Genomic DNA, 264,218 nt, shown 5'->3' on the forward strand with positions numbered 1-264,218 from the left:
TCAACTGTGAAGATGTTGGTCCATGTGTCTGTTTGTAGCTTTCCAACTGTCATCCGTATTCCACATGCTCACCAAGTAGTGCATGTCTCCGTGATTTTTTACTGACGCACAGTGAGTAAAAACATATTGATGTGTGAGCAAACACGTTCAAATCAATGGGTACGTGTGCAGTATGTGGAAAATACAGACAGCATTCACAACGGTGAAAAATGGAAATGTGGACGAGGCCTTAGAAGGTGTGCAGAACACATTGTAAGACTATACATTTGCTGTTTTTCATGTTGTTGCCACACAATCAAAAAGTCCCATGTAAATATGTCCTTACATAAGGAACATGTCAGCATGGTGGAAGGAAGAAACTTATCCAAACTGGAGAAAGTCTGGATGTCTTGTGCCTTATGAAAACCATACAAAATTCAACTGATCCTTACCTACTACTTTAGGGTGAACTGTTCCTGCAGCGCCTGGGATTATTAACTGAAGATCTTACAGACATGGAGATGATGCTGGCGTTGACTGAGAGCTAAAATGACATGTCTGATGGCAAGTAAAATGGCCGCCACAAAAAAACTGCTGCGGCAGTTGCTGGACACATCACAATGCCTTAACATTGCATCGGCTGTGATGTCAGTAGCTGAAGGGAGTAGTCTATGATGTCTAGAGAGAAGACCAGAAAGGGGGCTCAGTAATATATGCTACAGAAATTCATTATTTTCATTGAGATGAAAGCACATTCTTATGTTTTATTATCTGAAATATACATTATGATGCAACTCTGTATTAAGCCTTATGCACACGACAGTTGTTTTTCTCGGCCTCCGTTCCGGTTTTTTTTGCGAATAGGATGGGGAACCATTCATTTCAATGGGTCAGAAAAAAAATGCTGATAGTTCATCCGTTTGTGTTCCGCGTCCATTGTCCGTGTTTCCCTTCAGCGAAAAAAATAGTGCATGTCCTACTTTTTTCAAATTTGCGGACAAGGATAGGCATTTATTACAAGGGATCTGTGGAAAAAAACGGATCCTCCAAAAAAACGCATGCCGCATCTGTTTTTTTTTGCGGACGCACAATTTGCGGACGCAAAAAACAACTGTCGTGTGCATGAGGCCTTAGAAGAAGAAATCACAGTATACGACTATAGTCATTTACCCCAGAATCACTACTCTACTATTGTATATTAAAATCTCTTAACATCTGAAGGGCTTAGTCCTTATTTACGCATCCGAGCAATGGTCACCAAAAACCACTGATTAAACATGGATGCCATCCATTTTCTGTCAGTGGTTCTCCCAATCCCATAGATATCAATAAGTGTTTGCTCAAAAATACTTACCCAAGTAGTCCATTTTAGGGCTCATGCACGGGACTGTATGTTTGGTCCATATCAAATCCACATTTTTTGCGGATCGGATGAGGACAGATTCATTTCAATGGGGACAGAGTCATTTCAATGGGACTGCAAAAGATGCGAACAGCACACCATATGCTGTCCACATCCGCCCGTCCATTCTGCGGTCCTGAAAAAAAGATGGACCATGTCCTATTCTTATCTGTTTTGCGGACAAGTATAGGACATTTCTATTGATGTGAAAGAGAAAATGGCAGCATGCACACGGCTGGGAACCGTGTTTTGCGGATCCACAATTTGAGGACCGCACAAAAAATACTAACGTCCGTGTGCATGAGTCCATATCTGTTGTTTTTCCACTGACCCACATTCAGTGGAAAAACAAGGATGTGTGAACAAAAACCTTAAAATCAATGGATACGTGCTGTCTGTGGAGAACACTGACAGCACACGTCTGTGATTCACTGACATGTGAATAAGCCCTCAGCCACGTCACCCACATTGCATTGTCTATAACAGGGGTAGACAACCTCCCAGCATGCAAATCTGCTCTGCTCTTCTCAGAACTCTCATAGAAATAAATGGAACATGCTGGGAATTGTAGTTTCACAACAGCTGAGTGCCGAAGGTTGCTGTCCCCGATCTATGAGATAAATTCTGACATGGAAGAATGCAAAAGTGTCAGATATGTTGCAGATTTTCAGGGCGGAGTCTATAGTAAATATCATTGACAGTTTATAGTACACTACCTGTGGATGGGGTGTTCAAAACCCTATGCACATTATGCAGAAAAAAAAATCGTTGCAGAAATCAGGAAATGCGGCAGATTTTCAGATTCTTGGCATGTTCATTAGGGCTCCTGCACACAGCCGTAGTTTTGGTCCACATCCATTTTTGTGGATCATATGCTCACGCATTCATCTCAATGGGGCTGCAAAAGATGGGGACAAGGGTAGTACATAAAAGAGTAAAAGAAAATGGCGGAAGGCTCTTGGCCGGTATCCATGTTTTGCAGATTCATGATTTGTGGACCGCAAAAACGGATATATCCATGTGCATGAGCCCTTATACTGTGGTCATGCTCCAGATTACACAGATATCCACTATGTCTGAAAGATTAGCCTCAGCTTTACATAGTTTGATTTTTTTAGATTGCAAATGGTGTCATTTGACTTCAGTTCCTGTCTTTTTCATCTGATGCTTTTGGCGTGCAGAATTGCATAATGTTATTGTACTACCCATAATGCACTGCTGAAACATTTTCTTAATCTAGCGCAAACAGCTGTCTAGCGTTGTTCAGTAGTGCACACGGGTGTAACAACAGACTGAGGTGGCGCTGCCAGGACCTCGCTGCCTCTGTCTTTGCACAATACTATACATTTATATGATAGGATATTAGAATGTGCAGGTTCTAAATGCATGTAACTGGTCTCTTCATACTATGTACTGGCTGCTTATCATTTCATAGAGAACCCATTTTTCAGACATCACTGTACAGGAAGTGCCAACCAATGTCCGATATGTAGTGTTCCCTCTGATGTTAAAAAGAGGTTCTTCAGCAGCTTCAGCATGTATCATATAGTACTGTGAAACAGCTGGTGTGGAACATCATCATACACAGTCCCAGTGTTGCAGAACAACATACTCACTGGCGTAGCTATAGGAGTCGCAGCAGATGCAGTTGTGTCCGGGCCCCTAAGCCAGTGGGCCCACAGAGCTCCCCTTGCCAGTGGTACTGTACTTTTCCATTTATAAGATGCAGTGCATCTTATAAAGGGAATACTAGTGAGCGCTTCCATTATGGAAGCACTCACTAGTCTGCAAGAGGTGGGGGAGTGAAGTGCTATGAGCGCTGTACTTATCCCTTCTCCCTGCTTGCTCTTTTCAGGGTCCACGCTGCTGTGTTCTGGCTGCCTACAGCATCAGGACATACAGTACACAGGGCACTATGATCTGACGCTGTAGGTAGTCAGGTGACTGTGCAGCGCGGGCCCCGAGAAGGCAAGAGACGTGGAGAATGGCGGCAGAGCACGAGAGGTAAGTAAATGTATTTATTTTAAAGTCTGATCTGAGGTCTGATATAAGGGGTCTGACAGGTCTAATGGGGACCTGGAGGTCTGGTCAGAGGTCTGATATGGTGGGTCTGGAAGTCTAATTGGGGTTTGGAAGTCTAATAGAGGTCTGAAGGTCTAATGGGGGTCTGATATGGTGGTCTGGAAGTCTAATGGGGTTCTGATATGGGGTCTGGAGGTTTAATAGGGGTATGATATTGAGGTCTGGAGGTCTAATCGAAGTCTGGAGGTCTAATAGGGGTCTGTCTGTGGTCTGATATGGGGTTTTGAGAGGTCTAAGGGGGTCTGGTCTGAGGTCCTATTTGGGGGGGTCTGAGAGTTCTTATGGGGGTCTGAGAGGTCTAAAGGTGGACTGATCTGAGTTCTAAAACTACAATCTGATATGGGTTCTGACCTGATGTCTGAGATGGGAGGGAGGGTTTCATCAGAGCTTTGATAAGGGGGTCTGATCTGAAGATCTATTCTGGGGTCTGATCTGATGTCTGATATGGGGGTCTGATCTGAAACGTAAGGAGCTTCAGCACCTCATACTACACACATCAGATGTTGCAAAACATCATCATCATACAGTCCACACTTGCTGAAGAACATCATTACATATACAAAAGTCGCAGAATATCATGTACCAACTTCAGCTACAGAACCTTATATCACACCATAATAAACAAAATTCAGAAGGAACCCATATCTTCATGAAGAAGTTTTTCAGCAGCTGAAATATGTATTTGTATTAATAATGTATCCCTTACTGTAAAATATTGAGAATAATAGAAATGTTCTGAAACTAAAATAGTGAGCTTGTTAATGCTTGTGGAACTCCCAGGTGACTTTAAGGGTACGGCCACAGAATCAAGTTTCCTTATGCAGTTTTGGAAGCCACATTAGGAATGAATCCTAAAAACAGAGAAAGTATAAAGAACTATTACAATATCTCCACTTTTATTTTATTTTTTTACTTATGATTTTGGCTTCCAAAACTGCATCCGCAAACTTGACAATGTGGCTGTACTGTCAAAGGGGTTCTCTGGCCCTAAGCATAACAATGCACATTTAATCTAACCTGTGGAAGGAATAGATATAGTACAGTGCCTTGAAAAGGTATTCATACCCATTGACCTTTTTTACATATTTTCATGTTACACCCACAAACTTAAATGTATAGAAAAGTAGCGAGTAAAGTAAAAAGAAAACGATATACTGGTATGGTTTTCAAAAATTTTTAGAAATAAAAATCTGGAAAGTGGGGCATGCATTTGTATTCAGCCCCCCTGAGTCAATACTTTTTAGGACCACCTTTCGCTGCAATTATAGATGCAAGCACTTTAGGGGTATGTCTCTACTAGATTTACACAACTAGAGACTGACATTTTTGCTGATTCTTTGCAAAATAGCTCAAGCTCTGTCAGATTGTCAATAATTTAGACAAAGGAACAAAGAGAAATAACATGAAGAAATAGCATAAAACTCTACAAACTATACATTACTGGACTTTATCATTGATATTTTAGATAATAATAACTTACCCTTTCAACACACTTATTGATAGGAATCACCCGATGTTACTTTGTCCTTGAAGATGAATTAGCTTCTATTGATATGGTCTTCACCTATAGGGTCCATCCATTGCATGGAATGGGCCCAAGGTACTTAAACATAGCAATATTAAGATTTGCATATGCTCTTCACCTATAGGACCCATCCATCTTATGGACTCCCCCCTAGGTCTTAAAGATATCTCTAACAAGATATGATCTTCACCTATAGGACCCATCATTTTTGAGATTGGGCACTAGGAACTTATGCATATCTCTAACAAGATGATGATTTAGTCGTTGCCTTTTGGATCCATCCTTCTTATGGATCAGACTCCTTGTACTCAAGCACTTCTTCTTTTCCTGTAAAAGAAAATCTGGAGGCACATACTCTCTTCTATAATAAAACCAACACATAACCGTAGAGCACAAAATCATATTAACTTTGTGCAAATTTTGAGAGAACACAGCTTTGCCAAAGCCCTAGTTCCGAACCTTGACTCTGCTACGTATTATATTTCATGTAAAATATTGCTTTTTAATCAACCTTCCTGAAATTATTAACAAATTGGTTAAAGGGCACCTATTTAAACAAAAACGCAGCCTTCTCCAAAACCCCTTAGCTGCCCTTACCATCTCCATTATAGGTGCGTTTTCGACCATCAGAGGTAGAAATAAGCTTTTACCAATTTGCTAATAAATTAGGCAAAGAAACAAAGAGAAATAACATGAAGAAATAGCATAAAACTCTACAAACTATACATTACTGGACTTTATCATTGATATTTTAGATAATAATAACTTACCCTTTCAACACACTTATTGATAGGAATCACCCGATGTTACTTTGTCCTTGAAGATGAATTAGCTTCTATTGATATGGTCTTCACCTACAGGATCCATCCATGGCATGGACTGGGCCCAAGGTACTTAAACATAGCAATAATAAGATTTGCATATGCTCTTCACCTATAGGACCCATCCATCTTATGAACTCCCCCCTAGGTCTTAAAGATATCTCTAACAAGATATGATCTTCACCTATAGGACCCATCATTTTTTAGATTGGGCACTAGGAACTTATGCATATCTCTAACAAGATGATGATCTAGTCATTGTCTTTTGGATCCATCCTTCTTATAAATCAGACTCCTTGTACTCAAGCACTTCTTCTTTTCCTGGAAAAGAACATCTGGTGGCACATACTCTCTGGTGTAATAAGACCAAAAAATAACCCTAGAGCACAGTATTATATCAACTTTGTGCAAATTTTGAGAGAACACAGCTTTGCCAAAGCCCTAGTTCCGTATCTTGACTCTGCTACGTTTTATATTTCATGTAAAATAATGCTTTTTAATCAACCTTCCTTAAATTATTAACAAATTGGTTAAAGGGCACCTATTTAAACAAAAACGCAGCCTCCTCCAAAACCCCTTAGCTGCCCTTACCATCTCCATTATAGGTGCGTTTTCCACCATCAGAGGTAGAAATAAGCTTTTACCAATTTTCTAATAAATTAGGCAAAGAAACAAAGAGAAATAACATAATGAAATAGCATAAAACTCTACAAACTATACATTACTGGACTTTATCATTGATATTTTAGATAATAATAACTTACCCTTTCAACACACTTATTGATAGGAATCACCCGATGTTACTTTGTCCTTGAAGATGAATTAGCTTCTATTGATATGGTCTTCACCTACAGGATCCATCCATGGCATGGACTGGGCCCAAGGTACTTAAACATAGCAATAATAAGATTTGCATATGCTCTTCACCTATAGGACCCATCCATCTTATGAACTCCCCCCTAGGTCTTAAAGATATCTCTAACAAGATATGATCTTCACCTATAGGACCCATCATTTTTTAGATTGGGCACTAGGAACTTATGCATATCTCTAACAAGATGATGATCTAGTCATTGTCTTTTGGATCCATCCTTCTTATAAATCAGACTCCTTGTACTCAAGCACTTCTTCTTTTCCTGGAAAAGAACATCTGGTGGCACATACTCTCTGGTGTAATAAGACCAAAAAATAACCCTAGAGCACAGTATTATATCAACTTTGTGCAAATTTTGAGAGAACACAGCTTTGCCAAAGCCCTAGTTCCGTATCTTGACTCTGCTACGTTTTATATTTCATGTAAAATAATGCTTTTTAATCAACCTTCCTTAAATTATTAACAAATTGGTTAAAGGGCACCTATTTAAACAAAAACGCAGCCTCCTCCAAAACCCCTTAGCTGCCCTTACCATCTCCATTATAGGTGCGTTTTCCACCATCAGAGGTAGAAATAAGCTTTTACCAATTTGCTAATAAATTAGGCAAAGAAACAAAGAGAAATAACATAATGAAATAGCATAAAACTCTACAAACTATACATTACTGGACTTTATCATTGATATTTTAGATAATAATAACTTACCCTTTCAACACACTTATTGATAGGAATCACCCGATGTTACTTTGTCCTTGAAGATGAATTAACTTCTATTGATATGGTCTTCACCTATAGGATCCATCAATTGCATGGACTGGGCCCAAGGTACTTAAACATAGCAATATTAAGATTTGCATATGCTCTTCACCTATAGGACCCATCCATCTTATGGACTCCCCCCTAGGTCTTAAAGATATCTCTAACAAGATATGATCTTCACCTATAGGACCCATCATTTTTGAGATTGGGCACTAGGAACTTATGCATATCTCTAACAAGATGATGATTTAGTCGTTGCCTTTTGGATCCATCCTTCTTATGGATCAGACTCCTTGGATTTAAGCACTTCTTCTTTTCCTGTAAAAGAAAATCTGGAGGCACATACTTTCCGGTATAATAAAACCAACACATAACCCTTAAGAACAAAATCATATTAACTTTGTGCAAATTTTGAGAGAACACAGCTTTGCCAAAGCCCTAATTCCGAACCTTGACTCTGCTATGTATTATATTTCATGTACAATCATGCTTTTTAAGAAACCTTCCTTAAATTATTAACAAATTGGTTAAAGTGCACCTATTTAAACAAAAACGCAGCCTCCTCCAAAACCCCTTAGCTGCCCTTACCATCTCCATTATAGGTGCGTTTTCCACCATCAGAGGTAGAAATAAGCTTTTACCAATCTGCTAATAATTTAGGCAAAGGAACAAAGAGAAATAACTTGAAGAAATAGCATAAAACTCTACAAACTATACATTACTGGACTTTATCATTGATATTTTAGATAATAATAACTTACCCTTTCAACACACTTATTGATAGGATAAACCCGATGTTACTTTGTCCTTGAAGATGAATTAGCTTCTATTGATATGGTCTTCACCTACAGGATCCATCCATGGCATGGACTGGGCCCAAGGTACTTAAACATAGCAATAATAAGATTTGCATATGCTCTTCACCTATAGGACCCATCCATCTTATGAACTCCCCCCTAGGTCTTAAAGATATCTCTAACAAGATATGATCTTCACCTATAGGACCCATCATTTTTTAGATTGGGCACTAGGAACTTATGCATATCTCTAACAAGATGATGATTTAGTCGTTGCCTTTTGGATCCATCCTTCTTATGGATCAGACTCTTTGTACTCAAGCACTTCTACTTTTCCTGTAAAAGAAAATCTGCAGGCACATACTTTCTGGTATAATAAAACCAACACATAACCCTTGAGCACAAAATTATATTAACTTTGTGCAAATTTTCAGAGAACACAGCTTTGCCAAAGCTCTAGTTCCGAACCTTGACTCTGCTATGTATTATATTTCATGTACAATCATGCTTTTTAAGCAACCTTCCTTAAATTATTAACAAATTGGTTAAAGGGCACCTATTTAAACAAAAACGCAGCCTCCTCCAAAACCCCTTAGCTGCCCTTACCATCTCCATTATAGGTGCGTTTTCCACCATCAGAGGTAGAAATAAGCTTTTACCAATCTGCTAATAATTAAGGCAAAGGAACAAAGAGAAATAACATGAAGAAATAGCATAAAACTCTACAAACTATACATTACTGGACTTTATCATTGATATTTTAGATAATAATAACTTACCCTTTCAACACACTTATTGATAGGAATTACCCGATGTTACTTTGTTCTTGAAGATGAATTAGCTTCTATTGATATGGTCTTCACCTACAGGATCCATCCATGGCATGGACTGGGCCCAAGGTACTTAAACATAGCAATAATACGATTTGCATATGCTCTTCACCTATAGGACCCATCCATCTTATGGACTCCCCCCTAGGTCTTAAAGATATCTCTAACAAGATATGATCTTCACCTATAGGAACCATCATTTTTTAGATTGGGCACTAGGAACTTATGCATATCTCTAACAAGATGATGATCTAGTCGTTGCCTTTTGGATCCATCCTTCTTATAAATCAGACTCCTTGTACTCAAGCACTTCTTCTTTTCCTGGAAAAGAACATCTGGTGGCACATACTCTCTGGTGTAATAAGACCAAAAAATAACCCTAGAGCACAGTATTATATCAACTTTGTGCAAATTTTGAGAGAACACAGCTTTGCCAAAGCCCTAGTTCCGTATCTTGACTCTGCTACGTTTTATATTTCATGTGAAATAATGCTTTTTAATCAACCTTCCTTACATTATTAACAAATTGGTTAAAGGGCACCTATTTAAACAAAAACGCAGCCTTCTCCAAAACCCCTTAGCTGCCCTTACATCTCCATTATAAGTGCGTTTTCCACCATCAGAGGTAGAAATAAGCTTTTACCAATTTGCTAATAAATTAGGCAAAGAAACAAAGAGAAATAACATGAAGAAATAGCATAAAACTCTACAAACTATACATTACTGGACTTTATCATTGATATTTTAGATAATAATAACTTACCCTTTCAACACACTTATTGATAGGAATCACCCGATGTTACTTTGTCCTTGAAGATGAATTAGTTTCTATTGATATTAGTTTTCTATTGATTGCATGGACTGGGCCCAAGGTACTTAAACATAGCAATAATAAGATTTGCATATGCTCTTCACCTATAGGACCCATCCATCTTATGGACTCCCCCCTAGGTCTTAAAGCTATCTCTAACAAGATATGATCTTCACCTATAGGACCCATCATTTTTTAGATTGGGCACTAGGAACTTATGCATATCTCTAACAAGATGATGATCTAGTCGTTGCCTTTTGGATCCATCCTTCTTATAAATCAGACTCCTTGTACTCAAGCACTTCTTCTTTTCCTGGAAAAGAACATCTGGTGGCACATACTCTCTGGTGTAATAAGACCAAAAAATAACCCTAGAGCACAGTATTATTTCAACTTTGTGCAAATTTTGAGAGAACACAGCTTTGCCAAAGCCCTAGTTCCGAATCTTGACTCTGCTACGTTTTATATTTCATGTAAAATAATGCTTTTTAATCAACCTTCCTTAAATTATTAACAAATTGGTTAAAGGGCACCTATTTAAACAAAAACGCAGCCTCCTCCAAAACCCCTTAGCTGCCCTTACCATCTCCATTATAGGTGCGTTTTCCACCATCAGAGGTAGAAATAAGCTTTTACCAATCTGCTAATTATTTAGGCAAAGGAACAAAGTGAAATAACATGAAGAAATAGCATAAAACTCTACAAACTATACATTACTGGACTTTATCATTGATATTTTAGATAATAATAACTTACCCTTTCAACACACTTATTGATAGGAATCACCCGATGTTACTTTGTTCTTGAAGATGAATTAGCTTCTATTGATATGGTCTTCACTTACAGGATCCATTTATGGCATGGACTGGGCCCAAGGTACTTAAACATAGCAATAATAAGATTTGCATATGCTCTTCACCTATAGGACCCATCCATCTTATGGACTCCCCCCTAGGTCTTAAAGATATCTCTAACAAGATATGATCTTCACCTATAGGACCCATCATTTTTTAGATTGGGCACTAGGAACTTATGCATATCTCTAACAAGATAATGATCTAGTCGTTGCCTTTTGGATCCATCCTTTTTATGGATCAGACTCCTTGTACTCAAGCACTTCTTCTTTTCCTGTAAAAGAAAATCTGGAGGCACATACTCTCTAGTATAATAAAACCAACACATAACCCTAGAGCACAAAATTATATCAACTTTGTGCAAATTTTGAGAGAACATAGCTTTGTCAAAGCCCTAGTTCCGAACCTTGACTCTGCTATGTATTATATTTCCTGTAAAATAATGCTTTTCAAGCAACCTTCCTTAAATTATTAACAAATTGGTTAAAGGGCACCTATTTAAACAAAAACGCAGCCTCCTCCAAAACCCCTTAGCTGCCCTTACCATCTCCATTATAGGTGCGTTTTCCACCATCAGAGGTAGAAATAAGCTTTTACCAATCTGCTAATAATTTAGACAAAGGAACAAAGAGAAATAACATGAAGAAATAGCATAAAACTCTACAAACTATACATTACTGGACTTTATCATTGATATTTTAGATAATAATAACTTACCCTTTCAACACACTTATTGATAGGAATCACCCGATGTTACTTTGTCCTTGAAGATGAATTAGCTTCTATTGATATGGTCTTCACCTACAGGATCCATCCATGGCATGGACTGGGCCCAAGGTACTTAAACATAGCAATAATAAGATTTGCATATGCTCTTCACCTATAGGACCCATCCATCTTATGGACTCCCCCCTAGGTCTTAAAGATATCTCTAACAAGATATGATCTTCACCTATAGGACCCATCATTTTTTAGATTGGGCACTAGGAACTTATGCATATTTCTTAGGAACTTATGCATATCTCTAACAAGATGATGATCTAGTCGTTGCCTTTTGGATCCATCCTTATGGATCAGACTCCTTGTACTCAAGCACTTCTTCTTTTCCTGTAAAAGAAAATCTGGAGGCACATACTTTCTGGTATAATAAAACCAACACATAACCCTTGAGCATAAAATCATATTAACTTTGTGCAAATTTTGAGAGAACACAGCTTTGCCAAAGCCCTAGTTCCGAACCTTGACTCTGCTATGTATTATATTTCATGTACAATCATGCTTTTTAAGCAACCTTCCTTAAATTATTAACAAATTGGTTAAAGGGCACCTATTTAAACAAAAACGCAGCCTCCTCCAAAACCCCTTAGCTGCCCTTACCATCTCCATTATAGGTGCGTTTTCCACCATCAGAGGTAGAAATAGGCTTTTACCAATCTGCTAATAATTTAGGCAAAGGAACAAAGAGAAATAACATGAAGAAATAGCATAAAACTCTACAAACTATACATTACTGGACTTTATCATTGATATTTTAGATAATAATAACTTACCCTTTCAACACACTTATTGATAGGAATCACCCGATGTTACTTTGTCCTTGAAGATGAATTAGCTTCTATTGATATGGTCTTCACCTACAGGATCCATCCATGGCATGGACTGGGCCCAAGGTACTTAAACATAGCAATAATAAGATTTGCATATGCTCTTCACCTATAGGACCCATCCATCTTATGGACTCCCCCGTAGGTCTTAAAGATATCTCTAACAAGATATGATCTTCACCTATAGGACCCATCATTTTTTAGAGTGGGCACTAGGAACTTATGCATATCTCTAACAAGATGATGATTTAGTCGTTGCCTTTTGGATCCATCCTTCTTATGGATCAGACTCCTTGTACTCAAGCACTTCTTCTTTTCCTGTAAAAGAAAATCTGGAGGCACATACTTTCTGGTATAATAAAACCAACACATAACCCTTGAGCACAAAATTATATTAACTTTGTGCAAATTTTGAGAGAACACAGCTTTGCCAAAGCTCTAGTTCCGAACCTTGACTCTGCTATGTATTATATTTCATGTACAATCATGCTTTTTAAGCAACCTTCCCTAAATTATTAACAAATTGGTTAAAGGGCACCTATTTAAACAAAAACGCAGCCTCCTCCAAAACCCCTTAGCTGCCCTTACCATCTCCATTATAGGTGCGTTTTCCACCATCAGAGGTAGAAATAAGCTTTTACCAATCTGCTAATAATTTAGGCAAAGGAACAAAGAGAAATAACATGAAGAAATAGCATAAAACTCTACAAACTATACATTACTGGACTTTATCATTGAAATTTTAGATAATAATAACTAACCCTTTCAACACACTTATTGATAGGAATCACCCGATGTTACTTTGTTCTTGAAGATGAATTAGTTTCTATTGATATGGTCTTCACCTACAGGATCCATCCATGGCATGGACTGGGCCCAAGGTACTTAAAGGGTTTCTATCACTTCGTATGACAAAATTAGTTGTCAGACACTAGCGATCTGCTAGTGTCTGCTCTGGCCAACCATCCTACTATAATCACTTGTGGGGCAGCGGTTTTGCTAAAAAACTAACTTTTATAAATATGCTAATGAGCCTCTAGGTGCTATGTGGGCGTCATTAGCACCTAGAGGCTCCGTCTACCTTCATACACAGCCGCCGCCCAGCGCGTCCCTCCAGCCCGCCCATGTCCTCCTCCGTGTGACGCAGCGGACGAGTTCTCGCGCATGCGCCGTGCGCGGCTGTATTCGGCGCATTTGAGATCTCAGCTCGGAGCGGTCAGACATTCAATGCGCATGCGCGGCTGTATTCGGCGCATGCGCATTGAATGTCTGACCGCTCCGGGCTGAGATCTCAAATGCGCCGAATACAGCCGCGCACGGCGCATGCGCGAGAACTCGTCCGCTGCGTCACACGGAGGAGGACATGGGCGGGCTGGAGGGACGCGCTGGGCGGCGGCTGTGTATGAAGGTAGACGGAGCCTCTAGGTGCTAATGACGCCCACATAGCACCTAGAGGCTCATTAGCATATTTATAAAAGTTAGTTTTTTAGCAAAACCGCTGCCCCACAAGTGATTATAGTAGGATGGTTGGCCAGAGCAGACACTAGCAGATCGCTAGTGTCTGACAACTAATTATGTGATACGAAGTGATAGAAACCCTTTAAACATAGCAATAATAAGATTTGCATATGCTCTTCACCTATAGGACCCATCGATCTTATGGACTCCCCCCTAGGTCTTAAAGATATCTCTAACAAGATATGATCTTCACCTATAGGACCCATCATTTTTTAGATTGGGCACTAGGAACTTATGCATATCTCTTAGGAACTTATGCATATCTTTAACAAGATGATAATCTAGTCGTTGCCTTTTGGATCCATCCTTCTTATGGATCAGACTCCTTGTACTCAAGCACTTCTTCTTTTCCTGTAAAAGAAAATCTGGAGGCACATACTCTCTGCTATAATAAAACCAACACATAACCCTAGAGCACAAAATCATATTAACTTTGTGCAAATTTTGAGAGAACACAGCTTTGCCAAAGCCCTAGTTCCGAACCTTGACTCTGCTACGTATTATATTTCATGTAAAATAATGCTTTTTAATCAACCTTACTTAAATTATTAACAAATTGGTTAAAGGGCACCTATTTAAACAAAAATGCAGCCTCCTCCAAAACCCCTTAGCTGCCCTTACCATCTCCATTATAGGTGCGTTTTCCACCATCAGAGATAGAAATAAGCTTATATCAATTTGCTAATAATTTAGGCAAAGAAACAAAGAGAAATAACATGAAGAAATAGCATAAACCTCTACAAACTATACATTACTGGACTTTATCATTGATATTTTAGATAATAATAACTTACCCTTTCAACACACTTATTGATAGGAATCACCCGATGATACTTTGTCCTTGAGGATGAATTAGCTTCTATTGATATGGTCTCCACCTATAGGATCCATCCATTGCATGGACTGAGCCTAAGGTACTTAAACATAGCAATAATAAGATTTGCATATGCTCTTCACCTATAGGACCCATCCATCTTATGGACTACCCCTAGGTCTTAAAGCTATCTCTAACAAGATATGATCTTCACCTATAGGACCCATCATTTTTTAGATTGGGCACTAGGAACTTATGCATATCTCTAACAAGATGATGATCTAGTCGTTGCCTTTTAGATCCATCCTTCTTATAAATCAGACTCCTTGTACTCAAGCACTTCTTCTTTTCCTGGAAAAGAACATCTGGTGGCACATACTCTCTGGTGTAATAAGACCAAAAAATAACCCTAGAGCACAGTATTATATCAACTTTGTGCAAATTTTGAGAGAACACAGCTTTGCCAAAGCCCTAGTTCCGAATCTTGACTCTGCTACGTTTTATATTTCATGTTAAATAATGCTTTTTAATCAACCTTCGTTAAATTATTAACAAATTGGTTAAAGGGCACCTATTTAAACAAAAACGCAGCCTCCTCCAAAACCCCTTAGCTGCCCTTACCATCTCCATTATAGGTGCGTTTTCCACCATCAGAGGTAGAAATAAGCTTTTACCAATTTGCTAATAAATTAGGCAAAGAAACAAAGAGAAATAACATGAAGAAATAGCATAAAACTCTACAAACTATACATTACTGGACTTTATCATTGATATTTTAGATAATAATAACTTACCCTTTCAACACACTTATTGATAGGAATCACCCGATGTTACTTTGTCCTTGAAGATGAATTAGCTTCTATTGATATGGTCTTCACCTACAGGATCCATCCATGGCATGGACAGGGCCCAAGGTACTTAAACATAGCAATAATAAGATTTGCATATGCTCTTCACCTATAGGAGCCATCCATCTTATGGACTCCCCCCTAGGTCTTAAAGCTATCTCTAACAAGATATGATCTTCACCTACTGTATAGGACCCATCATTTTTTAGATTGGGCACTAGGAACTTATGCATATCTCTAACAAGATGATGATCTAGTCGTTGTATTTTGGATCCATCCTTCTTATAAATCAGACTCCTTGTACTCAAGCACTTCTTCTTTTCCTGGAAAAGAACATCTGGAGGCACATACTCTCTGGTATAATAAGAACAAAACATAACCCTAGAGCACAGTATTATATCAACTTTGTGCAAATTTTGAGAGAACACAGCTTTGCCAAAGCCCTAGTTCCGAATCTTGACTCTGCTACGTTTTATATTTCATGTAAAATAATGCTTTTTAATCAATCTTCCTTAAATTATTAACAAATTGGTTAAAGGGCACCTATTTAAACAAAAATGCAGCCTCCTCCAAAACCCCTTAGCTGCCTTTACCATCTCCATTGTAGGTGCGTTTTCCACCATCAGAGGTAGAAATAAGCTTTTACCAATTTGCTAATAATTTAGGCAAAGAAACAAAGAGAAATAACATGAAGAAATAGCATAAAACTCTACAAACTATACATTACTGGACTTTATCATTGATATTATAGATAATAATAACTTACCCTTTCAACACACTTATTGATAGGAATCACCCGATGTTACTTTGTCCTTGAAGATCAATTAACTTCTATTGATATGGTCTTCACCTATAGGATCCATCCATTGCATGGACTGGGCCCAAGGTACTTAAACATAGCAATATTAAGATTTGCATATGCTCTTCACCTATAGGACCCATCCATCTTATGGACTCCCCCCTAGGTCTTAAAGATATCTCTAACAAGATATGATCTTCACCTATAGGACCCATCATTTTTTAGATTGGGCACTAGGAACTTATGCATATCTCTAACAAGATGATGATCTAGTCGTTGCCTTTTGGATCCATCCTTCTTATGGATCAGACTCCTTGTACTCAAGCACTTCTTCTTTTCCTGTAAAAGAAAATCTGGAGGCACATACTCTCTGGTATAATAAAACCAACACATAACCCTAGAGCACAAAATTATATCAACTTTGTGCAAATTTTGAGAGAACACAGCTTTGCCAAAGCCCTAGTTCCGAACCTTGACTCTGGTATGTATTATATTTCATGTAAAATAATGCTTTTTAAGCAACCTTCCTTAAATTATTAACAAATTGGTTAAAGGGCACCTATTTAAACAAAGACGCAGCCTCCTCCAAAACCCCTTAGCTGCCCTTACCATCTTTATTATAGGTGTGTTTTCCACCATCAGAGGTAGAAATAAGCTTTTACCAATCTGCTAATAATTTAGGCAAAGGAACAAAGAGAAATAACATGAAGAAATAGCATAAAACTCTACAAACTATACATTACTGGACTTTATCATTGATATTTTAGATAATAATAACTTACCCTTTCAACACACTTATTGATAGGAATCACCCGATGTTACTTTGTCCTTGAAGATGAATTAGCTTCTATTGATATGGTCTTCACCTATAGGATCCATCCATTGCATGGACTGGGCCCAAGGTACTTAAACATAGCAATATTAAGATTTGCATATGCTCTTCACCTATAGGACCCATCCATCTTATGGACTCCCCCCTAGGTCTTAAAGATATCTCTAACAAGATATAATCTTCACCTATAGGACCCATCATTTTTTAGATTGGGCACTAGGAACTTATGCATATCTCTAACAAGATGATGATCTAGTCGTTGCCTTTTGGATCCATCCTTCTTATGGATCAGACTCCTTGTACTCAAGAACTTCTTCTTTTCCTGTAAAAGAACATCTGGAGGCACATAATAATATTTGCATATGCTCTTCACCCATTATAGGTGCGTTTTCCACCATCAGAGGTACAAATAAGCTTTTACCAATTTGCTAATAAATTAGGCAAAGAAACAAAGAGAAATAACATGAAGAAATTGCATAAAACTCTACAAACTATACATTACTGGACTTTATCTATTATTTTCTAGATAATAATAACTTACCCTTTCAACATACTTTTTAAAAGGAATCACCCGATGTTACTTTGTCCTTGAAGATGAAATAGCTTCTATTGATATGGTAATCACCTATAGGATCCATCCATCCCATGGACTGGGCCCAAGGTACTTAAGCATAGCAATATTAAGATTTGCCTATGCTCTTCACCTATATCACCCATCTATCTTATGGACTCCCCCCTAGGTCTTAAAGATATCTCTAACAAGATATGATCTTCACCTATAGGACCCATCATTTTTTAGATTGGGCACTAGGAACTTATGCATATCTCTAACAAGATGATGATCTAGTCGTTGCCTTTTGGATCCATCCTTCTTATGGATCAGACTCCTTGTACTCAAGCACTTCTTCTTTTCCTGTAAAAGATCATCTGGAGGCACATACTCTCTGGTATAATAAAACTAACACATACCCCTAGAGCACAGTATTATATCAACTTTGTGCAAATTTTGAGAGAACACAGCTTTGCCAAAGCCCTAGTTCCGAACCTTGACTCTGCTATGTATTATATTTCATGTAAAATAATGCTTTTTAAGCAACCTTTCTTGAATTATTAACAAATTGGTTAAAGGGCACCTATTTAAACAAAAACGCAGCCTCCTCCAAAACCCCTTAGCTGCCCTTACCATCTCCATTATAGGTGCGTTTTGCACCATCAGAGGTAGAAATAAGCTTTTACCAATTTGCTAATAATTTAGGCAAAGAAACAAAGAGAAATAACATGAAGAAATAGCATAAAACTCTACAAACTATACATTACTGGACTTTATCATTGATATTTTAGATAATAATAACTTACCCTTTCAACACACTTATTGATGGGAATCACCCGCTGTTACTTTGTCCTTGAAGAAGAATTAGCTTCTATTTACATGGTCTTCACCTATAGGATCCATCCATCTTATGGACTCCGCCCTAGGTCTTAAAGATATCTCTAACAAGATATGATCTTCACCTATAGGACCCATCCTTTTTTTGGATTGGACCCTGGAAACTTAAATATATCTCTAACAAGATGTTGATTTAGTTTTTGCTTTTTGGGTTTATTTTTCTTATTGATCAGACTACTTGTACTGAAGTACTTCTCGTTTTCTTCTAAAAAAAAGGAGGCACATACTCTTGGTTATATGAGAATATATCAGCAGAGAGCACATCATCATATGAACTTTATTTAAATCTTCGAAGTACACTGCTTTTCCAAAACCCTAGTTCGGAAACTTGAATCTTCTATGTAGTTGTCACGACTGTAACTGATCCAGACAGGTCTGGGAGGAGAAGGTCGCAGCGACTTGCTACTCGCTATAGCTTGTGAGTTTGCTCCATGGTTCAGGGTATGTCATCCGGGTTTTGCCTTGTGAACCTTTTTGTCCTGACTGGGAGTTTGTAGGCATCCTTCCCAGGTGAGTCCTGTCTGCCACTCCCAGCTACTATATTAGTTTCAGTTTCACTTGCAGTCATTGCCAGATATAGTCCTTACTTCCAGTTCTATTCTGACCTTTGAAGGAGATCGTTTGATGGTGTTGCTGTGGAGCTCTTGTCCGGCGTGGACTGTCGTGATTGGGATCGCCTTCTCGGCTCGTGATTGGAAAAGTCTATCTCTGCTATAGTTTGTTTGTTGCTGTCTTCCCCTGCTGTTCTCCTAGACATGAGTGATGGTGACTAGTGCTCCCATCGGCCTTTCCCCACTCTAGGCTTGTTAGGGTGACTGAGGGTTTAGGCATCCTGCTCGCCGCACGGGTTCACACCCCGTCTAGGGTATCAGGGCAGACAGGTGCCAGCTTAGGGTTAGTCAGGGGTGGCCATTCTATTCCCATCCGTAGATAAGGGTCCCCCTTCCCCTCCGTCTGGTGCGACACGACTGCTGCTGGGATAGCGGTCGTGACAGTAGTTTACTTAAAGGGAACCTGTCACCGGGATTTTGAGTATAGAGCTGAGGACATTGTGTGAGGAATATGGATTAATATTTACTGTCAGCCATGTCCTCACACCCCCATGTGCTGACAGATAGCGGAGGTAGTGAACTCCACAGGAGGGCCCTGCTTCAAAGCCCCAGGCCTGATTGTCATCTGATGCACCTCTTGGCATGTTCAGTGTACATGCAAAATTAGTTTCCACCCCCCAGCCATCTGAATGTCAGGTGGCAAGGAAGAGAGCCCCCCATGGGGTCCAGGCTTCAAGGAGAAGGTCACACCTCACCTCCACCAGTTTGGAGCCAACTGAATCCTGCAGGAAAACCCCCAGCAGGGGGTATCTGCCCTTGCCCAGGATCAATGAGACCTCCCAGACATGTTGGCACCTACCTTTCATAAGGAATTATGAACCGCCTGGCCATCGCAGGCGCAAACTGGATACATATTTGTGTCCCGGTGGCCACGAGGTACGTTCCCATGGTCTTTGTTTAATGAGACGAGGTCAGGGTAGAGAGATATCCATATCTCCCCATAGAAACCACATAACGGTACCAGGTTTGGGCTCTACTTGTAGCCGGAACCCAGGCAGGTCCATTGGTCCCAGAACCATCTCCCTATGACCCTCTGGTCTGGAGCTATGAACCCTAAAGGGTTTTGTGGGTCATTTGCTGTCAGCCCAGAAGAGGGGGAGTGGACCCCTCCCTGAGGCCGGGAGGGGAGGGGCCGGCTACAGGTTAAAAGTCTGGTGCCAGCAAGTAGGCGCGTCTTTCTCTGAAGAGGGGTCACATCCTACAAATGTGTTTAGAGGGACCCAGGAAATAGCTGAGATCACGGCCCTTCATGTGGACTCCAGCAAAGAACAGCTCACAACTAAAAGGAACTTTCATCTTATCCGGTAACTGACTTTACAACCCTGTTGTAACCATATAACCTGTAATCTGTAACCTCAGACCACTGTATATATTGTCTGTGTATATTGTGTTATATCTAGTGTGCCCATACGGCGATTAAATCTATAATTTAATCTTGTGCTATCTTGTATCTCGATCACGAATCCCCACGTCCGTGTTTTGGCCTAGTTATAAGCTACCGTGGGTTGGTTTCTGACCCTATATAATCCCGTTAGCGGACCGGTCTTATATCAAACTAGAACTGGTGGCAGATACCCAGGCTGAGGAGTCGCTGTTTCACTGCGGCAGTGAAAAGGCTCTCTCAGCTTGTTGCCTCTCTGTGCCCGCGTGGACAGGAGGTGTGTGTAAGCTATACCAATCTGACCTTACGTGCTCCACTGGAGGGCGTAACTTCATGTTTTTGGTAGACCTGTGACCATACCACGTCTCGTGAGCTCGACGTAGTTGACGTCAAGTGGGCACGAGCTGTGGTATTTGTAGCGGAGTGCAATATTAGAATCCACGATCTCCGCTGGTATAACAGGTAAATCCACAGTCAGCGCTGAACAGTAAGGCAATGTTCCCAATCCTCCCAATAACCGGACGAAACACAGTCTGGGAGTCAACTGACTTTACTAGGCATAGCACACATGTTTCAAACCCCTCAACAGCCTCATTTACATACAATAGGGTGAATAGATTACTATAATACAAGGAAAGGTGGGGTCAGACAATAGCAAGGGCTGATGGGAGGTTGAGGGGGGACACGGCAGCTAGTTTAAACAGGACTGGCAGTGTCCCTGGGACACCACCCTGCTCTTGGGAAACAATGGGACAGGAAAATGAGAAAGGAAGGGGGGTGTATGGACAGCCGAACATAAAATAATATAAAAGAGTCCATCTGTTACAGTATTCATCACACATGGGTTGCTAGATGGCCACTAGCATGTCCGCAATACCCAGTCCCCATAGCTCTGTGTTCTTTTATTGTGTAAAAAAAACGATTTGATACATATGCAAATTAATATAATAGAGTCATATCTTAGTTGTGTGACCAGAGAAGAGTCATATTTTCAAGCTGTGACTCATCTCAGGTTAATTTGCATATGTATCAAATCGGTTTTTTTTACACAATAAAAGCACACAGAGCTATGGGGACTGGGTATTGCGGATGTGCTAGCGGCCATCTAGCAACCCATGTCCTCAGCTCTTCTTTACTAGGGATGAGCGAACCCGTAAAAGTTTGGGTTCGGCCAAACTTCAGGTCAAAGTTCTAGTTCAGAACCCGTACCCCATTAAAGTCAATGGGGACGCGAACTTCACTTTATTACTTTCCGTTATAAAATGGTTATAATGGAAAATAAAAGCATTTTTAAGACATTGGCCATTTAGGGGTTAAAAATAATTAAAAAAACTCACCTCATCCACTTGATCGCGCAACCTGCATCCTCTTCTTTCTGCAGGACCTGCAAAAGGACCTGTGATGACATCACCGCGCTCACCACGTGGGGAATGCGGTGACGTCACCGCAGGTCCTTCTATCTTCATTCAGCAGGACCTGCAATGCTTTCTCCGCTAACCGTGTGGTGAGCACAGTGACATCATCGCAGGTCCTTTTGCAGGTCCTGGAGAAAGAAGAAAGAATAGGATACCGGCTGCGTGGATGAGGTGAGTTTTTTTTAATTATTTTTAACCCCTCAGTGGCCATTTTATTTAGCAATCTGTCTTAAGAATGCTATTATTTTCTGTTATAACCATGTTATATTGGAAAATAATAAAATCACCCGAACCCCCGATCCCAAACTTCAGTGAAAAAGTGCAGTTCGGGTTCGCTCAACCCTACTCTTTACATATGGGACCCACACTTCATTTTTTGACTGTGTACTTAACCCTTTTTATTTGCATTTTTTTTTTTTTGTTTTTCACTCCCCGCCTTCCCAGAGCCATAAAGTTTTTATTTTTCAATGCTCATAGCTGTATAAGGGCTTTTTTTTATTGATAGGACAAGTTGTTTTTTCTAATGGCACTATGAAATCTTGCATATGATATGGTGGGGAGCTGGAAAATAATTTCAAATGGGGTGGAATTGGAAAAAAAATGCATTTCTGCCACAGTTTTATGTTTTTTTATGGTGTTTCCTATGCAGTAAAATTTACCTGTTTCCTTCATTCTCCAAGTCAGTGTGATTATAACGATACCACATTTGTATAGTGACACAGGGACACAACAAAGTCTCTTCAACACGTTTTTTTTGCTTGTTCCAGCAAACTTACAGTTCAGTTACAGCCGGATCGCAGCCGGTCAGGTAATCAGTCCACAGGCCAGTGTTTGCTTCACACGTGCCTTGCAGTGTGTGTGATTTGCATCCTCTCACTCAACAGACACACCCTGCTTCCTGCTGCTCATTTTTAAAACACAATCGTGGACATGAGCCACATATAAACCCCGGAGTGGAATGTGGGGGATAAGCACCCACCCAGCACTTTGCTTACTCCCAGTAAAAGCTAGGCCAGGATAAGCTGATACCAGCTATTATAGGTAGCAACAGCGTCCACTATCTATCTTAGTGGACACTCTAGCTAGTGACTTCCACTCCACTAATGCCGCGTACCTTGATGGCATGTCTCAGGTGCATCCCCTCTAATATGTTTCCTACACCATTCTCAGAGATGCATACCTTACTTCGTATATCAGGCCTGTCACTGCCTCACAATATACATAAATATTTAATTTAATTTTAATATTTATTTAATTATTGTTTTATTTATTTTTTATTTCGGGCAAAGGGGGTGAGTAGAACTTGTATATAATTTTTTTGTTTTTTTTCTTTAAGTCAGCCTGGGTGACTATAATTGGCAATCATTAGATTGCCCATTGTGTTCTTTTGATGGCTATATAGCCATCATAAAAACACACTATTTACTATATACCTATACAGTGTTGCCACCTACTGGCCTGTATTGGTATATACCAGTGATAGGTATCAGAGCCTTCTTGAGGCTCTGAGTTATCACAGGCCTATAATAGGTCACTGATATCAGCCATGGAACGTTTCTGCACCATTTAGATGTATGCTAATTGCATACATTTTTCCCAGGTCTCTGTTGTTTGAAATAGCAGAAACCCGGCGGCTATGGCGCCTGCTACACATGCGAGTGGGCGCCATCTTTAAAGTGCCTACTTCCGCCTTACATGTATGGCGGAGGTTGCAAAGAGGTTAAACATATCTCTAACAAGATGTTGATATAGTATTTTCCTATAGGATCCATCCTTCTTGTTACAGGGCTGAGATTCAGTCCTGTTTTGAAAATTAAATTAGACACATGCATGACCGAGTAACCACTCTGCCACATGGTTCCATAGTCCTGACCCCTCCCCTTCCTGTACTGACATCACAGGTGCAATGAATTCTGGGTAGGCAGGTGTTAATATAGTAGCAATACACCTAGCCACCGGGGCATTCCTCACCCAGGCCAGCTTCCTGTGAAGTCTTAGATGGAAGTAGTAGGACCATCTTACATTCTAAGGCTAAGATTCTGTCGTCTATATTGTTAGACTATAGGCCAGTGACATGGTGTACAGTATGTATACTGATATGACCATGATACTGAAAGTGTTTGTAACTGATTGTTTATATGTTGTAGTAAATTGTAGTTAAGTAAAGGTGTCTTTTATATTACATTTGCATGAGTTATGTGTTTTTCCTGGTGATACCAAGGCTAAATATTGTAGCTATATGTAAGCTATAAACTGAGAACAATCCCATGAGCTTGAGGGAAAAGGGGAATAATGACCATAATCAGTGGCATACCTCTTATAGAGGCAGACCGCAAAGCTGCTATGGGGCCCCTGGAGAAATTGTGTCCAGTTCTAGTATAGTATCCCTACCGTCAGTGGAGACAGCTAAAGGACCTGTGATGATTTCATGTATATGTAGTAAAGGAACTGCACAAAGAATGGTGTAGTTCCTTGGTTAGATAGGAGCAGATGACATCATATTCAACATCACAGGTCCTGTAGATCTAGTATGGGAACTGCACAGGGCATGGAAGCCAGATAGAAGCATCTGCCAGGGCCCCAACAGCATGGAAGATGAGCTCTCCACTGAGACTAGAATGGAGTGGTAAGTGGGGGTCCTCCTTCTTTCTCTTCATTTGCCCCCATTCCCTATTTACTCATATTTCACTCATATATAATACTGGTATACCTTGTACGTCTCACATCATTACACTGCTCTATGTAATATATATATATATATATATATATATATATATATATACACTGCTCAAAAAAATAAAGGGAACACAAAAATAAGACATCCTAGATCTGAATTAATTAAATATTCTTCTGAAATACTTTGTTCTTTACATAGTTGAATGTGCTGACAACAAAATCACACAAAAATTAAAAATGGAAATCAAATTTTTAAATCCATGGAGGTCTGGATTTGGAGTCACACTCAAAATTAAAGTGAAAAAACACACTACAGGCTGATCCAACTTTGATGTAATGTCATTAAAACAAGTCAAAATGAGGCTCAGTAGTGTGTGTGGCCTCCACGTGCCTGTATGACCTCCCTACAATGCCTGTGCATGCTTCTGATGATGTGGCGGACGGTCTCCTGAGGGATCTCCTCCCAGACCTGGACTAAAGCATCTGCCAACTCCTGGACAGTCTGTGGTGCAACGTGACGTTGGTGGATAGAGCGAGACATGATGTCCCAGATGTGCTCAATTGGATTCAGGTCTGGGGAACGGGCGGGCCAGTCCATAGCATCAATGCCTTCATCTTGCAGGAATTGCTGACACACTTCAGCCACATGAGGTCTAGCATTGTCTTGCATTAGGAGGAACCCAGGGCCAACCGCACCAGCATATGGTCTCACAAGGGGTCTGAGGATCTCATCTCGGTACCTAATGGCAGTCAGGCTACCTCTGGCGAGCACATGGAGGGCTGTGCGGCCCTCCAAAGAAATGCCACCCCACACCATTACTGACCCAATGCCAAACCGGTCATGCTGGAGGATGTTGCAGGCAGCAGAACGTTCTCCACGCGTCTCCAGACTCTGTCACGTCTGTCACATGTGCTCAGTGTGAACCTGCTTTCATCTGTGAAGAGCACAGGGCGCCAGTGGCGAATTTGCCAATCTTGGTGTTCTCTGGCAAATGCCAAACGTCCTGCACGGTGTTGGGCTGTAAGCACAACCCCCACCTGTGGACGTCGGGCCCTCATATCACCCTCATGGAGTCTGTTTCTGACCGTTTGAGCAGACACATGCACATTTGTGGCCTGCTGGAGGTCATTTTGCAGGGCTCTGGCAGTGCTCCTCCTGTTCCTCCTTGCACAAAGGCGGAGGTAGCGGTCCTGCTGCTGGGTTGTTGCCCTCCTACGGCCTCCTCCACGTCTCCTGCAGGGCCGGCGCTTCCATAGAGGCAAGGGGGGCAATTGCCCCCGGGCCCCCGAGTCCTTAGGGGCCCCCTCGCGCCGGCCCGCAACTAACTTTAGACAGGCAGGACAGTCAGTAGGAGATGAGCGCTTCCATTGTGAAAGCGCTCATCTCCAGTCATCTGTATCGGAGGCCTCAGGACAGCGATACAGATGGCTGTGCGGCAGGGGAGGGAGAGGTGTGTCCCTTTCCCTTCCTCTGATAGGCTGCAGGCACTAGACCGGCAGCCTATCAGAGGCCGGCGCAGGTGGTGCGATGACGTCATCGCGCCGCCTGACCCCTGAGCCGTACACAGCGCGGGACACAGGCCGGAAGAGGCCTGCATCGCATCGCTGCCAAGGAGGTAAGTATAAGTGTTTTTTTTCTTTTTTTTTCTTTCTGTACAATACTGGGGGGGCGGCTGGCTATGGCTATGGCTAGTGGCACATGATGGGGGGCCGCCTATGACTACTGGCAAATGATAGGGAGGGGCCCTATGGCTACAGGCAAATGATAGGGGGGGCCCTATGGCTACTGGCACATGATAGGGGGGGCCGCCTATGGCTAGTGGCACATGATGGGGGGGCCGCCTATGACTACTGGCAAATGATAGGGGGGGGGCTATGGCTAGTGGCACATGATAGGGGGGGCCCTATGGCTAGTGGCACATGATAGGGGGGGCCCTATGGCTAGTGGCACATGATAGGGGGGGCCCTATGGCTACTGGCACATGATAGGGGGGGCCTATGGCTAGTGGCACATGATAGGGGGGGCCCTATGGCTACTGGCACATGATAGGGGGGGCCGCCTATGGCTACTGGCACATGATAGGGGGGCCCTATGGCTACTGGCACATGATAGGGGGGGGGGCCTATGGCTACCGGCACATGTTGATGGGGGCTCAGGCTACTGGCACATGATTGGGGGACATCTATGGGGGCACTTCTTACTGGCACATTATTGGTGACACTATAGGGGCATCTACTGAGGCCACAAAGAACGGTTATTTTATATGGGGGTTCTGTATAGGGGCATTTTATACTGGGACACATTGTGGTGGGTACTATGGGGAAGGGGGGAGAGGACTACTATGGGGTCATCTACGGGGGCACTGAGAAGGGGTATTTTATGCTTACAAATTATGAGGGACACTGAGGGCATCTACTGGTGCACTATATATCGGGCATTTTATACTCGTACATTATGGGGGGCACTAGGGGGGGGAGGAGCACTATGGGGGCATTTACTGGGGTCACTATATAGGGGTATTTTACATTGGCACATTATGGGAGCACTTTGGGGACATTAGCTCAACTAGGGGCATTACAAGGGGGTATTTTTTGCACATTATAAGGAGAGATATTTCTACTGGGGGGGCATTATGATGGGCTTTATTACTCCCCCATGGTATGACCCCCTAGTAGCAGCTCCATCCTCTCCCTGCTCTGCTATCCCTCTGCCCCTTCTCCAAATCCTTATTATGAAATCTTTCTCATTAGGATAAAGCACAACATCAGCTCCGCCGAGCCCCCGGCCAAAGTGTGGAAGTGGCGTCCGAGATCCCCAAGGGTCAGGTAACTGTAAGTGTTCATGTGAAATATGTTTATAGCCTCCACTGTGCCCCAAAATATACAGTTTCTTCTGTAAAAGTCATCAAGTGTCATGGGGGGGGGGGCCCCTTATTGTTTTTCGCCCCAGGGCCCCATTTCACCTAGAACCGGCCCTGGTCTCCTGATGTACTGGCCTGTCTCCTGGTAGCGCCTCCATGCTCTGGACACTACGCTGACAGACACAGCAAACCTTCTTGCCACAGCTCGCATTGATGTGCCATTCTGGATAAGCTGCACTACCTGAGCCACTTGTGTGGGTTGTAGACTCCGTCTCATGCTACCACTAGAATGAAAGCACCGCCAGCATTCAAAAGTGACCAAAACATCAGCCAGGAAGCATAGGAACTGAGAAGTGGTCTGTGGGCACCAACTGCAGAACCACTCCTTTATTGGGGGGGTCTTGCTAATTGCCTATAATTTCCACCTGTTATCTATCCCATTTGCACAACAGCATGTGAAATTGATTGTCACTCAGTGTTGCTTCCTAAGTGGACAGTTTGATTTCACAGAAGTGTGATTGACTTGGAGTTACATTGTGTTGTTTAAGTGTTCCCTTTATTTTTTTGAGCAGTGTATATGTATATATATATATATATATATATATATATATATATATACTGAATCTATTATACAGTATAATAGATGCAGAGGACACAAATAAATAGTATATACAACTGTGGACGCAAGTATATAGTATATACAGCTGTGTACTGATATGTGAGGTATGAGGTATAAAAGATGCAGTGGACGCAAGTATATAGTATATACAGCTGTGTACTGATATGTGAGGTATGAGGTTTAATAGATGAAATGTTTACAGATATATAGTATATACAGCAGTGTACTGATATGTGAGGTTTGAGGAATAATAGATGCATTGGACGCAAGTATATAGTATATACAGCTGTGTACTGATATGTGAGGTATGAGGTATAAAAGATGCAGTGGACGCAAGTATATAGTATATACAGCTGTGTACTAATATGTGAGGTATGAAGTTTAATAGATACAATGTTTACAGATATATAGTATATACAGCAGTGTACTGATATGTGAGGTTTGAGGAATAATAGATGCAGTGGACGCAAGTATATAGTAAATACAGCTGTGTACTGATATGTGAGGTATGAGGTTTAATAGATGCAATGTGTACAGATATATAGTATATACAGCTGTGTACTGATATGTGAGGTATGAGGTTTAATAGATGCAATGTGTACAAATATATAGTATATACAGCAGTGTACTGATATGTGAGGTACAAGCTATAATTTATACCTCATACTTCACATATCAGTACACTGCTGGCCAGGAACAGGTAGTGGGAGGGGTTATGAATGTGGCATGGGGGCCCAATTTAGATTTTTGCTATGGGGCCCCCTGACCGTTATCAACTGATAATTGGTAATATTTTGCCCTTTTCTTACACGAGTAACTTCAGATATTGCTATTAATAATAATTATTGATATTAATAAGCAATATTTGCCCCTCCACTTGTATCTGGCCTCAGGTACTAAAATGAAAGTCAGGGAGGTTTATACAGTTTGGACAAGTAGCAGAAGGATTTCTATATACATTACATACAGTATATGTGGGTGTATTAAACAGAAACTACAATAAAAGAATGACATATTCTGAGAGTCAGATTCAACATTTCTTTTTTTTCAATGAATTACAAATTCCTCAGTTTGCCAGTGAAGAGGTAAAACACTCAAGGATCTGAGTTGCATCTATTCATAACCACATCTATGTGATGAGAAATGTTCTATGATAAAATGCCACTTGTCCCCTTCCCCATTTAAATTCCACATTATCTAACCTGAGCTGGGTTCTTTGAATTAGAACAGGACAATACTCTTGCATATATTCAGCTTCGGCAGTGTCGCCCAGAAGTATAGCTAGGCTTTCCTGTACCTAGTGGAAGGATTCAGATTTGTGCCCCCCCACCATGCCATTTAAATTTATATAAAGTTGGGGCAGTTACGTGGCACGCTGTGCACGCTGCAGCAAATGTTTGTTTTTTACACTAAGCCACTCCCCTAACTACACCCAATGCATAACTATACTCACCCAGTCCCACCTAATAAAATCTGTCATAGGGTACATGGCGGTTCTAATACCCCTTGCAATAAACTAAAGAACTAACTGGTCCTACCTCATCCAAGGTGTTGATGGCGTCGACATGATGTCCAATAGATCTGGAACAAGGTCACTGAAATGAGAAAAAAGAATAGTCACATAAGGAAGGGATGGTGGCTGCATCTGGTAAATACCTACGAGGGGGCGCCGTGCTGGTCCTGTAAGAGCCATCCCAATGTATAACAGGGTAATCTAGGGCTTTTTCCCTTGGTGCTACCACACAGTACTAATGCCTACATTGTGCCCACCTCACAGTAGTTATGCCCACCTTGTGGTCCCTTCACAATAGTTATGTCCTTGTGGCCCCTCACTGTAGTTATGATTACACCTTTGTGCCCCTTCACAGTAGTTATGCTTACCTTTGTGCCCCTTCACATTAGTTACGTTCACCTTTCTTCCCCTTCACAGTAAGTATGTCCTCCTTGTGGCCCCTCACTATAGTTATGTTCACCTTTGCACCCCCCTCAAAGTAATTATGCCCATCTTTGTGCCCCTCACAGTAAGTATGCCCACAGTGTGTACCCCCCCTCAAGGTAGTTATGCCCACTTTTGTGCCCCCTCACTGAAGTTATGCCCAGATATGTGCCCCTCACACACACAAATACTTACCTGCTTCCCTGACGAATATAATACAGCTGAATATAATACATTGCTTCTTCTTCAGTCATTTAAAGAGGACTTATTACCTCTCATAACATGTCTGTTTTAGTAAATAATTGTATTTCCCTTGAAATAACAATTTAGAAACACCTACTCTTATTACGGAATGTTTTGACATCCCTCTACTATTCCTACTGGAACTTTATAAATGAATTGCCAACTGGGTGTTACTGTCACTGTATGGTATGAAATCGTCTAATTAGTGCTGTCAGTGGCAAACTATGCAGGGACAACCCCTCATCCCACCCCCCAACCAGCACACTAAATGGTAACCACTCAGTAGGAAATGAATTCATAAAATTATAGTAGGAATAATAGAGCAATAAGACACAAGTTGTATGAAAAGATGCTTTAGAATTGTTATTGCATGCGGAATGCAAGTAGTTACTAACAGACATGTCAGGAGAGGCAACAGGTCCTTTTTATGGCTGGGGAGGGTGTGACTTTTGGACAGATGAATGCAATCTATCGATTTCTCTTATCAGTCATTTAAAAAGCACCTGTCTGCTCTCCTGACGTGTTTTAGAAAAAATGTAATCCCACATGAAATGACAATTCTTGAGCATTATTCTCATCATTCTATGTTGTGCCGTTCCTCTGTTATTCCTACTTGAAGTTTATCAATACATGTATAACTGGGTGTTACCAGTTGAGGGTTTGTCCCTCCATAGTCTGCCACTGTCCGTTCAGTATTGCCAGTGTCAGACTCTGCAGACATCCCCCCCCCCATCCACCCACCCACCCACACACACATATACTGGTAACCCCCAGTTACACACATATTCATAAACTTCTAGCAGGAATAACAGATACAATGAGTAACTAAAGTATTTGAATACCCTGCGTTTTTGCAAGTTCTCCCACTTAGAAATCATGGAGGGGTCTGAAATTCACATTGTAGGTGCATTCCCACTCTAAATAAATTCTTTAAAAATCATACAATGTGATTTCCTGAATTTTAAAAAAATATTCTGTCTCTCAGAGTGGGAATGCACCTACAATGTGAATTTCAGACCCCTCCATGATTTCTAAGTGGGAGAACTTGCAAAATCACAGGGTGTTCAAATACTTCTGTTCCTCACTGTAAATGAACCAACGTAGAGCCATAAGAAATGCTGCTGTTGAATCGTTATTGCACAGAGAATAGAAGTAGCTACTAAAACAGACATGTCGGGAGAGGTGAAAAGTCCTCTTAAGGGATCGGCTACACAACGACATTTGTTGGGTGACAAAAAGGCGCCTTTCAGACTATTGCGTTTTCATCACGGGTGTAATGCATTACTGAATCCTGACCCATTCATTTCAATGGGTCTGTGCACCTAAACCTTCTTTTTCATGCATCATTTCTGTGTTGGTGAGAATAGCAGCATGTTCTAAATTCTGCGTTTTTCATGGGGTTCAATGAAAAATGCATTTTAGCCGGATGTAACCTGGGTTCAATCCAGATGCAACGTATTTTTCACTGATGGTTGCTAGGAGATGTTTTTTGTAATTCTTCAGCTTTTTTCACGTGAGTCAAAAACGCATCAAAACTGATTACACCCGCGTGGAAAAAACTGAACGCATTTGCATACAAAACTGACTGAACTTTCTTGCGAAATCGTGCAAGTTTCACTGAATGCATCCTGAGAGAATCTGTAACGCTTGTGTGAAAGGGGCCAAATGGTACAACTACACTGCAACGTGTCAGGAGCAGAAGGAAAAGATTGTGGAGTGGATTGTTTACTGTAAAGACCAAGGACATTTGTAAAGACCAAGGACCTTTGATGACGTCACTACGTTCATCACATGATCCATCACCATGGTGATGGATCATGTGATGGACCATGTGATGAGCGTAGTGACATCATCAAAGATCCTATTCCTCACAGAAGAAGACAGAAGAGATGCCGGCTGCGCGAACAAGTGGATTAAGGTGAGTTAAATTTTTATTTTATTTTTTAACCCCTCCAGCCCTATTGTACTATGCATACTGTATTTAGAATGCTATTATTTTCCCTTATAACAATGTTATAAAGAAAAATAATACAATCTACACAACCTTGAACCCAAGGGTACCACATTCAGTTTTTTATCACGCGCGTTGCAAAACGCATTGCACCCGCGCGATAAAAACTGAACAACGGAACGCAATCGCAGTCAAAACTGACTGCAATTGCGTACCTACTCGCGCGGGTTTGCCGCAACGCATCCGGACCTTATCCGAACACACTCATGTGAAAGAGGCCTTAATGCGTTTTTCACGCGTGTGAAAAAAAAAAGATGATTTACAAACAACATCTTCTAGTAACCACCAGTGAAAAATGCATTGCATTCGTACTGCATCCGGATGCAATGCGTTTTTCACTGAAGCCCCATTTACTTCTATAGAGCAATGTCTTCATGAAAAAAGCAGAATATAGAACATGCTGAGATTTTTACTGAACGCAGAAATGATGCGTGTAAAACAACTCTTATGTGCACAAACCCATTGAAATGAATGGGTCAGGATTCAGTGCTGGTGCTATGCCTTAGGTCTGTTTCACATGAGCAAGTCCATTGCGGGAATCACGCTTGGTTAGTTTTGCGGCAATCTGCGACTTTTCCCCGCTCACAGCAGATCTAAAAAAGTGGGCGTGATGTTGGCGGAGAAGGGGACGGCCCGAGAGGCCTGTCTCATTCATCATTTTCTACGCCTGTTTTAGGTGTAGAAAATGGTCTGAATGTAAGCCAGCAAGGAAGGTGGCTTACATTTAGACTGGCAATGAATCACTGGCGGATCCAGGGAGGGGGCAACGGGGGAATTGCCCCCCCACCCCCGATCTGCTCAGAAGTGGGGGGGGGGGGCGGCGGGGCACAGGGAGATGAACGCTTCCATTGTGGAAGCGCTCATCTCCATAGTCATCTGTATCGCCGTCCTCAGGACCCTTCCTCTGATAGGCTGCCGGCCTAGTGCCTGCAGCCTATCAGAGGCCCACGCAGGCGGCGCGATGACCTTATCGCGCCGCCTGAGCCGTACAGCGTGGGATTCAGGCCGGAAGAGGCCTGCATCGCATTGCTGCCAAGGAGGTAAGTATAAGTGTTTATTTTTTTTTGTGTACAATACTGGTGGCTACTGGCACATAATGGGGGTCTCTGGCTACTGGCACATAATGGGGGTCTCTGGCTACTGGCACATAATGGGGGTCTCTGGCTACTGGCACATAATGGGGTCTCTGGCTACTGGCACATAATGGGGGTCTCTGGCTACTGGCACATAATGGGGGGCTCTGGCTACTGGCACATAATGGGGGGCTCTGGCTACTGGCACATAATGGGGGTCTCTGGCTACTGGCACATAATGGGGGTCTCTTGCTATTGGCACATAATGGGGGTCTCTGGCTACTGGCACATAATGGGGGCTGTCATTACTGGCACAAGGGGGGGACTGTCATTACTGGCACATGATGGGGGGCTGTTATTTCTGGCACATGATGGGGGGCTGTTATTACTGGCACATGATGAGGGGGCTGTTATTATTGGCACATGATGGGGGGCTGTTATTACTGGCACATTATTGGGGGCACTATAGGGGCATCTACTGAGGCCACAAAGAAGGGGTGTTTTATATGGGGGGCTCTGTACAGTAGAATTTTATACTGGGACACATTATGGTGGGTACTATGAGGAAGGGGGGAGAGGAGTACTATGGGGTCATCTACGGGGGGCACTAAGAAGGGGTATTTTATACTTGCAAATTATGGGGGACACTGAGGGCATCTACTGGGGCATTTTATACTGGTACATTATGGGGTGCACTAGGAGGAAGGGGGGAGAGGAGCACTATGGAGGCATTTACTGGGGGCACTATATAGGGGTATTTTATACTGGCACATTATGGGGGCACTATGGGGACATTAGCTCCACTGGGGGCATTACAAGGGGGTATTTTTTGCACTGTCACATTATAAGGAGAATTATTTCTACTGGGGGGCATTATGGTGGGCTTTATTACTCCCACATGGTATGACCCCCTAGTAGCAGCACCATCCTCTCCCTGCTCTGCTATTCCTCTGCCCCTTCTCCAAATCCTTATTATGAAATCTTTCTCATTAGGATAAAACACAACATCAGCTCCGCCGAGCCCCCCAGCCAAGTGGTGAAGTGGTGTCCGAGATCCCCAAGGGCCAAGCCAAGTAATTGTAAGTTTTCATGTGAAATATGTTTAAGTTATACACTATATAGCCTACACTGTGCCACACAATATACAGTATACCGCTACACTGTGTAGTCTGTTCTATAAGCACCATTGTTTTGTGGCGGCGGACAGAAAATAATCTGGAAGTGCCCCTCCCGAGACCAGGCTCTGGATCCGCCACTGCAATGGATGTGCCGAAGTTATGTAGAGGCCTGTGTCTCTTCATAACTTTGGCGGATCCACCGCCAGATATAAGGGCTAAGACCGGCGTCTAAAACATCGGGGCACATTTAGGCTCCTTTCACACGGGCGAGTTTTCCGCGCGGGTGCTATGCGTGAGGCGAACGCATTGCGCCTGCACGGAATCTGGCCCCATTCATTTCAATGGGGCTGTGTACATGACCGTTGTTTTTCACGCATCACTTCTGCGTTGCATGAAAATCGCAGCATGTTCTATATTCTGCGTTTTTCACGCAGACCTGGCCCCATAGAAGTGAATGGGGCTGCGTGAAAAACGCATTGCATCCGCAAGCAAGTGCGGGTGCGATGCGTTTTTCACTGATGGTTGCTAAGAGATGTTGTTTGTAAACCTTCAGTTTTTTATCACGCGTATGAAAAATGCATCAAAACGCATTGCACCCGCGCAGAAAAAAACTGAATGCAATCGCAGACAAAACTGACTTAACTTGCTTGCAAAATGGTGCGAGCTTCACTGAACGCACCCTGAACGCATCCTAAGCCAATCCGTCACGCCCGTGTTAACCCCAGCCTTAACAAATTGGTGTAAAATATTAATGGCTTAGTTGCCCATAGCAACCAATCAGATTCCTTCTTTCATTTTCCATGCTTCAGCAGATCCACGGCCATATATAGGGGTTATTAAGACCGGCGTCTAAAACGTCGGCATCTAAAGCAGTCTTAATAAACGTGCCCCTATGTGCCTCTACTTGACCTTACTGCTACAGGATCACAGTGACATAAAGCTGTCAGTATGATCCTGTAGAAGTAAGGTCAAGCGGAGACACATAGGGGCACATTTATCAAACTGGTGTAAAGTAGAACTGGCTTAGCTGCCCATAGCAACCAATCAGATTCCTCCTTTCATTCTCCAAAGGAGCTGTCCAAAATGTAAAGAGGAATCTGATTGGTTGCCATGGGCAACTAAGCCAGTTCTACTGTACATCAGTTTGATAAACGACCCCCATAGCATTATAAATCAGTATAATGTGGTCAGCTCCTGCAAGTCCAGAATGGAGGATCATGCTCACAGACGGAGCGTCATTCCCACAATGGAGTCACTCGTGTGAAACAGCCCTTAGGCTACATTTATGACGAGGCCTGTCCCTTATTCTGAAAATGACAGTTTTTTACTGTAGTGGGAATAAGGCTGGTGACAGACTGACTAGGACTGAAGAATGAAAACCCTGTTATCAGCCATTTCAGGCTGGGGAGAAGCTGACTAGATTGGAGAATGCAATACTTTCCTTCCCTGTTATATCAGCCTTTCCAAACTGAGGAAAAATTGGCTAACACAAGAGAACACAGACTACTGCTCTCTGTCATCAGCCATTTAAGGGCAGGCAGAGGCTCATGGTAGGATAGGTGTATACATTTATTGGGGGTCATTTACTAACAGCTCTACGGCAGTTTTTGGAGAAAAAGGTTTCAAGGTCTCATTTTGCTACTTTTTAAACGTCAGTGCGTCACAGGGCTTATTATACCATCCTCGCCATTGCGAAGTGGTGGGGACCAAGCCATGGGACCCAGCAAATTCACTAACATTTACACCTGTTTCCAGGTGTAAATGTAGTCGGAAATCTACTCCAGTCATCATAAATTAGGCGCATCTATGAGAACTGACATCACATCACTGGTTCCATCTCTTGTACTAACACAACAACATACAAGAGGTAGAGGTGGAGCCAGTGGTGCGATGTGGTATCAAGTCCTGCAGTGCCTTTGGTCTCCGCTGGCTCCTCTGACAGGGCCCTGAGGAGTGGCTAGGACTAGCAAGCTGGTGCTGCATTCTGGTTAGGGGGGCCCTTTAGAGATGGGGGTCCTGGGCAATTGCTTTTGCCCCCACCCCCACCCCCGATCCTAGAAGAATTCATAATTTTCAGTAAAAAATGTCCTTATGTTTTATATGAAATGTACATTATGAAGCAACTCTGTATTAGTGGGGAAAAAACACAGTATACCACTATGGTGATTTATCCTTTAATCACTACACTAGTCTTGTATCTTAAAATCTCTTTAACATCTGAAGTGCTTATTCACATGTCCGTGATGAGCCCATGACAAGAAGCCACTGCTTCAACTGTGAAGATGTTGGTCCATGTGTCTGTTTGTAGCTTTCCAACTGTCATCCGTATTCCACATGCTCACCAAGTAGTGCATGTCTCCGTGATTTTTTACTGACGCACAGTGAGTAAAAACATATTGATGTGTGAGCAAACACGTTCAAATCAATGGGTACGTGTGCAGTATGTGGAGAATACAGACAGCATTCACAACGGTGAAAAATGGAAATGTGGACGAGGCCTTAGAAGGTGTGCAGAACACATTGTAAGACTATACATTTGCTGTTTTTCATGTTGTTGCCACACAATCAAAAAGTCCCATGTAAATATGTCCTTACATAAGGAACATGTCAGCATGGTGGAAGGAAGAAACTTATCCAAACTGGAGAAAGTCTGGATGTCTTGTGCCTTATGAAAACCATACAAAATTCAACTGATCCTTACCTACTACTTTAGGGTGAACTGTTCCTGCAGCGCCTGGGATTATTAACTGAAGATCTTACAGACATGGAGATGATGCTGGCGTTGACTGAGAGCTAAAATGACATGTCTGATGGCAAGTAAAATGGCCGCCACAAAAAAACTGCTGCGGCAGTTGCTGGACAAATCACAATGCCTTAACATTGCATCGGCTGTGATGTCAGTAGCTGAAGGGAGTAGTCTATGATGTCTAGAGAGAAGACCAGAAAGGGGGCTCAGTAATATATGCTACAGAAATTCATTATTTTCATTGAGATGAAAGCACATTCTTATGTTTTATTATCTGAAATATACATTATGATGCAACTCTGTATTAAGCCTTATGCACACGACAGTTGTTTTTCTCGGCCTCCGTTCCGTTTTTTTTTGCGAATAGGATGGGGAACCATTCATTTCAATGGGTCAGAAAAAAAATGCTGATAGTTCATCCGTTTGTGTTCCGCGTCCATTGTCCGTGTTTCCCTTCAGCGAAAAAAATAGTGCATGTCCTACTTTTTTCAAATTTGCGGACAAGGATAGGCATTTATTACAAGGGATCTGTGGAAAAAAACGGATCCTCCAAAAAAAACGCATGCCGCATCTGTTTTTTTTTGCGGACGCACAATTTGCGGACGCAAAAAACAACTGTCGTGTGCATGAGGCCTTAGAAGAAGAAATCACAGTATACGACTATAGTCATTTACCCCAGAATCACTACTCTACTATTGTATATTAAAATCTCTTAACATCTGAAGGGCTTAGTCCTTATTTACGCATCCGAGCAATGGTCACCAAAAACCACTGATTAAACATGGATGCCATCCATTTTCTGTCAGTGGTTCTCCCAATCCCATAGATATCAATAAGTAGTCCATTTTAGGGCTCATGCACGGGACTGTATGTTTGGTCCATATCAAATCCACATTTTTTGCGGATCGGATGAGGACAGATTCATTTCAATGGGGACAGAGTCATTTCAATGGGACTGCAAAAGATGCGAACAGCACACCATATGCTGTCCACATCCGCCCGTCCATTCTGCGGTCCTGAAAAAAAGATGGACCATGTCCTATTCTTATCTGTTTTGCGGACAAGTATAGGACATTTCTATTGATGTGAAAGAGAAAATGGCAGCATGCACACGGCTGGGACCGTGTTTTGTGGATCCACAATTTGAGGACCGCACAAAAAATACTAACGTCCGTGTGCAAGAGTCCATATCTGTTGTTTTTCCACTGACCCACATTCAGTGGAAAAACAAGGATGTGTGAACAAAAACCTTAAAATCAATGGATACGTGCTGTCTGTGGAGAACACTGACAGCACACGTCTGTGATTCACTGACATGTGAATAAGCCCTCAGCCACGTCACCCACATTGCATTGTCTATAACAGGGGTAGACAACCTCCCAGCATGCAAATCTGCTCTGCTCTTCTCAGAACTCTCATAGAAATAAATGGAACATGCTGGGAATTGTAGTTTCACAACAGCTGAGTGCCGAAGGTTGCTGTCCCCGATCTATGAGATAAATTCTGACATGGAAGAATGCAAAAGTGTCAGATATGTTGCAGATTTTCAGGGCGGAGTCTATAGTAAATATCATTGACAGTTTATAGTACACTACCTGTGGATGGGGTGTTCAAAACCCTATGCACAATATGCAGAAAAAAAAATCGTTGCAGAAATCAGGAAATGCGGCAGATTTTCAGATTCTTGGCATGTTCATTAGGGCTCCTGCACACAGCCGTAGTTTTGGTCCACATCCATTTTTGTGGATCATATGCTCACGCATTCATCTCAATGGGGCTGCAAAAGATGGGGACAAGGGTAGTACATAAAAGAGTAAAAGAAAATGGCGGAAGGCTCTTGGCCGGTATCCATGTTTTGCAGATTCATGATTTGTGGACCGCAAAAACGGATATATCCATGTGCATGAGCCCTTATACTGTGGTCATGCTCCAGATTACACAGATATCCACTATGTCTGAAAGATTAGCCTCAGCTTTACATAGTTTGATTTTTTTAGATTGCAAATGGTGTCATTTGACTTCAGTTCCTGTCTTTTTCATCTGATGCTTTTGGCGTGCAGAATTGCATAATGTTATTGTACTACCCATAATGCACTGCTGAAACATTTTCTTAATCTAGCGCAAACAGCTGTCTAGCGTTGTTCAGTAGTGCACACGGGTGTAACAACAGACTGAGGTGGCGCTGCCAGGACCTCGCTGCCTCTGTCTTTGCACAATACTATACATTTATATGATAGGATATTAGAATGTGCAGGTTCTAAATGCATGTAACTGGTCTCTTCATACTATGTACTGGCTGCTTATCATTTCATAGAGAACCCATTTTTCAGACATCACTGTACAGGAAGTGCCAACCAATGTCCGATATGTAGTGTTCCCTCTGATGTTAAAAAGAGGTTCTTCAGCAGCTTCAGCATGTATCATATAGTACTGTGAAACAGCTGGTGTGGAACATCATCATACACAGTCCCAGTGTTGCAGAACAACATACTCACTGGCGTAGCTATAGGAGTCGCAGCAGATGCAGTTGTGTCCGGGCCCCTAAGCCAGTGGGCCCACAGAGCTCCCCTTGCCAGTGGTACTGTACTTTTCCATTTATAAGATGCAGTGCATCTTATAAAGGGAATACTAGTGAGCGCTTCCATTATGGAAGCACTCACTAGTCTGCAAGAGGTGGGGGAGTAAAGTGCTATGAGCGCTGTACTTATCCCTTCTCCCTGCTTGCTCTTTTCAGGGTCCACGCTGCTGTGTTCTGGCTGCCTACAGCATCAGGACATACAGTACACAGGGCACTATGATCTGACGCTGTAGGTAGTCAGGTGACTGTGCAGCGCGGGCCCCGAGAAGGCAAGAGACGTGGAGAATGGCGGCAGAGCACGAGAGGTAAGTAAATGTATTTATTTTAAAGTCTGATCTGAGGTCTGATATAAGGGGTCTGACAGGTCTAATGGGGACCTGGAGGTCTGGTCAGAGGTCTGATATGGTGGTCTGGAAGTCTAATGGGGTTCTGATATGGGGTCTGGAGGTTTAATAGGGGTATGATATTGAGGTCTGGAGGTCTAATCGAAGTCTGGAGGTCTAATAGGGGTCTGTCTGTGGTCTGATATGGGGTTTTGAGAGGTCTAAGGGGGTCTGGTCTGAGGTCCTATTTGGGGGGGTCTGAGAGTTCTTATGGGGGTCTGAGAGGTCTAAAGGTGGACTGATCTGAGTTCTAAAACTACAATCTGATATGGGTTCTGACCTGATGTCTGAGATGGGAGGGAGGGTTTCATCAGAGCTTTGATAAGGGGGTCTGATCTGAAGATCTATTCTGGGGTCTGATCTGATGTCTGATATGGGGGTCTGATCTGAAACGTAAGGAGCTTCAGCACCTCATACTACACACATCAGATGTTGCAAAACATCATCATCATACAGTCCACACTTGCTGAAGAACATCATTACATATACAAAAGTCGCAGAATATCATGTACCAACTTCAGCTACAGAACCTTATATCACACCATAATAAACAAAATTCAGAAGGAACCCATATCTTCATGAAGAAGTTTTTCAGCAGCTGAAATATGTATTTGTATTAATAATGTATCCCTTACTGTAAAATATTGAGAATAATAGAAATGTTCTGAAACTAAAATAGTGAGCTTGTTAATGCTTGTGGAACTCCCAGGTGACTTTAAGGGTACGGCCACAGAATCAAGTTTCCTTATGCAGTTTTGGAAGCCACATTAGGAATGAATCCTAAAAACAGAGAAAGTATAAAGAACTATTACAATATCTCCACTTTTATTTTATTTTTTTACTTATGATTTTGGCTTCCAAAACTGCATCCGCAAACTTGACAATGTGGCTGTACTGTCAAAGGGGTTCTCTGGCCCTAAGCATAACAATGCACATTTAATCTAACCTGTGGAAGGAATAGATATAGTACAGTGCCTTGAAAAGGTATTCATACCCATTGACCTTTTTTACATATTTTCATGTTACACCCACAAACTTAAATGTATAGAAAAGTAGCGAGTAAAGTAAAAAGAAAACGATATACTGGTATGGTTTTCAAAAATTTTTAGAAATAAAAATCTGGAAAGTGGGGCATGCATTTGTATTCAGCCCCCCTGAGTCAATACTTTTTAGGACCACCTTTCGCTGCAATTATAGATGCAAGCACTTTAGGGGTATGTCTCTACTAGATTTACACAACTAGAGACTGACATTTTTGCTGATTCTTTGCAAAATAGCTCAAGCTCTGTCAGATTGGATGGAGAGCGTCTGTGAACAGCAATTTTCAAGTCTTTTCACAGATTCTCAATGGGATTTAGGTCTGGACTTTGACTGGACCATTCTAACACATGGATATGGATGATAGATTGAACAATGCTCCGTGAGATGTTCAGAGCTTGGGATATTATTTTTTTTTATTACCTAACCTACCTTTACACTTCTCGAAAATTTTATCCCTAAGGCTACTTTCAGATAAGCATTTATGCTGTCCGGTTTTGAGATCCAGCAGGGGATCTCAAAACCACAGCAAAATCCTTCTGTTTGAATAAAACAGTCGGCTGCATGCTTCAGAACGTATCCAGTTGTATTATAAAGAAAATGAATAAACTGGATCTGGCATTAAAACCATTGTTAGTCATTGGGAGATGTCCAAAAAATATATATAATGATCTGGCACCGTTGACTTAAATGGTTTTTGGTGCCAGTTCCGGCTTGTTCAGTTTCCCATACAATAAACCCGAACGGAATGCATTCTGAGGCACTCCGTTCTGGTTTGTTCCATTTCGTCCCCATTGACAATGAATGGGGACAAAACTGAAGTGTTTTCCTCTGGTTTTGAGATCCTCGCATATTAAAAAGTGGCCTAACCTGTCTGGTGTGTTCCTTGGTTTTCATGACGCTGTTTGATCACTAATGTTAACTAAGAAACCACTGAGGCCTTCACAAAGCAGCGGTAGTTATACTGAGAATACATTACACACAGGTGGACTCTATTTACTAATTAGTTGATTTCTGAAGGCAATTGGTCAAATGGATTTTGTACAGGGGGCTGAATACAACTGCATGCAACACTTATCAGATTTTAATTTATTAAACATTTTGAAAGCCATATATCACATTATCACTTCACACATACGGTACTTGCTACTTTGTGTGGGTCTATCACGTAAAATCCCAATAAAATACATTTAAATTTGTGGGTCTAAAGGGAAAATATGTGGAAAAATTCAAGGGGTATAAATACAATTTCAATGCACTGTAATTACTGCTTACCCTCTTCATTCCTAAATTATTAACAAATTGGTTAAAGGATACATATTTAAAGGGGTTATCCAAGGTGTAAAACTTCACCCGCAATGCTTGGGCCCCTTATATAGATGGTACTTACCCCGGCCCCAGGAACCGGCGTAGCATATGCTCCCTGCACGGACGCTGTTGCATATCCCCGTTGTGCAGATCAAAACATCCGGCGAATGGGGGGTTAAGGGGGAACGACATGGATGAGCCTCCCTAGCATCGCAGCCTGCTATTAGCTCCTCTCTCCCCCATCACTGAATGTTATAATCACTGCGAAAGGGAAATGCAGCAACAGCTGTTCGGGGAGCAAAAGCTAAGCTAGGGCTGAGAAACTGGGTAAGTACCATGTACATGAGAGGCCCTGGCATTGAAGGGGATGTTTTAGATCTTGGATAACCCCTTTAAATAAAACTGCAGACTCTTCCATAACCCCTTCTCCATAACTCCACCATTAGAGGTAGAAATAAGCTTCTAACACTTTCCTAATAAATTAGAAAAAGGAACAGAAAGAAAAAACAAGGAAAACTCGCATGAAGCTCTACAAACTCTATGTTTCTGGACGTTATTATTTTAAATCTCGATAATAATTACTTATCCCTTCAATACACGTATTGATAGGAATCACCGGATGTCCCTTTTTGGTTGAAGATGAATTAGCTTCAATTGATATAGTCTTCACCTATAGGATCCATCCATCTTATTACCTGGGCCCCAGGTACCTAAGCATATCAATAATAAGATTTCATGTGCTCTCTTCAAAACTGCCTGCACAAATATGCTTTGATGCAATTTTTTTGTGATTCTGTATTGTTTTGATACCCACTGCTGTACAAGTGATTTCTTACTTCAATAAAGAGATTTTTGAAAAAAATAAAAAAAAGATTTCATGTGCTCTTCACCTATAGGACACATCCATTTTATGGACTGGGCCCTTGGTCTTAAAGATATCTCTAACAAGATATGATCTTCACCTATAGGACCAATCCTTTTTTGGATTGGGGCCTAAGAACTTAAAGGGAACCTGTCACCTGAAAAACGCATATTAAACCGACCACAGTACCTTACAGTATCCCCCAGTGTGTTGCTAATCATGTTTTTCTTGCCTCTTTGTGTTTCTTCATACTTGTTAAAAACTAGGTTTTAATGTCGGTTGACGCTGTCTCCGAGTCAGGCTTGGAGTCAAGGGGGGCAGCGGCCTAGGCGTCTCCAATCCTGCTCTCCCCGCCTCCCGCCGCCTTGATTGACACGCCGCATCTCAGTGCCGGGACCGCACTCTCAGCCCGCATGCGCAGTAAAGGGCTGCTGTAGCACGATCCCGGCTCCGGCTCGTACACTCAGCCGGCTTCAGTCTCACTACAGCGCATGCGTCCGCCAGCCTTACATACTCGTGAGCATGTAAGGCTGGCGGCGCATGCGCTGTAAGCCAGCTGAGTGTACGAGCCGGGATCGTGCTACAGCAGCCCTTTACTGCGCATGCGGGCTGAGAGCGCAGTCCCGTCACTGAGATGCGGCGTGTCATTCAAGGAGGCGGGAGGCGGGGAGAGCAGGATTGGAGACGCCTAGGCCGCTGCCCCCCTTGACTCCAAGCCTGACTCGGAGACAGCGCCAACCGACATTAAAACATCATTTTTAACAAGTATGAAGAAACACAAAGAGGCAAGAAAAACATGATTAGCAACACACTGGGGGATACTGTAAGGTACTGTGGTCGGATTAATATGCGTTTTTCAGGTGACAGGTTCCCTTTAAACATATCTCTAATAAGATATTGATGTAGTTTTTGCCTTTTGGATCCATCCTTCTTATGGATCAGACTCCTTGTACTCAAGCACTTCTCCTTTTCTTGTAAAAAAAAACATCTGGAGGCACATACTCTCTGGTACAATAAAATTAACACATAACCCTAGAGCATAGTATTATATCAACTTTGTGCAAATATTGGAAGAACATAGCTTTGCCAAAGCCCTAGTTCCGAACCTTTACTCTGCTATGTATTATATTTTATGTAAAATGATGCTTTCTAAGCAACTTTCCTTAAAATATTAACAAATTTGTTAAAGGGCACCTATTAAAACAAAAATACAGCCTCCTCCATAACCCCTTAGCTGCCCTTACCATCTCCATTATAGGTGCGTTTTCTACCATTAGAGGTAGAAATAATCTTTTACCTATTTGCTAAAAATTTTGGCAAAGTAACAGAAAGAAATAATATGTAGAAATAGCATATAGCTCTACAAACTATACCTTACTAGAATTTATCATTGACATTCTAGATAATAACTTACCCTTTCAACACACTTCTTGATAGGAATCACCCAATGTTCCTTGTTCGTTGAAGATGAATTAGCTTCTATTCATATGGTCTTCACCTATAGGATCCATCCATTTTATAGACTGGGCCCCAGGTACTTAAACATATCAATAATAATATTTGTGTATGCTTATCACCTATAGGACCCATCCATCTTATGGACTCGGTCGTAGGTCTTAAAAATATCTCTAATAAGATATGAAGATATGAACTTCAACTATAGGACCCATCCTTTTTTAATTGGACCCTAGCAACTTAAACATATTTCTAATAAGATGTTGATGTAGTCTTTGCCTTTTGTATCCATCCTTCTTATGGATCAGACTCTTTGTACTCAAGCACTTCTCTTTTTTTGTAAAAGAACATCTGGAGGCACATGCTCTCTGGTACAATAAAACCAATACATAACCCTAGAGCACAGTATCATATCAACTGTGTGCAAATTTTGGAAGAACACAGCTTTGCCAACACCCTAGTTCCGAATCTTGACTCTGCTATGTATTATATTTTATGTAAAATAATGCTTTTTAAGGAACTTTCCTTAAATTATTAACAAATTGGTTAAAGGGCACCTATTTAAACAAAAATATAACCTCATCCATAACCCCTTAGCTGCCCTTACCATCTCCAATACAGGTGCGTTTTCCACCATTAGAGGTAGAAATAAGCTTTCACCAATTTGCTAATAATTTAGGCAAAGTAACAGAAAGAAATATCATGTAGAAATAGCATCAAGCTCTTCAAACTATACATTACTGGACTTTATCATTGACATTCTAGATAATAATAATAATACCCTTTCAACACACTTATTGATAGGAATCACCCGATGTTACTTTTTCATTGAAGATGAATTAGTTTCTATTGATATGGTCTTCACCTATAGGATCCACCCATCTTATGGACTCGGCCCTAGGTCTTAAAGATATCTCTAACAAGATATGATCTTCACCTATAGGACCCATCCTTTTTTGGATTGGACCCTAGAAATGTAAATATATCTCTAACAAGATGTTGATTTAGTTTTTGCCTTTTGGATTTATTTTTCTTATTGATCAGACTACTTGTACTGAAGCACTTCTCGTTTTCTTAAAAAAAAAAAGTTTAGGAGGCACATACTCTTGGTTATGTGAAAATATATCAGCAGAGAGCACAGTATCATATGAACTTTATTTAAATCTTAAAAGAAGGGGCGGGGCTTGCCAATGGCCGTGTGAGCAGCGCACACTCTGAGCTCCCGACTGTCTCTGGCACATATCCGCGATACAGGGCTCGTACAGCTTGCCTACCCTCATGAGGAACAGGAGGAAGATTACATCGTCCACACCGGCACCAGCGGAGAGAGATTCGGGGTCCATAGAGCGCTTCCTTGCCTCCAGCTATCAGCCGGCGAGAAGCGCCAGGAGCAGCACGCTACCCAAGATGGCGGACGCTACCAGAGGTGAGGAGACCGCAGCGCCAACCATCACAGCCGCTTATCTGAACCCCAGTCAATCGCCGCTCATCCCCTCAGGGACGCCATCATATGCTCGGGCTGTTAGTAGCCCGTCTTCAGTGGCCCCTCCTCTCCTGTAGTGGCGGGCAGCAGACGCTCCACGCCACGATCCTCACGCCAGTCACATGGATCTTCGGGCCTCCCTGCCAACACAGCCAAACTGGCGGCGCCGACCTCACCTGACGAGGACTGGGACTGGAAGGTCCATCTTAAGGCTCTTCCCACTAAACAGGAGATGAATGCTCTCTCCCCAAGGCTGGAAGCCTCCTGTTGAGGAATGGTTGAGATGCATGCATATATATACATATATGCATGCAAACACGTGCATGCATGTATGATATATATATATATATATATATATATATGCATTAATGGTCACTTCATAGGATGATGTGCGCGGATGTGCCCAGCATCTGCGCACATCTGCCCTTAGTGGCCCACAGGGGCTCATGGTGGCCCCTGTGGGAAATATGTGGCCCCTGTGGGGAAAATGTGCCCCCTTTATGTCCCTTTTATATATATATATATATACTTATAGATGTGCCCCAAACATCTATATGGATGTATATACCTTATATGTGTCCCCTTATAGTTAGTATATATTTCCTGTATGGCCGTGTATATATTCCCTCTCATGTAGATGTATATACACTGCTCAAAAAAATAAAGGGAACACAAAAATAACACATCCTAGATCTGAATTAATTAAATATTCTTCTGAAATACTTTGTTCTTTACATAGTTGAATGTGCTGACAACAAAATCACACAAAAATTAAAAAATGGAAATCAAATTTTTAAACCCATGGAGGTCTGGATTTGGAGTCACCCTCAAAATTAAAGTCGAAAAACACACTACAGGCTGATCCAACTTTGATGTAATGTCCTTAAAACAAGTCAAAATGAGGCTCAGTAGTGTGTGTGGCCTCCACGTTCCTGTATGACCTCCCTACAACGCTGTGCATGCTCCTGATGAGGTGGCGGACGGTCTCCTGAGGGATCTCTTCCCAGACCTGGACTAAAGCATCTGCCAACTCCTGGACAGTCTGTGGTGCAACGTGACGTTGGTGGATAGAGCGAGACATGATGTCCCAGATGTGCTCAATTGGATTCAGGTCTGGGGAACGGGCGGGCCAGTCCATAGCATAACTGCTGACACACTCCAGCCACATGAGGTCTAGCATTGTCTTGCATTAGGGGGAACCCAGGGCCAACCGCACCAGCATATGGTCTCACAAGGGGTCTGAGGATCTCATCTCGGTACCTAATGGCAGTCAGGCTACCTCTGGCGAGCACATGGAGGGCTGTGCAGCCCTCCAAAGAAATGCCACCTCACACCATTACTGACCCAATGCCAAACCGGTCATGCTGGAGAATGTTGCAGGCAGCAGAACGTTCTCCACGGCGTCTCAAGACTCTGTCACGTCTGTCACATGTGCTTAGTGTGAACCTGCTTTCATCTGTGAAGAGCACAGGGCGCCAGTGGCGAATTTGCCAATCTTGGTGTTCTCTGGCAAATGCCAAACGTCCTGCACGGTGTTGGGCTGTAAGCACAACCCCCACCTGTGGACGTCGGGCCCTCATATCACCCTCATGGAGTCTGTTTCTGATCGTTTAAGCAGACACATGCACATTTGTGGCCTGCTGGAGGTCATTTTGCAGGGCTCTGGCAGTGCTCCTCCTGTTCCTCCTTGCACAAAGGCGTAGGTAGCGGTCCTGCTGCTGGGTTGTTGCCCTCCTACGGCCTGGTAGCGCCTCCATGCTCTGGACACTACGCTGACAGACACAGCAAACCTTCTTACCACAGCTCGCATTGATGTGACATCCTGGATAAGCTGCACTACCTGAGCCACTTGTGTGGGTTGTAGACTCCGTCTCATGCTACCACTAGAGTGAAAGCACCGGCAGCATTCGAAAGTGACCAAAACTTCAGCCAGGAAGCATAGGAACTGAGAAGTGATCTGTGGTCAGCACCTGCAGAACCACTCCTTTATTGGGGGTGTCTTGCTAATTGCCTATAATTTCCACCTGTTGTCTATCCCATTTGCACAACAGCATGTGAAATTGATTGTCACTCAGTGTTGCTTCCTAAGTGGACAGTTTGATTTCACAGAAGTGTGATTGAATTGGAGTTACATTGTGTTGTTTAAGTGTTCCCTTTATTTTTTTGAGCAGTGTATATATATATATATATATATATATATATGGGGATGTGTGTAAGCAGTGCATATATCTATATATGTGTATCTGCCATGGCTCTCCCCCAGGTATATATATATATATATATGGGCCTATAACTGCCCATGTATGCCCCAGGTTTATAATGAGTATATATGTGTATATAGATGCGCCCCAAGTATCTATATACATATATATACTTAAATGCCCCCCATAGGGACAGCGTTTAGCCAGTTCCTGCAGTGGGGTGGATATGTCTCCAGGTGGCTGGTGACTTCAAAGGCTAAGGAATCAATAGATCTGAGGCCTTTTGTTGAGTTTATCAGCCTGGTTACTATGCTCTGCCCCACCTTATGTTTGGGACATGGCTGGGCGTGTGGTGCTACTAGCCTCAGGGGGCCAACTGGCTGTTCTGAGGGCAGGCATACGTCACAGTGACACTATGATGTCACATCCCTGAGGAGGGGGGAGGTGGGCTGTTTCTGAGGCTGATATATGAGCCCGAAGCCAGGAACAAGGGTCTCTTGCAACTGGACTAGAATCAGAGACATGTGGGAGAGAGCAGCTCCATGACGGGCACCTGGAGAAGGCTGGCCTACTAACTAGGATTAAGTATCTACCTGTCTAGCCCCTACCTACCCCTCACATACCCCCTATATCCCCAATAATAGTCCCTTCCCTGCTACAAACACATCCCATTTCAATCCCTATAACTATACCCATACCCCCTACAACCCCTTGCCCATAACTCACCACCCTATGATCCCTCTCCCTGTCATCCACTCCTACCATTGCCCTGTACCTCAGCAATCACTAGCAAGGTATTCCAACCCTTGCATTGCTGGATCCCTACCCTTTAGTTCCCCTTACCATAATCCTACTATACTTGCAAGGCATTAACCCTTGCATTGCTGGACCCCTACCCAATGTCTGTGGACTGCATTCACCCCTGCAGTGCCACCAATAACCCTTCGTCGTACTCTTAGGGATAGAATTAGACAGGTGGGGTGGGCTGCTAATACGTGTGTGTATGTGTGTATTGTATAGTTAGTTTGTGGGTGGAACTTGGGAACTGTGTAGTGTAGTTTAGTGCTGTATTTATAGTACTGTATTGTTAGTGTATTGCGTGCGTAGTGTATTGTTGGTATTAATAAATACTATGTTTTATTTATAACTATCTGTGTAATGTGTGGTTATTAGCGATAGTTAGTTTAGTAAGGCGCATGCAGCTAGCTTAGTGATTAGCGTAAGGCAAAGTATAGTGAAAGTATTGTATTATTGTTTTATAAAGGTATAAATGGGCGGAGTCATCAATAGACGGCTCCTCCCATTTATGAATATTAATTATTGATATTTGCATAAATTTTAGTGATTAATATTCCCCCTTTACACCTCCCATAAGCAAGACATGGTGGCATTACAGTAGGATCTCAGACAAGTGGGACATAAGGTAGAGGAAATCGAGGCCCTCCAGGAACAGACTCTCCAGTCACTTGATTCTCACCAGCAGGTCCTGCAAGATCACACTGAGCAAATTCAAGACATCATGAATCATCTCGATGACATTGAAAACAGGCACAGAAGGAACAACCTCCGCATACGAGGTGTACCCGAATCTGTCCTTCCACATGACCTGGAGCACTGGGCCCACAGTTTCTTTGGCAAGCTACTTAATAAAGCCATGGACTCACCTGTCGAGATTGACAGGATCCACAGAAACCTGGGCCCGAAACCCATGGATCAATCCCGACCACGCGACATTGTTTGCAGGGTCCATTTTTTCAGAGAAAAAGAGGCGATCCTTAAAGCCGTTAGGAACTTGTCGCCAAGCCTCCCAGATTATCCAGGCTTACTTATCCTGCCAGACCTGGCCAGACGCACACTTAAGCTACGTAAAGCCCTTAAACCCCTACTGCTCCTTCTAAAGGACAATGATGTCATCTATCGCTGGGGTTACCCCTTCCAGTTATTTGCTAAAAAAGACTTGAAATCCGCCTCCTTCAAAACCATCACTGATCTCCAGAGGCTGTTGGACACCTTCGACCTGCCTCCTGTGAGCCTTCCTGATTGGCCTAGACAACGGGAGATGATCCCCTCACCACACAGGGATTCCTGGCAGATGGCGCGCCCGAAACAACAGAGGCCCTCCAGAAGTTCACATCCTTCCAAGGACTGAACATTTCTGCTATTTTCTATACATGGCCTTGACACATGGGCCGACACTGTTTAATGTTGATGTCCTGCTCAATGTTATTGCTGGATAGGCTGTTAGAGACCTGTTTCATCTACATAATTCATAACCAGTCCGGAGACATGTTGGGCCGATGTACTGCCCTTGTCTCCTCCTTCCCCTATTAGGTACCACAACACTTTCTACAGTGTTGTTCGTGACGAATTGTCATTACTTAGTTCCCGTTGAACCGATTGCTTGGTTCCCCCTTGGGCTCTACACGCCATTCCATGTCCACTTGTTTTGCACCACTTTTTTATTGTACCATGTGTTTGTCTGTCCCCCCTTGTGTTCTTCTCCCTGTGTGTAGTCCAGCTTTATAATCTAGTCTCACTCCACTTTTACCCACCATGACAGGTCCTTTATCGATTAGCACCTACAATGCTAGGGGCCTTAACAAGCCTGAGAAACGCAGCCAAATCCTATACCGCTTTCATAAGAAAAGAATTATGATAGCTATGATACAAGAGATGCACTTTAAGCTCTCATCTATACCAAACTGTGTGAACAGATACTACCCCAAATGGTACCACACCCCCTACCCAGACAAAAAAGCAGATGGAGTCTCCATAGCTTTCCACAAAGCTTTCCGACCTAAGATCTTAGCTTCAGATATTGATTTAAAAGGCCGATATATTTTCCTTAAGCTCTCGCTTAATGATACCATCTTCATTGAGGCTAATGTTTATTTTCCCAACCATGGCCAGACATCTTTTGGGACCAAAATCTTGAGAAGACTGGCTGGCTTCGCCGAGGGTTCCCGCATCATCCTAGGTGGAGATTTTAACATGGTCATGGATCCTGAGCTGGACTCCTCTGTGGGTAAGTCCTCGATCTCTCCCTAGTCACTGAGCATGTTTAAAGCAGCACTCACATCTCTCAAACTGGTTGACCTCTTGCATCCGGGTGTCAGAGATTACAGCTTCTATTCTTCTGCCCATAACAGCTACAGCAGATTAGACCATCTCTATGTGTCGACTCTATGATCTGGTCTGATCATGCCCCGGTATTTGGCCTACTGTCCCCAACCCACACGCTCCCTCGTATGTTCACCTGGAGATTAAATGATAATCTATTGAACGACCCAGTCTGTGTTTTGTCACTGATCATAGATCAGATAGCACTGCTCCGCCTTTGAAATGGGAAGCTCTTAAATGTGTCCTTAGAGGTATCTTTTCGTCACATGGGGCTAGGCTCAAAAAGGAAAGGGCACATAAGCTCTCTACACTCCTTATGGAACTGGACGCTAAAGAGGCTATAAACAAGACCTCTTCTTCAGTCTCCCTCAAGGCTGAGCTTTCCTCCATCCGACAACAGATCTTAAAAATACTTGACCAAAAATCCCTATGTCTCAGAGACAAAATCAAACGTGGTTATTACGAGTTTGGCGATAAATGCGGCAAATGGCTGGCGAAATCCCTACACCCACGTACCCCTCTCACGCATATCCCCTCGCTAAACGTGGGCTCGAAAGGCCGGGTCCACGCCCGGCTCGAAATCGCGCACGAATTCCAGGCGTATTGCACCAATTTATATAATCTTGACCAAACTCGTGCAAATGCCTCTAGGCCGTTGCCCCTCGACGTACAAAATGACCTCTTCCAATTCGGACCCTCATGTCTTCCAGGTGACGCGTCATCTGGTATGGATGACGACTTCTCCGCCCCAGAACTTCTGTGTATCATTAGGGACCTTAAAAACTGGAAGAGTCCTGGTCCAGATGGCCTAACCTCCCATTTTTACAAAATGCTCAGTGATGAGCTGGCCCCTTTGCTTCTAGAGACATTCAATTCGATCTCAGATACATGCCCCCTTCCATCTCTGTCCCTACAGGCACATATCACAGTCATTCCCAAGACAAAGATCACTCTCTTTGCTCAAACTACCGGCCCATCTCCCTCCTCAATATAGACTTAAAAATATTCGCTAAACTATTGACCCTGAGACTACGCCCCTACATTCCAAACTGTATTCATAGAGAACAGGTGAGATTCGTCCCAGGATGAGAGGCCCGCGATAACACCATCAAGTCCATTAGCTTGATATCTAAAGCTAAACAGTTGAAGGGCCCTTTATGCCTGCTATCAGTCGACACAGAAAAAGCCTTCGACAGGGTCAGCTGGCATTTCCTGGAGAGAACCTTAACCTATATTGGCCTGGGATCCAAAATGATTTACAGAATCATGGCTCTGTACACCTGCCCCACTGCTCGAGTATGAGTCAATGGTACACTCTCGGATCCCTTTCCTATCTCAAACGGAACGCACCAGGGCTGCCCCCTGTCCCCGTTCCTTTACATACTAGTCATGGAATCTTTAGCTAATGCCCTACGAGCCAACGAATCGATCAGGGGCCTCCGTTTTGGTGATGTAGAACATAAACTCTCACTGTTCGCCGACGATCTACTGTTATACCTTACCTCTCCTAGAATTGGCCTGCCCTCTGTGTTGAAAGAATTTGAGATTTTTGGCTCATTATCTAACTTCAAAGTTAATATCCAAAAATCTGAAATTCTAAATATCAGTCTCCCACCCAGGGAAGTCGCCACTCTCAAGACTTCCTTCCTGTTTAAATGGTCCCCTCTCACGCTTAAACACCTGGGAATACACATATCTCCGGATCCTCCCCACCTGTGCAAGCTCAACTATTTACCTTTAGTCAATACCATCGGAAATAGCCTTCGATCCTGGTCTAATTTAAATGTCTCCTGGTTCGGCAGAATCAACACCTTAAAGATGGACGTCCTGCCCAGGCTCCTATATTTATTTCAGACAATCCCTTGCAGAGTTCACCTCTCTTATTTTACCCGACTCAAAATAATAGCCTCTCGTTTCGTTTGGGGTAGGTCCAGGGCTAGACTGAACTACAACCTAATGATCCGATCAAAGACCCAGGGAGGCACGGGGTTACCCAACTTTTTGGCATATTATAGAGCGGCGGTCGCCAATTGCGTAATTGACCTCACATACAACTTTAACACACAACTATGGGTCGAGTTAGAACATGCTCTGGCCCAGGGATTGATTCCTGGTGTCTTCTGGTACCCGAAAGACACTTTGAACCAATTATCCATCCAACAGTTCTCGCCTTTTTTGTCTTCCATAGTGGGTACTTGGATTGGGTTCGCCTCCAAGGTTAAATTGGCCACGATCCCTGGCCCTCTCACGAGCCTATCTGGTCACCCATCCCTACCCCTCAGCCTCAAGGCCCTACCTTCTTTTGGGCTACAGGCCAAGCCTCAGATTAGAGTTAGAGACATACACTCCACTAAGGGGTTAATGGACCTTAGAGACCTTTTGCATCTCATACCTAATTCACCTGGGCGTTGGTTCTTTTATTTCCAATTACACAACTTTACTAGATCTCTGGCACCTGGATCGCAACTTCAATCCCCCCTATCCGATTTTGAAAAATTATGTGTTGCGACCTCTGTGCCTGGACACTCTATATCTCTCATATACGCCATACTGAACTCGGGAGAGATCGGGGATGACCCGGAGGAGCTCCATGCTCCGGCTAAGAAACTCACACAATCCTAGGAGAGTGATCTGGGATGTACCCTCACATCTGATCAATGGAAGAGGTCGTTACTGTTTTCCCACAAGTCCTCTATTTCCTGTAAAATACAGGAACTCAACTATAAGATTTGGTCTAGATGGTATAGGACCCCGGTTAAGCTACACCAGTTTTACACCTCTGTACCAGACACCTGTTGGCGTTGCCTGAGTTCAAGGGGCACCATGTTACACATTTGGTGGGACTGCCCAGGGGTTACCTCGCTGTGGCGGGACATATTCAAGCTCCACGAGCATCTCTATAGGTCCTCCATCTCCCCAACTCTGCAGATAGCTCTCCTATCGGTCTTCCCAGGTAGAGTCAAATTAGTAAAGAAAAGTATTCTCAGATTCTTTATTATAGCAATGCGCCAAATCATTCCCCGATCCTGGCGTTCAACGGAAAGTTTCCATAGAATCACATGGGTAACGGCTCTGGATCAATTGGCGCGAATGGAGGAGCTGGGTGCTAAAGACCAGGGAAAGGGTCCTGCTCATGCCAAACAGTGAGAAGCCTGGTATCAATTCTGTGCATCGATTGACTTTTCAGGCTGGTTAACCTCAGGTATTCTTGCGTAACCTGTTCGTATTAGACTTATTGTTCTGGTTTCTTAACTGGGCTACTAGTGTCTCCTCATTCCATTGCCCCTCCCTTTCCCACCCCTTCATTCCCCTTCTGTCTTGTCTCCCCTATTTACTTTTATCTCCTTTTATTAGATTGATGTTAATTGATCTTTACCTATGTGGAAAATAATGTAAATGAGAAACACAAATCTCTTATAATTTACTGTATTTTCTTCATGTTTGTGGTTTCAATAAACACAAATTGAACCATAAATCTTAGAAGAACACAGCTTTTCCAAAACCCTAGTTCGGAAACTTGAATCTTCTATGTAATATACTTAATGCAAATAATTGCTTTTTTTGCAACTTTCCTTAAATTATGGAAACCCGTGGTCCTCCAGCCACCACTTTCCAAGCTCCATTCTCAATATAGTTGCAGGTCCTAGCAGTGTACCCACACCTATCAGACAATGCGGACATATCCTAGCAATATGCCCATATTGTCTCAGATGGGAGTACACCTTTAAACATAAAGTATCTCTAATAATATGTGTATATTGTCTTTACTAGAGATGAGTGAACCCGTAAAAGTTTGGGTTCGCCGGGTTGGGCCAAACTTCAGGTCAAAGTTCGGGTTCGGGACCCGAACTTGACCCAGAACCCAGACCCCATTAAAGTCAATGGGGACTCGAACTTCATTTATTATTTTCCGTTATAACATGGTTATAACGGAACATAATAGCATTTTTAAGACAGAATGCTAAATAAAATGACCATTGAGGGGTTAAAAATAATTTAAAAAACTCACCTCATCCACTTGATCGTGCAACCGGTATCCTCTTCTTTCTGCAGAACCTGCAAAAGGACCTGTGATGACGTCACCGCGCTCACCACGTGGGGAACGCGGTGACGTCACAGCAGGTCCTTCTATCTTCATTCAGCAGGACCTGCAATGCTGTCACCGCGCTCACCACGTGGTGAGCACAGTGACGTCATCGCAGGTCCTTTTGCAGGTCCTGCAGAAAGAAGAGGATACCGGCTGTGCAATCAAGTGGATGAGGTGAGTTTTTGTTTATTATTTTTAACCCCTCAGTGGCCATTTTATTTTGCATTCTGTCTTAAGAATGCTATTATTTTCTGTTATAACCATGTTATAATGGAAAATAATAAAATCACCCGAACCCCGAACCCGAACTTCAGTGAAAAAGTGCAGTTTGGGTTCCCTCAACCCTAGTCTTTATCTATGAGACCCACACTTCATTTTTTGACTGTGTATTTAACCCTTTTGATTTGCAATTTTTATTTTATTTTTTTCACTCCCCCGCCTTCCCAGAGCCATAAACTTTTTATTTTTCAATGCTCATAGCTGTATAAGGGCCTTTTTTTTTTTACATGATAAGTTGTATGATATGGTGGGGAGCTGTAAAATAATTTCAAATTGGGTGGAATTGGAAAAAACGGCATTTCTACCACAGTTTTATGTTTTTCTTATGGTGTTTCCTATGCGGTAAAATTGACCTGTTTCCTTCATTCTCCAAGTCAGTGTGATTATAACGATACCACATTTGTATAGTGACACAGAGACACAACAAAGTCTCTTCAACACGGTTTATAGCTTGCTTTAGCAAACTTAAAGTTCAGTTACAGCTGGATCGCAGCCGGGTCAGGTAATCAGTCCACAAGCCAGTGTTTGCTTCACACGTGCCTTGCAGTGTGTGTGATTTGCAGCCTCTCACTCAACAGACACACCCTGCTTCCTGCTGCTCATTTTTAAAACACAATCGTGGACATGTGCCACATATCAACCCCGGAGTGGAATGGAGGAGGTAAGCACCCACCCAGCACTTTGCTTACTCCCAGTAAAAGCTAGGCCAGGATAAGCTGATACCAGCTATTATAGGTAGCAACAGTGTCTATCTTAGTGGACACTCTAGCTAGTGACTTCCACTCCACTAATGCTGGGTACCTTGATGGCATGTCTCAAGTGCATCCCCTCTAATATGTTTCCTGCATCATTCTCAGAGACGCATACCTTCCTTCGTATATCAGGCCTGTCGCTGCCTCACCATATATATATATATATATATATATATATATATATATATATTTTATTTTTTATTTATTTAATTATTGTTTTATTTATTTTGATTTTGGGGAAAGGGGGGTGAGTAGAACTTGTATATAATTATTTTTTTTTTAACTTTTTTTTTTTTTTTTTTAAGTCAGCCTGGGTGACTATAATTGGCAATCATTAGATTGCCCATTGTGTTCTTTTGATGGCTATATAGCCATCATAGAACACACTATTTACTATATACCTATACAGTGTTGCCACCTACTGGCCTGTATTGGTATATAACAGTGATAGGTATCAGAGCCTTCTTGAGGCTCTGAGTTATCACAGGCCTATAATAGGTCACTGATATCAGCCATGGAACGTGTCTGCACCATTTAGATGTATGCTAATCCCATACATTTTCCCCAGGTCTCTGTTGTTTGAAATAGCAGAAACCCGGTGGCTATGGCGCCTGCTACACACGCGAGTGGGCGCCATCTTTAAAGTGCCTACTTCCGCTGTACATGTATGGCGGAGGTCGCAAAGAGGTTAAACATATCTCTAACAAGATAGATGTTGATATAGTATTTTCCTATAGGATCCATCCTTCTTGTTACAGGGCTGAGATTCAGTCCTGTTTTGAAAATTAAATTCAACACATGGTTGACTAAGTAACCACTCGCCAGATGGTTCCATAGTCATGACCCCTCCTCTTCCTGTACTGACATCACAGGTACAATAAATTCTGGGTAGGCAGGTGTTAATATAGTAGTAATACACCTAGCCACCTATTCCTCACCCAGGCCAGCTTCCTGTGAAGTCTTAGATGAAAGTAGTAGGACAATCTTACATTCTAAGGCTAAGTATATGTTGTCTAAGTTGTTAGACTATAGGCCAGTGACATGGTGTACAGTATGTATACTGATATGACCATGATACTGAAAGTGTTTGTAACTGATTGTTTATATGTTGTAGTAAATTGTAGTTAAGTAAAGGTGTCTTTTATATTACATTTGCATGAGTTGTGTGTTTTTCCTGGTGATACCAAGGCTAAATATTGTAGCTATGTAAGCTATAAACTGAGAACAATCCCATGAGCTAGGGGGAAAAGGGGAATATTGACCATAATCAGTGGCATACCTCTTAGGGTCTATTCACACGTCCGTATGTGTTTTGTGGACCGCACATCGCTGGCACTCTCATAGAAATTGCCTTTTCTTGTCCGCAATTGCTTGGGCTTGTATTTTTTTTCTGGAATGGAAGTGTGGGTCTGTAAGTGCGGGTCTGGAAGTGCGGGTCTGGAAGTGCAGATCTGAAAGTGCGGATCTGGAAGTGCGGATCCGCAAATGCGAATGCGGACAGCACATTCCAGCCCCATTGAAGATGAATGGGTCCGCACCTCTTCCGCAAAATTGCAGAATGGATGTAGACCCATTTTGCGAAAATGTGAATGGACCCTTATAGAGGCAGACCGCACAGCTGCTATGTTGCCCCTGGGGAAAATGTGTCCAGTTCGAGTATAGTCAGTGGAGACAGCTAAAGGACCTGTGATGATGTCATGTATATGTAGTAAAGGAACTGCACAAAGAATGGTGTAATTCCCAGGTTAGATAGGAGCAGATGACATCATATTCAACATCACAGGTCCTGTAGATCTAGTATGGGAACTGCACAGGGCATGGAAGCCAGATAGAAGCATCTGCCAGGGCCCCAACAGCATGGAAGATGAACTCTCCACTGAGACTACAATGGAGTGTTAAGTGGAGGTCCTCCTTCTTTCTCTTCATTTGCCCCCATTCCCTATTCATTCATATCTCACTCATATATATAGCACTGCAGACAGTTACAACCACTAATACCTCACACAAAAACCATAATATAACTGACCACATACAGTACAGACCAAAAGTTTGCCTTCACTCTGCGGTCCAGCTCACCCCAAACCATCTCGATTGGGTTCAGGTCCGGTAACTGTGGAGGCCAGGTCATCTGGCGCAGCACCCCATCACTCTCCTTCATGGTCAAATAGCCCTTACTTTCAAAGTTTTCCCAATTTTTCGGCTGACTGACTGACCTTCATTTCTTAAAGTAATGATGGCCACTCGTTTTTCTTTACTTAGCTGCTTTTTTCTTGCCAGAATACAAATTCTAACAGTCTATTCAGTAGGACTATCAGCTGTGTATCCACCTGACTTCTCCTCAACGCCACTGATGGTCCCAACCCCATTTATAAGGCAAGAAATCCCACTTATTAAACCTGACAGGGCACACCTATGAAGTGAAAACCATTTCAGGGGACTACCTCTTGAAGCTCATCAAGAGAATGCCAAGAGTGTGCAAAGCAGTAATCAAAGCAAAACGTGGCTACTTTGAAGAACCTAGAATATGACATATTTTCAGTTGTTCCACACTTGTTTGTTATGTATATAATTCCAAATGTGTTAATTCATAGTTTTGATGCCTTCAGTGTGAATCTACAATTTTCAATTTCATGAAAATAAAGAAAACTCTTTGAATGAGAAGGTGTGTCCAAACTTTTGGTCTGTACTGTATATCTGTACATACTGCACTGTTATACCTTGTACGTCTCACATCAGTACACTGCTCTATGCAATATATATATATATATGCAAAAAAAGGCCAAGGCAGCACTCAAGTATCCGTGTCAAACAGTGGGTGATTTATTAACCCATGTGGTAGCAGCAACGTTTCAGCTCACTCCATGGAGCCTTTGTCAAGCCATAATACATAGTGCAAAGTCAAGTGCTTATATAGCATACATGATTAACAAAGTGATTACACAATTATAAATCAATATCCATAAAAACAGTGTTAAAATCCATAGAAAAATAGTATACACAAAGTGTACATGATTTTATAACCAATAAACAAACAGTAAATCATAAAGTGCAATGTGCCAGTGTTCTATACATAAATTCATGTGTTTACAGTACAAAGAGGACCCTTCATTATCCAATATCGCATCTCAGGTGTGCATGATTGTGTATATTAAAAACAAATAGCTCATTAATCAAAAGTTCTCACAAGCAGCTTGAGACGGCAGGACCTGGTCGGCATCCGAGACATCGTATGGCGCAGGCGTGGAGCATGCCCAGTCACACTATTGAGGCTGTTGCCCTCAGGACCAGGAGTATCGTACAGGCGCAGGCAGTCAGCGATACTGCGGCTGCGCGGGATTTTGGAGGCCAAGAAAGGGGGGCGACGCAGTTCGGCAAGGATGTGGGAGTAAATTTTTTTCTTAAGAGGCGTGCTGGGCTTGGAAGAAAGGCAGGCTGGGCACTGCAGGGGGCGTTACTGGGCACTAGAGGAGAGTAATAACGCCCCACTGGGCACCTTGAAGCTTAATTAGCATATCAGAAAAATCGCTTTTTCATCTAAATGAAAAGTTGAATAAAAGAAAGAAGACACATGCTGGAATGAAGGTACTTTAATGCACATTGCTATGTTAACAGTTTTATATGCTCAAAATAGGTGACAGATTCCCTTTAAGGCCTCTGGGTTTGAGAGTTTGTAACTCAAAGATCCAGTAAAGCTCTCTTCTTTTTAAACGTATAGTCCTACCTCCACCCCTTCTGGACATAGGTACTTGTTCCAATATTCTGAATTTCAAATCACGCTCAGAGTGTCCTGCATCTTTAAAATGTTTGGACACAGGTAAGTCCAACTTCTGTTTCCTGATAGTGTATCTATGTTGGTTCAGACATGTTTTGACGTCCCAGGTTGTTTCCCCAACATACTACAGGTTACACGGACATGATAGCAGGTAAATCACATACGTAGAATCACACGCAAGGTATTGTTGGATTCTAATTATTTTACCAGAGGCAGGATTCACAAAAGATTCACCCCTTATCATATAAGGGCAATTGACACAATTGCAGCACGGATAGCAGCCCTTACGAGTGGAGCCAAAATACGTGCTGCATCCTGCTGTTGAAGCATTTGCTTTAGCAGTAGGAAGAGATATTGAGAAATTGAGACATGATGTGACATTGAGACCTATGGAACATGCTAACATGACTACTGATGATACACGAGCCGTTAGTGATCTGGCTTCGGACCACAGCCTCACCATCAAGTCTGCTGACAAGGGTGGTGGGGTTGTGGTCATGGACACAGATTACTGCGTGCAGGAAATTAAGTCACAGCTGGCAGATGTGAGAGTTTATCAGCAAGTCCAACATGATCCCAAATTTGGACTGCTGAAGGAACTCAGAGATTTGTTGATTCATGCCAGAGCTGGCGGCATCATTGATGAGAAATTGTTCACTTATCTACTCTGTGATAAACCAACAACGCCTATATTATATACCTTCCCTAAAATACATAAAAATCTGTTGGCCCCCCCTGGCCGGCCTATTGTGTCCGGTAGGGGATCTTTATTTTGTAATTTAGCTGTCTTCCTGGATAGGATCTTGCGGCCATTTGCAGTGTCCGCCAGGTCCTATATCAGGGACACTAGCGATTTTTTTGTCCAAAATTAAGGACTTGAGGGTACATGGAGACGCCACTCTGGCATCTTTTGACGTGTGTAGCTTATACACGTCAATTGAGCATAAGTTGGGTCTCCTGGCGGTCTAACAGTGTTTGCGTTGTACTGATTACACAGAAGAATGTAAAGAATTTCTGCTCGCATCGCTGAGATTTATCCTAACTAGGAATTACTTTTTATTTCAAGACGATTACTATGTCCAGTTGAGGGGGACCGCGATGGGGTCCAATGTGGCGCCAGCCTATGCAAACATATATATGACTCACCTTGAGGAGTCTTTCGTCTATGGGTGCCGCCACTTCAGCCATGTGCTGGGGTGGTGGCGCTACATAGACAAAATTTTTCTGGCATGGGTGGGCGCCACAGAGGACCTCATGGCGTTCCACTCGTTTTTGAATGACATTGACCCAAGTGTCAAGTTCACTTTTGTGCACTCAAAACAAAAATTACAATTTCTTGACACAGAGGTTTTTATTAGTGGACAGGAGTTGGTCACTGATTTATATGTGAAACCTACAGACAAAAACACCCTATTAAGGTATGAAAGTCATCATCCACGACCTATGATTAAGTCCCTTCCTCTTAGGCCTCTTTCACACGGCCGTTTTTTTTTCCCGTTTACTGGCCATTTTTTGCGGTCCGTATACGGTCCGTATACGGAGCCATTGATTTCAATGGGTCTGCAAAAAAAAACGGAATGTACTCCGTATGCATTCCGTTTCCGTTTTTCCGTTTTTCCGTTCCGTTTTAACATAGAACATGTCCTATATTTGGCCGCAAATCACGTTCCGTGGCTCCATTAAAGTCTATGGGTCCGCAAAAAAACGGAATGCATACGGAAGTGCATCCGTATGTCTTCCGTATCCGTTCCGTTTTTTGCGGATCCATCTATTGAAAATGTTATGCCCAGCCCAATTTTTTCTATGAAATAACTGTATACTGTATTTGCCATACGGAAAAACGGAACGGAAAAACGGAACGGAAACGGAAACAAAACGGAAACAAAAAACGGAACAACGGATCCGTTTAAAACGGATCGCAAAACACTGAAAAAGCCATACGGTCGTGTGCAATAGGCCTTAGCCAAATGTTGCGGGTAGCCAGGATAGTGGAAACGGGCCCTGTCAGGGACCTGAGATTAACAGAGATGGCTACAAAATTAAAGACAAAAAAAAAGACCCCAAGAGTCTGACCTCCGAAATTTAGGTGACAAATTAGTCAAGTCAGATGTTGGGTCCTCCAGAGTTAATTGCAGCACGTATTTTGGCTCTACTCGTAAGGGCTGCTATCCGTGCTGCAATTGTGCCAATTCCCCTTATATGATAAGGGGTGAATCTTTTGTGAATCCTGCCTCTGGTAAAATAATTAGAATCCAACAATACCTTACGTGTGATTCTACATATGTGATTTACCTGCTATCATGTCCGTGTAACCTGTGGTATGTTGGGGAAACAACCTGGGATTCAAAACACGTCTGAACCAACATAGGTACACTATCAGGAAACAGAAGTTGGACTTACCTGTGTCCAAACATTTTAAAGATGCAGGACACTCTGAGCGTGATTTGAAATTCAGAATATTGGAACAAGTACCTGTGTCCAGAAGGGGTGGAAATAGGACTATACGTTTAAAAAGAAGAGAGCTTTACTGGATCTTTGAGTTACAAAATCTCAAACCCAGAGGCCTTAATGTTGAATTTAGGGTAATATGAACATCTCTCACCTTTTTCCTTTCCCCCTCTTTCCTTCCCTCCCCTTCCCCCTCCCTTCCTTTTCTTCCCCTTCTTTCCCTTCTCCCCCCCCCCTTTGCCCCTTCCCTCCCTTGTATTTTGCTAAATTCTGTCTCCTGATCGTTCTCTCATATAGGTTTTATACATGTGCAACCATTTGATTTATTCTAATAATTTATTTCTTGTTTTTATACAGATGGATATACAAATATTTACAACAATGAATTACCTCCTTGATAGCTATAAGACAGCAGGACCAGACAGGCGGCTATCGACAACTTGAATTTTTCAGTTTTTCTATAATGCTGTATGCATGTAATTGTAATGGGACTTGTGATGCCACAATCATGAATAGACCACGCACAATTCTTTAATATTTTGGGGCCTTTGACACAGTGGACATTGACACCCTTTTGGAGGCCATGTACCTGTATTCACTGTACCCATAAGGTACTGTAAAGTCTGCAAATGTTGGTTGTTGTGATTAGGGGTGGGCGATATGGCCTAAAATCTATATTGCGATATAATTTTAAGCATGTGCGATATGCGATATATATCGCGATATATTGTTTTCTATATTTGGGGGGGCGTGTTTAAACTTTTTTAAACTTTTTATTTAATAACGATTAGTCTCCTTAAGGGCTAGAACGTAGAACCCTTGTCATATTCACCCTAATAGAGCTCTATTAGGGTGAATAGGACTTTACACTCTCCTTGCTGCCCTGTGCTTTGTGCACACAGCAGCAGGGAGCTGATCCCCCTCCCCTAAATGGTGCCATCCACAGATCCCCCCTCCCCTAAACGGTGCCATCCCCAGATCCCCCCCCTCCCCTAAACGGTGCCATCCACAGATCCCCCCTCCCCTAAATGGTGCCATCCACAGATCCCCCCCTCCCCTAAACGGTGCCATCCACAGATCCCCCCCCTCCCCTAAACGGTGCCATCCACAGATCCCCCCCCCTCCCCTAAACGGTGCCATCCACAGATCCCCCCCCTCCCCTAAATGGTGCCATCCACAGATCCCCCCTCCCCTAAACGGTGCCATCCCCAGATCCCCCCCTCCCCTAAACGGTGCCATCCACAGATCCCCCCTCCCCTAAACGGTGCCATCCCCAGATCCCCCCCTCCCCTAAACGGTGCCATCCACAGATCCCCCCTCCCCTAAACGGTGCCATTCCCAGATCCCCCCCTCCCCTAAACGGTGCCATCCCCAGATCCCCCCTCCCCTAAACGGTGCCATCCCCAGATCCCCCCCTCCCCTAAACGGTGCCATCCCCAGATCCCCCCCTCCCCTAAACGGTGCCATCCCCAGATCACCCCCTCCCCTAAACGGTGCCATCCACAGATCCCCCCCTCCCCTAAACGGTACCATCCACAGATTTCCCCCCCCCCCCCCGGCGCTCACAGGAATACATTTAAAAACTAATCTTTAAACTTTATTAATTGGTGATTACTGTATACCTTACTAGGTCTTAGCTCCGATAACAGCAGGCAGTGCGGGGGGCGGCGCTCACTCACTGACGTCACGCGCCTGCGCCGCCTAGTGGGAGGAGCAGGCGCGTGACGTCAGTGAGTGAGCGCCGCCCGCCCGCACTGCCTGCTGTTACCGGAGCTAAGACCTAGTAAGGTGAACAGTAAAGAGATCACCAATGAATAAAGTTAAAGTTACTGATTCGTTTTTAAATGTTCTACTGTCAGCGGCGTGGCCCTGTATATTCTAACCCCCAGGCAAGCGTCCCTGTCACCATGGGAACGCCTGGGGGTTAGAATATACCATCGGATTTGAGTTTTCACGCGCTCACTGAGATCGTGAAAACTCAATGATTTACTGTCAGTCCCTCCCCTCCTCCTCTTTTGTCATTGGTGGTCAGCGGCAGCCGCGCACAGTGGGGAGGGACTCTCTCCTTCTCCACTGTGCCCACTGTGCCGGCTCAGGAGAAGATGGTGCACGCAGAGAGCGCGATCATATCGCGGTCCGGCGATATAGGCGATATGCTCAAAATCCATATCGTGGCACAAATTTATATCGCATATCGCCTATATCGTCTATATCGCCCACCCCTAGTTGTGATTGGGTGATTCAGGATAGGGACTGGGATGCGGAGTCGTGTTACAGCGACAACGACGTCCCATAACCCCGAAACGACACGTTGTCCCCTGTTAAGGGAAATATGGCTTTCAGCCAGAACCTCATCCTGATGACCACACAAATATGCCTAATAATTGGACCCAGTGGTATTCACCCATTCAGTATGGCCAGTAGCAGTGTGTCCCTTGTTAGCATATCTAAGGCAGGAAGGGCACATTGTGAAAGCAGTTGAACAACATCCTCTTGACCAAGAGATGGGGGAAGATATTTGGGTGGTCACAGGGTGGAGTCTATGGTGGGGGGCTGGGACACAGCAACATATAGGTGAAAGTTGGGAATGGGGCTGGGTCGTCTCTTCCTGGATACCCATGGATGAACAGCATTTAAGGAGCAAGCTAAGTTATATGTGTGCGTATGTGGGTATGTATATAAGTATAATATCCCAGTAGACTTTATATGGGTACATATAGATATTTATAGTCGGCGATTGTATTACCAATAGATTTTATATGCTTTTTATGCAGGAGTCTCTATATGTACATATACTAATGGTCAGGTACTGGATGTGAGTTGGTTAGAAGAGTAGATCCAGTAGACTGTATATTAGTGGACTCTGGATATACTGTATATACATACACATTATTAGCCACATTTGCTTAGCATCCAGGGTGCGCAGGAACGGAGGGGGCTGTGTGTGGTGGTGTCCTCTATGTATTGTGTTATCTGTATCTTTATGTATAATGTCCATTGCTTTGTCATCTCTATGTGATCAGTAAACTATTTTTATATATAAGTATCTGCAAGGGTTGTGTGTTGCTCCTGGGGAATATGAAGGACTGGAAGAGGTGTAATTATACACAGGATAATCGGGTTGTATGGGAAACAAGGGCAACATGCTAGGAATAGAATAGAAGGGATGGAAAACGGAGATATACATAAATCTCCAATTTCCAAGAAGCAAAAATCCCCTCTTCATCCGCAGACAAGTGACTCCTGTGGGGGACTTCGTGCCCCCTGAATGAGTATGTGACTGTTTAAGATAAGTGGACTACGATGTATTACATATGGTGTGTGTATCACCTGAATTATTGATATATAAGGTTACAGGGGCAAGCTCTAGCGGGTGATAATGGCGGGATGCCACTAGCCCGACTTATACTATTGTTTGACTCCCTTCCTTAAGTAAATACAAAAGAAATACTGTAGAATGGATTGTTTGTATGTGAATGGCGGTCATGTGACGTGATCATGTGATCGGCAGACTGCATCCACCTTGCTATGGGCCGGAGCATGCCCAGTTGTTATCTAGTGCTAGGTCGCCATCTTGGTTGTGGGCGCCTATGTCCTCTATGTGATAGGATAGTCTCGCGGGATGAGAAGTACTCCACTCCTGCGCCATACGATGTCTCGGACGCCGACCAGGTCCTGCCGTCTCAAGCTGCTTGTGAGAACTTTTGATTAATGAGCTATTTGTTTTTAATATACACAATCATGCACACCTGAGATGCGATATTGGATGATGAAGGGTCCTCTTTGATATGTACTGTAAACACATGAATTTATGTATAGAACACTGGCACATTGCACTTTATGATTTACTGTTTGTTTATTGGTTATAAAATCATGTACACTTTGTGTATACTATTTTTCTATGGATTTTAACACTGTTTTTATGGGGCAATGATTCAGATTTGCGTCTCCCCCACCACTGTGCCACTCAAATTTATATAAAGTTGGGGCAGTTAAGTGGCACTCTGTGCACGCTGCAGCAAATGTTTGTTTTTTACACTAAGCCACTTCCCTAACTACACCCAATGCATAACTATTCTCACCCAGTCCCACCTAATAAAATCTGTCATAGGGTACATGGCGGTTCTAATACTCCTTGCAATAAACGAAAGAACTAACTGGTCCTACCTCATCCAAGGTGTTGATGGCGTCGACATGATGTCCAATGGATCTGGAACAAGGTCACTGCAATGAGAAAAAAGAATAGTCACATAAGGAAGGGATGGTGGCTGCATCTGGTAAATACCTACAAGGGGGCGCCGTGCTGGTCCTGTAAGAGCCATCCCAATGTATAACAGGGTAATCTAGGGCTTTTTCCCTTGGTGCTACTACACAGTACTAATGCCTACATTGTGCCCACCTTGCATGATTACACCTTTGTGCCCCTTCACAGTAGTTATGCTTACATTTGTGCCCCTTCACATTAGTTATGCCACCATTCTGCCCCTTCACAGTAATTATGTCCTCCTTGTGGCCCCTCACTATAGTTATGCTCACCTTTGAACTCCCCTCAAAGTAATTATGCCCATCTTTGTGCCCCTCACAGTAGGTATGCCCACATTTGTGCTTCATCACTTTGTGACCCCTGACTGAAGTTATGCCCAGATATGTGCCCCCTCAAACACACACACACAAATACTTACCTGCTTCCCTGACGAATATAATACAGCTGAATATAATACATTGCTTCTTCTTCAGTCATTTAAAGAGGACGTATTACCTCTCCTAACATGTAAATAATTGTATTTCCCGTGAAATAAAAATTTAGAAACACCTACTCTTATTACGGAATGTTTTGACATCCCTCTACTATTCCTACTGGAACTTTATAAATGAATTGCCAACTGGGTGTTACCATCCCTATATGGTATGAAATCGTCTAATTAGTGCTGTCAGTGGCAAACTAGGCAGGGACAACCCCCCATCCCACCCCCCAACCACCACACTAAATGGTAACACTCAGTAGGAAATGAATTCATAAAATTATAGTAGGAATAATAGAGCAATAAGACACAAGTTGTATGAAAAGATGCTTTAGAATTGTTATTGCACGGGGAATGCAAGTAGTTACTAAAACAGACATGTCAGGAGAGGCAACAGGTCCGTTTTATGGCTGGGGAGGGTGTGACTTTTGGACAGATGAATGCAATCTATCGATTTCTCTTATCAGTCATTTAAAAAGCACCTGTCTGCTCTCCTGACATGTGTTTTAGATTTATTTTTTTTATCCCACATGAAATTACAATTCTTGAGCATTATTCGCATCTGTTATTCCTACTTGAAGTTTATCAATACATGTATAACTGGGTGTTACCAGTTGGGGGTTTGTCCCTCCATAATCTGCCACTGTCTGATCAGTATTGCCAGTGTCAGACTCAGCAGACACCCCCACCCACCCACACACACATGCACTGGTAACACCCAGTTACACACATATTCATAAACTTATAGCAGGAATAACAGATAAATTTACCAACGTAGAGCCATAAGAAAAGCTGCTGTTGAATCGTTATTGCACAGAGAATAGAAGTAGCTACTAAAACAGACATGTCGGGAGAGGTGAAAAGTCCTCTTAAGGGTTCGGCTACACAACGACATTTGTTGCGTCACAAAAAGGCACCTTTCAGATGATTACATTTTCAGCGCGGGTGTAAAGCATTACGTGAACACATAGCCCCCCCACCCCCTGAATCCTGACCCATTCATTTCAAAGGGTCTGTGCACCTGAGCCTTCTTTTTCATACATCATTTCTGTGTTGGTGAGAATGGCAGCATGTTCTAAATTCAGCGTTTTTCATGGGGCTTCAATGAAAAATGCATTTTATCCAGATGTAACCTGGGTTCAATCCAGATGCAACGTATTTTTCACTGATGGTTGTACGTGGGTTGTACAACCAACCAAATTAAAGTGAGAATTAGAAAACATCTATCTGTCACCACCAGTTCTGTGAGAAGGTCTGGCAGACGTCCTTCTCGACCTCTTGCATGACGTTCTTTGTTTTGGTTTCACTTTGTCATCTCCTTTCCTTCTCCCAGGTGTCACCTATTTAGACTAATCATCTCCCTTTATATTCCCTCCCATACTGCCTCACTTTGCGGTTTATACTACTTCCTGGATGAAGTGTTCACTGCTGGAGGCTGCTGCTGCTGTTTGCTCAGATAAGTCTTTTCATGTATTGTGTTTCCTTGCTGGTTTGATTCTAGGTGACCCTGACTCCGTCCATATTAAGTGCAGGGAGCCGGTGGTCGTGTCCCCTCACTATTATAGGGTTTTCAGGTGTCACACAGTCTTAGGTATGTGGGCATGCAATCGTTTACCATTGAGACCCTTGCATGTGCATAGCAGTCAGGGAGAGCTCTTAGGGTTTTATAGGGCTCACCTATATGCTCCTTAGTTTGGGATCAAGCCAGTCGGACGTTTATTCATAAGTTCCAGCTATCTGCAACATCATCCGTGACACTATCTGATATCCCCCATTACACAACAAGAAATGTTTCAGCGGCCTCACTACATTTTGCCACTGTTCACAAGGGAAACACGCCGGCTTTTGCGGTACAGGGCATAGAAAGGGTGTTTGCTCCGATCAGAGGAGGGGATTATAAACAGAAATTATGAAGCAGAGAAACCTATTGGATGTTTAAACTGGGAACATGTTTTCCAAGCGGTCTGAATAAGAAACATGATTTGGTTCTCCAATACAGATAACTGCGTTTTTTTAGTTTTGGAGAAGGAATGTCACGGATGAAGTTGAAGATAGCTGGAACTTATAAATAAACGACCGACTGGCTTGATCACAAACTAAGGAGCATATAGGTGAGCCCTATAAAACCCTAAGAACTCTCCCTGACTGCTAGGGTCTCAATGGTAGACGATTGCATGCCCACGTACCTAAGACTGTGTGACACCTGAAAACCCTATAATAGTGAGGGGACACGACCACCGGCTCCCTGCACTTGATACGGACGGAGTCAGGGTCACCTAGAATCAAGCCAGCAAGGAAACACAATAAAGGAAAAATACTTATCTTGAGCAAACAGCAGCAGCAGCCTCCAGCAGTGAACACTTTATCCAGGAAGTAGTATAAACCGCAAAGTGAGGCAGTATGGAAGGGAATATAAAGGAAGACGATTAGTCTAAATAAGTGACACCTGGCAGAAGGAAAGGAGATGACAAAGTGAAACCAAAACAAAGAACGTCATACAAGAGATAGAGAAGAACGTCTGCCAGACCTCCTCACAGAACTGGCGGTGACAAGGAGTTTTTCTTTCCCTCGTTATAAAATGCGGGCCGCAATGCATGAACACCGTCCGTGGGGCAGCCGCAGCGGATCGCGGACCCATTCACTTTAATGGGTCCACGATCCGGCCATTCCGCAAAAAGATAGGATATGTTCTATCTTTTTGTGGAACAGAAGTACGTGCCGAAACCCAGCGGAAGCACTCCGTAGTGCTCCCGTAGGGTTCCGTTCCGTGCTTCCATTCGCACCATTTTGCATATCCGGATTTGCGGACCCATTGAAGTGAATGGGTCTGCATCCGTGATGGGGAATGCACACGGAACGGTGCCCGTGTATTGTGGATCAGCAAATGCGGTCCGCAATGCGGCAACAGGAAGCACACGTTCGTGTGCAGGAGGCCTAAATGTGAGCGTATTACCATATTATATTTGGGGCCCCACCTCATGTTTTGCCCAGGGCCACATATTGTCTAAAACTGACCTTTGTACAGAGACCCTTAGGCCCCTTTCACACGGGCGAGCATTCCACGCGGGTGCAATGCGTGAGGTGAATGCATTGCACCCGCACTCAATCCAGACCCATTCACTTCAATGGGGTTGTGTACATGAGCGGTGATTTTCACGCATCACTTGTGCCTCGCGTGAAAATCGCAGCAAGCTCTATATTGTGTGTTTTTCACGCAATGCAGGCCCCATAGAAGTGAATAGGGCTGCGTGAAAATAGCAAGCATCCGCAAGCAAGTGCGGATGCGGTGCGATTTTCACGCATGGCTGCTAGGAGACGATCGGGATGGGAACCCGATCTTTATTATTTTCCCTTATAGCATGGTTATAAGGGAAAATAATAACATTCTTAATACAGAATGCTTAGTAAAATGTCCATTGAGGGGTTAAAAATAATAAACAAATTAACTCACGCCATCCACTTAATAGCGTAGCGGATCTCCTCTTCTTTCTACTTTCTTCAGGACCTGGCTAAAGGACCTTTGATGATGTCACTGTGTTCATCACATGTGATGGACCATGTGATGAGCGCAGTGATGTCATCAAAGGTCCTTTAGCCAGGTCCTGAAGACAGTAGAAAGAAGAGGAAATCCGCTACGTGATCAAGTGGATGGGGTGAGTTCAATTTGTTTATTATTTTTAACCCCTCAATGGACATTTTACTAAGCATTCTGTATTAAGAATGCTATTATTTTCCCTTATAACCATGTTATAAGGGAAAATAATAAAATCTACACAACACAGATCGGTTCGGGTCTGGGTACCAAACATGCCGATTTTTCTCACACGCGTGCAAAACGCATTAAAACGCATTGCACTCGCGCGGTTTGCACTCTCGCATTTTCTCGCAACGCACCCACATCTTGTCCGGCCCTCACACGCGACGCCCGTTTTAAAGAGGCCTTAGGCCCCTTTCACACTTGCGAGTTTTCCGCGCAGGTCTAAAGCGTGACGTGAACGCATAGCACCCGCACTGAATCCTGACCCATTCATTTCAATGAGTCTGTGTACATTAGAGGTTTTTTTTCACGCATCAGTTCTGCGTTGCGTTAAAAATGCAGCATGTTCTATATTCTGCGTTTTTCACGCAGCCCTGGCCCCATAGAAGTGAATGGGGCTTCAGTGAAAAATGCATTGCATCAGGAAGCAAGTGCGGATGCGATGCATTTTTCACTGATAGCTGATAAGAGGTGTAGTTTGTAAACCTTTAGTTTTTTATCACGCGCGTGCAAAAAACGCATCAAAAAGCATTGCACCCGCACAGAAAAAATGGAACAACTGAACGCAATCGCAGACAAAACTGACTGAACTTGCTTGCGAAATGGTGCGAGTTTCACTGAACGCATCCGGAGCCAATCCGCCACGCTCGTGTCAAAGAGGCCTTTTCTCACGCGAACTATATGGATTGTGTCAGGATGCGTTCAGGCTGCGTTCAGTGAAACTTGCACCATTTTGCAAGCAAGTTTAGTCAGTTTTGTCTGCGATTGCGTTCAGTGTTTCAGTTTTCTCTGTGCGGGTGCAATCAGTTTTAATGCATTTTTCACGCGCGTGAAAAAAAACTGGTGATTTACAAACAACATCTCCTAGCAACCATCAGTGAAAAACGCATTGTATTCGTACTGCATCCGGATGCAATGCGTTTTTCACTGAAGCCCCATTTACTTCTATGGGTTTTTGCACAAACCTATTGAAATGGCGTCAGTGCTGGTGCTATCCGTTCACTTCACACATCACACCCACGTGGAAAACTCGCCTTAGGTCTGTTTCACACGAGCAAGTCCATTGCGGGAATCACGCTCGATTAGTTTTGCCGCAATCTGCGACTTTCCCCGCTCCTGGCAGATCTAAAAAAGTAGGCGTGACGTTGGCGGAGAAGGGGACGGCCCAAGAGGCCTGTCTCATTCATCATTTTCTACGCCTGTTAGGAAGGTGGCTTGCATTTAGACTGGCGCTGGATGTGCCAAAGTTATGTAGAGGCCTGCATCTCTTCATAACTTTGGCGGATCCACCGCCAGATATAGGGGTTATTAAGACCGGCGTCTAAAATATCGGGGCACACTTAACAAGTTGGCGTAAAATAAAAATGGCTTAGTTGCCCATAGCAAACCAATCAGATTCCTTCTTTCATTTTCCATGCTTCGGCAGATCCACGGCAAGATATAGGGGTTATTAAGACCGGCGTCTAAAACGTCGGCATCTAAAGCAGTCTTAATAAACGTGCCCCTATGTGCCTCTGCTTGACCTTACTTCTACAGGATCACAGTGACATAAAGCTGTCAGTATGATCCTGTAGAAGTAAGGTCAAGCGGAGACACATAGGGGCACATTGATCAAACTGGTGTAAAGTAGAACTGGCTTAGTTGCCCATAGCAACTAATCAGATTCCTCCTTTCATTCTCCAAAGGAGCTGTCCAAAATGAAAAGAGGAATCTGATTGGTTGCTATGGGCAACTAAGCCAGTTCTACTTTACATCAGTTTGATAAATGACCCCCATAGCATTATAAATCAGTATAATGTGGTCAGCTCCTGCAAGTCCAGAACGGAGAATCATGATCACAGACGGAGCGTCATTCCCACAATGGAGTCACTCGTGTGAAACAGCCCTTAGGCTACATTTATGACGAGGCCTGTCCCTTGTGCTGAAAATGACAGTTTTTTACTGTAGTGGGAATGAGGCTGGTGACAGACTGACTAGGACTGAAGAATGAAAACCCTGTTATCAGCCATTTCAGGCTAGGGAGAAGCTGACTAGATTGGAGAATGCAATACTTTCCTTCCCTGTTATATCAGCCTTTCCAAACTGAGGAAACAGACTACTGCTCTCTGTCATCAGCCATTTCAGGGCAGGCAGAGGCTCAAGGATAGGTGTATACATTTATTGGGGGTCATTTACTAACAGCTCTACGGCAGTTTTTGGAGAAAAAGGTTTCAAGGCCTCATTTTGCTACTTTTTAAACGTCAGTGCGTCACAGGGCTTATTATACCATCCTCGCCATTGCGAAGTGGTGGGGACCAAGCCATGGGACCCAGCAAATTCACTAACATTTACACCTGTTTCCAGGTGTAAATGTAGTCGGAAATCTACTCCAGTCATCATAAATTAGGCGCATCTATGAGAACTGACATCACATCACTGGTTCCATCTCTTGTACTAACACAACAACATACAAGAGGTAGAGGTGGAGCCAGTGGTGCGATGTGGTATCAAGTCCTGCAGTGCCTTTGGTCTCCGCTGGCTCCTCTGACAGGGCCCTGAGGACTGGCTAGGACTAGCAAGCTGGTGCTGCATTCTGGTTAGGGGGGCCCTTTAGAGATGGGGGTCCGGGGCAATTGCTTTTGCCCCCACCCCCGATCCTAGAAGAATTCATAATTTTCAGTTAAAAAACGTCCTTATGTTTTATATGAAATGTACATTATGAAGCAACTCTGTATTAGTGGGAAAAAACACAGTATACCACTATGGTGATTTATCCTTTAATCACTACACTAGTCTTGTATCTTAAAATCTCTTTAACATCTGAAGTGCTTATTCACATGTCCGTGATGAGCCCATGACAAGAAGCCACTGCTTCAACTGTGAAGATGTTGGTCCATGTGTCTGTTTGTAGCTTTCCAACTGTCATCCGTATTCCACATGCTCACCAAGTAGTGCATGTCTCCGTGATTTTTTACTGACGCACAGTGAGTAAAAAAATATTGATGTGTGAGCAAACACGTTCAAATCAATGGGTACGTGTGCAGTATGTGGAAAATACAGACAGCATTCACAACGGTGAAAAATGGAAATGTGGACGAGGCCTTAGAAGGTGTGCAGAACACATTGTAAGACTATACATTTGCTGGTTTTCATGTGGTTGTTGCCACACAATCAAAAAGTCCCATATAAATATGTCATTACATAAGGAACATGTCAGCATGGTGGAAGGAAGAAACTTATCCAAACTGGAGAAAGTCTGGATGTCTTGTGCCTTATGAAAACCATACAAAATTCAACTGATCTTACCTACTACTTTAGGGTGAACTGTTCCTGCAGCGCCTGGGATTATTAACTGAAGATCTTACAGACATGGAGATGATGCTGGCGTTGACTGAGAGCTAAAATGACATGTCTGATGGCAAGTAAAATGGCCGCCACAAATAAACTGCTGCGGCAGTTGCTGGACACATCACAATGCCTTAACATTGCATCGGCTGTGATGTCAGTAGCTGAAGGGAGTAGTCTATGATGTCTAGAGAGAAGACCAGAAAGGGGGCTCAGTAATATATGCTACAGAAATTCATTATTTTCATTGAGATGAAAGCACATCCTTATGTTTTATTATCTGAAATATACATTATGATGCAACTCTGTATTAGAAGAAGAAATCACAGTATACCACTATAGCGATTTACCCCAGAATCACTGCTCTACTATTGTATATTAAAATCTCTTAACATCTGAAGGGTTTAGTCCTTATTTACGCATCTGAGCAATGGTCACCAAAAAACACTGATCAAACATGGATGCTGAAGAGAAATGTGACTCTATCTTGTCTGTTCTAAATATGTAAAGAATAACATCTCACCCACGCACTGTTTCAAGTTCCCCCGCAGAGAGTTAAGTTTCGCTTATCTGTTCCAGGACAGATTCTGGGAATCCCCCAGAACTAGTACAAACGTTCTTGCCTTATTCAGGGTCATTCGGCCCAACTGCATACATTCTTATATGTGACTGATTAAAACCTATTCTTTTTGCTTACTACACGTACACATACCATATAAGAATGTTCCGGTAGTATGTGTATGAGCAACAATGTGTATCTTTATGATTGGTTTAACGCTGTTGTTATGCAAACTTTTCTACTGCCTATATAAGGCCAAGCTATAGCATAATAAAGTTAGAGTATTTCTCAGTGATACCTGGGTGTGTGTCATGTTATTGCCGGCTGAGAAATATCTCTCCTGACGTCAGTAAGATCAAACCAAGGTGGTCGTAGAGGTCCAGAAAGGTCCAAATCCTTTCAGTCGCCATCCATTTTCTGTCAGTGGTTCTCCCATCGCATAGATATCAATGAGTGTTTGCTCAAAAATACTCACCTAAGTAGTCGATTTTAGGGCTCATGCACGCAACTGTATGTTTGGTCCATATCAAATCCAAATTTTTTGCGGATCGGATGAGAACAAATTAATTTCAATGGGGACAGAGTCATTTCAATGGGACTGCAAAAGATGCGAACAGCACACCATATGCTGTCCACATCCGCCCGTCCATTCTGCGGTCCAGAAAAAAAGATGGACCATGTCCTATTCTTATCTGTTTTGCGAACAAGTATAGGACATTTCTATTGATGTGAAAGAGAAAATGGCAGCATGCACACGGCTGGGACCGTGTTTTGTGGATCCACAATTTGAGGACCGCAAAAACACTAACGTCCGTGTGCATGAGTCCATATCTGATGTTTTTCCACTGACCCACATTCAGTGGAAAAACAAGGATGTGTGAACAAAAACCTTAAAATCAATGGATACGTGCTGTCAGTGGAGAACACTGACAGCACACGTCTGTGATTCACTGACATGTGAATAAGCCCTTAGCCACGTCACCCACATTGCATTGTCTATAACAGGGGTAGACAACCTCCCAGCATGCATATCTGCTCTGCTCTTCTCAGAACTCTCATAGAAATAAATGGAACATGCTGGGAATTGTAGTTTCACAACAGCTGAGTGCCGAAGGTTGCTGTCCCCGATCTATTAGATAAATTCTGACATGGAAGAATGCAAAAGTGTCAGATATGTTGCAGAGTCTATAGTAAATATCATTGACAGTTTATAGTACACTACCTGTGGATGGGGTGTTCAAAATCCTATGCACAATATGCAGAAAAATAAATCTGTGCAGAAATCAGGAAATGCAGCAGATTTTCAGATTCTTGGCATGTTCATTAGGGCTCCTGCACACAGCCGTAGTTTTGGTCCACATCCATTTTTGTGGATCATATGCTCACGCATTCATCTCAATGGGGCTGCAAAAGATGGGGACAAGGGTAGGACATTTGTAAAGGAGTAAAAAAAAAAATGGCGGAAGGCTCTAGGCTATCCATGTTTTGCAGATTCATGATTTGTGGACCGCAAAAACGGATATTGCCGTGTGCATGAACCCTTATGCTGTGGTCATGTTTCAGATTCTCATAATACACAACTCAGTCACTGTAGAGCCACCGCTTCGGCTTATTCAGCACCTCATACTACACTCATCAGATGTTGCAAAACATCATCATACAGTCCACACCTGCTGAAGAACATCATTACATATACAAAAGTTGCAGAATATCATGTACCAACTTCAGCTACAGAACCTCATATCATACCATAATAAACAAAATTCAGCAGGAATTTTACCCATTTCTTCATAAAGAGGTTTTTCAGCAGCTGAAATATGTATTTGTGCTAATAATGTATCCCTTACTGTCAAATATTGAGAATAATAGAAATGTTCTGAAACTAAAATAATGTGCCTTTTCATGGTGATGAAACTCCCGGGTGACTTTAAAGAGGACCTTTCATGGGTCCAAAGAATATGAACTTAGTAGCAGCCTACATAGAGCAGCGCCCAGGGATCTAAGTGCACTTACTATTATTCCTGGGTGCCGCTCAGTTCGTCCGCTGTGGCCCCCGGTAATTTCTCAACATTCGGTGCAAGTAGGAGGAGACGCCAGTGTCTCTCCTTCTCCCTGACAGCAGCGCTGTCCAATCACAGCGCAGAGCTCAGAGCCAGGGAGAAAAAAAAACTCCCTGGCTCTGAGCTCTGCGCTGTGATTGGACAGCGCTGCTGTCAGGAAGAAGGAGAGACACTGGCCTCCTACTTGGACCGAATGTTGAGAAATTACCGGGGGCCACAGCGGGCGAACGGAGCGGCGCCCAGGAATAATAGTAAGTGCACTTAGATCCCTGTGCGCCGCTCTATGCAGCCTGCTACTAAGTTCATATTCTTTGGACCCATGAAAGGTCCCCTTTAAGGGTTCGGCCGCAGAATCAAGTTTTCTTATGCAGTTTTGGAAGCCAAATTAGGAATGAATCCTAAAAACAGAGAAAGTATAAAGAACTAATACAATATCTCCTCTTTTTTTTTTACTTTTTTATTCACTTCTGATTTTGACTTCCAAAACTGCATCAGCAAACCTGACATTGTGGGTGTACTGTCAAAGGGGTTCTCTCGCCCTAAGCATAAAAATGCAAATCTAAGCTAACCTGTGGAAGGAAGAGATACAGTATAGTACGTTGAAAAAGTATTCATACCCCTTGAACTTTTCCATATATTTTCATGTTATTCCCACAAACGTAACTCCTTCTAGCCCAGTTTTCACCCTCCTGCCCAGGCCATTTTTTGCAAATCTGACATGTGTCAATTTATGTGGTAATAACTTCAGAACGCTTTTATTTATCCAAGCCATTCTGAGACTGTTTTCTCGTGACACATTGTACTTCCTGACAGTCATAAATTTGAGTCAATATATTTCACCTTTATTTATGAAAAAATCCAAAATTTACCAAAAATTGGGAAAAATTCTTATTATTAATTAACATTCCCCATATGTCTACTTTATGTTGGCATCATTTTGAAAATGTCATTTAATTTTTTAGGACGTTAAAAGGTTTAGAATTTTAGAAGCAATTCTTAAAATGTTTAAGAAAATTTCCAAAACCCACTTTTTAAGGACTGAAGTCACTTTGTGTGGCTTACATAGTGGAAACCCCCCCATAAATTATGCCATTTTAAAAACTACACCCAAGTTATTCAAAACTAATTTTACTAACTTTGTTAACACTTTAAGTATTCCACAAGAATTAAATGAAAAAGGGAGATGAAATTTCTAAATTTCACTTTTTTGACAGATTTTCCATTTGAATCTATTTTTTTCTGTAACACATCAAGAGTTAACAGCTAAACAAAACTCAATGGCCCAGATTCAGGTAGATTTGCCCATTACTTACACCTCAGCCGCTCAGCTGAATTTCTCTGCGCTGGAGCAATTTTGCCAAATTGCCACCTGATTCAGGAATCGTTTGTTCATTTAATTTGCTCCTGTTTAAGGCAAAGCTGAGGGCGCAAGGCCGTGCAAGTCAAAGTGGGTGTGCCCCTATGTAAATGAGGAATTTTCGGCTCAGCAGAGGTTTGCTAGCATAATTTCAGGGCAAATCCTGCTTAGCAGCTTGCACTGAGCAAATAAATAGGAGCAGACTTGCGCAGGTTCTTTGCTGAATTTCATCCTGCTTTTTCCTCCCCCCCCTCCTCCCCCCACCCCTCCATCCCCACCCCATGCCTCCTCCGCACCACGGAGATTGAGGAGCCAGAGCCGGGGCACCCTTGGCCCAAAGAAAAAAACTAAAAAATAATTTTATGTCGACATTTTTTTGCTCAACACAATATGATTTTTTTATTATTTTTCTATATGCTCAGGATTTGGGATTTGGATTTGGGTCGGGCTGCTGATGTCATCCTGCAGGATTGTTACCAACTCAAGGATGACTTCAGGGCTAAAGCGAAACATGCGATACACCTCAGTATCAGGCCTCATGCACACGACCGGTTTTTTTTGCGGTCCGCAAAACAGATTTCCGTTGTTCCGTGATCCGTGACCGTTTTTTCTTCCGTGGGTCTTCCTTGATTTTTGGAGGATCCACGGACATGAAAAGTGAAAAAAAAAACTAAGTCAAGTTTCCATTGAAAATGATAGGAAAAACGGACACGGATCACGGACACGGATCACGGACGCGGATGACTATCTTGTGTGCATCCGTGATTTTTCACGGACCCATTGACTTGAATGGGTCCGTGAACCGTTGTCCGTGAAAAAAATAGGACAGGTCATATTTTTTTCACGGACTGGAAAAACGGATCACGGACGCGGAAGCCAAACGGTGCATTTTCCGATTTTTCCACGGACCCATTGAAAGTCAATGGGTCCGCAAAAAAAAAAAGAAAACGGAACAACGGCCGCGGATGTACACAACGGTCGTGTGCATGAGGCCTCAGTCATCTGAAAAAGGTTGTAGCGCCCTCTGTAAATCCTCTCCCGTGCCCTCCTACGAGTCGGCTCAGTCAATAGAATATCAAGAACCATAGCTGCCCCTGGCATGTTGGTGCACAGATGTGAGGTCCCGAAAATGTGGGTGCTCTGCTTGTTCAGATCGTCTGTCTAGGTGCTGCTGAAGTTGCGCGCTCCTTCAGATGACATTTGGCCATCTTTTGCTAACTTGCCCCTGCTTTTAACAGGAGCAAGTTTGCCCAGGGAAAAAAGCTTGCACGCTTCCAGCGCAAGATGCGCATCACACGCGCATGTTTCTGAATCATCGGCAGTACCTAATTTGCATATTCGCTGAGGGAATTCCATGAAGGCGCAACTTACACCCCGCGCAAAATTGCGCAGGAACAGCTAGGCTGCGTGCGCGGGAAAATGGCCGCATTTCAGGCTTAACTGGTTTACAGAATCAGCCGCAAATTTGCATAGGAGCAAATCAGTACTTGCGCGGCGCAAATCACACTTGTTCCCGCGCAAGTGCTTCTTGAATCTGGGCCAATATCTATTACCCTGATTCTGCAGTTTACAGGAACACCCTACATATGGTGGTAAACTGATGTAAGGGCACACCGCAGGACATAGAAAAAAAAGGAGCGCCACATGGTTTTCGAAAGGCAGATTTTGCTGGACTGGTTTTTAGGCACCATGTCCCATTTGAATCCCCCCTGATGCACCCCTACAGTAGAAACTCCCAAAAAGTTAACCCATTTTGGAAACTACAGGATAAGGTGACAGTTTTATTGATACTATTTTGGGGTAAATATGATTTTTGATCGCTCTATATGACGCTTTTTGTGAGGCAAGGTAACCAAATAATGTCTGTTCTGGCACAGTTTTTATTTTTTTGTTTTTTACAATGTTCATCTGACAGGTTAGATCATGTGCTGTTTTTATAGAGCAGATTGTTACGGATGTGACAATATCAAATATATCTAACTGTTTGTTTCAGTGTTACATAAAAAAGCATTTTCGCCTTATTTTTTTATTTTGCTGCCGATCGTCTTGTGCAGGGACTAATTTTTTGCAGGAACAGTTTTGGCACAGTTTTATTTTATGATGTTCATCGGAGGGGTTAGGTCATGTGATATTTTTATAGAGGAGGTCATTTCGGATGTGACAATACCTAATATGTATACTTTTTTTTATTTATTTAAGTTTTCCACAATAAAAGCATTTTTAAAACAAAAGAATTATGTTTTAGTGTCTCAATATTCTGAGAGCCATAGTTTTATTTTTTTGGCGATTATCTTATGTAGGGGCTCATTTTTTGCGGGATGAGGTGATGGTTTGATTGGTACTATTTTAGGGTGCATATGACTTTTTGATTGCTTGGTATTACAATTTTTGTGATGTAAAGTGACAAAAAATTGCTTTTTTTTTTTTTTTTTTTTTACGATGTTTATCTAATGGGGTAGATTATGTGATATTAGGTATCGCCGCATCTGTAATGACCGGTTCTATAACTATGTGTGTTTTTTCTTTTTTTTCTAATTTTTATTATAAAATCATGGAAAAAGCGTATTTTTTTTTTTACTTGAAACTTTAAACACTTTTTCTTCTTCTTTTTTATTTTTATTTTATTTATTTCTATCCCACTCTGGGACTTCAACTTTTGGGGATCCGATCTCCTCTGCAATGCATTACAATACATCTGTTTTGTAATGCATTGTCTATTAGTGTATGGCAGGGACTGGATCTCCTAGGCTTCCGTAGAAGCCAGGTCCCGATGACTCGGCAAGGCATCGGGCTGCCTTCTCACCCATCGGGTCCCCATCACTGCAGCGCAGGGAGCCAATTGAGATCCTCAACCGCCACAAACACCTGTTACTGGCGTATACAACAGCAGCCTGGCTATCAGTGACTGTGCAGCCCCCGCTCATGTGCACGCTCAATCAGCATGATGTAATAGTAAGTCAACTGGGGGGAGCTGATGGCACAGAGGACTGATGGCACTGGGGGGAGCTGATGGCACAGAGGACTGATAGCACAGGGGGAGCTGATGGTGGGGGGCTGATGGCATAGAGTACAGATGGCATGAGGGGAGCTGATGGCACTGGGGGGATGATGGCATACAGGACTGATGGTATTGGGGAGCTGATGGCACAGAGGACTGATGGCACTGGGGGGAGCTGATGGCACAGAGGACTGATGGCACTGGGGGGAGCTGATGGCATGGGGGAGCTGATAGCAGAGGACTGATGCCATGGGAGGGAATGATGACATAGAGGACTGATGGCATGGGGGGAGCTGATGGCACTTGGGGAATGATGACACTGGGGTAATTGATGGCACAGAGGAATAATTGCATGGGGGGAGCTGATGGCACAGAGGACTGATGCGCTGGGGGGAGCTGATGTCATGGGGGCTTATGGCACAGAGGACTGATGGCATAGGGGAAGCTGATGGCATAGAGGACTGATGCCACTGGGGAGCTGATGGCACAGAGGACTAATGCCACTGGGGGGAGCTGATGGCACAAAGGGCTGATGACACAGAGGACTGATGCCACTGGGGGGAGATGATGGCACAGAGGGCTGATGGCCCAGAAGACTGATGGCACTGGGAAGGGGGGAGATGATAGCACTGGGGGAAGCTGATGGCATGGGAGGCTGATAGTATAGATGACTGATGACATGGGGGGAGCTGATGGCACAGAGGACTAATGGCATGGGGAGAGCTGATGGCACAGAGAACTGATGGCACTGATGGAGCTGATGGCACAGAGGACTGATGGCACTGGGGGAGCTAATGGCACAGAGGACTGATGGCATGGGGGGAGCTGATGGCGCTGGGGACTAATGGCACAGGGGTCTTATGATGGCATGTGAGGGCTGATGAGTTTTTTTTTTAAAGGAAAACGTTCTTTTAATTATTTTTTTCTTATTAGAGCACTTTATTAATCGCTGGATTAATCTCTAGAACTTGATTACTACAATAATCGATAACTGCAGCCATAGTTCAGGGTGATGTGCAGTGTTAGTTTTCCACCACATAAAGCGTTTTCCATTTAGGCCAAAAAGTTCAACTTTGGTCTTATCTGACCAAAGCACCTTCTTCTATATTTTTGCTTTGTCCCCCTTCATGGCTTGTGGCAAACTGCAGGCAGGACTTCTTTATAGCTTGCTTTTAAAAAATGGCTTTCTTCTTGGCTTGGCTTTTATAAAGACCAGATTTGTGGACAGATGCAGGAGAACTTAAGACCATCATACTTTTTCTTGCAACTGTATATGTGCATGTATATACCCCGAACGCAGTGGCGTAGGGATCGCCATAGCAGTGGCGTAACTACCGGGGAAGCAGCTGCTTCGGGGCTCGGGCTGCCCCGGCAGCGTGTGTGACAGTTTATTTTCAAGTTAGTTAAATATCGATTCTTGTCTTAATGTTCAGGGCCCCTTCACAGCAACAGCGGCTGACCAGGCCGCCCCCTCGCTAATGTGATCTAATCTTACTGTCTCCTAAAGTCTCCTGATGTGTCTGGGATTCAAACCCACAACCTCCAATGTATCAGTGTATCAGAGGCAAAGCATTTACCCTCACAGCTGTTATAGCTGGCTAAGTGTACATCTATACACATGACAGCTGCCCCAACACACCCAGCACTGCTATATCTCTATATGACAGCTGTCCCAGCACACTCAGCTCTGCTATATCTCTATATATGAGCAGCTGTCATGTGTATAGATGTACACTTAGCCAGCTATAACAGTAGAAGTCTCATATTTTTTCAGTCAGCAGCAAGGCAGCTCTTATGGTCTTGTGGTTAGGTGCTTTGTCTCTGATACAGAAGGTCGTGGGTTCGAATCCTTCAAAACTTTTCTGAAATACAAGCACTGACTCTATATATGGACATACAGGGCGGGACACAGGAAGAGACTGCATCGCATCGCTGACATGGAGGTAAGTAGAAGTGTTTATTTTTTTTTTTTAATACCCGACTGTTACTGCCATGGGGGGAGCGGTGGGCACTTGATACTGGCACATGGGGGGAGGGGGGTTGGCACCTGATACTGGCACCTGGGGGGGTTGGCACCTGATACTGGCACATGGGGGGGGGAGAGAGGCACCTTATACTGGCACATGGGGGGGAGAGGGGTTGGCACCTGATACCGGCACCTGGGGGGGGAGGGGGGGTTGGCACCTGATACTGGCACATGGGGGGGGAGAGAGGCACCTGATACTGGCACATGGGGGGAAGAGGGAGAGAGGCACTTGATACTGGCACTTTTTTTGTGGGGGGGGAGATGGCACTATGATACTGGGACGTGGGGGGAGGATAGAGGCACTTGATACTGACACCTGGGGGGGGGAGGGGGGTTGGCACCTGATACTGGCACATGGGGGGGATAGAGGCACCTGATACTGGCACCTGGGGGAATGAGAAAGGCACCTGATACTGGCACATGGGGGGGGGGGAGGGGATGGCACCTGATACTGGCACATGGGGGGGGGAGGGAGAGAGGCACTTGATACTGGCACTTTTTTTCTGGGGGGGGAGATGGCACTATGATACTGGGACATGGGGGGGAAGAGAGAGGCACTTGATACTGGCACATGGGGGGGTTTGGCACTATGATACTGGCACATGGGGGGTGGGAAGGAGAGAGGCACTTGATACTGGAACATTGGGGGGGAGATGGCACTATGATACTGGGACATGTGGGGGGAGGAGAGAGGCACTTGATACTGGCACATGATGGGGGGGCATCTATGGGGACACTTACTGGCACATTATTGGGGGGCATTATGGAGGATACTAGGCCGGCAGCCTATCAGAGGCCGGACACTGAGGGGCATCTACTGGGGCACTATATATGGGGCATTTTATACTGGTACATTATGGGGGGCACTAGCAGGAAGGGGGAGAGGAGCACTATGGGGGAATTTACTGGGGGCACTATATAGGGGTATTTTATACTGGGACATTATGGGGGCACTATGGGGGCACTATGGGGACATTAGCTCAACTGGGGGCATTACAAGGGGGTATTTTTGCACTGTCACATTATAAGAATTATTACTACGGGGGGGGGGGGGGGGCATTATAGTGGGCTTTATTACTCCCCCATGGTATGACCCCCTAGTAGCAGCACCAGCCTCTCCCTGCTCTGCTATCCCTCTGCCCCTTCTCCAAATCCTTATTATGAAATCTTTCTCATTAGGATAAAGCACAACATCAGCTCCGCCAAGCCCCCAGCCAAGTGTTGAAGTGGTGTCCGAGTATTTTTGGTTGGACAAAATTTTCAGAACCTCCTTAATATAAACTATTCTGGATAATGATACCGCCGCCTTTGTCAGCATTCCTGATAACGATGTCAGTGTTAGATTGTAGTTTCTTTAGGGCCACCTTCTCAGATGGTTTTAGGTTATGTCTAGTACTGGGTTCTTGATTGATTTGTCTAAATTCATTGGAAACTACAGAATAAAAATTGTCCAAAAATTGCCCTTATGATGAACAGGGTAAAAAACTGATGGTGGTTTGAGGCCTGAGAGTATCGTTTCAATCTGGTCCTTGTTGGGGGATACAGTGCTTTCCTCCGGTTTTTACCTTTTCCAGTATATTTTAAAGAATTTTAAAGTGTCATTTTAAGGTTAGTTCTTTTATATAGCGATTAAGGTCAAGGAAGAGATCGAATTCATTAATCTTGCTGGTGGGACAGAATAAAAAAGTCCTTTATATAGCAGAGAGATCTCTGCTCCCGTTAGAGAGTAAGTGGGCAGATTAAAGATACCAGAGGAGTGCTGTGGAATATCTGGATCTTTTATTTGTGAGGGGTTTGGATTCTTCTATTTGCATTTCCCTGCCCTGCAGCCCCTTCTTGGTTTTTTCGTTTTGTTGGTTTTCGGCCTAGCGGGTGAAAAATATCCATTATGGTGGTGGTTTTGGGACTTTTTAGGATTGAATAAGCGGCCGTGGGGTGAATTAATGGAGGTAGGGCTAAAAAAGAAATGGATGTTGAAGGGCCTGCTATCAACAACTAGCGCAACATTGGAGTAACTGGCGTATGAGGGTGAATCATTGGTATTGGATGAGACTGGGAGTACAGCAGTGTGTGATCTAAGAGCAGCTTCAAGAGAAACCGGATTAGAGAGGAAAACCAGGGATGTACAAGCGTGGATGGTGAGGAGTGAATCAGCTTCCACATCAGACAAATTTGTAGGGGTAAGGATGCTGGAACCGAGTGAAGAGATAGAATGAGGACAGAGAATTGGGTGGGAGGTAAATTAAGGGGGTAACATTTGCTCATTATGTCATTCAGGAAGATGGTAAATGGGGAGGCCAAGGATGGTGTCAGGTTGGTTTTGATGGCTACCAATAGTCTACTTGGAGTAAATATTGGAGTGTGGAATTCAAATTTGGAGGACTCATACTGATGGGCAGGGATATCCTCATTACAGACATCTATACTGTTGGGAGGTCTGGTGGTGGGTGTTTTGTAGGCACTAGTAGTGGTCGGGGGGGGGGGGGTGACTGTGAAATATCAGTACCTCTGAAGTATCGTTGACGGTGGAGGGGTGATCTTTGGTTATATTGAGGTCTGTAGTGTGTGTGTGGTCCATAACAGTTAATGGATCTATTTTGATTGGAATATACATTCCAAGGTTTACGGTACTTGTGATGGTACCTACTGGGGGGTTGAGAGTATATTTGAGATGTTATAGCACTATTGTGATGTAAAGCTGGACTGTCTGCACTGAGATTTTCTGCATCAGTTGTGTTTGTGATGGTGTTTGCAGGAGCTGGGTTGGTGTCTTGCACAGTTGCCAATCTTTTGTGGTCTGGTTTTAACCAGAATTTGATGTTATTAGTGGCAAAATCAAGCCTATCTCTGGTGAGTTTGCCACTTTTCTTATGTAATGTCTAGATGTAATCATGCGGTCAAATTTGGTGAAAACAGCGTGTGATCTATATTTGCACAGTTCAGTATGGCATTTCGATATTTTTTACCCAAATCTAGATATAATGATCGCCTTTTTTCAATTAATCTGGTCATCAGACCCCTGGCACATTCTAGTAAGAAATTGTCCCATTCATTACAAAAGTCCAAATCGTCTTTGAATTAATTCTCGAATCGTAACCTCAAACCACGAGGAATAATGTGTTCCTGCAGATAAATCTCGAGTAAAGTGGCATCTAGGTGATGTATTTCATCAGTCATGAGTTTTTCCAATTTATGAAATAAGCTCAATAAAGATTTTTCGTCAATACTTGCGTTTGGCTCTTGCCTCAAATCGGTGTTCTGTTCGGTTGTATTTCTTGTGCATTGGTTTATTAAACGTTCCCGTTGTTCCATTTGATTCAGGATGTAATCCATATTTCTTTGTTGAAGAGTCCGATGTGCTGCACCCTCAATCTGGAAATTCCAGGAGTTTTTATCTTAAGTGTTGGGCGTATCTAAATTCCACTCGGGAACGGGGGGAATAGAGAAAGAGAGAGGGGAGGGGGACGCACAATAGGGTAGTATCTTCAATATAAATAAATTAAAATAAAAAGGCAAGGGGGCTCACCTTATAAAGTTGTGCTACTGATAGGCATAACCCTATTGTAGACTTGTGTATTTTAGACCTTTTTACCAGGACTGCAGCCGCAGAAGATATTTCATTGGGATCGGATGCCCAGTCCGCCAAATGATACTATCCGTTCAGGCACGAATTCACTGGTAGAGAAGGTCTTAATGATCAAATAAGATTCTTCTTTATTCGAAGATGGCATATGTACATAAAAACAATGCGTTTCGGGGATACTCAAAGTCCCCTTTGTCAGGTTTTTACTAATTAGGTGACTTCTATAGACAACTGGTAACACTGGATTTTATTTTGTGGTATCAAAGTATAGGGGGAATAATACAAATGTACGCCCAATTTTTAGATTTTTATTTATTACAAATTTTGAAAGCCATGTATCATTTTCACTTCACACATACTTGCTACTTTGTGTTGGTCTATCACATAATATACATTTAAGTTTGTGGGTATAACGTGAAAAAATTTGGAAAATTCAAGGGGTATGAATACTTTTTTAAGGCACTTACCCTCTTCAGTGCTGCCATTTCCTCACTCTTCCTTCCACTCAAGTGACCTCTTCGTTCCGATACGATCCCATCTGGAATACTTATACAAGAAGGAAAAAAAGTGCGTTCCCAACTGCCCTATGAATAGCCTCTCAGATGTTAATTTTGGGTGGTGTACCTCTTGATGACAGATCACTGACTGCTAGACATATGCCTCTACAACACACTTAAAGATCTTTTGCCTAGTTTACAGACTTAGTGCAGTGGTTACCCTCTCACAGAGAAAAGCAGGATGGTTGTTTGAACAAATTGCTTGCCATCTAGGCTGTTCTGAGCTAGGTGTTAGGAGGTGTTGGAAGCAATGGTCACTTGAGGGCATGCACACAAACAGGCTCCAGAGAGACCATATGAAGAAATGAAATCGGGCGACACTCACCAGCGTACTTCAATAATGCCTTTATTCCACAATCGCGGAGGACGGCATCGGGCAGGACGCCAAGAGCTTCACACAATTGAACAAGCGACGGCCGTTTCAAGCTGAACGCGCTTCGTCAGGCTGTCACATCAGGGCGCAAATGCGCTCCACCTTTAAGCTCAGAGCCGATGCTGCCCTGATGCTTTTCAAAATAGTACATACAGACAAGGAAAATAAATATACAGAACATTAATACATAATACATAATAACCAGGTAAGTTACGGAGGTGCTTACAAAAACATGCTGAGGTTGATTCTATCGTTAAGGCCCAATTCTTCTGCCACCTGGGTGCAGAGAATCCACCTGGCCTCCCGTTGTAACAGGAGCCGGTTTCTATCGCCCCCATGCGGCGGGTGCTGTACCACCTCTAGCCCTGAAAAAGACAGGTAACCAGTGTCACCTCCATGCACCTTTCTAAAGTGTTCTACCACTCTGGGGCACCCTTTACCAGTAGTTATGGAGTTTAGGTGTTCTCTTACACGCTCATTTAAACATCTTATTGTTTTGCCAATATAAAATCGGCCACATTTACAACTTAAGAGATACACCACAAACATGCTTCTGCAATTAATGAAACTCCGTACCCTGTGGTGCACCCCTGCAACATCAATAAATTTTTTACACGCATTGTACTTACATTGGGAGCAATTCCCGCATCTAAAATTACCATCCGGTCTGTTAATTGTTAGCCACTGACTAGAACGCAATGGAGCTAATCTACTCCTAACAAGCTTATCCCTTAGCGTGTGGCTTCAGAGAGACCACCAGTAGATAGGATTCAAGCATGAGCAGTTTAGGCTAAGTTCACATTTCAGTTTTTTGATTGGTTATTTCCATCAGTTATTGTAAGCCAAAACCCGTAGTGAAGCCTACTCAGACATAATGTATAATGGAAAGATCTGCACCTGTTCTGTTTTTGACTCACACCTAGTTTTAGCTCACAATAAGGCCTCATGCACACGGCTGTTGTTTGGGTCCGCATCCAAGCTGCCATTTTTGCGGCTCGGATGCGGACCCATTCACTTCAATGGGGCCGCAAAAGATGCGGACAGCACTCCGTGTGCTGTCCGCATCAGTTGCTCCGTTCCGTCGCCCCGCAAAAATAATAGAACATGTCCTATTATTGTCCGTTTTGCGGACAAGAATAGGCATTTCTACAATGGACCGCCCGTTCCGTTCCACAAATTGCGAAAGGCACTCTGGCGCGTTCCGTTTTTTGCGGATCGGCAGTTTGCGCACCGTAAAAAACGGAACAGTGGTGTGCATGAGGCCTAACTGATGGAAATAACTGATCAAATAACTTAAGTGTGAACTCAGCCTTAGTGAAACAGGAGAAAGTATCTGTGGATCACTTCAGCTAGACAATGTGGATCAGGTGCTCTTGGTCTAAGTGGCCCACCCAGCCACAAATAAATAGATAAAAATGGAGAAAGATAGACCAGGCACTCTATATATATTGTCAAGGATGAGATTTTTATTTGATACACATAAAATCAATTGTTAAAATCAGCATAAACTATTAAACAACAGTATTAAAATGAAAAATCATATATCATGATATGTAGCAGCAATGGTAAAAAAGACTAGCAACAATATCCAATGTAGCAACAATGTGGGATAATCGCAGCACTCGTAAAAGTTCAAACAGTAATCCAGCGATAACGCTAATATAGTCCAACAGAAAACCGCAAGCTGGTTGTGCGTTTATACATCCATTTGAATCGTAATGTCAACTAATAGCAGCACAAAGTCACAGGAGACTTTACAGGTGATTCCGAATCCAAAGAATATTACATATGCGTAATTCCGCTTCTAGCTTTCTATGCCAGTATAGACAGGTGAATTACCAGTCTTTTCAATATGACCGGAGGGCCAGCAGGTTAATGCAGTAAGCATTCATGGTGGCGTCCCACCTATTTGTAATTGCTATTGCACTGTTACCTTAGTCTGGTCGTTTCGCTTCTCTGGACGCCGATTTGATGGTCTAGTGGATATCAGCTGACTGTACCTTGTATCATCAGCGAGTTGTGCGCTCCGTGGGACCATGCGTCGTCAGAGTTGTTTTATGGTTCCGAAGTTTGATTCAAGTCTAGGGGAGACTCTTTGCCAGCATGCCGGTGCAAGGTGTAGCCCATACGCGTTTCGGGGGTGTGCCCCTTTATCAGTGCCCCTTCATCAGTGAACTCAGCCTTAGTTGTCCACCCTCCAGACATAGGTGGCACCTTCATTACACACCCCTGTCTCTGCTCAGGGCCATTTTAAAGCTCCTGGTAGAAGTAAATTTGGTGTCACAACACCCATTACAGGTGCATCTTATTAAATTAGAATCATCAAAACGTTGATTTTTTTTTCAGTAATTCAATTCTTTTTCAGTTATTCTATAGATTCATTACACACAGGGTGATCTATTCCAAGTGTTTATTTATTTTAATGTTGATGATTATAGCCTAAAGCTAATGAAAACCCAAAAGTTTAGCCTCTTTCAGACGGGCGTTGCGGGAAAATGTGCGGGTGCGTTGCGGGAACACCCGCGATTTTTCCGCGCGAGTGCAAAACATTGAGAAAAATCGCGCATGTTTGGTACCCAAACCCGAACTTCTTCACAGAAGTTCGGGCTCGGGATCGGTGTTCTGTAGATTGAATTATTTTCCCTTATAACATGGTTATAAAGGGAAAATAATAGCATTCTGAATACAGAATGCATAGTAAAACATCGCTGGAGGGGTTAAAAAAAATAAAAATAAAATTTAACTCACCTTAGTCCACTTGATCGCGTAGCCCGGCATCTCCTTCTGTCTTCATCTGATCTCTGTGCAGCAACAGGACCTGTGGTGACGTCATTCCGGTCATCATATGATCCATCACCATGGTAAAAGATCATGTGATGGATCATGTGATGACCAAAGTGACGTCACCACAGGTCCTATTGCTGCACAGAGATCAGTTGAAGACAGAAGGAGATGCCGGGCTATGCGATCAAGTGGATTAAGGTGAGTTAAATTATTTTTAATTTTTTTTTTAACCCCTCCAGCGATGTTTTACTATGCATTCTGTATTCAGAATGCTATTATTTTCCCTTATAACCATGTTATAAGGGAAAATAATAATGATCGGGTCTCCATCCCGATCGTCTCCTAGCAACCGTGTGTGAAAATCGCACCGCATTCGCACTTGCCTCTATTCACTTCTATGGGGCCTGCGTTGCGTGAAAAACGCAGCATATAGAACATGCTGCGATTTTCACGCAACGCATAAGTGATGCGTGAAAATCACCGCTCATGTGAACAGCCCCATAGAAATGAATGGGTCGGTATTCAGTGCGGGTGCAATGCGTTCACCTCGCGCATCGCATCCGCGCGGAATACTCGCCCGTGTGAAAGGGGCCTTAGTGTTTCAGAAAGTTAGAATATTGTGAAAAAGTTCAATATTGTAGACTCATGATCTCACATTCTAATCAGCTAATCAACACAAAATACCATAAAAAGTTTTCCTCAGCCTTTAACAGTCTGGTTTTGTAGGCTACACAATCAGAGGAAAGACTACTGACTTGACAGTCATTGACACCCTCCACAAAGGGGGTAAGCCACAAAAGGTTATTGCTAAAGAAGCCTTGAAAGGATTGTCAAGAAAAGGCCATTCAAGAATTTTGGGGAAATTCCCAAGGAGTGAACTTTGGCTGGAGTCAGTGCTTCAACAGCAATCACACACAGATTTATGCAGGATATGGGCTACAACTGTTGCATTCCTTGTGTCAAGTCACTCTTGACCCAGGAACAACGTCAGAAGCGTCTTACCTGGGCTAAGGAGAAAAAGGACTGGATTGTTGCCCAGTGGTACAAAGTCCTGTTTTCAGATGAAAATAAATTTTGCATTTCATTTGGAAATTAAAGAGGACCTTTCACCGATTATTACACTATGAACTAACTATACAGACATGGAGAGCGGCGCCCGGGGATCTCACTGCACTTACTATTATCCCTGGGCGCCGCTCCGTTCTCCCGCTATGCCCTCCGGTATCTTCGCTCACAGGTTCTTTTCTCCCAGGCTGTGAGCTCTGCAATGCGATTGGCCAGCGCTACAGCAGAACAAGGGCAGACTCCGCCTACTATAACTTTGTGAACGAAGATACCGGAGGGCATAGCGGGAGAACAGAGCAGCGCCCAGGGATAATAGTAAGTGCAGGGAGATCCCTGGGCGCCGCTCTCCATGTCTGTATACTTAGTTCACATTGTCATAATGGGTGAAAGGTCCTCTTTAAGGTCCCAAAGTCTGGAAGAAGAATGGAGAGGCAGATAATCCAAGTTGCTTGAGGTCCAGTGTGAACTTCCCTCTTCTGACAAACTTTAGTGAGATGCTGATTTCATTTTCCAGCAAGTCTTGGTACCTGTGCACACTGCCAAAAGTACCAATACCTGGTTTAATAACCACTGTGCTTGATTGGCCAGCATCTATGAGGTATTGTCAAGAGGAAGATGAGAGGCACCAGACCCAACAATCCAGATGAGCTGAAACCGCTATTAAAGCAACCTGGGCTTTCATAACGTGGTCAGCCCGGTGATGTCAGTGACGTCAGCGCAGGTCCTGCTGAATGAAGATAGAAATTTTCTATCTTCATTCAGCAGGACCTGAGCTGACGTCACCACGCTCACCACGTGGTGAGCAGAATGATGTCACCGAAGGTCCTTTTCCAGCCAGGTCCTGTAAGAAGCAGAAGAAAGAACACCAGCCCGGCTGCGCGATCAAGAGGATTAGGTGATTTATTTATTTTTTTAACCCCACAATGGACCTTTTACTTAGCATTCTGAATTAAGGAATGCTATTATTTTCCATTATAACCATGTTATAATGGAAAATAATAAAATATACAGAACACCGATCCCAAACCCGAACTTCAGTGAAGAAGTCCGGGTTCAGTGTGGGTACCACAGTCAGTTTTTTATCACGTGCATGCAAAACGCATTGCACCCGCGCGATAAAAACTGAACATCTGAACGCAATCGCAGTCAAAACTGACTGCAATTGCGTACCTACTCGCACGATTTTCCCTGATTGCAGACGCAACGCATCCGGACCTAATCCGGACACGCTAATCTGCAAGGGACCTAAGGCATCTCCCTGATGACTTATCCACAGCACCCTGCATGGGCAAATAATACACACCAAGAATCACGTCCTGAGCCACTATTCAGCCCATCTAGATTTCAATCCTGGATCTGCCCTTCATGCTACCTTTATCAGTGCTTTTATAGTTATATAGTCAGGTCCATAAATATTGGGACATCGACACAATTCTAATATTTTTGGCTCTATACACAACCACAATAGATTTGAAATGAAACAAACAAGATGTGCTTTAACTGCAGACTGTCAGCTATAATTTGAGGGTATTTACATCCAGATCAGGTGAACGGTGAAGGCAGGGGCATAACTAGAAGTGACTGGGCCCCACAGCAAATATTTGTAAGGGCCCCTCCAGCGCGCTTCGCACCTCCCTCCTCCTGTGTAAACCCCACTCCTTTGGCACAGTGTAGCGGTATACTGTATATTGTGTGGCACAGTGTAGAGGTATACTGTATATTGTGTGGCACAGTGGATGCTATATGTGTATAACATAAACATATTTCACATGAAAACTTACAGTTACTTGGCTTGGCCCTTGGGGATCTCGGATGCCACTTCAACACTTGGCCGGGTATCTCGGCGGAGCTGATGTTGTGCTTTATCCTAATGAAAAAGATTTCATAATAAGGATTTGGAGAAGGGGCAGAGGGATAGCAGAGCAGGGAGAGGCTGGTGCTGCTACTAGGGGGTCATACCATGGGGGAGTAATAAAGCCCACTATAATGCCCCCCCAGTAGTAATAATTCTCCTTATAATGTGACAGTGCAAAAATACCCCCTTGTAATGCCCCCAGTTGAGCTAATGTCCCCATAGTGCCCCCATATTGTCCCAGTATAAAATACCCCTATATAGTGCCCCCAGTAAATTCCCCCATAGTGCTCCTCTCCCCCCTTCCTGCTAGTGCCCCCCATAATGTACCAGTATAAAATGCCCCATATATAGTGCCCCAGTAGATGCCCCTTAGTGTCCGGCCTCTGATAGGCTGCCGGTATAGTGTCCCCCATAATGCCCCTCAATAATGTGCCAGTAAGTGTCCCCATAGATGCCCCCCCATCATGTGCCAGTATCAAGTGCCTCTCTCCTCCCCCCACATGTCCCAGTATCATAGTGCCATCTCCCCCCCAATGTGCCAGTATCAAGTGCCTCTCTCCTTCCCACCCCCCATGTGCCAGTATCATAGTGCCAAACCCCCCCATGTGCCAGTATCAAGTGCCTCTCTCTTCCCCCCCCATGTCCCAGTATCATAGTGCCACCCCCCCCCCCAAAAAAAGTGGCAGTATCAAGTGCCTCCCCCCCATGTGCCAGTATCATAGTGCCAAACCCACCCATGTGCCAATATCAAGTGCCAAACCCCCCCCATGCCAGTATCAAGTGCCTCTCTCCTCCCCCTCATGTCCCAGTATCATAGTGCCATCTCCCCCCCCCCCATGTGCCAGTATCAGGTGCCAACCCCCCTCCCCCCCAGGTGCCAGTATCAGGTGCCTCTCTCTCCCCCCATGTGCCAGTATCAGGTGCCAACCCCCCCTCCCCCCAGGTGTCAGTATCAAGTGCCTCTCTCCCCCCCATGTGCCAGTATCAGGTGCCAACCCCCCTCCCCCCAGGTGCCAGTATCAGGTGCCTCTCTCCCCCCATGTGCCAGTATCAGGTGCCAACCCCCCCCTCCCCCAGGTGCCAGTATCAAGTGCCTCTCTCCCTCCCCCCCATGTGCCAGTATCAAGTGCCTCTCTCCCTCCCCCCCCATGTGCCAGTATCAGGTGCCTCTCCCCCCCCCCCATGTGCCAGTATCAGGTGCCAACCCCCCCTCCCCCCTCCCAGGTGCCAGTATCAGGTGCCAACCCCTCTCCCCCCCATGTGCCAGTATCAGGTGCCTCTCCCCCCCCATGTGCCAGTATCAGGTGCCAACCCCCCAGGTGCCAGTATCAGGTGCCAACCCCCCTCCCCCATGTGCCAGTATCAAGTGCCTCCCGCTCCCCCCATGGCAGTAACAGTCGGGTATTAAAAAAAATAATAAACACTTCTACTTACCTCCATGTCAGCGATGCGATGCAGTCTCTTCCTGTGTCCCGCCCTGTATGTCCATATATAGAGTCAGTGCTTGTATTTCAGAAAAGTTTCGAAGGATTCAAACCCACGACCTTCTGTATCAGAGACAAAGCACCTAACCACAAGACCATAAGAGCTGCCTTGCTGCTGACTGAAAAAAATATAGAGACTTCTACTGTTATAGCTGGCTAAGTGTACATCTATACACATGACAGCTGCTCATATATAGAGATATAGCAGAGCTGAGTGTGCTGGGACAGCTGTCATATAGAGATATAGCAGTGCTGGGTGTGTTGGGGCAGCTGTCATGTGTATAGATGTACACTTAGCCAGCTATAACAGTAGAAGTCTCATATTTTTTCAATCAGTTGCAATGCAGCCTTTATGGCTGTGAGGGTAAATGCTTTGCCTCTGATACACTGATACATTGGAGGTTGTGGGTTCGAATGCCAGACACATCAGGAGACTTTAGGAGACAGTAAGATTAGATCACATTAGCGAGGGGGCGGCCTGGTCAGCCGCTGTTGCTGTGAAGGGGCCCTGAACATTAAGACAAGAATCGATATTTAACTAACTTGAAAATAAACTGTCACACACACTGCCGGGCCCCCTTGGCAGCCCGGGCCCCGAAGCAGCTGCTTCCCCTGCTTCCCCGGTAGTTACGCCACTGGGTGTAGGCATTACAACAGTCCATAGGATGTTGTTCCAGAACTGTGAAGGCTTTTTTAGATGTTGTTTGGCAAACTCTAATCTGGCCTTCCTGTTTTTAAGGCTCACCAATGGTTTACATCTTGTGGTGAACCCTCTGTATTCACTCTGGTGAAGTCTTCTCTTGATTGTTGACTTTGACACACATAGACCTACCTCCTTGAGAGTGTTCTTGATCTGGCCAACTGTTGTGAAGGGTGTTTTCTTCACCAGGGAAAGAATTCTTCGGTCATCCACCACAGTTGTTTTCCGTGGTCTTTCGGTGTTGCTGAGCTCACCGGTGCGCTCCTTCTTTTTAAGAAGGTTCCAAACAGTTGTTTTGGCCATGCCTAATGTTTTTGCTATCTCTCTGAAGGGTTTGTTTTGTTTTTTTCAGCCTAATGATGGCTTGCTTCACTGATAGTGACAGCTCTTTGGATCTCATCTTGATAGTTGACAGCAAAAGATTCCAAATGCAAATAGTACACTTGAAATGAACTCTGGACCTTTTATCTGCTCATTGTAATTGGGATAATGAGGGAATAACACACATCTGGCCATGGAACAGCTGAGAAGCCAATTGTCCTATTACTTTTAGTCCCTTAACAAGTGGGAGGCACATATGCAAACTGTTGTAATTCCTGCACTGTTCACCTGATTTGGATGTAAATACCCTCAAATTAAAGCTGACAGACTGCCGTTAAAGCACATCTTGTTCGTTTCATTTCAAATCCATTGTGGTTCTGTATAGAGCCAAATTGTGTCGATGTCCCAATATTTATGGACCTGACTGTATATAAGGCTATAAACACCTTTGGGTCCATTTGTTTGTATGATTTCCAAGTTGTAGGGTTTTTTAATTTCAGTTTCACACTCCTGTCATCTTACTTTTCTGACAGCTATGTATAACCCTTATCACTGAATGCCTGACAGCTCACTAACATTCATGATAGCTTTTTTTTTTACAAACTGAATAGAATTTGACTTAAATTATGTTTACAATTCAGTCCTAAAAATTTAATCTTTAACCTTTTCTCACAGTCTAAATCCTTTAGAGTTTTTTTTTTTTTTTACAAACTTTCATAAGTCTTTTACTGAGGAGAGGCTTTTTTCTGACCACTCCATAAAGTCCAGATTGGTGGAGTGCTGCAGTGATGGTTCATTTTCTGGACGTTCCTCCTATCTGCACACAGGATCTTTGGAGCTCAACCAGCGACCATTGGGTTCTTGGTCACCTCTCTAACTAAGGTCCTTCTCCCCATTTATTTACTTTGGTGAGACGGCCAGCTGTAGGAAAAGTCCTGGTTGTTCCAAATGTCTTCTGCTTAAGAATTATGGCTTCTAAGATATGCTCTTGGGTCCTTTCCGAACAGAAGAAATTTTTGTTGTACCTTTCTCCAGATCTGTGCTTCCACACATGGCTTACCAAATAATTTCCAGTCAACTGAATTTACCACACGTGGACTCCAATCAAGGTGTAGAAACATCTTAAAGATGATCAAGAGAATTAAGAGACCCCCAGAACTAAATTTCAAGTGCAGATTGATGGGGAAAAACATGATTTTTTTATTTTTTATTTTAGCACAAGACCGGTTTGAACCAGAAAAACACTTTCTGAATCAATCAAAAAGAGGGACATTTAGGGAGAAAAGAAGGACATAGGGACTTGGGTCAAAAAGAGGGACTGTCCCTCCAAAAGAGGGACACTTGAGAGGTATGGATTATTTGTTACCCAAAAACGTATAAACCTCGAGGTAAGTAAGGGTACTTTCACACTTGCGTTGTGAGGATCCGGCAGGCGGTTCCGTTGCCGGAACTGCCTGCCTGATCCGGAAATTCATGCGCAAACGTATAGCATTTGTAGACAGATCATTCTCTTAACCACTTAAGGACCACAGGTTTATACCCCCCTAAAGACCAGGCCCTTTTTTACAAATCGGCACTACACTACTTTCACCGTTTATTGCTCGGTCATGCAACTTACCACCCAAATGAATTTTACCTCCTTTTCTTCTCACTAATAGAGCTTTCATTTGGTGGTATTTCATTGCTGCTGACATTTTTACTTTTTTTGTTATTAATCGAAATTTAACGATTTTTTTGCAAAAAAATGACATTTTTCACTTTCAGTTGTAAAATTTTGCAAAAAAAACGAGATCCATATAGAAATTTTGCTCTAAATTTATAGTTCTACATGTCTTTGATAAAAAAAAAATGTTTGGGTAAAAAAAAAATGGTTTGGGTAAAAGTTATAGCGTTTACAAACTATGGTACAAAAATGTGAATTTCCGCTTTTTGAAGCAGCTCTGACTTTCTGAGCACCTGTCATGTTTCCTGAGGTTCTACAATGCCCAGACAGTACAAACACCCCACAAATGACCCCATTTCGGAAAGTACACACCCTAAGGTATTCGCTGATGGGCATAGTGAGTTCATAGAACTTTTTATTTTTTGTCACAAGTTAGCGGAAAATGATGATTTTTTTTTATTTATTTTTTTTTCCTACAAAGTCTCATATTTCACTAACTTGTGACAAAAAATAAAAACTTCTATGAACTCACTATGCCCATCACGAAATACCTTTGGGTCTCTTCTTTCCAAAATGGGGTCACTTGTGGGGTAGTTATACTGCCCTGGCATTCTAGGGGCCCAAATGTGTGGTAAGGAGTTTGAAATCAAATTCTGTAAAAAATGACCTGTGAAATCCGAAAGGTGCTCTTTGGAATATGGGCCCCTTTGCCCACCTAGGCTGCAAAAAAGTGTCACACATCTGGTATCTCTGTATTCAGGAGAAGTTGAGGAATGTGTTTTGGGGTGTCTTTTTACATATACCCATGCTGGGTGAGATAAATATCTTGGTCAAATGCCAACTTTGTATAAAAAAATGGGAAAAGTTGTCTTTTGCCAAGATATTTCTCTCACCCAGCATGGGTATATGTAAAATGACACCCCAAAACACATTCCCCACCTTCTCCTGAGTACGGGGATACCAGATGTGTGACACTTTTTTGCAGCCTAGGTGGGCAAAGGGGCCCATATTCCAAAGAGCACCTTTCGGATTTCACTCGTCATTTTTTACAGAATTTGATTTCAAACTCCTTACCACACATTTGGGCCCCTAGAATGCCAGGGCAGTATAACTACCCCACAAGTGACCCCATTTTGGAAAGAAGAGACCCCAAGGTATTCGCTGATGGGCATAGTGAGTTCATGGAAGTTTTTATTTTTTGTCACAAGTTAGTGGAATATGAGACTTTGTATGAAAAAAATAAAATAAAAAAAAAATCTGCATTTTCCACTAACTTGTGACAAAAAATAAAAGATTCTAGGAACTTGCCATGCCCCTCACGGAATACCTTGGGGTGTCTTCTTTCCAAAATGGGGTCACTTGTGGGGTAGTTATACTGCCCTGGCATTTTCCAGGGGCCCTAATGTGTGGTAAGTAGGTAAATGACCTGTGAAATCCTAAAGGTGCTCTTTGGAATATGGGCCCCTTTGCCCACCTAGGCTGCAAAAAAGTGTCACACATGTGGTATCGCCGTATTCAGGAGAAGTTGGGGAATGTGTTTTGGGGTGTCATTTTACATATACCCTTGCTGGGTGAGAGAAATATCTTGGCAAAAGACAACTTTTCCCATTTTTTTATACAAAGTTGGCATTTGACCAAGATATTTCTCTCACCCAGCATGGGTATATGTAAAATGACACCCCAAAACACATTCCCCAACTTCTCCTGAGTACGGCGATACCAGATGTGTGACACTTTATTGCAGCCTAGATGCGCAAAGGTGCCCAAATTCCTTTTAGGAGGGCATTTTTAGACATTTGGATACCAGACTTCTTCTCACGCTTTGGGGCCCCTAGAATGCCAGGGCAGTATAAATACCCCACATGTGACCCCATTTTGGAAAGAAGACACCCCAAGGTATTCAATGAGGGGCATGGCGAGTTCATAGAAATTTTTTTTTTTTGGCACAAGTTAGCGGAAATTGATATTTTTAATTTTTTTCTCACAAAGTCTCCCGTTCCGCTAACTTGGGACAAAAATTTCAATCTTTCATGGACTCAATATGCCCCTCACGGAATACCTGGGGGTGTCTTCTTTCCGAAATGGGGTCACATGTGGGGTATTTATACTGCCCTGGCATTCTAGGGGCCCTAAAGCGTGAGAAGAAGTCTGGAATATAAATGTCTAAAAATTTTTACGCATTTGGTTTCCGTGAGGGGTATGGTGAGTTCATGTGAGATTTTATTTTTTGACACAAGTTAGTGGAATATGAGACTTTGTAAGAAAAAAAAATAATAATTCCGCTAACTTGGGCCAAAAAAATGTCTGAATGGAGCCTTACAGAGGGGTGATCAATGACAGGGGGGGTGATCAATGACAGGGGGGGTGATCAATGACAGGGGGGTGATCAGGGAGTCTATATGGGGTGATAACCACAGTCATTGATCACGCCCCTGTAAGGCTTCATTCAGACGTCCGTATGCGTTTTGCGGATCCGATCCATCTATCAGTGCATCCGTAAAAATCATGCGGACATCTGAATGGAGCTTTACAGGGGGGTAATCAATGACAGGGGGGTGATCAGGGAGTCTATATGGGGTGATCACCACAGTCATTGATCATGCCCCTGTAAGGCTTCATTCAGACGTCCGGATGCGTTTTGCGGATCCGATCCATCTATCAGTGGATCCGTAAAAATCATGCGGACGTCTGAATGGAGCTTTACAGGGGGGTAATCAATGACAGGAGGGTAATCAATGACAGGGGGGTGATCAGGGAGTCTATATGGGGTGATAACCACAGTCATTGATCACGCCCGTGTAAGGCTTCATTCAGACGTCCGTATGCGTTTTGCGGATCCGATCCATCTATCAGTGCATCCGTAAAAATCATGCGGACATCTGAATGGAGCTTTACAGGAGGGTAATCAATGACAGGGGGGTGATCAGGGAGTCTATATGGGGTGATAACCACAGTCATTGATCACGCCCGTGTAAGGCTTCATTCAGACGTCCGTATGCGTTTTGCGGATCCGATCCATCTATCAGTGCATCCGTAAAAATCATGCGGACATCTGAATGGAGCTTTACAGGGGGGTAATCAATGACAGGGGGGTGATCAGGGAGTCTATATGGGGTGATCACCACAGTCATTGATCATGCCCCTGTAAGGCTTCATTCAGACGTCCGGATGCGTTTTGCGGATCCGATCCATCTATCAGTGGATCCGTAAAAATCATGCGGACGTCTGAATGGAGCTTTACAGGGGGGTAATCAATGACAGGGGGGTGATCACCACAGTCATTGATCATGCCCCTGTAAGGCTTCATTCAGACGTCCGGATGCGTTTTGCGGATCCGATCCATCTATCAGTGCATCCGTAAAAATCATGCGGACATCTGAATGGAGCTTTACAGGGGGGTAATCAATGACAGGGGGGTGATCACCACAGTCATTGATCATGCCCCTGTAAGGCTTCATTCAGACGTCCGTATGCGTTTTGCGGATCCGATCCATCTATCAGTGCATCCGTAAAAATCATGCGGACATCTGAATGGAGCTTTACAGGGGGGTGATCAATGACAGGGGTGTAATCAATGACAGGGGGGTGATCAGGGAGTCTATATGGGGTGATCACCACAGTCATTGATCACGCCCCTGTAAGGCTTCATTCAGACGTCCGGATGCGTTTTGCGGATCCGATCCATCTATCAGTGGATCCGTAAAAATCATGCGGACGTCTGAATGGAGCTTTACAGGGGGGTGATCAATGACAGGGGGGTGATCAATGACAGGGGGGTGATCAGGGAGTCTATATGGGGTGATCAGGGATGATCAGGGGCTAATAAGGGGTTAATAAGTGACGGGGGGGGGGGGGGGTGTAGTGTAGTGTAGTGGTGCTTGGTGCTACTTTACTGAGCTACCTGTGTCCTCTGGTGGTCGATCCAAACAAAGGGGACCACCAGAGGACCAGGTAGCAGGTATATTAGATGCTGTTATCAAAACAGCGTCTAATATACCTGTTAGGGGTTAAAAAAAACACATCTCCAGCCTGCCAGCGAACGATCGCCGCTGGCAGGCTGGAGATCAACTCTCTTACCTTCCGTTCCTGTGAGCGCGCGCGCCTGTGTGCGCGCGTTCACAGGAAATCTCGGCTCACGCGAGATGACGCCTATTGGCGTTAGCGTAGCCTGGGGGAGCCGCCGCAATGACGCCTTTCGGCGTTACAGTTGCGGGAAGTGGTTAAATGCATTGCAATACCTGATCAGTCTCTCTGGTGTCATCCAGAAAAATGGATCCGGTATATTTTTTTTTTTCTACATTTTTAAAGGTCTGTGCATGCGCAGACTGGGAAACCGGATCCGTTTTTTCCGGAAGACTTGATGCTGGATCCGGCATTAATGCAATGGAAAAATAATGCCATTCTGGCAAGTGTTCCGGAATTTTAAATACCGTAAGAGTGACTGAACTGAAGACATCCTGATGCACACTGAACGGAATGCTCTCCATTCAGAACGCATTAGGATAAAACTGAAGCGTTTTTTTTTTTCCGGTATTGAGCCCCTGGGATGGGACTCAATACCGGAAAAGTATAACACTAGTGTGAAAGTACCCTAATCTTCCCTGACAGCTGCAGATGTGCTTTTCTTCTTCTGGTGTTTATGAACCCTGTGGTGACTGGCCCATTCAGGGATCGTCTGGTCCACTCCGTCACTGTCAGTTGGTCCTCCCTAAACTCCTATCGCCGGATTCACGTCAGTACAAGCACCTTGCAAGGAGCAGCAAGAACATAAACAGTGCACTTCCAACGCCGACCATGAGATGGCGTTGCGCAAGGAAACCCAACTCCACCCGTGACAAGAAGCGTGCTCACATGACGCGCCGGAGTTCACGAGTCCTCCAGGTGCTGCCAGCCTCTCCGCAGTCATGTCCGCCGGGGGCTGCTGTGCCGAGGTCTACAGCTCTGTGTTTGACTACAACACCCCGCGTATAGCGCTTATCAAGAGCCGCAAGGTCGGACTGCTGAACAGAGTCATCCAGCTGGCTATCCTCGCCTATGTCATTGGGTATGGCATTTCCATAGAACCTAGCTGCGCTTATTATTGTTTCTATTGTGAATGCATGGAGAGCGGATTATAGGCAGCGTAGCGGTGATGTGTATGTCATCGCTTCTTGCCATATGTTCCTGTCTGCCGGAGCGATGATCTGCAGCTGTAGTAGAAGTGCTATCACAGCTCAAGATCCTGATTAAAGTGTTTGTTTCCTGTGCAACGTGTAATAATTGTCACCTTCACAGAGGAATAATATTCTCTGGTGGGAGAAGTGGCCTCTGACCTGATTGGAGCGCCCTGTGCCCTCCAGGGTGGCACCCGGTGATGAATGCTATGGGCACCTTTTGTACTGATTTGTTTTACCAATTCTAAATGAATGGGGTTTTCCTGGTATCTTCTAACCTGCAGAAGTCAAGTTGCTTCAGCATTCCTTACCCCTTTTCATCCATGTCTACTGAACTTCTGTGACCACCAGGACTGGATGTGGAATCTTCCGCTGAGTTTTGTGCCCCTAAGGCCTCATTCACACCACCGTTCCAATCTAGCTGCTTGCCCTGCTCCCTCACAGCCTGGTAGGCACAGGACCCTTGTGTGTTTATAAAGTAAATATACGTTCCCCTTTTTATATAGTATGATGAACTTGTACACGATTGTATATGCTCGCTGACCAGCGCTGCACTCCCGGTGTCCTGAATAAACCAGCCGCCAGGAGTTTTTTTTCCCTAAATAAAGTATATTACAAAAATGTTCCCCGTCACTGTCCCTACACATTTGCAAAAAATTAATAAAAATTAAACAGCAGTTTCCTTTTAACCCCTTAACGCAAAATGCTGTGCATGTACGGCGGGGGGAAGTTGTGCCAGAACGCATTCCTCCGTACATGCACGGCGGGCTGATCGGGCGGGTGCAGGAGCTGCGCCCGCCTAATCACTTTAGGGGTCCGGCAGTCCCTGGTAGCCGGGCCCCTGCTGTATCTGCCAACACGCTGTTTACTGCGATGCCGGCTGATTAACCCCTTCTATGCCGCTGTCTGCGCTGACCGTGACACAGAAGTGGTTTGCAGCGGATGAAGGAGCGCATCGGGTCCCCGCGCTGCTGTGGCGTGGGATCCAATGTGTGACAAGGCAGCCCAATGCCATGCAGAGGCTGCCCAATGCCTTGCACGGCATCCATCGGGCCTGACTTCTACGGGTGCCCAGGAGATCCAACCTCAGGCTGGGTCTTCTAGGCAACCTGTTAGTGTATAAGGCCTCATGCACACAAACGTATTTTGTTTCCGTGTCCGTTCCGTTTTTTTTGCAGATAGAATGCGGACCCACTAATTTAAATGGAGCTGTAAAAAAATGCGGATAGTCAACCTTTTGTTTTCCGCGTCCGTTGTCCATGGTTCCATTCCGCAAAAAAAATAGAGCATGTCCTATTCTTGTCCGTTTTGCGGACAAGGATAGGCATATACAATGGATCCGCAAAAAAAAAAACGGATACCATACGGACGTCGTCGTTTTTTTTTGGACCGCAAAACGCATACGGTCGTGTGCATGTAGCCTTACTCTGTGTAATACACTAACACGAAATGCATTACAATACAGATTTATTGTAATGCATTGCAGAGATCAGACAGCCAAAAGTTAAAGACCCAGAGTGGGACAGAAATAAAGTTTGTAAAAAAAAAAAAAAAGTGTTTTCAATAAAAAAAAAAATAGTTACGTATATCAAGGGGAGAAAAATAGAACTGGATCGCACATCCACAATGCTATGCTTAGATCTAATTGAACTTGCTTCTCAGCGCAATATTGAAGTGTACAGCCCCTATACTGCATGCTGTACAAGAGGCATTAGTGTACATTTTGATCAAAAGGCATAAGCCCACTCACCACGCCAAGGTTGCCTCTTAGAGTGGGACCTACTCTGACAAAAAAAGGCGCAGCACACTGTGTTGACAAAGCGGCACTGCCCTAGTAGGCGGCAGGTCTCAGCAGTCCAACAGCAACCCTACTATCCGACCATAAAAAAATAGTTTCAAGTTAAAAAAAAGAAAAAAACGCCCCTTTCCCCCGATTTTTATAATAAAAATAGAAAAAAAAGAAAAAACACACATATTGGGTATCGCCACATCCGTAGCGACCGGATCTATAAATATCACATGATCCACCCTGTGCGATAGACACCATAAAAAATAAAAACTGTCAAAAAAAGCCATTTTTGTCACCTTACATTACTAAAAGTGCAACACCAAGCGATCAAAAAGGCGTATGCCCCCAAAAATAGTACCAATCTAATCGTCACCTCATCCTGCAAAAAATAAGCCCCTACATAGGACAATCGCCCAAAAAAAAAAAAATATATGGCTCTCAGACTATGGAGACACTAAAACATGATTTTTTTTTTTTTGTTGTTTCAAAAATGCTTTTATTGTGTTAAATGTAAAAATAAAAAAGTATACATATTAGGTATTGCCGCGTCCATAACAACCTGCTCTATAAAAAATATCACATGATTTAACCCCTCAGATGAACACCGTAAAAAAAAATCTAATAAAAATGGTATCAAAAAGTCATTTTGTCACTTCACATCACAAAAAGTGTAATAGCAAGTGATCAAAAAGTCCTGCAAAAAATGATACCCTACCTAAGAAAATCGCAAAAAATAAATAAAAATATGGCACTCAGAATATGGAGAAACTAAAACATGATTTTTTTGTTTGTTTCAAAGAAGGTATTATTGTGTAAAACTTAAAGGGGTTATCCCATCTTAGACAATGGGGGCATATCGCTAGGATATGCCCCCATTGCCTGATAGGTGCAGGTCCCACCTATCAGAGAAAGTTGAGGGCACACTGCGCATGCGCAGCCGCCCTTCATTCATTTCTATGGAGCCGCCGAAAATAACCGAGCGCTGGCTCGGCTATTTCCGTCCGCCCCATACAAATGAATGGGAGCGGTGGCTGCGCATGCACGGTGCGCTCCCATTCACTTCAATGGAAGAGGCAGGGAGCTGCGGCTGGTGGTGGACGGACCCCCGGAAACCCGGTGTCCTCCAGCCACAACTCTCCCCGGCTCCGTTCTTCTCGTAGGTGGGACCCGCACCTATCAGACAATAAGGGCATATCCTAGCGATATGCCCCCATTGTCTAAGATGGGATAACACCTTAAATAAAAGTATACATATTAGGTATTGCCACGGTAACAACCTGCTCTATAAAAATATCACATGACCTAACCCCTCAGGTGAACACCATAATTTTTTTTTATATAAAACGGTGTTAAAAAAAGCAATTTTTTTGTCACCTTACATCACAAAAAGGGTAATACCAAGCGATCCAAAAGTCATAAGCACCCCAAAATTGTACCAATCAAACCGTCATCTCATGCCGCAAAAAATTAGCCCCTGTCTGACAATTGCCCAAAAAATAAAAAAAAACTATGGCTCTCAGAATATGGAGAGACTAAAACATGATTTTTTTGTTTAAAAATGCTGTTATTGTGTAAAACTTAAATAAAATAAAAAAGTATACACATTAGGTATTGGCACATCCGTAATGACCTGCTCTATAAAAATATCACATGACCGAACCCCCTTTAGGTGAACACCGTAAAAAAAAAAGTGTCACACAAGCCATTTTTTTGTCACCTTATATCACAAAAAGTGTAATACCAAGCGATCAAAAAGTCATATGCACCCTAAAATAGTACCAATCAAACCGTCATCTCATACCGAAAAAAATGAGCCACTACATAAGACAGTCGCCCAAAAAATAAAAACTATGGCTATCAGAATATGGAGACACTAAAAAAGCATTTTTTTCAAAAATGCTTTATTATGCAAAACTGAAACAAACAACCAAAAAAGTTGTCATATTTGGTATTGTCGCGTTCGTAACAACCTGCTCTATAAAAATACCACATAATCTAACCTGTCAGATGAACGTTGTGAATAGCAAAAAATAAAACTGCCAAAACAGCTTTTTTTTTTGTTACCTTGCCTCACAGAAAAAAGTGTAATATAAAGCAACCAAAAGTCATCTGTGCCCTAAAATAGTACCAACAAAACTGCTACCTTATCCCATAGTTTCCAAAATGGGGTGACTTTTTTTTTTTAGTTTCTACTCTAGGGGGGCATCAGGGGGTCTTCAAATGTGACATGGCAAGTTAACATTATCCCAGTGAAATCTGCCCTCCAAAAACCATATGGCGTTCCTTTCCTTCTGCGCCCTGCTGTGTGCCCGTACAGCAGTTTACGACCACATATGGGGTGTTTCTGTAAACTACAGAATCAGGGCAATAAATATTGAGTTTTGTTTGTCTGTTAACCTTTGCTTTCTTAGCGGAAAAAAATGATTAAAATGGAAAATCTGCCAAAAAAGTGAAATTCTGAAATTTCATCTCCAATTTCCATTATTTTTTGTGGAACACCTAAAGGGTTAACAACGTTTGTAAAATCAGTTTTTAATACCTTGAGGGGTGTAGTGCTTTGTATCTGGTCAAGGGTTTGCCAGTTCGTTGATGTACTGCTCCAAATCAATGTTAAATGAATATTTGCATGCAAGGATCAAACTGAGACACACACAGCTGGGGGTCAAAGCAAGATCTCTGGTTTATTGCGGAACAGTAGACAGTATATAGGACAGCAAATATAGAACAGGAAGGAGTGGGGGGTGTAAGGTGGCGTATATTTTTTCTATTGGCTGTAAACTCTGTATTTTCTACAACATCTGTGTGCAAGAGGAAGTCCCCCCCCCCCTCCTCCCCTTACAGATGGGTGAAGCCGTTATTCTTTGTTTGCTTGAAGCTGCTTGCTTGAGTTGAACAGAAATTGTTTTGAGGCACATAATAAAGCGGAAAGTAAAATTCTTGTTCTAGGCGTTGGCTGGGTGCCTGGCTGCCATTTTAGCTAAAGTATAGTTCTCAACAAGCAAGTATCCATTTTGTCTCAATATTCCATAACAGCAGTTTCTAAAATGGGGTAATTTTTGGGTGGTTTCTATTGTCCAAGCCTCACAAAGTGACTTCAGACCTGAACTGGTCCTTAAAAAGTGGGTTTTTGAAATTTTCAAAAAAATTTCAAGATTTGCTTCTAAAATTCTAAGCCTTCTAACATCCCCAAATATAAATCTGCATTCACAAAATGATCCAAACATGAATTAGACATAAGGGAAATGTAAAGTAATAACTATTATATGAGGTATCACTGGTCCTTAAGGTGAAAAATGGCCCGGTCTTTAAGGGGTTAAACCCTTTTACCTGGGGCTAGTTTGCCCCTTCCTGCCCAGGCCATTTTTTGCAAATCTGATATGTCACTTTATGGGGTAATAACATTGGAACACTTTTACTTGTCCAAGCTATTCTGAGATTGTTTTTTCATGACACATTGTACTTCATGACAGTCACAAATTTGAGTCCATATATTTCACCTTTTATTTATGAAAAAATCCCAAATTTACCAAAAATTTTGAAAAATTCGCAATTTTCAAAATTTCTATTTCTCTGCTTTTTAAAACAGGAAGTGATACATCATCAAATAATTATTACTTAAAGTAGACATATGGGGAATGTTATGTTGGCATCATTTTGAAAATGCCATTTCTTTTTTTAGGACGTTAGAATATTTAGAATTTTAGAAGCAATTCTTAAAATTTTTAAGAAAATTTCCAAAACCCACTTTTGAAGGACCAGTTCAGTTATGAAGTCACTTTGTGGGGCTTACATAGTGGAAACCACACATAAATAACGCCATTTTAGAAACTACACCCCTCAAGTTATTCGAAACAGATTTTACAAACTTTAACCCTTTAGGTATTCCACAAGAATTAACCACCTCAGCCCCCAGTGCTTAAACACCCTGAAAGACCAGGCCACTTTTTACACTTCTGACCTACACTACTTTCACCGTTTATTGCTCGGTCATGCAACTTACCACCCAAATGAATTTTACCTCCTTTTCTTCTCACTAATAGAGCTTTCATTTGGTGGTATTTCATTGCTGCTGACATTTTTACTTTTTTTGTTATTAATCGAAATTTAACGATTTTTTTGCAAAAAAATGACATTTTTCACTTTCAGTTGTAAAATTTTGCAAAAAAAACGAGATCCATATAGAAATTTTGCTCTAAATTTATTGTTCTACATGTCTTTGATAAAAAAAAAATGTTTGGGTAAAAAAAAAATGGTTTGGGTAAAAGTTATAGCGTTTACAAACTATGGTACAAAAATGTGAATTTCCGCTTTTTGAAGCAGCTCTGACTTTCTGAGCACCTGTCATGTTTCCTGAGGTTCTACAATGCCCAGACAGTACAAACACCCCACAAATGACCCCATTTCGGAAAGTACACACCCTAAGGTATTCGCTGATGGGCATAGTGAGTTCATAGAACTTTTTATTTTTTGTCACAAGTTAGCGGAAAATGATGATTTTTTTTTTTTTTCTTACAAAGTCTCATATTCCACTAACTTGTGACAAAAAATAAAAACTTCTATGAACTCACTATGCCCATCACGAAATACCTTGGGGTCTCTTCTTTCCAAAATGGGGTCACTTGTGGGGTAGTTATACTGCCCTGGCATTCTAGGAGCCCAAATGTGTGGTAAGGAGTTTGAAATCAAATTCTGTAAAAAAATGACGAGTGAAAGGTGCTCTTTGGAATATGGGCCCCTTTGCCCACCTAGGCTGCAAAAAAGTGTCACACATCTGGTATCTCCGTATTCAGTAGAAGTTGGGGAATGTGTTTTGGGGTGTCATTTTACATATACCCATGCTGGGTGAGAGAAATATCTTGGCAAAAGACAACTTTTCCCATTTTTTTTTTTTTATACAAAGTTGGCATTTGACCAAGATATTTCTCTCACCCAGCATGGGTATATGTAAAATGACACCCCAAAACACATTCCCCAACTTCTCCCGATTACGGCGATACCAGATGTGTGACACTTTTTTGCAGCCTAGATGCGCAAAGGTGCCCAAATTCCATTTAGGAGGGCATTTTTAGACATTTGGATACCAGACTTCTTCTCACGCTTTGGGGCCCCTAGAATGCCAGGGCAGTATAAATACCCCACATGTGACCCCATTTTGGAAAGAAGACACCCCAAGGTATTTAATGAGGGGCATGGCGAGTTCATAGAAATTTTTTTTTTTTGGCACAAGTTAGCGGAAATTGATATTTTTTTATTTTTTTCTCACAAAGTCTCCCGTTCCGCTAACTTGGGACAAAAATTTCAATCTTTCATGGACTCAATATGCCCCTCAGCGAATACCTTGGGGTGTCTTCTTTCCGAAATGGGGTCACATGTGGGGTATTTATACTGCCCTGGCATTCTAGGGGCCCTAAAGCGTGAGAAGAAGTCTGGAATATAAATGTCTAAAAAATTATACGCATTTGGATTCCGTGAGGGGTATGGTGAGTTCATGTGAGATTTTATTTTTTGACACAAGTTAGTGGAATATGAGACTTTGTAAGAAAAAAAAAAAATAATTCCGCTAACTTGGGCCAAAAAAATGTCTGAATGGAGCCTTACAGAGGGGTGATCAATGACAGGGGGGGGGTGATCAATGACAGGGGGGGTGATCAATGACAGGGGGGGGTGATCAATGACAGGGGGGGTGATCAATGACAGGGGGGGTGATCAATGACAGGGGGGTGATCAATGACAGCGGGGTGATCAATGACAGGGGGGTGATCAGAGAGTCTATAGGGGGTGATCACCCCCCTGTCATTGATCACCCCCCTGTCATTGATCACCCCCCTGTAAGGCTCCATTCAGATGTCCGTATGTGTTTTGCGGATCCGATCCATGTATCCGTGGATCCGTAAAAATCATACGGACATCTGAATGCAGCATGACGGGGGGGGGGGGTGATCAATGACAGGGGGGTGATCAGGGAGTCTATATGGGGTGATAACCACAGTCATTGATCACGCCCCTGTAAGGCTTCATTCAGACGTCCGTATGCGTTTTGCGGATCCGATCCATCTATCAGTGGATCCGTAAAAATCATGCGGACATCTGAATGGAGGGGTGATCAGGGGCTAATAAGGGGTTAATAAGTGACCCGGGGGGGGGGGGGGGGGTGTAGTGTAGTGTAGTGGTGCTTGGTGGTACTTTACTGAGCTACCTGTGTCCTCTGGTGGTCGATCCAAACAAAGGGGACCACCAGAGGACCAGGTAGCAGGTATATTAGACGCTGTTATCAAAACAGCGTCTAATATACCTGTTAGGGGTTAAAAAAAACACATCTCCAACCTGCCAGCGAACGATCGCCGCTGGCAGGCTGGAGATCCACTCTCTTACCTTCCGTTCCTGTGAGCGCGCGCGCGTTCACAGGAAGTCTCGGCTCGCGCGAGATGACGCGTATATGCGTGACTCTGCGCAGGGCTGCCACCTCCGGAACGCGAATCTGCGTTAGGCGGTCCGGAGGTGGTTAAAGGAAAATGGAGATTACATTTCTTAATATACCTTTTTTGACAGATTTTCCATTTAAATCCATTTTTTTCTGTAACACATCAAGGGTTAACAGCCAAACAAAACTCAATATCTATTACCCTGATTCTGCAGTTTACAGGAACACCCCACATGTGGTGGTAAACTGCTGTAAGGGGACACGGCAGGACGCAGAAGAAAAGGAGCGCCGTATGGTTTTTGGAAGACAGATTTTGCTGGACTGGTTTTTAGTTCAATTTGAAGCCCCCCTGATGCACCTTTGCAGTAGAAACTCCCCAAAATTTACCCCATTTTTGAAACCAATGAGGACTCTAGCATAACGTAAACCGGACTGATCCGTTATGCAGGCCATAGACTTCTATTATGACGGAATGAATAACTGAATGCCTCTAAAGGCATTCTGTTATGCATTCCATCATGGAATTGCGTTATGGTCCCTGGTAACGGAATCCATAACGCAATTCAGTAAATGCCACAACACGAACCCGCACATGAACTTCAAAATATGAAATTCGCTCATCCCTACTGCTGTGCATGCCTGCCTATACTATACACACTCCCACAGTCGCAGCCACCAGAGAGGCCGGCATATTCCCTATGGTTTACAAACATGGCCACTGCTGCTGGATTGCAGGGTGGTCGTAATCCCTGGATATGAGCAGTGTATAATGTGATGGAAAAATGAATCCAGCTAGCAAAGGAAGCAATATGGACAGTCACAATACATTAATAAGTGCCTTGTATTAACTTTGTCTTCATGATAAATTGTTTGCTGAAGTAAGACAACCCCTTTTAATGTTTTTCACCCTTACTGTATTATTTTTTACAGATGGGTTTTTGTCTGGGAGAAAGGATACCAGGACTTTGACACTGTAGTTAGCTCTGTAACATTGAAAGTGAAAGGAGTTGCAGCGACAGACACGGAGGATCTTGGATTCAGGATCTGGGACGTGGCTGATTACATTATACCTGCTCAGGTGAGTTTTGTATACCTTGCTATCAAATGGCATATTTCTGATGTCTCCTAAACAAGTCAGTCGGCTGGATATAGAAGCATCGTAACTGGTAAATGTTTTTGTTTTTTTACCCTTGGGTCAGCACTAAAAAACACCCACGCATGCCCATCCCTTTTATAGCAACTAGATTGTAAAATGGTTGCACCTGCCACATTTATATATGTATGTAGGTAGTGTTTGTAGGCCATAGGTACATAAACTGGCCCTTTACTATGTCATAAGATGTCTGTCCATGAGTTTGGGACCATATCTGTTTCTCAGAAGCTTGAAGTTCTTTAGCATTTCAGGAAATGAATCACAGTTTCTCAGCACAAAAAAACAGTGTTGTGTAAGAGAGTACAATCGCAGAACAGCTTTGCCATTTCTCAACCCTTGTTTCATTTATTTAATTTATTTTCACTGGCAATTTTTTCACACACATTGTGTTTCTGGGTGGCACTGAAGGGGTTTTGGTGTTCTACACACTCATAAACCCATGTTAGCAGTAAAGGTTTATTCCAGTTATGTGACGTTATCCACATTATAGGGGATAACTATTACTTCGGCCGGGGTTCTACTGCAGGGACCCCACTGATTAGGAGAATGGGGACCCCGTACCCAGTGGAGCCCACAATATGAGTGGAGCGTCTAGTAAGGCATATGCACAGCTGCTCCAGTCATTTCTACGGGACTTCATAGTACAGCACTCGGTTGTACCCCCAGGTCCCCCACCAATCTAATAGTTATCCCCTATCCTGTGAATAGGGGATAACGTCACATAACCGGAATACCCCTTTAACTGCTGACCTGCACATCCTGGGTTTAGAAGTCTGGTGGGCGGTCTTATCAGTAATTGACAGCCTTCCTTGTATAACTGTTCATACAGAGATAGCTGTAAGTTACTGATCAGGACCACCCACAGGACTGCTAAGTACAGAGGGAGTCCTTGTTCACACTTGATCAGTTATTTCCATCAGTTATTGTGATTCAAAGCCACTGAACAGGTGCAGATCTTTCCATTATACCTTATGTCTGTGTAGGCTTCACTTCTATTTTTGGTACACAAATCACTGATCAAACACTGAAGTGTGAACAAGGCATGATATATGTCTTTGATATATAGATTTGTATAAAATCTTCTCAGCTCTTCCTGTGGAAATCCCACAGCGTATATACCATGTGTGGCTGTAACCTCAGGCTATCTTCACGTGGCCAAAATCTGGCACAGATTACGCAGCAGGAAATGCCTGTTTTTCTGCTGTGGAACCAATGCTCAAAAAGCCATCAGCAGCTTCCCACTAACCTCAATATAAAAAAAATTGTGTACATGGTAGAATTTTTTTCAGAAGCTGATTTGAAAAATATTTCTTTAAATCCTATGTGATGGTGGTTTTCCATAGAGCGCAATGAGAAAAAACAAAAATTTGCATGGATATAAAGTATTCAGACCCTTTGCTATAACACTTTAGCTGTGGGCGCCTCCTATTTCTCTTGATCGTCTTTGGGATTTTTCTGTGCCATGATTAGAGTCTACCTGTTGTAAATTCAGTTTATCGGACATAATTTGGAAATACACCCTCCCCGTCTTTATCTGGTTTCACAGTTGACAAGGCATATTAGAGTAAAAACCAAGCCATGAGAAGGTAAGAACTGCCTGTCGGTAAATAATCACCTAAAGGACTCTCAAGTCTGATGACCAAGATTGAACTTTTTGGCCTCGCCTAAGCATCACCTCAGGAGAAAACCAGGCGTTGCTCATCACTGCTCCACCAGTGAAGCATGGTGGAGGTGCAGCACGCCAGACCTGCAGGTTATTGCGATTTAGTGAGGTCACGGTTATAAGCAATCGAGGGTTACTCACTTTTTAGAGGAGAACCCTGGGCAGGCATGCGGCAGTGAAGGAGAGGTAGACACAAGTTCCTCTGGGGCACACTCTGGATGTAGGGACCAGACCTGATGGTGGATGAGGTGCCCTGGATGTTGCAGGTATTTTGAGTGCCTGAGGCAAGGTCCCTTTAAGGATCGTGACGCCAGTGCCTGTAACGGTGGCACACCGGTTTCTAGTAGCAATAAGTGAGGTACACAGATGATATGATGAACCAAACGTTGCTTTACTTGGGAAACAGTCCAAACTTTATACAGACATTTGGTTATGCAGTCCCTTGAATCATATCATTCACAAGCAGGTTTACTTCTTAATATGGCAGGTAACAATCTTGCAAGATACTTGGAGGGTAAACAGTTAATGCTTCACAGTCAAGGCTGCTCTATCCCCTCAGCCATTCTAGCTGGCTGGATCCCAATGCCCGGATGCCTAAATGCTGGCTTTAATCCTTGGTAATAAATCTTCCTCCCGTATTGACCCTTGCTTTTCTTATAGTACCTCTGCCCATCAGCTTACTTATCTGAGCTGGTTGTATGGTTCCTGTTGTGAGGGAAGCTGCAGGTTTCTCCCAGGAGGTTCATTCCTACTACTGGGGTAATCTTCTGAGCTAACTGAGGCTCGCTTTATCTGCAGGCAGGCTATAATCCTTCACTAGCCTCCTGGTAGAAACTAGCAGCCTGGACTATCCAGCTGCATGTCAGGAGGAGGCCCTCAGCATATCTCTGGCTAAGATGCCTCTCACTTCTGTGTCCACAGACTCCTGACTACAGACTAACTCCTCCCTGTCTGGGCCTGAACATTTATACTAGGGCTCCCTATCTCCCTCTAGTGTCTAGGATGCCTAACTACACCCTAATAGGCCTGCTATGCATATCACAGGGGAAACAACACATGTAATAACACATAGAAAAATACATTAAATGCATAGTTAAATATAATATCGCTGTCCCTTGTGAGCAGAAGTAACACGTGACCCAATTGACCCTTGTGTAGTGCCCACTCCTACCTAGTGGGACACTACAGAGGCAAATTCATGCAGTAGGGTGTTTTTCAGCAGCTGGGGCAGGAAATCTTGTCAAGGTTGAGGAGAAGCTAAATGGAGCAAAGTACAGAGATATTTTTAACGAAAACCTGATCCAAAGCACTCTGGATGTCATACTGGGCCGAAGGTTCACCTTCCAACAAGACAGTGACCCTAAGCACATGGCCAAGCAGAGACCTGACCTGAACCCAATCGAACATCTCTGGAGAGTCATGAAAATGACTGTCCACTGGTGACCCCCGCCCCCCCCCATAAATATGATATAAATGTTAAAATGTATATACACACAAAAATATATACACCTTCTATATAGTCATGCGATAACATCAGGTTGGTGCTAGTTAAGTATTAGTCAAGTGCAATTGGTGAACTACATTCCACTTTTAATTAAATAATTGAACAGTTCCTTGGTTGCAGACCGTACAATGTTTGTTTCCAAGATGCGCATATGATTGCAGTCAGGATAGATCTAGATTGCAGAAAGATTACTTATCTGTTTTGAAGAGCTTGTGCTGTATCCTCAGGTGGTGTGTGTTTGCGGTGAGGCAAGGAGAGATACCAGCTGCTGATGCGCCTACTTAGGAACCACTGCACCCATTAAGCAGGAGATTCGAAATACCCCAAGTTTATCTAGCAGCGGGGTCAAATTAGCCGGGAACATCTAAGAGCCAAAGTAGGCACACAACAGCTGGTATCTCTCCTTGCCTCCCCGCAAGCACGCACCACCAACACTGAGGATATATCACAAGCTCTTGTTCTCTCAAAATAGATAAGCCATCTTTCTGCAATCTAGATATATCTTGACACTGCAAACATATGTGCATTTAGGGAACAGCCATGATACAGTTTGCAACCTAGGAACTGTTGAAGAATTAGATTCAGGGCTCATGCACACGACAGTAGCCTGTTTTGCGGTCCTCAAATTGCGGATCCACAAAACACACATTCCGGCTGTGTGTATTCCACATTTTGCAGAATGAAACTTCTTGCCCTCTTTAGAACTGTCCTATCTTTGTCTGTAAAATGGGCAAGAATAGGACAGGTTTGTTTTTTGTTTTTTCCAGCACTGCGGAACAGACATACGGATGCGGACAGCACACTGATGTGCTGTCCGCATCATTTGCAGCCTAATTTAAGTGAATGGGTCCGTGTCCGATCCAAAAAAAAATGCGGATTGGATGGGGTCCTAAAATACATTCACCATTGCATTTGACTAGCACTCATTTAGCACCCACCTGATCTTTTGTGTGTATACACATATTTTAACATTTTAATCATACTATTTTACTTATGTTTTATTTACCACAGTTTAATAAACTTACCAAAAGTGCTATTTTCTATTATTTCGAAAAGCATGTTTTTCACGTTTTCATTATGATAGGGGAACTGGAATATTTATTTATTTAATTTTTTTGCAAAAAGCCTCAATATACTGTAAAATGTGAAAATGGTGAACGGGTCTGGACTGTTTCCAAATGCATTGTTTACGGCACCAAATAAGGCCTGTTTTCAGCTGGTGATTCTGCTACTAATCTTCTACAGATCTTTCTGCTCTGGATTTTGTTGTGTAAAGAAAGCCTAAAGGTCCCTTTACACGGGATGATTGAGCAGCAGATTGTCGGGCAGGAAGCATTCCTTTCTGACAATCTGCTGCTTGCTGGTGGAAGAGACCGCTGCATTTACACACAGCGATCTCCTCCAGAGTATGGAGAGGAGCTGTCGCTAATGCCATCGCGCGTCCCCATACTGAATCGTTGTTTGCCAGCAGCAGATTGTGTTTTCCCAGCATGATCTACTGCCGGCAAACAACGATTTTTGTGTGTGCACAAATGATTGGATTATCCGATGAACAAGCTTGTTCATCGGGTTATCGGCGGTTACATGGGCTGAGAATCCTAAAGATAAAGGGCCTTTAACACTACAGAATCTTCCTCGGGTTTCTGAACAATACATACTTAAAGGGTTTTCTCACTTCAGCAAATAACATTTATCATGTAGACAAAGTCAATACAAGGCACTTACTAATGTATTGTGATGGTCCATATTGCTTTTTTGCCGGCTGGATTAATTTTTCCATCACATTATACACAGCTCGTTTCCATTGGTGGCCATGCTTGCACACTATAGGAAAAAGCGCCAGCCTCTCTGGTGGTCGGGACCGCGGTAGTAATGTAAAAGCACGACTAACGCTGCTGGATAGTCATAACCACAGAAATGAGAAGTGTATAATTTGATGGAAAAATGAATCTAGCCAGCAAAGGAAACAATATGGCCAATCACAATAAGTGCCTTGTATAAACTTTCTCTACATGATAAATGCAATTTGCTGAAGTGAGACAACCCTTTGCTAGGTCTTTGCATAAAAATTTCATGAGTTAATAAAACTTCCACATTCATATAAAGAGTTAGTTATTTTTGTTGCAGGGCTAACATGCTGCTCCTCAACATTGAATGTATCAGGTTTAAGTTCATGAGTCCTGCGATTCTAGTTTGGTGTCTGGCAACGGTGCCCACTATGGATGCCTAAGTTGGTCAGCAGTCCTCAGAAGGCAAAGCTTTTCCTGGGTATCTGATCAGCAGTTCTAATCCACACTGCTAGATGAAAAAGCACAGAGGGGAGACACACATGCATTGTACTAGATAAAGAATGTCAAACCTACTTCTTTATTTTACTTACAGGATCACAACTTGAATAACTCCATGTTGAATTAAGATCTGTTTACAGATGTTGCCAAACACCAGATTCTCAAGGGTGTTTTTGTTGTGAAAATGAAGGCTAAGATTTTTCCGAAACGTGTATGTATGTATCTATGTATGTATATGTGTGTGTGTGTGTGTGTGTATATACACACATGTACATAAATATTGGGACATCAACACAATTCTAAAATTTTTGGCTCTATACACCACCATAATGGATTTGAAATGAACAAGATATGCTTTAACTGCATATGGTCAACTTTAATTTGAGGGTATTTACATCCAAATCAGGTGAACGGTGTAGGAATTACAACAGTTTGCATATGTGCCTCCCACTTGTTAAGGAACCAAAAGTAATGGGACAATTGGCTTCTCAGCTGTTCCATGGCCAGGTGTCTGTTATTCCCTCATTATCCCAATTACAATGAGCAGATAAAAGGTCCAGAGTTCATTTTAAGTGTGCCATTTGCATTTGGAATCTGTTGCTGTCAACTCTCAAGATGAGATTCAAAGAGCTGTCACTATCGGTGAAGCAAGCCATCATTAGGCTGAAATAACAAAACAAACCCATCAGAGAGATAGCAAAAACATTAGGCTTGGCCAAAACAACTGTTTGGAACATTCTTAAAATGAAGGAACGCATCGGTGAGCTCAGCAACACCAAAAGACCCGGAAGACCACGGAAAACAACTGTGGTGGATGACTGAAGAATTCTTTCCCTGGTGAAGAAAACACCCTTCACAACAGTTGGCCAGATCAAGAACACTCTCAAGGAGGTAGGTCTATGTGTGTCAAAGTCAACAATCAAGAGAAGACTTCACCAGAGTGAAACCATTGTACACAAGATGTAAACCATTGGTGAGCCTTAAAAACAGGAAGGCCAGATTAGAGTTTGCCAAACGACATTTAAAAAAGCCTTCACAGTTCTGGAACAACATCCTATGGACAGATGAGACCAAGATCAACTTGTACCAGAGTGATGGGAAGAGAAGAGTATGGAGAAGGAAAGGAACTGCTCATGATCCTAAGCATACCACCTCATCAGTGAAGCATGGTGGTGGTAGTGTCATGGCGTAGGCATGTATGGCTGCCAATGGAACTTGTTCTCTTGTATTTATTGATGTGACTGCTGACAAAAGCAGCAGGATGAATTCTGAAGTGTTTCGGGCAATATTATCTGCTCATATTCAGCCAAATGCTTCAGAACTCATTGGATGCGCTTCACAGTGCAGATGGGCAATGACCCAAAGCATACTGCAAAAGCAACCAAAGAGTTTTTTAAGGGAAAGAAGTGGAATGTTCTGAAATGGCCAAGTCAATCACCTGACCTGAATCCGATTTGAGCATGCATTTAACTTGCTGAAGACAAAACTGAAGGGAAAATGCCCCAAGAACAAGCAGGAACTGAAGACACTTGCAGTAGAGGCCTGGCAGAGCATCACCAGGGATGAAATCCAGTGTCTGGTGATGTATATGCATTCCAGACTTCAGGCTGTAATTGACTGCAAAGGATTTGCAAGCAAGTATTAAAAAGTGAAAGTTTGATTTATGATGATTATTCTGTCCCTTAACAAGTGGGAGGCACATATGCAAACTGTTGTAATTCCTACACCTTTCACCTGACAGTCTGCAGTTAAAGCATAGCTTGGTCGTTTTTATTTCAAATCCATTGTGGTGGTGTATAGAGCCAGAAATCTTAGAATTGTGTCGATATCCCAATATTTATGGACCTGACTGTGTGTGTGTGTATGTGTGTGTGTGTGTGTGTGTATATATATATTAGTTCTGGTGCCAGAGCTATTGCTGAAAAGCTGACTAGAGGGGGTTCAGGGTGTCAGAACCCTGCCGATCAGATATTGAGGGCCCTGAGGATAGCCAATTAGTATAAAAATCTTCAACAATCCATATAAGATTGCCATACACAAAAATTTAGTATGGACCAGAATGTGAAGAGTCAATCATACATCGGACCATTTATACAAGCAATCTGACCATCAACATGCCAGAATAAACTGGCAGATCAGGGCAATAGGTACAAAAAAAAAATAGTCACTCTTGTGCAAAGTGGCAAATGACAACCATAGTTAAAGGGGTTATCCAATACCTATAATTCTCTCTCTCTCCCCCCCCCCCCCCCCATATGCCCTGGCCCCTCACACAGATTGTACTTAAAGGGAACCTGTCATCAACTTAATGCTGACCACACTGGGGGCAGCATAAAATAGTGACATAAATGCTGATTTCAGCGGTGTGTCACTCATGAGATAAAAGTTAGTAGTTGCCGAAAACCAGCATCATAATCATTACAACCCAGGCCTTGAGAAGAGTCAAATCTACCTGAAAAGAGTCATGGTTATTCATAATCTCCTGCTCTCTCACCTATCTGCTGAGTGCTGATGGAAAACTAGGTAGAAGACTGTCAGTCATCAGCAGGTGGTCAGGAGAGCAGGAATTTATGAATAACCATGACTCTTCTCAGGTGGCCGTGACTCTTTTCCAGGCCCAGTCTGCAATGATTGTGATGTTGGTTCTCGGCAACCACTTACTTTTAACTTATAAATGACAGACCGCTGAAATCAACTCACCTGTCTCTACTTTATGCTGCCGTTAGTATCGGTTCCCTTTTTAACTTGCTTCCCGACACCTGTCGCTTCTGATGCCGGCACCTTTCTGTGCCTGTTCTGTGATTAGAGCCGCACCTGGTTTTCATTCAAAATCACTGATGGAAATCACTGACCAAAACACTGACCTGTGAATGAGGCATAACTTTGAGGTGGACACACATGCTCAGTTCCATCCTTCAACTGCCACCAGCCATTTCTACTGTTAGAAGCTGAGACAGTTACAGCAGAAGGACACACCCTGTGAGCTGTGGTAGGCAGAGAGTTGCAGCAAGAAGGACACCCTGGGCTTCTAGCCTGAAGAAAATCTAGCAAACCAATTGGGACAATGACTAGAGAGATCTCTGGACCTCACTTTATTAGAAAAAGATTGTCATGTATTATATGATGTCCATTTTTATTAAAGCTTTTTCATGGTGTAATTTTTTTTCACATCTGTGTTACAGACTTTTAATGAAATCTGTTGAGATCCAGCATGGTTTGACAGCACGAATAATGCCACCCATGCTGTGAAATCAGCCTTAGGGTCCATTCACACGTCCGTGGCGCATGCGCAAACCGGCATTAATACATCTCTATGGAAATGAATACCGAATATGGCAATTGTGGTATTGTTCCGGGATTTCGGCCGGAAAAAATACAACAGCAAGCTGCTGTATTTTTTGTCCAGTCAAATACCATACAAGGGGCTTCGGTGTTCGTGCAGTAGAGGATGAGCGGGCTGCAGTGCGCAGGTGCGGATTGCTTCCAGTACCTGCAGTCTCTGGTCACTGATTTCCAGGACACGGACAGTACAGCTTGTTCAGGGGGGGGCGTGGCCAACTGCCGGCATGAGAGCACGCGTTTGAGAGCAGCTCCGCTTACCCTCTGTAATCCTGCTCCATCCTGACAAACTGCCGACTCCAGGCACAGAGTGGACGGTGTGTAAACGCAGGAGAAGACCCCGCACACTGACGATGGGGCCTAACAAGAAACAGACAGCGGCGGAGAGGCTAAAAGAATTCGCCAGGTTTGAGGCCCAAAATGGCGCCGCGACCGCATCGCCATTGCGCGCGGCGGTCACCCGGGGACAGGCCGCTCAGCAGGCAGAGGCCGAGGAACCCACCGAGCCTGAATTCACCCTCAATGCTGCATATGACCAGCTGCTGGTGGCGATTTCATCATGCCAGTCCTCGCTCACTGGGAAGCTAGAGGAGGTGAGAGTTGATGTCAGCTTGCTCCGCCATGACATGCAACAATTGCGGGATCGGGTCAAGACCACCGAGGACAGTGTATCAGCCCTGGAAGATCTGACCAGACCGATTGAAGGGAGAGTGCAAGACCTGGAGAGATCTGTGGGTCAGTGGCAACAGAAGTGCGATGACCTGGAGAATAGATTGCGTCGCAATAATGTGAGGATCTTGGGCCTACCTGAGAAAGCTGAGGGCAGAGATCCGGCGGCGTTCCTGGAGACCTGGTTCAAGAGCAGTTCCCTGAGGCACCGTTTACTCCTGCTTATGCAGTAGAGAGAGCTCATCGTGTTCCAGCCAGACAACCACCACCTGGGGCTCCCCCAAGACCACTTCTGGCGCGTCTTTTGAATTGGAGGGATCGTGACCTTCTTCTTAGTCAAGCCAGGCACAAGCAAGATATAAGGCACGACAATGCAAGGATCTCCCTTTTTCCGGATTTCTCGGCGGATCTCCAGAAGAGAAGGGCCACGTTTGTAGCGGTCAAACGCCGCCTCCGGGAGCTAAATTTACAGTACTCTATGGCCTATCCAGCTCGCCTTAGAGTAATAGATGGCGACAAGACCGTCTTCTTTAATGATCCCAGGAAGGCTGAGGACTGGGCCTCGAGGATGGCCGCGCGCCCTTCTCCGCGCTGATTTGCCCACCGTTCACACAGCAAGTATTATCTGTTCCTTTATGTCTCCTATGAGTGGGACGTGTTTAGAGACTCCCTGACTTTATTGCGAGTTTTAAGGGTTTTACGCCATGTTATAAAAGGCCACATTATCTTGCAGGCCTCAGGAGACGGCTAGCCCTATCCACAGGGATCTCTACGATTTTTATCCGGGGACGCTATACCAACATGTTCCATTCTATTAATTTAATGATGGCAGTTTTCATGATATAGATGTAATGAGGGAAGGGGCATTACCTGTGTGGTATTAACAACCATCTACACCATACAGGTCCCCGAGTTTAGGACCATTCAGTTAGTTGGTCCGGTACCTGACACACTCAGGTCATTCATGTTATTGTTATATGTTATGTTATTGCACGCTCATGTATACTCGTATCAAGTATGGCCAAATTTCTTCAACTTATTTGCAGGGAGATTGTTGTATTGGAGAATCCAGGTGTACGCACTGATGACGCACAAATTGTATAAGGGGATATATGTCCTTGATTCAGCAATTTCATCATTATGGCCCCCTTAAGAGTCATGTCATGGAATGTCAGAGGCTTGGGAGACCCTAAGAAGAGGATTGCAGTATTCTCTCAGATTCGGTCTTTTAACCCTCACATACTGGGACTTCAAGAAACCCACCTCACCCCGGAAACGGGAAATAGGCTTAAAAAACCCTGGGCCCAACATCTATTTAGCGCTTGCGGCAGTGCACACTCCAGAGGAGTAGCAATCCTGTTTCATAGAAGTCTTAGGTGTGAGATTCATCACTCTATGGTTGATCCAGGAGGTCAATACATTTTCATATTTGCTCATATCGACTGTGTCCCCTATGTAATTGTTAATTTGTATAATTCACCCCCTGCATCTCTCTCCCTGCTGCAGTCAGTCGTAGGTTTCGTGACTCATTACCCCACTGCTCGCTTCTTGTGTATGGGAGACTTTAACCAGGCGATGAGCGAGGACTTGGATAGATTTAGGGGGAGGAGTGGTGAAAATACGTCCCTCGCTAGGATCTCTCAGGAGATGGGATGGATAGACATGTGGAGGGCTAGGAATCCACATACCAGAGAATATTCTTGTTTCACACCCTCTAGAGGCGCTCTATCTAGAATAGACTACCTGTTTGGCAACTCCATAGTGTATACAGACCTGGTGGACATTCATCATGGACCGCAGGGGCCCTCTGACCATGCCCCGGTGTTAGCTGAGCTGGAATCCTCTAACTCTCCTAGACTTGGCAGTAAAATGCATGTCCACCCTTTTTGGCTCACCCTATTTGGCCCAACAGACAGAGTCCCTGATCAGTTGAAGGTGTTTTTTGAGGTCCAGAATGCTTCCACTGATCCCTTATTATTGTGGGAGACATTGAAGGCGTATCTTAGAGGTTGCCTCAAGTCCTCCATTTCATATGTCAAGAGAGAAGCGCTGCATAAGGAGGAGGAACTACTTGCTAGTTGCAAGGTCGCTGAGAGGGAGTTCACTGAGTCCCCCACGGAGGAGCATAGAGTTGAGTGGATGTCTAAGGGTAGACAATACATGTTGCACTTAGAAGAAAAGAGCAAAAGAAAACTTTTCTTCCTTAAACAACAGGCGTTTGAGACAGGCAACCAGGCAGGGAAACTATTTGCCCATATAGCACGTGCCAACACTATGGCTCCACCAGTACTTTGCCTAAGGGAGACTGATGGACGCATAGTGGAGACGATTCAAGATATATTAAAATACCTCCATGCTTTCTATGCGGATCTATACAGGTCGGCGGCCAACTACACTGAGCAGGATCTAGTATCATACCTTAGTGAAGTTTCCTACCCTAGACTAAATGATCTGGATAAGGGTATCATGGAGCAGGATATTACTCTCGAGGAGGTGGAAAGAGCTATCATGGACTTGCCTTCAGGAAAGGCCCCTGGTCCGGATGGCATCCCAGTGGAGGTGTATTCTAGGTACAAGGAGGATCTGAGCCCGCAGTTGCTGAGGCTGTATAGGGCTGCGCACTCCGGCGGATTACTGCCGGAATCAATGTACGATTCCTCCATTGTTGTGATATTAAAACCCGGCAAGCATCCGCTGGACTGTGGATCTTATCGTCCAATTTCGCTTCTGAACTTGGATTATAAAATCCTGACTAGGATTCTAGCTAACAGATTGAACAAGGTGATAACATCCGTGATTCACTCTGATCAATCAGGTTTTATGCCAGGGAGATCCACCTCGGATAACATCAGGAGAGCGCAAGTGATTGCGCAGGTGGGTGTTGCAGAGGGAGCAAAGTGGGCATTAGCCTCTCCAGACACGGCTAAAGCTTTTGATTCCCTAGAGTGGCCCTTCTTAATAGCTGTGCTGAGGAGCTTTGGCTTCGGTCCCAATTTTATTAGATGGATTGGTATACTTTATAATAACCCCTCTGTAAGTATTCAGCCTAATGGCTCATACTCTGAAAATATTTCTTTACATAGGGGAACTAGGCAGGGATGCCCGCTCTCACCTCTTTTGTTCGCAATAGCGATAGAACACCTGGCAATAAGAATTAGACAGGATCCAGTATACACAGGGGTGTCAGTGGGAGGCAGGGAGGATAGAATAGGATTGTATGCGGATGACCTGATCCTGTTTGTCTGACCCGGAAGTGTCCCTTCCAAGACCGATCGAGGTCATTGCGTCCTTCGGGCGATACTCGGGCCTACTCATAAACTGGGGAAAGTCTGCCATCATGCCTCTATGGGCACACGACTGGCCGGAATGCCATCACAATTTACCTGTAGTTGATAGGTTCAAATATCTTGGGGTAGTGATCACTAAGGTACCGCAGCTCTCCTATACCTTGAATATTGAGCCCCTAGAAACAATGTTCCAAGATAAAATGAAAACGTGGGAGTCTCTTCCATTGTCAGCTATGGGAAGACTAAATCTGGTGAAAATGGTTCTGTTACCCAAGGGTTTATACCTGTTGTCTCATGCCTGCACCCCGATTCCCCAAGGATTCTTTAAACGCATTCACGCACTGATCACTGCCTTTGTCTGGGGTAAGGCCAGGAGGAAGCTCTCACTCCCGGTCCTTCAAAGGTCAAAACTGCAAGGAGGTGCTGCCCTTCCTGACTTTTTTTCTATACTTCATAGCTAGTCAGTTGAGATTTTTGAGGTGCTGGGTTACTGAGGCTCCAAGGTCCAATGCGGAATCTTATTTGCATGAGCATCTGCAGGTTTCCACATTATGGCCCGTATTAGAAGGTTCTGGACATTTACAAAAGTGCACTCTTCCAATTCACAAACTAGCCCACCAGATATGGCAGGCGTCCAAGTTAAATACGTATAAAGATTTACCTAGTGAGATCTCCATTTGGGATAACTGCATGTTCCCCCATTTATCACGGTTAGAAGGGGTATCGGAGTGGAGGAGATACGGGATTCAAGTATTGGGGGATATATATGAGGGAGGCCAGCTGATCACTTTCTCTCAAATCCAAGACAAATTTCTGGTACCGCGTACCCTTTTTTATAGGTACCTTCAGCTGCGACATGCACTTCAAGCCCAATTTCGGGGTGGAAATAGAAGCATATCTAAGTACCCTATCATTGGGATTCTGAGATCCCAGGGCCCTAGAGGGATAGTATCAGTTCTTTACACTCATTTGCTTGATTGTCGTATGTTGGTAACCCCGTTGGCTGTCGAGGGCAGGTGGAAAATGCTCATACCTTCCTTGACTTCTGAGGAGAGGGAGGAGGCTCTGATAGCTCCAACTAGAGTGTCCCCTTCTATTAACAACAGAATGATTCAGCTCTTTATTCTACACCATGGGTGTCAAACATGCGGCCCGCAATGAATATCTTTGCGGCCCGGCAAAGATATTCATTGCTCTGGTTACGCTTCCATAGCAGGCAGAGCGGACGGCACCAGTAACGTCACTCACTGACGTCGCGCGTCTGCTCCGCCTGCTTCATTCATAAAGTGGGCGGAGCAGGCGCCAGTGAGTGACGTTACTGCTGCCGTCCGCTCTGCCTGCTATTGAAGCTTAAGTAAGTGCTTTATTTATAAACGTGAATCCTTATCCTGTTATTAAGTTGAACTAACGCTGCCCTCTCCCATGTTCCCATGTTCCCCTGTATCCCCATAGCACTTACTTAAGCTTCAATAGCAGGCAGAGCGGACGGCAGCAGTAACGTCACTCACTGACGTCGAGCGCCTGCTCCGCCCACTTTATGAATGAAGCAGGCGGAGCAGACGCGCGACGTCAGTGAGTGACGTTACTGGTGCCGTCCGCTCTGCCTGCTATGGAAGCGTGTTCGTAAGTGCTGTGGGGATACAGGGGAACATGGGAACATGGGAGAGCGCAGCGTTAGTTCAACTTAATAACAGGATAAGGATTCACGTTTATAAATACTTCGGTGAGCAGAGGGCCGGTGTATTGGGGGACACTGTTATTAGGGGGATCTGTGGATGACATATAGCAGTGTCATCCACAGATCCCCCCCCCCCATAACAGTTCCATCCACAGATCCCCCCACCTCATAACAATGCCATCCACAGATATCCCACCCCATAGCAGTACCATCCACAGATATCCCACCCCATAACAGTTCCATCCACAGATCCCCCACCTCATAACAATGCCATCCACAGATCCCCCATAACAGCACCATCCACAGATCCCCCACCCCATAACAATGCCATCCACAGATCCCCCCCACCCCATAACAATGCCATCCACAGATATCCCACCCCATAACAGTGCCATCCACAGATCCCCCATAACAGTGCCATCCACAGATCCCCCATAACAGTGCCATCCACAGATCCCCCATAACAGTGCCATCCACAGATCCCCCATAACAGTGCCATCCACAGATCCCCCATAACAGTGCCATCCACAGATCCCCCATAACAGTGCCATCCACAGATCCCCCATAACAGTGCCATCCACAGATCCCCCATAACAGTGCCATCCACAGATCCCCCATAACAGTGCCATCCACAGATCCCCCATAACAGTGCCATCCACAGATCCCCCATAACAGTGCCATCCACAGATCCCCCATAACAGTGCCATCCACAGATCCCCCATAACAGTGCCATCCACAGATCCCCCATAACAGTGCCATCCACAGATCCCCCATAACAGTGCCATCCACAGATCCCCCATAACAGTGCCATCCACAGATCCCCCATAACAGTGCCATCCACAGATCCCCCATAACAGTGCCATCCACAGATCCCCCATAACAGTGCCATCCACAGATCCCCCATAACAGTGCCATCCACAGATCCCCCATAACAGTGCCATCCACAGATCCCCCATAACAGTGCCATCCACAGATCCCCCATAACAGTACCATCCACAGATCCCCCATAACAGTGCCATCCACAGATCCCCCATAACAGTGCCATCCACAGATCCCCCATAACTGTGCCATCCACAGATCCCCCATAACTGTGCCATCCACAGATCCCCCATAACTGTGCCATCCACAGATCCCCCATAACTGTGCCATCCACAGATCCCCCATAACTGTGCCATCCACAGATCCCCCATAACTGTGCCATCCACAGATCCCCCATAACTGTGCCATCCACAGATCCCCCATAACTGTGCCATCCACAGATCCCCCATAACTGTGCCATCCACAGATCCCCCATAACTGTGCCATCCACAGATCCCCCATAACTGTGCCATCCACAGATCCCCCATAACTGTGCCATCCACAGATCCCCCATAACTGTGCCATCCACAGATCCCCCATAACTGTGCCATCCACAGATCCCCCATAACTGTGCCATCCACAGATCCCCCATAACTGTGCCATCCACAGATCCCCCATAACTGTGCCATCCACAGATCCCCCATAACTGTGCCATCCACAGATCCCCCATAACTGTGCCATCCACAGATCCCCCATAACTGTGCCATCCACAGATCCCCCATAACTGTGCCATCCACAGATCCCCCATAACTGTGCCATCCACAGATCCCCCATAACTGTGCCATCCACAGATCCCCCATAACAGTGCCATCCACAGATCCCCCATAACTGTGCCATCCACAGATCCCCCACAACCGTGCCATCCACAGATCCCCCATAACTGTGCCATCCACAGATCCCCCATAACTGTGCCATCCACAGATCCCCCATAACTGTGCCATCCACAGATCCCCCATAACTGTGCCATCCACAGATCCCCCATAACTGTGCCATCCACAGATCCCCCATAACTGTGCCATCCACAGGTCCCCCATAACTGTGCCATCCACAGGTCCCCCATAACTGTGCCATCCACAGGTCCCCCATAACTGTGCCATCCACAGGTCCCCCATAACTGTGCCATCCACAGGTCCCCCATAACTGTGCCATCCACAGGTCCCCCATAACTGTGCCATCCACAGGTCCCCCATAACTGTGCCATCCACAGGTCCCCCATAACTGTGCCATCCACAGGTCCCCCATAACTGTGCCATCCACAGGTCCCCCATAACTGTGCCATCCACAGGTCCCCCATAACTGTGCCATCCACAGGTCCCCCATAACTGTGCCATCCACAGGTCCCCCATAACTGTGCCATCCACAGGTCCCCCATAACTGTGCCATCCACAGGTCCCCCATAACTGTGCCATCCACAGGTCCCCCATAACTGTGCCATCCACAGGTCCCCCATAACTGTGCCATCCACAGGTCCCCCATAACTGTGCCATCCACAGGTCCCCCATAACTGTGCCATCCACAGGTCCCCCATAACTGTGCCATCCACAGGTCCCCCATAACTGTGCCATCCACAGGTCCCCCATAACTGTGCCATCCACAGGTCCCCCATAACTGTGCCATCCACAGGTCCCCCATAACTGTGCCATCCACAGGTCCCCCATAACTGTGCCATCCACAGGTCCCCCATAACTGTGCCATCCACAGGTCCCCCATAACTGTGCCATCCACAGGTCCCCCATAACTGTGCCATCCACAGGTCCCCCATAACTGTGCCATCCACAGGTCCCCCATAACTGTGCCATCCACAGGTCCCCCATAACTGTGCCATCCACAGGTCCCCCATAACTGTGCCATCCACAGGTCCCCCATAACTGTGCCATCCACAGGTCCCCCATAACTGTGCCATCCACAGGTCCCCCATAACTGTGCCATCCACAGGTCCCCCATAACTGTGCCATCCACAGGTCCCCCATAACTGTGCCATCCACAGGTCCCCCATAACTGTGCCATCCACAGGTCCCCCATAACTGTGCCATCCACAGGTCCCCCATAACTGTGCCATCCACAGGTCCCCCATAACTGTGCCATCCACAGGTCCCCCATAACTGTGCCATCCACAGGTCCCCCATAATAGTGTCATGCACAGACCACCATTAATTCAAAGCCCACCAAAAGCACAACTTTTGGTTAAAAATATTTTTTTCTTATTTTCCTCCTCAAAAACCTAGGTGCGTCTTATAGTGAAGTTTAATATTTGTATATATATATAGGTCTCACTTGTGTTATTGGGCAACGGGATGTTGGGGGTCAGCAGTCATGAAACAACAATATTGTTCTATGAAAATGTACGATTTTTTTTTTTTTTTTTTTTTTTTTTTTTTTTTATGCGGCCCACATAAACTTAAATTTTGTTTTTTTGGCCCATGTTAGCCTTTGAGTTTGACATGCTTGTTCTACACTATAGCTATCTAACTCCCACTAGACTTCACAAGATGGGCAGGATTGATCACTCTAGGTGTCACAGATGCAGTGCGGAGGGCGCCAACTTTTGGCATATGATATGGGACTGCCCTACCATTCATCAGTATTTGGTATCGGTACTGGAGATTCTAAAGGCCCTGGTACCTCCGACATTGCAGCTGTGCCCCAAGATGTGCATCCTGGGCATAGTGGATCAAGAGTCTTAGTCACATTATCACAGAATTTTCTTAGAAAGAACACCTGTTTATGGCTAGAAAGGCAATCGCCCTGCGATGGATGGGAGATACTCCCCCCACAAAGGGACAGTGGCTCTCTTTGGTAAATAGGGCGGCTTCCATGGAGAACATAGTCTATAAACATAGAGGATGCCCGCAAAAATTCGATAGGGTCTGGGGTGATTGGTGTTCATCTCCACTTACTTTGCATGATTTGCGCCTGCACTCGACGGTTGACGACTCTTAGGAGTGGGGTTTGCTGGGTAGTCCTGCATGTACTACTTACAATTAAATGTTCATTTGAGTATGTCATGTGCCTGTATAGTTATGTTCTATAAATGCATCACCTGTACAACTATTATGTAAATCATACATATGTGACTCCAGCTGCATGTTATTTTAGTCTCTAATGAGCATTATATCTGCATTTCTGAATGGCCCCTGCGTGGGTCACTACGATATCCTTTAATAAAACGAGTTTAAAAAAAATAAAAAATACCATACAAGGGACAGAACATAAGACCTCTTGATGCATACTGAATGGATTACTTTCCATACAGAATGCTTTAGGACAAAACTGATGCGTTTTTTTCCGGTATTGAGACCCTTTTATGGATTTCAATGCCGGAAAAGAATAACACTAGTGTGAAAGTACCCTAAATTTGTAGTTATGTTTCGGTTCTTGGATGATTTGTTTTTGCAGGGACCCATACTTTTAGGTTATTAAACGTACTAGGTACAAAACAAGTAAAAACCTATTTTCCGTGGTTCTACACTTCATACAGTCTTCACAAAGATATAAATGAATATACAGAATAAGTCATACATACAAAGATCAAAGGGTACAGAAAGTACCAACTGAGAACAGACATGGCATAAATAAGGCATCTTTTTAAAATTTCAATGTATATCCTAAAAATGGTACAGAATATCAAGTTTACATAAGCAGCACTTTCTGAATTTCAACCTATAGACCTGTACTACCCCCAGAAAAATGGGAATGCCCAGCAGATAATCACAGATCCAAAATCAAGGGAGACAACCGTGGTGCATCTAGCCAAGGAGCCAACCATTTCTGTAATTTAAGTGAAAAGCCCCTTGAGATTATTAAAGAGAACCTGCCTCCTCTCTTGGCCTGTGTGTTTTAGAAAATAATTATATTGCTTATGAAATTACTGTTCTGGGGCATGTCTTTATGATTCTATATTGTGCCATTCTTCTGTTATTTGTGCTAGAAGTTTCTGGTAAAACCCATCTGTCCCTTTAGCCATTTGTGGTGCGTCCCTGCATAGTCTGACTTGTCCAATCAGTGCTGCCAGTGTCAGGCTGAACAGGGACACGCCACAACTGAGAACACCCAACTTCTAGCAGGAATAAGAGAAGAATAGCACATCACAGAATCGTAAGAAAAGATGCTCCGGAATTGATATTACATGAGGAATGCAAATCTATATACACTGCCTGTCCAAAAAAAGTCGCCACCTGGATTTAACTAAGCAAATAGTTATGAGCCTCCTATTGGATAATTAATGCATGCGCAAGCCCCCCCCCCCCCCTCAATATAACAATGTCTTGTGGCCACCATACAGTAATGTCGTTTTGTTGCTCATGTATGGGGGGGTGGGGAGTGCAGTAGTGCGATGCAGGTTGCAGGCAGGAAGGACTTGGCCAGAGTCAGACAGGGCTACAGTTGTAGAAGACATACATGGTCATAGACACCTTTTATTTAAGACAGTCTGGATATCTTTTAGGGGTTTTCTCACACTCCCCTTCTTCCTTCTTGAACAGTCACTCACAGGCAAACTCTGTGGTGTGGGGGTTGGACTTGAGACTTTTCCAGCCATTCGCTCCTGTGCTGCTCGGTGGCCTCACACGTTATCTGATTCAGACGTCGGTGGGCGGAGACTTCATTATGGGAACCAGGAAGAGTCGGGGGCGGGGGGCGCTAATTGTACTTGTATGCAATTATGCAGGGGCGGGCGGGCGGACGCAGATTTTGAAGCGGTCAGCGCACATGACCGTTTCTATGATGTCACAAAATACTGCTGTTATTAGGAAACGGCAATATCGCCATATCACTGTTTCTTAATACTGCGGTATGTATCGCTAAGACCGTTATATATCACTCAACCCTAGTCCCAGCATGACTGAGGTTGTGCTGGCACGCCGGATCCTCCTTGCAGTGTTGAGGAGGTCAGTTGCCTTTTCTCTCTCCTCCCCTGCCTGCCCATGCTTTCCTCTAGGCAGGGGGCGGGCTGAGAGTCTTTCCAGAAGTCACATGACACGTAACTTCCAGCATTTGGAACGCATGTGGTTCCGGGTGGAATGGATTCCGGAAGTGGAGGGGGCCTGTTATTTGATAGTGAAACATTAAAAGCTAATCCAACACCTTAGTGCACTTGAACGTGCAGAGGTGTGTGTGGTCACACTCCCAAATATACAGTCCTGATCAAAAGTTTAAGACCACTTGAAAAATTGCAAAAAATCATATTTAGCATAGCTGAATCTTAACAAGGTTCCAAGTAGAGCTTCAACATGCAACAAGAAGAAATGAGATTGAGACAAAACATTTTAATGAATACAACGAATAAACTGAAACAGGTTGTTTTTCAGCTGATCAAAAGTTTAGGACCACATGCCTTTAAAAGGCCAAATCTGTGCAAAGATGTGGATTCATTGTCATTTTCTGTCAGGTAGTCACACGTTGTGATGGCAAAGGCAAAAAAACTCTCCCTTTTTGAACGTGGTCGGGTTGTTGAACTGCATAAGCAGGGTCTCTCACAGCGCGCCATCGCTGCTGAGGTGGGACGCAGTAAGACAGTCATTTGGAATTTCTTAAATGATCCTGAGGGTGCAATTTCATCAGCACTGAGCCGGAGGATCCAATTGGCTGTCCGTCAAGACACTGGACGATCCTCGGCCCAAATTAAGGCCCTTACTGGTGCTGACTGCAGCCCCATAACCATCAGACGGCATCTGAGACTGAAGGGCTTCAAAAACAAAAAACGTCTTCAAAGACCTCGTCTCCTTGAACGCCACAGAACTGCTCGTTTAGACTTTGCAAGAGAGCACCGAACATGGGACATTCAAAGGTGGAAGAAAGTTTTATTCTCTGAGAAAAAATTTAACCTTGATGGTCCTGATGGTTTCCAACGTTACTGGCATGACAAGCAGATCCCACCTGAGATGTTTTCTACGCGCCACAGTGGACGGGGCGCCATAATGGTCTGGGGTGCTGGCTATGTCCAGATGTTGCAGAGAGCATTCCTCATGACTGAGGGCCCTCGTCTGTGTGGTAACGACTGGGTTTTTCAACAGGACAACGCTACAGTACACAATGCCCGCAGGACAAGAACTTCTTCCAGGAGAATAACCTCACTCTCTTGGCCCATCCTGCGTGTTCCCCTTATCTAAATCCAATTGAGAACCTTTGGGGATGGATGGCAAGGGAAGTTTACAAAAATGGACAACAGTTCCAGACAGTAGATGGCCTTTGTGCGGCCGTCTTCACTACTTGGAGAAATGTTCCCACTCACCTCATGGAAACGCTTGCATCAAGCATGCAGAAACAAATTTTTGAAGTGATAAACAATAACTGCAGAGCTACTCATTTTGGGGGGGGGGGGGGGGGGTTTAGTTTTTTTTTTTTGGAGGCGTGGTCCTAAACTTTTGATCAGCTGAAAAACAGCCTGTTTCAGTTTTTGTTGTTTTCATTAAATTAAATGCTCCAAAAAGTGTTTTGTCTCACTCCCATTTCTTCTTGTTGCATGTTGAAGCTCTACTTGGAACCTTGTTAAGATCCAGCCATGCTAAATATGATTTTTTTGCCATTTTTCAAGTGGTCTTAAACTTTTGATCAGGACTGTAAATCAAATTCCTATGTTGAGCTGGTATACTTATTCCTTAAAATATAACTTTTTTACTAGATATGCCCTAAAATATTAAAGAGTTAAAAAGCACCAAACAACCGTGAGCAGATAGACTGAACCACTACCAGCACATCCAACTTAGTTATATTACGTCTAGTTGCCTAAAGATGGAACAAAGGTAATATACAGACCTACCGCCTCGAGTAAACACAGAGCACCCACCCTGACAGGGGCGACCCCATACGGAACCTGTCCCTAGTTAGGGGCCTAATCCCTATGCTTGCCCTCACTTGATCCCTACATGCCACGTTTCGTCCTCATCATAGGACTCCTCAGGGAATTATAGTAGTGAACTTAAACTGAAAAACACAAGAGACAAACAACCATAAAGACTATCAGTACTCCATTCTTAACAGGGTTCACTCAATGAACACCATAGTGCCCATTAAGCAACCTCACACTTACTAATGAAGTAACACATCAACTCCTAACTCATAGGAGGCACAGTCCGACAGTGGTCCCGCTGTGTTCAGATGCAGAGAAGTGTCCCATGCATCATGCCGCCTCACCGTTGGTGTAGTCGAGTGGGGAGAGTGTAGGCCTGCATCTCATCCCTTTTCAAATGTGCCTAGCTCTTGGGCCCCTCCCCTACTTCCTGTAATGTGTCTGTGGAACGCTCAGCGTGCGTTCCACAGACCGGAAGTCAGGGATCACGTGATACTAGGGCCGCGGGTCACATGGCATCGCATGACTACGGCGTCCCCAGTTGCTAGATACGCACAAGGTCATCGTTTCATGCCTGCCCGCTGCCACAGATAATGGACAGCAATTTCACTTACATATTGAGTCATAAATCAGACTCATGAGCAGATTTATTTGGTCAGTTTCCTAGCACAGATAGTCAATTTAATAATACCACTTCGCTCCCGCCCTCCTTTTTAGTATATATAAAGGAATGTATTTTAGGGGGAGAGAGAGAGAGAGAGAGAGATATATCTATCTAATATATATATCATCTCGATCTATAATTCTTACTATGGGTAATTCAAATCTGTATCTCCATGATGTTTTTAGGATACCAGAAATTGGTTTAACCCCTTTAGGACACAGTCTTATTTCACCTTAAGGACCAGGCCATTTTTTGCAAATCTGACCAGTGTCACTTTAAGTGGTGATAACTTTAAAACGTTTTGACTTATCCAGGCCATTTTGAGATTGATTTTCGGCACATATTGTACTTCATGACACTGGTAAAATGAAATAAAAAAAATTCATTTTTATTCATAAAAAAAATACCAAATTTACCAAAAATTTGTAAAAAATTTCAAGTTTCCAAGTTTCAATTCCCCTACTTCTATAATACGTAGTAATACCTCCAAAAATACGTATTACTTTACATTCCCCATATGTCTACTTCATGTTTGGATCATTTTGGGAATGATGTTTTATATTTTGGGGATGTTACAAGGCTTAGAAGTTTAAAAGCAAATCTTGAAATTTTTCTGAAATTTTCAAAAACCCAATTTTTAGGGACCAGTTCAGGTCTGAAGTCACTTTGTGAGGCTTACATAATAGAAACCACCTCAAAACTGATTTTACAAACGTCGTTAAACCTTTTAGGTGTTCCACAAAAGTTAATGGCAAATGGAGATAACATTTCAGAATTTAGATTTTTTTTGGGCAAATTTTCAATTTTAATCCATTTTTTCAACTAACAAAGCAAGGGTTAACAGCCAAACAAAATGCTATATTTATTGTCCCGATTCTGTAGTTTGCAGAAACACCCCATATGTGGCCGTAAACTACTGTACGGGCACACAGTAGGGCGTGGAGGGAAATGTGCGCCGCATGGTTTTTGGAAGGCAGATTTTGCTGGACTGGTTTATTTACACCATGTCCCATTTGAAGCTCCCCTGATGCACCCCTAGAGTAGAAACTCCATAAAAGTGACCCCATTTTAGAAACTACGGGATAAGGTGGCAGTTTTGTTGGGACTATTTTTAGGGTACATATGATTTTTGGTTTATCTATATTACATTTTTGTGAGGCAAGGTTACCAGAAATAGAAATTCTGAAATTTCATCTCCATTTGCCAATAACTCTTGTGGAACACCTAAAGGGTTAACGACATTTGTAAAATCAGTTTTGAATACCTTGAGAGGTGTAGTTTCTTGGGGTCTGGGGTCGCTTTTATGGAGTTTTTACTCTAGGGGTGCATCAGGGGGGCTTCAAATGGAACATGGTGCCAAAAAAAGCCATCAAAATCTGCCTTCCAGAAACCATACGGCGTTCCTTTCCTTCTGCGCCCTGCCGTTTGGTCATACAGCAGTTTACGACCACATATGGGGTGTTTCTGTAAACTGCAGTATGAGGGTAATAAATATTAAGTTTTGTTTGGCTGTTAACCCATGCTTTGTTATTGGAAAAAAACTGATTAAAATGGAAACCTTTTTATTTTTTTACCGTGTTCATCTGAGGGGTTAGGGGGGTCTTTTTATAGAGCAGATTCTTACGGACGCGGCGATACCTAATATGTCTACTTTTTTGTTATTTTTTTTATGTATTACACTAATCGTTTTATAAACAAAAAACATTTTAGTATCTCCATAGTCTGAGTTATTTTTTGTTTTTAGTTTTTAGCCGAATATCTTATGTAGGGGCTAATTTTTTGCGGAAGGAGAGGACTGTTTTATTGGCACTATTTTGGGGGGCATATGACTTTTAGATCGCTTGCTATTACAATTTTTGATGTAAGGTGACAAAAAATACTTTATATATTTTTATTTTTTTCGTGTCCAACTGAGGGGTTTGGGAGGGTCTTTATAGAGCAGATTCTTACGGACGCGGCGATACCTAATATGTCTACTTTTTTTTTATTTATTTTAGTTTTACAAAATAATAATGTTGAAAAACTTTTTTTTTTGTTTTAGTGTCTCAAGTCTGAGAACCAGTTTTTTTATCCGATTTGTCAGTGGCTAAATTGGGATATAAATTTAGTACACCATGGAAGTGTGATACTCCCTGAAGCAACCAATAATGCAGAGGCCCGGATGATCGGGGCACGTGTCACACTGAGTAGTGGTGTCCTTCCGTATCCCCCTCCTGTGACATACTCTGCACCTTTTTTGGGTCGGTCCCTTCTTTCCAGTATGGGGGACCACACCTGGAAAGTGTTGGCCAGGGACGATCCGGGCGCCTCCAGTTCCCGAGGTACTCCGGCCTTCTCTTTCCCGGTCAGAAAAGATTAGGTCCTTGAGGACTGCCTCATAGAACTGAAGGAATGTCCCTGTGTTGCCAGGGCTCCGGGACAGCACAAAAGAGTTGTACAAGGCAACCTACACCAAGTAGACGGCAACTTTTTTGTACCATGCCCGGGTTTTGCGCATGGCGTTATATGGCTTGAGGACTTGATCAGATAGATCAACTCCTCCCATATACCGATTTGTAGTCGACGATGCAATCGGGCTTGTACCGTTGCCGCGGTACATCGCACAGGGACAGGGGTGATGCCGTTATCATGAATTGTGGACAGTACAAGGACATCCCTCTTGTCCTTATATCTGACCAGCAACAGGTTTCCAGTGGTAAGGGCACGGGTCTCACCCCTGGGGATAGGTACCTGGAGGGGGTGGGCAGGGAGGCCGCGTTGATTTTTCCGCACGGTCCCACAAGCGAACGTGGATCTGGCGGCGAGGGACTGGAACAAGGGGATACTAGTATAAAAGTTATCCATGTACAGGTGGTAACGCTTATCTAGCAGTGGGTGCATAAGGTCCCACACAAGTTTCCCGCTAACACCCAGAGTGGGGGGACATTCTTGGGGGTTCAATACGGGAATCTTGTCCCTCGTACACACAAAACTTTTAAGTGTACCCTGAGGTACTCTCACAAAGTTTGTACAGCGTCACGCCATACCTCGCCCGCTTAGAGGGAACATGCTCCTCAACGGCGACCTCCCTTCCTTCCAGGTACATAGGCCTGTACAAATTTGGCCCCAAAGTGATCGATGACCGGCCTGATTTTGTACAGGCGGTCATGGGCAGGATCACCTCGAGGGGGACATGCTGCATTATCTAAATAATGCAGGCATTTCCGGATGGCCTCAAACCGGGAGAGTGTCATGCCGTACTGTAAAGTGGGGTCTGGAAGAGGACGTCCCCACTCCAGTAATGCTTGACACTAGGTTTCTTGACTAGGCCCATGTGCAGCACGAGGCCCCAAAACGTCCTCATCTCGGCTGCACTGACCGGGGTCCAGCCACCCGGCCTAGCCAAAAAGGAACCCAGGCGTTGAGCAATGAACTGTTGGGCGTACAGGTTCGTCTGCTCCACAATCACATTTACAAAGTGGTCACTGAAAAAAAGACTAAAATATTCATATTCACTGAAGCCCACTGTGGAAATCTGGATTCCTGGTTGAATCGTTCAGCTCTGGATTCGACGTGCAGTGCTTCTCTCTCCTCGGCTCCCGGACACAAAAGGAGGAGGAGAGGAGCGCTGCTATAATTTGAATGAACCGCCCTCCCAGCCGACCAATGAGAGCGATCCTGAGAGGTGATGTCACAATCACCTCTCAGGATTGCAGGATTGTGATTGGTGGTGTATTATCACACCACCGATCACCATCCTGTTTCGGGTTATCTGGTCCCCAGAGACCCGAATATCCCTGAAACGCAGCAAACCGCAGGTCTGAATTGACCTGCGATCGCTGACATGGGGCGCATTTAGCCAAGGTGCCTGCTCAATGATTTGAGCAGGCACCGGGTTCCGCGACCAGTCCGTGTGCGACCAAACTATCCTTGTTGCACGCCAGATCGATTAATTACAGGAACAACCTATTGGGGACGTAGGAAGTTTTGAGGAGTGGGGGGGGGGGGAATATTTTACTGGTATCTGGGACAATTTTAAACGGGTGATGGTCACTGAAACCTGCCTTAGATAAAACAGCTAAAATGCTGCTGCTCATTCAGTCCGTTAGGCTGTACAGTCTTAAGATAATAAATCCACTTGGCCTCACATTGGAGGATTTTCTAATCCCAATTGCCTTTCATTCATGGGCATAGAGTTGATTAAAAAAACTATCTGGCCTCCCCTCATGGTCCTTCTTCACATGCTGTGCGACCGCAGTGTCCCTTGAGTTTTCTACATCACCCAGATGCTCCCCCACTCTCCGCCTAAACTCCCGTATGGTCTTCCCAATATATTCTTTGCCACGTGAACAAGTTATTTTGTAAATTACCCCTTTGGATCTACAATTAATGAAATCCCTGATCTCGTATTTTCTCCCCATATTGTTGCTTACAAATGTTTTACTACATTGTATGTATTTACATGCCACACATCCTAAACATCTAAAATTGCCACGCACCCTCCTGTCCAACCATGTACCTGGCTTTGGCACTGCCACAAAGTGACTTTTGACCAGTTGGTCCCGCACACTCGGTCACCGTGCATCCATCTGCAATCTACACGTCTGGAGGCGGTAGGACTGTATATTACCTTTGTTCTATCTTTAGGCAACTAGCCGGTATATAACTAAGTTGGATGTGCTGGTAGTGGGTCATTCTATCTGCTCACTGTCGTTTGATGTTTTTTTTAACTCTTTTTTTTAAATATTTTATGGCATGTCTAGTAAAAGTTGTTATTTTAAGGAATAAGTATACCCGGTCAACATAGGAATTTGAGTGAAATATTAAAGCAAAGAGATCGGATGAAGTAATCTCTGCTCTTTTGTCCTGCAGGAAAACCATAACCTCCATCTATTTTAGGGTTGGAAAGCCTTCTTAAAAGTGTCTTGGTTGATCCTCTAAGTCCTCCTACTATGTCTAGGATCCTAGATTTTCTGCAGGAAGGTATTAAAGAGGACCTTTCATGGGTCCAGACATTATGAAATAAGTAGAGGGTTGTGTAGGACATAGTTCATGGATGTAATATCGCTTACTAGTTTGTCTGTCCGGCGCTTCGTTCCCCACGTTCACTTTGCCGGCCTGATATGCTAATGAATAGCATTGGTACAGGGTGGAGGAGACTGCCCTTTTTCTCAATGGTCGTCTCCTTCTCCCTGGCTGTTGCGCAGTCCAATCGCAGCAGAGAGCGTGACAGCCAGGGAGAAAAAAAAAAACTCACCTTCTCCCTGGCTGTGACACTCTCCGCTGCTATTGGACTGCGCTACAGCCAGGGAGAAGGAGATGCCCATTGAGAAACAGGGCAGTCTTCTCCTCCCTGTACTGAGCGTCGGGCAGACACACTAGTAAGCGATATTACATCCATGAATTATGCCCTACACAACCCTCTACTTATTTCATAATGTCTGGACCCATGAAGGTCCTCTCTAATAAGAACCTAAGGCTTAACACTCTTAAAGTACACGTTTCTGCCCTTTAGCACATTCTTTGATTCCCCTATTGCTAACCATCCTTGGATTAGACCTTTCTTTAGGGCATTTAGTAGAATTAAACCTCACCTTAGGTCTTCCATTCCCCCATGGGATCTTTAATTTAGTCTTGTCAATCCTCTGCAGGATTTATCTATTAGGACCTTGTCTTTTAAAAACTCTTTTCTCATTGCTATCACTTCAGCCAGAAGGGTTGGGGAGATCTCTGCTTTTTCTGCCTCTCCCCCTTAAACTAACATTCTGTTCCCTGAATCTGCTCTTTCTTACCAGACAGGAGTGGACGTGGCGGTTGAATGAAAACCTCCTTCTTGACACTGGATGTGCTGCTGACCTCACAAGCAGTATAACAAACTTCTTGTCGGATCACAAGGAGGATGCTACCCCATTACCGATCCAGTGGGAGGCCTTGAAATGTGTTCTTCGAGGTGTTCTCATTAAACATGGCTCCCGTCTCAAGAAGGAGAAAGCCCACTCTCTTAAACTTGCTCTACAAAAAGTCACTTCCCTGGAACTTGCCCACAAAAGAGCACTTACTCTGCAAACTCTCCATGACCTCCAGAATGCACGCATGGAAGCTAAACGCCTCCTAGAAGCATCCTATAAACGTATGATACAAATATGCAGGAGTAAATTCTATGAATATGGAAACAAAAGTGGCCGTATGTTGGCAAGGGCTCTAAGGGGAAGACTGGCATCCTCGCACATCCCCGCTATCAAAAACTCCCAAGACCGTATGGTACATACCACCACGGACATCGTGGCCGCTTTCCACTCCTTCTACTCAAAGCTCTACAACCTACCTCAAACATCCCCTCAGTGAGTAAATCCCCCGACCCTTCTCTTCTACTTCCCAAATTATCCACGCTTGACTCTTCCACTCTGGAGACCCCATTTACGGACACTGAACTTAAAATAGTTCTTAAGTCGCTCCCGGGTGGTAAGATTCCTGGCCCCGATGGGTTTACAGCTAGGTTCTACAAATCCTTCACTTCCTCACTCTCCCCTATCCTGCTCCAGGTCTTCAATGGAGTGTCTCCTGGGCTCCCCTTCCTGGCGCAGACCACTGAGGCTCATATCACTGTCATCCCGAAATCGGGAAAAGACCCGCACCTATGTGCCAGCTACCGTCCTATCTCTCTTTTGAATGTAGATCTTAAGATTTTTGTGGCAAATAGATTTTAATGGCAAATAGATTGAATACTTATCTACCTTCACTGATCTGCAACTACCAGGTTGGATTTGTGCCGGGGAGGGAGGCCCGGGATAACACTCTTAAAACCTTAGATATCATCCATTATGCTAAATCAAAGAAGATCCCCCTCATGATACTTGCCCTAGATGCAGAAAAGGCCTTCGACCGGATATCTTGGCGCGCCATCCGAGAGGCTCTCTCACACATAGGTCTGGGCCCGATATTCCTGTCAAAGATCCTGACATTATACCAACACCCCACTGCTAGAATTAAAGTAAATGGAGCCTTCCTTCCCCCCTTTCCAATCCACAATGGGACACGGCAAGGCTGCCCATTGTCCCCCTTGCTATACGTCCTGGTCATGGAACTCCTGCTGGCCTCCATACGCGCCAATCCAGATATCTCGGGAATAAAGATTGGATCACAAGAATATAAATGTGCGGCGTTTGCCGATGATCTCCTTCTCTACATAACCACCCACGCATTTCTTTGCCATCTTTGCTTCGGGAGATATCTCACTTTGGTGCTTGGTCCAATTTCAAAATTAACATGTCTAAATCGGAGGCCCTGAATGTCTCTTTGCCAAACAACCTGACCCCCGCCCTCAAGGCCTTATTTCCCTTTGCTTGGCCACCAGGTGGTATAACATATCTGGGGATAAAGGTGACAGCAGATCTTTCACGACTCCATAAACTGAACTTCACACCCCTTCTCCTACAGTTCCAAAAAGACCTAGATGGATGGCGTAAACGAGACTTCTCCTGGTTTGGTAGGATCAATATATTAAAGATGACCCTCTTACCAAAACTACTGTACCTTTTACAAACCATCCCCCTTCGCATCCAGTCCACATTCTGGTCCCAACTTCGCAGATGCTTCACGCAGTTTGTGCGGGCGCCTGGCCAACCGCGGATAAAATGGGAGATAATGACTCGCACCAAGGAAACTGGAGGGGTGGGTCTCCCAGACTGTCTGCGATACTACCACTCTGCAGCCTATGCCTGACTGTTGGACATGACTCATACTGACACACCCAAATCACAGGTGCAAATTACACAGGACACCTCACCGTGTTCTGTAATAACCCTCCCATGGTTGGTGGGCTCTCGACGTCATACGTTATCGCAATTGTCCTTCTCAGCCTATCATACCCTTGCAACCTTAGCATCCATAGGTCGCCCAACTTCATTGATTGACCCCAAAGGCCCTCTAGTACGGGTAACTGACCACCCCAGATTCCCTCCAGGACGCTCACCCAGACCCTTTCTTCAGGGCACAAGAATTCGCCCAATCGGGTTCTACCATGTCCTTTCCGGTCCCTCACTGAAACCTCTGTCCCAAATACTAGAAACTCCATTAACTCGTAATTACTTTGAGTATCTGTAGTATGTGTTGCACAATTGACAACGCAGTCCAGTGCACATCTTGCATGATGTATGCAGTCCTGGAACAGCCGTTCCAGGGTGAATTTCTTTGTTCAAGATGTGAGCAAATTACCCGTTTGGAATCGCTAATCGAGTCTCTAAATGGGCAAGTTGCAACACTGAGAGGCATTGACAATTTGCAAAAAAGTTTGCTTCTCACCGAGCAAGCACTCTTTGGGGTAGATGAGGGAGAGGGTGACAGAGAGGAGGCTGAGGAAAGTGAGGTAGCTAGCTGGGTAACATTTAGAAAGCGGGGTAGAGGGAAGAGTGCCAGGGAGGCTAGCCCTGATCTGACACACCCCAACAAGTTTGCACGTTTGGCAGATGAGGGGGATGTCAGTCCAGGGACGGCACTGCCGCAGCCGGACACTTCCTCTGCCAGTCAGGGGAATGTCAGCTCCGGTAAGCAGGGGACCAGGAGAGCAGGGCAGGCCAGACAGGTGCTGGTAGTGGGAGACTCAATTATTAGGGGAACAGATAGGGAAATCTGTCACAAAGACCGTGATCGCCGAACAGTGTGCTGTCTTCCTGGCGCTAGAGTTCGACATATCGCGGATCGGGTTGACAGATTACTGGGAGGGGCTGGAGAAGATCCAGCGGTCATGGTCCATATCGGAACCAATGACAAAGTTAGGGGTAGGTGGAGAGTCCTTAAAAATGATTTCAGGGATTTAGGGCAAAAGCTTAGGGGAAGGACCTCAAAGGTAGTATTTTCCGAAATACTACCGGTACCACGGGCCACACAAGAAAGGCAGCGGGAGATTAGGGAAATTAACAAGTGGCTCAAGAACTGGTGTAGGATGGAGGGGTTTGGGTTCCTGGAGAACTGGGCCGACTTCGCTGTCGGCTACAGCCTCTATCGTAGGGACGGGCTGCACCTCAATGGGGAAGGAGCAGCTGTGTTGGGGAAGAAGATGGCTAGAAGGTTGGAGGAGTGTTTAAACTAGGGACTGGGGGGGAGGGTAATTACACTATAGAAGGGGAAGATAGTGCAGATAGAGACCGGGGGCAAGGTAGTGGGACTGGGGGAGAAATGGAAGGAGGGACAAGAACAGTTCAGAAGGAAAGGTGTAGGGTAAAAAATATACATAAACCTCTCATATGTATGTATACTAATGCCAGAAGTCTGACTAATAAAACTGGTGAACTGGAATTAGTGATGTGTGAGGAGGACTATGACATAGTGGGAATAACTGAGACATGCCTGGATGATAGCTATGACTGGGCAGTTAATGTACAAGGTTACAGTCTGTTCAGAAAGGATCGTCAAAACCGGAGTGGTGGAGGGGTCTGCCTTTATGTAAAATCTTGTCTAAAGCCCACACTCCGTGAAGATATAAGTGAGGGACATGAACATGTGGAGTCACTGTGGGTAGAGATACATGGAGCTAAAAACAACAATAAATTACTAATAGGAGTCTACTATAAACCACCTAATATACCAGAGTCCACAGAAAATCTACTACTAAACGAGATAGACAAGGCGGCAAATCATAATGAGGTGGTTATTATGGGGGACTTCAACTACCCAGATATAGACTGGGAAACTGAAACTTGTATATCTCATAAAGGAAACAGATTCTTGGCAATAACCAAAGACAATTACCTCTCCCAACTGGTTCAGGACCCGACTAGAGGGACGGCCATACTGGACTTAATATTAACCAATAGACCTGACAGAACAACAGACGTGCAGGTTGGGGGACACCTGGGAAATAGTGACCATAAAGTAATAACCTTCCAATTATCATTCAAAAGAGCGTTTCTACAGGGAGAAACAAAAATACCAAACTTCAAAAAAGCTAAATTTAGCCAACTAAGAGAGGCCATAGGCCTAACTAACTGGGACAAAGTCCTCAAAAATAAAAATACAGCCAAAAAATGGGATATCTTTAAAAACATCCTAAAATCTCATTGTGAGAGGTACATACCGTATGGGAATAAAAGGTTAAGGAACAAAAAGAAACCAATGTGGATAAACAGAACTGTAAAGAAAGCAATAAATGACAAAAAGAAAGCATATAAAACCCTAAAACAGGAGGGTAGCACGGAAGCACTGAAAAACTATAAGGAAAAAAACAGAACATGTAAAAAACAAATAAAAGCGGCCAAACTAGAGACCGAGAGATTAATTGCCAAACAGAGTAAAACTAACCCTAAAATGTTCTTCAATTATATAAATGTTAAAAAGTATAAATCTGAAGGTGTCGGCCCTTTAAAGAGTAATGAGGGGGGAGTCGCAGAGAGCGACGAGGAGAAAGCAAAGCTGTTAAATATTTTTTTCTCCAATGTATTCACTGAGGAAAATAAACTGTCAGATGAAATGCTGAATGCTGAAATAAATTCGCCATTAAAAGTGTCCTGTCTGACCCAGGAAGAAGTACAACAGCGACTTAAAAAAATCAAAATAGACAAATCGCCAGGACCGGATGGCATACACCCCCGTATCCTAAGGGAATTAAGTAATGTCATAGCCAGACCCTTATTTCTGATATTTGCGGACTCTGTACTGACAGGGAATGTCCCACAGGATTGGCGCATGGCAAATGTGGTGCCAATATTCAAAAAGGGTCCAAAAACAGAGCCTGGAAACTATAGGCCGGTAAGTTTAACATCTGTTGTGGGTAAACTGTTTGAAGGTTTTCTGAGAGATGCTATGTTAGAGCATCTTATGGGAAATAAGCAAATAACGCCATATCAGCATGGCTTCGTGAGGGATCGGTCATGTCAAACTAATTTAATCAGTTTCTATGAGGAGGTAAGTACTAGACTTGACAGCGGCGAATCAATGGATGTCGTGTATCTGGACTTCTCCAAAGCATTTGACACTGTACCTCATAAAAGGTTAGTATATAAAATGAGAATGCTCGGACTCGGAGAAAACGTCTGTAAGTGGGTAAGTAACTGGCTCAATGATAGAAAACAGAGGGTGGTTATTAACGGTACATACTCAGATTGGGTCAATGTCACTAGTGGAGTACCTCAGGGGTCAGTATTGGGCCCTATTCTCTTCAATATATTTATTAATGATCTTGTAGAAGGCTTGCATAGTAAAATATCAATTTTCGCAGATGACACTAAACTGTGTAAAGTAATTAACACTGAAGAGGACAGTATACTACTACAGAGGGATCTGGATAGATTGGAGGCTTGGGCAGATAAGTGGCAGATGAGGTTTAACACTGAGAAATGTAAAGTTATGCACATGGGAAGGAATAATGCAAGTCACCTGTACATACTAAATGGTAAAACACTCGGTAACACTGACATGGAAAAGGATCTAGGAATTTTAATAAACAGCAAACTAAGCTGCAAAAAACAGTGTCAGGCAGCGGCTGCCAAGGCCAATAAGATAATGGGTTGCATCAAAAGGGGCATAGATGCCCGTGATGAGAACATATTCCTACTACTTTACAAATCACTGGTCAGACCACACATGGAGTACTGTGTACAGTTCTGGGCTCCTGTAAACAAGGCAGACATAGCAGAGCTGGAGAGGGTCCAGAGGAGGGCAACTAAAGTAATAACTGGAATGGGGCAACTACAGTATCCTGAAAGATTATCAAAATTAGGGTTATTCACGTTAGAAAAAAGACGACTGAGGGGAGATCTAATTACTATGTATAAATATATCAGGGGGCAGTACAGAGATCTATCCCATCATCTATTTATCCCCAGGACTGTGACTGTGACGAGGGGACATCCTCTGCGTTTGGAGGAAAGAAGGTTTGTACACAAACATAGAAAAGGGTTCTTTACGGTAAGAGCAGTGAGACTATGGAACTCTCTGCCTGAGGAGGTGGTGATGGTGAGTACAATAAAGGAATTCAAGAGGGGCCTGGATGTATTTCTGGAGTGTAATAATATTACAGGCTATAGCTACTAGAGAGGGGTCGTTGATCCAGGGAGTTATTCTGATTGCCTGATTGGAGTCGGGAAGGAATTTTTTATTCCCCTAAAGTGAGGAAAATTGGCTTCTACCTCACAGGGTTTTTTTTGCCTTCCTCTGGATCAACTTGTAGGATGACAGGCCGAACTGGATGGACAAATGTCTTTTTTCGGCCTTATGTACTATGTTACTATGTTACTATGTTATCTGCAGCTTCAGCACTTTTATACCTCTTTAAGCAAGACCCACACTCACTGAGTTTGAGCAGATGTGTGTTTCTCCTTCAGCGGTCTTACACCCCATATCTTCTGTGTACAAGCTGCTGATACACCAGCGATCCTCATGCCTTCCTCCATATTGTCAAGCCTGGGAGCGGGATCTGGGAAACCACTATACCCCAGCCCAGTGGAACAGATGCTTCCTTCTATCGCACAAATCAACGATTTCGGCCAAAGCTCAAGAAACGAGCTACAAAATTGTATCTAGATGGTCCAGAGTACCAGCGTTACTCCACAAATGGTTCCCGACAGTATCGGACCGTTGCTGGAGGTGTCTCACGGAGGAGGGCACGATAATCCACGTGTGGTGGAATTGTAGCGGCTTACGGCCTTTCTGGAACTTTGTTCACAAAACAATCAAGGAAGCCCTCAAAATTCTCCAGAAGCCCTCTTGCTGTTCGACTGTGTCCTGAATGTCCAAGCATATAAGAAATCCCTCCTAAAATACATGGTACAGGCAGCGAAGGCAGTGATTCCCAGGCATTGGAAATCCACCTCTCCCCCCTCGCCTGAGGAGTGGTTTGATGAAATCGCCCTCTATCAGAGACTAGAAGACCTCATTAGTATTACACCAGCTGACACCTCACGGTATGTGAAGACATGGAGCCCCTGGGAAGCCTTTCGCTCCTCAGCCTCATTTCGGGAGGCCCAGGTCTAACCTCTTCAAAAGAAACTGCAACCTCTTTCCCTTCTCTATCCTTCTATCCCCCCTGCCCTCTTGTCTAATGTCTCGTCTGTTTGTCTACTATCATAATCTACATGTCCACTTGGGCATTTCTACCTCATATTGTTCCGTGGTTTATATTGCTTGATGTTGGGTTCTTTATACCCATTACAGTTCTATAGACATCATACTTGAAATGTTCATATCACGTGAATTTGCAACTGTTTTATTTTGTTATATTGAAAAATCGCAATAAAACCTAAATGAATAAAAAAAAAAAAAATAAAAATAATAACATTCTGAAGGATAGCATTCTCATTTAAGCCTGACCCTGCTTTTCTTCCCAAGGTGGTTTCCCTGTTCCATTGGTCCCAAAACATTGTCCTCCTATCTTTTGTGTCAGTCCCCAAAGAATGAGAAAGAAAGGAGGCTCCATTGTCTGGACATCAGAAGATGCCTTTCAGAATATTTAAAGGTTACCAGTCAGTGGAGAAAGTCTTTGACTGTTTGTGCAGTTCGGATGGAAAAATAGAGGTGATAAGGTTTTCTCTAGAACTTTGGCCAGATGAATAGTGGGGGCTAGTTCTTTAGCTGATTCTTCAGCGGGCGAGTGTCCGCCTTTTGGGTTTGGAGCACACTGAACAAGATCCATTTCTACCTCTTGGGCAGAAAGGGTTGATGCTTCTATAGAGCAGATCTGCATGTCTTCCACCTGGAAGTCTCCATGTACCTTTTTCCAACACTATTGATTTAGATTTGAACTCTAGACCTTTTATCTTTTGGAAGAAAGCTCTATCAAGCAGTTCTCCCCCTAGGCTAGTTTCTAGTTGTCTCTCAAGGGTGCTGTCATGGGCATAGGGGAAATTCAAGATTACACTTACTGGTAATCGTTTTTTCATGAGCCCATAACAGCACCCGGGATTTATTCCCTCCCTATGTTTTGATAAAGTAATATGTATTTATTATGTATAAAAAAATATAATAGGGTTCAAGGGATGATCGTGGATGATAGATATGCGTCACCGAGGTTCCTGGCTTCGGTGAAGAGCCGTGTTCATGTGTTAACAGCAGATGCTGTTTGACCCGTTGCTATTTAGTATGGCTGGTAATAGCTGATCCGGGACGGCTCTTACTGGGAGTAGTCAAAGTGTTGGCTGGGTTCCAGGCCGGGTCTTGGTTTTGGGCTATAAAACACAGGCAGCACTGTCAGTGGTGTGGATTACTCCTCTCCGACAGTGGAGCTTTGTCAGTCTCTGTGTTGGGACCTGGGAGTTTGGGCCTGGATTAAGGCCTGCTACCTTGTTGGTGTGAAAGCAGGTGGATTCTGCTTTGTCCAAGGACTTCTTCTTTGTTGCATGGTGTGAGCGAACACCAGAATGACAAGGTGACTGTTTTCCTTGAAACTGACTTTTTGTTTTGTCACGTACGGTGTGAATAAACACTGAACTGATTAATTTAAAAACTTTGTTGTTGCCTCCTATACTGCGTCCGCTAACCTGCCTATCAGAGCGAACCCCCACAATTGGTGGAGGATGTGTGCACACGCAGTGAGGATGGCCTAAAGACCAAAATTTTTTAGTTTTTCCGAGCACGGTTGTATGTCTTAAATCAAACCAGCGAGATTACAACCAGTGTCCCTTGACAAAATGGAAGCGGTCGTGAAAGCCCTTGTGGAGGCTAACTTGCAGCAGCGGGAGGCTAATAAGCAGCAGCAGGAAACCAACCAGCTTCTACTGCAGCATGTGATGGCTTTACAAGCGACAGGAGCATCCCAGAACATCCACGGTGCCCAGAAAGCGGTCTGTGCGGCGATCCCTAAGATGACCCCCCTCGGAAGACGTCGAGACCTATCTGGTGGTGTTTGAAAAGGTGGCCGTGAGGGAGAAGCTACCCCAAGATAAATGGGCTGAGGTCGTTGCTCCGTTCCTGGCATCCAGACCCCAGCATGTTTTTTTTCGATTTACCCGATGATCCAGCGGCCGATTACATGACAGTAAAAAGTGAGATTCTGGCAAGCCTGGGGGTAAATGTGTTGGTCCGGGCCCAGCGGGTGCATCAATGGAAGTTTAACCCGGCTGAACCCGCGAGACCTCAGTATTATCTGTTACACCGGTTGCCTGAGTTCCACTGCTATGCTGGACCGTCTGTTGGCTGATGTATTCAGGAGGGCTTTGCTGTACCCTCTCCAGCAATGGATAAACCCGGTGTCTCCTGGTAATGCCCTTGCGATAGTCGACCTGGTGGAGCGCTACGAGGCTACCAGGAATCTACAGGGGGTTTCTTTTAGGAGGGGGGAAGTCAAACCCCGGAAATCTCCACCCCAGACCCGGTGGCTGGTGCCAGCAAAACCTGCCCGGGATGTACCCCCTGCAGACCCAGCTCCGATGGTCTGCTGGCGGTGTCAGGAGCCTGGCCACATAAGGGCCGACTGTCCTCATCGGGGTGAACCCATGGATACTAACTATGGCTACCGTCACTCATTGTATGCCAGGAAGCTGTGTGCAACAGGTACCCCCGAGACTATAGACAATAGCCACATGTGCATCATGTGCATAAGTGGGAGACACTCTGGCGGTGGCTCTGCTGGACTCAGGTAGTCTGGTGTCCCTGGTAAGAGCTGCCCTGGTGCTGCCCGCCGAGTATACTCGCCGAAAAGTCGGGGTCATGTGCATCCATGGAGACTTAAAGGACTATCCCACCGCCCTGGTGTCTCTGTCCACGGTGGCCCGCAGGTGGACTAATGAGGTGACTGTTGCCACCAATTTACATTATGAACTAATAATTGGTTGGGACTTCCCGGCACTGTGGCCTGATATGAAAGTTACCGATACCCGTGAGACAGGTGTAACCCCAGTAGAGTGGCCTTGCTCAGGGGGGAAACCGTAACCCTAGGAACCTGAGACCAAAGGGCCAGCGGTAGGGGTGGAAGAGGGGGAGACAACCCCGCTGAGTGTAATGGTGGGAGACGTGGAGGATTTGCCGCCGGGTCCTTAGTTGGCAGACCTCAACATCTCAGACCTCAACATCTCCGGGGAAAATTTCGGTACAGCACAGCACCGGGACCCAACACTATCTCGGGCCTGGGAAAATGTTGTAATAGTTGATGGGGTATGTTTTTTAATGTTTGATTAAACCTGTTAAAAAGAGTGGTGTCTAAGGATGGGAGGGATTGGCACTTTCCTCTGCCCTATCTCATGTTTGCAGTGCAAGAGGTGCCCCAGGCCTCTACTGGGTACTCGCCCTTCGAACTGCTGTGGCCGACATCCTCGCGGTCTGTTGGACATAGCCAAAGAGGTGTGGGAACAAAAAACCCACACCGTATAAAAGTGTTATTGAATATGTCACTGAGATGCAAGAGCGGATGGAGACAGTGTTGCCACTTGTTAGGGAACATATGGGGGCAGCCCAGCGAGCCCAGAGTAGGGTCTTTAATTGGCAGGCTCGGGTCCGGATCTTTAACCCGGGAGATCAGGTTTTGGTTCTGGTACCGACGGTGGACAGTAAGTTCCTGGCTAGGTGGCAGGGTCCCTACGAAGTACTCGAAAAAGTTGGTGAGGTAAACTACAAGGTACACCAGCCAGGGCGGCAAAAGCCAGAGCAGGTGTACCATGTGAATGTACTTAAACCTTGGAAAGATAGGGAGACCAGTACGGACGACAGCCCTCGACCGAGTTTTCTAGGGGAAGGGTTTCCAGCCACACGGTCTGATACAAGGGAAGCAGTTGCCACAGTGAAGATTGCTGACAGCCTTTCCTCTAAACAGATTTAGGAGGGCTAGGGAGTTCGTCAGCAGGAACACGGATGTGTTCTCGGACCTCCCTGAACGCACTTCTACCATCCAACTTGACATTGTCACTGAGCCTCAGGCCAGAGTCCGGTTAAAAACATACCAGGTACCCGGGTCTCGGCGACAAGCCATCTTGGAAGAAGTGCAGCTAATTCTACAACTAGACTTCATTGAGGAGTCGAAAAGTGAATGGGCCAGTCCGATAGTCCTAATACCCAAGCCGGATGGGACGTTACGGTTCTGTAACGACTTCCGCAAACTAAATGAGATTTTTAAATTTGATGCATATCCCATGCTTCTGGTGGATGAGCTTATTGAGAGTTTAGGTCAAGCCCGGTATTTTTCTGTTTTGGACCTCCCCAAAGGGTACTGGCAGGTACCCTTGACGGAGGCTGCCAAAGAGAAAACCGCCTTTATCACACCAGAGGGGCTGTACCAATATAAGGTGTTACCCTTTGGTCTGCATGGCGCCCCTGCCACTTTTCAATGGCTCATGGACATTGTGCTGCGTCCACATCGTGGGTAAGTTTTGGCTTACCTGGACAATATTGTCATTCATAGTACCGACTGGGAAAGCCATCCAACAAAAAGTACAGGCTGTAGTGGACTCCCTTCGAAAAGCTGGACTAACAGCTAACCCAAAAAAATGTGCAATAGGGTTAGAGGAGACAAATTACCTGGGGTATGTCATTGGGCGCTGAGTCATCAAACCTAAGTGAACAAAATAGAGACGATACAGAATTGGCCCCGACCTGTTACTACTAGGCAAGTAAAGTAGTTCCTGGGAACGGTGGGATATTATATGAGGTTTGTCCCCCACTTTGCTACGGTGGCCGCACTATTGACAGGCTCTTGAAGGGATGCAAGTCAGTGATGGTCCACTGGGATGATCAGGCGGAAGAGGCTTTCTCCGCTTTGCAGTCGGCCCTGTGTGGGTCCCTGATTTTGGTGACTCCCAACTCCAAAAGGGAGTTTATAGTACAGACCGATGCCTCCGAAGTAGTCCTTGGTGCTGTACTGTACTGTTCCGCCTGGTGACTGACCACTGCCCTCTTAGGCTACTTTCACACTAGCGTTCAGAGCGGGTCCGTCTGATGTCTGCTCGGACGGATCCGCTCCTATAATGCAGACGTTTTGTATCCGTTCAGAACGGATCCATCTGCATTATAGTTTGAAAAAAATTCTAAGTGTGAAAGTAGCCTGAACGGATCCGTCCAGACTTTACATTGAAAGTCAATGGGGGACGGATCTTTTTGAAGATTGAGACATATTGTGTCATCTTCAAACGGATCCGTCCCCATTGACTTACATTGTAAGTAGCGTTCAGGTGTCCGCTTGCTGAGCGGAGGCTGAACGCCGCCAGACTGATGCATTCTGAGCGGATCCGCGTCCACTCAGAATGCATTAGGGCTGGACGGATGCGTTCGGGGCCACTTGTGAGCCCCTTCAAACGGAGCTCAAGAGCGGACACCCGAACGCAGGTGTGAAAGTAGCCTAAAATGGATGAGCCAGGCGAAGGACAGAAATGCCCGGGTTACCCGATTGTTTCTCTCCCTACAAAATTTTCAATTTTTGGTGGAACACAAGGCAGGCCGGTTGCAAGGAAACGCGGATGCCCTGTCCTGGGTACACTGTTTGACGTGTGTTCACCCCCTCAGGGTTGAACAAAGGGGGGAGGTATGTAGGAGGGTTCAAGGGATAATCTTGGATGATGGATATGTGTTACCGAGGTTCCGTTCCGGGCCTCGATGAAGTAAGAGCCGATTTCATGTGTTTGCTATTTAGTATGGCTGTAATGGCTGATCCGGAACGGCTCTTACTGAGTAGTCAATGTGCTGGGTGGGTGACTGCTCCCCACGTTCCAGGCCGGGGCTTGGTTTTGGGCTATAAAATACAGGCAGCATTGTCAGGTGGTGAGGCTTACTCATCTCTGACAGTGGAGCTCTGTCAGTCTCTGTGTTGGGACCTGGGATTTTGGGCTTGGATTAAGGCCTGCTACCTTGTTGGTGTGAAAGCAGGTGGATTCTGCTTTGTCCAAGGACTTCTTCTTTGCTGCATGGTGTGAACGAACACCAGAATCACAATCTTAATGTTTTCCTTGAAACAGACTTTTTGTTTTGTCACTTACGGTGTGCATAAACACTGAACTGTTTAATTTAAAGATTTAGTTGTTGCCTCTATACTGCGTCCACTAACCTGTCTATCTCCAGTCCTGGAGGGAGGCCGTCTCTCTCAAGGATACTGTCATGGGCTCATGGAAAAACGATTACCTGTAAGTGTAATCCTGAATTTGCGGACCCATTCATTTGTATGGGGCCGCAAAAGATACAGACAGCAGACCGTGTGTCCTATTCTTGTGCATTCTGTGGGTTATAGGTATTAGATTTGTGGAGAAGGGTTGTTGATCCAGGGAGTTATTGTGATTGTCTTATTGGACTTATTGGTCTAAAATGAGAAAACTTTGTTTCCACCTCGTTTTTTTTTTTTTTTTTTTTTTTTTTGCCTTTCTCTGAACCTACTTGCAGGATAACAGGATGTCATTTTCAGCCTTACAAACTATGTTGCTATGTTTTTTCAGGAAGAGAATGCCTTTTTCGTGATGACAAATCTAATTCTAACGCCAAATCAAACACAAGGCAAGTGTGCAGAGGTGAGTTGATATCCCCCAGATCTTTGTGTTAACATGATTTTTAACTTTTGACAATCTATTTTTATTAGAAAGGTTCTATGAAAATTAAGGGGGTCATTTACGATGACCCTCTACACCAGAAACTGGTCTGAAAAAAGGCATTGGGGCAGGTATTTCAAGACCGGTGTTTCACAACAGTCTTTGAAATCTGCTCTGCTGGACGATGCTCCTAATTTATAATTAGTCGTAGGCCTTATCATATATTAAGCTCATTGTTCGGCGGGTTGTGTGGCAGAATGAAATCTACAGCAACTTGGAGCTGCCATAGATTTCTGTCTTCATGAAGAGAATTGTGTCGTGCCCACTGCCCCTGCCCTCTTTACAGAAAGTGTTGAGGGCGTGACAAATAAATGCCACCTGCAACACAATTTGCTGCTAGTGGTTAAAAAAGGTCACAAATCCGGTTATGCCACAAAGGTGGTGCATAGAGATGGTAAATCTCCCCCATTGTGCCTAAATTTGGGTAAAAGTGATGTTTGTACACCTTTCTCTACATGGGGCAAATTGTGGGTGGGGTCATCAACCCCAGCTTATCATCATTTACACCAGTTTTCTAGTGTTAATTATGACTGAAATCTACACCAGCTACAATCTGGTTTGGATTTCAGTTTGGGCACATGGACTGCTGGGCGGGTGCCTCATTATAAATTAAGTGTATCCTCTGGTGGTGCAGGGGGATATCAAGACCAGCATACAAACACTTGTCTTGATAAATGACAGCCAAACTTTGCAACATTTGTCCTGCTGCTTGAACCCCAGTAACCATCTGTAGAACCTGGCAGCACATGCTGTTTCTGCAGCAGCACCATATGACCAAGTATAGGTAAGGCCAAGTTCACCCTTCAGTTATTTGGTAAGTTATTTCCATCTTTTATTGTGAGCAAAAACCAGATGCAAGTAAAAAACACAGAACAGGTGCAAATCTGCCCATGATACCTTTTCTCTGTGTAAGTTTCACTACTGGTTTTGGCTCACAATAACTGATGAAAATAACTGACCATATAACTGAAGTCTAAACTTGGCCTAATCTGTTTGACCATGCTAAACTGCGGAGAGCACTAGGTGGAGGCTGGGGAGAGCAAGTGCCCTCTACAGGCCCACCACTCTGTTCTGAGTGACAGCTGTAGCATCCTACCAGGAGACCAGTACGTTTGTCACTCAGAGCAGAGAATAGGGACTGGCGCAGCTCAATGCAAAGAGCACTTCACCGCTTTGCCACTAGTGCACTTGCAAGAGTAGTGGCAGGCAGAATAAAACATCATATTAAAGGGGTATTCCAGTAAAGTAACAATGCAGTTTTTCAAATATTAAAGTGGTTATCCGAGTTAAGAAAAAAAATAAAAATCTTATAAAACTCATCAGGACATACATATACATTAGTTAAGCTTGATTTCTTAATAGAAACCCTATACTTACACATTTGCATGGTTCTGTTATTCTTGCTTTGTTTACATGCTGCAGCAAAGTTGTGGGGCGTGTAACAACAATGCCTGAGCTCCCTGAATATTTGTGGGTGTGAATAATCTGACCTTCCCCTCCTCCTGCTCTGCACTTTGGATAAAAAACAGTCACATGATCATCTCCTAGCTCACATAGGCAGAAGATCTTCATGTCACATTGCAGATACACAGATATATATGTATCTAAGCTATATGTATCTAAGCTATGTGACAGCTATATGTATCTAAGCTATGTGACAGCTATATGTATCTAAGCTATATGTATCTAAGCTATATGTATCTAAGCTATATGTATCTAAGCTATATGTATCTAAGCTATATGTATCTAAGCTATGTGACAGCTATATGTATCTAAGCTATATGTATCTAAGCTATATGTATCTAAGCTATATGTATCTAAGCTATATGTATCTAAGCTATATGTATCTAAGCTATGTGACAGCTATATGTATCTAAGCTATATGTATCTAAGCTATATGTATCTAAGCTATATGTATCTAAGCTATATGTATCTAAGCTATATGTATCTAAGCTATGTGACAGCTATATGTATCTAAGCTATATGTATCTAAGCTATATGTATCTAAGCTATATGTATCTAAGCTATATGTATCTAAGCTATGTGACAGCTATATGTATCTAAGCTATATGTATCTAAGCTATATGTATCTAAGCTATATGACAGCTATATGTATCTAAGCTATGTGACAGCTATATGTATCTAAGCTATGTGACAGCTATATGTATCTAAGCTATGTGACAGCTATATGTATCTAAGATATGACAGCTATATGTATCTAAGCTATATGTATCTAAGCTATATGTATCTAAACTGTGACAGCTATATGTATCTAAGCTATATGTATCTAAGCTATGTGACAGCTATATGTATCTAAGCTATATGTATCTAAGCTATGTGACAGCTATATGTATCTAAGCTATGTGACAGCTATATGTATCTAAGCTATGTGACAGCTATATGTACCTAAGCTTTATCTAGCTAAGCTATATGTATCTGCTATATGACAGCTATATCTATCTAAGCTATATCACAGCTATATGAGAGCTATATCTATCTAAGCTATATCACAGCTATATGAGAGCTATATCTATCTAAGCTATACTGCCGTATGCGTCTAAGCTATATGACTGCCGTATATAGCTGTTATTTAGCTTAGATAGGATCACAGGGAGGGAGCGGGCACACTGTTGAATCTTTCTGCCCCGCTGCCGGCACTAGTAAGGATCGTACATGCGCGATCCTTGACAGGAGCTGTGGCATCCAGAGGAGAGAGAGTGGGGCGGGCACACAAGTCTCTGACGTTTCGTGTACAGAGCCGGGCCACTCCCTAAGGCAGAGAGAAGCCTGTACACGAGACGTCACCACCGGAGCCTGGTGGATGACGTCAGGGGTCACGTGACCCACATCGGCAGTTCAGAACGCCTGCAGAATAAATGTGAGTAAATTACAAATGTATTTTTAATAATCTTATAAGCCACCATAACATATATACACTGCTCAAAAAAATAAAGGGAACACTTAAACAACACAATGTAACTCCAAGTCAATCACACTTCTGTGAAATCAAACTGTCCACTTAGGAAGCAACACTGAGTGACAATCAATTTCACATGCTATTGTGCAAATGGGATAGACAACAGGTGGAAATTATAGGCAATTAGCAAGACACCCCCAATAAAGGAATGGTTCTGCAGGTGGTGACCACAGACCACTTCTCAGTTCCTATGCTTCCTGGCTGATGTTTTGGTCACTTTTGAATGCTGGCGGTGCTTTCACTCTAGTGGTAGCATGAGACGGAGTCTACAACCCACACAAGTGGCTCAGGTAGTGCAGCTTATCCAGGATGGCACATCAATGCGAGCTGTGGCAAGAAGGTTTGCTGTGTCTGTCAGCGTAGTGTCCAGAACATGGAGGCGCTACCAGGAGACAGGCCAGTACATCAGGAGACGTGGAGGAGGCCGTAGGAGGGCAACAACCCAGCATCAGGACCGCTACCTCCGCCTTTGTCCAAGGAGGAACCGGAGGAGCACTGCCAGAGCCCTGCAAAATGACCTCCAGCAGGCCACAAATGTGCATGTGTCTGCTCAAACGGTCAGAAACCGACTCCATGAGGGTGATATGAGGGTCCGACGTCCACAGGTGGGGGTTGTGCTTACAGCCCAACACCGTGCAGGACGTTTGGCATTTGCCAGAGAACACCAAGATTGGCAAATTTGCCACTGGCACCCTGTGCTCTTCACAGATGAAAGCAGGTTCACACTGAGCACATATGACAGACGTGACAGAGTCTGGAGACGCCGTGGAGAACGTTCTGCTGCCTGCAACATCCTCCAGCATGACCGGTTTGGCATTAGGTCAGTAATGGTGTGGGGTGGCATTTCTTTGGAGAGCCGCACAGCCCTCCATGTGCTCAGCCTGACTGCCATTAGGTCCTGAGATGAGATCCTCAGACCCCTTGTGAGACCATATGCTGGTGCGGTTGGCCCTGGGTTCCTCCTAATGCAAGACAATGCTAGACCTCATGTGGCTGGAGTGTGTCAGCAGTTCCTGCAAGACGAATGCATTGATTCTATGGACTGGCCCGCCCGTTACCCAGACCTGAATCCAATTGAGCACATCTGGGACATCATGTCTCGCTCTATCCACCAACGTCACGTTGCACCACAGACTGTCCAGGAGTTGGCAGATGCTTTAGTCCAGGTCTGGGAGGAGATCCCTCAGGAGACCGTCCGCCACCTTATCAGGAGCATGCACAGGCGTTGTAGGAAGGTCATACAGGCACGTGGAGGCCACACACATACTACTGAGCCTCATTTTGACTTGTTTTAAGGACATTACATCAAAGTTGGATCAGCCTGTAGTGTGTTTTTCCACTTTAATTCTGAGTGTGACTCCAAATCCAGACCTCCATGGGCTGAAAAATTTGATTTCCATTTTTTTATTTTTGTGTGATTTTGTTGTCAGCACATTCAACTATGTAAAGAACAAAGTATTTCAGAAGAATATTTAATTAACTCAGATCTAGGATGTGTTATTTTTGTGTTCCCTTTATTTTTTTGAGCAGTGTAGATATAACTCGGATAACCCCTTTAAGGCTGCAAGCTGTGACCCAACCAGAACCCTTACCTATACATATAACCAGAGTTTCAATTTACCTTGCAATCCATTTCTCTAGCTCCTGTGCAAACCTGCAACACACTTGTGTAACAAGTAACATGGTGCCTGATCTTCCCTCACAAAACTTTAAAGACTACAATCCCCACAATCCCTAGCTTTCCTGCTGTTTGTTTATTGATTGGCTGCCTGATATCACAGTCCAGCCACGCCCCCACTACTCAGTAATCACCAGCACACTGACACTCCCTTTGTTTCACAAGACATTTAGCTAAAGAATTGATAGTATAGCAACACACTGAGCATGTTCAACCTAACAAAAGCTTAGAACTACAGGTAAATGCCAGTGGGTAGCAGAGGAAGAAAACTACTTTTATAACTACTGAATGGTAAATATGTGAAATGTACATTATATTAGGTAATTATTGATGATGAATTAGTCTAAAACATAAGTTATATTTATGGTAACCGGAATACCCCTTTAACACTCCTGATTATAAAAGTACCACAAAAGGTATGTTTGTAGAAAATCCAGAGGCTGCTATGTACTAAGGCATCTCAGCTATGTATAGAAAAAAGGCTCCATATTTTTAATAAAGACCAAAATGAGTACAATGCAATAATAATAATAAAAATAAATGCCCCCAAAGATGTACATAGCCTTTAAAAGAGTTTTCCAGGTAAACGATATTTGATGACCTATCCTTTGGATGAATCATCAATATCAAATTGGCGGGGGTCTGACCTGATATTGATGACCTATCCTAAGGATAAGTTATTAATGTTGTTAGCCCAAAAAACCCTCTTAAAGGGATTCTGTCACCAAGTTTTAGGCTATAGAGATACGGACATGCACGGCTAGATCTCCGCTAGCATGTCCGCAATATACCGGTCCTATAGGCCTGTGTGCTTTTATTTTCTTTAAAAAAGGATTTTAGAGATATGTAAATTTAGTCTTGTAAGGTGCCCAAGGAGCTGTATGAACCTTCCTGGTGCCCAGCCACGCCCGCCTGTGAAGGAGCCCAGCACCGCCTATGTCCTCCGAATCTCCTCCTTTCGTCAACAATAGATTGCCGCAATCTCGCGATGCGCGGGCTCGCGCAGTTCCTTCCCTGAGGCTGATGCCAGCACAGGGAAGGAACACTATACTAGCACTGCGCATACGCGAGCTCACGCATCGTGAGATTACAGAATCCCTTTAAGCATTACACGACATCATGAAAAACCAACCGTTCTTTCTGCATAAGCACTTATAAATTATTTAATTTAATGTATTTTTATTTTTTCTCCAGCTACCGGACAGTTCTACAATATGCATTTCCAATCTTAACTGTACCCCGGGTTACGTAGGAACACACAGCAATGGTATGGCCTCATATTAATGCCTTTGATCTATGTTTTTAGGTTTACAGCTTTTTTTTTTATTATGAGCACCTAACTACATGATTTTCCTAGTCTGTGACGTAAAGTCATGGTTTTATTAAAGACACAGAGGCGAGTATTGCTATCTCTTCCTTTACTGTCCACCAATAGCAGCAAAGAAATTTACATACAGAACAATGTAACCATGGTAACCACCGTCCCACCCCAGACAGCCCCTATAACAGGCAGCTCCTCCTCTGGATCTTCCTCTTTCTTTGTAAACCTGACACCACCGCTGGTAAACGAACTGGAACCGCAAACTGGAACATCTCGGCTCCATCCGAACATCACAACCAAAGCCAACCTGGCTAACACTTCTGAAGAGAAAATAGAAGGATGTAGATTCCTGTATTCAGCAGAACATCAGCCTGAAAAAGAAAACAGACAGTATGGCCAGTGTAAATACCAGGTAGAAACCAGACAACCTCTGTAAGACGTTAATCTGAAATAACTCCATTAAACAATCCATGTAAACATAACCATATTAAATAGCCAACCAAAATAATATAAAAACCCTCCGAATAGTTAAAAGGGATGGGAAAAGAATCCAGGGCGGGCAGTACTCTCCTCCGTGTCTTTAATAAAACCATGACTTTACGTCATAGACTAGGAAAATCATGTAGTTTTACATCAAGACACGGAGGCTCCTATTGCAAGTTCAAAGCTGATCAATTATGGAAATAATACTCCCTGAACGTCGTGACCCTTGACCAGTCAGCTAAACGTAAGATGTCCTCCAAACGCGCACCTGAAATCGCTAAAGAGGTGGCAGCGGCACCTCTCGCCGAATGCGCCGTGAAGATGGAAGTATCCACTTCAGCAAGAGACATAACCCACTTCATTCAACGAGCCAAAGTCGGGCTGGAGATCGGTCCAAAGGGATGGCGAATGGAAAGAAAAAGTTGCGGGATCAAAGGAGAGCGATGGGCCCTCGTCCGGTATTCATATTCCCACAAACAGGCCACCGGACAAAGAGCCGGTGAAGATGGGAAACTGAGATATGATACTTCCCTGATGTTAGTCTTGGTGCGTCTGGAAATATTTAAGGAGACGCCCTCCGGAGTAAAGGATCTGGCGTCGTGATCGAGGGCCCGAACGTCAGACACCCTTTTACAAGAAATGGGACAAAAGAGCACCAACAACTTAGCCGATGACTGTCTCAACGAGAGATCCGGATTGCTGGGCCAGGAAGCCAAGAAAGACAGCACCAAGGAAACATCCCAAGTGGTAGAAAAACGAGGCCGCAGAGGGCGAGCCAGGCGAGAACCACGCAGTAAGCGACACACCAAAGATTGCTGTCCCGCAGGGATACCCTCAAAACCCTGATGAGTGGACGAAATGGCAGACCTTAATAGGTTAATAGTCCTATAAGCCTTCCTCAAATAAGGAGGTAAGGAACTGTAAGAGGTGACTCACAGGCGCCGAAATGGTGAAAGAAAGGGGTAGTAACGTATTAAAACCTAACTTTTATTAGGATAATTAGAAGTCCCAAAAATGGGAAGAGAACTCCTACGCCGCACCTGAACGAAGGTGCACGATTTTCAGACGCTGAAGGGCACAGTAAAGCAGCGGAGCCAGGAACACAGCTTGGATTGAAGAGGCTAGCGGGGTAGATGCACGTGCCTACCGTCTGCCGGCGTCTGAGGTCGGCATGTGCATCTACCCTTCCGCACCCCATGATGAAAGCCATACGACCCTCATGCCAAACAGAATCTGGGTCATCCTGGACTATCAAGTCCTATTAAGTCTGCGCCACTTTAATATATACCCCCTCCCTGTATCTGCTATAACCACACAGATAGGTTGTGAGCGGGGGTTCATATTCTACCTTGTACCCCTGTCCCCTGACGAGTTAAGGGGTCTGTTATAGGTAGTCATCTCTATTCCCTTACTGCAGGATATATATAGTAGGATATACTCTCCAATGAAACGCGTAGGGTCTTAGAGCATATCTCCATACTAGTTTTTACCCCCATATGAATAGCCTACCCGGGTCTGTAAGCCCCACAGGGCCATTTCCCTGTCCTCACAGGGTCACCTAGGGTCATCTTTGTTAGGGCTAGGTTCCGGACGGGGCCTCCCCTTGCGGGGATAGGACCTCGTGTTAGCAGGCACTTTAGGGCTTAATAGGCCAAGTAGGGCATTACCAGGGACAGACTTTTCCCTGTGGCCCTCTTGTACAAAGTGACCGCCAACTGGAGGACGTATCCACACGTGAGAACACCTCCGGGGTACTGGACTTGTCGGTCCTCTCGTCCACCACCGGTAAAACCAACCCTTATCTCGCCTTATGGCATGTTTATAGACCACGGCAGACTTGCCACGGTCTCCACTTTTTGTCCACCTCCCGCTTTACTCGGAGACGTGAACGTGTATCTGACCATCAGGCGACCTGCCACCTCAGGTCCCCTGTAGTTGTGTGTTTTGTTTGTCTGGTAGGGGTTCTCTTCCCATTTTTGGGACTTCTAATTATCCTAATAAAAGTTAGGTTTTAATACGTTACTACCCCTTTCTTTCACTTAGTTTCAATTAACGAGTAGTTATTTCGGGGGGTGCCCTCGCACCACCCCTAAGGGACCACCCCTTGCATTTCGTCAAAATGGGATCCAGGTCCCGTTCCAAGCACCAGCTAGCCCAAGATCTCCTTGCTGCCCGATAAGATTTTCTGGTGCTGGGAGCCCATGCATTGTCCAGGAGGCGTCTAGTTGTATCTGAAACGCCCTCGACCTCTCCGGGAATCCTGAGATTCGGCATGCTAGCAGCTGTAGGGATCCCTCGAGCAGGAGCGGATGCCGTAACCCCCGAGGGTCGCGAAGAAGATTCGCTTGATTCGGAAGAAGGGGCACATCTATGATGAGATCTAGCAGAGCCGGGAACCAACTCTGAGTCCCCCAAAACGGGACCACCACGACCAAGTCGGCCCTCTGGCGACAAACCTGCAGCAGCATCCTCGGGACCATTGCGAAAGGTGGGAAAGCGTACAGAAGAGACACGGACCAATCCTGAAAAAAGGCATCCGCCTCCGCCTCTGGATCCGGACGCCAGCTGAAGAAGCGAGGAAGCTGTGTGTTGAGTCTCGAAGCGAACAGGTCTATGGTAAAAGGACCCCAGACATCTGATATTGCCGATTTTCAGACTCTGAAGGGCACGGTAATGCAGCGGAGCCAGGAACACAGCTTGGATTGAAGAGGCTAGCAGGGCGTGCCGTAGCTCCTTTCAATTAGAGCGCAACTTTGCCATCGGGAGGCTGAGTGATTCCGCGATCGAGTCCACAGTGAATCCCAGAAACTCCATCCTCTGCATCGGGACAAGGCAAGATTTCTCCAGGTTGAGGAGAAACCCGAGGCGGGAGAGGAGATCCGAAATCCAGCCCAGATGTACTAGCAAGGTTGACCTGGATTGATGCATAAGGATGTCGTCCAGGTAGACAATCAGACGTACTCCTCGACTGCGAAGCCAAGACATGGCCGGACGCATCAGCTTGGTGAAACACCAAGGCGCCGACGACAGGCCGAAGGGAAGGCAGGTGAAGCGCCAAATCTCCCCTCTCCATAGGAAACTGAGCAGGTCTCTGGACTGTGTGGAAATCGGAACCGCCAGGTACGCATCCTTGAGCTCCAATTTCACCATCCAGTCCCCCGGAAGAAGCAAATCTCTGAGGAGGTGAATCCCCTCCATCTTGAAGTGGCGATAGCGAACCATGGTATTCAGAGCCCGCAGATTTATAACTGGGCGCATCTGACCGCCTTTCTTCTGTACAAGAAAGATATATTGCTGAGGACTCCCCTGGGGGATGGAGAAGCCCTCTCGATCGACCGTTTGCGGAAAAGGGATAAGAGTTCCAGATCTACAAGAGTGCAATCGGGCCTTGACAGTACAAAAGGAGGGGGGGAAGGGAGGAGGCTTGGGGAGTCTACGATCTCGATATGGAAACCCCTGACTGTGGCCAAGACCCAAGGGTCTGATGTGATGGCTAACCAGGCATGGAAAAAATGAGTCTTCCCCCGATGCAATGATCCGAAAAATCCCCCACTGGGGGAGGACTTACCGAAAGGTCTCCTGGAATTGGAGTTTCCCCGGAAGGACCTGGAACGCCACTGGCCACCTCTGGCTGGGAAGAAGGGCGACGAGTTCCTCTGTTCCTGGAAGGGAGGCCTCTGGTTGAAGGAGCCTCGGCCCGCGCTACGGGCCTGAAAAGTGGATCGGCCGGACAGGCGGCCCCTGCTACTGCCGACCCTGGTGGAGACCCGCCCCTGAAATACTCGCCGCATAGAGGATTGGGCTTTATCTAAGGCCGTAAACGCCCCCACAAAGCGACTCGGGACCTTAACAAAGGAATCGCCAAATAAAAGGCCCTGCGCATGTTTTACCTGCCTCTGTAAGGGCAAGGTTGGCCAACTTGGGGTCGATTTTAAAGAGAATGGCTTTACGCCATTCTATGGCCAGGGACGTATTGGCATTTCCTACGATACATATCGCTCTCTGGACCCAGCCACGCAGCTCCTCCGGGTCTATCAGAGAGCAATCCGCTCTGGCCACCTCAGCCATTTCAAACAGTTTGGTTAAAGGGCCGAACACATCAAGGAGCTTGTCTTGACAGCTCCGCAAGGCTCCGCAAGGCGGAATCCAACCCTTTACGGGGGTTCCAGCCAGTCTTAGACAAGAATTGCGTCATTTTCGGGTCAACAACCGGAGTGTCGCAGACTTTGTTGGGGACCAGGGGCCTGGGGCACTCAGCTCTAAGCTTGTTGCGTGCCTCCTTACTGAGGGGGTGACGAACCCAACGTTCAAGGTATTTGCCCACATGATCAGTAGGAAGCCACTCCGCTGACTTAGGGTGGTGGAGGGCATCTGGGTCGAACATGAGTTCGCCCGAAGGGTCCACCAGGGAAGTGGCTAAATTGGTTGCGGATGATGAGGAGTCCTTGACTAAAGAAGTCGAAGGTGTGGGGCCAATGGGGTCTGATACCTGATTAGGGGTATCCTCCTCAGAGTGGAAACTAACTTCCGCGAACGCCTCCTCATCTGAACCCCTATCAGAGTCGGAGTCACTGCAAGGTTGTGCTCTAGCACATTTCCACATATGCGCCCGTTCTGCTTGGCGCGGCAAGGCTCTTTTGCGTGATCCCAGCACGCTTTCATGGGTGGCAGTACTCACACCAGTCAGTCTCCTGTGAAACAGGAGGATCTAAGGCGGTAGACTGCGGATTAATCAATGGGGCAGTCTGCAGGACCTCTCTAGGAGGGTGGGCAGTCAGGGCCTGTGATATGCTCTGTGAGAGAATAGAGGACATTGAGCCCATTGCTGCCATAATGGCATTAGAAACCGAACGCTGCAGTGCCAGCGTATGAGCATCCTCACCCTCAACCCTAGCATCATCAGGGGGAGGTGGTGGGGGGGAGGCTGGTGTGGATTAGACATGCTGGCAGGTAATAATCTCCCTTCTCCTAATGGGCTATAGGGGCACCTAAGACAAAATCCCCAGAGAGTTAAGCAGGCACTTACTAATCCAATCAAGGTGGGGGAGAAGGTAGGTAAGGGGTTAATCACCCCAGAGACACAGGAGCGGGGAAGCAGGCGACCGATCCGGTGCGCAGCGCTGAGAGGAGTGAAGATGGCCGCCGATCCCGTGAGAAGCGGCGAGGATAGGAAACCAAAATGGCCGCCGGTATCTCGCAAGATCTCGCGACCGCCGGCGAAGCGAGGAATGGACGGCACCGAGCACACAGAGAGAGGGGAAGAAGTACCAAGGAGGTAACAGACAAATGGATCGCTAGAGGGACCAGGAAAACAAACAGTGGGGTAAAGCGGTGGCCGCGGCAGAGAGCGGGGTGGGTGGGAAAAAGAAAGTAGAGAATGCCATGAATAGAGAGGGGGGGCAGGGCCCCCCAAACCAGGCGAAAAAAGGGGGAACCTAAAAGGGAAAAAAAAACTGCCTAAACCCTTATAGTGGCATATAAACAATATTTATATATAATCAGACAACCTAGATGCAGATATGCACATAAATTCCAATAAAAATTTGTGTGGATCCTATCTATATATCGGAAACAGAATAGTGCAGCACTTATCTGGTGGCAGCAGCAAAGAAAGAGGAAGATCCAGAGGAGGAGCTGCCTGTTATAGGGGCTGTCTGCGGTGGGACGGTGGTTACCATGGTTACATTGTTCTGTATGTAAATTTCTTTGCTGCTATTGGTGGACAGTAAAGGAAGAGATAGCAATAGGAGCCTCCGTGTCTTGATGTAAAACTCCAATTATGTGCAATCATGACAGCTAGAATTTGATTCTTTAGAAATATAGTAACATTTTTACAGTTACCCATGAATGGTAATAGTCTTTTACACAGTAAGATTACTTCACAGGGCTGCTGAGCTGGGACCTTGTCAGTTTGTAATTTATTTGTAATTGCTGTTTTTTTTTTTTGTTTTTTTTTTTTGTTTTTTTTTTATATATAATGTTGCACTTTCTATCACTTAGGAGTACAGACTGGACGCTGTGTGCGTTACAATGAATCAGTAAAAACATGTGAAGTAAAGGCATGGTGTCCAGTAGAAAATGACACGGCTGTTCCCATGTAAGTGGTACAACTTACCGATTGATGTATATACAGTAAAAGCCAGAGATTATTTGGGACCTCATAGGTGCTGGAACTATCAGATATTCAGTATTTATGAATAGTCTCTAAAATCACATCAATAAAGTTTAGTTCTGCTCAGTCTTCTGCTTTTGGACAAGAGATAGCAGACTTTTTGTTCTTGTAAATTATTTTTATTAACTGAATGTACATCCTTCAGGCCTGCTTTTCTGGGGGCTGCTGAAAATTTCACTGTGCTTATAAAGAATAACATCTGGTACCCCAAATTCAATTTCACCAAGTAAGTACTTAAAGTGTATCATATTTTCTTTTTTCAAACAAATTAGCATAATGTCTGTGCTTCTTTGTATAATCATAACTTTGAAGGAACTGGTCTTTTTGGGATTCCCTTTCAGCCATATTGTTCCCTGTTTTATCTGCACGGCTAGATGCATCTCACTCAGAAACCAGGGGTGTCTTCCTTCTGTGAAATCTGCTTGCACTTTACTGCTGTGACGTTCTTTCCCTTACTTCCCAGTACGTTTTCAGTTCAGTAGCTCACAGAACAGATAAGGAGGGGAAAATCTCACTGATCAGGATCTCAGTTAGGTCTGACACCCACATTTCCTGTGAGCAGTCTTCTGTGTCTCGGTTACTAGGGACAGATCTTGCCTGACAACAGGCAGTGGACTGCCAATTAGGTGGAAGTGAGACCCCTAGTGGCCATGGCTTTACAGTTTTTTTGCAAGTGGATGCAGGCATTTTTTTTTTTTAAGTGATTTAGAAATTTGGTAGTTACACCATTCTCTGTGAAATGAAATTGTGTGAAAGTGCAATGACTCTTTAACGCGGTTTTGTCATCTCAGACATTGGTGGCATATTCTTAGAACATGCCACCGATGTCAGATAGGCGCGGAATGGATGGGCTCCCAAAAGTGAAGGAGAATGCACTAAGCATGTGCTCTCTATTCACATCCATAGGATTTCCGAAAAGAGCAGAGCAAGCACACTAAGCTATTTTTGGAAGTCCTATGCAGGTGAATGGAGAACGCTCTGCACATGCATGGCCGCCTCTATGGGACTGCCAGAAGTAGTCGAGTGCTAGTGGAACTCTCATAGAAGTGAATGGAGGGTGGCTGCACTTGCCCGATGCGTTCTCCTTTTGGCATCTTTACGATATGCCACAAATGTCTGAGATAAGACAATTCTTTTAATGTCGGAAGATCACTACATTGTAACTGTATTTTATTATTTAACAAAACTAATAAACATACATGAGGGATAGGTGTCACTTTATTAACCACAACTTTTTTTATTATTATTTTCTAATTCCTACATGTCGGTAAAAAGGCAAGTGGAAGTGAACCCAGAATCCCAGTGCTCCACTGAGCTACCAAGCTTCTGTAACAGAACACCTTATACTTGCAAAAATATCAAATCTTAAAACGACCAAATCCCAGAATATAACATTTTTAACTTGATGCTGTTCTGTCAGACTTGTTGTTTAAGTGAACCCTTATTACAATGTACAGGCATAGACAATGTGATTTAAGCTTGTCCACGTGTTGTGCAGCCACTGATGATTATTATGGCTTTTGCGGCATAGATTTTTTAATTTTATTAAAGATTTTCATGTAAGCTGAATAACGGGCAGTAAAAACAGATTCATATTTTATAGTATGTTCTTGAATACATTAGTGTATTATATGCATTTCACTGCTTGAAAGGACAAACCATGTGGTGTTGGGGCATATGGATATCATAAAGGGGTCTCTTCTGCTCAGTTTAGAAATGGCTCAGTGATCTTGAGCCATACAATTAGTCTGTCATCAGGAAATTCACTGTTATACCACTGTCACAATGTCTTATAGGGCAAGCTCAGCTGAATGAATGGTAGCAAATCCTTTGCTTCATTTTGGAGAAAAAGTTTTTTTAATTTATATGCAATATAGCATTTAAGTGCTCCAAGTCCAAGCCACACTGTGCACCTTCTCTCCAGGTCTTTCTCTTGCTTTCTTGATTGGTGGGGTGAGGTTCCTGCATGGTTATCGCAATGGGCCCTTCCAATAAAAAAGGGAAGGGAGGGGCTGGCAGAGGAAGCAGGAGGAACAAGGGTGCACAAAGCAGCTAGAACCAAACCTTGGTGCAGATAACCGCTCCTTTGCATATGGATTAAAACTACGTGTTCTCCAGAATGAAGCAACAAATGTGAAAGGTATAATTACATTGAGCTGATCTAGCCCTACAAGCCATTGAGCCTGGTTTACAGTTACAGGTTCCTTTTTACTACTAAGTTTAGCAGCCAAATCTTTTCCTGCAAAAATCAGATTTTTACTGGGAATCTTGGTAGCCAACTTGGGGCAATCCAACGAATCCTCTAGGAAGGGTTCATATTGGAAATGGGCTCTGACGTCAGACAACCCTTTTAACAAGTGGTGTTGAGTCTTGCTGTCTTTTAATCCACATAACTGGCTTTGTTAATGGGAACTGAAGTATTATCTCTAGTACTACATGAGTAGCACCTGCAGCTAAAAACTCTATCACAACTTTTTTTTATTTTCAGCTGGCACCCTATTCCCCAGCTGTCAGCACTCAGAGTTGCGCTGAAATACAACTTTACTTGCGCATAGAAAGGTGAGGATTAATCAGCTCAAGCTCTGCCGTCCAGAAGAATGTGTTTCAGCACCGCTTTGAGCACTGAAAGCAGGGGAATGGGTGTAGGGGGTGCAGTTTAAAATCAAATAATTTCAGTCTGGAGTCTTTGCTCCAGATCGATAAAATGTGGTGACAGATTTATTTTTAGGTTACTTTCACACTAGCGGTAATATTTTCCGGTATTGAGATCAGTCATAGGGTCTCAATACCGGAAACAAACGCTTCAGTTTTGTCCCAATTCATTGTCAATGAACATAACTGAATGCTCCAAAATGCCTTCCGTTCCGTTTGGTTGCTTTTTTATACCAGAATGCTGCTGTTTGCTTTCCGTCATGGGATGCGGAGCAAAACTGATCCGTTATGACCCACAATGTAAGTCAGTGGGGACGGATCCGTTTTCTCTGACACAACCGAAAATGGAATCGTCCCCTATTGACTTTCAATGGAGTTTATGACGGATCTATCTTGGCTATGTTAAAGATAATACAACCGGATCCATTCATAACAGATGCAGATAGTTGTATTATCCGTAACGGAAGCGTTTTTGCTGAACCCAGCAAACACACTAGTGTGAAAGTAGCCTAAGCGTGTCGAAATGTGAATAATAGTTGTGTAATCTGCTTTTTTTTTTATAGGAGAAACATCTTATCTAATATCAGTGCAGAATATTTGAAAACCTGTGTGTATGATCCGGTGAAACATCCATTCTGTCCTATATTCCGTCTGGGCAGCATAGTGGAGGAGGCTGGAGAATCTTTCCAAGATATGGCTGTATTGGTATTTGCAGAGGATCTTGTTGTTGGAACCTTCAGAATAATTAAAGACTATGGATGCGTTTGGGGTTATTTTTTATTATTGCATTCTACTTATCTTAGTGTAAAAATATTTTTTGTCCAGTTGGTCTTTATTAAATATTTTCAACAGCCTGTCTTTTACAGCCTTCAGGTTTTATTTTATCTGCAAACCGTTCTTTCTGATTTTGACTAAAATCTCTGGCTGATCTGTAGCCCTTATTTTTAGTCTCCTGACAGCTCATAAACACGTACCGGAATTTAAACAAAATTCACATGAAAAGAATTTAGCTCACTTGAAGCTGGTCATACACATGATATAGCTGTTGGCCGAACAATTTTTTCAGCCATTATCTCTCTCAATACTCCCATACATGTGCCTGGTCTGCTTGGCTGATCATGCATATGCAGTGAATGGGGAGAAAGCTGCTACCAGCATCGGCTTATTTCCCCGCTAAACAAAAGATTGGGCAATTAAACCCAACATGTCTCATCCTTAACTCCCCCAACATTAGCTGTTGGGGTAGAGTCAGAAGGCCACCATGCACATTAGGTGGTTGGACAAATCTGTCAAAATCATCTGGTTAGCCAATACATATCTAACGTGTATAGCCAGCCTTTTTTAAAGTACAAGTAACGTCTACAGAACAAGCTGCCAGAGCAGCTCAGACAAAATAATGAAAATGTTTAATAAAGACCAAAGGGAAAAAATTTTTTTTCGCACAAGATAACATAAGTGGAATACAGTAATAAAAATGACCTCAAATCTGACAATAGCCTTTAAAGGGAGTTTCTGATATTAATTACTTTTTATCTAACGACTGCAGCCTGCCTACTGAAACAGAAAATGAACATTTACCTACTCTCCGGCACTTCGGTGCTCCGCGCTGCCTCTGCTGTGTCCACGTTCCGGTCTCTGGAGTATTTACCAACTGCTCAGCATGGGTATAGTCACATGATCTGCTGCAGCCAATGGCTGGCTTTAGAGGTGATATGCACCTGGCTGAAGTCCGCTATTCACTGCAGTGGAGCATGTGACCATGCCCATGCAGCGCCAGATGTAAACACCGCAGGGACTAGAATATGGACACAGCGGAGGCGTCGGGGAGCAGGTACGTATGAATTATCTGTTTCAAGAGGCAGGCTGCAGACATTAGATTAAAAGTAATTATTACCAGAAAACAATCTTTAAATGAGTTTTCCAAGATCATTTTTACTGTTGACCTGAATTGATCAACAGTTTGAGAAGGCTCCGGCACTCCGGTGAGCACTGCTGCCTTCTTGCAGCTTATCAAGCACAGCGCCGTACATTGTATAGCGGCTGTGCTTGGTATCTCGCTCAGCCCCATTCACTTGAATGGAGCTAAGGTGCTCCTAAACAAAGTGACCAATAAACGTGTCCTCTCTCGACCTAGGAAAAGCAGCAAGAAGGCTGCAGTGCTACTGTGAGTGCCACTGCCTTCTCAAACAGATGATTGACGGGGGTCCTGGGTGTTGGACCCCCAACGATCAGGTACTAATGACCTACCCAGAGGATAGGTCATCAGTAAAAAGATCTCGGAAAACCCATTTCAGTATTTATTCACTGTCTCTTTTTGCTGTTTTATGTCTTATTATTTGTTATATTTTTCTTTAGAGAATATCCTGTTTGGTCTGTAGTGGAACCTAACTAGAAAATGTTTCTGCTCCCCCGGGCCTGCCTACTTTTTCAATTCCCACACTGACTGTATTGGAGTTTTCTACAATCTGATATCTGAGGCATTGGCTGTTTATTACATGTAGAATAGTTTCCTCTGACCTCTTGTAGCATGCATACTCATACAGGGCTTTACAGGCTATGGACACGTTTGACATGGAAAAATGGTTTTTACATATGCCAGTGCTTAATACACTGCAATCTGTATTCCTTCATTCATTTTCAGACCCCCTTGGCGACTTGTCCTGCTTTCAGAATTGGCACCTATAGGTGTGTCCCCTAATAATACATGTTGACTGCTAATGTACTGCTAACCCAGTGTGATTCAGCCCCTTTACTGTATGTTTTCTCTCTCTACACTGATGCTGGCTGTTTGATATTTGCCTCCTCTCCCCCTGCAGATTTTGGAATGGATTCTGTCTTCAAACTCATGCTGCCTGTGTGTGATCTTTCCCCCTCCATACTTTGTTCTGGGTTTATTCCTTTCTGTATCTCTGTCTGTGTCTGATATTGCCTGTGTGATCTCACATTTTCCCTGGGTATTCTTTTCCCTTTTCTAGTAGAATTTAATAACTTCTGCCCCTCCCCATCAGTATCTTCTTACTGAGAGAAGAGAGTGGGAGACAAAGGTATGCAGGAAGTGTGATCTATGTCAAAAGCAGCACCATAGCTATGTAAAGGAGTTGTTTAACAAATGCTTGTGTTTCAGCAAGACAACAATAAAAAATAAAAAAAAATGTGCAAAACTGTCCATAGTCTTCAAGTACAATGCCTCAGATATAGTATGCATTTCTAGCTTAGAGAGGTGGTAGTATATTGAAACACTCCCTAAGCCTCATTTCACTAGGTCCCTATAAAACTGTTAGTTTAAGTGATCAGATCTGTAGTCTGGCATCTATTTGTGCCCTTACTTTGGGTGCAGAAATGCACCTGTGTTACGCTTGTTGGAAACTTGCCTACACCTTAGCATCTCATGAAGAAGCGATGCGTCACACACTTCAGAATTGTTGCAGATTCTGCACACAAAAATGTGCACCAAGATCACAGCAAATGCAATTGAGCTTTCTGTAACTCAATTCCATTTACATGTGGCAAGAAAATATCTGTATAGATATTGGGTTATGTTGGCAAGTTTAAATTCAACAGCATACCATATACCTTTCAGGTTTACTTTACAAGTTGCAGAGGATTTATCTGATTCTATTTTAATTGGTGAAATCCACTGCAGATGCAGGCAGATTGTTTCCACAGCCTGTAAATCTTGAAGATGTTTGCAATGTTAGGATCACTCCAAATAAGCAACTCACTCTGTTTATAAAGCATTTTGTATTGGTTTTACAATGCCTTGTTTTTAAAGGGTGGAGTTATGGGAATTCAGATTAGCTGGAACTGTGACTTGGACAAGAAGCATACATACTGCGTTCCAAAGTACTCATTTCGACGTTTGGACAATAGGGAATTGGATCACAATGTTTCTCCCGGATATAATTTCAGGTAAACAAACTTGAAGCTTAGTGTACGTGATACAGTCAAGTGACTTCCTTTTATGAAATTTATATTTCTGTTTTATTCATCCATTTGTGAACAGGGAAATTGACTTGGTCGACCCGGGAATGGGGAAGGGGCTCAGTTACACTGAAATTGGCTGCAATTCCAGCCTAAAATTCTCTCTCCAAAGTAGGGATCGACCCATTAACGGTTTTACCGATATTATCGGCCAGTATTCAGGATTTTCAAAGTTATCAGCATCTAACCTTGCAGATAGGCCGATAACGAATCGCGCTGATGTCAGCGCGATCCATGTTCGCTCAGCAGCACAGGGGAGAAGAAAGCAGTGTCTCCCTCCCCCTGTTCTGCCGCTGCCACAAATGAGAGGAGGGGAGGGGCTGTGGCCACTGCGCCACCAATGATGTTAACTCACTCATTCAAATTCAACAGGTGGCAGGTGCTGGCTGCAGAATCATATAGCCGCACCCGACCTCTATGACAAGTAGCTGCGATCCGCGGCAGTTAACCCACACCTTAGGGGTTAACTGCCATGGATCGCAGCTACTGCTCATAGAGGTCAGATGCGACTATATGATTCTGCAGCCAGCACCCACCACCTGTATTTGAATTAATGGGCGAGTTATCTTCAGTGGTGGCGCAGATTTGTGTATAAATCTTTAATTTTTTTTTCAAAAATGAAAATGCACAGAATATCGGTATAAATTATCAGCTATCGGCCTAAAAATTCAGATTATCGGTATCGGCTCTAAAAATTCTATATCGGTCGATCCCTACTCCAAAGTAAGCCAACCAATAGTTGGTATAGAGCTAGACAAAAGTATCTATCCCTACACCAGTATGAGCCACTGTGATACGTTTACATTATTTATAGGATTTGTAAATCTGTGCCTTCACAGAAGTTCGGGCTTTGGATCGGTGTTTTGTAGATTGTATTATTTTCCCTTATAACATGGTTATAAGGGAAAATAATAGCATTCTGAATACAGAATGCATAGTAAAATAGGGCTGGAGGGGTTAAAAAAAAAAAATAATAATTTAACTCGCCTTAATACACTTGCTCGCGCAGCCGGCATCTCCTTCTGTCTCCTTCTTTGCTGATTGTAGGAACAGGACCTGTAGTGACGTCACTCCGTCATCACATGGTCCATCACATGATCCATCACCATGGTAAAAGATCATGTGATGACCGGAGTGACGTCACCACAGGTCCTGTTCCTACAATCAGCAAAGAAGGAGACAGAAGGAGATGCTGGGCTGCGCTATCAAGTGGATTAAGGGGAGTTAAATTATTTTTTTATTTTTTTTAACCCCTCCAGCGCTATTTTACTATGCATTCTGTATTCAGAATGCTATTATTTTCCCTTATAACCATGTTATAAGGGGAAATAATAATGATCGGGTCTCCATCCCGATGGTCTCCTAGCAACCGTGCGTGAAAATCGCACCGCATCCGCACTTGCTTGCGGATGCTTGCGATTTTCACGCAACCCCATTCACTTCTATGGGGCCTGCGTTGTGTGAAAAACGCAGAATATAGAGCATGCTGCGATTTTCACGCAACGCACAAGTGATGCGTGAAAATCACTGCTCATGTGAACAGCCCCATAGAAATGAATGGGTCGGGATTCAGTGCGGGTGCAATGCATTCAACTTGCGCATCGCATCCGCGCGGAATACTCGCCCGTGTGAAAGGGGCCTTAGGGTTAACTCCTGTCAGGGACGGATTGGGAACATAATGTGCCCCAGGGAAAAAACTAAAAGTGGCCCTATATTGTAGGCAGGTCCAAATTGACAGAAGGCGAGGCAAAACAGGTAGGCGGCATCAGCAATATCATAGCACAAAATACCGACCCATCTGAACCATATACCTCAGTGCAGAACAATATATTGCCCCAAAAGCTGTCCCTTTTGTGGTGGCCATCAGTAGCTGCCATTTCCTGTCCTCCTGCTCCAGTTGTCTCTGATTAAGATACGGAGCAGGGGGTTTAGGAGGTGAGATGTGGGTCACAGCAGTTGAATTCAAGAGGGCATGTGAGGCCCCGGTACATAAGTACCTGATTCTCACAGCTTTAATTACCGAGATCTTGTAATGTACCGGCCAGCGGCAGAGAGGAGGACTTGAGTAGTCCACCGGGAAATTTCGCTGTAAGGTCTATGGCCAATCCGCCTCTGACTCTTGTGCAGTAAGTCAGCACCGGAACGACACCGCTCCATTTACCTTGTCGTGAATGAAGCTGGAAATTGCAGCATTGTTTCCCATTCACTTCAGCGGTGCAGAAATACCAGCTCTTCTGATCTGATGACCTGTCCTGAAGATTGACCATCAAATGCTGCAATACCACTTTAAGTTGGGTCTAAACATAACAAAAAACGGTCTGTTCTTTCAGTACATTTCTGCATTTTCAGATTGCAGGTGGTATGATATGATTGTTGGCGTAAAGGAGTAAGGTATTCATTTGTGGAAGTATTTAAGTCTGTTTTAATATTTAAAAGTTCAACTTGCATATATTTTATTTCAAGTTTCTTTCAGGGTATAATTAACTTAATACCCTAATATTATGTTAATTCATTAAAATTCTTACATTGATAAAACGGCAGTCAGTGTTAATCAACCATGTACATTATTTTTAATTAACTCATTGATTGTTCCACTGATGAGACAGGAAAAACACACGGAGAGGTTAGGTTAATAGGGCTCTCTTCACCTCCCACCTTCAGTGACACGGCAGATTGCACAGTGGGGTTCCAAGCTTCTGTGACACTCTGAAGACACAATTTTTTAATTTTTATCCAGACTGGATTAGCAGAGGGGGTTTGTAAAACACAACGGATTCCTCCCCTTAATTTTATGCTGTCTTACCCTGTGGCGCTCCAGGATCATCACACCATAGTATTGACCCATACATCTTCTGTGCAGAGCCAGCACCATTTGGTGACTGATGGTAAATATGCATGCCTTTGCTTGCGAGACTACAGCACAGTGGTAGAAGTCCCAGTGGGAGCATCAGGGAGACGCACCGATCTTAGCTCTGAATCATTTTTTTTTTCCTCTTCAGTCATCATGGAATTTCCTTTGCTGATTCTGAATTTGTGGATCACACTGCCTAGTATTCAGGCAGGAGGAGCACTGATGGATGTTAAAAGCGCAGTCATTCCTCCCTTGTTCAGTTCTATTAATTATCGGCAGCACATCCTTGAATAGACAGGGAGATGTGCTGCCAATAATTGTACATCTTTCATCTCGATGAAAGATGCAGATCAGTCGACAAACGAGTGTTTGCTTGTTCATTGGTTGAAAAGCAACATGTTTATAATTGGCACGAAAGTCGTTCTGCCTGATAGGGCTCTAGAAAATATGCAGAGCAGTGACCTAGAAATATGAGATTGGATATATCAACCAGTTTACCTTATTCTACATTTGTGGCCCCTCCTAAATATTAAATATCTAGTATTTCCCGGGTGCACTGTTCTCGAGACTACTAGGAAAAAATACAGTTATACTTATCAGTAATAAGTCTCCATGACAGTGCTCATTGCTTTCATCGAGAACCAGTGCCACAGATTTGCAGTGAATGGAGCTGAGCTGCAATATCGCACCCCGCCAGTGGACAGTTGTTGGGCTATTTGAAAAAAATATTTTTTTTTTTGTAATTCCGGACAACCCCTTTAATACATTATTGCATATCTTCTGCTTTATAAGTTTCTTGATAAATCATTGAAGGTGGATAGTGCGGAGGGGCCTTCAGAACCTCTGTGTTTTTCTTGCGCCATCAGGACAGGGAGCTCTCAGGGGTACTGTTGTGGAGACTTGCAAGAAACCGAATTATGTTCTCCCAAACTTTGGTAGAACATACAAACTACATGCAGCTGTTGCTCCATTTCTGATTCAAACCCAGTACCGAAGTGCTGCAAGAGAAAAGTGCTACCCGCATAAAAGGCTACTTTCACATCTGCGTTTTTGTTGGATCCATCATGGATCAGCAAAAACGCTTCAGTCATGATAATACAACCATCTGCATCCATTATGAACGGATCCGGTTGTATTATCTCTAAAATAATAACTGATCCGTCTCTAAAACCATTGTAAGTCAATGGTGGACGGATCTGTTTTCTTTTGTGTCCGAGAAAACCGATCCATCACCATTGACTTACATTGTGAGTCATGATGGATCCGTCTTGCTCCGCATCCCAGGACGCACTCAAAAATGCTGCTTTTTGTGTGCGTCATGAGAACACAATGAAACGGAACGGAATGCATTCTGGTGCATTCAGTCTCCTTCAGTTTCAGTTTTGTCCCCATTTTGTCTGATGAATGGGACAAAACTGAAGCGTTTTCCCCCCGCTATTGAGATTTTATTACTAATCTCACTAGCGGAAAGGGAAAACGCAGATGTGAAAGCAGCCTAATACAGTTCTACATATTGGCTGTAGTCAGGGGTGTGCATCACAACTGCATGGTTATGTTAGTACTTTCAGAAATAGTTTGGTAAATTGAATACTTGGGTGACAGTTATAACAGATGTCAGTGATCTGGTAAATTTGTCACTTGCAGTTAGTGTAGGTAGCCATATCATATTTGTGACGCTGAAATGCGTCTAAAATCGATCTAAATCTGCATTTGCATTGGAGATATATTCCCTTATCCAACAAATCCATCAAAACCGAAGATCTCAGAATTATAAGGACTTGAATCATTCTCAAACATTTCCTTTACTATACTTTCTTTTTTATATATATTTTTTTTAAGAATAATCGACAGCACAATGGATTGCCCAAATTCCTTTCTAAATCCAGTTCACACTCGATAGTGTGCCTCATGGTAAACTGCACGCATTTTACCACAGATTGCATTGGTTTTGTGATACGATTAACCATGCAGTTTTTAAAGCTGGAACACGTTTAAAATGTCTCACCTGTAATATATGCGCAGGCACTAACCACTATAAATCACACTACCTTAAGAATTTTTTCCATTCAATTTTCCAGGTCACTGTCTGTCTATATTTTAAAAATAGGTGATGGTCACAGCTAATCTACTTCACCCCCCTCCCCCCTTTTGCAGTGTCCTCTGCGAAGGTCACTGGACATGTCTAGAAAACTACCCCATATAGATCAATGAGTCCCCTCCAATACATTGTGTCTGTGGCCCACTTGGCTGCTATAAAGCATATCTCAAAATTTAAAGCAGGGGGGAGAAGAATAATGCTCCAGGGAGCCAGAATGGAGCAGCGGGGAGCAGGTGAGTATGATATTTTCAACAGGTACAGCAGGTTGGACTTGACAGTAAAGGGGTTGTCCAGCTCTTATTTTTTTTAAGCTTCTGTTCTCCGCATCAGCTCTCGAGTCATGGTACAAGCTGCTTCTGTACTCCTCCGACAAATATTCCTCCCTAGTATTGTTAACAGTAAGTAGACGATATAGACTAAGCATGTAATCCACTCTGTTTTTCAGGTCTGCCAAATATTACAAGGATTCCAACAATGTGGAATCAAGGACTCTAATGAAAATCTATGGCATTCGCTTTGATATCCTGATTTTCGGAACTGTAAGTTGAATGTGGGTTTTTATGCACAAATTGTTTTATTACATAGATCAGAATTGTACAATTTCTAACACTGTAAATATTGTCCAATATATGAAAAATATGTACTTTTTAACTGGAGAGGAGGCCTAGAAATATGTAGATTAAACGCAACATTTCTAGCTGTTCTAAACTGAATATACACTCACCTAAAGAATTATTAGGAACACCTGTTATATTTCTCATTAATGCAATTATCTAGTCAACCAATCGCATGGCAGTTGTTTCAATGCATTTAGGGGTGTGGTCCTGGTCAAGACAATCTCCTGAACTCCAAACTGAATGTCAGAATGGGAAAGAAAGGTGATTTAAGCAATTTTGAGCGTGGCATGGTTGGTGCCAGACGGGCCGGTCTGAGTATTTCACAATCTGCTCAGTTACTGGGATTTTCACGCAACCATTTCTAGGGTTTACAAAGAATGGTGTAAAAAGGGAAAAACATCCAGTATGCGGCAGTCCTGTGGGCAAAAATGCCTTGTGGATGCTAGAGGTCAGAGGAGAATGGGCCGACTGATTCAAGCTGATAGAAGAGCAACGTTGACTGAAATAACCACTCGTTACAACCGAGGTATGCAGCAAAGCATTTGTGAAGCCACAACACGCACAACCTTGAGGCGGATGGGCTACAACCGCAGAAGACCCCACCGGGTACCACTCATCTCCACTACAAATAGGAAAAAGAGGCTACAATTTGCACGAGCTCACCAAAATTCGACTGTTGAAGACTGGAAAAATGTTGCCTGGTCAGATGAGTCTCGATTTCTGTTGAGACATTCAAATGGTAGAGTCCAAATTTGGCGTAAACAGAATGAGAACATGTATCCATCCTCTGGCTACTTCCAGCAGGATAATGCACCATGTCACAAAGCTCGAATCATTTCAAATTGGTTTCTTGAACATGACAATGAGTTCACTGTACTAAAATGGCCCCCACAGTCACCAGATCTCAACCAATAGAGCATCTTTGGATGTGGTGGAGCGGGAGCTTCGTGCCCTGGATGTGCATCCCTCAAATCTCCAACTGCAAGATGCTATCCTATCAATATGGGCCAACATTTTTAAAGAATGCTATCAGCACCTTGTTAAATCAATGCCACGTAGAATTAAGGCAGTTCTGAACGCAAAAGGGGGTCCGACACGGTATTAGTATGGTGTTCCTAAGAATTCTTTGGGTGAGTGTATATTACACAAAAGTGGTTTTTTTTTTTTTTTTTTTCATGAGGATATGTAATGATCATATGAGTACAAGTATAGATGGGCTCTCAATTGACAGATGAAGGCCCCCTGGAATACTACTTCCAGTTTAGTCAACCCCTACCTATCTCCGATTGCTAATCTTAGAGCTGGATTATAGAATGGTATGTGTTTCTGGAGAGGCTGCTCAGTTAGACTGACCCAGGTGGGGACTACCTGGAGGGCATCTGACAGGTTGCTATTGCTGCCCAGTGCAGTACTATTACGGTGCGCTGATCGGGCAGGAGCTGCGCCCGCCCGATCAGCGGCAGGGGTCCAGCAGTCACTGATAGCCGGACCCCCACTGTATGCGCCGGCATAGTTGAAAACACAGATGCCGGCGAATTAACCCTTCATGTGCGCTGCTGTGATGGGAACCCGATGGCAGGAAAGGCAGCCTGATGCCTTACTTAGGCATCGTGGCTGCCTTCCGTGACAGCCTGTGAGATCCAGCCCCCTGGATCTCACAGGCAGGGAGCTGTAAGTGTATTACAGTCTGTAATACACTTACAGCCAATGCATCACAATACAGAAATATTGAGATGCATTGTAAAGGGGATCAAATCCCCAAAAGTTGAAGTCCCAGAGTGGGACAAAAAATAGTGAAAAAAAAAGTTACAAAAATAAAGTTTTACCAAAAATTTAAAGTTTCAAGTAAAAAAAAAAGCGTCCTTTTCCTAAAATAAAAGGAAAAAACATAGACATATTGGGTATCGCCGCGTCCGTATCGACCGCCTCTATAAAAATATCACATGACCTAACCCCTCAGATGAACACCGTCAAAAAAATAAAATAAAAACTGTGCTAAAAAAACTTTTTTTGGTCACCATACATCACTAAAAGTACAACACCAAGAGATCAAAAAGGCGTATGCCCCCCAAAATAGTACCAATCTAACTGTCACCTCATCCCGCAAAAAATCCTCCTACCTAAGACAATCGCCCAAAAAATAAAAAACTATGGCTCTCAGACTATGGAGAGACAAACCTTTTTTTTTTGTTTAAAAAATGCTTTTATTGTGTTAATCTAAAAAAAATAAAGAAAAGACATATTGGGTATCGCCACATCTGTAACAACCTGATCTATAAAAATACCACATGACCTAACCAGCAATTTTTTGTTACCTTGTCTCACAAAAAGTGTAATATAGAGCAACCAAAATTATATGTAACCTAAAATAGTACCAACAAAACTGCCACCTTATCCCGTAGTTTCTAAAATGGGGTAATTTTTTTTGTGAGTTTCTACTCTAGGGGTCTTCAATGTGACATGGCAGCTTAAAATTATCCCAGTGAAATCTGCCTTCCAAAAACCATATGGCTTCATTTTATTCTGTGTCCTGCCGTGTGCCCGTACAGACGTTTACGACCACATATGGGGTGTTTCTGTAAACTACAGAATCGGGGCAATAAATATTGAGTTTTGTTTGGCTGTTAACCCTTGCTTTGTTAGCGGAAACGAAATGGATTAAAATGGAAAGTTTGCCAAAAAAATGAAATTCTGAAATTTCATCTCCATTTTCCATTAATTCTTGTGGAACACCTAAAGGGTTAACCAAGTTTGTAAAATCAGTTTTGAATACCTTGAGGGGTGTAGTTTCTAAAATATGTCATTTTTGGGTGCGTTCTGTTATGTAAGCCTCACAAAGTGACTTCAGACCTGAACTGGTCCTTAAAAAGTGGGTTTTGAAAATTTTCCGAAAAATTCCAAACATGAAGTAGACATATGGGCCATGTAAAGTAATAACTTTTTTTGGAGTTATTGCTATCTATTGTAAAAGTAGAGAAATTAAAATTTGCTAATTCTTCAAAATTTTGGGTAAATTTGGTATTTTTTTATAAATAAAAAAAAAAAATTTTTATTAAATTTTACCACTGTCATGAAGTACAATATGTTACGAAAAAACATTCTCAGATGTAAAAGCGTTTTAAAGTTATAAACCACATAAAGTGACACATGTTGAATTTTCAAAAAATAGCCTGGGCAGGAAGGTGAAAACTGGCCCGGGGTTGAAAGGAAAAGCAAAACATACACTTCCAGTATCTTTATAGTGTCTGGTATAATTGCCAGAACGAATAGTTTTTTATTCTTAGAATATCTTACGGTTTTTGCGTGCTATTATATGCAGCTTGCAAGCCTTGGCCTTTTTTCTTTGCATTTTGTTGCCCTTGCCATTTTTTTAACCATAACTTCTTGAGATTTTTCCTTTTGAGAATAATTAAAACATATGTAATGAATGGTAAAGGAAAATGTACAATGAGAATATCCAGTACTGGAAATAAACAGCAGTGACGGCACAAAAGAAAACAGTGGGTGTCTGTATATTTAAGGATTAAATCTGTGTGCCATGCTTACAGTAGCACACTGGACATAGTGTTCCTGACCATTTAATGTATTTGTCTTCATAGGCAGGGAAGTTTGACATAATTCCAACTATGATTAACATTGGATCTGGTGTTGCATTGCTTGGAGTGGTGAGTAAATAAGTGCTACAGTTAAAAACTGTAAAGAAATTCAATGTATATTAATTTTATAGATTTTACTTGGATGACAGAAGTACCATAAACTGCAAATCTGAAGAGCCCAGCAGCCAATGGAAAAGAAAATGAGGATAAATAGATGTCCAAAATGCATACTTTCTTCCAAAAATGGACACTTCCCAGTGTCACTGATTATGTGCAATGAATGAAGTCAATCTGTTGGATTTTGATATAGACATTTCTTCTAATACAGGAAGTACTTCAGTGCAGAATCTTCACTAAACATACACAGCACCTTATATATGCCCTGTGACACAGACTCTGGGGCTCTCTTCTCAGGCCACTGTCACAGTATTTGGTCAGTATTTTGCATCCATTTGTAAGCCTAGATCGTAAGTAGGTCCTAAACACAGAACAGGCGCAGATATTCCCATAAAATCTTTTTTATTTTTTTTCTGTAGGTTACAATCCTGATTTTGGCTTACAAATATTGATGCAGAATACTGACCATAATACTGCCGTAGGAAAGTGGCCGTGTATTCACTGGAAGTCTGCCTATGTCCTATTCTGCCATGTTTTAACAAGTTAATTGCTGTGTTTCTTAGTTCTATCTGTTTCTGATTGAGTGGCCAATGCAGCTGTTACATGGGTTGGATTGCAACCCGGATTTCCTTAACACCTGAAGATTTAATCTGCCAAATTCTGCACTAAAGAATGGTGGATCTATCATTGTATGTTTCATAATTGCCATTTAGGAGAGTTTGAGTGAAGACCTCTGAGGCAGCTGTAATGACAATCATATAGGTCTCCAGCACATTTTAAATCCTGTCTAGAGTTGAGCGGACACCTGGATGTTCGGGTTCGACGGGTTCGGCTGAACTTCACAAAAAAGTTCGCGTTCGGGACCCAAAATTGACCCCGAACCCCATTGAAGTCAATGGGGACCCAAACTTTGGAGCACTAAAATGGCTCTAAAAAAAGTCATGGAAAGGCCTAGAAGGCTGCAAATGGCAGCAAAATGTGGTTAAGAGCATGGCAAGTGCTCTGGAAACAAATGTGGATAGGGAAATGACTTAAAATAACATAAAACACATACAAATAAAAAAATAATGATCCTAGGAGGAGGAGGAGGTCCATATGGAGTAGAAGATTGAGGAGGCGGTGGATGTGGCGGTGTAGGTGGAAGCGGCGGTGGAGGAGGAGGTAGCCAACATTTGTTTTGGTTTTTATTTTATTTATTTCTTTTTTGTTTAAATTTGGGTAGACCCTGAAACATTGGGAATATAAAAAATAAAACCAAGAGAGAGTGCGCTGGAGTACAACAATGGCTGGGTGAGGCTGTTATACATGTCTATTCTGCACAAGGTACGGACAAGTCCTGTGGGATCCCTGCCTGGTTCATTTTAATGAACGTGAGCTTGTCCACATTGGCTGTGGACAGGCGGCTGCGCTTGTCTGTGATAACCCCCTCCAGCCGTGCTAAACAAACGTTCAGACAATACAGTGGCTGCAGCGCAGGCCAGCCCCTCCAAGGTGTAAAGGGCAAGCTCAATTTGGAGACCCAGAAGTTGAAGGGGGCAGACCAATCAGTCAGTATGTGTAGGCATGTGCAACCATGTCGCATGTCCACGTGACTGCCTTGATCCAATTGGATATCTTCCCTATCAACTTTCTTTTCTGCGCCTACCATGGTGATCATGGGTAACGAGGAATCGGGGTTCCATGCCGGAGAGGCAGCCTAAGAAAGGTATACCATATCCAAGGAAGGTCAATGGATGAAATTAAATGTGATTGAGCGGAAATGTGGGACAAATTATTGAAGCCAAAGCTTCCAAGTAAAGGAGGGGGCGTAGGGCAATTACCCACTCCCGGACTCGGGAGGTAGTGACGATAAATAACAATACAGGACTCTTAAGATGCCCTGTTATTGGAATGATTAATAAAAAATACAGGAATGTCACTGGGGTATTTTTGATTCGGAAACATTAGACAGGAAAGGCTGCTGCCGCTTTGTTGACTCTAGATAACTTCTGCCTGATCGCACGTCCCCGTGATGTACACGATCCAATTGGATATCTTCTCCATCAACTTTCGATGTTCTTTTCTGCGCCTACCATGGTGATCACGGGTAGCAGGGAATCAGGGTTCCACGCCGGAGAGGTAGCGTGAGAAAGGGATACCACATCCAAGGGAGGTCATTTAAGTCCCTGTCACCTATGCAGAGCAGGGGTTTTTCATCTGCAAAAATGGGTTAATGTCACCCACCAATGGAACAGACTATTTTTTAAAATTTCGGTCCCTGTCAACTATGCAGAGCAGGGGTTTATTCACGGCAAAAATGGTAAAATGTCACCCGAGAATGTAACAGACGCTTTTGCACCAAGCATTCCTCTCTTGCTGTGCTGGTGCCTTTGTACGACCACCGCCTCTTCCTCCGAACTATACGGGTCACTCGCATGACCTTGATTCCATGTGGGGTCTAGTACCTAATCATCCTCCACATCATCTTCCACCCACTCTTTACCCCTGCCCTCCTTGTCGGTCTGCAGACTATAGAAAGCCGCAGCAGTTGGCACCTGTGTTTTGTCATCATCAGAGACTTGCTGCGGTGGTCTTCCCATGTCCTCATCCTTAACATAAGTGGTTGGGCATCAGTGCACTCAATCTCTTCCACTTCTGGTGGAGGACTATGTGGATGGCCCACGGAAACCCTGCCAGCAGAGTCATCAAAAAGCATAAGAGACTGTTGCATGACTTGGGGCTCAGACTGCTTGGCTGATTCGCAAGGGCTGAGTTGAAAGACAGATTGCCATGGGCTGTAGTTGCCAACCCTGATCAGCAGGGGACTGGGTGAGAGACAATTTTTTTAAAAATGTATTTATTTAATTCGGGTACACCCCAAAACATTTGGAAATATTAAAAATACAACAAAGAGAAAGTGAGCCGGAGTATAACAATAGCTGGTAAGGCAGGTATACATATCTATTCTGCACAAGGTACGGACAAGTCCTGTGGGATCCATGCCTGGTTCATTTTAATGAACTGTGATAACGCCCTCTGCAGTGCTAAACACACGTTCAGACAATACACTGGCTGCAGGGCAGGGCAGCACCTCCAAGGCGTAAAAAGGCAAGCTCAGGCCATGTGCCCAATTTGGAGACCCAGAAGTTGAAACATAGAAACATAGAATGTGTCGGCAGATAAGAACCATTTGGCCCATCTAGTCTGCCCAATATACTAAATAGCCGCTGGCCCTATCTTATATGAAGGATGGCCTTATGCCTATCCCGTGCATGCTTAAACTCCTTCACTGTATTTGCAGCTACCACGTCTGCAGGAAGGCTATTCCATGCATCCACTACTCTCTCAGTAAAGTAATACTTCCTGATATTACTTTTAAACCTTTGACCCTCCAATTTAAAACTGTCCTCTTGTAGCAGTTTTTCTTCTTTTAAATATTCTCTCCTCTTTTACCTTGTTGATTCCCTTTATGTATTTAAAAGTTTCTATAATATCCCCTCTGTCTCGTCTTTCTTCCAAGCTATACATGTTAAGGTCCTTTTAATCTTTCCTGGTAAGTTTCTTATCCTGCAATCCATGTACCAGTTTAGTAGCTCTTCTCTGAACTCTCTCCAAAGTATCAATATCCTTCTGGAGATATGGTCTCCAGTACTGAGCACAATACTCCAAATGAGGTCTCACTAGTGCTCTGTAGAGTGCCATGAGCAGCTCCCTCTTTCTACTGGTAATTCCTCTCCCTATACACCCAAGCATTCTGCTAGCATTTCCTGCTGCTGTATGACATTGTCTGCCTTCCTTTAAGTCTTCTGAAATAATGACCCCCTAAATCCCTTTCCTCAGATACTGAGGTTAGGACTGTATCAACGATTTTATATTCTGCTCTTGGGTTTTTACGCCCCAGGTGCATTATCTTGCACTTATCAACATTAAATTTTAGTTGCCAGATTTTTGACCATTCCTCTAGTTTTCCTAAATCCTTTTCCATTTGGTGTATCCCTCCAGGAACATCAACTTTGTTACAAATCTTTGTGTCATCAGCAAAAAGACACACCTTACCATCGAGGCCTTCTGCAATTTCGCTGATAAAGATATTAAACAATATGGGTCCCAGAACAGTCCCTGAGGTACCCCACTGGTAACAAGACCATGGTCTGAATATACTCCATTGACTACAACCCTCTGTTGCTGTCCCTCAGCCACTGCCTAATCCATTCAACAATATGGGAGTCCAAGCCCAAAGACTGCAATTTATTGATAAGTCTTCTATGTGGGACAGTATCAAAAGCCTTACTAAAGTCTAGATAAGCAATGTCTACTGCACCTCCTCCATCTATTATTTTAGTAACCCAATCAAAAAAATCAATAAGATTAGTTTGACATGATCTCCCTGAAGTAAACCCATGCTGTTTTTCATCTTTCAATCCATGGGATTTTAGATGGTCCACAATCCTCTCCTTAAGTATGGTTTCCATTAATTTCCCCACTTTTGATGTCAGGCTTACTGGCCTATAGTTGCCCGATTCCTCCCTACTACCTTTCTTGTGAATGGGCACAACATTGCTAATTTCCAATCTTCTGGACGACTCCTGTTGCCAGTGATTGGTTAAATAATATCTGTTAATGGTTTTGCTAGTTCACCGCTGAGCTCTTTAATAGCTTTGGGTGTATCCGCATCTGGCCCCCTGTAACTTATTTTGTATTAATTTTAGACAGTTGACTTAGAAACCTCTTCCTCTGTAAAGACACATGCATCAAAAGATTTCTTAGTCTTCTTTCCTAACCTGAGGTCCTTTTTCCTTAATTTTCCTTTGTAAAAACTGAACAGAAGTATTCATTGAGGCAGTCAGCTAGTTCTTTATCTTCTTCCATATACCTTCCTTCTTTTGTTTTTAATTTGGCAAATTCCTTGTTTTAGTTTCCTTTTTTAATTTATGTAGCTGAAGAATGCCTTATCGCCTTTTTCCCTGACTGAGCTAATTTCTCTTCTGCCTGTGCTTTAGAAGCTCTTTAGCTTGTTTGGCCTCTCTCTGCCAAAACTTATAAATTTGCCTTTCATCCTCGTTTAATTTTTTTTTTATAATTTCTAAATGCTATCTTTTTGTTCTTAATGATTTTGGCCACTATTGCTGAGTACCACAGTGGTCTCTTCCTTTTTTTTGCTTTTACTGACAAGCCTAATGCAATTTTCTGTTGCCTTCAATAGTGCCACTTTTAAGTAGTCCCATTTCTCCTGGACTCCAATGAAACTGTTCCAATCTGATAGGGACTCGTAAACCACTAATCTAATTTTAGAAAAGTCTGTTTTTTCTAAAATCTAAAACTTTTGTTTTTGTGTGGTGTGACTCAGTCACTGTACTTATAGTAAACCACACTTGACTGGTGATCACTAGATCCCAAGCTTTCCCCTACAGTAATATCATATACCAAATTCCCATTTGTGAATACTAAATCTAAATGGCCTCCTTCCGGGTTGGCTCCTCAAACTACTTGCTGTAGAGATAATCCTAGTAGGGAATTTAGAATATCTGTACTCCTGGCAGAACTAGCTTTTTTAATTTTCCAGTTTACATCTGGAAGATTGAAGTCTCCCATAATGATAACTTCCCCCTTCAATGTCATTTTAGCTATTTCCTCAACTAGTAGATCATCTAACCTTGGGTGACAATACCTGGCAATCATTAGATTGCCTATTGTGTTCATTGATGTCTATATAGACATCATGAACACTTCATTTGCACTATACCAATACAATGCTGCCACATAGTGGCACTGTATTGGTATAGTCATAGAAAAATAGAATGTGTCGGCAGATGAGAACCATTTGCCCATTAGTCTGCCAATATACTGAATACTATGAATAGCCCTTGGCCCTATCTATATGAAGGATGGCCTTATTGCCTATCCCATGCATGCTTAAACTCCTTAACTGTATTTGCAGCTACCACTTCTGCAGGAAGGCTATTCCATGCATCAACTACTCTCTCAGTAAAGTAATACTTCCTGATATTACTTTTAAAACCTTTGCCCCTCTAATTTAAGACTTTGTAGCAGTTTTTCTTATTTTAAATATTCTCTCCTCTTTTACCTTGTTGATTCCCTTTATGTATTTAAAAGTGTCTATCATATCCCCTCTGTCTCGTCTTTCTTCCAAGCTATACATGTTAAGGTCCTTTTATCTTTCCTGGTAAGTTTTATCCTGCAATCCATGTACCAGTTTAGTAGCTCTTCTCTGAACTCTCTCCAAAGTATCAATATCCTTCTGGAGATATGGTCTCCAGTACTGCGGCACAATACTCCAAATGAGGTCTCACTAGTGCTCTGTAGAGCGGCATGAGCACCTCCCTCTTTCTACTGGTAATGCCTCTCCCCATACACCCAAGCATTTCTGCTAGCATTTCCTGCTCTCTATGACATTGTCTGCCTACCTTTAAGTCTTCTGAAATAATGACCCCTAAATCCCTTTCCTCAAATACTGAGGTTAGGACTGTATACAGATTTTATATTCTGCTCTTGGGTTTTTACGCCCCAGGTGCATTATCTTGCCCTTATCAACATTAAATTTTAGATGCCAGATTTTTGAACATTCCTCTAGTTTTCCTAAATTCTTTTCCATTTGGTGTATCCCTCCAGGAACATCAACCCTGTTACAAATCTTTGTGTCATTAGCAAAAAGACACACCTTACCATCGAGGCCTTCTGCAATTTCGCTGATAGAGATATAAACAATATGGGTCCCAGAACAGATCCCTGAGGTACCCCACTGGTAACAAGACCATGGTCTGAATATACTCCATTGACTACAACCCTCTGTTGTCTGTCCCTCAGCCACTGCCTAATACGAAGGGGCAGACCCATCAGTCAGTACGTGTAGGCGTGTGCACACATACTGCTCCACCATATTGCTGAAATGCTGCCTCCTGCTAAGACGTTCCAAATCAGCTGGTGGTGCTGGTGGTTGTGGCGTGCTGACAAAAGCTTTTCCACATTTCGGCCATGCTAACACCTGCCTTCTGAGGTGCTGCCGGTGCCCCAGCTGCGTTGGGCTAACGCTTCCTCCTCCTCTGCCTTCGCCTTGTGCTTCCACTGTGCCCCTGCTGTCAGGGTGGGAATGCCATCAGCAGTGCATCTACCAGCATGCGCTTGTACATCTTACGATCACGCTCCAGTGACGGAATTAAGGCCGGTTCGTTGTCCTTGTAACGGGAATCCAGCAGCGTGGTCACCCAGTAATCAGCACAAGTTAGAATGTGGCCAACTTGGCAGTTGTTACAGAGACACTGCAGCATGTAATCGCTCATGTGTGCCAGGCTGCCCAGAGGCGACGACAAGATGCCCTTTGTGGGAGGTGTATCGTCTGTGTCCTCTATCACCCCCAGCCACGCACCAGTGATGGCCGTGAGCTGGTTTGGGTGCCACCCTGCTGTGAACATGGTTCCTCCTCCTTCTCATCCTCCACCTCATCCTCCACCCAGTCATCCTCCAGAATTGTGTCTGGCTGGACAATGTGTACCTGGCGTATGTTGGTGCAGAAACCCACCCTTGGAGCCACTTGTGAATGACTGGCCTGAAACCCTTGTAAATGATCCCTCTTCCTCCTCCTCCTGTGCCACATCCTCTTCCATCATCGCCCGAAGTGTTTTTTCAAGGAGGCATAGAAGTGGAATAGTAACGCTGAGAACGGCGTCATCGGCACTGGCCATGTTGGTGGAGTACTCGAAACAGCGCAACAAGGCACACAGGTTTGCATGGTCGCATGGAGGCCCAGTCATTGGTGGTGATATGGTGCTGTTCCACAGAGCAACTCACCCGTGCGTGCTGCAGCTGAAACTCCACTATCGCCTGCTGCTGCTCGCACAGTCTGGCCAGCATGTGCAAGGTGGAGGTTCCACCTTGTGGCACGTCTCATATAAGGAGGTTATTAGGAAGGCCGAAGTTACGCTGCAGCGCTGACAGGTGAGCAGCAGCAGGGTGAGAATGCCGTTTAAGTGCGCACAGATGGCCCGCACTTTCTGCAGCAGCTCTGGAGGGAAACGCCAAATGGAAAAAGGATTTAGGAAAACTAGAAGAATGGTCAGAACTCTGGAAACTGAAATTTAATGTGGATAAGTGCAAGATAATGCACCTGGGGCGTAAAAACCCAAGGGCAGAATATAGAATATTTGACACAGTCCTGACCTCAGTATCTGAGGAAAGGGATTTAGGAGTAATTATTTCAGAAGACTTAAAGGTGGGAAGACAATGTAATAGAGCAGCACGAAATGCCAGCAGAATGCTTGGATGTATAGGGAGAGGTATAAGCAGTAGAAAGAGTGAAGTGCTTATGCCGCTGTACAGAACACTGGTGAGACCTCACTTGGAGTATTGTGCGCAGTACTGGAGGCCATATCTCCAGAAGGATATAGATACTCTAGAGAGAGGTTCAGAGAAGAGCTACTAAACTAGTACATGGATTGCAGGATAAAACTTACCAGGAAAGGTTAAAGGACCTTAATATGTATAGCTTGAAGAAAGAAGAGACAGAGGGGATATGATAGAAACTTTTAAATACATAAAGGAATCAACTCGGTAAAGGAAGAGAGCATATTTAAAAGAAGAAAAACTACCACAAGAGGACACAGTTTTAAATTAGAGGGGCAAAGGTTTTAAAAGTAATATAAGGAAGTATTACTTTACTGAGAGAGTAGTGGATGCATGGAATAGCCTTCCTGCAGAAGTGGTAGCTGCAAATACAGTGAAGGGGTTTAAGCATGCATGGGATAGGCATAAGGCCATCCTTTATATAAGATAGGGCCAGGGGCTATCCATAGTATTCAGTATATTGGGCAGACTAGATGGGCCAAATGGTTCTTATCTGCCGACACATTCTATGTTTCTATATTGGGGTAATTTTTTAAGGAATTTCTGCACCACCAAATTCAGCACATGCGCCAGGCAAGGATATGCGTCAAACCGGCTAGGCCCAGAGCTGCTACGAGATTTCGCCCATTATCGTACACCACCAGGCCGGGCTTGAGGCTCACTGGCACCAACCACTCATCGTCGTCTCTTGTTCCATGCCCGTCCACAGCTCCTGCACGGTGTAGGGTTTGTCCCCCAAACAGATAGGTTTTAAAACTGCCTGCTGTCGTTTACCCCTGGCTGTGCTGAAGTTGGTGGTGAAGGTGTTACGCTGACCGGATGAGGAAGCAGAGTAGGAGGAGGAAGCAACAGGAGGCAAAGAGAAGCGCTCTGCAATCCTCGGTGGTGAAGGACATGCGTCAAACTGCTATCCGCCTCAGGCCCAGCTTCCACTTCATTTACCCAGTGTGCTGTTTGTTAGGGAGATATAATGTCCCTGACCGTGCTTACTGTCCACGTAACCGTAGTTATGTGGACCTTGCCACAGAAGGCATTGCGCAGTGCACACCTGATTTTGTCCCCCACTTGGGTTGTGCAGGGAAGGGATGACTCGCCTGGATAAGTAGTGTCGGCTGGTCACGCGTACTGTGTGACAGCCACCGCCATAAGGCTTTTAAAACTATCCGCTCCACAGACGGAATGACAGCATTTCAAAGGCCAGTCATTTTGAAATGCTGTCATTCAGGGCCAGGATCGCGGGTGGGTAAAGGGGTACTTCCTCTTTCGCTCCAGTGTTTTGGTAGATAGAGAGTTGAATGCTTCCATGGGACATTGTGGAGATGCTGGCACATCCTCTGTTTGCGGAGTGGCAGGTGCCACTGTCACTCCAGAGGGGGATGAAGAGGCCGAGACTGCAGCAGAAGAGGAAGCAGGAGGAGCCAGAGACCTTTCTTGGTTTTTGAGGTGTCTACTCCACTGCAGCTCATGCTTTTCACTTAGTTGCCTGGTCATGCAGGTTGTGCTCAGGTTGAGAACGTTAATGCCTCACTTCAGGCTCTGATTGCACAGCGTGCAAACCACTCGTGTCTTGTCGTCAGCACATTGTCTGAAGAACTGCCACGCCAGGGAACTCCTTGGAGCTGGCTTCGGTGTGCTCGGTCCCTTGGTGCGGTTGGCAGTAGCAGGCGTACTGTCTAGGGGATAGCCGCTCCGCTTTTGCAACCCTGCTCCCTCTTCTGCTGTGCTGGTGGCTCTGTCCGACCACCGCCTCTTCCTCCGAACTAGACAGGTCACTCGCATGATGTTGATTCCATGTGGGGTCGAGGACCTCATCGTCCTCCACATCATCTCCACCAGTCTTGCCACCCCTGCCCTCCTTGTCGGTCTGCACACTTTCGAAAGCCACAGCAGTTGGCACCTGTGTTTTGTCATCATCCGATACGTGCTGCGGTGGTCCTCCCATGTACTCAACCTGAAACATAAGTGGTTGGGTATCTGTGCACTCAATCTCTTCCACTTCTGGGGCAGGGCTATGTGGATGGCCCTGGGAAACCCTGCTAGCAGAGTCATCAAAAAGCAGAATAGACTGCTGCATGACTTTGGGGCTCAGACTGCTTGAGTGATTTGCAAGGGGGTGAGGTGAAAGACTGATGGCTATGGGCTGCAGGTGCCAACTTTGATCTTTCAGCAGGAGACTGGGTGGGGAGACCATGTGAAGGAACTAGAGGCACTGTCAGCCACCAAATCTACTATCGCCTTACTTGTTCTGGCTTCACCATTCGTAGAGCCGCATTAGGCCCGACCAAATAACGCTGAAGGTTCTGTCGCCTACTCGCACCTGAGGAAGGTGTTTCACTTGTGCATGTAGCTGGCACAGATCTACCACGTCCTCTCCCTGCAATAGGAGCTCCACCAACACCAGCAGCACCACGACCGGGGCCACGTCCCTTATTTGACGCTCTCCTCATTATTTGCGTTCACCAGCCAAACTAACAGATGGTTTATGTCAGGGCGACTATGTAACTGACAATAGTCAACAATAAGTTCACTGACAGTAAGGCAGTGCCGGTGTCATAAAGAGGAAAAATTTCTTGAGGTCGCACAACAGTGTGACAGGCGAAACTTATACAATTACTTCACGGTCACAAAATTTTTTAATTGTCAACCAACAATATAACTGCAGTATTTTAAGCTTGTATTTGACTCTCAGAACTGCAGCAAAGTCCGCAAATGTAGTGTCTTGCACGAAATAGGTGTTTTTTTAAACCCAGAATATAACGGCAATATCTATTGCTTGTATTGGACTGGCAGAAATGCAGCAAAGTCCCCAAATGTAGTGTCTTGCACAAAATGGGTGTTTTTTTTAAACCCAGAATATAATTGCAGTATTTAAAGCTTGTTTTGACTGACAAATGCAGCAAAGGCCCCAGATGTAGGGTCTGCACAAAATGTTTTTTGTTTTGTTTTTTAACCGAGAATATAACTGCAGTATTTAAAGCTTGTATTGGACTGTCAGAAATGCAGCAAAGGCCGCAGATATAGGGTCTTGCACAAAATGTTTTTTTTTTTTTTTTTTAAACCCAGAATATATTTGCAGTATTTAAAGCTTGTATTTGACTGTGACAAATGCAGCAAAGGCACCGGATGTAGGGTCTTGCACAAAATTGGTGTTTTTTTTTAAACCAGAATATAACTGCACTATTTAAAGCTTGTATTTGACTGTCACAAGTGCAGCAAAGACCCCAGATGTATGGTCTTGCACAAAATGGGTGTTTTTAAAAAAAAAAAAAACAGAATATAACAGCAGTATTTAACGCTTGTATTGGATGAGTCTCCGTACAGTATTATTCCGAAGTTTTGAACTAAGGGACTTTGATTAAGCATCTGAAGCTTGCTTCGCTCAACTCTAATACTCTCTATACTCTGAGTATGATCTGTCTGGCAGAAGAAGCTGTTCATAAGCATTTCATATTATTCTACATGTAATTATACCATGCATCAACTATCATTCATGAGAATAATCAAAGGGATTGTCTGAATATAAAAATAAAAAAAGGCAACTAAGGCAGCATTTGTCATAAAATAATAAAATAACATACTTACCTAGGTTGTTTGCCACTCTGGTCCTCTCCTCTACCACTCATAAACCCAGGCGCGGCTGCAGCCAATCCCTGGCCTCAGCTACTGGATGGGAGGATTGGATGGCAGTGCTTGAAACAGTGGAGGATAAACTATGTGAGTAATTGTTATTTTATAAAATTTTTGCCTCTATTACTTTTTTTTTCTTTTCTTTTAATGAAGTCTCACGTGCAGCTGTTGTGTAATATCCCAGCTTAGCTGAGTTACAATCTTGTTTATTATTCTGTACCTTTTGATTTAGGCCACGGTGCTATGTGACATCATTGTATTTCATTTCTTTAAGAAAAGGTATTATTACAGAGAAAAGAAATATAAACATGTGGAAGATTATGAGGAATTGGTAAGAAATTATTGCTGCATGATTAATACTGACTAATGTAGAACAGCCTAAAATTCCACCTTAAAGCAAGAATGTGGTCAGTAGTTGAAAATATCAATCTGTTCGTAATCCACATGGTTTATTATTGGCGGTCTATCACTAGGAAATTCACTGTTAGACTAGGCAGAAGGCCTTAGAGGGCTAGCTTAGCCGAATGTAATGATACCTTTCCACTTAGCGATCCATTGCTTCTTTCTGGAGGAAAAAGTACTTTTAATCCATATGCAAATGAGCAGGTAAGTGCACTGAGGGCTGGTCCAAGCCATTCTGTGCACCTCTTTTCCTGGATATGCAGCACCTGGCTGTGTCAAATAGGAAGGAGAGGGAGGGGCTGCCAAGGAAGCAAAAGGAGAAAGGGTACACAGAGTGGCTTTAGCCCACCCTTGGAATTTCCTTGTGACGGACTCCCTTTAAAAATGAAAGGACGGACTGACATTAGAGGTTCACACAGGCAACATAATAATTACTTCCATAATGCTTCTAATTTCTGTTTGCACTGCTCCTGTTTATCACATACAAGGTCCTGTACATGAAAGCATGTCTATATAATGATGTGCACACACTCTTAGACATAGGAATTTGTCACAAGCAAGCTGGTGTCATTGGAAGGTGTCCTGATGCAAAGACCATTATCTACTGTCAAGCTCTCCAAACAATATGATGTTTGTTAAAGGGTTTCTGTCACCAGAAATACCTAAATTAAGCTAGCTGACATTAGCGATGTGCTAATGTCAGCTGAACCTAACTAGCCTATTCCTAGTTTTATCCATGTCCCACTTACTCCATAAATGTACCTTTTATAATATGCAAAATATCCTCTAGAGCAGGAGGGGTCTTTTTCCTGCTCCTGGAGGCTCCGTTCTCCCACATCTGTCACCTCCCTCCAAGTCTTGACAGGGCCAGGCAGTGTTCGCATTCTCCTGCCAGCCCTGAGTGCATGGTAAATCTCGCGCCCGCGCTGTGCCATTCAGTATTGGGCACGGTAAGGAAGTCGGCAGCCAGTGAGCGTCCATCCTTCACTATGCCTGTGCCAAATACTAAACGCACAGCGCAGGCACGAGATTTACCATGCACTCAGGGCCGGCAGGAGTATGCGAACGCTGCCTGGACCTGTCAATCAAGACTTGGAGGGCGGTGACAGAGGTGGGAGAACTGAGCCTCTTGGAGGCAGGGGCAACGCCCCCCCCCTGCTCCTAGAGGCTAATTTGCTTATTATAAAAGTTACATTTATGAGTGACGGGTACATAGATAAAACTAGGAATAGGCTAGTTAGGTTCAGCTAGATTAGCACGTCGCTAATGTCAGCTAGTTTAATTTAGGTATTTCTGTTGACAGTAACCCTTAATAAATTAGTTCTGACTATTAACATTCATAAGCAATACAAATGTATACATTTTATCAATGGAACACTATCTATTAATTAACATATAAGAGTGAGAAACACACTCCCCTGACACTAACATCACTACATAGTAATGTGATCCTGTTCAACCCTAATATATAAAGACATTATCAAATTCCCTGATATGTTGGCGCTGTGCCACATCTGCCTAACAGTGTTAATTTACTTTCCAATATCTGTTTTGCATCCATACACATTTCAGCCTATAGAGAAGCATTGTATTCCTTACTACAGATACTGTTTCCTTGGAGGCTCGTGCTTTCAACATACTGTTAGGCTATAAGACTATGTTCCCATTGGCATTTTGAGCCTTCATCTTTTGCTGTTGACAGGCAATAAAAGTGCTATTCTTGCCAACAAGTACCAGAAGACTAAAAGGAACCCCCTTTGGCCATATTAAAAGTAAATTGGCTCCATGAGGAACCATCTGGATGTCACACAGCAGATCTGACACCTTGTTGTATACAAACATACAAGCAAACAAAGGCTAAAATACAAAATTACCAAAGTACACGCTTTAACAAATACAAAAAAAATAGAAGCCTGACAGACCAAAATATTTTGGTTGGGGACAACAAACAAAAACTTATCTATTATAGATTATTAAAGGGTGTTGTCTTGGTCCAGAGCTGAACCCAGACATAACCCCCTTCTTCACTCATTCAGCATGAATGAGTGGAGAATTTCATGCTCCCCCTTGCCCTATGCTGCATAGCTCAGGGCATAGGCTTTTTCTTTACCTCTGGTGATGTACCGGGCCTTTCATGGGTATGCTAGGCGGAGGCTTCCGCCTAGCGGTGAGCCTGGTGACATCACCGTCACTAAAGGATAATCTTTAGCCCTGGCCCATTAGTGTGCTGTCTCGGGGATCACTGCTAAGAGCAAGACTCAGCCTAGCAGTGTGACAGTGATAGCAAAAAAAATCTTGCCCTGTGCGATGCAGTGCAGGACAGGGGGAGCCATCGGAGTATGAAATGCTCCAATGCTCCACTTATTCATGCTGATTGAGTGTAGAAGGGGTTATGTCCAGGTTGAGTTCTGAACTTGGACGACCCCTTTAAATTGGAAGCCATAGCACGAGAGTAAGCAGATGATGTGCATTGACCAAATATCAAGTAGATCACCTCAGCAATTGAAAGTCATAATCTACTTATTTCACTTTTAAAGATCATCATAGTCCACAGAGCAGCAGATGTATTGAGCAATTAAAAGCATGATATCTGAGAACTTCTTGCTGATGTGTTTCAGACTAACTAGTCTTGACTCCATGGACTGTAATTATCTTTTAAATTAAAAAAAAGCACCAAAAACCGCTTTATTTATTTTTTATTTTTTATATTTGCTTTCTTTATCAAACATCAATGAGACATATAAGTGCTTCATGGGCATATCCTCAAAGCAAATGTCCATATAATACATACGGGTCCAGTGTGTGTTCCTTGGGTTGCAGCGAAGATCTTGCGCTTAGCGCGCAAATAAACATGTAGCTAAGTTTCAGGGGACCACCCCCTTTGTCAGGCAAGTATGTATTATATGACATATGCTTTTTATAGAGATGCCATGATGAAGCACCAATATGTCTCCATTGATTTTTGAATAAAGAAAGCAAAGTTATAAAAAAAAAAAAGTGAATTTTTGGTGTGTGTGTTTTTTTAATTGAATGTGACAGAGAGCTGTCTGGGATGTACCGGCCGATATTCACTTGTTTGTCCAGTAGTGTGAAATATAAGTCATGGATTTTTATTCTTTGACTATTTCATTTCTATTATTAATAAACTGCCCCAGGTGACTGGATTATTTAATTTTGTATATAAGTAATGTATAGTTATTTAAGTAGTAATGCACAGTAGTGTCTATTTTTTTTGTATGTGAGGCTGACATAGCAATGACAGAGCTCAGGTATTTTCCCTTCACCTATGACAGCAACCCTGAGGGCTCCTTTACCCCAGGACAAGAAACAGGAACCAAAAACCGCTTTAAAAGAGGGACCTTCCTCTCTATTGCCAGTTCTGTTTCCTGTCCTATGGAGGACAGGAGAAATTGGAACCGCTGTTTTCTGGAGCTGTGAGGCCCTGGTTTTATAAGTTTCAGGAAGGTTACCCCGTGTGGTGTACAAGTCTCGGTTCCTTTCTCTCTCTACCCCACTCCGGTCTCGTTCCCGGCCTGGGACAGGTCTGGGTTATTTTGGCCTGTCCTGGGTGTCGGTGGGCCCCTGCGGGCTGTGCCCGTACGTTCGTCTGCCTGCATTAATGTGGTTGCTTACTCTGAACAAAATTTGTGAAGCTTCCAGGAGAAAGATTCATTATAACAGAGTATCATTCAGATGCCCCAAAACAAAGAGCCATTGTGTCAGGGGTATTCCCCCTCCTAGAGAAGGATGTTTAGTAAAGTTCAGAAAGGTGACCAGAGGGTTTTATTCAACCCTCTTTGTTGTAAGGAAATTGTTCCTTCCGTATGATATAAACTTAAAATGTTTGAATCTCTATCTGGTGTATGAGAAATTTCGGATGGAATCCATGATGTCTGCACTAAACAATCTCTTTCCAGTGTGCTTCATAGATTCCCAGTCTCAGAAGTGCCTGTTGCCCCTCCAGAAGGCTACTCTGATAGCAGACAATAGTTCAGGCACTTCTTACCCATCAGTCAGTTTCTGTAAGGGAAAGTAGAGTTAACATCTCATAAAAGCATGAGTGTTAACTCTACTACATCTGTATATCAACAAACGGGGAGGTACCAGAGCTCCAGGTCTCAAGTCCCTTTCACATCAAATTTTCAGAATTGTGGAGGTTTTTTCTATTGTCTTTCAGCTGTGCATCTCAAGGGAGCAGACAACATAAAGGCAGATTTCCTCAGTCGTCGTCGGGCCAGGTGGAATGGACCTATATCAGGAAATGTTCGATCAGGGTGTCAGCTCTATGGGGTGTCCCAGGAGATAGATCTTTTTGCCACCAGAATGAACCGGAGGGTAAGAGCATTCTTTTCCCTCTACCCAAGGGAACATCCAACGGGGGGTAGATGCCTTTGCCCAATCCTGGAAGTAAGGTCTTCTTTATGCCTTTCCCACCTTAAAATTGTTGCAGAGGGGTCTCAAGAAGATCAGGGAGGAAAGGGCAACAGTGATTGTAATTGCCCACTTTTTGTGTTTTTGTTCTCATGGCTCCGCAGAATGTTGATTGGCCCTCCTTGGATTCTGCCAGAGTCCCGGGACCTATTAAGTCAGTGTCTGATTTTTTAATTTTTTTTAAACATTAGATGTTTATTGTATTTTGTAGTATTTTTTGAAAAGTAACAAGAAAGTTACAAATAGCATCAAAAATACATAGTTTCAGGATCAAAACATGTAAACATCGTAACAAAAAACAATGAAATAGTTCTTCAGATCATCGGTATCAAGTGTGTAAACCATGGATTATACATCAATGTTTGTCAGAGTGTGGTATAGGAAACAGTGTTAGCCAAGGTCCCCAATGTTTCATGAAGGAGGACAACTTGTTTCGCGATAAGCAATGAGCCTTTCAGAAACACCATGCGTAGAAATCATATCAGTGACATTTTCTATGGATGGGACTAAGGTTGACTTCCAATTTCTAGCTAATAGGAGTTTGGCAGACAATAATATATGACAGATCATCTTTCGGTAAGAATGTGGGAACTTATCTATCCCTAAGGAGAGTAAAGTTAATTCTGGTGTAGCTTAACTTTTAATGTCGTCACTGAACAGAGAAGGCTTTCTATATTCAACCAGTAGGAGCTAAGGGCAGAACAGCTCCAGAATATATGCATAGATTTGCCCGGTACTCTACCACATCTCCAGCATTTGTTGGGTGTGTTCGGAAAAAAACTGATTTAGTCTGGCCGGGGTAAAATACCATCTAGTCAGCAATTTATGATATCCCTCAAGAAGATTTGAGCAAGCCGTAGATTTGAGAGAATGTTTTATCGCTAACTGCCAATCTGAGTCTGAATAAGTTTGCTGGAGATCTCGCTCCCAATTAAGTATGTGCGTTTTTTTAGTGAAAGATATATCCCCCAAAATACTTCTATATATCTTTCTAGTAGATATTTTTAGATCTCCATCTGGCAGATAGAGAAAGGTATCTAAGGATAGAGGGATGGAGACCTTCCTTGAAGATAAGCTTTTTAATGCCTGGGAGATACGGAGATAATCGAATTGTTTATTTCCAGGAATATCAAAATGGTTTGTAGAAAGGGAAAGGATCTCATCTCTTCTTTATCGTAAAAGTCCTCAAGTACACACATCCCTTTATTTTTCCACACAGTCATGGACAAATCTGGTATAATATATTCTATACTTCTAGAGGTAGGGAATTTCTTTCTAGACTATGTGTTGTGTTTTCTGAAGTACTGATAACCAAATTTGAGTTGAGGCCTTTAGAGGAAGAATTAGAGGTAAAGGGCGCTTTGGGTCAATAGCATGAGTTAAAAGAAGAGCTTCAAGGGATTTACCCGAATTAAGGTCTCTTTCTACACTAGACCATCCCAGGCCATGCTCCCTTCTACACCAGTGCCTTAACTGTTTAAAGATAATCGTTTCATAATATGCTTGGATATTTGGTACTCCTAGGCCTCCATTCTCTTTATGTGAATATAGGATAGAGGCAGCAACTCTATGGCTACCCGTCCCCCAAATATATAAGAGCATTTGCCTTCTAAATTTCTGTAACAAAGTGTATGGGATAGGAAGCACTAAGGTGCGGAAATAATATAGAAGTTTCGGAAGCACCATCATTTTATAGATCATTATACGGCCTAGCCATGATAACTCTATTTTTAAATAGTTATCAAGTTCTGACTGGAGAGACTTTAGTAGGACGTCATAGTTACATGACAGAAGCTTTGAAAGGGGGGAAACATAATTGAACTCCTAGGTAGGTCACAGATGATGCAGCCCATTGAATGGGAATTCTCCTCTAATTGCCTCCTTTAGAGACATTGGTACCTTAATGGCCAAAATCTGAGACTTATCATTTATCTTATAATATGAGACCTCACCAAACGCTCGGATAATACTCATAACTGTTCTCAAGGATGTCAGAGGATCAGAGAGTCCAAAATCACGTCATCCACAAAGAGACCTATTTTATGTTGTCTTTGACCAGTGAGATTCCCCTAACATCCCCCGACATTCTAATCATTTCTCCAAAAGGTTCCATCACCAACAGAAACAAGAAGGGCGAGAGAGGACATCCCTGCCGTGTCCCATTAGTGATTTGGAATGGTTTAGATAGGGTCCCGTTCACTAAGACTCGGGCTGAGGGCTGGGAATACAGAGCTTGAATAGCACTTAAGATAGGGCCTCTAAATCCAAATTTATTTAATACTGTAAATGCAAAGTTCCAGTGAACTCGATCAAACGCCGTCCTCGGCGGTCCAGGGTAAGGAGCAGAGAAGCCGTTTGAAGATCCGCCGCCCTCCGCATTATCCCTAAAATGCGTCTAGTGCCTTCAGAGTCTTGCCTTCCTTTTGTAAATCCTACTTGGTCACTATGAATTATCAGCGGAAGAACCTGTAATAGCCTGTGGGAAATGATCTTGGCATATAATTTTGACTGTCACTGTTAAGCAATGATATAGGGCGGAAGTTAGCAGGGGAGTCTGTAGGTTTTCCTGGTTTAAGGATGGTGACTATTGTAGCTTGAAGCATATCTGCTGGAAACTGTTGGCCGTTCTGGACAGCATTGACATGTCTACTAAATGAGGAGCAGTGTTGGGGCATGATTTGATAGTACTCATTTGAGAACCCATCTGGTCCTGGGGCTTTATTCGGGTTTGAGAGATTTTATAGAGGTCAGTATTTCTGCATGTAGATGGGAGAATTAAGGCCAGTAAGTTGATCCTCATTTAAGGAGGGCAGGTGGATAGCATCTAAAAAGGAAGATATTTTTTCGGACGTAGGTTGAGGCGTTAAAGGGTCTAGGTTTAAGTTATATAGCTTAGTATAATACGCGCTAAATGTATCAGCTATGTCTTTTGGGTGATAGAGTTTAGTGGTGCCATCCGTGCCCAATATGTATGGAATGTTAGACTTTTGTATCAAAGGTTTTACCTTTCTCGCCATAAGTTTGCTAGGTTTATTATAGGAGCGATAGTATAACATACGTAGGGAGGAGATTTGGCGGTCGTAGTCTATTTGTAGAATGGAATGAAGTTCATGTCGGAGAGACATCAACGATCTATGCAAATCTAATGAGGGGTTAGCTTGTAACTTCCCTTCTGTCTTAGTAATCTCTGCCAGTATTGAAGACAGTTTGGCTTCCTTGCATTCTTAAAGTATGAACTTGTTTTAATAGGAGTCCTCTTATAGTGGCCTTATGGGCCTGCCATAGAAGGAAAGGGCTAATGTTTTCTGTCTTGTTGTGTTCAAAGTACTCAGCTAGACTAGACTCCGTTTGGCCTTTATAATTAGGATGTTTAAGCAAGTATACATTATTTTTTCCAAGATCTTTGAGGAGGAGAGGTGTGAGATATGGAAATTGAACAGAATATTGGGGCGTGGTCAGACAGGAAGTTGTTCCTATTTTAGCCAAGCATATTCTAGTAAGTAAGGTTCTGTCTACAACAGCTAAGTCAATACGAGAGAAAGTTCTATGACGTGGGGAATAATATGTGTATTCCCTGGAACAAGCGTTTAGGCAGCGAAAAGTATCATATAAGCCGGAATTCCCTAGCCACTTCCCAATGGTAGGGGAAGAAAACTTGCCTCTACCTGTGGAATCTATCACTATCAGGTACAATATTGAAGTCGCCACATATAAATAAATGACCTTTTTGAATGCTTCTTATTTTTTTTAACTACTTTGTTCAGAAACCGAATTTGGGACTTATTTGGAGCATAAATAGTAGCTAGAGTCAAAGTAGTTGTTCCAATCGTGCCTATCAGAATAATATATCTGCCATTCTCATCTACATTACCTTGTCAATTTGAATGCTCAGAGAGTCTTTCACCAGGATAGCCACCCCAGCCTTCTTTTTGTCTGCGTTAGCTAGAAATATCTTAGAAAACCCCTTTTGTGAAAATGTTGGAAGCTTTAGTTTGGCAAAATGAGTTTCCTGGACGCATATTATATCAGCTGGTTACGGCGGATTCCCTCCATAGTGAAGCTCTTTTATAAGGGGAGTTTAGACTTTTAGCATTAATGGACATAATTTAACCGCCATCCCACATCTGTCTCATAAATGCTCTAAACATTGGAAAGGCACTCAATATTGAGAACTGACAATTATAATACTGTATATCTGGAGATCTGAAGAAATAAAAATGGTAAAACAGAACTAAGCAAAATAAACACATATTGAAGAACAATATTTTCTGACAGGGATCCAGATGTTGTGGATCCTAAGAACTTGCGGGGAACAGTAAGTTCACTGAGGAGCTTCCCCTTATATTACAAATAAGAGTCCGTAGGACTATCCAGATTGTATCAGAACATGGAGTAATCAGTCCCCTACTGTAGACCAATCCGGGTGAAGACGAGAGGGGTTTTTCGTGGCATGGTGTCCCTCAGCATAGGAAACCGGAATGTTCCCCACTCCCTCAGGAGAGGCCACCCCTTCTTCCACTTTTCTGATAACATGGACTTTACCATCTTTGTTAATCATTAGCTTCAGTGGGAAACCCCATCTGTACAAAATTTTCCTCTCTGAGAATATTGGTAACAGGAGAAAGCTTTTTCCTAGCTTGAAGCGTAGCATAAGAGAGGTCAGAATAAATCTGTATCTTTTGATATGGGTGACGTAGGCCCTTATTTTTTCTGACCGCAGAAATCAGATTTTCCTTAATATGATAAAAATGGATTCTAGCAATCACATCTTTTGGGAGATCTTCAGCCACATGTTTCGGTTTGGGGAGACGATGCGCACGATCAATGATAAAAAACTGAGGATCAGCATCTGGTAGGGCAGCCTGTAGAAGATCTTGCAAATATTTATAGAGGTCTGATGGAGGCACCGAGTCTGGAATGCCTCTGAATTTCAGGTTATTACGCCTGTTTCTATCCTCTAGGTCCGCCATTTTGTTTTTCAAGAAAGTCACTTCTTCTTCCAGAGAATAGTGAGCATCAATTAGCTCATTGTGTGAACTGGTGAGCTCGCTCATCTTACTTTCTATATGATCTACTCTTTTGCCCACTTCCTCTATTGATGAGGTAATGGTTGATGTAGCTCGGTGGAGCTGAGATGTCAGGGCGCGATGCAGAGCCGTCATCATGGCTTTTTAAAATATTCCCTGATGCCGCTTCATCTGTGGCAGGAAAGTCCTGCATGGGGTCATCCGCTGAGGCCAAATCAGCAATCAGAGGTTTGTGTGAATGCACATACTCTGATGGCACTGAGGGGTCGCCTGGGAGTTAGGTAATGAAACACTCACCGCTGCTTCAGGCGCCATTTTGTTCCCCCCGTCCGCTCCTGTCGCACCTCGCTGACTGCCTCCGCCACCATAGTGAATCAGGTGGGCTCTTTCACTACTGTCTCCGCCTGGAGAGGAGGCAAGCTCCGGTAGATGGTGTGAGGGTGAGTGAGCCTCTGCCGCTGGAGTCTTGCTTTGCTTTTCAGCTTGCCGCTTCTGGGGAGAAGATCGCGCCGGGAGCGCGCCATTACTGTGGTCTTGCGCCGGATAAAAGTCCGTCAAACGGCGGATCCCCGTGCGGTTGGACTTTTTGCGGGTCATCATGTCGATCAGGGCAGGTAACGGACCAGATTTATGGATGGAAGTCCCTCAGGACACGCTTTATTGTCGCTTTATGGGGAAAGTTTTATCGGAGCTCCTTCACAGTGCGGCCATCCACCTCGCTCAGCAGGCCACGCCCTAGTGTCTGATTTTTCACCCAGAGATAAGAAATATTCATCTGACTGTTGAAAGGCCAGTGGATATGTTAGCATTTCCTGATATTCCACTTGTTTTCGATTTTTTGCAGGAGGGTTGGAACAAGAGACTTCGACCCAGCACCATAAAGGGACAGATCTCACACTTTTTGAGTTCAGACTAGCAGAGTATTTTTGGGATAAAAGATTTATTTCAGTTTCTAAGTTAACGACAGTAAGTTCAGGATTCCTTCCTGGGATCTGAACTTTCGACCCTCACTTCAGAGCCTTTTGAGCCTAGCAGTAAAATTTTTCTGAAGTTGCTCTCTTAAACTGGCCTTTTTTTTGGCCATTACCTCTGCCAGAAGGGTTAGTTAAATAGCTGCCTTTTCTATAGACCACCCATACTTGGTAATTTTGGAGACTAAGGTAATCATTTCTCCTGATCCTGCTTTTTTACCTAAGGTTTAACATAACATAGTAACATAGTAAATAAGGCCGAAAAAAGACATTTGTCCATCCAGTTCGGCCTGTCATCCTACAAGTTGATCCAGAGGAAGGCAAAAAAAACCCTGTGAGGTAGAAGCCAATTTTCCTCACTTTAGGGGAATAGAAAATTCCTTCCCGACTCCAATCAGGCAATCAGAATAACTCCCTGGATCAACGACCCCTCTCTAGTAGCTATAGCCTGTAATATTATTACACTCCAGAAATACATCCAGGCCCCTCTTGAATTCCTTTATTGTACTCACCATCACCACCTCCTCAGGCAGAGAGTTCCATAGTCTCACTGCTCTTACCGTAAAGAACCCTTTTCTATGTTTGTGTACAAACCTTCTTTCCTCCAAACGCAGAGGATGTCCCCTCGTCACAGTCAGTCCTGGGGATAAATAGATGATGGGATAGATCTCTGTACTGCCCCCTGATATATTTATACATAGTAATTAGATCTCCCCTCAGTCGTCTTTTTTCTAACGTGAATAACCCTAATTTTGATAATCTTTCAGGGTACTGTAGTTGCCCCATTCCAGTTATTACTTTAGTTGCCCTCCTCTGGACCCTCTCCAGCTCTGCTATGTCTGCCTTGTTTACAGGAGCCCACAACTGTACACAGTACTCCATGTGTGGTCTGACTAGCGATTTGTAAAGTGGTAGGACTATGTTCTTATCACCGGCATCTATGCCCCTTTTGATGCAACCCATTATCTTATTGGCCTTGGCAGCCGCTGCCTGACACTGTTTTTTGCAGCTTAGTTTGCTGTTTATTAAAATTCCTAGATCCTTTTCCATGTCAGTGTTACCGAGTGTTTTACCATTTAGTATGTATGGGTGACTTGCATTATTCCTTCCCATGTGCATAACTTTACATTTCTCAGTGTTAAACCTCATCTGCCACTTATCTGCCCAAGCCTCCAATCTATCCAGATCCCTCTGTAGTAGTATACTGTCCTCTTCAGTGTTAATTACTTTACACAGTTTAGTGTCATCTGCGAAAATTGATATTTTACTATGCAAGCCTTCTACAAGATCATTAATAAATATATTGAAGAGAATAGGGCCCAATACTGACCCCTGAGGTACTCCACTAGTGACAGTGACCCAATCTGAGTATGTACCGTTAATAACCACTCTCTGTTTTCTATCATTAAGCCAGTTACTTACCCACTTACAGACGTTTTCTCCGAGTCCGAGCATTCTCATTTTATATACTAACCTTTTATGAGGTACAGTGTCAAATGCTTTGGAGAAGTCCAGATACACGACATCCATTGATTCGCCGCTGTCAAGTCTAGTACTTACCTCCTCATAGAAACTGATTAAATTAGTTTGACATGACCGATCCCTCACGAAGCCATGCTGATATGGCGTTATTTGCTTATTTCCCATAAGATGCTCTAACATAGCATCTCTCAGAAAACCTTCAAACAGTTTACCCACAACAGATGTTAAACTTACCGGCCTATAGTTTCCAGGCTCTGTTTTTGGACCCTTTTTGAATATTGGCACCACATTTGCCATGCGCCAATCCTGTGGGACATTCCCTGTCAGTACAGAGTCCGCAAATATCAGAAATAAGGGTCTGGCTATGACATTACTTAATTCCCTTAGGATACGGGGGTGTATGCCATCCGGTCCTGGCGATTTTGTCTATTTTGATTTTTTTAAGTCGCTGTTGTACTTCTTCCTGGGTCAGACAGGACACTTTTAATGGCGAATTTATTTCAGCATTCAGCATTTCATCTGACAGTTTATTTTCCTCAGTGAATACATTGGAGAAAAAAATATTTAACAGCTTTGCTTTCTCCTTGTCGCTCTCTGCGACTCCCCCCTCATTACTCTTTAAAGGGCCGACACCTTCAGATTTATACTTTTTAACATTTATATAATTGAAGAACATTTTAGGGTTAGTTTTACTCTCTTTGGCAATTAATCTCTCGGTCTCTAGTTTGGCCGCTTTTATTTGTTTTTTACATGTTCTGTTTTTTTCCTTATAGTTTTTCAGTGCTTCCGTGCTACCCTCCTGTTTTAGGGTTTTATATGCTTTCTTTTTGTCATTTATTGCTTTCTTTACAGTTCTGTTTATCCACATTGGTTTCTTTTTGTTCCTTAACCTTTTATTCCCATACGGTATGTACCTCTCACAATGAGATTTTAGGATGTTTTTAAAGATATCCCATTTTTTGGCTGTATTTTTATTTTTGAGGACTTTGTCCCAGTTAGTTAGGCCTATGGCCTCTCTTAGTTGGCTAAATTTAGCTTTTTTGAAGTTTGGTATTTTTGTTTCTCCCTGTAGAAACGCTCTTTTGAATGATAATTGGAAGGTTATTACTTTATGGTCACTATTTCCCAGGTGTCCCCCAACCTGCACGTCTGTTGTTCTGTCAGGTCTATTGGTTAATATTAAGTCCAGTATGGCCGTCCCTCTAGTCGGGTCCTGAACCAGTTGGGAGAGGTAATTGTCTTTGGTTATTGCCAAGAATCTGTTTCCTTTATGAGATATACAAGTTTCAGTTTCCCAGTCTATATCTGGGTAGTTGAAGTCCCCCATAATAACCACCTCATTATGATTTGCCGCCTTGTCTATCTCGTTTAGTAGTAGATTTTCTGTGGACTCTGGTATATTAGGTGGTTTATAGTAGACTCCTATTAGTAATTTATTGTTGTTTTTAGCTCCATGTATCTCTACCCATAGTGACTCCACATGTTCATGTCCCTCACTTTTCTTCCAGTTTTCATTGTTCCCCGGAGTTAGGGCACCCGCACTGACTCCGGACCCATTCATTTCTATGGGGCTGTGCACATGAGCGGTGATTTTCACGCATGACTTGTGCGTTGCATGAAAATCGCAGCATGCTCCTCTTTGATGACGTCATCATGGCGATGGATCATGCGATGGACCATGTGATGAGTGTAGTGACGTCATCAAAGGTCCTTTTCCTCACAGATGAAGACAGAAGAGATGCTGCCTGCGAGAACAAGTGGTTTAAGGTGAGTTAAATTATTATTTATTTATTTTTTAACCCCTCCAGCCCTATTTTACTTTGCATTCTGTATTCAGAATGCTATTATTTTCCCTTATAACCATGTTATAAGGGAAAATAATACAATCTACACAACCTTGAACCCAAACCTGAACTTCTGTGAAGAAGTTCGGGTCTGGGTACCACATTCAGTTTTTTATCACGCGCGTGCAAAACACATTGCACCCGCGCGATAAAAACTGAACAACGGAACACAATCGCAGTCAAAACTGACTGCAATCGCGTACCTACTCGCGCGGGTTTGCCCGTGACGCCCATCTGAAAGAGGCCTTAGTGTTACCATCTTAATGCTCTTCTCCAAAGAATGGCAGGGAATCAGAATTCCATTGCTTGGATGTCAGAAGATGCATCATTCAATATCTGCAGACAACACAGCCATGGAGGTCTTCATCCCAGCTGTTATTACAAATTCAGGGTCTTAAAAAAGGATCTGCTACCTCTTCCCAGACCTTAGCTAGGCTATCTTCTTAGCTTATTCATCTAAGGGAATATCTCCACCTTTGGGGTTCAGGGCCCACTCTACTAGGTCAGTTTCTACTTCTTGGACAGAGAGGGCCTCTGCATCCATAGAGCAAATCTGTAAAGCAGCCACCTGGAGCTCTCCACATACTTTCTTTAGACACTATAAACTCCAGTTCCCTTGCCTTTGGTCGGAAGGTTCTTCAAGCTTTTCTCCGGACCTAGATAGTTTTCTTGCCTATCTCCAGGGGTGCTGTCATAGGGTGAAGGGGAAAATTTAGATTACACTTACCAGTAATTGGTTTTCTTTGAGCCTACAGAACCCGCTCAATTCCCATGCCATTGTATTTTAAAAAATATACACTGCTCAAAAAAATAAAGGGAACACAAAAATAACACATCCTAGATCTGAATTAATTAAAGGGTTTCTATCACTTCATATCACATATTTAGGTGTCAGACACTAGCGATCCGCTAGTGTCTGCTCTACCGAACCATCCTAATATAATAGGTTTGGGGCAGCCGTTTTGCTAAAATAACAACTTATATCTATATGCTAATGAGCCTCTAGGTGCTATGGGGGCGTCATTAGCACCTAGAGGCTCCGTCTACCTTCCTAAACTGTCGCCGCCCAGCGCGTCCCTCCAGCCCGCCCATCTCCTGCTGAATGCGATCCTCTCCGTGCGCGTCTCTGTTCTGCGCATGCGCAGTGAATGTCTGACCGCTTCCCTGCTCAGACATCTCCACTGCGCCTGCGCCGATGACATCATAGTGCTCCGAGGAACAGGCGCAGTGGAGCTGTCTGAGCAGGGAAGCGGTCAGGCATTCACTGCGCATGCGCAGAACAGAGACGCGCACGGAGAGGATCGCAGATCATCGCATTCAGCAGGAGATGGGCGGGCTGGAGGGACGCGCTGGGCGGCGGCAGTTTAGGAAGGTAGACGGAGCCTCTAGGTGCTAATGACGCCCCCATAGCACCTAGAGGCTCATTAGCATATAGATATAAGTTGTTATTTTAGCAAAACGGCTGCCCCAAAACCTATCATATTAGGATGGTTTGTTAGAGCAGACACTAGCGGATCGCTAGTGTCTGACACCTAAATATGTGATATGAAGTGATAGAAACCCTTTAAGTATTCTTCTGAAATACTTTGTTCTTTACATAGTTGAATGTGCTGACAACAAAATCACACACAAAAAAATATGGAAATCAAGTTTTTTAACCCATGGAGGTCTGGATTTGGAGTCACCCTCAAAATTAAAGTGGAAAAGCACACTACAGGCTGATCCAACTTTGATGTAATGTCCTTTAAAACAAGTCAAAATGAGTCTCAGTAGTGTGTGTGGCCTCCACATGCCTGTATGACCTCCCTACAACGCCTGTGCATGCTCCTGATGAGGTGGCGGACGGTCTCCTGAGGGATCTCCTCCCAGACCTGGACTAAAGCATCTGCCAACTCCTGGACAGTCTGTGGTGCAACGTGACGTTGGTGGATAGAGCGAGACATGATGTCCCAGATGTGCTCAATTGGATTTAGGTCTGGGGAACGGGCGGGCCAGTCCATAGCATCAATGCCTTCGTCTTGCAGGAACTGCTGACACACTCCAGCCACATGAGGTCTAGCATTGTCTTGCATTAGGAGGAACCCAGGGCCAACCGCACCAGCATATGGTCTCACAAGGGGTCTGAGGATCTCATCTCTGTACCTAATGGCAGTCAGGCTACCTCTGGCGAGCACATGGAGGGCTGTGCGGCCCTCCAAAGAAATGCCACCCCACACCATTACTGACCCAATGCCAAACCGGTCATGCTGGAGGATGTTGCAGGCAGCAGAACGTTCTCCACAGCGTCTCCAGACTCTGTCACGTCTGTCACATGTGCTCAGTGTGAACCTGCTTTCATCTGTGAAGAGCACAGGGCGCCAGTGGCGAATTTGCCAATCTTGGTGTTCTCTGGCTAATGCCAAACGTCCTGCACGGTGTTGGGCTGTAAGCACAACCCCCACCTGTGGACGTCGGGCCCTCATGGAGTCTGTTTCTGACCGTTTGAGCAGACACATGCACATTTGTGGCCTGCTGGAGGTCATTTTGCAGGGCTCTGGCAGTGCTCCTCCTGTTACTCCTTGCACAAAGGCGGAGGTAGCGGTCCTGCTGCTGGGTTGTTGCCCTCCTACGGCCTCCTCCACGTCTCCTGATGTACTGGCCTGTCTCCTGGTAGCGCCTCCATGCTCTGGACACTACGCTGACAGACACAGCAAACCTTCTTGCCACTGCTCGCATTGATGTGCCATCCTGGATAAGCTGCACTACCTGAGCCACTTGTGTGGGTTGTAGACTCCGTCTCATGCTACCACTAGAGTGAAAGCACCGGCAGCATTCAAAAGTGACCAAAACATCAGCCAGGAAGCATAGGAACTGAGAAGTGGTCAGGTCACCACCTGCAGAACCACTCCTTTATTGGGGGTGTCTTGCTAATTGCCTATAATTTCCACCTGTTGTCTATCCCATTTTCACAACAGCATGTGAAATTTATTGTCACTCAGTGTTGCTTCCTAAGTGGACAGTTTGATTTCACAGAAGTGTGATTGACTTGGAGTTACATTGTGTTGTTTAAGTGTTCCCTTTATTTTTTTGAGCAGTGTATATCTCCATCAAGTAAAAAATAGAGAACTTATTTATGATATGTTCCTTGGTTCTTGAAAAGGACTGGGGATAGAGAGGGAGGTCCCTCTTTAAAAGCGGTTCTGGTTCCTGTTTCCTGTCCTGAGGTGAAGGAGGTGGGGCAGGGATCTGCAACCTTCTGCACTTCAGCTGCTGTGAAAATACAACTGTGGTCCACAGCATTGGCACAGAGCCCTTACGTTCGTGGACATGAGCTCTAATATGATTAGGTCATGTGAATGGTGGATAAATTTACTTTTTATTGCATATAACAAGACACTGGTTTTCATTGCAGGGTAATAATGGATCACATGGATCAATCCCTTAACCTAAGGAATAATAAAATATATTTAGTCATTCAGAAATAAAACAGAGAGATGTCTTGTTCCAGTACTCATACATACATGGATTGGATCACTGACTTTGGAAATCTTCAACAAAACATTCCATATCGACTGTCATCTTGATTCCTTATAGGGAAAGGAAGGTGATGCTGCTATCATGTTGTGTACACAAGAGCCTATGAATGTAATTCATGTAAAAAAGGGATATTTGTCTTATGAATGCCTTCTTTTTGGACTTTAAGTCCATTGCACATCTAATTTTTATGTAGGTCTGAAAGTTCAAGGGCTATTGAATATAAGAGTAGTAACTATGCAAACCATTTTGAGACCTGCTAATAATGGATTTTAAAGCCAAACTGGTCACATCATTTTGCGCATTCTGCTGCTTACATGTTTTTTGGTCTTAATCCCACCCCCCCACCCCTTTTGAAAACTTTTGTAGATCCTATGGAAATGTCACATAATTATATTAAAGGAACACTATTTATAAAAAGTAAATCTTAAATGTATAATTATGTTGAAAGAAGCTGCTATAAAGGTCTTGTTTGTTTTTTGAATGCAGTTCCAATGTTCACTGGATATCTATGTAAACTGTTTTCATTATAGCGGTATAATAGAAGCAGTTTTACAAACATCTTTAAGAATTGCTGATATAAAGGTTCTCCATTGATTTATATGCATTACAGTGTGGTCCTTGGAATTGCCTCTGTGAAACATTTGTATTAAGAGTATTTCCACATTTATTGTCTGTTTCTGTTAAGTCCCATGATGTATAGAAAAACGAGTCAGTCCTAAAGAGAGCAGCTGCCTGTGGACCAGTTTCCCGTCCTAGCGATTAGTGATTGTCCCTGCATTTGGACACCCGTCAATCTAACATTTATCACCTGTACAGTGGATTCATGATAAACGTATGTGGCTGGAATACCCCCGTGGTCTTTCTGAATTATTAATTTCTCTTTATGATCATATATAGACACCATTTTCAATGTTAATGCTCATGAGGGTACAAGTTGAATAACATTGTACATACATTTTGTTGCTTATTCTGTATTGATCTTGAGTACCTAAAAATATTACTGCTGTTTATAAAATTGTAGACAGAAATCTTCTTAAAGGAGACCTGTTGTCAGAAAATCAATTTTTTTTTATTTAAAGGGGTTGTTTGAGATATTGAAAAACCTCAAACAAGCTCCTCAATTGCCTAAAATAGAACAAAAATATTACTCGCCCCTTTCTCCAGAAAGCCAAAAACTGAGGAGAAAGGGGGTTGGGGGGCTGTTGGCCACTGCGCTACCAATGAATATAATAAACCCCTTGATACAAATGTACACTGCCTCAGTGACTGGGCACGGCGATCCTGCCGAACTCCATGAATTAACCCCTCCGGTGTGGCACCTGAGGGGTTAATTGACACGGTTCGGCGGGATCCCTGTCATTGAGGCCGCCTACAAAAAATATACTAATTTCCCGTATAAAATATATAAACAATAAAAAAACACATTACGTATCGCCACATCCAAAAAAGTCAGAACTATTACAATATGAAAAAAATCTCGTATGCGGTGGACGCCGAACAAAAGACAAATGATTTGCCATTTTTGTTACACATATAGTATGGAAAAATATCTTTATTAAACATAATCATATCAACTCAACATTATACAGAAAATATACAGTATAAAATCCGCGGGTGAGGGCAATAGAGCAAGAATCACACTCACACACACAAATACTATAGACCTATTTTACATATGCAAATAATATATGCACACCAACAGGTAACGCATAATAAAGTCCTAATGCTATAGGGTATAATGCAGTCATCTACGGCCGGTTCAGCAGAGAAAGTCCAATACTCATCTCACAGCCAGGGCACACCCAGGTTCCCCCATAAGATATGGTCCAAACTCAGTGGCTCCAACTTGGGGAAACCTAGTAAGTGCCACTAACAGCAGTCAGAGTGACATGGACCAGGGATGCTCAACCTGCGGCCCTCCAGCTGTTGTAAAACTACAACAGCTGCTGGGCCGCAGGTTGAGCATGCCTGACATGGACAATCACCACCCAACACAGACAAACGATATACTGATCCTGGTATCCATGGGGAGGGAAAAGGCAGAGGACTCCCTGACGTACGTTTCGTCTTAGGGCTCTTTCACACTTGCGTTGTCCGGATCCGGCGTGTACTCCACTTGCCGGAATTACACTCCGGATCCGGAAAAACGCAAGTGTACTGAAAGCATTTGGAGACGGAACCGTCTTCAAAATGCTTTCAGTGTTACTATGGCACCCAGGACGCTATTAAAGTCCTGGTTGCCATAGTAGGAGCGGGGAGCGGGGGAGCAGTATACTTACAGTCCGTGCGGCTCCCGGGGCGCTCCAGAATGACGTCAGAGCGCCCCATGCGCATGGATGACGTGTCCAATGCGATCACATGATCCATGCGCTTGGGGCACCCTGACGTCACTCTGGAGCGCCCCGGGAGCCGCACGGACGGTAAGTATGCTGCTCACCCGCTCCCCGCTACACTTTACCATGGCTGCCAGGACTTTAGCGTCCCGGCAGCCATGGTAACCATTCAGAAAAAGCTAAATGTCGGCTCCGGCAATGCGCCGAAACGACGTTTATCTTAAGGCCGGATCCGAATCAATGCCTTTCAATGGGCATTAATTCCGGATCCGGCCTTACGGCAAGTGTTCCGGATTTTTGGCCGGAGCAAAAAGCGCAGCATGCTGCGGTATTTTCTCCGGCCAAAAAACTTCCGTTCCGGAACTGAAGACATCCTGATGCATCCTGAACGGATTTCACTCCATTCAGAATGCATGGGGATAATCCTGATCAGGATTCTTCCGGCATAGAGCCCCGACGACGGAACTCTATGCCGGAAGAAAAGAACGCAGGTGTGAAAGAGCCCTTAGCTTTATCGAAGGGCATTCCCTGTGTAGTTCCGACGACACAGCTTGTGAAAATGACTGATCATTGGGGGTGTTTAATAGGATAGGTCATCAATAGTTAAAATAATGGAAGCATTAAAGATGTTTTCCAGGACTTAACAACATAACTTTTCACCATGGACACCAAAGGATTTCCGAGTTATATCCAGGATATAAATAAAATTCATATTCTATGTTTGGTTGGAAATGCACATTTTTATAAAAAATAAAAAAAATCTCCAGATTATTTATTCAGCTACCTAGACCCAAGCATTATTGTATTTAGGGGACCTATTAGTATATTTTTGTACTAAAAAATAAAATTTTACTAATGTTTATGGTATTTCTATGTAATTCACTTACATGTTCTGCAAATCGGTATGCTGTACCATCATGCTACGTATGATGTATGCGATTGTGTGCTGCTTCATAGCTTGTGCTCCGTTGCAGTACATTGTATGTATGTTGATGATGATTAGGGATGAGCGAATCGACTTCAGATGAAACATCCGAAGTCGATTTGCATAATACTTCGTTTGAATACTGTACGGAGCAAGCGCTCCGTAGAATACTAGAATGTATTGGCTCATCTGAGCCAATGCATTCTAATACTGTACGGAGCACTCGCTTCATACAGTATTCAAATGAAGTATTATGCGAATCGACTTCGGATGTTTCATCCGTAGTCGATTCGCTCATCCCTAATGATGATCAATTGTTAATTAAGTATTTAAAAAAAAATTAAAAAATTTGTATAACCTTGATCGAACATTTAATTGAGGAATAAGGCAATAAAGAATATACCCCCAAATTTTTTTTTACAGGTATTATGGTCGAAGGGGCATCATAAAGGGAGTCTGACAGCTACAGTAAGCACAATGCTTAGTAGGAAGGCCTATTTTTTTCTCATCTTGCAATCCAAAGAAAATTTGAAAAACAAGCTCAAGCAGAAACCGCACTATAGCTTAGGGTTTGCAGGATCACGTTGGGCAGAAAAAAGTATGTGTACAATACAGGCAGGAACCACTATGTCATTGTGGTTAGTTTGAGACTAACTTTAACCTGTTACTGCTCCATGCTGTAAATATTTGTCATGGGAATATGCAGTTCCTGCAAACTGATATAAGTTCATGTTGTAGTGAGTAAAGGCTGTATTGTACATCAGTCACTCCAATCGAACACCTGGTATTGGAAATAACTTTGATCCTGGACAGTTATCCCTTATTGATGCTGTCCATTGCATCTAAGTGGTTAGACAGGAGGGAGTGGACTCCCTGTCACCCTATCAACCTCCTCCACTATGTAATTGCGAGATGCCTATGGATTATTATGGCAGCTAGGGGCCTAATGAAGGTACTCAGGTCTGCGATCTTAGTATACCTTTTATGGTCTAAGAGATTCAGGTTAACTCTATATCAAATATTAGTTTTGCGCCACTAAAGAGGATATTTTAACTACAGTGTGTGTGTGTGTGTGTGTGTATGTGTATATGTGTGTATATATATATATATATATATATATATATATATATATATATATACTTAAAATGAAAACAAAAATCTTTTAGTGATTCTTTTAAAACAGTAAATAGTGGCTAATCTTGCCAATAATATGTAATACAGTGGGTGAATGAATCATCCGTCTGCAGAACCGTGTCTCCGGTTTGATTACTGCAACCTGCTGATATCACACTCTCTCCCCCCAACAATTGGTAGGGGTATAGTCCCAATATTTGGTACTATACCCCTATATTCCCTTCAAAATGGCCTATAGTCCCCCTGAGCTTAGCTTGCAGCTCACTGGGGTAGGGCTCTAGACTAGGGAGATACCAATATACTGACTACATACAAAAAACCCTTTCTACTACCTATTGCCCTCCCTATTCTAAGACAGCTGGCTACAAGTGCTAGTTCCCTACTTGGCGTCCCTACTAGATGCGTTTCTTAAGCTGCACATGCCAGCCTTTCATCAGGAGTGTAAACACGTGGGAACAGGACAAACATAGACAGATGCTGCACACTACTGATGAGCGTGCAGCGATGCATAGCCTCCGGCACTAAGACTGCCGTAGCGCGGCCGCCTCTTGCCACTAATTAAATGCAGATAGCCATGCCTCCCATGGGTGGAGCTACCGGACAGTCCGTCCAATCAGACAATGGGGGCGTAGAGCATGCCTCTCCTTCGGTCACTCAATACAGCGCTGGGTCCCAGGGATAAGAATTAATAATTGTAGAAGTGAGTATAATGCGGCCAAAACTTGCCATAGCGAGGGAACATCATACTAGATTAAATGACCGGATTACCAACATAGAGGTGGTGGAGAGAATTGCTAAATATGTGCAGATGCCGCCACACGATCGCGACATGTTGCGCTGACATGCATTATGTAGCGCTGGTATGCAAAAATAGATACCTGACAAAATAACTCTAGAATGCCTGCATTTGAGTTGGCACTATGTATACTGGTTAGTAATGCCGATATTTTAAACGTGGCCATAACCAGTATAGAGGTACATATACCCTGGCACCGTGGTGACAACTTACCGATGTCAGGGGTAGATTGTATAATAAGACCATTAGTGGCACACAAATCGCAGGAGGGGATGGAGCGGTCGCTATGTATGGACATGTACCCGCTGCACAATTCTAGTGAGTGTGGGGGGTAGGACTATGAGGACAGAGTTGTATAAAACACGTATGAGGTATGAATTCGTTCAGACCTTGCGGTTTCAGGATATAAAGTCTAAACGTCCATTCTGCCTCTTTCCGTAGAAACCGGTTGTCAATGTCCCCTCCTCTTCCGGATTCCTTAATGTGTTCAATCCCCTGAAAACTGATGCAGTTCTCTTTTTCTGCATGATGTATTAACACGTTATGTGCCACTGGGGTGTCCTCTTTTTTGGTGATATTGGAAAGGTGTTCCCCTATTTGCCTTCTAAATTCCCTCTTTGTTTTTCCCACATATTGTTTGAGGCAGATGCAGGTCGCCACATATACTACGCCTATAGTTTTACAGTTGATAAAAGATCTTATCCTATAGTTGCTTCCTGTCACTGAGCTGGTCACTGTTGCCTTTCTTAATTGCTCTACATGCGACACAGTTCCCGCATCTGAACATGCCACATGGTCTTTGTGGGAGCCAGGTTTCCTCGATAGCGGTTTTAAATGCACTATGGACCAGTTTGTCTCTCTGGTTGCTTCCTCTCCGGTATGTGATGAGCGGGTATTCTCCCACGTCCGGATCGGATCTTAGAATTGACCATGAGTCCTGAAGGATAGCCCGTACTTCTTGGTGTGCTATATCAAAAGTGCCAATAATCCTTTAACTGTGACCGCCACATTGCCCGTCCCTTTAATAGTGCCCGCCCCTTTAACAGTGACTTCCATTGTGCCTGCCCCTTTAACAGTGACTTCCACAGTACTGTAGAGGTCACTATTATGGAGGAAACTGTTGATATCTTTTTACGACACACGGAAACTTTAAATAAAATAGATGAAATATACCTGTGTGAAGCCGTTTTCTTTCTGCTAGTGTGTGTGTGTGTGTATGTATGTATATATATATATATATATATATATATATATATATATATATACACACTCACCTAAAGAATTATTAGGAACACCATACTAATACGGTGTTGGACCCCCTTTTGCATTCAGAACGTCCTTAATTCTACGTGGCATTGATTCAACAAGGTGCTGATAGCATTCTTTAGAAAGGGCACGAAGCTCCCGTTCCACCACATCCCAAAGATGCTCTATTGGGTTGAGATCTGGTGACTGTGGGGGCCATTTTAGTACAGTGAACAGTGAACTCATTGTCATGTTCAAGAAACCAATTTGAAATGATTTGAGCTTTGTGACATGGTGCATTATCCTGCTGGAAGTAGCCATCAGAGGATGGATACATGTTCATTCTGTTTACGCCAAATTCGGACTCTACCATTTTAATGTCTCAACAGAAATCGAGACTCATCAGACCAGGCAACATTTTTCCAGTCTTCAACAGTCGAATTTTGGTGAGCTCGTGCAAATTGTAGCCTCTCTTTCCTATTTGTAGTGGAGATGAGTGGTACCCGGTGGGGTCTTCTGCTGTTGTAGCCCATCCGCCTCAAGGTTGTGCGTGTTGTGGCTTCATAAATGCTTTGCTGCATACCTCTGTTGTAACGAGTGGTTATTTCAGTCAACGTTGCTCTCCTATCAGCTTGAATCAGTCGGCCCATTCTCCTCTGACCTCTAGCATCCACAAGGCATTTTTGCCCACAGGACTGCCGCATACTGGATGTTTTTCCCTTTTCACACCATTCTTTGTAAACTCTAGAAATGGTTGTGCGTGAAAATCCCAGTAACTGAGCAGATTTTGAAATACACAGACCGGCCCGTCTGGCACCAACAACCATGCAACGCTCAAAATTGTTTAAATCACCTTTCTTTCCCATTCTGACATTCAGTTTGGAGTTCAGGAGATTGTCTTGACCAGGACCACCCCCCTAAATGCATTGAAGCAACTGCCATGTGATTGGTTGACTAGATAATTGCATTAATGAGAAATAGAACAGGTGTTCCTAATAATTCTGTATATTGAGACTAGCAGAAGGACCTGGCTTCGCATGGGTATATTTAATCTATTTCATTTAATGTTTCTGGGTGTTGTTAAAACAGATCGACAGTATCCCCCATAACAGTGACCTCTACAGCACCCCACCCTACTGTCTGCTGAGATGTGAATCTAATCCTATCCTGTGTGATACTGTCTGCTGAGCTGTGTATCTAATCCTATCCTGTGTGATACTGTCTGCTGAGCTGTAGAAAGAGAGAATCCAGCTTCTTGTGGAGTAAAAAATAGTTCTTTATTGGCTCATCATAAAAAAAATCCACCAAAATCACAGGAAAAAGGTGTAGTAACGTGTTTCGGGCTACAGAATCCAGCCCTTCATCAAGACATAACACACATATTAAAACCATTCCTTTTTATGTAGCACAAGGTCCAACCCCCTCTAATCAGCAAAGTGTCCGCACCTGGAGCCTGGAATGGGAACCATTCAGCGGTCCAGGGGAGGAGATCAATATTACAGGTGATGCATACATACACATAATGAACATATCTTAGGCCACCTTCACACCTACGTTAGGTGCGGATCCGTATGCCATCTGCACAGACGGATCCGCACCTATAAATGCAAACAATGTCATCCGTTCAGAACGGATCCGTCTGCATTCTGTGTAAAAAAGTTTAAGTCCAATGGTTAGTCAGACTGATCCGTCCTGACCCCACACCTAAAGTCAAACAGTGGACGGATCCGCCCGCAACCGCACCATATTGAGTCAACGTCAAACGGATCCGTCCCCACCGACCCACACTGCAAGTCAGGACGGATCCGTCTGGCTCCTCATGGCCAGGCGGACACCAAAATGCTGCAAGCAGCGCCTCCAGAGCGGAATGAAGGCGGAACGGAGACAAATTGATGCACTCTGAACGGATCCGCATCCATCCAGAATGCATTGGGGCCAAACCAATCCGCCAGGGGCCGCCCGTGAGAGCCCCGATATGGACCCCACAGGTGGACACCGAAACGCTAGTGCGAAAGTAGCCCTAGTTGTATTGCAGAGTAAGGTCATGTTTCCTATTTAACCCCTTTGGCATGCAGGTATCAAGTGAAAACAACCAAAAGGTTTCCCTGCTAAGGAGTTTTTGTCTGCGGTCCCCTCCTCTTATGGGCAATGAAACCACTTCAATCCCCTGTGCACTAAACGCAGATGCGTCACCTCTGTGAACAGTGGCGAAGTGGAAAGTCGCTTCCGATACATTGCGAGTCTGAAAATGAGGAATATCACTAAGATGTTTTCTGATACGTATTTTCAGCTCATTTACAGTGCATCCAACATATTGGACTTTACAGATTCTGCATGTAATAACGTACACCACAAACTCCGTATTACAGTTGATATATTGTTTTAGAGTATATCTGTTGTTATTCACTGTAGATGTAACCTCCTTAGTGACACACATGTATCGGCAGAAAATGCATTTCTTACTTCCACATTTATTATTGCCAGTGGTTTTTGGCCAGGAACATGCCCGAGGAATGGTATCAGTAAACAGGCTGGGGCTGAGTTTTTTTCCCACCGTAGGTGCTTTCTTGGATATACACCTGATACCCGCAGACACCACATCTCTCCATTTCTCATCGTAATTGAGGACAGGGAGATGTTTACGGATAATTCTGCATATGTGTGGATATTCTCTACTGTAGTTAGTAATAAAAACAGTAGGTTTTTTGTCCTCCTCAGCAAGGTCTTCACTTTTTTGACATCTATAGGATTTTTTCAAGGTCTGAGGAAAGATCAGAGATTCCCTATCTTTCAATCTGGCAAACTCAACGCCTTTATTAATGTTCTGGAGTGTATAGCCTCTGCTCAGGAGTCTCTGTGTAATAATCTCTGTTTCTTTTAAGAACAACCCCTCTGTAGAGCAGTTACGTCTACCTCTAATCATTTCCCCCTTTGGTATGTTATTTATGACATGCGGTGGGCGGCAGGAGGAGGCAAGAAGAATGGTGTTCCCAGATGTCTTTTTTTCTAAAGGTACAGGTAGTGACCAATCCCTCAGAGAGGTCCGATTCCAAATGTAAATCAAGAAAATCAATTTTAGCTGAATCGCTAATATAAGTAAGTTTGATGGAATCTGTACAGTTATTAAGATACTTGATGCACTGGGTCACCTTATACTCCCCCCCCCCCCCCCCCCCTTCGCCAAACCCACAGCACATCCTCTATAGAACGTCCATACCATTTAATAGAGCCAGCAAAGGGGTTGTCATCAAGAAACAGAAAATGTCGCTCCCACAACGCCATGTATATGTTTGCAATAGATGGTGAGTGTTTGGCCCCCATTGAAACACCCGACATTTGGAGATATAATTTCTTTACGTTCAATAGGAAATACTGTCTCATCAGAAAATCCACACATATGCACAAGAAATCCTGCAGTTCCACAGTATAGTCGCTATAGTGCGTCGGAAACCATTTAAGAGCCACAATGGCTGAATCCTGAGGAATGTTAGTATATAGTGCGGTAATATCAGCCTCAACCCAAATATATTCTTCACTCCACTTAAAGTTATAAAAATTCTGAAGCACTGTGCGACTATCCTTCAGATAACCAGGCATCAAAGGTATCAGTGGCTGTAGCAGGGAATCGGTCCATTCCGATAGTCTCTCAGAATAGGACCCGATGCCTGCCACAATCGGACGCATAGGGGGTGGGGAACCCGGTTTATGCACTTTTGGAAGTGCGTGAAAGATTGGTGTGGTCGCATGTTCCACATAAATATACTCCACTTCTTTTTTTGGATAAAATTTCCAATCTTTCACCCTCCAACAGAATGTTGTAAAGCTTCTCTTGATAAGGGAGGAGCGGATTGGAATCTAACAGCAGATAGGTGTTCTTGTCATTCAACATATTTAGAACTTGTTCCTTATATACACTGCTGTCTAAGATTACCACGCTCCTCCCTTATCAGCCTTACGGATCACAATCTCCTGCATATCATGTAAAGCCTGCAAAGCATTCATTTCCTCCCTGGTGAGATTGTTACATTTTTGCTTGGACCTGTTTTTCTGTTTTAGAGTACACAGATCCTTCTCTATTAACTCCTGGAATTTGTCAAGGGCCACAGAACGAGACTGTATTGGGTAAAAACCCTTGTTTAATACCCTGAATGTTTCAGAGACATTTTGTAATTGTGAGTTCTCTGCCCTCTGACAAGGTTCCTGAAGAGATGAAACACTGGATAATGCATAGATGTATCACTAAGGCCTCTTTCACACTTGCGTTGTCCGGATCCGTCGTGCACTCCATTTGCCGGAGGTGCCCGCCGGATCCGTAACACCGCAAGTGAACTGAAAGCATTTGAAGACAGATCCGTCTTCAAAATGCGTTCAGTGTTACTATGGCACCCAGGACGCTATTAAAGTCCTGGCTGCCATAGTAGTAGTGGGGAGCAGTATACTTACCGTCCGTGCGGCTCCCGGGGCGCTCCAGAATGACGTCAGAGCGCCCCATGCGCATGGATGACGTGATCCATGCGACACGTCATCCATGAGCGTGGGGCGCCCTGACGTCACTCTGAAGCGCCCCGGGAGCCGCACGGACGGCAAGTATACTCCTCCCTCGCTCCCCACTACACTTTACCATGGCAAACAGGACTTTAGCGTCCTGGCAGCCATGGTAACCATTCAGAAAAAGCTAAATGTCGGATCCGGTAATGCGCCGAAATGACGTTTAGCTTAAGGCCGGATCCTGATTAATGCCTTTCAATGGGCATTAATTCCGGATCCGGCCTTGCGGCAAGTGTTCAGGATTTTTGACCGGAGCAAAAAGCGCAGCATGCTGCGGTATTTTCTCCGGCCAAAAAACGTTCCGTTCCGGAACTGAAGACATCCTGATGCATCCTGAACGGATTTCTCTCCATTCAGAATGCATGGGGATAATCCTGATCAGGATTCTTCCGGCATAGAGCCCCGACAACGGAATCCTATGCCGGAACAGAACAACGCAAGTGTGAAAGGGGCCTTAAGGTAGGGACTGTCTGCAACATTGTTTGATATATTGAGCCTGTGTTCACATTCATTATTGTATGACCTATTTGACCCGTGTTTACATTCATTATTGTGTCACCTGTTTGGCCTGTATTCACACTCATCGTGTCTTTACTGGATGAGAAATGTTTTTTTAAAGTGAGATTTCTAGCAAGACGATTGATATCAATGATCGTGTGATACAGGTCAAAACTGCAGGACGGAGAGAAAGAAAAACCCCCTCCTGAATGGGGGAGATGGGCACTGAGGATAGGTTGATTACCTGAATGTCATCATAAGCTATTTCCGGCGAGTAGGATATCGCCGATTTTTTACGGTGCTTTCTCCCCGCCCTGCGTTTTTTTCCGGCTCCTTGTGAGTGGAATCATCATGCGTTTTATGCGGGGTCCCTGTATCGGAACCATTAGTTTCATCTGTAGCAGACTCCGCCGAGTCCATGTCCGTGGAGCTAAATGAAACACGTGAACTGCGTCTCCACCCCTATTGCGGTTCATTTTCTTAATTGAGCGTGGAACACCATTTTTACTATTAGACCAAGTGAAAACTGTGTCTGCTGAGCTGTGTATTTAATCCTATCCTGTGTGATACTGTTTGCTGAACTGTGTATCTAATGCCTGCTGAGCTGTGTATCTAATCCTATCTTGTGTAATACTGTCTGCTGAGCTGTGTATCTAATCCTATGTGATACTGTCTGCTGAGCTGTGTATCTAATCCTATCCTGTGTGATACTGTTTGCTGAACTGTGTATCTAATGCCTGCTGAGCTTTGTATCTAATCCTATTCTGTGTGATACTGTCTGCTGAGCTGTGTATCTAATCCTATCCTGTGTGATACTGTCTGCTGAGCTGTATATTTAATTTCCTATCTTGTGTAATACTGTCTACTGAGCTGTGTATCTAATCCTATCCTGTGTGATACTGCCTGCTGAGCTGTGTATCTAATAATGACACGTCATATGACTGAATATTTAACCGCCTCCGGACCGCCTAACGCAGGATCGCGTTCCGGAGGCGGCAGCCTGGCGCAGAGTCACGCATATATGCGTCATCTCGCGAGACGCGAGATTTCCTGTGAACGCGCGCACACAGGATCGGAAGGTAAGAGAGTGGATCTCCAGCCTGCCAGCGGCGATCGTTCGCTGGCAGGCTGGAGATGCAATTTTTTTTAACCCCTAACAGGTATATTAGACGCTGTTTTGATAACAGCGTCTAATATACCTGCTACCTGGTCCTCTGGTGGTCCCTTTTGTTTGGATCGACCACCAGAGGACACAGGTAGCTCAGTAAAGTAGCACCAAACACCACTACACTACACCCCCCCCGTCACTTATTAACCCCTTATGAACCACTGATCACCCCATATAGACTCCCTGATCACCCCCCTGTCATTGATCACTCCCCTGTCAGGGTCCATTCAGACGTCCGCATGATTTTTACGGATCCACTGATACATGGATCGGATCCGCAAAACACATACGGACATCTGAATGGAGCCTTATAGGTGGGTGATCAATGACAGGGGGGTGATCACCCCATATAGACTCCCTGATCACCCCCCTGTCATTGATCACCCCCCTGTAAGGCTCCATTCAGACATTTTTTTTGGCCCAAGTTAGCAGAAATATATATTTTTTTTCTTACAAAAACTCATATTCCACTAACTTGTGTCAAAAAATAAAATCTCACATGAACTCACCATACCCCTCACGGAATCCAAATGCGTAAAATTTTTAGACATTTATATTCCAGACTTCTTCTCACGCTTTAGGGCCCCTAGAATGCCAGGGCAGTATAAATACCCCACATGTGACCCCATTTCGGAAAGAAGACACCCCCAGGTATTCCGTGAGGGGCATATTGAGTCCATGAAAGATTGAAATTTTTGTCCCAAGTTAGCGGAAAGGGAGACTTTTTGAGAATTTTTTTTTTTTTATCAATTTCCGCTAACTTGTGCAAAAAAAATAATAATTCTATGAACTCGCCATGCCCCTCATTAAATACCTTGGGGTGTCTTCTTTTCAAAATGGGGTCACATGTGGGGTATTTATACTGCCCTGGCATTTTAGGGGCCCTAAAGCATGAGAAGAAGTCTGGGATCCAAATGTCTAAAAATGCCCTCATAAAAGGAATGTGGGCCCCTTTGCGCATCTAGGCTGCAAAAAAGTGTCACACATCTGGTATCGCCGTACTCAGGAGAAGTTGGGCAATGTGTTTTGGGGTGTCATTTTACATATACCCATGCTGGGTGAGATAAATATCTTGGTCAAATGCCAACTTTGTATAAAAAATGGGAAAAGTTGTCTTTTGCCGAGATATTTCTCTCACCCAGCATGAGTATATGTAAAAAGACACCCCAAAACACATTGCCCAACTTCTCCTGAATACGGCGATACCACATGTGTGACACTTTTTTGCAGCCTAGGTGGGCAAAGGGGCCCACATTCCAAAGAGCACCTTTAGGAATTCACAGGTCATTTACCTACTTACCACACATTAGGGCCCCTGGAAAATGCCAGGGCAGTATAACTACCCCACAAGTGACCCCATTTTGGAAAGAAGACACCCCAAGGTATTCCGTGAGGGGCATGGAGAGTTCCTAGAATTTTATATTTTTTGTCACAAGTTAGCGGAAAATTATGATTTTTTTTTTTTTCTTACAAAGTCTCATATTCCACTAATTTGTGACAAAAAATTAAAACTTCTATGAACTCACTATGCCCATCAGCGAATACCTTGGGGTGTCTTCTTTCCAAAATGGGGTCACTTGTGGGGTAGTTATACTGCCCTGGCATTCTAGGGGCCCAAATGTGTGGTAAGTAGTTTGAAATCAAAATGTGTAAAAAATGGCCGGTGAAATCCGAAAGGTGCTCTTTGGAATGTGGGCCCCTTTGCCCACCTAGGCTGCAAAAAAGTGTCACACATGTGGTATCTCCGTACTCAGGAGAAGTTGGGCAATGTGTTTTGGGGTGTCATTTTGCATATACCCATGCTGGGTAATAGAAATATCTTGGCAAAAGACAACTTTTCCAATTTTTTTTATACAAAGTTGGCATTTGACCAAGATATTTATCTCACCCAGCATGGGTATATGTAAAATGACACCCCAAAACACATTGCCCAACTTCTCCTGAGTACAGCGATACCACATGTGTGACACTTTTTTGCAGCCTAGGTGGGCAAAGGGGCCCACATTCCAAAGAGCACCTTTCGGATTTCACCGGCCATTTTTTACACATTTTGATTTCAAACTACTTACCACACATTTGGGCCCCTAGAATGCCAGGGCAGTATAACTACCCCACAAGTGACCCCATTTTGGAAAGACACCCCAAGGTATTCGCTGATGGGCATAGTGAGTTCTTAGAAGTTTTTATTTTTTGTCACAAGTTAGTGGAATGAGACTTTGTAAGAAAAAAAAAAAAAATCATTTTCCACTAACTTGTGACAAAAAATAAAAAGTTCTATGAACTCACTATGCCCATCAGCGAATACCTTAGGGTGTCTACTTTCCGAAATGGGGTCATTTGTGGGGTGTTTGTACTGTCTGGGCATTGTAGAACCTCAGGAAACATGACAGGTGCTCAGAAAGTCAGAGCTGCTTCAAAAAGCAGAAATTCACATTTTTGTACCATAGTTTGTAAACGCTATAACTTTTACCCAAACCATTTTTTTTTTTTACCCAAACATTTTTTTTTTATCAAAGACATGTAGAACAATAAATTTAGAGAAAAATTTATATATGGATGTCGTTTTTTTTGCAAAATTTTACAACTGAAAGTGAAAAATGTTATTTTTTTGCAAAAAAATCATTACATTTCGATTAATAACAAAAAAAGTAAAAATGTCAGCAGCAATGAAATACCACCAAATCAAAGCTCTATTAGTGAGAAGAAAAGGAGGTAAAATTCATTTGGGTGGTAAGTTGCATGACCGAGCAATAAACGGTGAAAGTAGTATACAGTCATGTGAAAAAATTAGGACACCCTTTGAAAGCATGTGGTTTTTTGTAACATTTTTAATAAATGGTTATTTCATCTCCGTTTCAACAATACAGAGAGATTAAAGTAATCCAACTAAACAAAGAAAACTGAAGAAAAGTCTTTTCAAGATCTTCTGTAAATGTCATTCTACAAAAATGCCTATTCTAACTGAGGAAAAAGATAGGACACCCTCACATGTATTCCCTCTTAAATTGGCTCAGATCTCACACAGGTATATCACACCAGGTGCACATAATTAGTAGATCGTTACTCTGCATGTTGAATGAGGCTTGCCCTATTTAAACCTCAGACATTTAGTTTGGTGTGCTCCTGACTGTTGAAGTGAGAGTGAGCACCATGGTGAGAGCAAAAGAGCTGTCAGAGGACTTCAGAAAAAAGATTGTAGCAGCCTATGAGTCTGGGAAGGGATTTAAAAAGATCTCAAAAGATTTTGAAATCAGCCATTCCACTGTCCGGAAGATAGTCTACAAGTGGAGGGCTTTCAAAACAACTGCCAACATGCCCAGGACTGGTCGCCCCAGCAAGTTCACCCCAAGAGCAGACCGCAAGATGCTAAAAGAGGTCTCCAAAAACCCTAAAGTGTCATCTCGAGAACTACAGCAGGCTCTGGCTACTGTTGATGTAGAAGTACATGCCTCTACAATCAGAAAGAGACTGTACAAGTTTAACTTGCATGGGAGGTGTGCAAGGAGGAAACCTTTGCTTTCCAAGAGAAACATCGAGGCCAGACTGACATTTGCCAGAGATAAAGTTGACAAAGACCAGGACTTCTGGAATAATGTTCTTTGGACAGATGAGTCCAAAATTGAATTATTTGGACACAACAGCAGAGGACATGTTTGGCGTAAACCAAACACAGCATTCCAAGAAAAGAACCTCATACCAACTGTGAAGCATGGAGGTGGAAGTGTCATGGTTTGGGGCTGCTTTGCTGCAGCAGGACCTGGTCAGCTCACCATCATAGAATCCACGATGAATTCTACTGTGTATCAGAAGGTGCTTGAAGAACATGTGAGACCATCAGTTAGAAAATTAAAGCTGAAGCGGAACTGGACCATGCAACATGACAATGACCCAAAACATACTAGTAAATCAACCAAAGATTGGCTGAAAAAGAAGAAATGGAGAGTCCTGGAATGGCCAAGTCAAAGTCCAGATTTGAATCCCATTGAGATGCTGTGGGGTGACTTGAAAAGGGCTGTACGTGCAAGAAACCCCTCAAACATCTCACAGCTGAAAAAGTTCTGCATTGAGGAGTGGGGTAAAATTTCCTCAGACCGATGTCGAAGACTGGTAGATGGCTACAAGAACCGTCTCACTGCAGTTATTTCAGCCAAAGGAGGTAACACTCGCTATTAGGGGCAAGGGTGTCCTATCTTTTTCCTCAGTTAGAATAGGCATTTTTGTAGAATGACATTTACAGAAGATCTTGAAAAGACTTTTCTTCAGTTTTCTTTGTTTAGTCGGATTACTTTAATCTCTCTGTATTGTTGAAACGGAGATGAAATAACCATTTATTAAAAATGTTACAAAAAACCACATGCTTTCAAAGGGTGTCCTAATTTTTTCACATGACTGTAGGTCAGAAGTGTAAAAAGTGGCCTGGTCATTAAGGGTGTTTAAGCTATAGGGGCTGAGGTGGTTAAGGAACTGCTAAAACCTGTGATCAGTTGTTATGGAAAGTAGGACCTGCGAGCGTCTATTGGCTGATAATGTCACAGTGTGTATGGCAGTTGGCATATGAAGAGAAACACTTGCAGGCTTGTATTGGCTAATGCAGGTTATTTTTTTAGGAATATCTCAGGAACTGTACAACCTAGAGAACCTTCCCAGACATCTGATGTACCTGTGAGCCAAATTTGGTGAAGATCCGTCCAGTCGTTTGTTTGTGTGTAAAGGACAGACAGACTGTCTGACTGATGTCCAGACAGAAACTAATTTTTATATATATATATATATATATATATATATATATGACTAGTAGAAGGACCTGGCTTCGCACGGGTATATTTCATCTATTTAATTGTGTCAGTTTCTGTGTGTCATTAAAAGATATCGACACTATAACAGTGACCTCTACAGCACCCCTCCCCCTTAACACTGATCTCCACAGCCCCATCCCTTACCACTGACCCCCAGCCCCCACAGTGCCCCGTCCCTTAAAATGGGATCTCCACAGCAGCCCACCCCCATAACTTTGACCTTTTCAGCAGCCTTCCCCTTTAACAGTGAGTTTCACAGCACACCACCCCCTTGACAGTGACCTCCACAGGGGCCCGCCCCCTTAGCAGTGGCCTTTACAGCAATCTGCTCCTTAACACTGACCTCCATAGCAGACAATCCCCTTAACTGTGACCTCCACAGCAACCTGCCCCTAGGGTGGCCAGAGGTCCAGTTTTAGGCCGGACAGTCCGGCTTTCGGACTCCCTGTCCTCCGTCTGGCGTAGGGCCTGGAGGGACACAGGGATGTCCTTTTGAACAGCTCACTCTCAGCAGCACTATACTGTCTGAGCGCGAGCTGCAGGGAGAGTCACTGTCCCTCCCACCTCTGCAGCTGACAGAAGTTGATTTTTGACTTCATTTTTTTCAATCCCTGTCGGCTGAGGAGTGGGGGGCGGGTGTGGCCTAACCTGATCAGGGGCGTGTACTTTTGAACAGCTCACTCTAAGACAGAAGCACTGTGCTGTCTGAGTGTGAGCTGCAGGGAGAAAATCACCATCCGTCCCACCTGTGCAACTGACAGAAGTTACATTTTATCTTCATTTTTTCAATCCCTGTCGGCTGAGGAGGAGATGAGGTGTAGCCTAACTGGGTTGGGGGTGTGGCTTAGTGGGACCTAGAAATTGATTTAACTTCTTTTTTTCAATCCCTGTTGGCTGAGTGGAAGGCGGCATGGCCAAAATGAGTCGGGGCGTGGCTTAGTGGGACGTGGGGGGGGGGTGATTATGATAAAAAAAAAAAAAAAGACTTGGAGGAGAAGATGAGACGCAGTTCACAGTAGTGAGCCAGCTCTACATATAGGGGAATACAACATCACATACCTGTTACATCTAGTGACATCTCCTATCATGTAGACCTTCTCTTTCCTCTTCTCCTCCCATTTGACCCAGAACGCCATGACAAATTCTTTCAGCCGCATTTCTTCTCTACAGAGTTTGTTACACAGACACGTTAGAGTTCTTATAATTGGGGTCATATATCAAACTGGTGTAAAGGAGAACTAGCTTAGGTGCCCATAGCAATCAGATTCCACCTTTCATTTTTCAAAGGAACTTTCAAAAATGAAAGGTCAAATCTGTTGCTATGGGTAACTAACCCAGTTCTTCTTTACACCAGTTTGATAAATTACCCCAAAGGTCCCTATAGTGTCTACAGCAATTATAATGTACCCTAGAGTGCCCCCAGTAATAATATTGTGCTTCAGGTAATAATGCCTGGATAGTGTCCCCCCAAATAATGTCCCCTAATAGCAATGCCCCTCATGTAATTTCACCCACACTGCCCCATCAAGTACTTTCCCACACACACTGCCCCCATCAAGTAATTTCCCACCCACACTGCCCCTAATTAAGTAATTTTTCACCCACACTGCCCCCAATTAAGTAATTTCCCACCCATGGAAACATTTGCCCCCACTGTCCCTGTAGTAATATGTCCTCTGCCCCCCAAAGTTGGTGCACACACACACACACAAAAAAAAAAAAAGGCTAATACTTACCTGTGTCCGTAATGGTAAGGCAGGCGTGCGTACGTCAAAGCCCTGCACGCACCCCTATATAGGCGTGCGATGATGTCATCACGCACGCCGCGTCTGGCTTTTACCTCCACATAGGCCTCAAGCCTATGGTGGTGATAGGCAGCAGGGCAGGGAACTATGCGCTCCCGTGCCCCCGCTGTAGTCTGGGGGGGGGGCTACAGACGCAAACGTCCTAATTATAATCCTCCATAACTTCTGGAAACCTTGTGTAAAACTGTGTCTATGTGGAAACGAAGGATCTGCGAGCTTCGAAGGACCTGTGAACTTCTATTGGCTGATAAGGGACATGTGACTGTTTGTATGGCAGTTAGAGACTTGCAGGCTTCTATTAGCTAATGCAGGTCATTTTTGGGGAATATCTCAGGAACGGTAAGTCCTAGAAAGCTGAGACCCAGTCTAAAACATTCCCGGACACCTGATGTACCTGTGTGACAAATTTGGTTAAGATTGGTCCAGTCGTTTGGTCACGCATAGAGAACAGACAGACAGAAACTTCTATATCTATCTATCTATATATATATGATGCGACGTTTCGGTCCTCTCAATGGAACCTTTTTCAAGCAATGACAATAATAGTGCATAGAACATGTATAAATACTACCCACATGGTGATAAAATAATTAAGATAATCAACTAATAAAGTGCAATAGTGCTCACAAGATAATAAAATAACTCATACATGTGCAATGTGAATCTTCATATTACAATTGTACAGTGTATTCATCCATAAAATACATCATAAATATATAAAACATGTCCACAAGGAAGCAAAAATAGATAATGATGTATGATTGATAAGGTGCAAACATATGCTAACCCATGTGTGTTATATTTAAAAACTTGATGAACGAATGAACGGACGTAGGAATGACTACCTGACTAGCATGGAATCCTGTAACTTGGCGTCTTCATGTCAACAGTGCGCATGTCAGGAAATGACAGCATCTCCAGAGAGCGGTCACATGTTCCACATGCATCACATGAATGCAATTTCCTCGGAAACGCAGTGTAAACAGGAAACCGCATCGCCGGTGCGTGATCACATGTCACAACTGGGTCACGTGACCGCAGACACAATGGAGACACTGTACACAATAATGTATAGAGTGAGCGATCACGGAACAAAACCGATCGCGCGACCATGCTCTTCTAAAGAGATATAAAACTATAATGTGTAGATAATGTATTTCACATAAGACTCAAATCCCCGTACCCTGGAACATACACATGGGCATCAAGGTAAGAAAGCACATCTCAACCCCAGTGTCCAAGCGTCATCGCAGTGCAACTGAGAGAAAAGAGCAGCATGAAAAAAGAGTTCTTATAGGAGACACCACACAACGTTCTGAAATGAAATAATGTTGTCCGATCTCCAGATTCCGGTCAGCATAAACATGCTATATACACTAATGAACAGACATCATTATGGGCCTCATTGTCTAATACGAGCAGTACTTCACATACCATACTCATAATGTGCTATACCCGCAGAAGGGACATACTTTACTGGAAACCTGATCAGGGATTCCAGAATAAAAAGCGTTCCCCATATAACGGATAAAATGGAGTTAAACTAAAATGAGAAAGGTTTGCCATCGGTGACCACTGTGTCATGTTAATGCACAGTGGAGACCAATATCGGCAAGTAATTAAACTCTGGTCAACACCACCTCAATGGCACGAGGACCCCTATTAGGTATGTAACCAGTTGAAAACAGTCAAATGTATACAATGAGGTCCAAAACTATATCAAAATCATATCATAAAAAGGAAAAAACAATAATAAGGGTAACATAAATGATAAGAGATTGAAGAAAGGAGAACACCATCACCACAACACTGTGCAATGTGTCCAAAAGCCAATTTTATACTACGATAGTCAACAATTACAATTGATTAATTTCCAATTACTATATAGATCCATGCAGGTTCGGCAAGTCCTCCATCATTCCTCCATCAAATGAAAACTAAAAACAAAAATAAAAAAAGGTTAGTACAATTAGCACCATATTTCAGAAGAGACAGGACAAAAGCAACAATGCGCTATAAATGGTGATTAGGTGTTTAAAATCGCTGGCCTGAAATCTGCATGCAATCCATGTGGTCTCAAGGAATTCAAAGTGGCTATCCAATGCAGTTCCCGCTTTTTGAGGGACAAACCTCTGTTGCCTCCCCTGTGGGAAATTGGGACATGATCTATCATGTCCCAAGTGTTTGGATACTGGAAGATCCATTCGTTTCTTCCGAATAGTGTACCGCTGTTGGTTTAACCGTGTTTTAAACTCAAGTGACGTCTCCCCTATATACAATAAATTGCAGGGACACCAAAGAATGTATATAACGAAGGAGGATTCGCAAGGTAGGAAATGTTTGGCTACATATTGTTTGTGTGTCAAAGGGTGAGTAAAAACATTGCCCTTCTTTATGTACCAACAATTAACACAGTTCAGACATGGAAAGCATCCAAATTTTCGTGGACGTAAAATACTCTGTCCCGTCTTTTTCTGTGGGCCTACATCTGTCTGCACTAAATTATCTCTCAGATTTTGAGGTCTCCTGTATGATATTAATGGAGGTGATTGAAAAGCCTCAATATTGTTATGTCCGCTATTTAAAACGGACCAATGTTTGTTCACAATATTATTAATTAGATAACTATCCTCTGTGTAGGTGGTAACCAAAGGAATTCTTTGTAGAGGTCTCTTCTCCCGTGTTTTATTAAGTAAATCTATTCTGTCCACTGTTTGTATAGTCCTCAAATGTGGTTCCAATACTTTACTAGGAAAACCACGCTCCATAAATGACGTGGTCTTCCTAGTAAGTGTCTGATCAAGATAGTGTTTATCACTCACTATCCGTTTGGCCCGCATGTACTGACTGTATGGAAGGGATTTAATCATGGCCCTAGTATGGGCACTGTTGTATCTTACCAAAGTATTCTTATCCGTGGGTTTAGTGTACACTTCCGTCCTGAATTGACCATCATTCAAAGTTATTAATACATTAAGAAAATGAATGTGTTCACTCCAGTAACTAAGTGTGAATTTAATGTCACTGTCAATAGTGTTGAGAAAAGAAAAGAAAAATAATCATTGTTGTTCAGTCCCTGTCTAAATCAGAAAAATGTCATCTATGTATCGCCACCCCCCCAACACATGTTCGAAGTGGGGCGATACATAGATGAAAGTATCTTCCAAGAAGAAGACCGCCATGTTGGAGGACCAAAAGGACCCGGCTTCGCACGAGTATATTTAATCTATTTCATTTCATGTTTCCATGTGTCGGAAAAAGATATCAACAGTATCCCCCATAACAGTGAACTCTTCAGTACCCGCCCCTTTAACAATGACTTCCACAGTGCTTGCCCCTTTAAAAGTGATCTCCACAGTGCCCGCCCCCTTTAACAGTGACCGCCCATTTAAAATTGACCTCCACAGTGGCCGCCCCTTTAAAATTGACCTCCACAGTGCCCGCCCCTTTAAAATTGAACTCCACAGTGCCTGCCCCTTTAACAGTGACCGCATCTTTAACAGGGACCTGCACAGTGCCACAGTGACCTTCATAGTGACCGCCCCTTTAACAGTGACCTCCACAGTGTCTGCCCCTTTAACAGTAACCTCCACAGTGCCCGCCCCTTTAACAGTGACCTCCACTATGCCCGCCCCTTTAACATTGACCACCCCTTTAGCAATGACCTTCATAGTGTCCGACTCTTTAACAGTGACCTTCACTGTGCCCGCCCCTTTAATAGTGACCTCCACAGTGTTCACCCCTTTAACAGTGACCTCCACAGTGGCCGCCCATTTAACATTGACCTCCACAGTGCCTGCCCCTTAAACAGTGATCTCCATAGTGCCCACCCCTTTAACATTGACCACATCTTTAACAGTGACCTGCACAGTGCCACAGTGACCTTCATAGTGACCGCCCCTTTAACAGTGACCTCCACAGTGCCTGCCTGTTTAACAGTAACCTCCACAGTGCCTGCCCCTTTAATAGTGACCTCCACAATGCCCGCCCCTTTAATAGTGACCTCCACAGTGCCCGCCCCTTTCACATTGATCACCCCTATAACACTGACCTCCACAGTGCCCGCCCCTTTAACATTGACCACCCCTTTAACAGTGACTTTAACAGTGACCGCCCCTTTAACAGTGACTTTCACAATGACTGCTCTTTTAACAGTAACTTTCACAGTGACTGCCCCTTTAACAGTGACTTTCACAGGGACCTCCCTTTTAACATTGACCTCCACAGTGCCCACCCATTTAATAACAGTGACCACCACTGTGCCTGCCCCTTAAAAACAGTGACCTTCACAGTCCCCGCCCCTTTAAGCAGTAATGAAAAATGGCTGGGTTGTTATGGAAACCTGGGGTAAAACTGTACTTGTATTGGCTAATGTGGGTAATTTTTTGGGAATATCTCAGTAACGGTACGTCATAGAGAGCTGAGACCCGGTCTAAAACCTTCCCGGACACCTAATGTACCTGTGTGCCAAATTTGGTGAAGATCGGTCCAGTCGTTTGTCTGTTCTTTATGCGCGACCAGACAGACAGAAATTTATTTTTATATACACTGCTCAAAAAAATAAAGGGAACACTTAAACAACACAATGTAACTCCAAGTCAATCACACTTCTGTGAAATCAAACTGTCCACTTAGGAAGCAACACTGAGTGACAATCAATTTCACATGCTGTTGTGCAAATGGGATAGACAACAGGTGGAAATTATAGGCAATTAGCAAGACACCCCCAATAAAGGAGTGGTTCTGCAGGTGGTTACCATAGACCCCTTCTCAGTTCCTATGCTTCCTGGCTGATGTTTTGGTCACTTTTGAATGCTGGCGGTGCTTTCACTCTAGTGGTAGCATGAGACGGAGTCTACAACCCACACAAGTGGCTCAGGTAGTGCAGCTTATCCAGGATGGCACATCAATGCGAGCTGTGGCAAGAAGGTTTGCTGTGTCTGTCAGCGTAGTGTCCAGAGCATGGAGGCGCTACCAGGAGACAGGCCAGTACATCAGGAGACGTGGAGGAGGCCGTAGGAGGGCAACAACCCAGCAGCAGGACCGCTACCTCCGCCTTTGTGTAAGGAGGAACAGGAGGAGCACTGCCAGAGCCCTGCAAAATGACCTCCCATTGATGCTATGGACTGGCCCGCCCGTTCCCCAGACCTGAATCCAATTGAGCACATCTGGGACATCATGTCTCGCTCTATCCACCAACGTCACGTTGCACCACAGACTGTCCAGGAGTTGGCAGATGCTTTAGTCCAGGTCTGGGAGGAGATACCTCAGGAGACCGTCCGCCACCTCATCAGGAGCATGCACAGGCGTTGTAGGGAGGTCATACAGGCACGTGGAGGCCACACACACTACTGAGCCTCATTTTGACTTGTTTTAAGGACATTACATCAAAGTTGGATCAGCCTGTAGTGTGTTTTTCCACCTTAATTTTTTTTTAATAAAGATGTTTATTAGTATTGTGTCATGATCATAAAAAGATATCAGTACAGTATCATCCATCATACATAAAGATTACATTTCCATACTCTTCTATATCATGCATTTTGGGTGATATATCCTAGTTCAGAACTGACAACACAATACTATGCATTTTTTATATATTTTTTTCCCTCCCCCCTCCCCATGTATTCCAACAAATAATAACAGATCAAAATATATCTGACAAGGGTAAACACATCTCTCTGAGCGTCAACCTGTTCGTTATCACCATTAATACTCTTTTCCTGATACCCCTTTGACTCCACTCACTTGTCCTGTCTTATATCTCTACCGACCACATACTTTAAGCCTATCTAGCTGTCCTTTGATGTCTTCCTGTAGGTACCAAGCTGTTAGGGCAAACGGTCTCATGATTCTAACTGATTCTGCCTCTTCCATGAAGTTTAACATGGATTTTTTCCATACCCTGTATAATTTTTTCCCAGCCGTTTCCTTTCTACCTATTGCTTCCAGCCACTCCAGGTGTAGCATATGCCTCAGACGTCTCAAAAATTCTGCCTTTGATGGTACCTCTGATTTAAGCCATGCCGACAACAAACATCTCTTTGCTTCCAGAACTATCTTATGTCCCATTGCCGTAAGGCCTTTATTCTGCCCATTTTCATTTTCACCTTCATTAGACTCCACCTGTTTTCTTGCATGCAACATTACTATTTGGATGTCGAGTTCCTCTTTAGAATTACTGCCATTTCGTAAGATCATTCTCACCATATTCCAAAAATCCTCTAATTTTGTGCAACTCCACAGCCCATGTAGCAGATCAGTTTTGGGGGTGGAACATCTAGGACATGCCACAATCCTATCTGGTTTTGCACTATTGAATGGCATGTCAAAACCATATAAGGCATAGTGTATAATTTTAAAGTGCGTCTCCCTCATTGTTTCATTCACCACTGACCTGTGCAAAGCTGCTATACCATTTCTCACGATTGGGTAAACCTCCTCCAGCTCCAATTTGTTCCCCCATCTCCCGAACACTCCCTTGGCAAAAGTGTCTTCCCATTGGCTCCGCAGACTACTATACAAAAGCGATATGGATTGTCTATTACCAGAGGTAATGAGTGCATCAAATTTATTCCTAACCCATTCACCAGCCATATTGATAGCCAGGCTCTTACAATAGTGTTTGACTTGTAGATATGGGAACAAATTAGATCCCGACAGCCCCCATTTATCTATTAGTTCCTGTAGAGTCGCCCATCTATTCTCCTGAGTATGAAACAAATCACCTACTGTCTTCACACCCTTGACTCTCCACCCCCGGAACGACCTCTCCGACTGCCCTGGCTTAAAAGCTGGATTATTGTGCAAAGGAAGGTGTTTCGAGATCTGATACGGCAATCTATAAGCCCTTCTAAGATTTTTCCACGCTATAATGGAATCTCGCAATATTAACGAACATCTGGCTAGGCGTGGCAGCTGAGATAGTTTGGTATGGACCAAAGCCCTTAGATCCCATGGTGCCGCCAACTGCTTTTCTAACCTTAAATTAGAGTAATGGGAAGTCTCATTGAACCAGTCCAACAGGTGTCTACTCAAACAGGCCAAATTATATCCCCTAATGTCAGGCACATTTAACCCTCCAAATTCCCTTCGCAGTTTCAGCTTCCTCAATGAGACCCTTGGTTTTTTACCTTTCCAAATAAATTTTATAAAACACCCCTCCAAATTCTTCACATCTATGTGTCTTAGGAGTACTGGTATGGTCTGGAGTGGGTACATCAATTTGGATACTGCTAGCATTTTGATTAAATGGCATCTCCCCATTAGAGATAGTGGTAGATTCTGCCATCTGACTAAATCATCCTTAATTTTGTTGAGCAAAGGTGGGTAATTTAATTGATAGATGGAATGCGGCGTCCGTCCGATCTTTATGCCTAAGTATTTGATTTGGGGTTTTATCAGGGAGCCCACTATGCCTGTATTGTTACCTACCTCTAATCTGCTTTTTTGGCCTATCGGCAGAAGTTCACATTTAGACATGTTCACTTTGTATCCAGAATATTTCCCGAAACTCTCCAATGCTTTAAAGATATTATCTATTTGTTCCTGTGGTTTTGACATAAATAAGATAATATCGTCGGCAAACAATGCCGCTTTCACTTGCGACTTTCCAACTTTAATCCCTTCAAATAGGTCAGACTTGCATAACTCTCTAGCCAGTGGCTCTAGTGCCAGATTAAATAATAATGGGGAAAGAGGGCACCCCTGCCGAGTCCCCTTTTGTAAGTCGAATGGTTTGGATAAGTGGCCCTGCGTATAGACCCTTGCCTGCGGCCTGTGGTACATCTGCGTCAAGACTCCCCTAAAGGCCCCTGTAATCTCCATTTTATCCAGGACCGCCTCCAGCCATGCCCACCTGACATTGTCAAACGCTTTTTCAGCATCTAATGTGAGCATAGCTGGGGTCTCTCCCTTCTCCGGATCATGTTGCACCCTATCCATAACGGTAAGAACTGTTCTAATGTTTGTCACCGCTGCACGGCCCTGGACGAAACCCACCTGCTCCTGTCCTATCAATGATGGCATCATTTTAGCCAAGCGGTCTGCAATAATTTTGGACAGAATCTTTGTGTCCACATTTATCAGAGAAATGGGTCTATATGAACCCGGCAGTAAAGGGTCTTTCTCAGGTTTGGGTAATAATTTGATGTAGGAGAGGTTAGTTCCGTCCAGGGCCGATACGCCCCTAAATACGTCATTGTAAACCTCCATCAACACCGGCACTAGCTGAGTACCCAATGCTTTGTAGTACTCTCCAGTATAGCCGTCCGGTCCAGGAGCCTTAGAGTTACCTAGCCCCTTTATCACCCCCTGCAATTCTGTCACTGTGACCTCTGCATTCAAAATATGTCGTTGTTCCTCAGTCATTTTAGGTAATCTATTTCTGTCAAGAAGTGTGTTACTTAAGTCAACCCTATCCCCATCTTTATACAGTTTTTCATAATATTCTCCCAAAATGGAATAAATTTTTGCCGGGTTATGTATAGTGGTCCCTACAGAATTTTTCAGGCTGTTTATATACTGCGGTTGTTTCAATCCTTTCGCCAGATTAGCTAAAAGTCTCCCTGACTTGTTGCCATATTTAAACATCTTGGCCTCAAATTCAGAGCTACGAAGTAGTTCTTTTTCTTTCATGCACTGCTCAAAATTTTGACGTTCCTCAAACCATTTTTTCCTATTTGAATCTGTGGGGATTTGCTTATACTCTGAATAGGCCGTCCTAACTGTTTGGCTTGCCATTTCCAGCTGACCTTGAGCCTTTTTTTTAAGACCTGTCAGGTATCCCATGATTCTGCCTCTCAACACTACTTTAGAAGCGTTCCAGAAAAGATTTGGTGTGTCAATATGATTCGCATTATCTGCTTTATATTCCTCCCACCAAATAGAGAGCTTTTCCAAGAACTCCTCTCTTGCGCAGAGATGCGAGGGAAATCTCCATATGAAATCAGGGCCTCTGGGGAAATCATCTCTCACCACTACTGTCACCGGTGCATGGTCCGAGATCACTAAGTCTCCTATATCCGATACTTCTACCCTATGTACCAAATTGTGGGTCATTAATAAATAATCAATGCGGGACCAGGAGTTTTGGGAGTGTGAATAAAAAGTAAAACTACTCTCATCAGGATGAGCTTGACGCCAGACATCTACTAATCCACCACCCACCAACAACTGTTGTAGCGCTTTATCTTGGGAGGTCTCCCCTCCTAATTTTCCTTCATTTCTCTTCCTATCCACTACACCATTTAGAACCGCATTAAAATCACCTCCAACCACCTTATTTATGCATTGGTCTCCTAACAGTCTTAATTCCAGGTCCTTTAGGAAGGCAGGATTCCCTGTGTTAGGGCAGTATATATTGTACATACTATACTGTGTATTCTGCACTTGTATTACACTATGTACCCATCTTCCCTGTGCATCAGTAGCTTGTGATATAATCTGGCAGTTCAATTGCTTATTGATAAGCGTTATTACCCCTGCTTTTCGGTTAAGTGACGGGGACCCAATGACTCTACCCACCCATAATTTTTTCATTCTGTCAAAATCATGCGCCTCTAGATGGGTCTCTTGTAAGAATACCACATCTGGCTTAAGTTTCTTAAGGTGCCGTAAAACCATCCACCTTTTCTGGGGTGATTTTAAACCTTTGATATTCCACGTTAGCACCTTCATGTCAGTCCCTTGGATTTTTTATTTTTTTTTTCCCCTTTATATATACTTTTGGCAGATATATATGCTCTTCCAACCTACCGAGTCTGGGGTCCACGTCACTCACCGAAAGCGCCCAGAGAGAACCCTTGCAAACAAGCGAACAAACAGATAAATGTTAGATTACCAACAGTTTTGTGTAACACTGTCACAAACTTTTAGCTACTCTGTCTTCCTTCTCCTCTAATACAACTTCTTTAATTCTTATAATAACTTCCCTTTTTTTCTGGGTTGCGGGCTGCCTCTCACCAAGATATCTAGGAAAAATAACACTCCTACTGTAGTTTCTTGAGGTCTCCCCGTTAAACATATTAGGCTTTTACCCGTATCCATCTATGCTGCATCTGGTATCATCCACCCCGCATATGACATTTCATTAGCACTGCACTTAATATAGAATTTTAACATAACTTGGCGGGTATAACCATAACCCTCTTCAACATATATGCAGTGACAGAACAGTGCTGCCATATTAAACCAGCAGGTATACCAGTCTCACATGTATTTTGAGATCTCTTATAGACCTCCTATTGATTTGATGGAAAACGTGAATCATCTCCCTGGGTAGGGATCTTCTCTCCGGTCTGAAGATCTTCGTCCCCTAGTCCCAGGCTCTGAATATTCTCCTCCTCTCTCCCTTCTCTGTTCCCGTTCTCTTGGGTTCTCCACTCTGGATGGGCTTCTTCCTCTCCTCTTGTCTGCTCCTTCAGGCTCCCTTGGCTTCTGTATGGATTTAATCCACTCTTCTGCTGCCGCCGGATCATGATAGATCGTACTTAACCCATTAGGATGCAACACCCTTAACTTTGCTGGGTATTGTAGTTGAAACCTGCGTCCCTTTTGATGCAGTAAAGTGCAGACGTGACTAAATTCCCTCCTCTTCCTAGCCACAGCTGCAGAGTAGTCACCAAAAAGTAATACAGAGTGTCCCAGTAGCTTTAGTGGACCTTTCTTGGCCCTATATGCCCTTAGTAGGGCTTCCTTGTCGCAATAGTCCAAGTATTTCATAATAACCTGACGTGGTTTATGACCTTGACTTCTAGACGGTCCCATCTGGTTCTGCTGCTCCTCTAGTACTGGACCAATTCTGTGGGCCCTTTCTACCTTACAGCGCCCTTCTAATCCCAGAGCCCTGGGTAGATCTTTTTCACATATATCCATCAAAGTCTGCGGTTTAAACTTTTCAGGTAGCCCCAACAGTCTCAAATTGCTCCTTCTGGACCGATTTTCCAGGTCCTCTACCCGATCATATAAAATCATATTCTGCTTTGAAAGCTCATTAACTTTTTGAGTAAAAGTAGCCGACTCATTTTCAGCCCTAGACACTCTCTGCTCAAGTTCATCCAGCCTCAGATCATGCTGGGCGACCGCCTCATGCAACTGCTGTAGCGAGGCAGACAGAGTTATGGTGAGTGTTTCTCTTATATCAGGGGCTAGATGTCTGGCCACCTCTATGGCCAGTTTTTTGTAATCAATGTCCATTGAGGGGTTTGACTGGGTACCTTGCTCTTCCCTCATACCGCTTTCTAGCAGCACTTGTGTCAGCGGAGATGGAGTAGATGGAGTAGAAGGGCGCGAATCCGCCATCTTGTCGGGCATGTCCTCAATGACTCTGCCCCGTCCTCCGGAGATCCTCCTTTTGCCGCTCCGTAGCAGGTATCGTTCCATAAACTTATGGACTCTGGGTGTTCAGGGACCAGGACGTACCTGTCTCAGCCCCCTATTGCCGGTCTTTGACGAGCCGGATGTAATATATGGTGAGAAGGCACCGGAGCTCCTTCACGCTGCCGCCCGCATCCCAGCGCCGGAACCGGAAGTCGTCTCCACCTTAATTTTGAGTGTGACTCCAAATCCAGACCTCCATGGGTTGAAAAATTTGATTTCCATTTTTTTATTTTTGTGTGATTTTGTTGTCAGCACGTTCAACTATGTAAAGAACAAAGTATTTCAGAAGAATATTTAATTAATTCAGATCTAGGATGTGTTATTTTTGTGTTCCCTTTATTTTTTTGAGCAGTGTATATAAGAGATATTACTAAAAATAAAACATTATTTGGGCTTAACATTCATCTATCACAAACATTTTCTAAATAAATAAAAAAAATTCACATATCAAAAAGCTCACAGGTGAATGGTCCATACGCTTGGCCTGGATCAACACCCACATCACCAGGTGGATGGTACTATGGGGGGGACTGAACTTTGTCCCGGGTATTGAGGGCACCAAGCTGATTGCCGGTCCTGTGAATACAGGGGCTGGGAAAATTTGTTTGGGCGGGCCTGGGTTGGGGCCATACTAGGTCCCGGTTGAGGCTCTAAAGACCTCGCATAAACACGCTGCTTCATGGTGTCCACCATACGAAGCAGGTCCAGGGTATCAGGTTTTGATTCCATAATTGTGGCCACTGATAACATTAAATTTACATAGAGACAGATTTTTTCAGGGGTCCAGTTTTGGATGAGGGGAGCTAAGCCACAAATCATCCTCTCCTCCCTCCCTTCCTTCCTTCCTTCTCTTGCTCAAATACTCGAGCACCTGACTATCAAGCAGAGGTCAAGTATCTGAGTGAGATAAAGGATTGGTCCTAGCCTCCCTTCTCCGCTGTGGTTAAGGACTGGAAGCCTGTCCTCCTCCTGCTTCCACAGCAGAAGATTCCTCCTGGTGTTGGTGTTGACTGGCCAGTTCTTGGGTGCTGAACTCCTCCTCATCGGGCACAGGGCGTGGTGATTGGGGTCCGAGAGCAGGTTGCTCCTCTTCAGTTGAGCTGCTGGAAGTTGGGCCTTCATTCTCCAGATTGTCAACGGTGCTAAGATGGAAATAAACAAAGGATGACAAAATTATTGATATTTTGGAAGCATCACACATTAACATAAAGAAACAGTGGAAGATATAATTACTTATTAAAAAACCCAGGAAGAATATACTTACGGCCTTAAATCCGATATGGGGCGCAGAAACTGCAGCTGCCAAGTGTACATATACTGTAGGGCTTTTATTAAGCCCGCCATCTGCACTATGTCCCTTGGCCACTACTAACTCCCTCCGATATTGGTCAGGGCAGGATTGCCATGGTGTCTTGACTTTTTGAATTGTTAACACACAACATTAACAAAAAAATATTTAAAGTAAAATGTACCAATTTTTTTGCCCCACAAGACGCACTCCCCCCCCCCCCAAAAAAAAAAAGTGGGGGGGAAAATGAAGTTAAGGATTACAATTTACATATGAATACTGCTGTGCGGAGAGGGGCCCGGTGTATTAGGGGACACTGTTATGGGGGGGGATCTGTGGATGACACATATATAGCATAAGATGCTATATATGTGTCATCCACTGATCCCCCCATAACATTGCCATCCACAGACCCCCCCCATAACATTGCCATCCACAGATCCCCCTCCCCATAACAGTGCCATCCGCAGATCCCCCTCCCCATAACAGTGCCATCCGCAGATCCCCCTCCCCATAACAGTGCCATCTGCAGATCCCCTCCCCATAAAAGTGCCATCCGCAGATCCCCCTCCCCATAACAGTGCCATCCGCAGATCCCCCTCCCCATAACAGTGCCATCCGCAGATCCCCCTCCCCATAACAGTGCCATCCGCAGATTCCCCCATAACAGTATCATCCACAGATCCACTCCATAACAGTGTTATCCACAGATCCCCCATAACAGTGTTTCATCCACAGATCCCCCATAACAGTGTGTCATCCACAGATCCCCCATAACAGTGTCATCCACAGACCACCATTAGTTCAAAACTCACCAAAAGCACACCTGTTGGTTAAAAAAAAAATTATTCTTATTTTCCTCCTCAAAAACCTAGGTGCGTGAGGTGCGTCTTATAGGGCGAAAAATATGGAACATCTTTTTTTTTTTTAATGTGTATTAGTTCATATTATCAAAGTCAAGTATGGCACAGTAGTTGTTGCTAACTCATACATTACTGGGGGCTGACCTTCATTAACTTTTAAAGCATGTACATGTGATTTTTTTTTTATATCTAAACATAATATTATATGACTGTCAAAATAGCATACAGGTATACTTTAAAATAGCGCAAAAATGTGAAAAGAGTTGCAGACACAACATAGACTTTATACAAATTATGCATTTTTAAGAGTTAACTGTCAAAACAAGTACTGAGTAGAGATGTCCCGAACTATTCGCCAGCGAACAGTTCCCGTTTAACATAGCTTGTTCGCGTTCGCCGCGGCGGGCGAACATATGCGATGTTCGGTCCGCCCCCTATTCGTCATCATTGAGTGAACTTTGACCCTGTACCTCACAGTCAGCGGACACATTCCAGCCAATCCGCAGCATACCCTCCCTCCCAGACCCTCTCACCTCCTGGACAGCATCCATTTTAGATTCATTCGGAAGCTGCAGTCTTAGTGATTTAATAGGGAATTCGATAGCTAGGCTAGTGTATTCAGTGTCCACTCCAGTCCTGAAAGACTCATCTGATCTCTGCTGTAAGGACAGCGTCCTGACAGCACCCCAAAAAGCCCTTTTTAGGGCTAGTACATCAGTCTGCTTTTTTTTTTCCTGTGTAATCTAATTGCAGTTGCCTGCCAGCGTGTGTGTCAGGCTCACAGCGTATACTGTGCCCACTTGCCCAGTGCCACCACTCATATCTGGTGTCACAGTAGCTTGCATTAAAAAAAAACAAACTGTAATATAATAGCAGTCAGTTGCCTGCACGTGTGTGTGTTTCAGGCCCTGCAAGTGCACAGTGTCACCAGCGCAACTCCTATCTGGTGTCACAGTAGATTACATTTAAAAAACAACAACAATTTTGACTGTAAAATAATATCAGTCAGTTGCCTGCACGCGTGTGTGTTTCAGGCCCTGCAAGTGCATAGTGTCACCAGCGCATCTCCTATCTGGTGTCACAGTAGATTGCTATTATTTTACAGTCAAAATTTATTTTTATTTTTTAAATGTAATCTACTGTGACACCAGATAGGAGATGCGCTGGTGACACTATGCACTTGCAGGGCCTGAAACACACACGCGTGCAGGCAACTGACTGCTATTATTTTACAGTCAAAATAGTTTTTTTTTTAAAATGTAGTCAGTGGCCTGCACGCGCTTGTGTGTTTCAGGCCCTGCAAGTGCATAGTGTCACCAGCGCAACTCCTATCTGGTGTCACAGTAGATTAAATTAAAAAAAAAAAAAACAATTTTGACTGTAATAGATTGAATAGCAGTTAGTTGTCTGCAAGCGTGTGTGTCAGGCCTACAGCGTCTACTCTGCCAACTTCTGCCAGTGCACAGTGCCACTCATATCTGGTGTCACAGTAGCTTGCATGCATAGCACAACTAAACTAATCAAAAAAAAAATTACAGGCAGAGGCAGGCCACCCCACAGGGGCCGTCGTGGTCGTGGTGCTGTGATTCCCTTTGGCTCTAGAATAATGCCCAGTGTTCAGAGGACACATACCCTAAACTCGAAAAGTTCAGAGGACATTGACTGGCTAACACAGGACACCCAATCTTCTACAGCTTCCGCTCGGAACCTTGACGCACCATCCTCCTCCAGCTCAGCTTCGGGCACCTCTCAAGTTACCACTCGCCCGCCTGCCGCCACCACCAACACTAGCACCACAGCTGCTTCACTTGATCTGTCAGAGGAGTTATTTACACATCAGTTGGAAGAAATGAGTGATGCGCAACCATTATTGCCAGAGGATGTAGATAACAGGGATATGTCTCAGTCAGGCAGCATTACACATATGGACGTACGGTGTGATGATGATGTTGTACCCGCTGCTGCTTCCTTTGCTGAGTTGTCAGATACAAGTGAAGCGGTTGATGATGACGATGTGTCCGTGGATGTAACGTGGGTGCCCGCTCGAAGAGAAGAAGAACAGGGGGAAAGTTCAGATGGGGAGACAGAGAGGAGGAGGAGACGAGTTGGAAGCAGGGGGAGGTCGTCGCAAGGAGCTAGTGGCACAGTCAGACAGCATGCATCGGCACCCGGGGTCAGCCAGACAGCACGCCAATCAACGCATGCTGTTGCCACCACCAGAATGCCGTCATTGCAGAGCTCAGCACTGTGGCATTTTTTTTTATGTGTCTGCCTCTGACAACAGCGATGCCATTTGCAACCTGTGCCAAAAGAAACTGAGTCGTGGGAAGTCCAACACCCACCTAGGTACAACTGCTTTGCGAAGGCACATAATCTCAAATCACAAACGCCTATGGGATCAACACATGAGTACAAGCAGCACACAAACTCAAAGCTGCCATCCTCCTCCTGGTCCAGCATCTTCAGCCACGTCAACCACTGCTGTCCTCCTTGCCCCCTCTCAACCATCCGCCACTCCGTCTCTCGCCTTGAGCAGTTCCTGCTCATCTGCCCACAGTCAGGTGTCTGTCAAGGACATGTTTGAGCGTAAGAAGCCAATGTCACAAAGTCACCCCCTTGCCCGGCGTCTGACAGCTGGCTTGTCGGAACTCTTAGCCCGCCAGCTTTTACCATACAAGCTGGTGGAGTCTGAGGCCTTCAAAAAATTAGCTATTGGGACACCGCAGTGGAAGGTACCCGGCCGAAATTTCTTTGCACAAAAGGCAATCCCCAACCTGTACTCGATTGTGCAAAAGGAAGTCATGGCATGTCTGGCACACAGTGTTGGGGCAAGGGTCCATCTGACCACTGATACCTGGTCTGCAAAGCACGGTCAGGGCAGGTATATCACCTACACTGCGCATTGGGTAAACCTGCTGACGGCTGCCAAGCATGTAATGCGTGGCTCTGCAGAGGAGTTGGTGACACCCCCACGACTTGCAGGCAGGCCTGCTGCCACCTCCTCTACTCCTCCTACTCCATCCTCTTCGATAACCTCCTCGGCTGAGTCCTCTTCTGCTGCTGCGTCTTGCTCCACATCAACTGCACCCCCCCCAACTCCCCAGGGGCTATTCCACATCCCGGATACGACAGTGTCATGCCGTCTTGGGGTTGACTTGCCTGAAAGCAGAGAGTCACACCGGACCAGCACTCCTGTCCCCCCTGAACGCACAGGTGGATCAGTGGCTGACTCCGCACCAACTGGAGATCGGCAAAGTGGTGTGTGACAACGGAAGCAATTTGTTTGCGGCATTGAATTTGGGCAAGTTGACACATGTGCCGTGCATGGCACATGTGTTGAATCTGATTGTACAACGCTTTGTGCATAAGTACCCAGGCTTACAGGACGTCCTCAAGCAGGCCAGGACGGTGTGTGGCCATTTCAGGCGTTCCTACACGGCCATGGCGCACTTTTCAGATATCCAGCGGCGAAACAACATGCCAGTGAGGCGCTTGATTTGTGACAGCCCGACACGTTGGAATTCAACACTCCTAATGTTCGACCGCCTGCTCCAACAAGAAAAAGCCATCAATTAGTATTTGTATGACCGGGGTGCTAGGACAGCCTCTGCGGAGCTGGGAATTTTTTTGCCACGTTACTGGATGCTCATGCGCAATGCCTGTAGGCTCATGCGTCCTTTTGAGGAGGTGACAAAACTAGTCAGTCGCACTGAAGGAACCATCAGCGACATCATCCCATTTGTTTTCTTCCTGGAGCGTGCCCTGCGAAGAGTGCTGGATCAGGCCGTAGATGGGCGTGAAGAGGAAGAGTTGTGGTCACCATCACCACCAGAAACAGCCGTATCAGCATCGCTTGCTAGACCTGCGGCAACGCTGGAAGAGGAGTCTGAGGAAGAGGTGTCAGAGGAGGAATGTGGCTTTGAGGAGGAGGAGGAAGACCAACCACAGCAGGAATCCCAGGGTGCTCGTTGTCACCTATCTGGTACCCGTGGTGTTGTACGTGGCTGGGGGGAAGAACAGACCTTCAGTGAGATCAGTGAGGACGAGGAATGGGACATGAGTAGCTCGGCATCCAACCTTGTGCAAATGGGGTCTTTCATGCTGTCGTGCCTGTTGAGGGACCCTCGTATAAAAAGGCTGAAGGAGAACGACCTGTACTGGGTGGCCACGCTACTAGACCCCCGGTATAAGCAGAAAGTGCCTGAAATGTTACCGAATTACCGGAAGTCGGAAAGGATGCAGCAGTTCCAAAATAAATTAAAAAGTATGCTTTACACAGCGTATAAGGGTGATGTCACAGCACAACGGGAATCTAACAGGGGAAGAGGTGAAAGTAATCCTCCTCCTACCACGACCACACCGGCAAGGACAGGACGCTTTACAGACGTGTTGTTGATGGAGGACATGCAGACCTTTTTAAGTCCTACGCATCGCCACAGCCCTTCGGGGTCCACCCTCAGAGAACGACTCGACCGACAGGTAGCAGACTACCTCGCCTTAACTGCAGATATCGACACTCTGAGGAGCGATGAACCGCTTGACTACTGGGTGTGCAGGCTTGACCTGTGGCCTGCGCTATCCCAATTTGCAATAGATCTTCTGGCCTGCCCCGCTTCAAGTGTCCTGTCAAAAAGGACCTTCAGTGCAGCAGGAGGTATTGTCACTGAGAAGAGAAGTCGCCTAGGTCAAAAAAGTCTAGATTACCTCACCTTTATTAAGATGAATGAGGCATGGATCCCGAAGGGACTGACAGTGGGCGATACATTTGACTAAAAAAGGCCTGGTGATAAGATGAGCTGCCTTGGGCTAAAAATGGTCCACACGCTGCTGTATTTTATCTCTGCATGACTTATCCGCCACCAACTAGGGTTCAAGCCGCAATGTTTTAGTGCACTTTCTGCCTGGAAAACATAAATTTTTCTGGCCGCTGCTACAATACCTAATTTTCCTGCCTCTGGTGCTGCACTGTGGCTGCAAAAACAAAACAAAAAAAAAGGCACATACATGTGTCAATTCCCCTTCGTGATCATTACCTTGTTGTGGTGAAGGGGCTTGCGTATCACAATGAAGCGACCACCTCTATGAGTGTGTTGGCAATGTTGGCACACCCCAGATGATAAGGTCGTTGCTTCATTGTGAACAGACCAAAAGCGATCGGCTGGATAATTTTGCATAGAAAAAACATTAATTTTCTTTGTGATCATCTAAGCCTAAGGTGATCATTAAAGCCTACTAGGCCAACAATGGTCCCACACTGCAGAATCAGTTTTCTGGGTCACTTAACTGTCACTGAACTACCTCAGCACGACCATAGGCTTTGAAAAAACCCCATCGCCTGCAATCTCCCAAACGTGCGCACGAGCACAGTCATCACTACACCAAGATTGACGCATAGAGGAATAAAATTTATGTCATGAGTGTGTCAACTATTGACAACTCTTAGCGGTTGTCTAAAATCTATTCGATACACGTCCCCTGATAGGGGACGTAACAGGGATTAAACTGATAGGAATAGTACTACTTAACACACCACTCATATCTGGTGGCACAGTACATTGCACGGCGCACGCACAGTGCCCCAAATTGGAAGTAGGAGGACCAACCAAGCATCTTTTTCCATCTCCTGGTTCCTAAAATCTATTCCATACACGTCCCCTGATAGGGGACGTAACAGGGATTAAACTGATAGGAATAGTACTACTTAATATACTACTCATATTGGGATTGCACAGTACATTACACGGCGCACGTGCAGTGCCCCAAATTGGAAGTAAGAGGACCGACCAAGCATCTTTTTCCATCTCCCGGTTCTTAAAATCTATTCCATACACGTCCCCTGATAGGGGACGTAACAGGGATTAAACTGATAGGAATAGTACTACTTAACACACCACTCATATCTGGTGGCACAGTACATTGCAAGGCGTACACGCAGTGCCCCAATTTGGAAGTAAGAGGACCGACCAAGCATCTTTTTCCATCTCCCGGTTCCTAAAATCTATTCCATACACCGGCCCCTGATAGGGGACAAAACAGAGATTAAACTGTTAAGAACAGATTTTTTTTAAAATTTAAACAAGAGGACAGCCTCTGCAGAGCTGGGTATTTTTTTGCCGCGTTACTGAACTCTCATGCACAATGGCTGTAGGCTCATGCGTCCTTTTGCGGAGGTGACAAACCTGGTCAGTCAAACCCAAGGCAACATTATCGACCTCATCCCATATGCGTTTTTTCTGGAGCATGCCCTGCGAAGAGTGCTGGATCAGGCCGTAGATGAGCATGAAGAGGAAGAGTTGTGGTCACCATCACCACCAGAAGCAGCCTTGTCGTCGTTGATTGCTGGACCTGCGGCAACGCAGAGAGAGGAGTCTGAAGAAGAGGAGTCAGAGGAGGAAGGTGGCTTTGAGAAGGTGGAAGACCAACCACAGCAGGCGTCCCAGGGGGCTTGTTGTCACCTTTCGGCGACCCTTGGTGTTGTACGTGGCTGGGTGGAGGAAGAGACCTTCAATGACGTCAGTGAGGACAAGGAACGGGACATGGCTAGCTTGGTATCCAACCTTGTGCAAATGGGGAGTTTGCGGTTGTGCAAATGGACTGTTTGCGGTTGTTTGCGGTGCGTTAAACAGGGAGTTTGGTCTGTCACTGTGAAGCGGGCGTAACCCTTGCACTAGCTGATCGATACAACATCATACCTGATCGTATACACACACTGGATGTTTTAAAGCACGTTATTCCAAACAATTTAGGAATGTTAGGTGATTTATGCCCTTTATGGATTAAAACCCGACTCTGCGTCAACTACGTAATTTTCCATGGGAGTTTTGCCATGGATCCCCCTCCAGCATGCCACAGTCCAGGTGTTAATCCCCTTGAAACAACTTTTCCATCACTATTGTGGCCAGAAAGAGTCCCTGTGGGTTTTAAAATTCACCTGCCTATTGAAGTCTATGGCGGTTTGCCCGTTTGCGAACCTTTGCGAAAAATCGCGTTCGCCGTTCGCGAACAGAAAATTTTATGTTCGCGACATCTCTTGTACTGAGGAGGAGGTACATCTTTGCAATTAATTTAAATCCTCCTGGGTATCCCTCTTCATAGTTATGGCACAAAACACAGACTACCCCTGATTCCTCTATAGCTACGCAGCTGCTTAACCACTTCACATCCGCCCATAGGATATAAACGTCCTGTGGGTGGATGTTTATCTCTGAATGGACGTTCTGGAACGTCCATTCAGAGATGGCAGCCGTACGCTAATCGTGCAGCTGCCGAGCGGGGGGCCCGTTGTCAGTGACAGCAGACCAGCCCAGAGAGAAGGCAGGGACAGTGCCCATGTGTCCCTGCCTTCTAAATCGCTGCATACACAGCGCTCGTGTGCAAGAGGCCTAACTGTCAATTAAAACCACATTGATCTGCATTTTGACTCATTTTTCGGCTGCACTGCAAGTATATATTGGCTGTGATATGGCTGCATTGTGTGGACACCGCTTTACAGATGCCATTATTAGCAGCCTTACACTGCCCAGCACCACCTCCCCCCCCCCCCAGTACTGTTGGTCATTGGTCACACCTTTCAATTCCCATCCCTTAAGAAGAAGAAAAAAAAACAAGCAAAAGCACTGATTAGGGATGAGCGAATCGACTTCGGATGAAACATCCGAAGTCGATTCACATAAACCTTCGTTCTAATACTGTACGAAGCAGGAGCTATGCCGTGGTCAGTGCTGACCAAGGCATGTACGGGGTTTGTAAAATAAATTAAGTGGTTAATGTACGTGAATTGTGCTAATTGTACTTAAAACGTATTGTATTTTCGCTCTATAAGACGCACCTGATGATAAGACGCACCTAGAAAAATAGGAAAAAAATATTTTGAACCAAAAGGTGTGCTAAAATAGTTAATAAAATACCTAATAGTTTGCACTGTTATGGGGGATCTACGGATGACACACTGTTATGAGGATATTTGGGAGATCTTTGGATGACGCACTGTTATGTGACTATAACCCCCCTCATCCTTTAAAATACACCTATGTACTGCAGTACATTGGTGTATTCTTAAAGATGACGGGGGTTATAGTCACATTTAATATTAGGACTGTCCAGAGACTATTATGTAATTGGCTTCTGTTTATTTAAAGATGACTATAACCCTCCTCATCCATAAGAGTGCATCTATTTACTGCAGTGCATGGGTGCATTCTTATGGATGAGGGGGGTTATAGTCCTATTTAACACACTGTTAATTTTTAGGTCAGCCCCTGGGCTGTCACTTACCAGGGACTTTAGGTGACAGGGAATAAAACAGGGTAATGGAGGCCACTACAACTCCTTTCTCCCTCCTATCTCACAGCAGTTCCATTGGTGGTCTGCGGCAACAATGCTCATGGCCGGACTGGAGGGAGCTTATTGGTAGAGGCTGCAGTTCCCGACGGTGCACACCACCAATCAGCAGTACGTGCAGGCGGCAGTGCAGCGGAGAAGGAGAACTGGCAGCAGCTGCATACTATGGATGTGCGGGCTGGCGGCATTCAGCTTCAATTAATGCTTAACTGCCGCCTCCCGCCCCACACTTAAATCGCAGGATCAAGAGCAGGCTAATTAAAAGCCTGCTTGATTTTCGACAGATTCGCTTTATAAGACGCAGTCATCCCCCCCCCCCCTCCTACTTTGGGGGGGAAAAGTGCGTCTTATAAAGCAAAAAATACGGTAATTGTCAAGTATTCTTCATTTGTATGCTTAAATGTCTTGGGCTAATATGACATCTATGAAGAGCATGATTTTCTTTGGTTCTGTTTCCTGGTTGTTTTGCAAATTGGGAACTACTCAGACACTGAGACATTATGAAATATAGTGTGTGGAGGTGGCACCCGGATGTAATGTCTAGATATATTTTTCCATATCATTATGCCTCTGATTGGTTTCTTTAATAAATGCTTGTGATTGGACATATTAAAAATTGATGGCTAAAGGGGGGGTGGTTATACCCCCAATTTACAACTAACAAAATTGGCTCTACGGGTGTTGCCCGGCAGAGAATGCTTTAACCAGAAAAGTGTCTGGGTCTTTGATTCCTAAATCGACTACATCCCCTGGCACATGGGGATAAATTATGAACCAATTTGAATCCCACAGACAAGCGAGGTGTAGTCCCCTAATTTGGGACTCATCCTAAATTGCAGGAACAGGGTTAGTGGAAGGACGGGGCTCCCTCCCTGTCTGGGCCCTGCGCTGCGGTAACGGGGACCCAATGGCTGTGAAGGTAGCCAAATGCCTTTCATAGGTATCGTGGCTGCCTTTTATAGAAGCCTGTGAGACCCGGTCCCCTGGGTCTCACAAGCAAGAAGGCTGTCAGTGTATTATGCCTTATTCACACCATCAGTGTTCGGTCAGTGATTTTGAACCAAAACCAGGTGCGGTTCTAAACACAGAAGAGGTGCAGATCTTTCCCTTATAACTTATGTCTGTGGAGGCTCTAATCCTGGTTTTGGCTCACAGTGTCTGATGGAATCACTGATCAAAGCACTGACGTGTGAATAAAGCCTCATTCACACGTCAGTGTCTCACGGACGTGTGCTGTACATGTTCTCTACGGACAGCACACGTCCCCATTCATTTTAATGCGTGTATTCAGACATCAGTGTTTTAGCACGGTCCGTGGGTCAGTGTTTTTAGCATGGATGCATGCCCTATTTTGTCCGTGTTCACGGATCCATCACGTCCATTATAGTCTATGGGTCGTGAAAACCACGGATGCAATCCGTGTTGCATTCGTGTTTCACGGATCATTAAGAAAAGATGCTTTCAACATTATTTTTCAGCTGTTCAGTGTCAGTGAAACACGGATGCAACAAAGACAGCAAAAAACGGACACACGGACCCAACACGGAGAGCTTCGCGGATGCATCACTGACCACTTGCTCACGGATTTGAGCACGGACATGTGAATGAGGCTTAAGACATTACACTGGTAATACACTGACAGCCAATGCACTACAATAATCATGTATTGTAATGCTTTGTAAAGGGGATAAGGCCCCCAAATTTTATGTTCCAGAGTGGGACCAAAAAAAAGGGGAAAAAAGGGTTTAACATAAAACATTTCCAAGTAAAAAAGAACCCTTTTCTCATATTTAAAGGGAACCTGTCACCGGGATTTTGGGTATAGAGCTGAGGACATGGGTTGCTAGATGGCCGCTAGCACATCCGCAATACCCAGTCCCCATAGCTCTGTGTGCTTTTATTGTGTAAAAAAAACGATTTGATATACATGCAAATTAACCTGAGATGAGTCCGAGCTTGAAAATATGACTCTTCTCTGGTCACACAAGTAAGATATGACTCTTTTATGTTAATTTGCATAAAAGGCGGGAAGTACAAAAATGCATAATACTTATTGAATTCGTCTGCAAATGAAATTAAAAGTGTAATTTATATGTTTAGGGTAACACAATGAACATTTAGAAACGCTCAGTGAGGGTAGCATAGTAGAGGTGACAGGTTCCCTTTAAGTATTATAAAAAAAAAAAGGAAAAAAAAGAAAAATACACATATTAGGTATTGCCGCGTACGTAACGACCTAGACTATATAAACATCACATATTATGCCCCCTCAGGTGAATGCTGTAAAAAAAAAAAAAAAAAAAAAAAAAAAAAAAAAAAAACTGTGCCAAAGTAGCCGTTTTTTGTCACCTTGCCTCACAAAAAGTGTAAGGCTTTATGCACACAACGTTAAAAACAGAGACATTGTCAGTTTTTCATGGCCATTTTGCATCAGAGTGTGCATCTATTTTCTGGCCGTGTGTCCGTTTTTAATGTCCGTTTTGCATCAGTTTGAATTCGATTGGCAGTTATTTCTAGATCCACCCTTCTGAGAACACCCACAGGATGGTCACATGATCAACCCAGAAAATATTTTCTCTTGCTTCAGTAGCATAGAGAGCCTTTAGGATTTCTTTGTTTGTTTTCAGTGGTTTCTTGCATCTTTATTGCATGGTTTTGAGAGCAGTATGTCCTCACAACCAATGGACTGTGTGCTGCTTCTTTGGCTGATTTCTGAGCAATTTGCAGAGCATCCAAAAATGCTTGAAGAACCCATGAGGAAGAGGAGGCGGCGGTACTGGGTTCACCCCATAGTCTCTCAACAGGTCTGGAAAGGACACTTCAGCACTCTCTACCAGGACCTGCGCCAGCACCCGGACAAATTTATTGCATTCTGTCGGATGTTCGTTCCAACGTTTGACAGGCTGCTGGAGTTTCTGCGGGCTGGTTTGACATATGAAAACACAAACATGCGACGTGGAGATTATTCTATTCTGCAATTCAGATGGATCCAAATAATGTGGACTGGGTCATCAAGGCTTGCGTCCTTCTTCACAATTTCACTCGGATCCACGATGCCACCTTGGATGTTGATCTAGATAACAGTTTCCCTTTCCCAGGTGTTCAGTTAGACAATACATTGCATGGAAGACCGGGATCTTCTGGCATAGAAGTTTGTGATTTGTATGCGGATTACTTCATGACCCCAGAGGGTTCTGTACCATGGCAACAGGACTTCATCTGATTGCGCTCTTGTGACCAGTGGACATGATTTCCATAGTTTAATTGGTTTTGCTACAGTTAGTTTATGTTACCTAAATTCCAAAATAAAATAATTTTGAAATAATTGTTTGCTGTAATTTGTTAAAGGGATTCTGTGTCCTCAAATAAGCTACTTGCTCTTACTGACGCCAGCCTAATATAGTGACACATTTCCAGAGCTCAGTGTACAACTTCTCTCATGGCATTCAATACTTTATTGACGCCATCATGGCAAATACTGACTGCCATGACAGAAACCGGTAGATGCTAGGCCCACCTCCCACCAGTGCCTCTCAATCCCCCATAGATATACTTTACAGGGATGCAAAAATTTTACTTGTTTAATATAAATTAAATAAGTGTGGTACAGAGCATGTGCATCCACCTCAGGTGGACAGAGAAATACTGAAAAGAACAAACAGCAGGTGGCGCTATACAGATATATTTTGTTGAATAACTGAGGGGCTAAATTAAGGGACACATTTTTTAAGAGCAGCGGATGATCCGCTGAAGTTATGAAGAGGTGCCGGCTTTTCCTTAACGTCGGCCAATCCAGCGCCACTTCTAAATGTAAGACAGCATAGAAAATGGTAAATGAGACCTACTGGCCCGTCCCCTTCCCCGCCCACAATTTTAGACCTGGCATGAGCATCGGGAAGTCACAGATAGAAGCGCCAATCACTGTTGCGTCGCTATCTGCGCCGGAAATATGCCTAATATAGGCAGATTTCAGAATAGTAAATGACCCCCTAAATGTTTAGGGGGTCATTTACTATTTAGGGGGCATATCCATCGTAGTCGGAAAGCAGATCTGTTAAAAATGAAAGAGATTATAACAATTTAACATTGGTTTTGAAAAATAGTAGTTATGGACCCTCTGCCCCCTTCACAGTAGTTTTGGCCCCCTACGCAGTAGTTTAGACCCCATACTACCCCGTAAACATTAGTTATGACCCCCTAGCAGTAATAATGTCCTCCTTTTTGGCCCCCAACTATAATCATGACCCCCCATGGTGCCCATGTCCTCCATAGTGCCCCTAAGTAAAATAATGTCCCCCACGGTGTATATAATTTTTTTTATAGTGCCCCCAGCTTTAATAATGCCCCCATGTAGGCCCCCAGCTAAATAAATGTCCCCCCATGGCGTATATCATTTTTTTATAGTGTCCCCAGCTTTAATAATGCCCCCATGTAGGCCCCCAGCTAAATAAATGCCCCCCATGGTGTATAGTAAGTAAACGGTAGCTTGGATGCAGTCAGCAGATGCTGTGTCTTGTCCCTGGAAGAAGGGTTTCTACCCAGTTAAGTATAGCTCAAAATTACTCCAGTGACACAAGTAAATCTTCTTGGATAGTGATTTTTTTTTTTTTTTTATGCGGCTAAGTTGTGACGTTTCGGCCAACAAGGCCTTTTTCAAACTGAAGTACAAACAAAAAGAAGTATATACAATAAATGACAGTTTGGTACATCATGACAAATTTGGTATACAGTAGGCAATTCTGTGGTCAGAGTTATATCATTCATATCTATAGCTTTAATTGCGGAAGTCCATGTGGCGGTATTTCCTTTGCAAGTCAGGACAGGAGCGACATAAGCGTAAATTAATTAATGTCTCGTCTACTGCGAAACAAAAGTATTGTGGCATGACCACCTGCTGTCATAAGGTCGACATCCAAGACACTTATAGAACATATAATCATATGAGTGTAAACAACAAACATAATATTACTGGTGTGCTGGACATGTATTCAAAGCTGTCCCAGAACGAATGCTGAGTTGTCCTGGTTAAGAAAACTATGTTTGAGAGGCGGTGTAGGAGCAGAGGCAAGAAGGGGGCCACACACTGGGGACTGAACAGGTAACATCTACCTCTCGGAAAAAAGGTAACTGAGGAGGCCTGCAATACTGGCCTACCTGCTGCCACTTTTTGAGGAACTTGAAAAACGATGGCTGAGTCTCGCCAAATGTGCTGCTGCACTGCCGGAGGGTGCCATATTACGAGCGGTGGGATCGGTGTCTTTTAAGGCCTGCGCGTTAATCAGAGGCTGACGTGTGCGCATGTGTCGGGCGCTTGCGTCCCAACGTGCGTGTCAGACCTCACTATGAATATGTATGGCTTCCGGCTGGGGCATTAGTCTCACGAGACTACGCTCCCATGGTGTGGATTGCTAGACTGTGCGGGACAGACAGGATAGTGACAGTGTGAGAGGAAAAATGCAGTATGGAGAGAATGCAGGAATCGCTCTAGGAGGAAGTGTAAAGGAGTGAATAGGAAATAAAGAATCAAATCGGATGCATAAGAAGAGCAAGGTTAAAAGAGAAATTAAAGTGACAAACTGGAAAATGAAAAATGAAAAAAGGGGGAAATAGAATAAATGAAGTCAAGGGTAAGATAGAAAATGGATATCACAGATCGAAAGACTGGAGATAAGGGGGGGGGGGGGAGAAAAGAGGAGTCTAGATCATTTACTGAGTAAAAAAAATAATAATAAAAAATACAAATAGAAATAAAAAAAAAATAATAAACATGAAAAAGAAGAATGTGAAAGAGAAGGAAAATTGGAGAAAAAGAAAAACAGAATAGTGTATGGTGTATATAATTTTTTTTTAACCGCCCCTACCTTTAATAATGCCCCCAATGTAGGGCCCCATCTTAAATAATGTCCCGCATAGTTTTTTTTAGGGCCCCCAGCTTTATAATGTCCCCCATGGTTTATATAATGCCCCCATAGTGTCCCGCAGCAAAAAAAAAAACCCTCACCTTATCTTCTCGCGCTGAAGCAGTCTCTTCCCTTTTCACAGAACGGGACCTGCCGAAGGTGTGCGATGATGTCACGGCGGCTCCCATGTGGTTATGTCACCACGCAGATCGCATGTCCTTCGGCAGGTCCTGCTCAATGAAGAGAGAAGAGACTGCCGCACCACGAGCAAGTGGATGAGGTGAGTTTTTCTTTTACCCCTAAATGCCCTGTGTACCCGTTTTTACCGGCCGTTAGACGAGTGCACTCCTGTCAATTGGTCGTTAAAAATGGTCCCATTGATTTCAATGGGGTCCGTCCGGCCGTGAAAACGGCCAAAAATAGGACATGTCCTATTTTTGGACGGATGCTATTCACTGGCTGTTAAAAGAACGGCCATGTGAATAGCCCCATAGACTTTCACTGGTGCTAAAAATGTCTGTGTGACGGCTGTTTGCATGTAGCCTAATACCAAGTGATCAAAAAGTTGTATGTACTCCAAAATGGTACCAATCAAACCATCATCTCATCCTGAAAAAAATTAGACCCTACATAAGATGTATTTGTGCCTGAACAATGCAGGTCAGTAAAAAAAAAAAAAAAAAATCAAGGAGACCTGTACTACTTTAGTCTATCTGGCATCCATTTTTGGTCCTTTTTTCACTGATAGGAGATACATTTTCAGCTGAGCTGTGGAATACACATGATAAATGGAGGGTATATAAAATGGACACACGGACCAAATACACATATGTTCACAGATGAAATACGGACTGATTTTTTTTCATGGTCATCTAATGACTGTACCATTCACAGTCATTGTGCCTCTGCATGAACAACACAGGCCTAATTTCATCTTCATGGACGACAATGCGCCAGTTCATCGAGGTCGCATCATTAGGGAACGACTGCTGGAGACTGAGGTACCTCAAATGGAGTAGCCTGCACGTTCTCCAGACCTGAATCCCATTGAAAACCCATGGGATCAGCTGTAGAGGCTGTTAACTCTGTATCCTAGAACCTCAATGACCTGAGGGCCACCCTTCAAGAAGAGTGGGATGCCATGCCTCAGCAGACAATAAGTCAACTTGTGAACAACATGAGACGTTGTTGCCAAGCTGTAATTGATGCTCAAGGCCAAGTTCTTGAGATACTGAAATTGTTTGTGGGGGTATACCCACTGCTGTTATTAGCTTTTGTTTCATAAATTGTTTGAGAGGAGGAAACCACCATTGCATGCTTCTACTTAAATGCCCTACTTTCATGATATATCATGTAGCGTGAACTTTTTACGTTTTCCATAAATTTCACCCAAAAGCCAAATATCCCTAACTTTTTATGAGTAGTGTAGATGCGTGTCAGCTCCCTCTGCTCAAGAGCAAATCACACAGGCTGTAAATATGGAGGAAAGCACACATAAGGTAGCCTGCAAGGGAAGAGGAAAGATCCCATAATCTATGTGCGTGTGTAGAGAGAAAGCCCAGAACCCATGGCAGACTCTGCAGGGAATAAGGAAGGATCACAAACTCTTTAACCTCAGTGTCCAACCTCAGCCATGTCTCTCAGGAACATAGTATAATATAAAAATCACACAGGACACAGGAAGAGAGAGACCATTTATTTTAATGATGATAAATACACAGTATTTAAACATACAGCTCGTTAAAATGAAATGCATACTAAAAGTGTAATGCAAAAGAAATTCTATAAAAAAGCTACAGTCAAATATATTTTATCAAACATATTTCAACCAAATAGTAGACGTCTCACATCACTGAAGCTTGTAACATGTGGTGCAAAATTGTAATAGTTTATTTTCCCCAAAACATTAGTGCAACCCTTACAAAAGCATATAGAAAACATGTAAGTAAAGAGATATTTAGCAGCTATTTGTGGGCTTTCAACCCTAAAATACATATCTGCAGAGATTTCATCATGCAATAACAGATGTATCAAACTTACATACCTATACTCTTCGAGTCTGATAACTAGACATCAATACAACAGCTAATTTATACTGAAATTAAAAATACATAATCCCTTATTAATGTTTTTTTTTTTTTGTAAAATACACTCCAGGAAAATATTCCCGAAAGTTGAAAATATAATCTTTGGCATTTTGGCCAAACAAACGTCACAAAACAGCAATTCTCTGTAAATATTAATAATATATACCCAAGATGAAAAGAGAAATCCTCTGGTACAAAAGTACATCTGTTGTGTTCATCTAGAAAAGCACAAAATCTATAAATGGCTTGATAGGACGTGGCATTAGCGGTTTTCATTGCTGCAGACTAGCAATGTCCGTATACTGGATAAGTTTACTTGAGACTGGTAAAATGGCTGACATTATAAAGCAAAACAGCAGATTGTAAAACCACTTCTGATGCCCCCTCCGGAATAGAACTCATATATGTTAATTTCAAGTCTACATGTGATTTAGTGTGGCATAATAACATACATGCACTAGCACCATGTCAACAAACACAAATCTTGTCTAAAGAGAACAGGAAAAAAAGAACATTTATCAAATGCATTGCACTACAAGTCAATGCCCTATATGTTCACCCAAAAGAGGCCCTGGAGCGATATAATCATGAATTTACATTCTATGGAATTACGGTTCAAACTTGCAATTTACCAGAGCAAAGTATAGTGAATGTCTCTGGGCAGTTTCCCAGACACAATTTTAGTCCATGTAGGTTTAAATGTTATGGCCATCTTTGGGGATATTTTATTTGTACCTATTTTGGACCAAACTGGTCTAAAAAAAAATCTAAACCGTTTGTCCGCTATAGCTTCAGGTTTTCCCTGACTCGGTAGATCAGTCCTCAGGGCCCACTAGTCAGTCATAATTTGAGAATATCCCACAGAGTGAATACCTGTGATAAATCCTGATGTATTGATATTTATCACCTGCTCAATACTAAGGAAATCCTGAAAACATGACATGCAGGTGGGTCGTGAAGACTGGGGTTGAAAAACACTGCTGTAGATTATGTCCCCTTCTCACTGAAAATTGCTTTGGTGGCTCAATCTGTAGCTCTTATCCCTCATTGAAAAGGGTTCTGCAGGCAGTATATATTGATGACCTATGCTTAGGCAGGGGTCCAACACCTGACACCCCTGTCAATCAGCTGTTTGAAGAGGAGGTGGCGCTCCATGAGAGGGCTGCTTCCTCTTCATTCTTTCAGCAGAGGCGTAGTGTAATTACAAGTACTCGCTCCATTCAAGTGAACCATCGTTAAAAAGTGTTCATAGGGTAATAAGATTGTTCATGCAGACACCCAATTCATCTTTTGCCGGCAGAAGATCATGCTAAACAGCACCCTGCTGCTGGCAAACAATGATTCTGTATGGGGATGAGCGATGGCATTAGCGATCGCTTCTCCCCATACTATGGAGGAGATCGCTGCAGAGGTTTCCTTCACTGACGAGTAGGTGATTGCTGGGAAGGAACACTTCCATCTCGATAATCATCTGCTCTACTGAGCAGTGTAACGTGGCCTTACACCTTTGGGAGATTTTGTTTTTATTATTATAGCATTGTACAAATTTTTTGTTAAAAATCATTTTTTAAGTTGGTGTTTATTACAAATATGGAGCCCTTTTTTCTGTACTTAGCTGGGATGCTCTAACAGAGGGATTGGCTCCATTAGCTACTACTTAGGCTACTTTCACACTTGCGTTCGGGGCTCCACTTGTGAGTTCCGTTTGAAGGGTCTCACAAGCGGCCCCGAACGGATCCGTCCAGCCCTAATGCAGTCTGAGTGGATGCGGATCCGCTCAGAATGTATCAGTCTGGCAGCGTTCAGCCTCCGCTCCGCTCAGCAGGCGGACACCGTTCAGGTGTCCGCCTGGCCGTGCGGAGGCAAACGGATCCGTCCAGACTTACAATGTAAGTCAATGGGGACGGATCCGTTTGAAGATGACACAGTATGGCTCAATTTTCAAACGGATCCG

At 43.8% G+C, this 264,218-nt stretch overlaps 1 protein-coding gene and 1 long non-coding RNA gene across 3 annotated transcripts; one reads left to right on the forward strand and one right to left on the reverse strand.

Moving 5' to 3' along the window:
- Positions 1 to 103,109: 103,109 nt before the first annotated feature.
- P2RX4 (purinergic receptor P2X 4) lies at positions 103,110 to 229,282 on the forward strand. 2 transcript variants are annotated; one of them, XR_005776149.1, is made up of 13 exons: positions 103,110 to 103,304; positions 112,554 to 112,701; positions 154,830 to 154,901; positions 160,829 to 160,901; positions 167,439 to 167,535; positions 167,756 to 167,836; positions 170,826 to 170,967; positions 174,035 to 174,171; positions 179,638 to 179,731; positions 183,409 to 183,474; positions 195,719 to 195,817; positions 213,035 to 214,092; positions 229,272 to 229,282. XR_005776149.1 is itself a non-coding variant. In XM_040416111.1 (12 exons), exons 1-12 carry the CDS (start codon positions 103,165 to 103,167, stop codon positions 213,065 to 213,067), a joined length of 1,182 nt encoding a protein of 393 aa, XP_040272045.1. In that variant the 5' UTR covers positions 103,110 to 103,164; the 3' UTR covers positions 213,068 to 214,095. The 2 variants fall into 2 exon arrangements, 1 of the variants encoding a protein (XP_040272045.1); XM_040416111.1 differs by lacking the exon at positions 229,272 to 229,282 and having other exon boundaries at positions 213,035 to 214,095.
- On the reverse strand, positions 190,000 to 214,191 carry LOC120988575. Its single transcript, XR_005776150.1, has 3 exons — positions 214,091 to 214,191; positions 207,788 to 207,791; positions 190,000 to 190,010 (listed from the first exon to the last, which is right to left on the reverse strand). It is a non-coding gene; the product is annotated as an uncharacterized LOC120988575 (long non-coding RNA).
- Positions 229,283 to 264,218: the final 34,936 nt, after the last annotated feature.

Source organism: Bufo bufo, chromosome 2, assembly GCF_905171765.1.
Source record: "Bufo bufo chromosome 2, aBufBuf1.1, whole genome shotgun sequence".
NCBI classification, from domain to species: Eukaryota; Metazoa; Chordata; class Amphibia; order Anura; family Bufonidae; genus Bufo; species Bufo bufo.

Coding starts and splice junctions, on each gene's coding strand:
- P2RX4 (XM_040416111.1), top strand. CDS start 103,165: ATGTCCGCCGGGGGCTGCTGTGCCGAGGTCTACAGCTCTGTGTTTGAC. Junction 167,837..170,825: donor CCCAAATTCAATTTCACCAA/GTAAGTACTTAA, acceptor TTTTTTTTATAG/GAGAAACATCTTATCTAATA. Junction 179,732..183,408: donor ATATCCTGATTTTCGGAACT/GTAAGTTGAATG, acceptor TTGTCTTCATAG/GCAGGGAAGTTTGACATAAT.